The following is a 288,358-nucleotide window of genomic DNA, read 5'->3' on the forward strand; positions in this document are numbered from 1 at the left end:
TAATGAGTGGGGCTTACATAATTAGAGGGTGAGAGAAAGAGAAACTAGAATCAGAGACACAGTCTTTTCAAGGTTTCCAAGGCAGCAAGTGGCTGCTTCTCACACAGCATGCACCACAATTGTGTTTTCAGTTCTACAGCATCAGTTTCCCCTATGATGAGGAGAAAAAAACCCAAACCCACTCTTTTTGAAATGTGAGTGCTTTTGAAATAACAGAGAGAAGGTCTGGGACATTACGCTCCACATGAGTAGTTGTGGTGATATCTTCATTTATTTGATATCATCTTCTGACATTTCGTTCCATTTGCAGGCGAGTCATTTGTAATGTTACGTACAAAGGATTCTGGTGTCGTGATCTTTAACTTTTGCCCTCCATCTAATACTGAAGATCATTCGACCATGATGAAACAGCTGGAGGAAATCCCTCTCCTGCAAGACATGAAGGCCAATGACAGTATGAAAGATGTGGAGCTGCTTAGTCATTTATTGCTCCATATTCCATATGTTTGTCTGATTGGTGCAGGGAAAAGTCCATTTATTAATACAACAGTTCATGTGAATCACAGGCAGCTGAAAGGAAAAAAAAAAAAAAAAAAAAGAAAGAAAAAGAAAAATCAGCCAGGAAGGCAATGCAATGACTGAGCAGGACAGCCTTAAGGGAACTCTTGGGATGCTGGTGGAAACTACATGAGGATGGTAGGTCTGGATGGCTAAGCCTCCTCTAGCACCACGCTTTGGGCAACAGTCTTGGGAGAAAGAGGTTCCAGCCGGGGAAAAAAAAGACCCTTCCGGCAAAGACACAGAGAATTTCTGCAAAGCTGTCAGAACACCGACAGGTAAAGCGGGTGAAGAAGCTGACTCCAGGAAGTATAGGAATATTTCCCTGGACAGATGGATCTTTCTATATAGGTCAAACTTTTGTTTTCTGCCAGCCTTCTTTCTCACTCCTAGGATGACACCAGCTGCACCACACGGTACTGCTGGTTCCTCATTCTTGAAAGAAATTTTTTCCAGGTGCCAAATCCAATCAGAACAATGTAGGTAGCTCAGGTGATGACAAGGAACCAGAGCAATGTGCTGGGAGGAGGAAAATGCACAGACAGCATTTCTATAATCTACACCACCAGGAGACAAACCTCCTGCCCTGCCCTTACCACCAGGTTTCCCAGGACATCCCTGCCAGTTCAAGCAAGCTTCACGTCTTCCCAGGAATGCCTGGAAAAGGTAAATGCTGACTAAAACTGCTTTCTTCTGAGATCAGCCTTTAATGAAAGCTCTTTGTTGCCCACAACCATGCTTCAGTATGAATGAGCGAGTTAACGCACTGATGGTATATCAGTGCATCATTGTATTACGATTCAGTATTTCATGCTTACCACTGTTAGGGGAAAAAATATGAATAACTCGTTTAGCTAGATTTCATTTCCTTATTCTCTGCAAGGTCTACAAGTTAATTCCTCATTGGGCTTTTGTTCCTGCACTTAACCTGATCTTTTCCGCTGCACCAGTGATCATTTCTCAGTTCCTGCCCTATCCTGCAAGAAAATAGCTCCACAATACCCTGCCTTCTGTGATCTACCCTTGGTAGAGCTCTCACATAGCCATGCCCAACAGGCTGGAAAACAACTTCACATATTTGGGTGGAATTTGTAATACCACAGTGATTGGGTTTTATGACAAAGAAAAAAAAAACAAAAATCCTTGTTCTTCACAGGACCAAGAGCAAGCACCACCACTGTGGGGTTTCCCTCAGCAGGCATCCAAGCACTCACCTAGCTTCAGCTAAGGCCAGGGAAAATAATAAATGTGACTCATGTCTGTTAAAAGAAAGAGAGAAAATAAAGAAACTATTCTTTTGCTTTCCTCCACGATCCTACCCCAGTCTATTTCTCCTCTGTTCTTTACCCAGCTAAATTCACTGCTGAGTCCAACTAACCCTTTTTATGATGTGCTGGTCTTGATAGGTGTGGGAAGGAGGGCATGGAGACTAATGAAGTAATTACTCCCAGCCTGTTACTTGTAGAATCTGGCACTTAGAAAAAGCTTCAATGGTCTTTTTTTCTTGTGATGAGGAAAAAAGAAAAAAAAAAAAAAATAGGTGCTGCTTGGCCAAAAGCTTAGTGACTGAGGAAATCAGCTCCAAACATCCATACCTCAGGGTGAAAGCTGGCTTTCTCCTTCCCAATTAGCTAATGTTTTCACACGTTAGGCTGTAAAATTCTTAAGTGGAGTATTAGGGCTTCTGGTTTCTTGCTGTGAATGACACATAAGGGCACCTTCTTGCCATGGTAACAAGCAAAAGACACAGTGTTATAGCTAGAAAATATACAAAAGTAAAGCTATAGCAGAAACAGTAAAGGTGGATAGGAAACAGTTTGTTCATCATTACCAAGATAGTGGGTAGGGGGAATGGGAGAAAAAGACAAAGTCATCAATATTGCCTGTTCTCACTGAAGTAAAACATGTCAGGATCTGGTGCTTCCATAGATGTTGGAGTAAAACAAGACTGGGATTGCTGGTGTGCTGAGTCCTGCCACTGAGGTTGTCTCAGCCAGGAATCTTGCAGTCTTCTTTCCTCAGATGTTTTTTAATATACTGTCTTTTACAGTTGTAAAACTTCCCATCTATTATCCTTCCTTACTTACTGAATTTCTCCATTTCTCAAGCAGTTGCTTCTACCCCATCCTCCTTAAGATATCACTGTCTTGAGCCATAAATATCCCTGTTGAGTTCTTTCTGAGATTAAACTCCTATCGCACTTAATGAGCACTTGGCCCAAACCAGGAATGACACCAGGTCCAGGCGATCTCTGAGCAAGACTTCAGCCCAGGTTAGCGCTTTTATTTTTACTGTTAAGTATGACTAATCTCCAGTGCCTCCAGCGGAGCAGTGAGTGTCCTAGCCAAGAGTTTTAATACTTCCCAAAGGCCTTTTGCAGTTGATCCAGGCTGGCTAATAAGCCTATAGCTTGTGCACAAGCTTTTAAACATCTGCTCTAGAGTGCACCATTTTAGCCCTTTGAGTTTGGCCTTACATGTGCTATTTTTGGCTTGTGCTAGTGACTGACATGTTGTCCTGCTGACTGTGTTATTTCACATCCTGGAAACACTGCAGGCTGTGAGCCACAGGGCTCACGGTTTGGGAAAATCACACGTTTCTTCTGTAAATCTCCGTAGCCTGAGTGTGTCCTAGCAAGAGTCACCTAGCAATGACAAGAGGAGCGAGCAATGAGATGGGTACTGAAAAGCATTAATACATAATAAATCAAACAGTGGCACAACAGACAGAATTTGATCAGCTGGAATCTCAAATATTGGTGTAGAAGAGGAGTATTTATAGATATGGGCCGCTCCAGCCCTGTTTAAAAATACTGGGAGAAGTTAGAGGGAGAACTCGGATTACTGCGTAGGGTGGAAATGGCCAACCTACAGCGTAACATTTGCAATTCTCTGGAAATCTTTGGGATTTCAAGCAGCTTGGGGCAAAGTATACTTCACGCACATGGTGCCTGCCATGTGTTCAGCCCTCTCTACTCAGGAGACCAACTGCCAGGATTTGTGCAGCATGTGTGAGTATGCGTTTGGATAAAGCATTACTGCAAAGGGAACTTATGCAAACTTTTCTTTGCTGAGGTCACCTGAAAAATTTCCACACACAGCTCTAACACTGTAGTTGTTTTATAACTCGAGCCCAAACATTGCCACTATCGAATTTTTAACCTTTGTGGCTGTTCCTTCATTTCCACAGAGGGAGGTTTTTTTTCCCGTACTTTACTAGCTCAAAATTTATTCATCAACAAGTACAAATACCTATTGCATCTATTTCAGATTCCCCTGTAGATGACTCCATCCCAGAGCATACACCACCTGTAGCAATGGTATATAGGTTATGCCTTGGTATTTATCACTAAATAGTTCCCATTTCCTCACATGCAGCAATAAAGTGCTCAGAATATTGGAAGGACAGTTGGGTTTGACACAGGTTTCATTGATTCAGCGGATAATAATCCTTCCTCTGGCAATGTGAATAGTCTTGGCAGTGCCCAAAATGTCTCTGTGAGTGCTGAGGAGGTGCCAGCTGCTGACATGGTGGGAGATTGAATTCAGCCCGGGGAAGGGGGGAGAATCATTTCTGGTTGTGGCTGCAAAACAATACGAGGCGAAAGGAGAAGGGCAGGAACATCCATCCAGCTATGTGGGTTTTCCCCCAGATGACCCCTAGAGATACATTAATTCTGATTGCTCTGAATTTAGCATTTGTTTGCTGGCATTTTTTTTCACCTTTGCTGAGCTTCTGAAGGTTCATGAGACCATTCTGTCTGTGTATCCATATATCTACATGTCTGCCTCTAACCTGTCCCCAAACCTGTGGGTCAAATTCTGCCAGCTTCCAGCTAAGGAAAGGCTGAATCATGGTCTTAATCTTTATTAGACCACTAGACAATGTGCTCAGAAAAGAGACACCGATAGATCGGACCAGAGTTGAAACCTCTCAAAATACTACAAAATCCCACTGCGAAGCACACTGCTGTACGAAACCAACCTTTGCTAGTGCTTGGCTTTATTAAATATGCCAATGGCTGCACTCTCCCATCCATCTGACCTGTCGGCAAAGATGAGTTTGAGGATGTACAGCAGGCAGCACACAACAGTGCTTTCATTATATCTCGTTATATCTATGCTTCAGCAGAAAACTTCAAAATGAAGCCTGAAGATTTAATGTATCAATGAACACTGACTTTGCCTTTCACTGAAGGGACAGAAGAAGCTATAAACACTTCTGTAAACTCAGAGGAGAGTCCTCGCACAGTTTTGTTTGCAGACACTGTCTCCCAAGATGATTAACGAACAGCAGTAATGGGTCTGTATTTGAGCACAACACTGCTGGAGTTAATATCCAGATCCTTCCCTGTTTGGGAAAGGCATTTTATAGGTGTTTGAAAATGGGCTGGTTAATCATCAAAACTGGAGTCATTCAAGCGAGAGGTACTTCAGAGATGAGCCAGCGGAAAGAAAAAAGGCTGCTATGTTTCCTAAAAGTGACTGATCTGACAACATTTTGTTTCTTCTGGAAGACAAAGATGCTTCATCTGGGTTGACATCAGACAGTATGGTCAGACTTTATTTTATTGATACTGCATGCAGGCAAAAGTGATCTTTTTAAATTATTATTACTACTATTATTACATTTTTTTTAACGGTCACATTTTGCAAGACTGTCTATGGAGAATAAGAAACATTGCATGAGAACAGTGGCTCATGTCTTTAAACATTAAGCAGCGTTCTTGCACTGACAGTGTGAGCGAAGATGATCTTTACCTGTCATTGTACCCAGTTTGGATTTTCCACACTTGATTTGGCTTTCTGCCAGCGAGAGCATTGTGCCAACACCTTTCCCTTTCAACCTTTTGTACTAAAACTAAAAGGAACAAATTTATGTCAAAGAGCGTTGACTAGCTGGAGAGTTGACGTTAGTTAATGTTTGTTGAATGCTGTGAAGATGTAGAACACTTCAGAAATGCTGCTAGTTCTGAACGGTGATCAGAAGAGGTGGGGGATACACATACAGCATGCCTGTGCTGCCTGCGGGGGAGGAAAGGTCTATTTGGGTTACACATGAGACAGCAAGCAGTGCTGAAGGTGTCGTGGGTTGAAGTGAAGAGCTCAAGGGCAGCGTGGTTAGACATTTGGGAGAGCAGAATTGCTGTCAGCTCCCACTCCAGATTTGAATGCATTTATTACAGCTACGAGGCTCACACTTGCTCTTTTGTGCTAAGTTTGGTTCATTGCAGTGCACATCCTCCCTTTCTCCTTCCTGAGTGTCTGCTCAGGTCACACCTTCTCCTTTTCTCCCCTGGCCTCCACGTTTTGGGGACAAACCCGCGTTGTTACTTACCCGTACGGCACCCAGCAGGCACCGAGCCTTTGCTCCGGGACTGGGTTACGCAGCATTGCTGTAATGGAGTGTGACTTACACCGGGCACAACGACATTGCCAGTTTGGGCATGGAAAGATATCTGAAGGAGTGTCCACACTGTGCAACACCGAGAAGCTTAAGCTGTGCCCACGCAGTAAGGCCAGCTCAGAAAGCGTAGCCCTGCGCCGTTACGGCTTGGCGAGGGACAGCCTGCTTGTTCGGCACGTTAACATGGCTTTGCTGCCGCTGGGCCCATCGTATCTCCATAAGGGGACGGAGACTTGGGATCACAAACTTCCCAGAGTCACTGGGACACATTGTATTTTGTGTCCCAAATTCAGGATGAAGAGACGGAAATCAAGTGAGAGACAGGAGACACCCCATGTCCAATAAAACAATTATCAGTACTTTTTCTCTGCTACAGGTTCTGGTCTGGTGGAGTTTGGGACCCCATGCCTCATTTCAGATGCCATGCAGATGCTGTCCGAATTCCTTCCCTTACCCACTTTGGCACCCATGCTACCTGCTTTCTCTGTGTAAGGTGTAGGCACCTCAGCTTTAATTTGGTGATAACAGTGGGATTTCTGTCCTGCATATCATCACCTGGCTTGTACCTGTCATGGTCTATAGGTACCACCTATAGACAGGGTCGGATAGTCGGCATGTTAGTGAATCCTGCTCTTAGAGCAAAGATTCAAAGAGAGCAGGTAAGACCTCTTAACCAGAAAACTCTCGCTAGATTAAATGTAAATGAAATCCTTCTTGGTCCTTCCCAAGAGTTAAGTGGCCCTTACTGAAGCTGTTCTTTTTCAGCTTAACTCTTAAGATGTTTTACATATTCTCTACCCAGGGAATATCTACTAATAAGGTCTGAGCACACTCTTGCAATTTCTTTTAAAGCTAACTAACACTAACCTATCCCTAAAGGGTTGCTTTCACGTCAGAACTCCACCTTAATTACTATAACTTTACCCATACTCCTGGCCTATGTATTACTGACCTGTCTTCCAGCTTGACCCCTTATTTGCAGATGCGGCAGGTTTGGGATCTGGGGAGTGGAGATCATCTGTTCGGGGGCGGGGGGGGGGAAGAGAAAAAAAAAAGAGCAAGAAATGGTCAAACAAGTTAGCAAATTTCTCCTTTCAGTCTGTCAGTCCCCACATGTCCACAGAAGGGAATAAAAAAGAAGACAAAACAGAATTGGAACCTAAGGATTTGGTGGCTCCAGGGAAGATCCAGCTGAAGTATTCTCAGCAAGAAAATTTCCCTTAAAACAGAAATTCAGGTGGGCTGAGACAATGCAATTGAGCTGACTTAGGCTAACAGGGAGGCTGGAAAAAGTGAGGGGAGCAGTTTTGATGTCCCAACTTTCATGTTCACATTTTGAAAACAAAATATCTCACTTCAGGTGTGCCAGTTGCAGAGGTATGTTTTCAAGCTGAAAAGATTTGCCTCTTCATGCTGAGACAGGAATTTTTACTGAAAAATTGACCTAAACCTGAGTTTTTGAAAGGGAGAAAAGTTTATAATGGTAAATAATCCAAAGCTGAAGAAAACTATTTTTCTGAAATAGCCATTTTTACTTGCACTAAACTGATTTTCTCCAACACTCTTATTTTCTATTTCTGCCATTAAATCCCAAAGTCAGGTTTTTACTGTGCTTCAGCCCTTCAGGCCGTGCCGTTCTGACTCCTCAGCACTCCAAGGGCCTTTGCGGGATTTAAGTGCATCTCACAAAAGGACACATTTCTAGGGTGAAGCTTTAATTTGATTTTGGACTGTGTGACTGTGAGTGGATGAAAAAGCAAACAAGAACTTCCCCATGGCTCTGTATCAGTTCTGCTAAGCAGAGTTCTAAAAGTAAATGAGTTGATTCACTTGGTTATGGGTGGGAAATGAACTGAAGCAATCCTCCACCCACCGAATGTCCAGCCAAAAGTAACGTAGCCAGCTAGGAAATCAGGAAAACAGCGATGTCCTGCTGGTCCAGGCCAGCCATACGTTATTATCCTCCCGAGGCAGGAGGGCAATGCCATGAATGTTCAGATCAGCAGGGACTCCATAGCACCACACTTTTGCTAGAAGAGCTTAGGAGCGAACACAGGAGTGTTTCTGGGTTTAGACGGAAGGGTTGGTCATGGCTTTCCGGTGCGGCATATTCAATTTATAGTTTGTTGAACATATACAGAGCTGCAGTGAGCTACTTTGGCACTCGAATATCCCACAGCTTTTCCTTTTCTCTTCTTCCAGGGATTCCTCTGGGGGTCCTTCCATACCGGACCTCTCAGTGGCAGCCCCACAATTTCTTTTCTTGGATCACAGCAACAGATTCACAGAGCCCATATTGTGCTGGCAGCTCTGCAGTCCCATGCGTAGGTAAGGGGACACCCAGGGGCAACCTTTCCCAAAATGGGGAGACAAAGTTGCCAGCTCCCTCATAACATCCATCTGAAATAGGTTAAAACATGATTTTTTTTTTTTTTTAAATATAGATGGGTACACTGGGTTGAGGTGGTGGTCCCAGGGGCACATCCAGGGTGGGCTGTCCTGCTGCACAGAATGCATGGCACCGTGCAGAGCGGCGCGGAGAGGCAGAGGGGTGAGTCCCAAAGCGGTGCAGTCACACCAGTGTATGCCATGCCCCAGCCCACTGCGGGAACCAGCTCGGCCAGCACGTCCCTGGGGATCCCCACCAGTGCACCGCTGCCTGGTGCACAGATGCCCTTAAAGAGTGAGCAGCACGGTTAGAAGCAGTGCCCAAATTTCCTGATATCTTTTAGTCTTGTCAGCTAAAGTGTGCTTCTGTCCTGGGAATACCCCAGTGATGCATAGCTTCAGCTGATGAGCTAGGATTAGAAGGACTTTATATAAGGCCTGTTTGATTAAGTGGCTATTATCAACTAAAAACTTGGTGCTTCCCATTAAGTACTCTCAAGTGTGTGTCCTCATTTTACTTATTCTGTGCTTGCATTACGCTTTGGAAGAGGCTGCCTGGCCTTTTTCCCTCATCCAGGCCCACTTTGCCAACACTAATAAGATGCTCTGTCTCGTTGAGTGCTAGCGTAAGAAATGCAATGCCCTGATGGAGCCTTTCCTTAAAGGTGTTTCTCCACACTCACCGCACCACCCTGCAGTTTACGGTGTAAATTAGCCCAGCCCCTATGAACTTTCTGCTCCTGACCAGATCCTTCAGTGCTTCTCCCCCAAGGCAGCTCTCTCCTTCCAGCAGATCAAAGCCTGTACACAAAAGACTAAAAAAGTAACACTCTCACCTTTTGCTTTGCTTCTATTACCGTGCCAGTGCAGTTTGATTCGCTGTCTTTTGCAGCATCTGGGCTCAGGCTTCAGTGATTTCCCGTAATAGCCCAATATACTTTTCATGATCCATGTTCAATTTATACGCACACCCCACTTTAATCCTGCTGTCCAGATCAGTTATTTCATACTTTTGTACATCAAATTGCATTCACCATCTGTTGGCGCAGTTGCCCTACATAAGCCAAACCCTCTGAAGGTATAATTGCAATATTGTTCATTATTTGCTCGCTCCCTTTCCTCCCAATATACAAAATGACAGGAAAATTGAAGAAATAATTTAAATCTAATTTAAATTCCCTTCAGGTTTTTTACACTGCGCTGATCAAAATAGTAGCTAGGGTCTTCGAAAGAAGAAGCCATCCATCTCAGAAGGGCCTTGATGCCCTCAGATAGCTATCTGTGAAAACGAGTGGATTTTTGCAGGACTGGAGCATGGTGTACCAGCATTAACTAAGCCGACGGCAAATGCTATCAACACATCGGCATGCTGTTAAATCATTGCACAGAATAATTCCAATCTGGTTAATCAGGATCTGATCTTATACTGCCACTTCCATGAAATAAATGTACCCAAAATATTATTTTCTTCTGGTCTTATCTATTCTGATCTCTATTTCAGCCAAAGCTCGTTGTTCTAGGACTGTGCACTATACACTGCACTCGGGCAGTTTTTCAAGCATCTAAAGAGAAATCTTGTGAGCACCAACCCTCTTCCCCAGGGATAACTATTCCTTGAGCTTTGATTTAATTTTTCCTACAGTCAGGAGGCCACCCACAGATCTCCAGTTCTGCCTGACCTGCTTCGTTTCTGCCTCAGCATTATCAGCAAGGGTGGAGGGGGGGGAATAGGTCTCTGATAAGACTCATAGGTTAGTCCAGACCTGGGTTTGCATTTACCTTTAGGACTTACGGTGGGGAGGAAACTGCTGCAGAGCTGGGGAAGTACCTCTGACAAACATCAGAGGCACACGCTCCAATGCAATACATTTCACCAGCACACACCTCCTGGAGGAGCAGCTTCGGTGGAGATAAATAAGACATGTAATTTCTTGTCAGGCTGTTGCATTTCCCACCACTTGTTTTAACAATTACACCCTGTGACTTTTTTTTATTAAACAACTGAAAAGAACAGATTCTTGTAACCTAGGAAGAAAAATTGCCTGGAGAGATGAAACATACCCAGACTTAATTTTCTCTCCTGCGCTGTTTGAGGTGTTTGCAATGAATGTGTTTTCAGTACAGCAGCCAATAACAAAACCTGTGGGCTTGGCACTTCTTTGCCACACTCACCTTTTCAGCAGCCAATTTCCTTACAACCCAGCCCAGGAGGAATAAAAGGGCCCATCCAATCTGCAGCTTTGATTTTTGCAATTAAAAGAGAGGGCACAACTTTCTCCCCCTGAAGTCAGTAGAAACACTGCCATAGATTACAACAGGGATCATAAGAGTCCCATCATTATTTCACATGCAGCTTTCCCCAAATCTTATTTTTAAAGCGATTAATAAAAGAAGTGATTGCCCTTTAGCAAGCGATGTCCCGATGTGAATTGTAATCAATGTTTCTTCCGAGTGCTCCTTTGCACTGATGTCTGTACCAATTAGAGGCTTCTTCTATAGAAAGGTTACGCAAACACAATTTTATTTCTTATTATTAATTATTTTTCAGACAGGGCCAAGTTTTAAGAGCGTGTCTGGACTTACAGCTTCAGTATTGGAATTGCTTTTGTAAGGAAGAGGCTGGCTTTAAGACTGACCTGGAAAATACATATTCGAGAAACACACATGCTAAATGCTTCAGCAATTCTCTTTGCTTTCAAGACCAGAAGGTTGTACGTAAAACACACTCCAGTATTCATGACTACAACTTCAATGCTTTTTTAAACAGTGATGCTTCTGAACTCAAGATCAACCTGGTGTAAACAGATAATAAGATCAATCTGAAATCCTATTTGTTTGCTCAACTGAAGCACCTTTGAAACCAAAATAAAATGTAGAAGAAAAAAAATCAAACTGTCTTTGAAGACCAAACAGAGAAGGATACAACTGAAAAATAGATACTGAGAGAGACATCAGCCTGCCCTTTCTAAACATCTATGTTTAATTCTGATTGAACAAGATGTAACATGGTATCACAATGACACAGATTATTGATATTGCCTGTGACAGATTTGTCTGTTTTGGTGCTGAGCACTTGTTAAAAATGGGGAAGATTGGTAAGGGAGAAAGGATGGGGGGAATAAAAGCTTTTGTTCCACATGACGTGCATATGTGTCATTAAAAATGCATCTAGCTATACCTGGAATATTTCTCTTCTGAGGGATAGAAATACAATCCCCCTGAAACAGCTACAACAGTCTTGTTGGGGGTATTTTTTCCAGGCAGAGCAGCCCAAATCTTCCCCAGTACAGCTCTTTCTGCTGGAATTGGTGGCCGGGCAGAGCGGGTCCCTCATGGCAGGGGCAGGATGGCTCAGAACCTCGGAGGAGGAGATGCAATAGATGGAGTACATCGATAAACTCAAAGAAAGAGTTCACAAGTAAGTGCTCAGCATTGCCATTGCTACTGAGTTTCAGGGTGATTTTTTAAGGCAACATCTAGGTTATGAACATGAAAATATGGCACTCCAAACTCTCAGCCATCTGAACGTGGCCGACGGTGAATGCTCATTTCTAACATTTCTCACCAGGGTGAGTATTGATTTCATTTCTCACACTGCAGTAGTCACTTGACCAAGCTGCAATCCAATGTTTAACGTGTTAGTCACACTGGCTTGTGGGGACTTGTGGCCTCCAGTCTATCATATGGTGACCTTTATGACTGGCACAGTCTTAATCATGATAAAAAAGGCTGATATAGAGGTATTCACATCATTATTTCTAGCACTAGGCAATGGGACGGTTGAAAGAGTAGCAAGGTATGAGTAGAGTGGCATTTACTATCCCCTGTAGATGAATGTAGTCATTTGTTGTACAGTTAAATATTTTTTTTTAAGGACAAGGACAAAAAGGTGGCTGGATAGGCAGCTGAGAGGAGGTAAATACTCTGTTTTCTGTGAAGGAGTGCTCAGAATAGAGGCATCAAGGCTGAAATTCCTCACATTAACTGCTTGTACAGATTTTCCCAGCACCTTCATTCCCCTCCAAAAGCACTGAGCAGAGAGTTTGTACCTCAAAATGAGGGATGAGCCAGTGACATCCTGAAGTCTGGTAAAAGCTTCATGTTTGTTAAGCTCAAAATGGAAGACGCTGAAATACTCTAGCAGCATACAGACATTAAAAATGACCAGAAGCATCCAACCCACAGGGAGTTTGCAATTTAAGATGCTGACCTATGAGCTGGAAGGTCTCTGCTCCCATGAGGAGCCTTAATAGCACAAACTGTATTTTTCATCAAGACCTGTCTCATCCCTCAGTGTCCTATTACCCATCCCCCCATAAGAAATAAATGAAAGGGATCAATATTTCTTCATTCGAATTTTGCCATTTGCTAGCTTTCCTTGTAATTTTTGAACTCTTTCCACCTTCCAAACCGTCCTTCCTTTCTATAAACATTATCACCTGTCCAAAACATTTTCTAGTTATTACGTGAGCTGTATCAGCATCCCCGAGAAGAGTAAGAAGCTGTGATTTATGGTGAGATCCTCCCCACTGTGAAGGGTTAACCTGAACCTTACGTGCTACTCAAGCTCCCAGGCTGACCCTCAGTGAAAATTAATAGCTTGTATCTGTTTAATATTCCTTTTCAGTACTTTGTCAAATCGTTTCATCTGTGTTTATATGGATCAGTGGTTTTCATCTTCAGTGTTTCCTCATTCCTTTTTTGTTTTTTACTAATCCTTTGCTGTTTGTAGGTGTTTTTAAAATCATAGAAGAAAGTTGTTTTGCTCATTGTTTTTATTTTTATTTCGTAAGACTCTTATAAAGTTGGAGGTAAAGGACATGCACCACATTAACGGATCTATGTTGCCTTGCTCCGACTAAAAAAGTAGACTACATCTATACACTTTATGAGCTACATCACAGACGTGGCAGTGTCATTTGCAGCTAACCAAAACAGGCCAGTTGAGCGCAGATTTTCTAAACACATGTATCAGTATTATTTGTCATGCAAGTCATTAATTTAAAACTGACGCTTCTGTTACAATCATTGGTGCTCGAGATGGATAAGATCCATAGGGAGGCTTTCAGCTTTCCATTTAGTGCTAAAGCGGAACTGAACTCTATCAGCTGTAGTATTATTGTCATTATTATTTAATATCCCCCCCTGCCTCCTCTGCACACTAGCCACTTAGCAGAAAACACAGGTCCAGAGCTCATCTCACATTGCCTGCTATCCGAGCGATGGACTAGATGTCCCAGTGACAATAAAACACATATCACAAAGAGAATGGCCAGGATCCTCTCGGCACAACTGTATGGGTGCTCAGGAGGGGCAGGCCAGCTCCTTGGCAGACACAGAGGGACTTGGGGTTGGTTTTTGCTGTTGAAGTGTAAACACAATGGTACAGCCATGAGTTTTTAAGAATGGGATGACAGTGAAAAGGTTCAAGGAGTGTATTTGAGCACTGATACTTTACTAGCATGGACACCAAAGCGTGCTAGAAAGAAAGAAGTATAATGTGATACGTTGCAGATGCTAAATAACAGAGGGATGATAGACTAACCAAACTGCTGCTGTAAATTCCCTCTTTCGGACCAGGTTCAGATGCTCTGCAAACATTGGACAGTGTCTAAGCCTTGCATGCCCTCAGGCTTGAATTAGCCATGCTTCCAAACTCAGGAACTTCTTTGTTTCAGCAGTGCTCATGACATCTCCAGCGTGAAGTCTGTCCTTGCACTGCTTCTGCAGGATTCACATGCCTAACTTCCAAAAAAATGAGCCTGGCAGCCAAGGCTGGGACCTACTTATCTTTAGGAATGCACTTTCTTCATTATGCTTTGCAGGTTACAGAATTGCAGAGATACTGAGTTTCCAAGAAAACCTTATGTACATTGACCTTGGGCAAAGGCAGGGGACATTCTTTATGCTTCCAGGTGAGCCCAGTGATGGTCACATTCATCACCCAGCCGAGTTTTCCTCAGAATAGCATATTTTAAACTTGTTCAGATCTTAATGAGCCATCTATGAACTATCAAATATTTCACATTCTATATTTGAGGTTCCTAAATGACACATCAGCTGGGGTGACTGCAAACATCGTAAATAATCTCCTCAGTTTAATGAATTACCGTATGAGGAAAGGTTCCTCTACCAGGTAATGAGTCACAGCTTCACTTTGTTGTAGATCAGCTGAGACACTTGATTTACTGTGAGGCTACCTGTATTAAAACTAATCAGAGGCTATCGAGGAAACCCAAACAGATCCAACCCACCACAATTTAATCTCCCCACAAATAAAATGTACTCATAAATCAGGGCAAGCATGTAAATGTGCCCCTGTAATGCTTCTATTAGGAAAACTAAAACCACAAAAAGCTCAGTAGGATGTGAAAACCATGGTAATGTCGGCAGTATTACACTAAATCATAACACACAAGGAGCTGTAAGATACATTCTGCCCTTACAGCTGGCTAATTAGTCAAGATAGAGAAAGCAATTTGACAAAAATGTTTATGTTTCAGTTTCCATTTTAAAACTTAAAATGAACATTTTTTTACATTTTTATTGAACTTCCCAGATAAACACAAAGATAAATACAAGGTATTACAATCTTCATCATAGTTTTTACTTATGCAAAGAAGAATTCTGATAGAAAATCAAGTAAACAAAATGTACTGCTTTTAGTAAAAATGTATATAAAAAGCTGAATTTCACAGAAATATGCATATTTATTATGGGGAAAGCATCTCTCTTACTAAAAACAATAGTAAGGAAAATATGATAGAAATACTTTGATCAGATCTGGTAATGAGCTATTCTCAAGCAAAAGACAGCATTACTTCATTGTCGGGCTGTTCAGCTTGATCAAGAAAAGGCATGTTGATACAACTGAATGACTGCAGTGAAAATCACCCTCCTGAATGATCATGATCATATCATGTTGTCCAGGTGGTAAATGAATATCCATGTAGAGGAGAGCGGAGACTCAGACTTTGTACTCGGGACAGTGCTACCTCTAGAACTTCAGTCCACAACGGATCAGTTCAGCACTGCTGCAATTTATGTAAATCAACAAAGTTGAATATTATCAAAGCCAATTTTTTTTAAAGACCTTGATTCTCATCCCCTTAGCAGATGTACAACTTCAGTGCTCTGTTCCAGAATTGCATTTTTTTCTTTGGTGCTAACAGAGGAAAGAATCAAGATCCTTCTCCTTGTCAGAAGATTAATCATAGAATCATCGAATCATAGAATGGTTTGGGTTGGGAGTGACCTTAAAGACCATCTAGTTCCAACCCCCCTGCCATGGGCAGGGACATCCTCCACTAGACCAAGTTGCCCAAAGCCCCATCCAACCTGGCCTTGGAACACTTCCAGGGATGGGGCATCCACAACTTCCCTGGGCAACCCGTGCCAGTGTCTCACCATCTTCATAGTGAAGATTTTTTTCCTCATATCTAATCTAAATCTCCCTTCCTTCAGCTTAAGGCCATTACCCCTTGTCCTATTACTCCATGCCTTTGTAAACAGTCCCTCTCCAGCTTTAGGTGTTGGAAGGCTGCTGTAAGTTCTCCTTGGAGCCTTCTCTTCTCCAGACCGAACAACAATTAATGATATATGTCCACATGGAGGAAGTTGTGCAAGAAAGTTTTGTATAAGTGCAGTGGTTGTCTTAAGATGTTGTACTCCATTTTGCTTCAATGTGACGTGCACAGACTATTAATAATTGTAAATTATTGCTCTTAGGACAAAGATTCAAGGGAATAATTTATAACAAAATCTGCATTCAAAGCCATCTCAGCCTCCACATACTGGTCATAAATCAGTGAAGAGACATTTATGATTGATTTACAAGGAGATTTTTATATTACCATAGATATATAAAAATAACAGTTGCCTTCTGAACAACTGTCCTTCATCCTAATTATGCAGCCAAACATATCCTTGGTAATTGGTAGGATGTTTTCAGAAAAAAGACTTTGAAAGTCAGAAAGGAAGGTAAGGTATAGGTGCAAAGGTTGATACTGGATGATATTTACAAGTGGTTGCTGTTACTCACATATCCCCCATGCAGACCAGAAGAAATTAATTGCAGGACAATATGAGAGCTAGAGTAGGCAATGGGACATGGTTCCCATCCTTGTGGTGACCATATTGGTTGTGGTGGCTTTATGGCATCAAAGCCCGCTGAGCTCAGGGGAACATCTCTGAAAACAATGTCTCAAGCTCATTTCTTTCATCAGGTTAGGTGCTGTCTGTAACTTTCTTGCGTAAGTGCATATGGTGTCCTCTGGGAAAATTAACAATTTTAGTGAGGGAGTGAATCCCATCTCTTGATGTCCCATTTTATGTATAAGAAGCTGGGACAAGTTTCTTAATCTAGAAGGGAGGGCAATTAAACAAGTTGTGAGAGATGAGTTATCTTTTAATCTATTGAACTATCCATGCCGTTCTCTGCCATCCAAACCTTCACTGCTGCACCCTCCACATTAGCAGAATGTCATCCTTAGCTTGTGGACAACTCTTCACACTTTGAAAATGTAGGAGATAGAAACCATGGCTCTTTCTCAAGGAAAACTAACTGCTAAGTGCTTACCTGCAGGTCACTCTACCTAAACAGCAAACATTCACGTGAGAGCTTTCACAGTATTTCCTGTACCACAATTATTTTCTTTTCAAAATAGCAATGAAAAGTGGAGCAGGGATATAACTGTTAAGAACCTGCCAGGCTTTTCCTCTCCTTGTTGCTGCTCTTCATTTTGCTCTGTTTTCTCCATGTTCACTAGACGCTCTAGAATTAGCCTCAGATGAGGCTGTGTTTGAGAAGCATCAAGGTAACAAGACCACAAATCTCTTTAATAACACCTTCCTCTCCCACACCCTGCCTTTTCGGGGCAGGGGGGCACGGGAGAGTTGTTCTGTTACAGCAACCAAAACTGTGGGCTCTGTTAGCTTCACAATCGGGCATTTTTTCCCTGATGGCCGTGCTTATTTCAAGGTCAAGTAGAGCAACTCTTTGCTGCCTTACTGAGGCGCTATCGAATGTCTTGTTTTTATTCTTTGACCTTTCATTATGCTGCCCTGTTTTCATGTTGGAGGTCAGTCCAAGAGTAAGTGAATTCTCTTTATCTTCCACTGATTTCTCTGAGCTCCAGCAAGGTCAACAACTCCCCTCTCCCCTGCATTCCTCTGTCCGGCATTTTTATCATTACTTCAGAGATGTTATACTCCTTCATACCAAACACTGTAAGGATCCTTCATATGAGGAAGTTCCTGCCGCTGAGACCTTAAGGATGAAAAAGACGCAGCCAGACTTAGGTGCTCTTTGGCTACAGCTTGCCACGGGAAATCTGCAGCAAGGTCTTCAGCCAGCCGATTGCAGTGACTTCAGTAAAGGTTCCCCTCACACTTGATTTAAGTGTTTATACCAGATTACTATTGCCTTAAATGTCAGTTAGTATACTCAGGCATTATTTATTACAACAGGGTGCTATAGACGTTTCAGTTTCACATGCTTTCACAGACGCAAAGTAATTTCGGGATCCCGTTAATTCTAAAAGCTTTATTCAGTGTTCTCCAGAATAACGTAAGTTAAAAAAAAAAATCCAACTACTTTTTTGGGGTTCCTACTTGCTTACCTTAGCCTGTGTACAAACCTTTTGAGGACCAAAGGCTGTGAAGAATGCTGAAAGTCAATTATTACAGGCTCTCAGAGTACAAGGCAGAAGAAAAACATCTAATTTTGGCAAAAATGCTCACTATACACTCATATTGCTGCCAGTTTTCAAAGGCAGATTGTTGCTTACTAATATGAACTCAAAAGATTACTATTCAGCTCAGGGATATCTAATCAAAACGATTGTGACTTGACCTTATGGTACGTGAAGGCATTGGTGTAGCTAAGGTGACAAAAAGGTGTTCTTTTACATCAAGCTAGCTCAACTGAAATTACATAAGTATATAAGGTAACACCCAACAACGCTGTTAGCTGCTGCTAAGAAGCAGCAAGCTATTGAATTGAACCGGCATCATGCATCAGTTGAAGGGGCGAGAGAATTCCATTCTGGCCAAAAAAAGAGGCAATAAAAAGGCCGGTTTCTGGGAGCTGGTTTTGTTTTGAGAAGCTATCACGCAACATCACAACACCGTCGATGCAGTTCCTCCTTTTTCTGTCTGTACTGGTCTTACTTTGTGTTTGCTAATTGTCTTGATTCTTTCATTGATAACGTAGGACACTATTTTAATTGTCATCTGCTCAGCATTCAGCTTCAAACTGTCCCATGAACACCTTTACCTTATCTTGACAGAAGTAACATCCTCCACAGTGGCATATGGCAGGTCTTTCTCCTGCGACTACAACGTGTGTTACAGAGACTCTAGTACTACAAATTCACCTCAAAATCACACAGGAAAGTCACCTCCATTGGGAAGATCCAACTAATCCAGCAAAGCCCTAAGCCAGAGATGTTAATAAAATATATTCTGCAAAGAGATACACCAGTAATTTCAATAAACTCAGGAACTAGTATCATGAGACAGATACAAGCTGCACATAAAGTCTAGAGAAAAAATTTACCGCGTTGAATAAAGCAAGCACGAATGGTAGATTGAAAGCATTCATGCAAAAGTGCAAAATCCACAGAGAATACAGTCATGGACAGTAAATAAAAGGCTCGAGGGAAGTCAGTCTGTGCACCCATGGCTAGATTTCAAGATGCCATTGAGTATCTGTGTAAACAATTTCTTTATTAAGGAGACAGTTTGACTTACAAGTATTGGGTCCATCAAGTTATTATCTAGCAAGGAGCGTCAGGGCAGAACTGTTCAGTGTCTGGCTGGAACTTCACTTGCTTACAACATGCTGATAGCCCCCTTGGTCCAAAGCACTTGCAAACTTTCATATAAAAGCTCTGCTGCATCTTGCTATTAAAGGAAGTGACTTACAAGGCGGAAAGTAGTTATTGTTTGACAACATCCAGCACACAGAAGGAACTGAATTGTGTCCAGCTAGCACAAAAAAACAAAGTAAGGGGTCGAAATGAAGTCACAGAAGTGAACTTTGGGCTGACCCACTAAGATTAATGCTCAGAGTTGGGCAGAAGTGTCCATGTGTCACCGGTAACTGCGACTCTGTGAGAGCTTGCTGTGACTTCCTACACAAAAGATGGCACCATCACTCCTTGTACTACCCCACCACCTGGAAGACAAATTCTTACTGACTCCAGGGAACATTGCCTTCTGCTGCATCATCAGCCACAGATAAGTCTGGCCAAGAATATTATCCAGAGTGTGACAGTGGCAGGAAAGCAGAACATTTGTAATAAGGTGTTCCTACCACGGGCATCTTAGTTGTTTCATAAATGCATATAAATTTGTAAAATACAAATAGATGACACTCTCTTTTTATTTTTTGATTGACTAAACAGAATTAGCTTCTAGAATTAGAGCTTCGAGGTCTTGTCCTTACAATAAAGAAATTAAATATTTTTATTGTATATTGACTTACAGTTTGGACAATCATTGCTTTATGAGACGCTGATTAACAGTCAGGAAAGTGGTAGTCTATTGTCCAGTAATTTGCTTTTCATTTTCTGATTCTGCAAATTAACTTTGCCATTAAATGAGGCGTTAGGCTGATGTCAATATTTGCAGGTACTCCACAATTATACTGTGTTTGCTAAATCACATTGCTTTAATTCAAAAGTCATTCTGATTTCCATTTAGACCATGATCCTGCTGGGTGCTTAGTTCTCCTGTAAAAGTGTCGCATGCCCTCAGGTCTCATGGAGTCAGTGGCATTAGAGATTACTCAGCTCCCTTCAGATCTGAGTCTCATTTATTTGGGAAAACCATAATTAGAGGTTAGGAGCCAGGTTTATACAATGTAGATCATAGACAAGGCATCCAATTCTTGCATTTAAGAATCTCCTCTCTTTTTTAACTGTTTTCATAGTGGGAGATTTCGAGGTGAACCCACACCTCTTGTTAAACTAATGTGTCTTATTTTCTGCAATTTTTAGCTTCAGTGAGGTGTTCTCCAGCCTTTCATCATCTGGGGGAAGGAACAGCTATCTAATCAGCTTGTCTGAAGGAAATGCCTTTTTAATGAGTCCAAGTCTCCAGCAGGACTCAAAATAGCAAGGCAGTAAAGTCAGAAGTGTTTATAGAAAGAAAATGCATTAAAACTGATATCATCGTGGTATCTTGCAAATGACAGCTGCTGATATATCCACAAGCTGTCCCAATCTCAACCCTCCTTACTGCTGCACACCCTTGGCTGATGTGCATACTTACACCCCCATTCTACACTGGCAGATGATTAAAATCCTTTCCTGTCACCTCCCTCCTGTACCAGCTGATCCATAGGGTTTGGCACCAGAGGATCAGAAAACAGAATTTCAAAGCCATCCCAAGGAAAAGCCTCTTGGCTAGAGGCCTGGGATTTCTTATTTATTTATGTATTCTTCCTTGCTCTTTGAACATATCTGAAGTTATCCGTCATTTTCTTAATATGTAAGCCTTCCCTCAGACAAATGCACCAAGTAGGACCAGCCAGGGGTGCAGATCTGGTGCTGAGGAGACATGATTTATGCTACATGCAAATTCCATTTGGCAGCACACGAGCTTTCCTTTCATCCAAATGGCTTAAAGCAAATGAAAACTGGCCTCAACATGGCTGCACTGTCCTGGAAAGAAACCCAAATGGGTGTAGTCTGAGACTGATATCTGAGACAGCTGTGCCTGATTTTTAACTTCACTGGTGTAATTTTGACTGGACCAGGATGCAAACCTCTCAGCAACATTATTTTCCAGCACCTAATGCAGTGCTCCGACATCCTCGCAGCCAGGTGAAAGCATCTATTCTACCGGATCAAGGGGCAGAAAAAGCGTCAGCCTAGCAGGCCAAAGCAAGCATGCCCCGAAGGTGGCTCTCAAGATGATGTTCCTCAGGCACTCCTGCAATTACACCAGATTAACGGTTATTTGCAGCTAGGTTGGCACACAGGGCCACAGGGCAGGAGAGAAACCCTAACGCAGCACTGCACAAACACCCGTCATAAAACCATAGCCATGGGGAAGGGTGAGGACGCAGGCACTTGAGTGACTATCAGACGCTAATAGCTGCTCCTGACCTACAGCAGTGTAAAGAAGAGCAATGAAATACACAGTCGCCTTGTAGAAAATATCCAGAGCAGTTCTGGTGAGAGAAGATATGGCTGCAGCACTGCTTTTGTTATTTGTTTTTTTTTTTTTTAATATACACCACAAGAGCGGTATGTCTCCCGTGAGACCATCGTCTTCTCTTAGCACCTGTCCTTGTTTTTCTCTGCTGCATCCTCAGCAAGAATAGGTACCCTGGGTGCCCACCGCTGCTCCGGTGAGGCTGTACTGGATGAGGCACACATTAGCTCCCTGGACTGTAAAATATGTCCGGAAGGTTTGGGAATACGATTCCAATGGCAATTGTAGAGATGCCTAATGATACAGATCAGCTGCTTGCCTTGGCACATTTCACAGAAGAGGTTTCCACCAGCTCTGCTTAAGGGAAATCATCCTCTACTATTCCTCCTCCTGTTACCAACACCACTGATGGTTAAGCTTAGATTTTCTTTTTAAGTTTGCACTTTTGCCCCTTGAGGTGTAAGATATCAGTCGAGTGCTTCACTAAGGTCCTCAGCCTTCATAGCTCTCCCTCAGTTCTTCTGTGCTAGCCATAAACCCCATATACGATCAGCACTGATTCTGGACATGGATGAAAAAAGTTATGCCTGTCTACAGTCAAAATGCATGACTACACAGCTAATTTTCAATAAGATGAACCACAAACAGGAGGGAAAAAACAAACTAAAGCAAAAATTGTTTTAGGATGGCGACAGATCAATAAAACTTCAGCTGCTAAGATTACGCAAAGGTGAATGTTGACACAAGCCACAGGTACTCAACAAGGAGATGTCCAGCAGACAAGATGCAGTAAGACTGTCTCAGGGGAGATGACTTGTTAGACTGTAGTGTCCAACCTTATCTATGGCAGCACGTTGCCTCCCAGCTATGAATGTTCAACTGTTTATAAAAATCTGACAAGGTATCTGCAAGAAATTTAATACAAATTACTGGGGGGAAAAAATTGCTAATGCTTGCTGTGGTTGAGGAAATAGCTGAGAATTGTGTTGGCAAAACAACTGAGCCCTGAAGAAAAGGGACTATTCTAGCTATAAAGTACCTTGTTGTTCTAGGCTAATGATAATCCAAGAACATTAGTATTCTGCATATTAGTAGTTAAAGCTGGGTCAATTTACACCAGAAAAACCGTTTGGGCATAACAATAATTAACTATTAAGTCCAAACAGGTCACTTGTCTATCCCTGAAGCACTCTACTGAGATCTCTCAGGAATGTGGTATGTTGAAAGGTGGCAGAAAGGAAACTCAGGTCTACTGACATACTTGAGTGGAGATGCCAAGACCCTCATTTATTTCAGTGGAGCAATCCAGAATAATTTTTCTAAAGGAAGTAAGTTCAAGTATACAAAGTAGAGGAAAAAAAAAATAAAATCCAGGCATTCTGTCTCTTCTGGACAAAAATTTAACTGATAATTGTATTCTGCTGCAATAAACTAACCTACCAGATGTTTCAGATAATTAGTATTAGAGTCAAATTTTTCTAGCAGCTGTTTTCCTCATGATAGACAAGCAGTATATCTGCTTCCTCAGCCTGGACAAACTCTTCCATCAGGATAAGACGTGATCAAGACATGTGATGGCACTTGCATATATTATATATATATATTCAAGAGCTTTAAAGCATCGACTTGAATATTGGTGACTGCAGTAGCATGTGCAGAAGTTTATTTGGATCTCCAGATACACACTTAGAGTTATACGCATTTTTCAGAGCTTTGCTGCCTTTAGCACCTAACCCGAGCAGGCAAAAGCTGACTGGAAAGACCAGCATGCCTAAAAAATGTTGTCTTTTTTTTTTTTTCTTTCCCCTCAGGGAATGTTAAGACTTCCCCTGCCATAATTCTACACGCTCAAGTATTTTAAGAGACACCCCTCTATTTTCAGTTATTGAAAAGTCTGTTAGATTGTCCATCCTGTTTATAACGCACCACAGCATCCATCTGGAGCAAAGCATCTGTCTAGCCACACTAATTGAATTAGTCTGCGAATCTACCCATCTAGAGAGATTTCTAGCTTTGTAACGTCAGAGTTTTTATAGCAGAGTTCCCCAAATAAACATGTTAGGAAGGAGATGAGCATTTTTTTAGTCTAAAGAGATTTCAAGAAAATTTGAGGTTTTTGGGTTTCTTTTGGTGGAAGAACCAGTTTTTCCCTGGATGGAAAACAAACATCTTATGAACTGGCAGAACCCTGTAGGAGCGAGCCGGTTTTTCATGACATCATGCAAAAAACCTTGGCATTTGAGGCCTCAGGTAGCTTCTAACGTGCATCTTGTGAGGTGCACAATGTCTGAAAGACTGATATGTATCTCATTAAAATTAAGACCACTCAGCTACAAGCACCAGACTCTTCTCCCCGCTAATTGTTCCATAATGCTGCCTCAGGCCATCAATGTTGGAGACCCTGTCAGATGGGACTATTGACACCTGTTGATATGGCCCAGACCTGCTGGAAAAGCTGTGGGGAGCCAAAGTTCAGCATGGGAAGGAGCTGTTGGCAGCTGATGAGCAAAGGGCAACAGCTGAGCGTGCCAGGTCTCTCACATTTCTTTCTGGCAATGGTCTGCAGTTTTGCTGGGGCAATGTGCATCAGCTGGGCTTGGTAAAGACTCATCGACCTGGGTGGAGACTCTGCTCAAGATTAATTTTCAGCATCGTATTTATTAAAGGTACTCATATAAAAGAAGGCCAAAATAAAAAGCCCCCAAATGATGATGATATTTTGGGAGAAGAAACTTAAAAAAGGTGCTGGGAGAAAAAAGGGCTCATTTAAAATGTCAGTTCTCTTGACTTCCTGGTGATGACTGGCTTATGCCTTGAAAAATTAGCATGTTCTTAAGTTCCACTTTCAAAGGCATCTTCCTAGGTATTCAGGAGTTCCGAAGCCTCAACCACCTTTGAAAATGAAATTTAGGATCCAAATCATCTAGTTATTTTTGAAAAATGTAACCTCTGTTTCCACAGAAAACTGTTCCTCTCAGAGGCCACAGGTATCCCAGTACTAAATGGATCAAGTACCTGAAGTTCCACTTAACTGGAAGCCTAATAACATAAGGAAGGCAGCGGGCCCCAGTGCGGACCCAGAAATGAACTGGAAAAGTGCACTTGAAGAGCAAAGCAGATCGGGTTTTGCTATTACGCCAACAAGGAATGTGATCTGTAATAGTAGAAGTGATGAATAGTGGTTTTTAAAAGAAGGTATCTCGTGAAATTAGAACTCGAGGTGGGAGTGACAACAAAAGGCACCATCCGAACAACACGTGGCTGGGGACACGAAGCACGGGCCTGAGAGCAAAAGCTCGCCCACATAGCAGCACCGCTGCAACGCACGACACCTACTGCCGTTTATTTTTTCAAACGTGCAATTTTTATATGGCCTCCCTTCACCCTTTAGAAAGGAGAACTTGCAGGAGTACGAAATTAGGGCACCCAACCCGGGGGATGCCCGGAAAGAGATGGGGGCCAGGCCTATTTGGGGGCAGCTTGCCCTCACCCTGCATCATAAACTTCCAGCCCCGGGCAGGAGCCTTCTCTTCTCCCTCTTCGTCCGCCGGCCCCACACCGGGAGGAGTCGGCCCTGGGGCGGGGGGGGGGGGGGCAGCTGGTGGGGGGTGTTGCGGCAACCGCCCCCTCCCGCGGCGATAAGAACCGGCCGCGCCGCACCACGCGTATCCCGGGACGGGGCCGCCCCACTCCGCCCGCCGCGGAGCCTCCGCCAGCCCCAGCCCCGCGCTTTCCCCCGCCCCTCGCCGGCGGGGGCGCGGATCCGGCCTGCGCGGGGCCGGCGGAGAGAGGGAGCGCGGCAGGGCGAGGGGAGGGGAGAAGGGAGGAGGCGGCGGCGAGCTGGCCATGGCAGCAGCCCGCGGGCGGAGAGGCAGCCGCCGCGGGCTGCCGCTGTGATTGGCACCCCGAGGAGGAGGAGGAAGGCGCGGAGCAGCCGCGGGGCCCGCCATCCCGCGGCGGCGGTGCCCGGGAGGATGCCGGGGAAGCAGGGCTCGGCGGGCAGCGGCGGCGGCGAGCTCCCGGGGGCCGGCGTGCCGCGGCAGCGGAGGCGGCGGAGGAAGGTGTCCTGCTTCTCCAGCATCCAGCTCTTCCTGGTGTCCGAGTGCGCCCTGATGCTGGCCCAGGGCACGGTGGGAGCCTACCTGGTGAGTGGGAGCCGGCCCCCGCAGCCACCCGCGCTCCCCGCCGCGCCGGGGCTGAGCCGGCGGCCGCTGCCGGGCGGGGGACGCGCCGCGGAGCGGGGGATGCGCCGGCAGAAGTGGAGGGGAAGTTTCCTTGCAGCCGGGGCAGCTCGGCGGGCAGTGAGCCCCCCGGGTGGGTTTTACAACAGCCCGGCGTTTCGCGGCTTAAATGACTCAGCAGTGCTGAGGGGTTACCCTTCTGCCGTCCCTCTCGCGTGTGCGGCGGTAACTTCTGCAGCCGGTGCCCTGGACTCCCGAAACCGCCGTGCACGGCTGTGCGTGCGGGCTGGCTTGTCACTGCTGCTAGTTTGCGAGCTGGCCGGTAACTCGGCTCCAATGTCAGCCTTTCCAGTTTCTACTAAATAAGTACCAAGAAAATCTAGTGAGGCATTTACTTTGTGCCTCCTGCGTTACTAATTTTCCTTGTCCTCTTCAAGCGATGCAGCGGTGCTAAGCACAGCAGCTCCCTGAGTCTTGGTGTTAGGTAGAGAACAGTCAAAATAAGACTTTGCACTGAATCTGCATAGTGAGATCTGGTGTCAGAGGCAGAACTGTAGTAGAAGAGTTGGAAAGGTGTCCGTACGGCTGTGCTTGCGCCTTTGATTATACACTGAGAGAGGCAGCCTGTGAAAATGAAGTAGTGTTCTTCCAGCAGATGTAAGCGTATAGTTGATTTAAATTTCTCAAAATAGCTTGCTGGATTTGAGAATTATCGTTTCCATGGAAAAGAGATGTATTCATAATCTCTGAGGCTTTTTGAGGCCATACACGTAATATATTTATACAGTAAGTGTAAGATCTCTGCATTCCGTACTTGTATTCAGTATTTAGAACTGCTCCTCTCCCATGCTCAAACTACTTATGCAAATTTGTACTGAACGTGATCTATAATTTTTCAAGGTATGTGGCTAAACTAACCATGGTTAATATTCTCTATTAATATGAAATGGAAATTAGCAGTCATCTCCATATAATAAAACACGTAAGTTTAGTTTGGAACGTACTTGTAATTCCAAAGGAAACTACCTCACATCTGTTGAGATAAATTGAGTAGTTCTATACCCTATGTGAGTATAGGTGGATATCACATAATTTGTAGGAGCCAGAAAGGGACTTGCTTTTTTTTATGTGAGTAACACCTTAGTAAGTAAATATATCGTTTCCGATGAGCTACTTGCAAAATGAGCTGTTGCATGAATGAGTGTGGGATGATCCTTTGTCAAAGTAATGGCCAAGGAAGAGCCCACTGAGGCGATGTCACCCAGTGCACCAGTATGTTGAAAATGTTTATATCTGCTAGAGGACTATATATTGGCACGCTTTGCTACAGTGTCTAAGCATAGGATCAGCAGTAATAGTCCCTTGCATGGCACTTTCCTCAAACTCCTTCGCATTGCACTCTCCTCACCGGTTTAGCATTTCTTCTTCCGTTTTCCCCCAACTCATGGTGCGCCTTGTACCATGCTTGCTCCCTCTCGTGCACCCCAGTCCTACTGGGTGGAAAACTCCTGGAGTCCTACCTCCTTCCTTCCTCTGCGGGGTTAACTCAACCGAGGTGCTGCAGCCTCTACCCTCTGCTGTTCTCCAGGACTGTATCCTGACCAGCATGACATCATGCCCCCATGGCCAGCCGGGATCCACAAACAGTAACAGACAACTGGTCAGTGAGGGGAAAAAAAAAAGGAAAACTAAACTCAAAACAATCCCCAGCATGCATAAGCAGTGGCCCAGCTGCACTGGGCAAGTGTTCCTCCCTTCCCTGTATAATTTATCTTCCGTCATTGCAAATACCACGCAGCTCTTCATACAATGAACAGATGCAAATGTGGAATTATCTTTGGAGGGTAAATTTGTGCTTAAAGTGAATCTGGACGAGCGCTGTGGTTACAGGTGTCACGGGGGAGTGAAAGCAGGAGCAGGAAAGATGCTTGGTAGAAAGTGTGGAGGACCTAATCATTTTTGCAGACTGAGTGTCCCGTGGGGTCAAGTGTGGTTCTCAGGTGCTGTCTGGGGGGGTGAAATCAGTGGAGGCACTGCAGAGTTGCCCAGGTGTAACTGCAAGTGGATATTCATTTACTCAGGCTCCTGGGATGAGCAGGGGCTGTTGGGCTCGGCGGTGGCGTGCCAGGCTGCTCCCCGAGGGACAAATTAGCAGGCGAGGCAAAGCGGAGAGCAAACAGAAAAACAGACAAATGGGGAGATGCTGTGGAGGACGGACGCAGTGTGTAGTTCTGGGCAGTTGAATAAACTACTAATTTTAGCCTGTCAGCAGTGAGCGAGCACTGTATTCATACTTCTGCTTTGCTTGGCCACATGTGTGACTTTCCCTAGTTATTTGTAACTCAGGAAGAGAAACCTTTATTTCGCCTTATACGGTGACAAGTTGATTTCCTTGGGTTTTCCCTGTCTTTCTCTGCGCAGGGAGACCATGAGGGCAAAAACTCAGCTTGTTAAGAAAGCAAGGCAAGGGCTTGGCTTCTTAGGAGTGACTGAAGAGCTCAGTTTTGATTGGACTCGGCTTTCATGTCAGTACATTTAGAAGTGGATATTGTTATTTCTTTTTAGAGATGTAAAAACTTCTGTTTTCCATGTTGTCTGCACAATAAAGTAGCACTGCCTACTTGAATGTATGTACAAAGTAGACATTCATTCATTATGTGGTTTTGAAGCAAAGATCATTCACTTTTATTTGTTCATAAAACATTGTGCTTGCCAACAGAGCTTTATAAATAATAAATGCTGATAAAAATCTATAAAGTCCAATTTTTTCCCACAGAACTCAACAATGAAAATACCCAAGGATGCCAACAGTGGGTGTCTATGGTTAATTACTACAGTGTCTCTGAGGTTCCTCATGTGAAGTTTTAGGGAGTATTTGATCAATGTCACGTTCCAAAATATTTGTCAATTATTACACTTGCCGTTTGCAGAACGCACATTCCAAAATGACTTGGTGCCATATCCTGCATAGTTTATGCAAATGCAAGCCTGCGCTGCTGCCTTCATTTCTGGGGCTGCTGAATACACCCTGTTATTTGCATATTCTCGTAAGGTTTGTGTATGCGTTTATTTGGCTTCATCTAATTACTTCTGCGTGCTTTTGGAAACTTGAATTTCTCAGCAACTGCAGTGGCAGCAGGGGAAAAACGCTGCTTGTAGTCTGCAGGCATTCCTGCTGCAGAAGTTACTCAGGGTTTTCGCAGCAACTTTTAAAAGCCCAGATGATTTCCACCCCCGGTTGCTCTCCTGCAGTGGAGGTCTGTGGATTAAAGAGCCGAGCGTTACTGGTGCAGATGGCACCAGGAGGGAAAGGCTGGAACCGCTGTTTTCCAGCCGGAGCCTTGTGCGTTTCAGGCGAATGCAGCAGTGTGATCAGTCACGCTGGCCGTGCAGTGATGAGGATTTCGATAAGGCTGATTCACATACCTTGGCAGCACTTCCCTCCCTGTCCCCCCCACCCCTGAATTCCTACGTACGTTATATTTTGGAATATTTTAACTAGTAATAACGTGCCAAGTGCTCCTGATGGTTTATCGTCGAGGCATTTCATCACCCTGCCAGTCAAATCTTTTGCCTAGCCAGTGGTGAAATCATTGCTTTAGCAGAAGGCGAAGAGCTCTCAGTTTGACAGCCACAGTTTGTGGAGCAGGAGCGCGATTTAATTTTCTCTCCCTAGCCTTCAGCCTCGGCTTGCTCCAGTTCAAACTGACCTAGTTGCAAGCACCCAACATCTGCCAAAGTCACGGGCTTCTTTAGATAAAGGGCACGCATATGGGAAGCGCGTTGAGAAACAGTTATTTGGTGTGCTCTGGATAGCTGTTTTTACAGAGCTTTACTGAGATGTCTCTGTTTGCTGCAGCTTTGAATGCAGCTATTCATGTGTTTTATCAAGTGATAGAGGATGACTGGCCTGAGCATGAGATGGAAAGGAAAATAATTGGTCCCTCCCAAGGAGGGTGCATTGGTGTTTGCGTGGGAATGAATGCCAAATTGTTTCTCGTTTTGCTGAATGAAAACTTTTGAGCCACGCTTAACTTCCCGGCTAAAGCTTTGCCCATGCAGCAGTGTCTGACTGCAGTTTGCAAAAGCCCTCTTAACACATCTGCAGTAAAAACAGTACCGTGCGAGTCCAGGTGAGATTGTGCGTGCGTATGTGGTCTCTGAGACAGGCTCCTTCAGTTTTATTGCTACGGGGGTTTGGGATATTAATGAAAATGTTAAAATTCCATATTCAGGTAAAAAATAAGTCTCAAAGATAAATACAGAAGTTAATCATCGCAGGGTTCCTGATGGAAGAAATGGAAATAGGGGTCCTCTGAGACAGACACCAAGGAACTGAAGGATTCAGAGGAGAATTTGGCTCTTGGATTTTTTAAGTTGCTTTGGTGTGCAACCCCTTCCCCTCCTGTCTTAAATGTGACAAATAAAATACTGTTTTCCTGTTGTAGAGACCCAGTCAAACCCTCCATGAAGTCAGTAGAGAGGTTTGCATGGAGGATGTCATTAAAGACTATTTTAGTATAGGAGTACTGCAATGCTTCAAACCTTTCTGTTGTGTTTGGTGCTATATGATAGAATTTGCCCCCCTGAGTATTTGCAGTCAGAGTAGACAGGGTCGGTGAAATGTGGCAGGTGGGGAAACTGAGGCAGAGATTAAGAGCTCAATTCTGTTGCTGAAGCTATTGATAAAGCTTTTTGCTTGGTTGACAGCAGCAGAGCCCAAATGGCTTAGGCATGGGCAGAGAAGAGTCTAGCAGAGCAAGGAATTCCAGTTTCAGGTGCTTCAGTCCAATGACTTAACTGCAATAGCAGTTTTTCCCATTGAATTTATTATTGTTTTTATTAAAGTATTTATTTTCCTAGAATAAGAATCAGCTTTAAAATACTGCTGTCCTTTTTTTTTTTCCCTTTCCATTCTCAGCAGTGCTGAGTAATAAATGAGCTGTAATGCTCATAATTTATTTGTCACTGGGGTATTTAAGGGGGAAAAAAACATGGAGTGAAAATAAATGTTTTAGTGGGGATGAAGATTGCCAAGCATTGGCTGGTTATTGCTTACAGTTCATTTTCCCTTAATATATCTTTACTGGCAATGTTATTTCTGGAAAGTTGTTTCTAGTATGCCTTTCCCATTAGAGAATATTGTCTGTTTTGCAGCTGAGTTGCACAGAAAGTTGTTCTAAACTAGCTCTTTTGACTACATTCATATTTCTTCTCTAAGAAGCCTTTTGATGTTTTTCAGGTCTCTGACTGCAGGGTGGAGGAGAAACCAGATCCAGCTCTGGGTTCTGATGTCTTCAGACTCCTATGGGGCTTGGGTCAAGAGTGTGGCATTGACTCAATAACATAAAAACTTCATATAATTAGTAGAAACAAATTCCAGTCCAGGTGTAGGCTAGATTCTTGAGTACCACTAAGGTTTGTGAGTAACTGGCACTTATACTTTGGTTTAAAGTTTTCTTTTATCTACTACTAATAGATGAAATGGTGTAGAGATTAACGTGTTTATCTCTTACATTATATACTATGTGCCACTTGCAGAGTAAATCCAAACTTACAATCTGATGCCTTTTTGGTGAAATGCATTTAAAGGCAAAATGTACTTGATGTGTAAGTGTGAACTAATTGATTTTAGTGTGTTTTATTATTATTTTTTTTAGCAGAAAGTTAGGCAGTTCTTCCTTTTCTCTGTAAGGGCTGAGTGATACTTGTAAGCCCTGAAAGAAAGAGCAGCCTCTTAGAAATGTTACGATCCCACGTATAACCAATGTCTCACTTCTGTTGGCCAGCCTTTGCTTCCAAAATTCCTTTAGCATTTGCTGTGTGCCTATGTGACAACTATCTCTGAGTTTTAATGGCCTGCAGTATTAATGCAGCTGAGATTTAAAGGGATCTTGAATTAGATCAGAGAATACATTGGTCTGAAGGTCTGTAGTGTTCTTGCTTAGTAACTTTATGCAGTGTGACTATTTAAATTGTAATGTAGCCCCTGGCCCAGAGAGGGCTCAGCTGAACTGTGATCCCTCTCCTTCTCTGCAAGGGAGGGCAGATATTCCCTGGTTCCCAGCAAGGGCCGTCTTTCAGGTTGCATGGGCTTTCTTTTCCCTTACGGTCAGGATATTGCAAAGGACCGAAAGCCAGCTTCTGTTCTGCTACAGCAGTGTAAATTTATTGCTTCAAAAGAGTTACTCTGCAATTCATCAAGAAGAATTTGTCCTCTGTGTATAATAATCTAAAATGTTTCCTTACTTGTACGCTCCTTGGTCTCTAGTTATTCCTTCACGGTAGCACGATTAAACAATGGCATACTATTTAGTGGGTGAGGTTGCAGCTTGGATGAATTAGTGTAGCTTTGTCTTCTGATCAATGCCAGATGAAGCTGCAAAGTGATCTATTTTAAGCGTCATCCAAGGAAGTTTAAATAAACACATGATAATACTTTGTGTAGTAACTCCTTTAAGTGCTCCAATGAAGTTTGGAAGAACTGCTTTTTTTCTATTACATAGAAAAATGGGCCACTGATTTTGATTTACAAGGTTTCATTATAACTCTGCAGCAAAACCAGGACTAGAACCCCCAGAGTCCTGTCTCCAGGTCACCTTGGAGCAACCACTAGACTCTCTGTCTCTGTGTAGATACATACTGCAGTGCAAATAGCACCGCCTGTTTCACTAAGTAGAGATTTCACACTGCCATGCTTCATACACCATCAATACAATCAATAGTGATAGCAAGCTGTTCAGGGAGTTCCTGGAGCGTCTGGCACTTCTTCCCATCGGTGCTGGGAGGACTCTGCCCTGTTATGGGAAGCATTCTGTAACATTTTTAGAGACGATCCCTGCCACCAAGAGGTTTCAGTTTGAGTGACTGGATCAAAGCATGGAGAAAAGGAACTGTTTCTTTTTGCCAGATTTTAAGTGGGGATGCAGTTGTAATCATGTAGAGATGAAGACTAGATCGCCCCATCTGCCCCTCCTCACTTAGCAAACCTGGGAAAGACCTCACAACTAAAATCAGATTTCTTAAGCTCTCCGGTTAGCAACTTTCTGTTCTCCAGCATAATTCTGAACGTGATGGGCTTCTGCATTTTGATACCTAAATATTTCTTACTGAAGTGAGGGAGGCAGGTGTGCCCCCCCTTCTGCTGTTGCACAGTGCCTGTAGTATTGAAGTTGCAGATCTCTTACTGGGGCTCATATTGCAGCAGTGCCTGAACACACTCCATAATTTTAGATGACTGTTTGCAGCATAAAAGCAAAATCTTTATTTCAGGTTTGTTTGAATATTCATCATCATCGTTATTTATTTTCTGTGGTTCAAGAAGAAGAAAAGCAATTTGCTGTGGTTTGTTTTTTTGTTTTCCCTCTCCATTGCCTCTACCTTCATGGCTTCCTTTCCCTTCACCAAGCAGCCAGCAGATTTCCCTGTTTGTTTTTTTTAATCTCTTCATCTTTTTGGTGTCTGCAGCTATCGCGTGGATGATTTCTGCATGTTTGCAGGCCCAGTGACTTTTAGACAAGTAGCTGTGAGGGCAGGCATGGGAGCACAGAAGTTGTTTTTCCATGCCACGTAGTGATCTGTTTTCTGGGCAAGGGATGCTGGAATTGTCTTATTTTTAATATTTAAATGTCCTTTTAAAACACTTACCATGCTCTTCACCTGTATAATTCATAACGCCTTAGTTTACTGAAAGTGGAAAAAGACTTAATATTCAGTTTTATGGTGATCCATAAAATGACAGCGAAGTTTTTGAAGGAACCTGGATAATTCAGTTGTTTTGAGGTCTTTGTGACTCACCCAGCATTATGGTTTCTGAAGCAACTATGTCAGATTTGCTTTCAAGTTTGGTGTTTTTTTTCTTTTCGATGCTTTGATGTTTGCATCTGAATCCAACGTTTTCTCTAGGTTTTGGTTTTTTTTCTTTTCCTAATAAAAAGGCAACTACAAACTCTACCACAAAGAAACTGAAAGAAAGCTTGGCTGTTTGGGAAGAGTTGTGGGGTGTGGAAGAATACAGAAACCTTTCAGAAATGTTTCACTTTTCATTTTTTAAAAATGTATAGTGGTATTTTTCCCACACACGCACTAGAAGTTAGATTTATTTTTTTTGGCTGAGTTGAAATCAGCATTGATTTTGGGTCAATATATAAGAAACAGCCTAAAAGTGTATGTTGTATCTGTGTATTTTAAGGTGATACTTAACAGTGTAATGCCTGAAGAATCAAATAAGACAACATGGAATTGCTTTACAGTTGAGGTGCCAGGTAGTGGTGCCCTGTATGTTTCTAAAACAGATGAATTATTCTATACATTTATGCAAGGTGAAAAGTAAGTATTCTTCCTGGAGTCTGCTTGGAACCTGTATTACAGGGAGCTTTGCATGCTCCTAGCTGGCAGGGAGCACCTACAGTCCAACGCAGGATGGCCAGAGGATAGCAGTGATGGGTGTGTTTGCCATACCAGGACACAGTTCTGAATTTTCTGTAGTTTCAGACTTGTTTCATCCCTTTAATTCTCCAAAGGGATAACGAGGAGTGAGAAAACACTGTAACGTCATAGGATTGCAACCTGTCATGTTAAACAATGAATGGTCTTTTTTTTCTCCAGTAGAACTTAAACAGGAAGGGCTGCAAAAAGGTTGTTTTGGGGTTCTTGGTTTTTATTTCTGAAAAGGAGGATGTGAAATAGCTGCTACTTCTTTCCACTTCTCTCCTTAGCTTTGTGCAAACATTGTTTGACACATTAGCAGTAGACCAGAGAGTTGCTTGGGAGCGGTATGATGCTGGAGTGTGGGCCAAACCTCACACTTCGACTTGAAGGGAATCTCTGACAGGCTGCAGGAGGACCAGCATGTGCCTTGCTTGATGCAGTAGCAGGACAGGTCCCCTGTACCTCTGAGTAATACCAGACCTGTATGTACACATACACATGTCTATACTGAAACGTCAAGGGAGAAGAGGGGCAGCATCTGAAGCTTCCAAAAGAGAAGCTAAAAATACTGACTGAAAGAAAATGGTTTTGAAAAATATAAAGGAGAAATGCCCCCGGTGGTGTCCTGCTGCTCGTTGTGCTGTGCTAATGTCTTTCATCTGCTGGAAACATGCTTGCTTCTCATCCTGACACGGTGTGAGTGTTGCATGATGTATTGAGATGCCAAATTATGGGTTGATCCTTTCTTTCCTTGTAACTGAGAAACAACAGAAAAATAACAATATGTAACTAGGTCTTGATTTTTAAAGAGGTAAAACTTGAGCTTAGATTTCCACTTTTTAAGTCCTATGGCTTGCTTCTCGTTTCTCTGAGCTTCAGGAAGAGCTGTAGTTGTCATGGTTTAGTAAAGCTATTTTTGCCAAGTAGTTCTTAGAGCTTTAACTCTTTTGTAAGAGTATCCACCTTGCCTGGTAAGGTATTGTGGTGGGTTAACCTCAGACTGCAGCCAGATGCCCACCCAGCTGCTCTCTCACTTCCCCTCAACAGGGTGGGGGGCAGAAAATGAGGGGAAAAAGGCTTGTGGGTTGAGAGAAAGACTAGTAATTACTGTCAGGGGCAAAACAGACTTGACCTGGGAAAACTAATTTTTATTGCCAATTAAAATAGATTTGGATGTTTAAAACAGAGGCAAAAATTAAAACACTACCTTCCCCCCATCCCACTCCTCCTTCTCAGTCTCACTGGGAGAACGTCTCCATCAGATGCTTGCTGCACTCTGGGAGAGCATCTGCCCTTGCCCATAAACTGAATTAAACCATTGATCCTGTTTGAACACCAACATGGTTTTGCAGGAATGTTGGCTGCCATTGGGTAAATGGTTTTCCCTGTGCTTGGATCCTGTCTGCGCTTGGTGGTCAGTCACTGTTCCTTTTTTGGTGTGCCACTGAGCATCAGGCAGGTTCAGCCTGAGGAGAAACACATGTCTGTGCGACTAAACCACGGTGATGTTCTTTCTGTCCTGCAGGCGTTGTCTGTAAAATTTGATTATTGTGGGAATTAACCTTCCCCATAGCCTATGCCAAGTGCTGCGGTTTGTGTGATGGGCAGAGAAAATGCTGGGCATATAGGTCCTTTATGAGAAATAGTGGGCAGCATTTTTAGGGCTTACCAGCAAAAGAAAACTGTGGTTTTTGTTTTTGTCTTGCTCAATGTACAGGGCCGAGAGCGATTAATTACAATGGGCCTTTCAGCTTCTGCATGAGATGCACACTTTGTTTCCTGCTGCCTATGGCTAGTTATAATGCAGGTCCTTATGTCTGAAGTCAGCACAGCTGCTGGCTGAGGGACAGGAGCTTCAGCTGAAGGGATGCCTTGTCTAGGGGTGCTTGTTTGTGAAGGGCGGCGATGTTAGTTTTATAATATCAGCCAGTTTGGGTGATCCTGTAGTTGGTCTCACCCGAGGTGCTCAGTACAGTGAATGCCAGCTGAGCCCAATTTGTGTTCCTGCAGGAACCTGCCATGTCTCATGTTCTCCAGCTTTGGCCCAGAGAGGGGTGCTTTGGCCCCAAGTTTGTATTTCTGTCATCAAAAGGTGGTATCAAAAACCGCATGGCTAGCTTGAGCCCTTGGGTCACAGTGCCATGATGCTAGTCCAGGTTGGGTTTTGTTTTCTGTTTCTTCTCTTGCTATAATCTGTGATATTTAATACTATTAAATAATATATCAAGGGAGCTGGCTTGGGGTTACTGAAAACCTTTCCATAGTCTTTGGGATTCAAACCTACCAACTTGAAAGAACTTGAGAGCAAAGGCTGAAAAGGGAAGATTTCAAGTATTCCATGGAGCTAGATAAACTGTTCACTTCCAAGAGTTTATTTGCTCAATTGAGGCCACTTCTGCATTGACAAATCTCTCTGTGAATGAATGGATTCCAAGAACAGCTTGGGAGTTATTTGATGGCTATTGAAGTTAAACCACGCTAGCAAACCATGTGCTAGAGGCATGGCTTTGTGGGTTTGCTGTGTCGTTTGGCGTGACTGTACGAGCTTTCTCAAATGCTGGCCCTATACAGAAGTCCAGCGTTTTCTGTGGATTAGGATGCATCAAGGCTGCTGTGTTGCTCTTAATCCCAGTGCTAGCTCTTACCAAGAAGGCAGAAGTCTCAAATTTCTTCTTGCTGTGTCTTGTGGAAGCATTTGAGGCTTATGGCGTAGCCTCTCGTAGCTGAGATGGCATTTACTGATACGAATCATTCAGCTTAATTCAATGCTGGACAAGCTTTTTGCCAGAATTTTTATTTCGCCTTCTTATTTAAATAGGTCCCTAATGAATTACTGTAGTTGTGTATAATGACTCTTGGGAAATATTGGATGCAGCCTCTAGAATCAGTTCTGTCCCGTTTTCAATTTGCAAACTCTTGAAGTATATCTCTGAGCAGTGCCCCGGGTCCCTTATCATCTGAGTTTTCAAGATGTTCCCACATTAATAAGCTGCATCTTTGGTATTCTGTGGGCAGGTACCCAGTGAGCAATTGGTTAGCAGGGTAACAACTCGAAGGTACATCTGGATGTGAAGTTGTCTCTGCTTTCACTGTATTGCTGGGACCAGAGGGCTGCTGGCAGGAGAAACTGGCTTGTTTTCATCTAGGACAAAAGATATTCAGGGTGAGGGCTTAAAACCAGTTGAGGACTCTGCATATTTAGGATTTTGAGTCAAGGGAGGGAGAGTGGGAGAGTCTGGGATGGAAGTAGGAAGGCAGAATTTAACTTGGAGAGCTCATCTTATATATGAAGAAAGTCCTTCAAGTGAGGCTGCAGCAAATAGTCGTTATATGGCTTAATTTAATTCGATTTCTTTCTTATGGAAGCCACAGTGAGTCTGGGAATCAGTATAAGGTTGTACGGCCTCATGTCTGGAAGCTGTTTTGCAGGCTCTCGTGTAATGTCCTGGCTCAATACTTCTGTGTCCCTATCTTCAAAATGACTTGCTTTGAGATGGCATTACTGTTTGGGGGGATGGTTGACCAAAATGAGTGAAAGTGTTCTGGCCTGTGAGTCTTCTGTTTTAGCTAACCACGCCTTTTGGCATGAATGGAGTGTGTCTGGTTACTCCAATGTTGAATTTGGTTACTCCAGCATCCAATTTGAGCAAAACATGGATTTCTATTAGGCATTGTACGGAGGCTTTGAGGCGTGGGATCTTTAAGATGCACAGAACTTTGCTACGCTGGAGATGCAAGTTGAAACTAAAATGACCTTTGCTTTCTCCTTTATTTGCCCCCTATGGTGTGCAGTGTATAGATTCAGACGCTTTCAATTTGATTCTCAGCATCCTGATTATGCTCAGAACTCTTGGTATCCAGACAGCATCACAAAAAAGTAAGTTCATGGAGTGTTTCCAGGAGTCCATGTCACTGTGTATTTCCCTGCCCTCTCCCTTGCCCCCACAGCTCACCTAAGTGAGGGATTAAATGATGGGGGAAGAGCAACTTGTTTCCTCTGGGCCAATACTGGCTAGGCAGATTCTGTTGATGGTGGCATCTTGGCAGGGACAGAGGAACATTCCTGCCACAGGTGGGTAATGTTTTCAAGCCAGGTTCTTACTTTGCAGCTCGCTGTCCAGAGCTGTCATGTTCAAATTGACTCTCTTCATCAGTCAGGACTAATGTTTGTGCCCAGAGAAGTCTGTTTTCATTTGCATTTGGACAATGTGGCAGACTTGGGAGGGGACAGCTTTGCCCATGGGGTAATACTTGTTGGCTGAGGAACTACTACTATTTGTATTTTCTGGTGAAGATGTAGATCAGGGATGTTTGGGCTCATTTCCTGGCTTTGTCATGGACTTCCCCAGGCCTTCTTTGGGCTTTCTCTCTCTATCAGCAAATGTGCTAGCTTTGGTATTGCCTGGCTTCATGAGTGTCTTGTGGGCTGGTGTTATGGGCACTCGCCTGCTAAAATGATGGTAACTGGAATGAATTAAATGAATTAATGGGCTGGTAACTTTGTATTATCCTACCTGTGGTTGATCTGTGAGGCTTCTCCTTCACCCTGGGCTGTGATGCAGCCTTGTTGCCAGCTGAATGGTATCCCCGCTTCCTTCACACCTGCCTGAAACCACAGGGTTGAAGCATCTAGCCCTTTGCTTTTTGAGCCTTCACAGGAAAAGACTCGGGGTGCTTTACTTGCTCATTGCTAGCGATGGATTTTAAAAGAGCCTGAGGGTATTATTTTTTCAAAGATGCTTTCTGAGCTATATTCTCGTTGACAAAAGTGACTTACTCTAAGTGTCTCTTTGAAAATGGGACTCTTGTTCCAAAGCCACTTAAGTGCTTTTGAAAAAATCTCCTTCCCTGTTATTGACAGCAGTGGACTGCTTCAGTGGTGTCTAGCTTCATTCAAAGCAGGCCAAATTTAGAGTCTAAATGTTATGTGCCTGGCTAATAAACTGTATTGTAATTAGTACCTTGGGCAGGCCGGAGCCAGGAGAAGCTGAGTATGAAGAGAGTGAACTTCACGTAGAAGCTGTCTGCGAAGGATGAGTGAAGAACTGTGGAAGGAGATGAAAACACAGGATTTGAAACTGCTGTGGAGGATATGTGCGATGAGAAGAAAATGGATACAGAGCTGTGAGATTGGGTTAAAGGCAACAAAAGATCTAGCATAGTAGGTAGTGAGACTGGATGAAGCATGATCCTTCCACCAAACCTTCTCAGTTAATGTAACTTGCAGACAGGTTAATGTAGGTGCTAGTTTTCCAGCTTCTCCCATACAAGCTGGACTACACTCGGCTCATCCCTGTTCTCTATCATAGGTCCACTAGTGTCATCTCTGTTTGAGAAACCCATGCTCAGGGGCTTCATGGGCCACTTTGAGGTATCAGGGGCTTTGTCTTGCTTGGTTTCATGCATATGGCTTTCATTTCCCTCTGCTTGCTATTTATCTCCCAGTGAAGCTTATCATTGCTTTGAGCAATGCACATGGAGATGACACATTCCTGCTGGTGGTGGGAATACTGCAGCCATGTGTGAGCTCTTGTCCTGACTGGTCTGTCGTGCACCTGCAAAATCAGGGTTAAGAGAAACCAGAGGCTGGGAAAGTACAAGGAGAAAACAAATAGCACTCGTGTTGGCTGCACTAACGGATTGGTGTCTCTGGCTTGGTGTTGAACATTGAATGCGCAAGCATTCCCACTCTGCAGTGCCTGAATTCTGGATTCTTCCCAGAATTTGGTGTGCTCCTGCTGTAGGAGCAGTTGTCCTCCATGGGAACCTCTCTTGTATTGTGGTTTTGCTTATGTCAGACTCCAATAGTTAAGTGGAGGAGGTGGTGACTTCTCTTTTTCTTGCGTGTGCTCATAGAATTTTTGCAGGATCTAGTGATTCTGCAGTGTGGGGACCCCATCAGCTGCTGTTCGGTGCCTGTCTCTGACACGGGTTATTGTTAAACCTGCAGACACAGGGGTGAAATTCAGCCATCTGTTTGTACAGCCTCAGCAGATGCATTTTGTTCATTGGCTTTTTGATAGCTCACTTCATAGTGAATCCCAGGGAACAGAGCTCCCATCATCTGGTGAGACATCTTGTTGCCTGTATCTCCATTTTACAGGGAACATGTTCAGACAAGTGAGATTGACAAGTCTGCAAGTTCTAGCTAGATGTCCCATTTAATTTTTCTTTACAAGAATTTTTTTATTCCCTATATGTTATTTTGTGCGTGTATTTTAAAAGACATTTGTAAATCGCCTTCTGTTCAAGAGGAAAGGGGCTTGCTACCTTTGAGAAGCAGCGAAATGGGGAAATGATATGATGGTACAGGGTATAAAATTGCATGGCTTGTGTTGTGCTCAGGACTGTCAAACTTAAACATGCAAATGTTGCAAGGCTGTCTTTTTCAACTTCCATGCCCCATTCTTTGCACAGGAAATGTTCAGATAATAACCAGGTTCTCGGATGGGAATAGATTTAAGATCATCTTCAAGCACTGACTTGTCTGTTTACACCGGGACCCCCTGTGCTCACCTCCCAACCTGCCCCATTCTTCAACGGGAAGTTTGGCAGCACCAGCACCCGGCTCCTGTTCATACCCTTGGCTCTGCGCAAGGACAACGTGGAAGGAGAACTGAGTCGTTCGTGAACAGCCTTGTAGGAGGGTGTTACTTAGCAAATAAGCAGGATGACACGGACAGCTCTTGTGTGGGCTGCAGGGTGTGAGATGGGGATAAGCGAGCAGCTCACGTGGCTTTGGGACAAGCTCGGGGTGTTGCTAGCTAGCTGCTAGAGACACCCTAATTCCACTTGCAGGTGCTTACAGAAATGTGATGTTTCATTTATGAGTTGTTACAAAGTGCTGTGGATTGACAATACAATGTGGCTGTTTTGTTGGTTCCCTTTTAAATGACTTCCTTCCTCCTAAGGCTTACTAAATTAAAGCATTTCATGTAGTGGTTGATGAGAAGTGCCTCTAACTTCTCGCTAAGCTGAGTTCACGTTTGCTGTAGCCAGACATCCTTGCTGCTGGGTAGGGAGGGAGCACGAGAGATATCAGCATAGCCAGAGCAGATGAGGAGAAAAGTAGCAGGACTTGTCAGAAAACCTCCTCTCTCAGTAAATAGCCTTTATATAATCACCGTTGTCCTCCAACCGTGAACACCGAATTCAGCTTCCATCAAAACTTCTATTAATCCTGCCTGTGTCACTTCTGCCCTGGTTCATGCCTGGCAGCTGGGAATGCTTCTGCAACCAGCTCCATGGGTCTCTCTTCTTGAGCTGCACTGTGGCATAGCTCAGATGCAACCCTTAGCCCCGGATTCGGCTCTTGATTGTGAATTAAGGTAACATGAAGTCCTTTGTGTGGCCCATTTTCTTATCAGGCTTGCATTATGGTTTCTGCTGTGGTAAGTAGTCCTGTTTATAGTAGAAAGCCTCCTCTTCAGGCATATAAGTGTTGTGTTAGGAAGTAGATAGATGAACAACATTAGATAAATAGATAAACAAGCAAACTTGCATTGATTTGGGGAGAGGGAGGAGTGAGGGTGCTGGAGTGTGACAGCTTAGGATCCTGCCTCTCCAGTTCTTTGACAGTGCATATGAAGGGCCTTCTTTTTTTTTTCCTGGGAAGTCTTCCAGAGATGTGAGTTTCATCTCCTCTTCTCCAGTGGAAGTGAACCCAGGATGATGGTGCCCTTTTGGCAGAGTCCTGAGCCCACGCGTGAATCTTATTGCCATTCCTGTATATGGCCAAGAGTGCATCTGATGCTGTGGGAGCCTACCTTTAAGTTGTTATATACAGTTGAAATTACTCTTTATCTGCCTTTGTACACCTGCTTGCGGGCCACAGGAGGAAAAAAAGGAGATCCATCTCTGAACATGTCAAAGATGCTCTGGCTGCTCCTGCTGCTACGTGCTTATTCCACATGGAATTCTTCATCCTCTAGGTTTGAAATGTGCCTGCAGCGCTGTTATGTGCTACAGTTCTTAAAACATGCAAAAATGCAGTTACAGCGTTGAAGTTTGTGCCTCTCTGCATGCGTATGATGCATTATTTTGCTGCCAGTGAAAAAGACAAAACCTTTAAATAAGGATTGAAATATCTGCTTGCTTCATTGTATGTGTGTTACTAAAGAGCAGTGTAGGCTATAAATGGGTTCTGGCATTGGATGTATTGCTGTGGATCCCTTGTCAGAGGCTAAAAGATCAACCTGCCTTCACACGGTGAGGTGAATCTTGAGCAGCAGGCTTGGAGGCAGAAAGCTTGTGTGGACACTCAGCCTGCAGTTGTGATAATATCACCATAGTTTGGGACTTCAAAAAAATAAATGCAGGTTTTGCTGTGGTGCACATCTGTTTCAGAGCAACAGAAAAAGCCTTTCAGGTTTTGCTAGGAAGTTCAGTGTGGCTTGGTGCTCTGTACCTGGGTCTATTCTGAGCTGTCGGTGACTCATGCTAACTTTCCATGATGGATGTGAGGGGGTAGGTTGCAAATAACAACCCGATGATCTTTTTTTATTCACACCTCTCTAAATGGGGCAGTCCTGCTCCTCTTCCTCAGGGGAGGCAGGGAAAGGGGGTTGGTCCCTTGTGTCCCATGCAGGATCCTTAGGAAACAAATGGGGAAGATAACGACAGCCCACTTGCATTGCTGTTTGCTTCGATTAGGGCTTAGGTTTTTATGTTGCATATTTGATTGGTATGGATCCCTGTTTCACTATAGTGGAAAAAAAATGTTCGTTTAACTTCGAGAGGCTTATGTCTTTTTTTTTCTGTTTTAAGCTATTTTGAAACAAACTGTGGCTTTGCAGTGGTGCATCAACTCCTGACCAAACAGGATGTCTTCTGTGGGTACCAACTGCTCTGTGCTCTGGTTGCAATGTGCAAGAGCATAGAGCATTGCTGTGTTTGTGGCGTAGCTGCGTTACCCAGCAAAGGGTCACCCAGGTACGCTTGCTTTGTGCATTGCCTGCGTTGGCTGAGGGCAAGGTGCGCAGGATGCTGCAGCTTCTGAAATGTGGGGAGGAGATGCACAGTGGGGTATGAGAGATGGCAGGGAAGTTTTCTGTATGGTGCCAGAGAGGACAGGGTTGCCAAAACAGCATGTCTTGCCTCAAACAGGAGTGTGGTGTGCTGTTTCTCTTGCTGCACAGTGTAATACCCTTTCTACTCAGAGCCCTGAAAATCCTGACCTTGAATGTATGCTTAATTTGGACCAAGTCAGTCATCTCAGAGCTGGTCACTAAAATATAAAATGAATTTTCACACCACTGAGGCATAGATCTGAGCTGCAAATTCCTTGTGTCTCCAGTACAGTAACTTGCAGATTTTCCAGTGCTGGCCTAGAAACAGCATAGGCACGTGCAGCAACAGCCAAGCTAATAACACCCTACTTCTCAGCAGTGGTTCAGCTGCGGCATCTATTATCCATGTCATGTGAATGCAAATTTCTATGCAGAGATGATTTCCAGACCTTGAGCAGAGCCAGCTTGGGTGTGTTTGTATTGCCACCGTTTTTTGCTTTCCCTTATGTTCGCGTGCCCAAAGCCAGCACGGGCGTCTGCATCTGCGGTGAGAACATCTTTTAAGTTTCCACTGACTTTACTGAACAGGGAATGGTGTTGATGCAAGCGATCAGCAGCCTGAGATGGGAGGTCCGGATGCCCTCACTATTTCAGTAGGGTGAGGAGCAGCGAGGAATGCTGATGCCTGCGGCTGGGCAAAGGGTGTTAAGCTTCTTCAAGGAATGAGCAAAATGCCAAGGGAATTGCCTGCATTTAAAAAAAAAAAAATAGGGCTCAACCATGAGTGATCATCTCGATGCTGGAATTGTGGAGCACAAAAGCATCAGCAGAAAAAGATCAGCATCGTTCCCTTGGGCCTGGAGCCTGAGCCTGGTGGCTGTGCTGTCTGTCAGCTGGGAGGGTGGGTGGGTGGCAAGGGGGGCTGAGCCCATGGGTACCAGCACTACAGGGAGGAGAGCTTACCCCCAGCTAAGGGATGCCCTTTGCCCTGTCCTGCACGGATGCTGGAGGAGGACGAGGTGACATGTGATGAAGTGGGTGGAGGTGTGTGGAAACAGCAGCTTTGTCTCTGGGATGGTCCCTTTGGCTCTTCGAGGAATCTTGTGTTTCCCGGCTCTGAAATGGAGACTGTGGGAGAGGGTTCGCGTTTGTTTTCCTTTGGGAATATAGTTGCCAGGCAATTATTTTACACCCTGTAGCACTGCAGACATGTCTCTTCAAGTCTGATCTTTTACCACATAACTGAGAAAATGTATTTTACATTAAAAAGAAGCCTTTTAAAATGCCCTTCAGGCATAAAGTCAATGTGTTTTCTATATATAACCCTGTGTTATTAATACAATGAACTTATCTGTGGACTCTGGGGGTGAATATGACTTGATCATTGGAGATACGAACAATATGATATTCATTTTCAATGCACTGTGTCTCTGACTCCGTAATGGTACCCCCAGCCTTCAGATCATTTCTTAGTGATAAAGTGGGGCAATAGTGTGAAACAGGTTTGTGGATTGCATTTTTGCTGAGCCTTAATATAAAATAAAGTCTATAGAGAGAACAAATTTACCTTGGTTCAGAAATGCCGTGATCTATAGATTTGGGGCAGACGGGAATGATGAATGCGAGCCTGTATTATTGAAATAAGTCCTGAATGGCATGGCAAAAGCTTCCCTGGGTTTAGTTATAGGGGTTGAAATATAAGTTGCTTTGGCTGGAAAATTTTAAGGTGGTGATTGATTTATTTTCTTCTTTTTTTGATGTAGATCATTTATCACTGTGTATTATGTGTGAGATCATTTTCCTTTTTCAATCATTGAAGAGTGTTTTAGGGTGGACTTAGGAGGCCCCTTTAGCCCAGGCACTTTTGAGTGTTAGTCTTCAAAATCACCCAGGACAAACCTGTGTGTGCAGACTTCTATGGGTCTGTAAGAAGAGGAGATAGTGCAAGCATGGTGTAAGTCTTAATTACTTCTGGTTATTGTATGTTAGGTGTGTTCACAGAAAGGCGGAACGCTGGGCTACATGGCTCTGCTTTCTGCATGAGCAAGTTGTGCAGATGGCCAACCTGATTTAGTTTTCGGTGGTCAAATTTGAGTGATCTGGTCTAAGACTTAGTCTGGAGGAGCATGAACTTGTGGAGGAACACCAGCCACGCGATCCTGTTGATCTCTGTAAGGCCGTAGCTAAATCATAGTGGAGCTGCTCTTAAAAATTGGGTAGGAGATGTCTGGAGTGGGTGAAATGGGAATCCTGCTGGAGACAGAGGCAGGAATCCTGCAGAATCCTGCAATTAGAGACAGAAAGGCAGTTCCTGTCAAAGGGGGGGTGGTGGAGGCTTTGAGACATGGATAAGGCATGGGGGTGGGTGTGATTGAAGACTGTACAGTGCTGCAGCTAAAGTCCTTTGCTGGTCAGAGCCTCAGTGACCTGCTAAGGACTGATCTGCAGGACAGATGTGAGGACAAGAGATTAGCAGGTGGGGTAGAGCTGTCTTTAGCACAGGCGCATACCCATACGAAGCTGTAGCTTCACTGCTGTTCCAAACATCCTGGGTGCTGGCACTTGCCATGATTACAACGCTGTCTCTGCCCTCTCGTGCCTCCTCTGGACTTGTCTGGTCCAGCGGGTGGTTGCATATCGCTAACTTTTGGGGTCAAACCGCATGTCTCTTGTTCCTAGGCATTTGGCCCATGTATCTTGTCTGCCTGAGTTTTGCTGGTTTGTCATAATAGCTTCCTGGTAACTGCTTTCATCTTAAGTTAGAAGCTTTTTTCACTGAATATCCTCTTAATCTATTCTTTCCAATGCTGGCAAAACAGCTGTGTAAATTGACAGGAGCCAGGAAATAGCAGCTTCGCAGCTAATAACGTGGGCTCTTGGTGGTTCCCGCTGTTGTAGCGGGAGGCTGTCCAGCTCAAGCTGCTGTGCTGTCACACCGCTCCATTCCCCGCATCCCAACGTCCACGTGGGCTGCATTCCTTAATGCTCAACCTGGTCCTCGGCACGCAGGGACCCTTTATAAGCCTTGCAGCCTTTTCACAGGATGTCAGTGTTTTACAGGGGAGCAGTCATGTCTTTTACAACATTTTATGTAACTCTTGATAAACAGAGTTAGTGTCTAGGAGCCCCGATGGCTTATCTTGCTGGGGAGCAGGCTCGTGAAAGGAAATACGGGCAGTGCAGTGCTTTTATCAAACAGTTACAAGGGCACTGGGAGCATCCCACGTGGAAACTGCAAGTATTTAGTCAGGTTACACCTTATATGCAGGAAGGAGAGGTATAGAGGAGGGTGGAAGAATGATTCTAGCTATGGGCAGAGGTTTGTTTTGAATAAATGCAGGTAACATCTCTGCTGTGCTAATGCTGATTTTGTAGTCGGCCTGTGTATTTAAGGTCACAGCCAATGTCAACGCAAGAATTCGGGCTGTGCTGTCTGGGCTGCAGCCACCCTGGATGTAATGCAGTTGTGTTCCTGGTGTTCTCTGCCTAAAAATCTGCATGTTGACAGTTTATTTCTCAGCCCTATTTTTATTTTGGGATTATTTCCCTTTCTGCCCCCCCCCATGACTGTCAATGTTTTGGAGGCTACTGTGCCGGTGTCAGCACTTTGTACTTTGATGCTGTTTTCCTCTGGATGCTCAAGGCTGATGTGATGGTTTTGTTCTATCACCGTGGCCCCCCTGTACCCCGCTTACTAAAGGCAGAGCTACAGCCAGGAGGAGCAGGCTGGGAAGTGCAGTGAGATCTACCCAGAGGAGTAAGAACTCATCCTGCTTTTATCAGGAGGGTTGGAGTTTGCTTAGTGTCCCCCTTCTCCTCCTCCTTTTGTTTCAGTCTCTTCACTAAAGCAAAGCAAGAAGCTGTTAGGGGATGCTGAGACTCTGTTTCCCTATTGTGAGGGGTTTAGCTCTTTACAAAAAGAACAATTGAAGGCCCACTGAAGTAAGTCCCAATTCTTATCCTGCTTCTCTGGTTTTAATTCCCAGGTTTGTCACCAATTTACTGTCACTGTGAATTGCACTTAGAAATGGTGCAGTTTTTTATCTGAAATCCAGCTGCTCAATATCTGACCCTTGCATGGTGTGGCACTCAAGTGTTTCTAAGTGCTGTCCTGCTTTCTAGCTACTTGTATATATGTATAGTAAAAGCCTAAAATTTGGCAGTGAGATTGAAATGTGGGAGAGACTTCCAAAGCTAGTTAATACCACTTGGCCTTGGGAAATCACTTCTGTTGGCTTTCAATCTTCCAGCCTAAATTATTCCATCACAAATTAATTTTGTTGACTGTACATGTCTCATTAATATTTGGCTCTCTATGCCTCAGTTTACACAGCTGTAATGAGTAATTATGAGTTTTCTATCTAGGTACAGCTCAGAAGTGAGCACCATAGGCATGATTTTGCTTGCTCAGAGTTATTTGCTCACCTTGGAGAGAATCCCCACTCTGATGAAATTGGTGTTCATTGGACCTCAACTATAGCCATGTTCCTTGAGGACGTGCTGGAGGTGGTAGTGTGACCGAGGGCTCCCATAGCAAGGGCTTTGCATCGCTTAGAGTTTGTTGGCATTTGCTGTGTGGTGTTGAAGTCTGGAGTCCTACTAGTCTGCACTAGCCCCGTTAGATCACACCTTGCAATAAAATCGATCTTGTGGATGATAAACGTAGCTCTGTCACACGAGTGCCTGGTGGGGCAGCCTGGGCCGATGGGATGTTGTTGGTGTGCTTGCTCTGAAAGTACCAGCGCAGTGTTTTCTAGCAGTGTCTGCCCCCATCTGCTCAGCTGTCACCCTGGCTCCCATGGAGAGTTGGGAACAGAGACAATTGCTTTTAGATACGTGCTCCGGCACTGCTCACCGAGCAAGGACAGGCTGTGCGGTGCCCTCGCACAAGAGGACATCGATTCTCCTGGTGAATCACAGAGCTGTTTGATCCCAACAGGGACCTGCACCCCATGTTTCAGATGAAATGGTGGTCTCCTGTCTCTCCAGCACACACATCTTCACTCGGCTTTGGTGTGGGGAAGAATTATTGCTATTGCAGTGCCTTCAGTCATAGGGTTTGATTTTCTGGGTGGTTTTTATTTTGTCTTGTTCAGTTCTTGACTCTTTGGAAGGGGAGGATTACAGTAGTAGCATAAAACGATAACTGCCTGTATGGGATGAAGGCTCACGATTTTTGAAAATCCAAAACAATCCAGTTTTGGAGATCTGACTTGAATACTTATCAGGGTCAGGTTTGGGGGCTTTTGATTATGTAAAGCAGAAGTAGGTTGTCTCCATTTTTCCATTTTGTTGCTGATGGGCCTGTCTTTGTCCAACTGTGTCCTGGTGTTCCCTAACAGAGGCTAACTGCCCCCGGAGAAGAGCTGCTGTCAGAATACTTTAAAGTCGGTCAGACTGGCTCCTGCTTTGTGAGGTTTATCAGCAAAGATTTTCAGTGCCTCCAGTGGGAGGCTATTTTTATTCTGTCCAGGGGCTACCTTCTGCTCTGAGGTCTTTACCACTTTTTTTTTAAATAGAGAAACCTGCCTGTTTTAGGACAACCTTAAATTTCTTCATCTTTTGCAATCTGAAAAACAGGATAGTCTTTTATCCAAGGTAAAAGTTTTTGGCATTTCTGTGACATGTTCAAGATTTCTTTTGTGGGTTTTTTCTTTTTCCTTTATAAGGAGGACACTGCTATAGACATGAGAATGCTCCGAGTTTTCTCGCTTGAGCAGGGATGACAGCAAGCAAGGTACCCAATGTTTCATCTTTGTACTCTGATCGGTGCTACGACTGTTGTAGAAAATCCATGTTGTGTTTCACTGCACTATGTAATCAAGGCTGGAAGAGCTCTCAAGAGATCATCTGGTTCATTTTCTTGCCCTATGGCAAGATCAGTCATACCTGTGTCTGTCCTGACAGATGCTGGTCTATGCTCTTTTAAAGACCTCTGCAGCCTCTCCAGGTAGCATATTCCAGTGCTTCACAATCCTTAAAAGTCCACAATCCAGTAAAAGTCTGGTTTCTCGCCACCTTGTATTGAACCTGAATCATCTCTGCTGCAGTTTAAACCTGTCACTTCTTGTCTTGCCCATTTTGAATATAAAGAACAGGTCATTCATTTTCACAGCAATGTTAAATATTTGAGGACTATTCATGTGCTTCTCTCTTCTTAGTGTTAAATAACCACGATTTGTTAAATCTTCCCTTCTTTGTGGTGGATTTAAATCTTCTATATAAACCTTAAATGGCCTGTCTTCTCAAAACTATTCTGTAAGTGACGATCCCATTAACTAATCCATAGTTTAAACCCTTTGATTAGCATTTTATTTATATACTTTAATAAAAACCTTCTATGCTGGCCTAATTGCCTATTTGTGCATCGCTGTCTCTGACTTGATGGCCTTGTGAGACAAGTATCCACAAGTTTTTCTGCTGCTCGCTAGCTGAGATTCTTTCCAAGAGAAAGACTGGATGCCCAGCATGATGTGAGGCTTGGTGTGGTTTGCGCCTTGGTTCTGTGGGACAGTGTTTGCAATGTGAAGGCCATGCATTTAAATAAAAAGGGAGCTCAAAGAGAGGTTAACCAGTCATGAGTCTCTGCAGGCACCCAAAATATACATTGATGTACGCAGGAATTTGTAAATGAACATGTGCTCAGACAGGTGGTAGGCTGTGAAATGTCAGTTGGTATTAGGACCTTCTGATGTGGCTGTATTTGAATAGTCAGATCATGTTTGGAGGTCAACTACTACTATACTGTGATTTAGATGTCCTTGATGTGTCTGGCTCCAAGGGAAAGTCAAGGAGACTTATTCTTTAGTAGGACATATGGGGAGGACAGAAGACAGGTCGTCTTCCTTTTCAGTAATTTTCTCTGGATTTCTTTGTTGTAGGTGAGTGTTTTAACCACCTTGGAGCGGCGATTCAACCTCCAGAGTGCTGACGTGGGTGTCATTGCCAGCAGCTTTGAGATTGGCAACCTGGCCCTCATCCTCTTCGTGAGCTACTTTGGAGCCCGAGGACACCGGCCACGCTTGATAGGATGTGGAGGGATAGTCATGGCCTTGGGTGCCCTCCTCTCTGCATTGCCTGAATTTCTGACCCACCAGTATGAGTATGAATCGGGAGAAATACGCTGGGGGGCCGAAGGGAGGGATGTGTGTGCTGCCAACGGGTCCACCAGTGATGAGGGACCAGACCCAGACCTTATCTGCAGGAATAGGACTGCTACCAACATGATGTACTTGCTGCTCATTGGAGCACAGGTCCTCCTGGGCATTGGTGCTACCCCTGTCCAGCCCCTGGGAGTTTCCTACATTGACGACCATGTGAGGCGGAAAGATTCCTCCCTGTACATAGGTAAGGATCTCTGAACTTCTCACCGAAGGCTTTCCTTGCAGGCTGGCACCTCACTCCTGTCTTGCCTGTTTGATGCTGGTGGGAGGGATGCCTTCAGGCCTCTTCTTCATGTGCTGCTCTGCTTGTGAAGGTAACTTGGGTCTCTACGCCAAGTGGTTGTAAGCAGCATGGCAACACAGTGATATTTGCTTTTGTAGCAGTGGTAAAGGTTGACAGCCATGGTGATTATTACTGGATGATTAGGAAGATGCTCACTCCTTCTATTGTGTTTGCCCAGATTGCTTTAAATTTTGATATTGGTGGCTTATGGTTCAGTTTTAGCTGAAGAATTTCCAAGTGGCACACGTGAGGATGATTTTTTCTTTTCCCCCAAGATACCCTAGTTGCCTTCCTGTTCTGAAGCTTTTGTCTGTCTGAGTGATCCTTGCAGTATAAGGAGACTGAGAGGAGACACTTCTTGTCACTACCACCATCATCATATTTTAGTGAGAAAGTGCCTGCTATGGAGTAGGTGCCGTGACCCAGCATGCTGTGGCAGGACCCCAGATAATGTGATCCCTGTAACAGAACAGGATGCGGAAGGTGGTGGGGTCTATTTTGAGATATGGTGAGCCTGAAGTAGAACTCATGATTCTGGTCATCATGTTGCAAAATTCTTCTAGATGGTTAAGATATGAAATTTGGCTTCATTTACCTAATAAAACATCTCTGTTATTTGGGTAAAGTACTCATGGGTTTCAGCAGTGGTTTCTTCTCCAGCAGGTTTAAAGAGAATGTTGTGAGTGAAGTTGTTCTCTGAAAAAACTCACCAGCTTGGGTCGTTCTTCTTTCTGCAGGACTTGTCACCAGACAAATGGCTGCAATGCAATGCATCAGTGAAGTGTGTGCTGCCATTAAGGTGATCCTTCTCCACTCGTTAGTATAGCTTCCAGTAACCAAAATTCCCTGCACTTGTCCCACGGTCCCTGTCTTGACTGGACTGTCAACTGAATGGATGATCCCATTAGTGGGTTTATTTTCCCAAAGACATTTTTATCAAGTTCCCAAGCATAACTGAGTGCAGCTGGGGTATGACAGTAGACAGCAAAGCTGAACAGTCCCACTGACTTTCTGAATGATGTTCAGTGTCTTGGGATAGCGCGGAGGCCTGTTGGAAAGAGTAACTATATAATAGCATGCTATGGCATTCCTGGGCGTATTGCTACTTTAAGTAAAGAGGTTCTTCTACATACTCAAAGTATGTCTGTGTTTTTCTGTAACTGTCCATAAAATCATAGTATTTCAGGATTTAGCTTTGTCCTTGGATCGTTATTCACCTTCACTTGGTTCTGTAAGTGCTTGTGAGGGATCCACTGGATAAAGCAGGATGATAAATAAAATACAAGATACTGTACAACCCAAAGGTGAATAATGAGACTAAATTCACTGGAGCAACTTTGCCAACACCATAAATTATGAGCTGGAATTAAGAGTGATTCCAAGATTATCTATTATAAATAACTATATGGAGAAGCAGCAACTTCTTTCAGTCTATTCCATGGGCATTTTTTAAGCAATGCTTCATGTCTGAGAACAGGATTGAGGAGGGTGCATGAGAAGAGGATTAGGAAGAATGATTTTTTTTCTGTTCCTGAGCTACATTCATCTTGTATGCTAAAATAACTTTTTTAAAGTTGGCAGTTCGACTAGTAACTGGGAAAATACTGCCAGAAAATGATTTCTGCTTACTATATGCTGCTTCGTTATTTTTCCTTCAGACATATACTTCTAACCATGTTCCTTTCTACAGGTAAAGTTTAAAAAAACCACCAAGCACTTTGGGGGTGTTAGCTTTACTGGCTTTAGCCATGAAAATCATAATCTGAATTTCTGTGTATGAATTATGGGTTGCAGAAGAGTGCATGTGTATGCTCATTCAACCAATCAGCCACACCAACAATGAAGTTTAATATCTGTCCTGTCCCAGGCTATTCATCACAAGTAGGTTTTCATATATGGGATGATTAAGTCTTATATCAACCTGCAGTCAATTTAGCTAGGGAAAATAAAAGCTAACAGGAAAAAAATACAGGAAAAATATATTCCGTGAATGAATATAAATGGAGAAGCAGCTGGTGGAAATGTGTGTATCTTCTCAGATTTGTGAATACTTGAGGAGGTCAAATTCCTCACTTTAAAATGTTGTTTGAGAATTATTTGCTCAGATTTTCTTTCACTGATTATTTTTGTTGATGTCATCAATGCAGTTTTCAGTAGCCTTAGCAGAAGGCTGGCTGAGCAGCTTACCCGCTTTATTCTTCTCCATTTTGCAGAGGAAATAACTGCAGTGTATACTGTCACTGTGCTATATTTATATCAGTTTGCTTTCTCATAATAGCACACTCACTCAGTAGGGGCTACACTGTATGTGACCGGATAAAACGTTTTTGGGTAAGTTCCCTCAGTTTAAATTAGGAGCAAATCTGGCATGGGTTGTTCCCTCAGGATAGAAACTAATTAATAACAGCAGTAATAGTCTGGCCCAACTTTCCATTATGGCTGGCTGTGGCTGAGAAGTGATCAGGTTGACCAGTCCGTGCTGCCTTCAGTATATTGCTAATGTCAAGTAGGTATACGCTGCGTTTGGGCTGTTTTGTAGCTGGGGGGAAGTAGCAGTCTCTCACCTGACAGCTAAGTACTAGTAATTGTTCACCTGCTGCAATAAAAACTTTCTTGTGTCCCAAGGCAGTGAATTAGATAAAGAACCCTGTGCACTGAGAGGTATTTTTCCTTCCTTCTGACTTGTTCAAGAGTTCAGTGGAGTAACTTCATATAATATCTAGTACAGCGTCTTTGGCAGTGAAATGACAATACAGGAAGATTCCTCTAAAACAAAACCAAACAAAAAACCCAACTACCACCACCACTCCCAAACCTTCTTTTAAAAAAAAAAAAAAATATTAGTACTAATACATGTGTGCAGAAGAATGCAGATGTGATACCATATGGAATTTAAAGTAAAACTTTGGCTTTAACTGCTAGTGCAAGTAATAGCATCTGTGGAATATAATACATTTCTGGCCATGAAGTCCATCAAATCTGGCCCGTTGTGGTTTCTCTGCAATGACAGGCACATGGGAGGTGGTGGATAGCGCACCTCTGTTGTGCATCCTTTGAAGGCAGAGGTTGCTCAGGCTTGTGCGCCGCCAAGGAGGCGGGGATTCATAGAGTTTCATAATTAGAGAGATAGGGTGAGATATTACAGGAAGATATCTTTGCGGTATGGGCTGCTGACATGTAGTTTCATGTTTCTTGAGCTAATAGCATATTTTTTGATGCCTGCAATGTGTTGCTACCAAACTCAGATTGTGTTGCTGTAGTAACCAGCCCTAGGAAAAGAGCTGTGTTGTGGTAACCGAGGGCAAATCAAATCAAAGAGATGCATGCATGGGAGTACGCACCAAAGGATGTTCAAAAGAAAACACATCTGTGCCGGAACAGAGTTAGAAAGGCAGCGGGACCTTGCCTGCTGCTGCTAATGATGCGAAATACGTTCTCCTCCCACTTCATCGTAGTGCCTGCTTAACGTAAAGGTCATAATGTTGGCAACAGGGGTCAAAAGATGAAAAAATAAAGGAATTTTCTGAACTGTTTGAAGTTGGGGAAATCTGGTTTGGTGCTGGTTTGCTTGCTTCTCTCTCTGCTTGAGTCTGCGGTTGTATTTAAGTTCTGAACTTGCATCTAGAGATTTCCAAACAAGCAGGTTAATTTTATTTGTGTATTTATTGGCATTTGGCATAAGTAACCTCTTTGAGGAATTCCTTGCTCCTGCAGACTGTGCAGGACTTGTTATTATTGCAACTTCACTAATGTCAAAGGATTCCCTCAATTTGTGGCATCGTTTATTTTAAAGGAGGAAAAGTATGTCAAAGACTACTTACTACACAGTTCTTTCTCTACCCACTAATGACTCACTTGACATTTCCCTCTTTAGTTCATTTTCTGCTAGATCTTGCCGAGTTCTGTTGAAATCAATGAAGACTTTGTCATTAGGAGGGGGATCAGAGGTGTTGTGGATCTGATACAGGGGGGGGAAAAAACTTGGTCTGACAGTGGTTGTAAGGATTTGCTGCCTCTCAGATGAGCAAGAGCTTGCACGTGTTTCCTGGCCACTGGAGTACCTGCGTGGCTCTCAGCAGTGGTTTGCGGGCTCAGTTAGAGCCAGCGCAGTGATGTGGTATATTAATGTTATTAGCAGTCTCCATACACGCCTTCTGGGCTTCCTGCAGCATTTAACATTTGCTGACAAAAGTTGTTGCATCTTGTCTAGAACATGGTTACCTATAGAGCAGAATGAATAGCCTCTGGGAGCCAGTATTTGATCTGGGACAATTAAGGGTTGCATTATATAGAGGAAGTTCCTATTATTCTGTCTCCTGTTGATGGAGGAAATTGATATTGATGTTGGAGGGAGCACTGCCAGATTGTGTGGCTCATTCAGGAGAATGCTGTGCGGATCTTTAATGTGTCAGAGATTCTCTTTTAAGTTTGCTGAAGCTATCTCAGTGTTTAACTTCAGGGACACATAGAATCATAGAATGGTTTGAGTTGGGAGGGACCTTAAAGCCCATCTAGTTCCAACCCCCTGCCATGGGCAGGGACACCTTCCACTAGACCAGGTTGCCCAAAGCCCCATCCAGCCTGGTCTTGAACACTTCCAGGGACAGGGCATCCACAACTTCTCTGGGAAACCTGTTTCAGTGCCTCACCACCCTCATTGGTTGGGGGTTTTTTTTGGGTTTTTTTGGTTTTTTTTGTTTTTTTTAAATCAGGATCTGCCACTCCTTGCCAACTTATAGAAACTGCTCTAGTGAGAAGAATTACTTGAAGGAAATCCCAGAAGGAGCAAGTCTTGAGTCAAGGAGTAAGTGATGAGGAGTGCTCCTGAGTTATTGGTGGTGCAAGAGTGTGCCCGAGCACAGTGTGCTCAGGGAAATAGAGCTGTTCTTGGCCTGCTTTGTGGCAGGGTGGAGGAATGGAAAAACAGAAAACTCAGCACTGCTGGATGTGTCTGCTTAGCTGATTTCTCCTGTCTCATCTCCTAGGGCCTTCTCTGTATTTTGGTTTGTCATATGGTTGTTCCAGTTCTTACCCTTGGTGTAAGAGGAGAACTCAACAGGATGGTGTTCTCTGTCCACATCTGCCTAGATGGGACCCAGTAAGGAGACAGGACCCTGCGTTGTCACTGCTGACTTTGACCTTTGCAGCAGTGTGGAGTTCTTTTGCGTGCAATGTGTGGAAGCACTTTTTGTTTTGCAATGACAGTTAGAGAGAAATGCTCGCTCTTGCTTCTGGTGCTTTCTTGCTTGGTTTAAGCACCAATTCAAGATTTGCTGCAGAGGAAGACAAACATGCCCTAGTTGGAATCTTACTGTCTCCAGGGATAAATTTGTCCATTTGAAAAAATCACTTATGGTAGCTTACGTCAGTCAAAATGACAGCAGCCATTGTGTTTTGGAGAAGCAGAAGCATTTTCTCGACTGACAAGAATTAAGTCTGAGAGTTAGTATCTATGGTGTTGAGTTAATAGCAAGTTATCAGCATAAGATGCTGAAATCATCAGAGTTTGAGTCAACATTTTGTATGTGGTAATACAAAGAAATAGTACTTGGATTTCTATTAGGAAGCTCATGTTGGTAAGCTAAGCGGTTCTGTGAATTTTGAAACGGTTCATCTACTGTGTATCTGATATGTATATTAGAGTTCATCAATAAATACTAAAAAAAAATTGAAAAAAGGAAACGGGCTTTCTGATTTTATAAACAAAAGTGGAAATGTGTTTAATGCCATTAAAGAAAAAGCCATAGAAATCGGAGAGTTGAAAAGCACAACCTTCTACAGGATGTACCCCCGTTGTCTAACCAGTATTCTTGTATGTAATGTCTTAATTTGAAGGACTGTAGAATGGACAGTCAGTGACAGCACCTTTCATAATAGCAAATGTCTCCCTTCTTATTAAGCTTTCAGAATTATGTTTCCTGGGGGCCACCACGCAATTCTGAGAAACATGAATATTTTGGAGGTGAAAGAGTAGATTTTGCAGATGTTTGGCTTTCAGGCTGGAAATGTATTCTATTCTCTTCTTTACATAGCTTGATATCTACAGCATGATAGGTTTTGGGTAAAGATGGTGATGACCCTGAGTACCCATGAAAATCTGAGATGGGCATTGTTTCTGTCCCCAATTCTGTAGACTATTTTTTTTTCATTCTGTGATTTTCTTAATTTTTTTCCCCATTAAGACCTCCACTTAGCTTTCCAGTAGCTGCTTGCTAGTTTTGTCTCTGCTGAAAAGTCTCTTGTGTGGAGGATCAATGCATTTTGCTCAGTCTTACCCTTTCTGAATTTCTCCAAAATTTCTTGAAGTGTATGTTTGAACCTACCTTTCTAAACCATAGCAAGCAGAATAATTTTTTGTATATAGCACACAGGTCCTATCACCAGCCTCTTGAGGCCCTTTGTTGATGTGTTTTGATTGGAAGGTCTTTAGGACTAGCTTGAGAGGTCTGTACAGCTCTGCCCATCGTGGCTGCTTACCCCTTTCACTCCTCACAGCCTTTCCCACTTGGCCATACTCCTTCCTTGTGTGCTCACTTGTGGTCTGCGAACAACAGGGGTACATTATTCACATTAGTCCTTCTTGCTGGAACATGCTTGTCTGAGCTCACCCACTTGAGGCTCTGCCAGCCTTGTGCCTTCCTTAACCCTTTTCCTTTTAAAGCCTGCTTCTACTAGCTCTTCTATAGTGGATCTTAAGTGATCTGTTGTGTACTAGCTGCTGTATTTCCTCTGTGTAGACTTGCTCGTTACCCACAAGCTGCTTGGTGAGTTTGTCCACCTCCGTGTAGGCACGAGCACTTGTTCCAGAGAATTGCTTCTTTCCTTGCAGGTATATGCAATTTTATAGGTATGTAATATTTTTTGGCCTAAAGGCTTGATGGAATTTTGTAATAATTCTGTTAAGTATGTGCATCCTCTTACAAGTGGTTTGGAGAGCCTTTCCTTTCTGCCACAGTCTCCAAGGGGTTGAGAAATACACAATATTAACGCTAAACTAAAAGGAGTGCTGTGATGCCTGTTGATTACTGAAAGGTGTCTTTGCATCAGATTCACTGGGTTGTCTTCCTTGTGGACTAACCATGATGAGATTAATTTGCATGGCTTCGTGTGGATATACGGCATTAACTAAGTTGGCCTAACCCACTGATCCATTGACAACCTGCAGTCTTTTTTAATTATTCCCCTTTGGGGAGAGATCTCTGTTCTCATTTGCTGTGTGTCAGCGGGGCTGGCTCGGTTACACATGTCCCCTTTTACAGTGCCAGTGGTAATATCGTGGAAAATTAAACGGAAGCATAAACAAGTGTGTAGGGTGTATTAGAGCAGTAACAATAATCAATTAATGGGAATAATCTTCCCCACTGCAGGCAGGAAGGCCGAGTTGTGTAAGGTGGTAGCTGAATGGATGTATTTATTCAATTAAATGTATATATGCACAGTCATAACTGCTGTGGGCTCCATTATTTTACAGCAATTGCTCCAGTTACCTTAACCTTCTGCTAATAGCTTTTTTTTGTTATGAACAGAGTAAATAATGCTTGGGTTCAACACAAATGACTTTGTGTGAGAGCATATTGAGGGTGGGAGCTGTTTCCACGTTACTCTGCGCTCTCCATGTACTCTGCAGCTGATTTTTGGCTTAATTAGGATTTGCTGAGTCTGTCTTGTAAAAATAATTTCATTTTTTTGAGCACGTTTGTTTCTCTGTAGCATATTTAAAACATTCATCAGCTGGGAGAGCCTAGTGAGGCCCATCATTCATGGGGCAGCCTCTTTAAAGCAGTGCCCCTGTCATTTAAATGACAGACATGCAGAGGACAGTATGTATTAGTCCTAAGGTTCATAAAATTAATTAAAATAGATAGGAAGGTGCTGAGTTGCCCATGTCAAGAGCTGAAGGCTGTATTGTACCTCCTCGATGGCACAAGTGGGAGCGAGCTGGCTTGTGCTGTCAGTCTTGGCCCTTCTCCTGGGAATTTGACTGAGACTCCCCAACTCATTGCACATAAGGAGCCTCCAGATGATTTGGTCCCAGTTTATGGGCTGGCACTGAGGACGCTTGGAGCTGTGTTTGGTATGTCCCTTCCCATGGTGGGACAAGGCTCAGCCCCTTCACCAGCACAAATCAGGGCACTGCCCTCAAAGCAGTGGTGAAAGTCTTGTTGCCTGATACTGAGGCTTATGTTGCCCTCTTCTCCTACTGAAACAAAGAATTTGGTATGGATGATATTTTAGGACTTGCCAGAAATTATTACCACACTCAACCTCAGCCAAGTGAGCAAGAGATGGCTTTCATGAACTTTGCTGTACCATTGTAACCTTGCAACAAAAAAGGGCAGTGACCTGAAGTAGCGTTAGAAGATCATCACTGCCTGAAGGTTGCAAACAGTTACTGCTTTATTGCATATCCTGATACGCATGTCTTGCCCAATGCTACCGGGGCTTCAGGCCCCTGTCACTGCCGCTCCTAGTGATGTCTGCCATGTCGTGAGCTGCAGGGAAAGCTGGCCAGCCTGGCTACACACCTCTGCACCTCTGGCTGCCTGTTGCTGGTCACCTGCAGGACAAGGTGTATAAGAGAATGCAAAACTGTCCCACAAAAGCTCCTGGTTTTGTTCTTTCACAACTGCCTCTTCTGTTGCTGGGTGAGGCACTCGACTAAATTTGTTTGTCCTTTGGAGAGGTTGCTGCAGGTCTGATCTGGGTGCTGGGCCTGCTGACATTTGCACCCTTTTAGGTGCCAGATAGGTGCTATCTGAGCAACCTCCTAAAAGTGTTTGTTTTTGCAAAGTGCCAAGCAGTGCCACGGCACAAACATACGGATCTGTTGACACACAGGGCCTGGCAGTGCTCAGCTGCCAAAGCTGCCATTAAGTCGTGTTTTTAATGTGACTGCTTTGCCCTGCATTGGCGGCTCCATGCAGAGCTCCTTCAGGGCTGTGGGGAGCGGGGCTGGACAAGCTTTTCCCAGAGGCGGTGAGGGACATCGAGGAGTGATGAGACTTTCCTCAGGGCTGCATCTGTAACTGGTGTGAGACATCCAACAGGTGCCTGACCAATGTGATGGGTCCAGGGTATGAACCTGAGTAATTAAAAATTAATGGTGTTACCACCAGAGGAACAGCTGTGACATGAATAAAAGGTGTGAGATGGCACAATAGTACCTGTTTTGTGAGGCCTGGGGCAGCGCTGCTGTGGAGACGCTGGTGCAGTCTCAATAGCTACAAGTGTCTGATTACCCTGATGGACCAGCCTGGAGGACAAAGCATGGACACGAGTGGTTGGGCACCTTTCAAAACAAACATAAAATTCCTTGATGTGCTGCTTGGTCACCTTATATAAGCCATTAGAAGAGCCTGTGGAGTGGGAGCCCTTCCCTGGTGTGGTGTGTGTGGGCTCGGGGGAAGGCAGCGTGTGCAGGGGCTCAGTGACAGACTGAAACCTCGTATCTGGCAGACTTGTCACCAGGGGCCCAGTGCTGGGATTTAACCTTCCAAAGGTCTGTCTGCTTATTTTGGAGCCCAGTCAGCTCTGCTGGTGGGAAAGTCACTGCTGTGCTGGTGCCAAGGTGTTTCCCCACTGACTAACCCATCTCTTCACAGCTGTCAGTCAGCTTCATCTTCCAAACCAGCTTTGCTGCCATGAGGAAAATGTTGAGTAAAGAACCTAAACTGAGCTTGACAAAGGCCAAATTGGCCATGAGCTGCATCCCAGAAGCTCTGGCTGAAAACGGTACAGGGCAAAAATGATGTTCCTCCTTCATGCATAGGGTTTGGTTCACTTTGGGAGTAAACTCGAGGCTTTTTGCCCTCTTTTTTTGATGTGGGCAGTGTGGAGACAGTCTTCAGTTATGGACTCTAGGAAGGGATGAGCTCTTTGCTCTGATTAGATCCTGTCCAACCGCTGCCAGTGTGGTTCTGACAGCCAAAAGCACCCAGGGCATCATGGGGAGTGCTGCATGCTGCGGGCATTGCAGTCTGGCGTGGGGAAGGGGATGCTTGGGGTGCCCACGCTGCTGGAGGATGGTGGCAGAAGGACTTAGGTTATTCAGCTGGGAGCTTTCCCCTTGGCTTTGGACAAATTCTTCTGGCTTTGCCTTCTCAAAGTTTGGGGTTTGGTCCCTAAATTGCTCCTTTGATTTTTGGTCTTTTGAAAGCACATGGAAACTCTTTCTGCAGATTTCTTTTTGCCAAGGTACAGCCACTTCATTAATTGTGCTGCTAATGAGGTATTTAGCTTTTCCTTAGAGGGAGGCCTGCTTTCGCTAACTCCCCTTTTGATTTCAATAATAGAGATTTTGTCTGGAGGAGGCTATCCAAATTTGGCCCTTTATTAACCAATTAAAATGTGAGGATTTAAATAGTTTCTCAGATGGATGTTAACAACAGGTCACGTTGCTTTTTGACTTAATACCTCAGAGCACTTCACCTCAGCTAAACAAGACTGCCTCTATTATAAGATGCAGGATCTGGCCAAAAGCAGCAGATCAAAGCAATAGTGGAAACTCAAGTTCAAATAGGTAGAAGAGCAAGATGCATTGTGTACCAATTCTTTCCTCCATGTCTCCCTCTGCTTACCTTACTTTTTTCCCTGTGGTTTACCCTCAGTGTTGGACAAACTGTTCTTGCTGTAACTGTTTGTACAAGACAGTGATACTGCTTGTTAGAGTTGGAAAGAAATAATACTGGGGGGGAAGACAACTGGGACAACTTTGCTATATTAGTCACTGCTGCAGAGACCAATTACCCTTGTGATGAAAGACCACCTGTATCTTGTTAGCCATCAGCTAACAACATATGGATGTCCTAATTCAATCAGAGTGATCATCAAAAGAATAATACTCCTTAGAGAAACCTTTCCCTCCACAGAGTTATAAACTCTGCACTGGGAGGAGTGAAAGGGGTGGTGGCATGCAAGAAGTGAGCTACAAAGTACCCTGGCCATGCTGCCAGGGTGTCTTGAGCATTGATTAATGCATTACTGTCCTCGGCTGTGGGTTCTCTCTTGGCTTTCTGTTCATTTTGGGCACTCATTGGTTTTGTTGTCTGGGGGGTGTGCGTGTTTAGTATTTCCCCTTCCGCATTTTACATTACTCATGTTCCCGCAATGCGAGTGTAAAGATGTTTTACTGCACTTTTGTTTTATGTCAATGCATATTTTCATTTATGTCCTCTGTAAAAGCAAGCTCTTCTGGTACTGGTGGTAGATGAGCACACTGCGTTGTAGACTCTGCAAGAAGCAGCATTGCATGAAACTAACCTATTTGCAGTAGTTCTGTGGAAGCTGTGAAGAGCTTCCCCCAGGTGCCAGAGGGTAAGAGGTTTGTAGGGAGAGGTAATACCTTCTATTTGATCAGCTGAGGCAGCTGGAAAACACCCATGTTCATGCTTGGGGGATCTTATTCTGACCAGTGTCACTACTCATGCTTAAGGATTTACTTTTTGTTTCCCAGCTGTCGCCTGATCTGGTAAAATACACTTTTTGTCTCTCCAAGCCTTGCTTCCCTTTCTGTGTTGGTAAGAATTACGTATCAAATGGAGACCTGGTCTCTTCTGTAACTGGATACAACACCTCATTAGGTGCTTAGCATCTTCTAAGTTGTAGAAAAACTCAAGCTAAGCATGGGTTAAACAAATACGCTTAACCCAGCAATGTCTCCAGGGTTATAAATCAAGTCAGTGGGAGGGTGAATAGACCCCAGGAGTTCTGACTTCAGTGCCCTGCAATTGCTCTGAGACCTAAAACATTTCATTGCGTTCCTGCAAAGCAGTGTAGTTCCTATGGGTGCAGCCAGCCCTTTCTTACCAGTGTTGGAGGAGTTAATGGGTCTGGCTTCTTGTCTACTAGTACTACCCTGCTCAGCCTCCGCAAACTGTCTTTAATTTGTCTCCAAGAGTTGGATGATTAAACTGAGACCAGCACTGCCTTTGCATAGTGGTCAGTGAGGTGCAAGAAGCAGGTTGAGGACAGGCAGACTCTGCGCTGCTCCATAACCTGCTTCCAGGAGCCCCCAGAACAAGGGACGTGCACCTTGGGCTTGTCCAGTCACTTTAGAAGCTCAGTTACGCTTATGGTCTGCACGACAGAAATGGCAGTGAATTCCACAGTGGCTTTTCTCATCTCCTGGTTAGGTTGTGCATTTTTCTTCCCAAGTCTGTTACTTTTTTGCCAGAATGTTTAGGATTTTGGCTTTGAGGCTATGAAGGTGGTGAAGTGGGCATGAAACTGATCTTCCTGGAGTGAAGATATCTTAGAAGTGGCATCTGCTTGTCAAAAACCTTGCTGCTGGCAGAGGTGGCATTTGTGCCATTGCCCTGGCCTTGCCAGATCCCACCGCTGACAGGAGTGCTCTGGTAATTCCTTGAGCTGGTGAGAAAGTGTCTTGGGGTGAGGGGATAAGGCACAAGTTGGCAAAGCTGGCAAAGATTAGGGCAGGCCATCCCATGAGGTGAAAAATGTAGTCTTAAATGGTTTTTGCCAATGCATAAAAGACCTGTTGGAGTGAAAACTTCAGATAAACAACAGAAGTGAAAATGAAGCTGTGCTGCTCTCCAGGGTTACTGGATAAAATGCTCCCATGTGTAGCTCCTTGAGTGTCTCATTCTACACCCCCCAAAACTCTTGTAATGTGGACACTAGAGCAGCTAGAGTGAATCTTTTTCTGAATAAATTAGTCTTGCTGTCCTGTGGTATTCCAAGTCTGAGTAAACAGATGAGACTTACTCTGTGCCTTAAAATCAGCAAGTTTGGGCTTTATTAGCCCTGGAGGGGCACTAAATTCTAGGGCTGAGCTGGAGGAGGCAGCAAGCACGGAGGTGTAGCACTGGATAAAGATATGCTCGAGAAAGTCCTTGCTGCTTACTGCAGCCCAGGAAGGCAATTTGAAATTGAATCTACAGTGCACTAGGGAGCTGTTGGAGGTGACTTCGGATGCATAAGGATCTGGGAAATCTGCATGAGCAAAGGCTGCATTCAGCACAGGCAAGAATAAGAATGTTGGCAAAAGTAATAAGGTAAAGCGGGAAGGTGGAGTGTAGAGATAAGCAGCAGCATATTAAGGTGGGGGGGATGGACAGGCATTGAAGCAACTAGAGTTAATGTGGGAGCTTGGCCAATACAGGAGGAACATGGTATGGGCCATCTCCATTAAGTCTACAGAAGCCTGGATTCTCGCATCAAAAGGCTCTTTAATTTCTAAAATTTAATTTCTAAAAATCAGGCTCTTTATTTTAATCGATAACCATGGGAATTAGGTGTCAAAATAGAATCTGGGCTGAATGTTGCCTTTTTGGATCACAATTGTTGGGCAATTCTCAAAGGCATTGATGCATCCTCTCCTTCTAAACCATGGAACACACGTGTTCTCCATTTTCTTGTAAAGCAAGCTTGTTTTGTGAATAAAAAGTGTGTGGTGATGGTGTCAGGAGGGGAAGTGAGTGTGCTAGGAGACTTTTTCCCAAAGAGATCCCAGTGTTTACTGAAGATGCTAATTATTGCCTCCAACCCATCATGATTTGTCTCTTGCCCATAGCACACTGATCAAAGGTGCTGATAACACTTGCATTGAGGAAAAAGCTCCTAAGAAGAGACGCTCTTGAATTTCAGGAGTACCACTAACTGCTGGTTTACTTTTTGGCTGGCATTTTTTAGAGAAAGTTTTGAGACTGGAGGTGGCAAAGGAAGGAAATGCGTTTGGGTTTTGGTTTTGTTTTTTAATGCCCTGTGTGGCCATTTTATTAACTGGAAAATCTCCAGCTGTGAATTGGATGATGCTGTACAGCTACAGAGCGAAACTTATTCCCAGCAGTGTGGCTGAGAGTACTTGTGCCTCTGAGCATGGGGCCATACCTCCCCCATCTAGGGTTAGGGTGAAAAATAAAAGCTGCATTTGCCCTGTTTTGCTGACCCAAGGAAAACATTGTTAGTTTTCATGCTGGGGATGTTGAGCTTTTCAAACAAAATGCAAACCTTGAACAAATTCACTGTCAGCAGCTTGTCAAAAAGCACCTCTGAGTTGAGGTTCTGGGAATGACAGGTACAGCAAACCCACAAGTTTGGGTTTTTTTAACAGTTTACAGTAAGTTTATCTACCACAAAATTGGTAGTAGGATGGTTATACTTTCACATTCCTCCCTGCTTGTACAAGTGGGGTTTTCTACTGTAGTATGAAAGAACACATTGCAAACCAGACTTTGGTAGCAGTGAGAATGCGCTTTGTGTTCTTCAGGCACTTCCCAAGCATTGACTCTTTCTTCACGTTGTCTACTGAATTTCTGTCCCATCTCCCATGCTGAGACAGAGAAATGACTTGCCATGTGTAGCATCTCAGTAGGCAAATGAGACTGAGAATTTAGAAATAGCTTTTATTCATGTTCCTACAGTCCTCTGCAAGTGTCTAAGTTACTATCTCAATTTTCTGTCCAGGACACTTAGCAACAGAGCACTTCTCAGACCTGACTTTTCACTTGTTATTTTCTGTAGTGCAAAGCAGGGAAAAGGAGAGTTGGGACCTCAGTCTTTGTTATGAGAGTGTCTTGGTTCTTCCACAATATCCTGGAGACTGACTTTCTCTGAGAGGGATGTGAGAGAGAGATGGGATTTGTTTAAACAGATGCCTTTAGATTTACGGTCTTGCTTCATTGTCAGCTGTGAATGTAGCAATGGGATTTGATGTTTAGGAGTAGACCTTTGCCATTTCACATCCCAGATGATGTGCATCTTCTCTTGCTCATCACAGCCTTCAGTGCTGGATCCAGCTCCTGCAAGGTGGAGTCCATGCTAGCACTGTCACAAGTTAAAGTTCAGCAGATGATTAATTCTTTTCCTGCCACCTTCTCTCTGGAGCTGTGCTAGGTAGCACAGAACTGCTGTCTGATTGCCAAAGGTGATGTTTAGGATGGAATGGCCTAGTAAATGTTGCTTGGTGGGTAGGCAGAGCTCCCTGTGCCTGCTGGCAGTGACTCGAGGCTGTTGCTCCCTTTCTCTGGGAGATGCCTGTGAATGGGAGACAACCTGCCAGAGACGGAGCAAATAAATGAGCTGGGTTCTGGCTATAGCAGGTGGGTAGTAAATCAGCAGGGTCCCCAGAGCAGTGGTGAGGGTCTGCTGCCAGCTGGGCCAGAAGCTGAGATAACCTTTTGCTGTGCTGAAACTGCAGGAGCAGTGTCACGGCTGCAGCCTGCTGTGTCACTCTGCGTGCCACCCTCCATGCCTCTGGGGATGGTGAGCGTGCTTGGCAGGCATTGCTGGGGTGAAGCTGGCTCACTGCTGCAAGGTGGGGAAGTGGCACAAAGCAGTCACAGGCCCAGTTTTGCAGGGTCTGCACCATCTGTTCTTCATAACCTCTGGCCCTCCAGGGGAAGGTGGTATAAGAGGAGCAGAAGGGCCAGTATTGACCATCAAGACTTACTGCCTCCAACCCGAGTTAAAGATTTAATAGTCACAACCTGCCTATGTAGCACAAAGTGGCTTCTGCTGCTTGCAGGGTTGTCTTTTCTGTTGTCACAAACGTGACTTGGTAGAGACCATGGCTGGGGTCATGGTTGTCATGTCAAAACCATGGGTTTTGACACCCCATCATCCCATTGATGCCCTAGGCTACGTTGTTGCATGTGAGTTGGTATCCTCTTTCAGCCAGTTGTGTTCGCAACTGTTGTGTTATGGCTGAAGAAAAGGGAGATTCCAAGGTGACACTTTTGTTGTCATTCAGTAGGCTCCTTTGCAGAATGAAGATGAGCCTCCTTCTGTACAGAGTGCCCTCTCTCTTAGGAAGTCCAAATCTAACCTGAAGCGTCTGCGTGGAGGGTCGGTGTGACTGAGTCTAGCTCTCTGCTGACAGATACTTTTTTCTGTACCAGGCACAGAAAACAGTTTAGTGTTAGGGCTTAGCACTGAGTTTGTGTTCTTGTGTCTAGTTCTGCTCTTCCTAAAGAGGCTTTTGGGGTTTAATTAAAGTTACTACCTAACTTCAACTCTCTGGTGTGCTTGGGTTCACAGTAGTCAAGGGAGAGACAGGCTGCTCTGCGGGAGCTGAGCTGAGGGACTCGGGGCTCTTCTCTGGAGATGCTGCTCTCCAGGAATTGCTCCTGCATCTAAGGATGCTGCCATCTACTCAAGTCTCTTCCTTTGATGTTGGTGGTGCACGGTTAGAGTATCTCCCTTACACACACACTTCAGGCACAGATTGTGCAAGATTACTGCTGGATAACAGCCAAATCCCAGGCAGTAGAGACTGTTTAATCACACTCCTATGTCTCTACTGGATTAACATAATTAATGTAAGCCCTTTTGGATGGGCAACCTGTTATTTGTCTGGCATAGCTCTTCATTTGTGCAGTGCTGTATGTACACCCATGATGATCTAGAAATGATGATGATGATCTACTGCCATTTGCATACAACTGGTGACCAAGTAAATCTCCATTTACAGACAACTAGTTTACTGCTCCCTTCAGGGAAAGTTGTAGACTATTTAAAAAAAATAAAAATGCCCAAGGTTAAGTCAAAATGATCATTTCCCAAATTACTTTAAGGGAAATTAAAATGGGATATTTTTTTAATGTTATGCTCTCTAGGGAGCAAAGAAAGTTATTAATAAACTGAAGGTTCATTTCAAGGGTGATGTAGAGCTTAACGTGCAGTGGAGATGTTAGCGATTCTGTCCTTGCACACCCAGCCTGAGCATATGGGACAGGAGCTGTGCCTTTATCTTCTGCCCTTTGTGGCATCTGGAATCATGGCAAGGAGGCAAAAAGCATTTCCCAGACTTTTGACACCCCATGGGCCTAAAATCCCTATGACAGAGTTCCTCCTTCCCGTTTCTCTATTTCTTATGCAGCTGGACATGATCTAACCCTCACCAGGATACGCTGACTCCCTTTTCTTTCCCCTGTTTCAGAGTTTTCTAGCAGCAAATTGGAGAGAGTTTATTTAAGATAGAAAAAAAACCACAAACCCCCAAAAAACAATAAAACAACCCTTGCAAAAAATGAATGTAATAAGTCAAATGCTCAACTTGGATATTAATTTCTGAATAGAGGAATGCCTTTAATATGCTTTTTGTGTAGCAGAAGTACTGGTAATATTTTATTTTTTTTATGAAAGCCATCTTCTGCTTTCATTTCTCCAAATTTTAACTGTAACCTTTTATATTCAACAAAATCAGATAGAATAACTTCATAGCGGTTAAAATCAACTTTCATCAGTTCTGGTGGATTGTTTTCTAGATCTTGGCTGTACCCATCTGTGCAGAAGGCAGAGGCTTTCTGGAGCATTCTCTGAAAAACAAATGCTTGTGTCCAAGCTTGAAAATTAGCATGAAAGTGACATTTAATATTTGGCCAGCAGCTAGAAAGCCTGGTATTTTCAGGGAGGTTAAATGCAACCTTAGTTGGGCAGCTCTGGCCTCCAGGGTCACAGCTTGCCCAGGTCTTTAAAGCAAAGTCGCTGCAGGCAGCAGCCTCGCCGGCCGTGGGAACTGGCAGCGCTCCTGCTGGGAGCTCTGCAGTGGGCAGCGTGTCCCAGGCTGCCCTTCTCCTGTCCCACTTCCTCCACATGCCCTTTGAGGAAGCAAGAAGCCCTTTTCAGGGAGTGCGTAGGGTGAAAAGACTTGCTGAAAACATGAGCTGATTGTTTAACAGGCAATATGTGGTTGTATGTTGTCTCTGATTTGTATTCAGCACTAGTGAAATGCACTCATCACCCGGTCTGTGCTCATAAGCCTAATTATGGCTAATATAAAGGCATTTTCATATTGTTTTTCTCCCTGGAGCCAGATGGTGTTAGGATTTTTAGATGCTGTGCAAGTCCCAAACACCCTATGAGGGACCACAGGCTAGGGTGAGCAGAAGCAGCCAGGAGCATCAGTATACCTGGACCAAAAACTCTGTGTGTGTGTATAGGATGGGGTGTCTATTTTTCAGTTACAAGAAGCCCAGTGTTTAAAGTTCATGTGAAGCATCATTTACAAGAGAATAAATATCTTGGCATGTCACGTTTTATACAGCAGAAATGCTTCTGACTTTCCAGCCCTTGGTGTCTGTAACTTGCTTGAAAGAATTGCTGACGTCTGCCCAAATGCCAATATTTTCTCAGCTGTATGAACCTTAATATCATGGCTTAAGCTTTAGTCTTTGACCTGTGCAGCACAGCTAAATGCAAGCTGTGTTTCTAGCACTGAGGGAGATCCTGACTTTTAACCCACTGGCTTTTTATTTTCCTTCTGTGCTTGCTGTTGAATTGCAAAATCAACTTAATTCCAGGGCTTCTAAATGGCCTATGATTTCTGCATGATGATGGCAAATCTCCTTTGGGCTGTTTATACCATCTGATACTGGTGAGCTAAAAAGGGGTAGGTCAGGACAGCAGAAAGCAAGGCATTGGTGTTCTCTTTCCCTCTCTTTACCCATAGTAAACAGGCAGATCACAACACTGCTTTATCTCCTCCTTCCTCTTATTTTTTACGCTCCCTTGGTTCAGTCATCTGTCTTTTGTGACTTCCTGCTGCCAAACTCTCTCCTTTTCCTGCCCAAGTGGGTTTAAATTCAGCTTTGGAGCCCTTTGGGTGGCTTTATCCCCTTCCTGGATGGGTGCATCTATCTAGGGTCTGTTTCTCTTCTGGCTGTGGGTGACTAATGGGGGATGTCCCATCCCACCCCACTGGGACTCCCAGCAGAGCTGCTTGTGTCACCACACCCTGTTCAGTCAAAAAGATCCATGCTTGGAGGATCAGTTGTTTAAACGATTAAAGGTGATATGGATTATTTTGGCAGCACCGGCTTGGGGGTAGTTGTACTAGGTGATTTTGCTAGGTGACCTCTGCTAGGGAAAGGTGAGGAGCAGCTGGGAGCAAGAACCACTACGTACTGCTGAGCCATAGTGAGATTGGTGCCCATTGACCTTGGGGTCTGCCAAAATGTCTGTCACCACAGCATCAGTGCATCCTCTGTGCTGCACCCCTTAGTGGGGGCTGTACATGGGGGAATTTGGGCTCCTCACCTCTAAGCTCTTCTCTGTCAGGGCCAAGCTTCAGATAAAGTGGAGGTACAGCCTCAGCCTGGGTCATAACTTTGGCTGCTGCTCTGATGGAGTTGATTGTGGGACCAGCTGTATGGCCTGGATCTGTCATAATGAGCATCAGTCGTATCTTCAGAGGTTTATTAAACTTTCTGCTTGAGGGCTCACACAGGCCTCTGAATGCTGTAACTGTTGCAATGAGAATTGTATGGGGGTGTATGATGGTCAGCCTTCCCCCCACACATATCTCCAGCAGAGATGCAGCTGTTGGGACCCAGCCCTTGATGCTGGGAATGTGGTGGAAATGGTGACTTTTCCCAGTGAGCAAAGAGGGAGCTGATACCGTTCACTGCAATTTATTCTCATTTTGCCCCCTTTTTTCCCCCCACTCCTTTAAGAGCATAGCTTGAATCTTGCAGTTTGTCTAATGACTAAAGTACCTTTTTACCTAGTAATTCACCTTATTAAGGTCCCAAGGGTTTTTAAGACTTTCTGGAAGTCTTCTGCGAACCTACTCACATGCTGTGAACGTCACTGATGGAAGGACCCTGGCTGTGATTTATAGGTATTCAAGATCACATGCTAGAGCAGGAGTTTGGGATTTGGTGCTAACCGGTATGGACCATCTTACCCCAGAGCCCTTTGCATGCCCTGGAGGAGAGGGCAGAAATGGTCTGTGGGGTTTGGTCCTGGTGCCTGAGGTGTAATTCCCCTAGAGTCATGCAAGGAATTGCTGCTGCTGTTCCCTCCCATCCCACCCACTTTGTTCAGTGTCAAAAGTGAGATCTCAGAAAATGAAATTAATTTCATCTTGGTGCAGCTATTAATGTTACACACTGTGGGAAAGCTCTTTAAGGAGGCCGATGACCTTCATCCATGTGGAATAAGTGCTGAATAATGGAGAGCTTTCATGTTTCCACAAAAAGAAAGTGGCTTTTTAAATCAACTGGAGATGTTTCAGACATGGAGGAGGAAAAAAACCAAACTGCATTAGGAAACAGTGGGCATAGTGTGCATGGAAAGAGAGCAGCAGCTTCCACTGTCTGGCAGGTGCTGCTGTTTGCAGAGGCCTCTCCTGAGCATGTGGAACTGTACCGAGCCATCTCGCCTGTTGTTACCGGTGGTACCTGGAGACCTTTCTAAGTAAGGGTGGTCCCTTCCCAGTGTGTTCTCCAGCCCTGAGACTTGCTTGGTTTCTGCATTGCCGACCCTCTGCCCCAGGTTTCTCTCTTTCTTTCCTTGAACAGATTCATATTACATGCTTCTCTGATGGCCTCTGTCAATGTGTGATGCACTTCAGCCATTCATTTATGGAAAGAAATACATCTTGAACAATTTATATATGGCCTGTATTGTATCCCCATCTTCTCTTGCTTTGAGGAAGCATCATGTCCTGAGAGCAAAGTTCTTATTCATGGAATCACAGACTGGTTTGGGTTCAGAGGAACCTTAAAGGTAATCTAGTTCCAACCCCCCTGCCATGGTTGTCATGCCCCCAGTAGACCAGGTTGCTCAAAGCCCCATCCAACCTGACTTTGAACACTTCCAGGGATGGGGCATCCACAGCTTTTCTGGACAACCTGTGCCACTGCCTCACCACCCTCATTTGTGCCTCTGTATCAATCAGTGAGGTATAAGCTGGCAGGAACCTGTTGCTTGAGATACTAGATGGAACTGGTAATTTTAAAGGGACTACATAGAGCAACCAAAAGCCACAGAGAAAGGATGGAAATTAAAACTCCCACCCAACCCTTTTGAAGCTAGGGTACTGAGTATGAGACAAATCTGATTTTGGGATTCTTGGATTCAAACTTTGTGACACCAATTGGTCCTAAGCCTCTTTGCTATATGTTGCAGTTGCTTTTTTTTTAAGCTCTATTTTGAATGGTGAGACTTGCCTTTAGTCTGGGAAAATATATAGAAACCAACAAACAAAATGCAATTGTGTTGCATCTATGTGTCTTTTTTGGAGTATTTGTACGCTTCTGGCACTGTGACAAGAGAACAAACAGTTTTATTAGTGCCTGGTTATGTTTAAAGAGGTCTGAGAGAATATAACAGGCTTCCTTGAAAAGAGTTGGGTGAAGGTTGAAAACCAGGTTGTTTTCACATGAGAAGAAGAGCTGATGTTTAGGCTTTGGACAACAGAAGCTGTTAAAATTTTGACTTCCCGACAAAGTAGCAACAGCTACTATGTCTGTACAATACTTGACAAATAAGTAGTATGTATCTCAGTGTTTCAGAGGGCCACTCATCAGTGTGTTGTCTTGCCTGGTACAGAGGGATCTGCTGGTCCATGCATGGAGGGCCACCAAGCATGTGGGACTGGGGGGACTGGTCCATGTGGAGTGGAGCAGGGATGTCAGAGGTTAAGAGAAGAGGACAGTATCCCAGGTCTGTCCTGGATGGACAGACATATTTTGCACCACTAAGAGGAGAAACAGGAGCTGTTCCTTTGACTGCTCGCTTGCAGCAGCAAAGATGATTTTGGCTCATTTCCCACAAGTCACTAAACTTCTTTTTGTATCTGTTTCTACAATGTGCAAAAATGAAAAGCCATAAATATTTATTACTCTGTAGCCTGGGTGCAGATTTTATTCCTCTTACTATTCTTTCACTGTTCCTGTGGCAGCCTACCTTGTGGCTTTGGTGTGTCCCCAGCATAGGGAAAACTTAAAGGCTTGCAGGAGGTTTTGAAGGAGCCCACTGCCACCCCAAGAAATAACTGTTCAACAAACCTTTCTAATGCTTGTCTTCTGGAAGCCTTGCCTCTGCCTTTCCGCTTTGCTTGTAATTACAGTGGGCAACAGCAAGCTCTCCTCTAACATGTCAGACACTAATCTGCCATTTATCATTGCACAGCTGCGCAAAGTGCCTGGAAGAGGTTTCCAAGATGTGAATGCTGCACCCAGCGCTGCTCGTCCAGCTCTGGCCCCTGCACCCTCCGTGGCAAGTTACCCTGATCATGCTCCTAAAAATCCCTGGTCCTGGAGAAATTTAAGGAGGGGGGAAAAAAACCCATAATGTTTTATTACTTAAATAATGAGTCATTCTTATGAAATTCATGGTGCATTAGTAGCATCATCATTCTCAGGAGGGAAAACCAAGAGAAGTGAGACTTCTTATGCAGTATTGACCTTCTGCCTTTGGTTTTTCCTGTAGTTAAAACATAGTTTCTTGACATCATACAGAAAATTAGAAAATGAAATTCAAATTATTGCAATTAAGAGGAAAATACAGAAAGCTGTGTAGCTAACATTTAATCTATAGGTACCAGTGTGATTTATTAGTTTGGATCCAGACCTCTGCTCTTGGGTGAAGGCTTACATTTTCCTTTCTTATTTTAAAGAGAAAGGCCAGTTTCTTTTGTTAAGAGTCCATATGAGCTGCTCTATACCAGTGTTTTGTGGTAAAGCAATCTTGGATTCATGGTCCATCTTGCTTTTTTTTTTTCCCCTCTGGACAGCATCTACAGCAAGGAAGTAATTAGATGGTGATTTTTTTTTTTTTCCTTGAAATTGGGGGGAGTTTGTGTCCATCTTTCTGTGGTGCTGCTGAATTGCCCTTCTCTTTACATACACGTTCATGCTATTCGTACTGGTAATAGTTCAAATTATTGTCTTCATCTTAAATTCCCAGTGCAGTGATTCTCTCTTTCCGTATTTCCATTCCATATTTCTAATTTCCTTGTCTCATCTTGTCTCTCTTTCCTAGTCCTGTTCTTTTCTATAGTTTCTAAAGCTGGATGGGCAGACATTCACGTTTCATAGAAGATAGAGGTTTGTTTGGGAATTAGCTGATGATATCATGGTGTTTTCTTCCCTTCTTAATTCCCCGCCCAGTTTTGCAGGACACTCAGAATTTTTTTTGGTATCAGGATGGAGTTGGTTTTTTCCCCCCATAATAGTGTAATTTACAGTCTGAGCATTTTCTAGCTGTATAATAACTTGGCACTGAGATACTAAAGCATTATACTTGTCCGGTGATCTTGACAGCCCTGCAGTTGTGTCATGGGGTGGAGCTGGCTGACTTGATTCCAGGATGCTTCTCCTTTCTTGTTGGACTCAAGACCTTCTATAACATGACTCATTTCTTACTGAGACTGCAATAAATACTTAAGAGTTGCTAAACTGGAATGTGATCTGTTTAGAAGGTCTGCAGCAAGTAGCTGAGAGCAGGATTTGTGAGCAATTGGACTGGGAATCCTTTGGGTTTTTTGAACACAGGAAGAGAAATAGAGGAAAAGAAGCACAGGTGCCTGCCTGGGTGGAGGTGTGTCTCTGAAGGTATTAAAACATCGTACAGTATGAAATTGGTTATTTTGAAGTCAATGCACTGAAAAGGCAGAGCTTGAAGACTTAGCCCTACACCTGTGTTCCTGCTGCAGTAAATATTTTTGTAAAAATCAATGGAGGGAGCCTACTCAGCAGGGTAAATTCTGTGTAATTATTGAGCAGAGAATTATAGCTGTCATGTATCGATTCCCACTGCTTTGTTAGAGCTTCTTCCTTTCCACAGAGCTGAATTGCAGTCACAGTGTCGACGTTAAAGAACTGAAGAAAGGACAGAGCATGCTGCTGTTAATCAATGTATGGGTAAGGGGATGCATGTAAAAACGCACGTGTGTACATAGATTGCTCCGAGAGCATCTGACTCGCATAAGCAAAACTGCTTAAGGACTGAAATTTCCTCCTCTGACCCCAGAAAGCTCAGCTGCTCCAGCAGTTCATGTGAGCTAATCTTGAACTATTGCTTCGAGGACAGCCCTAGAGATGACTGCTTGTGCAGTTCTCGTTCTCTCCTACCTCCCCCATTGAAAATGTTATAGCAATGTTTTGTCCTCAGAGTCATACTGGGATACTTCTATGGGATGTTAATCTGCTGCTTCACTTCACTGTAGAGATGGTTGCAATGCAGAAGTGGGTAGAACATTTCCTGGACTGTGTTTCCAGAGGATGACGGGACCTGAAGGAGAATGTCCCCTACGTAGTTCAGTTTGCTTTTGTTTGAAAGCCAGAGGATTACATGTGTCATCTTGGGATGGGTTGTTAACATCACAGAATCCCAATGTTTCCAGTGATCCGTCCTGAGGTGCTACGCAGGATTATTCTGCTTTAAAACAAGCAACTGCAGCTGCTCAGGGGAGCATTTTTCCTTTGGCTGCATTATATGCCAGAGCAATTTAAGTCCACTAAACTGAAATAGTGAATAGGGATTTGTGACAGAGTAGCAAAGTTGTCCTTATTTTCAAATTCTCAGGAAAGGCAGGTTTGCTTGCTCAGAGAACACGCTATCCTGAGATCCAGGTCACACATTGGTTTAACGCTGTTCCTTCTGAATACCCTGGTAACATTGGTGGAGTTTCAAACTGATGGGAGCAGAGGACAGACCTGTGGCTGTGTGGGGGACTGACCAGTTTTACTGAGTAGAAAGTCAGTATTTCAAGGGTTAAATAAAGAAAGGGGGGGCGGTAGTTTTAGAAGAGAGGAGGTCAAAGTTTTGGTTGCTTGGGATGTTCCAAGGTAGTTGCAGCAAGGGTTTTTCTGGGATTTTTTTTTTTTCAAAATTAAATTTAGTAAGAAAAGGGACAATTTCAGTTCACTGCACAGCAAGAAATGTTGGTGTATATCGGTCCAAGGGATGGAGGTGCTGCCTCGCTGCTGCCGTTCTCACACCTGCGTCAGCCTTCTCATTGATCGAAATGTAACTGTCTCCCAACCCTATGGCGCTCGGGCAGAGCTGCCGGCTGGGGCCTGGGGAAGCTCTCCATCCCAAAGCCACCCTGCTGGCTTAGTGCCACCTCTTGTTCTGATTGTGTGGGTCTGTTGTGGCTGGAGGGATGAGGACCTTGAAGTCCTCCTGGCCCCTGGGATACTGAATGGGTGCTGAGGTGGCTGCTGCAGGACACAGCCACCCCAGGGCTGCTCCAACCTTGTCCTGCTGGGATGCAGAGTGGGGAAAGGGATGGTGCAGGGGCTTTCTTGTATGCCACATCTTAAAAAAAACAAAGTTATCACCTGGCCTTATGATTTTTAGCGACTCTGAAGAAGTTTTTGAAGAAGCTGCTGTCTCTATGGCACTTAAAGCAGAGCCGGTTTGTAGTTAAGAAGATACACAACTATTTTAGGCAAACATTCCTCATGCAGCCTGCCAGCACAGGGTGGGCTGCAGGCTGTACTGCTAGGCTAAATGCGGAAAATATTCTGGACTGTGTTTTAACTGAAAGCCAACTCCTGCCTACAGCGTCTCATCCTGGAGTGTAGGATGAAGCAGTTATTGATGCAGCTTGTGGCTGGGGAAGGGAAACCCTCATGCTGTGAATGAAAGGATGGCAGCAAACTTCCTAGGGTTCATTTCTGATTCACAAGCGTTTTTCTGAACTGGCTAAGAGGAGAATCCTGCTTTATAGCCCTGTCCGCAACTCTTAACTTTTCCATTTGTTTTCAAATGTAAATCTTGGATGTGTGGAGGATGTGAATTTAAAAAGAATAATTTAGTTTCTTTATTCCTGAGGGAGTGGAAGCAGCCTCGTACAGGATGCAGTATTGCTGCGTTGATGTGTTGAATACTGCTAGGTGGTTTTTGGAAACCAGGATGGAGAAGCTTTCCTATGACTGCAGGAAATGAATTTTACCTTGTGTACAGAAAAGCACAGATAACTTCCTTCCTCTGATTGTGCTAAGGCAAAACTGTATCACTGATCTACCAGTTTCACTTTCGCCAATGTGTTTGGGTGTAAGCTGTCTGCAATAGAGAAAGCCAGGTCAAGGATGAAAATCCCATACTAATCCACTGCTTATTTAATTTCAGCTAAATCCTCCTGTCTTTCTGCCTTTTTACCTCTGCAGGGTCAGCAGGGAGGCTGCTGCTTTACTGTTATGCACAGAGGGAACTGTCTTGTTCTTTTTTTAACCTGACAAAATATCCTGCATTTCTATGACAATTTGGCCGCAGCATCTCCCCGTAACCCTTGTTGCTGCTGGGCTCCTTCCGTAGGGTCACTCCAGGTAACTGGAGTGCTGTTGCGCTGGCAAATCAAAGCAACATTTGGGTATTTAGGCTTTGGCTCCATGTTTGAATCCCTTTCTCCTTCTGCCCTCTCTGCTCAGCACTGAGGCTGCTTTGAATGCCTACTATGGTCTTGTGACTTACTCCTTTTATTTGTTTATCTGTGATTCCTTTTTTCTTCTTCAAATGTTATTTCAAACTCTTGTTCCAATTTTCAGGAATACAGCACTTGCATAAGGTCCCAGAGTTTCTAGTCTTGTCCTCTGTGTTTGGTATGGACCGGTGGGACTTACCACCTAAAAGTTACTTATGCCCCATTGCCCCATTCAGTTATTCATGCACCTTTTACTGACTACTGGAAAATACACATTTTAATGGTGTCCAAGTCTGAAAATCTCCAGTGTTGTTTGATTGGAGGAGAGAAATGAGAGGGTTTTGTTGTTACAGTATGCAGACCAAAGCAGGCTACTTATTTCATTGAGCATTAAAGGGTATTGCAAGAAGTATTTTTTTTTGGGGGGGTATGATACTTAAATATGAAGTAATTCAGCTCTGTGCTCTGAGAGCAGAACAAACTGAAACAGAGCTTTGCTACCAGGTTTCCATCCCAAATAACTCTGAGGCTATATCCAAACTGCTCAGCAAGAAAAGTTGAAACACGCTGACATACCTGTTCCGCCTTGCTAGAAAACATAAAGAAAAATCTGATAACACATTTTGTACTCATTTACTAAGCACTCCATCCCACGCAGACAGTCAGAATGAGCTGAAACAATAGGATCAGGTGAGTAGGAACAGGCTGGCAGGGAATGAATTGCTTCTCTATGGGCAGTGAGAAACAGGAGGAAAAATTAAATAACCAAGCTAATGTGTTTGGAGGACAGAAATGCTGCACTCCAGCAGGGAATTGGGAATGTAGGCTGTCCCCCGCCCTGTAGCTGCTTTCTAGGTCTTGGGCTGCTGTACCCGTGGGGATCAGGAGAAACTTTGCTTCAGGTCTGTTAATTCTTGTATTTGGCAGGGCTGGTCTTGTGGGGTTTTTACGACTGCATAGGGATACAACCACAGAGCAGGTCTTCCTCCCTGTAGCCCTGCCACATCATGCCTCTACCCAGGGAGGGTTAACAGAACAGATCCAAGTCTTTCTTGCTTACACAGTGAACGGCAAAGCTTTCTCCCTGGGATGCATCAGCTTTTATAGTGACCCCAGGCTTTCCTCATGCAGTGGCTGTGAAGCACATGCTGCTTTCTCTCACCCTGAGGTTCTCATCCCTGCTTGCAGCAAGTAAACTGAGTCACAGATATGCTACGGGCTAGGTTTGTGAAAATGCTGTCTGCACGTTAGCTGTTTTACAGTGACTGTTGCCTGAGCAACAACTGAGATTTATGAAAATCTAGGTCTTACTCCATGTGCTTCTGACAGCAAATCCATGTTTGTTACTTTGCATCTTGACTCTTAAGTGTCACTATGATCAATTTAAAGTATCTAATCTGTTTATATTTCAGCAGTAAAAGCATATAAGGGACTAGATTCTTGCTTAGAATAAATCAAGCAAGAATTAATTTACTCTTCTTCTCCCTGTCCCCACAATTAAAAACTCTGGCTTAACTGAAAGCTTCTTGTACTTGAAAATGTGGAATTTTTCTCTGTTGAAAATGCTCAGCTTTTGGCTCTTCACCTGTGAATTCTCTGCAGCTTCCTACTGTAGATCACACCAGTGCCCTTGTGCTATAATGCAAAGTCATGCTGGATAATCACGCATCAGCCTAGGAAACATTACTTGGCCCATGATCAAACCTGTTTCACAGTTCAGTATACTCTGTACAAAAGGGTTTTGGCTCATATAAATTAGCCTGTGCCGTTCCTGATGCACTGTTCGTTTTGGGCTTTTATCCGTCCAAACATTAATGACTTTTGGATGTGCGCCTTTTTTTTTTTTTTTTTTTGAGATCTTGAAGTAAAACAAAAAAAAGCATTCTTGCTTGCTCATGTTTGTGCTTTTTAATAACTAATCCACTTTTCTAGCAGATGTGATGTGTATTTGAATTTATAAGAGCAAGATGATAAAATGTCCAGCCCAAATACTTAAGTGCCCTTGAGAAATGTATTCAAAACAAACCAGGCATGAAAACAAATCTAGTGACCACCTCTGCTGTGTACAATGATAGCTGAGTGAGCTCCCTGGCACTGGGGAAGGAGCAAGCACTGTAGTCTCCTGAAGAGCACTGTGGGGTGAGAATCAAACCTCCCATCCCAGCTGTGACGGGTGTATCAACAGATTAGACCTTTTGGATTTAAGGGGTAAACTATTTACAGGGAGAGTTGGAATGGTGCTTGTTAGATTAATATTTGGTATCTCCTAGAAGAAAGATCCTGGGAGCCATCTCTTGCTGTATTCACCAAGCAGCTTCTTACTATTGCCATCAGATCCAAGCAGAATTTATCTCTGTCACATGAAGATGAGTATTAGGTATAGTAAGGAGTGTTAATATTGAGCAGAAAACTTTGTCACCCTCTGCATGAAGGTGTACATGCCATGCTCCTGCAGAAACCTGAATATCTAACCAGATTTGCAAGTCATGTAATAGTTTGGAGGAAGAGATCTCTATTACGCTTTTGGGATGCTCCCCTCAACCTGATGTTGCCTTCCCTAGGTAGTCACTGATAAAGCATTAAAAATCCTTTAAGAGTTTCTGTGAGCAGTGAAGCTAACAAAGCCCCTTTTCCCCTGGATTTGGGACTGAGATTCATTGATTTTTGTCTACTGAGGTAACACATACAGTTAAATCCTTTCCTGTTGGGATGCATTTATAAGGTTCTCTTTAATGTGGAGTCCCTGGTGTTTGGTAATATATGGGTTCCCACTGCAATTTTTCTCTCTTGGTGAGAGAAGTTGAGCCTTTATGCCTTTTCTGTGAAAATTGAAGGAACTTAGTTGTATTTAGACCTCTGCCTCTGTGTTGTATTTGATCTCAACTCAGATTCTTAACCAACATGGATTTGAGGCAGGATTCCTCTGCCTTTGCAGTTCACTCACGTGTCCTTGAGCAAGGTGGTGAAGCATCCGTGAGCTGTGCCTCCAGTTTGACTAGATTTGTATGTGCACGAAAGCATGTCTGCATGTCTGTGTATGTCTCCAACCTGGCTTTTCGCTCGGGCAGAAATGTGGGTTTGTTCTGTTCACCTGCTCATTTGAAAATATTGGCTTTAACTTCTATGTATTTTAGCTTTCTCATCCATGAAATGGAAATGATAATACTCATTTGCTTACCTCACAAATTTGTTGAGAGGATTAATTGATGTTTGTACAGAGTTTTGAAACCTTACACAAATATTAAGGTTGTTGTTAATAGGCCCTTTGGAATAACAGAACTGTCAAATAAAAGAAGCTGGAAGTTGAACTATCTTCACGCTTTACAGCAACCTGGGCTTCCAAGCTTGCACGATGTGTGTTGCTCTGGAGGTGGGATTTGTAGGGCTTCTCGTATCCCTGGTCAAAGGTGTGCACCATGCAAGACTCCTCTGCTTTAAAATGCCCTTCACAACCTAGTTCTTGTGTCTGTTGCCCAACTTGTCAGCTTGCGAGCAGCTGAGCTTTAGGCATTTTAAGGAGCTTCAGAAGTGTTTTGAAAATCCAGTTACAAGACTGTTTTCAGTTTTCCTAAATGAAATCTCAGACTCTACTTTTTAGGGATTTTCTTTCTAAGTATAGGTTTGAGGGGGTGAGTTTCCATTTCAGAATTCAAGTTTGCTTGAAGCGTCATGGCTCTTTGGAGAAGACTTCCCCACGCCAGCTCTGGTAATCTAGATATGCCAGCCTTGAACCACTGACAACGTATATATTTTTCTATATGAATTTTCTCAAACCCAATTTGTGTTTATCAGCTTTCATGCCTGTATCTTGCTGTTGTCCTTCCCATGTGAAAGTTGCTCATCCTATAGGAAGGAGCAAGTCAAGCAAACAACATAGCTTCTGAAAATTAGTTTCTTTTCACAAAGTTTTAAGAACTAATCTGAAGATGTGTTTCAATTCTGTGAAATGAGGCAAAGAACACATATGCCATATCTCTTCCACTTCCAAGCATGCAGGGGGACTAATTTTTTCTGATTTTCTGTCTTTCTCGCTACTCTTGGCCTATTAAAATAGAAATTACTTCCACCCACCATGTTCTGGAAAAAGCTGTTTGCTGTTCTAGCCATAAGGCTCTCATTAGAGTCAATGGGAGGTATATGGCTAACCCTTGGTGTGCACCACTTTAGGGAAAAAATGTAATTACTAACATGGATTTTGTGTGGAAAATATTTTTGGTGTAAAAGGAGAACTCGTTTTTTCTCCTTGATCTATAACATATTTATGGGGGAGTTTGCATGTTTCAGTATGCTCTGTATATCGTGGAAGGAATATACCCAGGTCTCCTCTTAAAATAGTGATGGAGTTTGGCCAAAGTATGACAGTTTTGGAGTCTCCTATTCAGTATGTTCAAAACAGAGCTCCCTCTGGGCAATACCTGGCTCCTCAGGTGATTGTGTTTTGGTTGTTTCTATATCCTGCTTGAGCTTCCTCTGCTCTTCGTTTGCTCTTCCCCTTGGTGTTGTGTTTAATATCTCTGTGAGGTGCTTGACCCCTCTGTTCCAGCAGCTGAGAGCATCTTCTTTCTCTGCAAGTGAATTGGACCATTGTGGCTTCTCTCACCTCCAGATGATTTTGCGTGCCTGCTAACTTCACGTTTTTAGCCCTTAAGTCCCTATGGGGCTGCTTGCTTTCCTACGTACTCAAGACAGTAAAAACTTCCAATCCAAAGCTATTGCCTTGCCCCATAACTGACCTCACCATGTGGCTGAATTGGAGTAGCCTTGGGTAGGCGATGGCTCTGCTGTGCACACTCAGTGACCCTGGCACTGATGCATGGGGAGAAAGCGTGTGATACTGAAAATTGATATTGCAGATGCTTCTGGGTGACTGTTACAATGATGCACCTCAAGATAAAGTGGGTTGGTCTGCCTACAATTTTGCGTGGATGTTTTAGGCTTCTTTCTAATAGAAGTATTCAGTGAAAAGGATGATGTACTACTAAGGCCTAAAAAGAAATCAAGGTGAAAGATGGTGATCTTTGAGCTTGTACCATGAGAGGTTTGGTACTCCATTAGAGACCTGATAAAGAGCACAGTGGCTAGAGCATTGATACGCACACTTGGAAAGTGTCCTTGGGGTGCTGGTTAACTCACTCCCCATACAGAGTTGGCAATGCACATGGGAAGAAACCCTTTCCTCATCTGCAAGGAGTGAACGCTGGTTGTGCTTTTGTGGTTTTCAAGTTTCTGTCTCTTAGCCAGGCAGACGAATGACATGTGAACAGTCTCGGCAGATGTTGAGATTTCAGCATTGCTGGCTTTTGCTGTGCTCCCATGGAAGTTGGTGGCTGACTGGCTTTTTAAATATCTCAGTCGTGCATCAATATCTGGCACTGTGGAGGGAAGAAATAAGCCTTTCTGTGAATGTGAAGTGTGCTGAACTAAAGCCAACAATCTTCAGAGTTTTTAATTACCAAACCGTTCAAAACCTGCCACTTTTGAGAGAGATATTTTGACACCACTCGAAGGTTTTAACATCTGCTCTTTGTACAGAGCTGAGGCACTTGGTGGAATCTGTTTAATTTTTCATTGTCAGATATTTTCCTTTGTGTTCCTATAACAACAATAATACAGTTTGCAGAATGGCAACTCTGTCAGCAAAGACAGCTAGGTTTTTGTGGTGCAAAAATTAGTTGTTATTGAATCCTCAGCAACTGAGTATGAGCTCATGTTCAGGGAGTAGGGTTGGAGAAGAATTGTTTGGATTATAGTCCAGTTAAGATGCTACTCCTCCAAGACTTTGGATGAATGATTTCAATTATGCTTTTCCTATCTATAAAACTTGACAGGGTGTTGTGGGCTTTGAGTAATATTTTCAAAGAGGTAAAAGTAGTGGTTGCTACTAGGATGGAAATGCCTGTCAAACCACATAGATCTATCAATTGTTCATTGTGGGCTGTGGCTGGACATTTCCTGATTTTAGTGAAGGTTTTATTTGTGGTGGTGAAATGCTCCCATTTAGGATACCATCAAATGCTTTAATGGTTGTGGTAATCACTGGTATTCAGTTTATCCATGTGTTTCTACCTGCAGTCAAGGCAAAGAAAAAAACAAACCCAAAACAAACACTGAAGTACTGTGACATGTGGCACTTATTTGAAACCAGAGATGTGCTGCTTGATGTGGTTTGGAAGAGTTGTAAAAGTTGGGGGAAGGTCCAAGAAGCTCTCATTTGAGGTACATGTTTTATACCTGATCCTTCTACTCATTTCATACAGGAACCAGGACAAAGATGCTCTGCTTTCCACTGGGCTCTGTGGGTCCTACAGTTACAGCCTTGCCCTGAGGAGAAGGGAGCAGCAGGTCCCTTTGCTTTTGTTATTTGCCCAAGAGGCAGACTTAATAAAGCCAAGCGAGCTATTGGCACAGCCCGCCAACTGCAGTGGGCATCCCTTACGCTAAAGAGGCATATCATACTTACTGTTTTTAATTCTGTCTTCATAGCACAGAGAACAAGATCGGGGCAGAATTCCTGCATCCTGCCTGGGCTTAATTAGCTACTCTGTAAAGCTGTGTCACTGTAAGATGCTGTAGCTCTCCCAAAACAGTATGTTTTATAAATGTGTTTTTTCCTCTTTGGCTTTCTACAATTCTGTCTCCACCCAGAGCTGCCAGCCAGTTTGGTTTCACGTGTAGGAGGGCTGGCTGGGCTATGGGGTGAGATTCAGGTCCTTGATACCAGGTGGGAGTCTGCCATCCGGGCTGGAGCCTTTCTGTGGTGCTGCCTCCCTGTAGGGTCACAGCAATCCTCTGATAGCTGCCCTTTAAGTCTGCTATAGAAAGAGTGTGGGAAAGGATGCTGATCAAGTGGGAGATGATATTCTCCAAAGTTTTGCAGAGCCAGGCTATGTCTAACTCCCCAGTCTGCTTTCCAGGACAAAACTAAAGCCATTGCTTCCACTGATTTTTTTTTTTTTTTTGTATGCAGGCTGCTTGCTTCCATGTGTTGTCCTCCTGTTCTGTTGGTTTGAGAGTGACTTACTGTTTGATTTTGGTCTAACCTTTTCAGTTAAATGAAAGCTGGGCTTGAAAAGAAGCTTGTAGCCTTCTTTCCCAGCTGTTGCGCAGAAAACACGGCCCCTCCTTGCTTCGTTTCCAGGCATTGCTCCTCTAATCAAGCTTTCAGAGAGACTGCCAGTTTAACTCTGGCAGCAGTTTTAGTGTCAGGACAAGACTTCAGCACTACTGTGCATCTCGTTTCCTGCTGTAATAAGCCTTCAACAAAGCAAGCTTGCTTTTCACAGGGATCTAATGATAAATTAGACAGGGGGAGCAGGATAGTTGTCTGCATTTGTGGAAGAAGCAGCTGATAATAAGTATTTTATACCCCAAACTGACATAACCTTCCCTGAAAATACAGGGTCAGTCAGAATATAAAAGTAAATTCTCTAATTATTAAAATTGCACTTGAGGAAGCTTTAAATTGGATTTTGTATATATGGCCAAAAATATTTTAGTTCTGCAAACAACCATGTTCCAGAACAACAAAGCTGATGTTTTGTTTCTTGTTTTTTTCCAACTGTGCTCTCTTCGGGACACCTCCATGCAGCTCTGGAGGTGATGCGAGTGCCACACAAAGCGCTGAGTGCCCTCTGTAGATGAAGCTGTGATGACTTCCTATTATGTGACAGCAATTTCCAAATGTTGTCCTTGTTAAGGACAGAGTATGTGGCTGCTCAGGGTATTCATTGATATGAGGTATTCATTGGGCATCCCTGGGTGCTACAGTGGCATTGGCATAGGTTTGCGATCCAGCACTGCTCTTCAAAACTCTGTGTATAACAGAGAGGATCCTTTGTCTTTGAAGTGTCGCTGGGCTTGGTCCTCTGATGTTGGCTGCTCTGTTACTTTTCCCATTGTATTTTCTTCCTGTCTTTGTCTCCTGGATTGATTTGATCATCCATCTAAAGATTTTTGGATAAAAAGTACTAACTGTCATCTTACTGTTAGGATGTGTATATATAGAGCTTTATACAGGCTAGGACAGAGGCTTAAAGCTCTGGACAGGCTATTTTACCCTATTACAAGCCTCTGTTTTCAGACACCATCAGTACACTTACTTCCAGAGATAATTTTTATCAAGTTTTATCAAGCCTGTCCCTGATCTCAATTTTATAGAATGTTCCCTGTTTCCTGCCACTCATAGCCACTAATCAAGTTTAGGCAATAAGCTGGTGATTGGATTTAATTCAGACTTGGTCAGGAAGACTCCAGTTAGGATGGGTACATGAGCATCTTGATGAATTTCTGTGAAACCAAAGACAGGATGTGCAAAGTCAGGCAGGTATCGAAGCCCGCAGCAGAACAAGGTAGGCTTTGCAGCATGTAGTGCGGTACACTGAATTGTGCTCAAACGTTGTCTGCCCTTTGGGATCCGATGCCCATGGAGTGAAATGATCGCCACGAAAGCCAGGCTACATCTGCTTGCATCTTTAGACGTCAATGGAAAAGTGTGCAAACGTGTCAGTGAATGCATTAACTTCTCAAATGTCATTCAGAAACATCCACTTGCAGGAAGCAAATGTGATTACTGGAGAAGTGCCACATAGCTCTGCAATTCTCTTCCCCCTGATCCAGGGAAATACCTCTTGAAGTGCTTATTGGGGGCTGGAAGGCACAGTCTGTGGACGGATGTGTGAAGATAGGAGGCATCCACCATTACCATAAGCTGTCAGCTCTTAAAGTTGGTGTTTCTTAACTGTGGAGAGACTGAAGAGGAGAAGCAGATCCTTGAGGCCTTGTTGACATAGCAGCTATGGGAGAGAACTGCTAGGGCGGGAGGGATAACTCTTCAGAGACGAGCAAAACGCGGAGAGAGAAAGGAGATCTTTGCGCAGCTTCCTGGCACAACATGCAGCTCTATACAGTCATAGACTTTCAGTTATGACAGTAAAAGAAAATCTTGTTCCTCTGGGTCTGCAGGTAGTCATGCTGTTTAACTAACCTTTCCTTTGAAGTCTTGGCAGACTGCGGTCTTTCTAAGAGGCTTTTACTTTTGATTAGGCACAGAGCTGAACTAAGCACAGCTCCCGAGTGTATCCCAGAGACGTGCCCACAGGAGTAGGACTGGTGCAGGAGTTGGAACAACATGGGGCTGCATAGCGGTCCCTGTAAGGACCCTGTTGCAGCAGTATAGGCCATGTTTGCATTGTATAGTAGACCTACAGCCTGAGCCCATAGTTTTGTTGCAAACGTGATTCATTTGTTTAAATCCCAGACTTGACATAGAACAGATCCATCGTGGTCTTCAGGAGTCCACACCTCCCCCTAGGTCAGGGGTAGGTTAGCGTGGAGTGATGAGCTGCGCTCATTGTGAGGGAGTTATCGCTTACAGTCAGTTTTGTCAGAGCTTTTTATCTTATATGGGAGCTAGATCCTATGTTGGATTCAACCAGAAGGAGAGCTGATGTGGATTAGGCTGTGATTCTTCCAAGTATGTCCCACGCTGATGAAGTATCCTCAAATCCAAGCTGGTCATGCCAGCAGGTCTGATGGGTCAATGTCCTGTGTCTTTGATCTGCAATTAATGTAACCATTAGAAATGGTCGTTCTGCACTAAAATCTGCAGTGATGAAGAGGCTTCAGATTCTCAGTGGTCAGGCATAAGGGTAGGATGTTACTGAGTGGTTTCTGGGCTGCTGTATGGCTGCTGCGCTCCCCACTGCAAGTCACAGTGGTGACCTGCAAATGATGTGTATATGGTCACCATAGTCAGAAATGGGTCATGTGAAGCTGAGTATTTGGGCCAACTTAAAATGCTACTTATTCTGGTTTTGAGGTTAAACAAACAGAAACAAACAAACCCCCACAAGCAATTGTTTGAGATAACTATTTCTACCCCAAGCAGGACACACTGCAAAGCACAATAGACTTTATTTTCTGTAGTGAGATCAGCCATAACATATGAGCACTTAAATTTAACTTTGTTTTTAGAAACATGCTTAAGAAATATGCTCAACTGGTGTTACCTTTCTGGGCCATAAACCAGCTATCATCTGGCTTTAGAGGCCATCATATTTTCCAGCTGAGTCAGTGTATATAGAGTTTATTAATAAATCAGAAGGAGCAGAGTCACTGTGAGTGCCCCTTGGCAAACCACTTCACCTCCGTGCTGTCTCAGGTTTCCAAGCCCCCAAACTGGGAAATGATACAGACTTCCCCTTGCAAAGATCGGCTACTGAGAGCCGTCTGTCATGAATAACAAGCCGTTCTCTTCTCCCTTTTTGCTTTTCAGATTCAGATTGGTGAAAATGTTTTCCTCAAAGCATTGCTTAGCCTTGACTTTGAAGGTACAGTGATGATGGGTCCTTGTGCCTTAGCAAAAGTTCCTCTCCCATCTTGTGCGAGCTTAAACAGTGGTGTGCTGGAACTCTGCCAGGAGCCAGGTAATTGAATGCCAGCCCTATTTTAAGGAAAGAGGACAGAGGTGAAGGAATCACTAATTTGGACGTAAGAGTGTAAGGGTTTGTGTAGGTCATTGTGGTGACTGTGATTTCTCTATATGGCTGTCTCTTTTTTGCAAGGCTAAGAAAACTTTCTATTTTTTAAGTGATATCCAGCTTCAAGTATAAAAATGTCAGTTGGTAAAAATTTGCAAAAAAAAAAAAAAAACACCCTAAAATTCTTTCAGAAATAAGAGATAAATAACTCATAAAAAATTTTTGCCATGTCTCTGGTTTTGAGACATTCCAAGAAATAAGGTGACTTCAGTTACTTTTCAGGCAATTATGTAGTATTACTCTTCAAGATACCTTATTTCAAAAGCACCTTGTTACTGAAATCAACTTCTGGGATACATTTTAAGACTTAGATGGCATCTCCAGATATATGCGGAGAGTTTCTGTGTTTCTGAAGAGCTGTATAAAAGCATCCTCTGTAAACCAAGAATGCCATTTTTGTTCATTGATACTGTAGAAGGGGAAAGAACAGAAGAAAATTCATGCCCTGGATTTGAAACAGAAAGGCAAGTTATTTTCTTCAGCTGAGGATAAGTATTTACTTCTGTGTCCTAACAGAGATAGAGCTGCCCACTGTCTGATAAAATGCCTTTTTAATTAGTTAGGTGTGTTGTACACATTTAAAACCCTGTTATAGGGCTCTTCTGATGTACTGCATTTGAAAGCCCTATTCACATGCATTTGCCTATGGTCGATTTTGGCTTATATGTCTCTCCAAATCCCTATTTTCTCTTTCTCTCATCTCCAAACTGGTAATAAGATTTCTTATTATCTTCTTGCTTATGACTCCTTCAAGGCTGCTGACAAAGGGGCCTCAGCTGCTCTCTTGATATTATCTGGGAAGATATCAGTTGAATTTGAAAGGGTAGATTAAATAAGTGCTTCACTAATGTTGCCAGGCTTAACTTCATTATTGTGATCCTGCAAAGGAGGAGAGCGGAAGGAAATGAGCTGTCTGAAGAAAACAGAGTGCCAGAATAGTGGAGCATTGTGTGTGCATATATTTCTATACATAAACAAATATGTGTATAGAGGCATATGGTACCTAAACTTGTAAGACCTTGCCTTCTTTCTTTCAGATACATAAATTATAGATCCAAGCAATATCCCATATATTCTTCTTTGGACCAAAATACTGAAATTGAAAAGAGGAGTGACTGTTGTTCACATATGCATTTTCCCACACGTTTCTTCCAGGCGTTTATGGTGGATCTGTCATTGTGCAGGTATTTGAGCCTTAGCTTATCAGGGAGATATCTGGGAGCCTTTTTTAGGGGCCAGAGAAATAAGTCTCTAGTCTTTGACTTCTCCTGCTTCCTGCAAGTCCAAGTTCCTTTGGCCTTTCCTGTCTGTTGCACAGCGCTATTGTACCTCTGGTGCAGGCAGCTTGGCTGAAGCGTTCCTAGTCTGATCCAGTGACTAAGACTGAGACACAGGGAAACAGAATTGTCTTCATCACCATCTCAATGGTTAACTATACACAAGTTCCTTTGCCTTGGTTTCCTGTGATGCACTGTATCTGTCCAGTCTGGTCAGACCATAGTCTTCAGCATAAGGATGATGCCATTTTGACTGTATCAATTTCCTAACCCAGTGAAGCCCTCTGCTCTCTTGGGTCCTCTAAACATTAACAAAACAAACTCTGTGCTGAGTGCTTTGAAAATCTCAGATGAAGGCAGAAGTATTACTAGGAAGAATTAGCATTTCCTTCCCCTATGCATTGATCGATGGGGGAAGCGGTCCCCTTGGAGGCTGGAGAATGGAGACAGCCTTGTGGATGTACTGATTTGTTCTGCGTGATGATTTCTCTTGGAGTAATTGCACTGTCCGAGTGTTTATCAGCTAATGAAAACCTACTTCAATAACACCAAAAAACAAGGGTAAGTGAACCTTGGTTTTCTTTTTTTCTCTCTGAGCATCCGTTATTCTTGAGCCACTTCTGTTCACCATTCTGGCGGTTACTGAGGATAAGAAAACCTCATCCACCAGCCTAATAAAACCACATGTAGACATGGGTACCTAGATAAGAAGAATCTCACTTCTCCAAGAGCAGATGGGGTGGAAGGAGAAACCACAGAGGAAGTTTAAACTAATTTGAACCAAGTTCTAGTTGCACAAACTTTGAATTAACCCTTTTTCTGAGCTGTGCTAGGGTCTGCTGTGTGGGCCAGGGCTCTCCTGCTATCCCAGCCTAGTTTTGTGCACATGTTGAGTCCACCTGGCAAGGCAGAGCTCCAGGATTGCTGGTGCAAGGGGAGTGTTGGAAAGATCCAAGGACCAATGTTCCTCGCTGTCGTGGGCAGGTATGAGCTCAGAAGAGGTTTCAAACCATCAGGCCCTCTGTAAATTGTAGATATTGCAGCTTGTGGCTGGAGGAAGAGAAGACTGGGGATGAGCGCAGGAAGGGCAGAAGCTGTGTGCAACTCCAGCCCTGTGAGACAGGAGGGACTTGGACGCTTAGGAAGTTCAGATGGGTTTTGCAGTGCTTGAGCACGCCCTGACACTGAGCTGTGATCCAAATCCCCACGCTGCATTGTATATAAACTGCATGTTTCCTAACCTATGTTGTTAAGCTGCAGACTAATGATAGTGCTCCAGATCCAAGTGACTAATTACATTATTTATTAAAGAGGGTGTTCTGCATCCCAGAAATGTACGGAACAGTTTAAACAACAAAAAGCAGCGTGATACTCTGTGGGTTTTGTGTTGTCTGCTGGCTGGGTTTCCCTGGGGAATGGCAGAAGTGACAAGGCAGGGAGAGCTGTTTGCGTGAATCAATCGAGCCACACAGGGCAAAGAAATATCGTGGATCTGTTTGGAGAGAGGCAGGCACCGTAAGACTAACAAGCTCAATAGCTCCAGTGCAGAAACCATGTTGGCTAATGAAATACTTTTTTAATTGTTCATTCGAGTGGGTTAGGCAGTGCCACCCAGCAACTTCTGTCTCTGTGCTTTGGATGTTGACATCCTCAAGCTGCAGTGAGAGCCTGTGCTTCTCGTTGTGGGTGAAGGAGGCAGGGTGGTGTCCAGGCACGCACACACCAACATTGGCAGACAGGAAAAGATGATATTGTTTATCTTGGCATCTTGGAGAAAATACAGGGGTGATTCAAAAATGACAGTGGTTGGAAAAGGGACTTGAAACTGTCCCTTTCAGTTTGCACTGTGAAAAAAGCCAAGTTTTTTTGATGTGAAAATGGTTCTAACAAATTGTTAACTGGGGCTTTACCAATATCACATTCTGACCAAGGTTCAGAGCTGCATTAAGAGTAGGTGTTATCGGGAATCCTGTTTTGTGCCTGTGTATCATGCCATTAGTGTTAAGAAATTGGTGTAAGGGGAGCAAGTTTGTGTTTAAAATGGTAGTCTCGAGTTAGAAGAAAAACTTATTGTGCTATGAGGAAAAGTTTTATTAGCTTTAGGAGAGAGTTTATTTCCACGTAGAGCTAATTTGGAGGTGAAACAGTGAAAAGATAGTGGGATGTCAGCCCATTTTCTCCTTTCCTGGGAGAAAATAAGCCATGAAACATCACTGCTAAGGCACTAGTAAATCCATGCAAACTGGAAAGTGAGGTCTTTCATCTTCTCTCAGTTCTTTGCTCACCTTCTGTCTCCACGAGTGTTCAAATATTTGCCTGCACTGGAAAACACAGATCAATAAATAACCGTTTTGTCAGAGATGTGACTTTATTTTTGTACTCATGGTTTTCCCAGTGCAGGGTTAAGGGGAACACTGTCTTATTTGGTAGTTTATTTTGCTTGCAAATGCATATAAGCTATTCGAATGCAATTACTATCGCATGCACAACTGCGCCCATATTGAGGCATGTGGCTGGGTGAGCAGGATGCCATTTTAACCACCGCAGGCTAGTAAAAGCAGCAAACTTCTTAGCATAGGCAAACCTTAAATTGGATTGTCTGATCCATGAAATGCTAGCGCTCTGTCTAAACTTTCCCTTGAAAGCCTTAAAGCCCTGTACAAGTTTCATCAGGGTCTTACAATGTGATGGTGGTGGATTAGTTTTTAAACTATAGTTATGGCTTCCTGACTCTTCTGGGAATCTAAGTACTTTGCTGTCGTTGATGCTGTCCTGTCAGTAATTGAACCCTCAGAGCGTGGATATTTCCTTTCTCATGAAAATGTAATGGAAATGTGATGCTTAAACCAAAATTCACACTTTCTGAATTTCTTGTCCTTAGTTGGTCAGCTTACGGCTGAGAGTCCTCTTCCTCCTTCCCTTCTCTATGCTGCCAACTTGCATTGTGTTGTCCTGTGATACTGTGGGACTAAGTAGAGGGACAAAGTGTCTAATTAAGATATTTAAAGACACTTCATTATGCCCAGAACTGTTTGATCATTGCATGATGTCAGGAAGGACTGCTTATACCACGTGGTGCATCTGTGAAATGCCATCAGAGCCACTTCACTGGGCTTCGTCCCCTGGGGATGTCTGGCGTCAGGCTGTGACAACAGGGGAGCAACAGCAAGTACCGGCTGACACACGACCACCACCTTACCTGTGCTGACCAAGCTGCGTTGTTGCTTATGGTGCTCTTCTAATCTGATGAGGATTTGCAATATGGTAGAAGTAATTTTTACAGATTAGCTTCACCTTCTTTACAGACTCTTTGTATCACTGGAACAGCTCTGAGGGGCAATAAATGCATCCAGTTTTACATGTTTTGAGCAATTGATATTTTACCAGCATCTTTGGGATGCAGCTCTAGATCCTGGTTTTCCTCCTTAAGATGTTTCTCCATGTACCTAGTCAAGATACTGTAAAAAAGCAACTTTTTTTAACTTAGCAGTTGTGGGGTTTTGTTACTTTGGCTTTTGGCATGAAGGAGTGCTATTATCAGAGCAATGAGAAAAGGGAGGATTTGTGTGTTCTGCTCTCTATCTCAAGATAACACTAAATGCAAAAGGCCAAATCATGGGGTCTCACTCATAACATATAGTCTTCCAAGCTCTGGTGATGAAATTTATGGGGAGGAAAGGGGCTGAGATGGCAAACACTATAAGGTTGTGAACAAATACGAACAAGAAAACTTGCAGTTTGTGGTGTCAGAGTTCTCATTTTAGCGCACAAAATTGGGCAAATGCTTAGGATTAGGACCTGACTCAGCCTCATCTCCCTTGTAATCCTCCAAATCTTCAAGTTTTTAGGCCTTTCATTTAGCTGTAAGCAGCCTGCCTATGCAGTCACACTGGTTGATGTAGGTCACCGTACAACACCAAACTTTAAAGTGCAGCACGGGGGTCGGGGTGCATCCCTGCTGTGCGGGGAGGTGGTGGGGTCTGGTGGCACGTTGGCCCTGCTGTAGCTGAGGTCAGGCAGCAGCTTCATCTATGGAGAGCGTGGACTGGAAATACCACCGTGCCAATACTGGGGAGCTGCTCAGGAAGTGGAAACTCTTACAGCAGATTTGGAGCTCAAGATATGAATGGGGCAAAGCTGTCCAGGGCAGCTGTGGGCTTCTTCACTGCTGTTGGCCGTTATCTGCTAATGCAACACCTGATGGGTGATTAATCCCTGACTGTTCATCTTTGTTGTCATCTGTGCCCATCACCATCTATTTATATCATTACCGGTGCTGTAATCTTGTAGCTGTAACTTTATAGATCGCAAGTGGCTGTGGTATCATTAGTGCATGAATGTGGAGGTAGAGGCTGGAAGTCTTGCCTGGTATTTTTGTGTACAGGAGCCCGTTTTAATGTGCTGCTCTTTGCCTTTCCTGGGAAAGGGGATGAGGCTTTGGGAATACTTGTGATGGAGAATTGCAAAGTGGGAATAACATTTACTATGTGTGTGAGAAATAGAGGTATATTCCCCACTGACTCTGCAAATCCTTTCAAATACTAAACTTACTTTTTGAATCAGTAATATTCTTTAATGATCCACATGTTGTGCTAGTTATTGTGGACTGTTGAGGGTTTTCATTTACATGGCTGCAAGAATCTGCCGGCATCAAGGCAAGAGGGCAATCCTTGTTCTGTTCCTATCAATGCTAAAGCTCCTGTGAGTGCCAGAGATGGAGAGCTTGGCCTTGGGAGTGAGATGGGGCAGGACAAAGTGATGATATTTGCAGTCTCCTAAATCCTGTAGCATGGAGAGACTTGTTTTTGTGATCCTGTATGTACAACTGCATAGGTTAGGTCTGATAGTGGAACATTACCTCAACTGTTGCTCAGGGTCACAGTTGCTAAAGCCTCAAACATGGGTTTTCCCATGACCTCCAAAAAATTCAATGTCAAGGACATCTGCCTCTGACTGCCAGTGCTTAGGTAATTATTTAGGCACCCTGGATCATCCCATACATGTGTGCACAGACATATGCAGGCAAACCTTTCCCATGCATAGGAACCAGGCACCCAGCTTCTCACCGAGGCCTATAGAATACCAAAATCACTGGGGCAAGTTTCCAAATGGTTTATTTGGGTCTAAACTGCAAGACAAACACTCTACTTGTAGATGGCTGAGAGCCTTCCTTCCACTCTCTTGCTTGTGGCCATTGCAGCAGCTGGGACCTGTGCATCATTACATTGCACCCATGCAGGAGGACCAGAGAACAAATATTAATCAACGAGACCCTGAATGAGAACAGATTTTATGCTGACAGTGGAGCTGCTCAAAGGGCAATGCTGTTAGCCAAGAAGGAAGGCAAAACTTTGCTGCGTAACCATCTGGTGCTCCATTGGTCCCCACTATCACTGTCCACGGTCTTGTCTGCAGCCTTTCTGTCCGTCTGTCTCACTTCACATCAGTGCTCGTCATGGTTGCTGTTCTCCATTCTGCTTCTGGCGCTGGCTGCTGAGCAGTACGCTCCCAATCTCGTGGACCAGACGCTGAACTACTTTGAGAACATAATTTAGGCACTGCCTCCAAAAGCGAGTTTTAATTCAGTCTTTACATCTGAGAGCAGAAGTCACCAAAATGTCCTCAGACTGTTTCTCTGCATCGTAGAAGGAAGGGGACATCTGCACTGGGCAGTGACGGTGGGACCCCTCAGTCTCACATGAAGGGAGCTGCCTCTTCTGTGAAGAATTTCCCTAAGTGCAGGCATCTTGTTAGCAGAAGCCAGAACTATGATACTAGCAGTGCCAAGCTGTGAGCTGAGTGGTTGGCATCTGAGAGATGTTTCCACATATGATACTGTGGGGAAGGCTGAACTTGTGTTTTTCTGTCAGTTGTTGGGTGACCTTTCCATCATGACTGTTCTTGGTGTACACTTTTTTGAGAAGATGAGAGCCTTTCTAGTTTATGGTCCCTGTAGATAAACTCCTGTTTTCTATTTTGCCAAAGAACAGAGCATTAGCAGAAGTGGCCAAGTGTTGCCGTAACATGATATTATAAAAAGACAGGGACTGAAGCTTGCATGTAGGCTGTGGTTATTTTTGATTTTATTATTTTTACCTATAAAAGGGATGTCATGTAGGTTATACCTGTAGGTTGCATCCTCCCATGGGTATTTGCAAAGCAATCCAGTTGATGTCTCTTGGCAAGCTTGAAAAAGGAGCCAGAGCAACAGATGTGTGTTAGGTGCTGCTCCAACATGCCCTTGGGCAAACCTGTCAAAAGGAACTTAAAGAAGAGGAGACTAAGGAGTCCTCTTACAAAGCAGTGCAAGGGGTTGTAAATGCCTTTTTAGCAACGATCTCAGGAGAGAGGAAAAGGAAGGAGAAAACCATGGGGGTTATAAGCCCTGGCGACACCCAAGCATAAATTTGTAGGCATTTCCTTCCTCATGTTTTTCTGGGTTATGAAACCATTAATACTTTTTCTCTTTCCAGCTCTAAGTGATGCTTATTCCCCTCCCCTGCCATATCTTCTCAAACAATTCAGTGCATGGAAGGAGTTGGTCTGCTTGGCCTGGTGATCACTGTTTGGCTCATCTCTTAATGAGGTGTCTGGGAAGATACTTGTCGGAGCAAATTATTCTGGTTGTGAAATCCTATTTACTTGTTCCTAATTTTCTTCCCTTTTATTGTCCCATAAAGATAACAAGGGGGAAAAAAAAATCCCAATTTATCAGTAAACCAGGCTTTTGATACCTCTATTGTTTTCCTTGCTTTCCCTTGAAATGATTCTTGGAATAAGGTACTGAGTCATTTCCTCCAAAGGCCCAAGCTGGTTACTGCGCTATCTGTTTGTTCTGATGCTCTGCAAGCTACAAAATCACACCAGAGCAGCTGCCTTGGGGAGCCTGGGACTCACATGTGGGAGAAAAATGCTTCTGTGCTGTATAGTTTGCAGCATCGTTTACTGTAAAACAGTGTTAGGATACATACTGGTCTGACCAAAGGTGTTCCCATCAAAACCAAAACAAATGTATTGTTGTTGATGTTCTTGGAAATCTAGGTTATTCCCTCCCTATTTAAATTATAGTTATGTTACTAGGGCTTTACTCTTAAAAAATGAATTTGACTTGCTGGGTGTGTGTTTGGCAGCCTGTGGTTTTGAAGGTTTGTGGTCATAATTTAATATTTGGTGTTGCCCTGAACCTCTGCATCTGTGAAGAGGCTGTAATAAGTTTATTGGTTCAGTTGTCGCAGGTTTAAATTAAAATAAACATGTACGCCATATTCAAATTGATTTTGTTCAGCTTTTAAAAAAATAATTTATTTTCATTAATCTTTGTTTCTATAGCTTTTTGTGCATGTTTGTACTCTAGCTGGGGCTGCAGCAGCCAAAATACCACGAGAAGAGTCTATTATTCTCATACAGCAATGCCTACAAACTAGAGTGGGAATGAGAACCTTATTTTACTGCCTTACCTCCTTTTCATGTGGCCTGCTCCCGGTTTTGGCTTTGCAAAATAAAACCCAAATCTGCTCTTGGGTTTATGGAAAAGTGAAATTCTGCCTCATTTTTGAAGCCATAGCTGTTGAGTCTGTTACAGCAGTTGGCTCTCTGGGGCTATTTTTTCTTTATAGTAGGAGTTCCTGAAGTGTTATTCATCTACTACTAGTTTGAAAAGACTTTGTGGCCTGCAAAGGAGCCCTTAAAGTGTGATCCATGTTAACTGCTGTTGTGAAGGCTTGGCAGGTGAATTTAGCTAGGTCTGTTGCCTGCAAAAAGTACTCCTTATGCGACCAAAACTTGGGACCCCAAAGTTGCCTATAATAACGCTGAGAGGCAGAGGAAGGTAATGTCTGTGCATAAATGGGAGAAGGAAGAGTCCTTTTTGGCAAGATGTTGAAGTGTGGTGTAAGTCATGGGATTTATTGGGCAAAGAGCAACTGGTTAATGAAAAGACTTATTAGCAGGTTGTAGTCGAGGTTGCAGACATCGGGCTGAGTGAGGTTTCCTACCTAAGCAGAGGTCTCGTGGCAGTCACCCGAGGTTTCCTCAAATCCTGGCTCTGCACTTGCCCAGCCAGCCAGCATGGGATGCACATTTCCCCCGTATCTTCATAGTGTTGCCAGGCTGGTGTCACCTGCTCTGCGAACTGTGAGATGCTGATACAAACTGGATAACACTAATGCTTTGCATTAATTTGGCCTCTTAGAGAAATCAATCTATCACGCTAATTGGGTGCAGGGCTTTGGTGCCAGGTGGCTGTCTTGAGTCCAGAAAGTTGGAGCACATATGGTCTGCACTGACTTCTAATAAAGAAAAGAATGAGTGCTGGACTCTTTTATTATTTTTTTTCCACTTGCAGAAGTTTAAGAGGATATGCTGAACCATTGCCTCTCTTGACTTGCATCCTTTGGAAATCATACCTCACCCCTTACAGTTGTTTGATTTTGGGGATGTAGATTTAGGCTGTCTTTTATGGTCTGTATCTCCAAGGAAAAGCTAAATTTGTGCCAGCTGCAAGCACTAACTGACTGCCTTGACTTCATTGTCCATTGAACAGCTGGAACAAAGACTTCTATCCATATCTTTGTGTATCAACTTTGTCCTCTTGTTGTAGAAGGAGCACTTGGGACAGAAAGAGGGACTTTGGGTTTGGGGAGTGTAATAGTGGTTATGAGCAGCCAGTCTGGGCTGAGGCCTCCCAGTGAATTGCATCATGCTTCCACCATGGAAGTAGGAGGGGGATGGACTGAGTTTTCTTTTTGACTCTTAAGCAATTTTTGATAATCACGCTTTCCCTCTCAAATTTTCTGATAATTAGTTTTTCTATCTCTTAAATAAGTTTTTATTGGGAGGGGGAGGGAAGACTGGAGTTATTTTTTTACCTTTTGATAGAAAAAATGCTTCTTAATAAAACAAGACTTGGGAAAATTTTGGCCAGCTTGTATTGTGTGTGTTTTCAACCCACTGTGCTGTCCATCGTGGTGTCAAACTACAGTTTGACCATGGCTGAATGCAAAAAGAGGCTGCTCCACCATCTTGAGCAGGACAGATGGCTGGATCTAGCTGGTCCTTAAACCTGTCTGCTGTTTTATAGAGATGCTGCTTATTGATAATGACTTCCATATCTTCCCCTGTGCTATGAAACTCAAGAAGAGAAAAGCCAACGTATACCGGTGTGGGACATCTGTGAATATATTGTAAATGTCACTTGCAGGAATCCTATTTCTTCTGAATATCAGACCCCTAAGCCAGCTATTCCTTGGTGTGCAAAAAGCAGTCAAGCAATTGCAAGCAGCTTGATGTATTTGAAAGATGAATCACCTCTCATGTTATTTGGCCATCAGCATTTTAAACCTGACAGAAGAGTATTGGAGTTGATTGCTGGGTCACAGCAGTCCACAAGTAAATAAAAGCTAGGAATGTAATTTGTCTCTGCAAAGTGAACCATTTGATTAGAGGGGAAAGACAAAGAAAAGAGCTTCTAACCACAGTGGCTGCAGCCAGAATCCACTTCAAGGTTTCATGCTGATATGCCTAAATTACCAGATTGAGGTTCCTTGGACTGGGGTCCGTGGTGTTCTGCTACTACTTCTTGTTTGTGACCCTGCAGTTCAGTATCTTTGTACATCTGTGTCTCACCCTATATATGTTTATGCAAAATTAGTAATGCTTCTATATTTCCAAAAGGTGTCGGGAGGTTTCCTGGGGGTCTGTAATGCCAGTCAGAATCAATATCAACAAACCTGTGAGTCAGCACCATCGATACAAGCTGGGGCACCAAGAGGAGCCTAGGAGCTCTTGCCTATGCTGTCATGTTTTTGTGGCTGTATGTGGACCTCTCCATGATGGAAAATTCATGTGCCAAATGTTGAGCAAATATGAACCAGCAGAATATACTTAGGTCATATAAGTTGAGTGTCTGTCTCCTCAAATTCATATACTGACCAGGTGGGGCTGGGGTTTTGAATGCTGGTGGCTCCATGTGATGTGAACTCCTCACTGCATTGCCTGTTGTCCCATCTCATAGCAGGTTAAGTGAAACCCTGCTCTCTCCTGTCTGCACGTACATACGGTGTTACTTGGCAGTAAGGGAGATTTCTGAGTTTGTCCAATTGCTTTCTGAATCCATCTAAACTTTTGGTTCTCATCATGTGGCAGTGAGTTCCACAACTTAAAAAAATAATTGAGGGGAAAAAAGGGTATTTTCTTCCATTTGCTTCAGCTCTTTGGGAATACAGTAATACAATAAATACTAGACCAAGCAGATTGTTCCCTGTGAGCAAGAAGCAGCTGACTCATCTCTGGTTGACTACTTGGTTCTTGGTCTTTCTCCTCTTAGATGTCCAAGTGCCCTAAAATATATTGCCAGATACATACCAAGCGTTACTTTCCTTGGAAGGGAACTACTTTGGTTGGCACAGTGATCTCTGTGAGGGGGGATGACAGGCTGTGTGGGGTGGAGGTCATCTGCAGGGTATCTGAGACACATTTCAGCTGATGAAAACACTTGAGAATTGTCTTTGCTGTTCCCTCCTTCTGAATAACTATCTGATTAGGGAATAAGCATGAGAAAAGAGCCGGCTTCCAGATCCTAGATTAAATTCAACAGATTCACTCAGTGACTACTTCTGCTAATTGAGGGCACTGCATTTCCGAAGGCACCATGGCTTACATAAAGGCAGTACTCCTGGAGAGAGAAAGACCCACTTGGAAACAATCAAGTCCATTATTTTATAGCCTTCTATTGCATTGTATTTACATTCCAGGATCCTTGACCTGAATGGATCAAGCTGAGCATTTTCTGCAAGTGGCTATTTTAACTCTGCTTTTTCTCTTATCTTTTTAACTAAAAGTACATTGAGTGGAACCAGAGAAGTGAGAATTTAGAAATAATTTACATCCCTGCCCTCTCAGGGTTGAATGCAAAATGATTTCCAACAGCATGTATACTGATGGCCCATCCAGTCCAGCTTTAAATAGCTTGTGTGCTAAGGTACCCCTTGGGAGGTCTGAGCTGCAGATTGTGATTGACAAAGCATATTCCTGCCGGCTTTCCCCTGGGAGCTGAGGAAGGGGATTACTCAATTCAGTAGGTAATGTACAGAAGAAATTGAATGTTAATTTAAAACTATCATTTTAAAGTATTTGAAATTAGTTTAATGCTCATGATTGCCAAATCGTCTGTCCGGAAGAGCATCCTTCTCCCTCTGCAAAGCTGGGGCTGTGAGGAGAGCTCTCCACCTGCAGCTGCTGCTGTTCCTCTATATGGACCTTCAGTGACCATCCCAGGGCAAACTCAAACTTTGCATTTCTTCAGATTTTTTGACACTTACACCAAGTTTTCAGCAAGGACCCCAGTTAAAGCCACTGTGGGAGTGGTACATGGCTTGTGTACAGCTGTTTGTTGGGCTGTGGCAGGAGACCTTCATATGCATGTTTACATAAATCTGTTAAGAGCCATAGGATGATAATGATCACTTGTGGTTACTGGTGATCTGGTTCTTAGGTGAAATCTGAAACTTTCCATCTTTTGTGATTTTCTGACGCACTTAGAGCCTTCAACCTGCCTCTTCCCTCCTGTATTGTATATGCTCAGAAATGTTTATTGAAGGCCAGGTTGGATGAGGCTTTGGGCAATGTGGTCTAGTGGAGGGTGTCCCTGCCCATAGCAGGGGAGTTGGAAGCAGATGATCTTTAAGGTCCCTTCCAACCCAAACCATTCTAAGATTCTATGACATGTTCTTGCTCCAGTTACAAATTATATGTTCTTTTACAGTGAGGTTACGCTACATACTTCATACAATGGCTAAAGTTAATTGTTGAATCTTAGCATGGTCTAATAGGAAAAACTTCAGCCAAGTTATTCAAGGTGCGACTGAGCACAATTACAGCATCACTCATGCATCGCTTCAGATGTTTCTGTCTCTTGTCATTGAGTTTAATACATAGGTGTGCACAAACTTATCCGAAGTGGATTTAGCGAGTATCTTTACTCCCTTTTCGTAAGGGTATTTGCAGTGATGACATTATAGGTTATATGTTACTTAAAAAAAATACCAAGATAGTGTTGCAAGATTGATTGTCAGGCTTTCAGAATGATCAGTAAATTAATTGAACTTCTGTTTCCTAGCTAAGGAAATACTGTAACTTTCAACTTACCCATGTGGAAGATCTGTGATTTGAAGTTTACATCCTCCTCTAAATTCTTAGTTTTGTCTCTGAGGAGATAAAATAATCAAAATAAATGTGTCTCCTTTTCTCAGCACTACAAAACCATCAGCTTAGTTATATTGAAAAAATTTTGTGTTACCGATAAAATTTCATGCTTAAAGTCAACTTTTCAATCATGAGATCAAGAGTGATGAAGGTCTATGTACCTGCTCCAGAGCGAGATATCAGTTGCTGTGATTCCATCTGAAAGGACTTTATGGATCTCTGGTGTGTAAAATGATTTTTGTATTGTATCACAAACAGAGTTATCTTCAGAGAGAAATAAAAGTATATTGTTTCTGACATCTTTTTTTTCTGACAGTTTTACACTTTGACATTTCTCTATCCCAACTTGTTTTCCTACTCACTGACCCAAAATACCATAATGGTCTGGTTCAAAGGCTGCAACTAGCCTCAAATTTTGTGCTCTGTTGAGCCTTCATTTCAGTTTAGTTTACTGAATTGTCAAGTATCTACCTATGAGAGTCAGAGAGGGAGGGAAAGACACCACTAGAATTCTGATGACTGAGAAACCATGATTGGGGCAGAAGGCAAGATTTCATACTGCTGCTATTGCATTATTCATGAGAAAATTAAACACAATGTTTTGACCTTGAAATCCCTTTTTTTTTTCTTTCTGCATTTAGGGTTAGATATATAGGCTGTAGCCATGGAGCTGTTGCTAGGATGCCAGGAACTTGATAAATCTGTCTTTCCCATGCAAAAAGTTTGCATAATTTCTGAGCTGTCAGTTTTGCTGAGTTCTAGGGTCACCCACTGAACTTAGAGGTGTTGGTACAGCTCTGTCCAGCCTGTGCTGCCCCTTGAAGGATCAGTGTGAAGGTCAGAGTATTAACTCCTCCAGGGAGGACAGTGGTCTGAACATATCACTGAAGTATCTTTTTGTCATGGTCTTCTAGTTATTAAAACAGGCTTCCTCTAAAAATGACTTCTAGGCTTAGAGGGAGACCCGTAGCAGTAGAGACATTGAAATGTGATGCCCGTTCATTGCTTTTTTTCCTCTGGAAGTTGGCAGCATGAGATGCTGTTGTATTTAAAATCTCTTCACAAAACAATAAATGTGTTTTAAACCACGTCTTAGGAGGCCACAATCATGGAACCCTACAAAGGTATCGGTGTGGAGTAGGACCACCTTAACATGCTCAGGGCTGCAACGTGGTCCCTTGGAAAGAGCAAAAGTGAAAACAAATTCTGGCTTAGAGTGATGCTGAAATTTGTAATATGTTTCTGTAACACTGGGTAAACGATGTTAAATAAATGCAAAACTTTCTCATAGACCTGTACCTAGCTGCCCTTATTCAGCAAATGTCTTGACGGTTAAATGTACAATTATTGTTCCTTCTAATCAAATGCAGGAACTGTGGCCCAAGGTGATGTTCCATTATGGTCAGATAGTTGACCTCAGAGTGGTTGTTGCAGCTGGCTGTGATTGCAGAGCTTCAAAGTTTGCATTAGGCCAGTCATACTCTTGGAAACCAGGCTGAGGAAAGCATGAGAGCACGTATTCACTGTGCCAGGGTGCGTGTGAATCAACAGGAAGCATCTATGGGGTGGTTTTTTTTTTTTCTGATGAAGCACAATTTTTTCCCAAGTGTTGAGGTGTAATGTAGGGAATGAAGGTATCTCTAGAGCCCTTAATGGGTGAGCTCTGAGAGGGAGCTCCCCCCTTTCTGCAGGTGGGTAGGGTCAGCCTGGCGTTAGAAGACATGTAGGCAGCGAGCGAGGAATCCTTGCAATGGTGGGAGGGAGGTTTCTCGCCTCCTGGGCTCTGCTTTGCTGCTGGCAGGGAAATGTGCTTTCAAAGCACAAGTTACAAAAGAGGAGCAAGAAAACAAGATGCAAATTAGAGAAGAAATAAACTTCAGAAGAGTTTCCTTTGTGGTTTATGACTCAGTTGTTCAGAGAGGCAGACAGCGTAGCTTTTGATAGATCAAAGGCGTGTCACTGTATCCTGTAATAAATTCCTCTCTTTCAGTGCTTTTGCACGTATAGGGAGGCCACGGATTTACATAGCACCAGAGCTGCTTACCCAAGCACTAGCCTGTTGCTATCAGTAAAGAAAACAGAAACCTTCTTGCTGCTTTTTACACTCATGAGATCAATGCCTCATGGTCAGTTCTGTTTTGGTGGCGGATCTGATGAGATGCATTAGGTGTTTCTGCCTAAAGGTACAGCACAACATGCTTGCCTGGTCTGTTTTTTTCACCTCGAAATACAAACGTGGGGCCTCAATTACACCTGTGTCCCAGGAACAAGCTATTCTTTCCTTCAGCCACCTCAAATTCCCTCTGATTCTTTCAGTTTATTATATAGGACAGAGGAATTGCTAAGTTTCCCCACCCACGGTAGTGTCAAGTTGATAGCTCTGCTTCTTTCCTGCATAATGCAGTGAGCAGGCTTAGTTGCAGATGTCTTCCTCAGGCCTCTACCACTTGATGTTGCTGAATAACCTTTCAGCTTCTGGACAAAATTGTAATGTCAAATGCTAGAAGTTGGTCTCCTAGACTGGCTACCAGTGGGTCAGGCTATGATGAGCAGCTTTCCTGCTATGTAATATGTCAGCTTTGCCAACGCTTTTCCTTCCAGTGCTCTACGATTAACCTGTGGGCAAACTTCTCCATCTCTTGAAGCCTTCAAGTCAAGTCTAAGCACCTTTCTGAGAGATGGTATTTAAGCACAAGTGATTGGGGTCTTGGTAGATGGAGTGATTGGATGAAGGTGTGGATGAAGCTATTAACTCTGCAAAGCAAGCAAAGATTAGCTGATACAAGGATCTGTTCTGGCATTAAATACTGGGAAATGCAATTCTGCAGTGTAAGGAGAGTCCATCTACCTGCAGTTGGTTTCAACTGCATGTGTCTCAAGTTGCTCCTATGCCATTCTGTCCTGTAAAATGTTGAAGCTGAAAAGAAAAGCCCCAAGGCAAGTTGTACCAAATGAACTTTTCCGGAGCTGCCGCCTAGTGCCCGTGTGGGAGGTAGAAATAGCGCGAATGCATCTCTTGTCTACCCAGGGTGCAAACCTTGGGCGCTGGTTACACAGCAACTATCACACTGTATGTAGTTTATCATTGCGTATTGCTTGAAGGAGTCTGTTGAGGAAATTGAGGCTTTTTCAGATGTTTGCTACTATGACATTTGAACCAACCTGTCAACAGTTTGTGTGGCATTATAAATATAGCTAGCCCAGGATGTAGAAGAGAAAGAAATGTTTGTATTTCTCTTTCCTTCCTATTCCACCAAAGGCTAAATCAAAGCACCTATGAAAAGAATCTTTAGACCCATGTTTTGAAAAACACCTAATTCTGGTTGTCTTTCCTTTGGCCTTTCTACCTTGTGTTTTGTGGAATCACACCAGTCTTCCAGTCAGGGCTGTGGAGCCCGCTGAGGGAAAGGCAATATCCTTTGGACAGTCCAAACTGAGGTATCTTTTCCTTCTGAAAATCTGTGATGCTCAGTGCTTTAGTCAGATGGTGCTGTTTACTGCATGGGCTTAAAAATACATTGATATAGTCAATGTTCTTCTCTCATTATGCCCAAATCAAGGGAAAAACCAAACCCATAATTTCTGTCATTTTTACCAGCTGCTGTCAGAGTCCTGTGGCAACCTGCCAGTGTCATGTCTTGTTGGATGTTATGGACAAATGAAAAACTGGAGGAATTATGTTAACTTACATGTTTTGCTTGGGTGGTCTCTGGTTCTTTATCGACCCTGTGGCTTTGTTGCCCTCATTTTAGCAGAAACCACTTGAACATGTATGGATCTTAACATCCAGGTCTGACTTTGGAGATCTGGAAATCAGAGCATAAAAAGGGCAGATTTCCTTGCACAGGGATGCACCATAGGCCAGTGGCAGGGCTGGGAACAGCAGCTCCATTCCTAGTCCCATGCGTTATCCACTAGATCACATCACCTCCCCCTTCTCTCTGCCCAGCAGTGCAGTTTGGGCTTTCCTCATCCCTGTGGAATAACAACTTTGATGCTATGCATTAACAAGGAGCTTAGCCAGGGATGCTGGCAGAGCAATAGAAGGCAGGAATTTGCAGAATTGTTTAATTTACTCTTCCTCATCCCAATATGATTTAGTTGAGGTACTAGTGTAGCAGGAACAGACCCATGTAAACAGTGTCACCAAGTGATCATGCTCTCTGCTTTCTATAAATACTCAGTCCTGCAGTAGTGACTCTGCCCTGTGGACCTCCTGTCAGACGAGCCAGCTTTGTACATGCTTTTAAGTACTATATGCATGTATTGTAAATGTTAGCTGTGTATTTTGGTGGTATAACAGCTGGAGACCATTATGGTGTGACAACACTGCTCTCCTACACTTCATAGGAAATACAGTTTGGTCGACCTACATTTATCTCAGCCTCCACGCGAACCTGCTCTGTAATCTCTCACTTCTGTTGTTGCAAATCTGAAACACTGAATCAGGAAACGGAGGCTTGCCAAAATTGTTAAATAAGCGGAGCCAGTGTTATTTGGAGACCGCCACTGTGTTTTCTTGCTCACATGGTCCTGGAATGTGTCTCCTGGTAGGGGGAAGGGACCATTTGTGAATGTAGTTCTCAGAATGAGTCATTATGGTAAATACTATTTTTTTTTTCTAATTTGTGGGTTAGGATTAGGTGTTTCTGAAATATTAAGTTAGGAGCAGGCAAAAATCCTGATATTGCTGCTGGTACTAGCCAAGAGGCCTAATGCACATGTGACATGTGAGCAAGGTAAAAAGCATCCTTTTAGGGAAGGCTATTTTTAGAAGTTACAAATCCTACCTCTTCCGCGCACTGTCCTATTTTTAACCAGGAGTGCTTCCAAGCTCTCAGCCATGCTCCCAGCTGTGATCTGCAGGAGCCTTCTGTACAACATCGCTTTGTTAAGAGCTTGTCGCCTATTATGGTACACGAACTTTGTGGTAATTGCACTGGGTTAAGCAGTGACAAAATGGTTATATATTAGTTTCATCTTTCAGCATACCTTAGTACCACTCTCAGAGGAGGCAGCGAGCAAATTTGGATTAGCAGATAGTTAAACACAGACAGGCTTGGCTGGAGCTGTGAGATTTTTGGAGAGTAATAGAAAGGATCCGATGCTACTCAACCCTGCCCCCCCCGGCTCCTTCCCCAGTCTCAAGAGCTTTCAGCCCCAGCAACAGCCCTGGCACTCCAGCTTCTTAGGACCAGGAAAGAGCATCCCATAGACTGACTATAAGAGCAAATCTTTGGTAAGCAGCAGAGCATGGGACAGCCCATGGCCACAGAGAGATGCAGTGGCAACTGATCGAGGTTCCTTGGCTGTTGGCAAGGGAAGGAAGGCAGTGCGAGAGAGTGACAAAACCCATCCAATCTGTAGAAAGATTTCTGAGGAAAAAGGGGGGTGTTTTGTACATAATAGCTCCTTTTTACATATATGAGAGTTGTAGCACAATGATGCACGTTTTTCCAGGCAGACAGATGTTGCCTATTGAGAATTGGGTCAGAAAAGGTTGCATCTGCAATGAATGTGTGATTAGTAATTACCCTGAATGGCCCTGTGTGAAAAACTTGCTGATTCCTGCAACTCGCTAGCTACTAGATGCTATTTAATCCCACTCATAAGCTTTTGAAAGTCTGGCTAACAAAGTCTTTGCAGGTGTGACGTAATGAGCATCTTTGTAGAGTTGGGATCTGAATAGACATGATAAACACAGAGCGGGGAGGGGGGTGAACGGTGTGTGTAAGAGTTGTATGTGAGAAGGAGGTGAAGAATGAAAGGAGTTTGGCTAAAAGTGAGAGAGGAGGGTGTGAGTTAATGATCCTCTAAGGGAGGGAGAGAATGGTTCAAAGAGAACCTGAACAACAGGCTGAAAAAGCTGCTGTCACAAATTGCGTGATCTGATTGGACATCTCTGAGGGTTTTCTGCGGCTGATTCTTCTCACTTAAGGTCTTTACCTGATTCCTTCTTGCCATCTTTCCTAAGAATGCATCTCAGTATGCTCACACTCTGACCCCAGGACTTGGTCATCTTGAGCAGCTTGTTGGACTATGAATGTTCCCCATCAAGTCTGCTCGTTGCCTGGGTTTTTCATCCAAAGGTCTAGTGGTTGGAAGCTGAAGTTGGGCATGTTCAGACAGGAAATAAGAGATGCTTTTTTTTTTTTTATACTGAGGTTAATTAACCATTGAAACAATTCTCTTGTCATAGGAAATCTCTCAATCCAGGCCTAGATGTTCATCTAAAAGAAGTGCCATGGCCCAAACAGATGCTTTGGGGTGATGTAGAAATTGCTGGGTGAGGTTCTTGGTGTTTGTGCAGGCTATCTGGTGTACTTTCATAGTGATCCCTTGTGGCCTTATGTGAATCCCCCAAAGGTCCTATCAACTCTGTCTTTTTTTTAATGAGCAAGAAATAATAGTCTAGGAAGGGCTTTTGGGGGGAAGGAGTGGGGAAGAAGGCAGTAGAGACAGCTTTTAACTTTGCATTCCCTCAGGTTTGGGCAAGAACTGCTCCATCAGTGTCTGGATGCTATTTTGCTCTTCCTGATGTACCTGATGCCCCTCCTTCATCACAGCTGGGCTGGATCTTTCCCTCCTGTCTTCCCTGCCCTTTCTCTTGGGTTTACACAGCTAAATTGCATCCACGCTCTTCTGGAGAAGAGAAGAGGGAGGGTATTCACCCCAATGTGGATGAATTTCTCAAATCTGATTGAACTTTTAGGTCCTCTCCAAAATTGTCCTTGAGGGAAGTGCTCTGAAGATAAAATGGGTGTGAAAAACTTTCAAATGGTATACTAAGCAATTTGGACCTTTTTTTTGTTTTAAACATAGAGTCTTTTTGAGGGTGATAATGCCAAAGTGATACGCTTTTTTTGCTCCATTCACTTCTGCTTTTCTGTTGCTGCACGGCCTGGGAATACAATATGCTACTCTGTGATGGCAGAGGCTGTTCTCGCAGTGTTCCCATCACATTCAGAAATAGGAAGAACATGATGTACCATGAACAAGATTATTTTTCTGAGCTTTGCAATTCCAAGTGCTTCAAAGCTACGTCTGATCTTTGGCATGTTTACGTACATCAAACAAGCTTTGAGGCTCTGCCCATCGCTGGCTGTGCAATCTTGCACCCTGTTTCCCACCTTTATGTTCTAAAGGTGTTTTGCTCCTGACTCCCACTAGGAAGCTTGGTTTGGCAGTCCCCACTAAAATTGGGATGAAGAGTGGCCTTGAGTCATCCTCATCTGGAGGGACAGTCTCAACATCTGGCACTTTTTTTGGAGCTAGAAGGTTGACTGTGGAGCCTGTGGAAAGAGGTAGGCATTGACAGAGGATGGCTTGTGTGTCAGGTGGACTGAATTGCCTCGGATCGTGTTTCTCAGTCCTTGGAGGACGGAGTATCTATAAATTAGAGCTGTAGAGCGATAACAGATATTTGGCCAATTCATGGGCCAGTTGTATCTGTGAATTCAGTGCAGACAGGTTTCCTTCAGCAACAAAAAATACAGAAGTGCTGTGGTGGTGTTTGTTTTCAAAATGTCAGAGAAAGAGATTATTGTATATTGGTATCATCAGTCAGCTGTGGCTGCTGTCCTTTGCATGGGGCTGCCGTGCTAGCAATACACTTGAATGATATGTCTCAGCGGGAGACCTGGACTCAACATCATGGGGAAGATGGCCTCTTCTATTTGATTGTTAATTATCTGCCTTTAATATAGTTCAGGCACTTGAAACTTTATTTTTAGAGACTGATTCCTTTTTGTAATTAGATATAATGGCTGAAATAGCTGTTCTTTAATGACCCAGTTCTCATCAGGACTGACACTATAGCCGAAAGAAATGTTCTTACCCTCCTTTTTGTATGTCTGTATTCCTTTTTCTTAAAGTGAACAGACAGATGAGCTTGGTCTGAAAGCTGGGGAGCTCCAAGGAGCTTCAGCCACACTTCTGCTGGGCTCTTACTGCTGTGCCAGGCCAAGGCAAGGGCAGAGCCTTGACCTGCTCTTGGCAGCCCAGATGCGTGGTCAGCATCATCAGAGGAGGAGATTTGCCTCGGCATTCCCCTCCAAGCAAAGCATGTGTTATTACTGCACAGTTGCATTGTGCTAATATTCACCTTAATGAAAGTATTGCAAAACTCACGACCCAAAGATGGAGCCTAAAAAGCGGTTTGTCAGCCTAAACGTTTTCTGACTCTGTTGACCTAATCTGTAAGTAGGAACCTGGCCTCCTTGGTTACAAAACATTGCAAATAATGATGCCAGGAGCTAAGCTTTATCAGCCGCCTCTTCTTAAAAAAGATTTGTTGTATAATGGTGTGTCGGGTGTTATTTTGCTGTGATTTAAGGGTCTGCTCGTTGATTTAAATATTTTCCAAGAGCATTATGAACCTTGGATATTGGGTCAAATTTCTGGCTTGCAAACCTTACACTTCAGTAACTCACAGGCTCTTTTTAATAAAAGCCCTCAGGAGAAGAGATGTGCCAGGGTGCAGTGAAATATATGCTCTGTTCACAAAGGCGGCAGCAGCTGCATCAGATGATTAATATTTTGTACATCCTGACACTGAAATGCACGGTTTGGCTGGAGGATCCAGGTATTGTTGTGTCACAACCATATTTTATTACATTTTAAGCTACAGCAACTGAAACAGCGCAGTTGCTTCCACATAATAAATAATGGAAATAAAAGCTGATTAAATAACAGCCCTCCAAAAGGGGAGAAGCTGCTGGGAGCTTTCAGCCTTCTGATCTTCTGATTTGCTTTGTCTTTGCTTTTTTTTTTTTCTTGAGGTAGTTTATGGTATATGGTAAAATGTTCCTTGGGAACTGAATTATATAACTTTCAGCAGTGTTAATGTGTGATGAAATGAACACTGAGCCATTCAATTAACACTGCACTATTACTTACACTGATATACACAGACATATTAATGGCATCTGCATTGATATTGGTTGATCATAAAAATACTGCCTTTGTCAGCGGTAGAAATTGCTGGGTGGATGTGCAGAAGGGTCGACATAAGATGCAATAAAATCATGGTGATGCTGGTGCTTGGCTAGCAGTGTTCCCTTGCCATCAGGGCACCTGCTCGGCTTCTGCAGTTCTGCCAGCAGAATAAACCTTGGATGGGTACTTTCTATGTTGCTGAGTAGATATTTTGGCAACTACCAAGTTCTTCTGGTGGCGGTGTTTTTCTTATTTTCTCTTTAAAAAAAAAAAAAAAATCAAAACCACCAAACAGGAGGGGGTGAAATCCATGATCTCTCCAGTCCAGTGGTCCATCTGTAAAGGCTGCACTACAGGGAGAGCTCAACATTTGTATTAGGGAAAGCAGGAGCTGCATGGGTAAAGAGAAATCTTTGATTTAGCAGGATAAATGGAAAGGAACCTCAAACTCCCTTTTTCCTCTCCAAATTTCCATGTGTCTGAGGAAAGACAGAGATCTGTGATAAATATAGATGAGAGAACTTGTCCCTGATATTTGGTTCCCTCCAACATGCAAGGGCTTAAGGACAGTTTAAGTAACCCTTTCACATTTTTTTTATTTAACAGTAAACTCCAATACAAATTTTGTCGCATCTTCCAGTTCCTTCTGAGAACAAGGAGCAAATTGTCCTTCTGAATTTAAGTACAAAATCCTGACACCAGAGGCATCTGAAACCCCATCACAAAGGTCTTGTACGGCCATAAAATATAGCCCACAAAGTAATGTGCTCCCAAAGGCTGTTTGTTGTGCTGGCTGAAATGCATGCTTGGCAGATCTAGCAGCTCTTAAACTGCTTTTAAAAAAAAATACCAGCAGCACTAGGAGATGAACAAGAAGGAAGGCTCTCTCCAAACCTCCAGTTGGATGTGTCATGTTTGCATAACTCCCACCAGGAGTTTATGTTAGCAGATTTATGGAGTTGGCTTAGATTTATGGCAGAGCAGCAGAACATGAAAGCCCTGGGGGACAGAGCCGGTTCCTGCCCCAGAGGCAAAGTCCTGCCCTTATCAGCGAGCTCTGAGCCAGGAGCCTGGCTGCAGAAGAGTGGTTTGAGCTCGTTTGCTGTCAGCTCCGTTTTGCGACTCCTTTACACGAGAGGGTGGTGTGCTCCTAGCCAAGCCCCACCGTGTTACTTTGGGTGCAGTCCCAGCAGCAGGGCCAGTTCCTACCAGGGATTGCTGTGCTTCTCTTGCAACCTCACCTGCCCGTGATCCTTGGAGCCCTGTAGGAAAAGTCTGTTGGGTTTTTTTCCCTTTTGTTTTCTTTTGAAAGTGTTGTAAAAAAAGAAGGGGGAGGCTTGTGAAAGAGAGAGGTGAGTTAGCATAAGGTTCAAAGTGCCGGCTTTCATCCTGTTTGATCTATTGTAGAGGTGATGTTTGCTTATCTCTGGTAATGACTGGACTAGCCCCAAATAATCGGTTAACACCTGTGAGTGATTTATGTTGATATTCATCTCAGTTTCACAGGTAATGTATTTTAACCCATGCGGTACGTGGATGCTGGGCACGATGCTTCCTCATCAGTGCAGCACAAGCTGCCCGCTGCCTAAACCAGGGACCCCATGCTGGGAAACCAGTCACCAGCAGTTCAGAAACCTTCCCAGTTTGCATTGACTTTGCCTCTGTCTGGGTTTAAAAGACACCATTCAAGTACTTCAGGCTTTACAGGGGGTTGAGTGGTCTACCTGATGTCTGTACCAGCTGATCACATTCCTTTGCACAGTGTTGGTTTTAGTGCTTAGAACTTTGCCAGCTTTCAAAAGCTGACCCCAAGTCTTCCATGCAAAGTGTCTACCTCAGGATTAGATTTTTAGGAACAAAAATAATTTTCCGCACAAACAGCTGTGGCTCAGTGTTTTCTGTTGAACACATGTTGTTTTACATGTTCAAATAGTAACATAATTCTTACAGTTATCATGTCTTCCCATGCCTTGCAATCTGGGAGAATTTTGTAGCCTCAGAGGAGCCTTTTGTCATCACTAAGTGTGCTTAACTTCACGATCTGAAAGATTTGATTTTGTGCTAGACCTCTGAAAGATTTGATTTTCTATATGCTTGGTGGAGGTCTGGGTGATGCCCCTTCTCCAGAATCTTTGTCTGAGATGAGCATGCACGTGCCATGGCTGCAGGAGCTGATGAAGAGGTTTCTTGTTCAGCTTTCCGCCCCTTTCTCAATGGCTGAGGGACCAGGAACTGAGTCAAAACTCCATTCATCTCCGTCTACAATTGCTTTAGTTTATACTTTTCATTTCAACCTAAAAAGCACTTGTTTTTCAGATCTTCCTGCATGGCAGGATCAACTGAGTGCTGCTTTTTGAACCCAAACCTGTCTTGTTTAGCATTAGATTTGCCTGACATAACCTAGTTCTGACTAAGCTAGACTTTTTTTGATGGTGTGTAAGAATAGAGAAGGATGGATTTGTTTGTTTTTTCCCCGGTAAAATAATGAACTGTAAACTGATGTGTGCATCTGGACATTGTCTCTCCAATACTATATTTTTTTCTCCAGAACCACCTTGGCATCATGCCCATGTAATTAAGTCAAAACGAGTAAGCAACACGTGCTTTGACTGTGCCATGTGGCTCCCTATTGTATGTGTTACAATGCAGCTTCTCAGAACATGCGAGTTAATTAACATCTTTTAGGGACCTGAATAATAGATAATGGTGCACAGGGCTTTAACGTGTTGGGCTCTAATCAGTTTATTAGAAGACAGATGAAGACAACACAGCAGGGCTGTATTATTCTTGCCTCTAGCCCTGGAAATTAAATTGCATAGCATTTATTTGAAATTAAGCAAATGCGATCTGTTTAAAAATGTACTAGGACCCATTTTGTTCAGGTCTATACTTTACTTGTTTGTTTGTTTTCACTGTTTCTGGAGGGGAAAGACAGCCATGTTCAGCCTCTTCTAGCGCCTTGTAGCACTCATCAGTATTGCTTTCTAAAATACCCCCTTAGCTTAATTAACATCACAGTCTGTACCCAAGCAGCATTAATTAATCAGTTGCAAATGGCAGTTTTGAAGATGGCAGTGGCGACTACTGTTAGCAATCTGCAATCAGCTTTTGCTGCCCACACGACAGGGATGGCACAAAGGAGCTGTGAGTAAGCAGCAGGCTTTTTGCTCTTTTTTTTTTTTTTTTAATGTCAGAGGTGGAAATCCTGCTTTATTCTGTGGTTGCACATCTCCTTCTCCACAGGGCAGAATCCAGCAGTGGGAAGGACAGGCTCTGTCAGTTTGACACTCTTGCATGTTGATGAGTGAATCTCCTTTTCTTCTTTCTCTGCTACTTTGCAGCATGCTCTGCGCAAACTAGAGAGCATGGGTGAAGGGTAGGGAAGTCTGTGTGATGGGGCAGACGGATCCTCATCTTGTCTGCTGCTTTCCTGTCCTTGTAGGAGAAGCAGCACAGCCAAAAAGGATGGTAACGTGGTACCCGGCACAACGTGTGTGCGGTAAGATGTTTGGTGATGGAGTGCTGGGGACAGCCCAGAAAGCTTGGCTTGTATCATCTGCTCTGCCATTTGCCAGCAGTGGGAAGTGAGGCAGGTATATTGGGCTCAGTTTCTTCTGTCTTCAGAGAGAAAGAAAGGCAATATTATGCTTATTTGGCTTTTTTTTTCTTTCCACAAAATACTTTGAGATCAAGGACTGTGGAATGTGCAGTCCCTGAAAGAGGGTTATTACTAAACTGAAGCCGCAGAGATGTGACCTCTTCTAGCCCCTACTGTGCCAACTGCCAAGTTTATTCCTCTAGATGATATTTAGGAGATGCTATCCCTTCATCCTTGCAGGAGGAGCTGCTGTCTGATCCCTCCCTAAACCAAGATGAGCCAGGTGACAGTGAGCAGTATAAACAGGTCTTTGCAATCTGGTTCCTCTTGACTTGAATGAGGTAGGATACCTTTGCACCAATGGCTCAGCCAGCTGGCCTGCACTTACTGCTTGCAAAAGAAATAATGAGAAGCAAAAAGGGGCATGGCTGCACTTGAAAGGGAATATTTGTCTGTGGCTCAAGTCTTACAGCAGCATTTGATGCTGCTGTTGGGCGGACAAGGTGGCGGGGACACAGAGAACCACCCACCAAACTGTCCTTAAATAGGCAGGGAAGTTACAGTGCAACTCGTACACTGTAAATAGGAGTCCAGGTAGCTGCAAACAGAATATGGAACTGTCTGCTCTCTTCTTTATTCATGCCAGCTCTACTTTTTCTTATAATGACAGGTAAAGGGAGAGGAATTTGCATTCCCTCTGCCCACAAGGATTACACGGGGCCAATAGGCAGCACAGAGTCACTTTTCTGAAATGACAGTACCTTGTTCACATGTATTAACTTCTTTTGCCTTCTGCCTCTGGATTATTCACGAGCCAGACAGTATGCTGCCTAAATACCAATAGTGAGTAATGAGGATTAAGTGTTACCTCTAATTCCATCGTTATGAATATTTCAGAACTTCCTGTTCAGGCTTAACTGCTATTTTGGTGCAAAAAAGGCAAGTCTTGGGAGTTGAGCTGCTGTTGGCCATGACATCACAGTGCTGTGATTTGGGTCTGGTATGACACATATTCCAGAGAGCTAAGCTCACTCAAGCCTCTTATGTAGATGTGTTTGAGAACCTCTGTGTTGAGAGAGAAGCACTCGTTAACAAAAGTGATAGATTTTTAGTATGCAACGAATATGATTTTTCTGACTGCTGTTGCTATATTCTTCTTTTTTTCAGTTTGCTTCCTGAGCTATAAAATTCAGATCCTGAGCCAGCGTACGAGTTGGGGGGAAGTTTGGGAACCCGTGGCTTGGTTCTGATTCTGGAATAGTCATGTGTGAAATTTGGGATCAGACAGGGAATGGTGCAGGTACTCCTCCAGCAAGAGAAGGAATTGAGATGTGGTCTCCTGGAGGCAGGTGAGGGAGGAATACTCTAATGCCTGGGCTAGTAATGGTAATGCTACCTCTTTTTCCTTTGGCAGGTTATGAAGCATGGGTTTGGTGCAGGGGAGGTTTAGATATTTTTGACCACAGTAATGAAATGAAACAAAACAAACCAAAAAATGGTCCTCACTGGGAATTTTTTTCTCAAAGTGCTGGGTTGAGGGCATCCAGGAGGTTTAGAAATGGATTTCCTAAGTCTGAAGAGTTTTTCAGGTCTCATCCTCACTCGTGACAGAAGTTGAGAACAGTGAAATGAAAGCAAGCTGCCCCATGCGAAGGGATGGGGTGTCAGTGCCCATCTCCAGGGGTGGGTGAGGAGATCCATAGGTGTCAATATCTGTGCTATGCAGGATGTCTCTCATCAAGCTCCTTTTCCCCATTTCAAACACATTAAAACCTTTCTCTATCTCTGCCCAGAATTATTTCAAATATCCATATTAAAGGGCTGTAAAGCTTTGTGGAAAGGTGTGCCTCCTCTATGCACCAAGAGATAACCTGTTTTCTTCCACGTTATCTGTTCTTGCTGTGACAGGACCACAAACACTTCCCTCTGCAGACCATGGTTGAGGAGAAATGGCCCCAAGCAGTGGTTTGGGGCTGGGGCTTTGCTCACTGCCTGCCATGGCTAAACAGGGCGGTTGCAGCACATTTCTTCTCAAGCAGCCTGCAGAAAGCAGGATCAGTGCTAGTGAGCGGTCCAAAGGCTGGATTAAACACACCTTTTGCAGCGGCACCTTTTTAGCATTGTCAGTTCAGGATGGATGAAGGGCCCTTTATAAACAGCATCATAGATCTGTGTGTCCCCAGGTTTTATAATTTCAGACTGTGTCAGTCAGCACCTTTTTTGTATTACAGCACCTGCTGTTGAAAGGGATAGTGGTTTTCACATACAACATCAAGTACACTTTTTTCCTGTCTGCCTCTTCTCCACTTGTTCAGTAGTTCAGTATTAACAACTGCTCAGTTTTGCATAGTAAAATGGTACATGGGGACATCTGAAAATTATCCCCTTAGAAAAGCCAGGAAAAGCAGTCCTATGCTGGCCATGGTGATAAAGTAAATGTGACCCAACACAGCTTTGTCGTGATGCTGCTTAGCAGTGCTACACTTGTTTGGAGTCCGAAAATTGCACATCACCAAACTGTCCTTCATGACACGCGCTTCAATTATTCTGAACGGCTACAATTTCCTATTGGTTTTATGTGGTTAATGGTCATTCACTGGGAAAGAAAACTTTTCTCTTTCCTAAGTGGAAAGGCATAATAATTTGCCTGAAGGCTTCAATTAATGTACTGGAGATAAATGCAGTCTATGATTTCAGATGCATGCCCTGCTACAGTCTTGTGCATAATCTTGCCAAAGTGCAACGATGAAATGATTAAAACTTTCTGCTAGAGCCTTGATGTTTGAGGATGTTCATAAAGGTCACTGTTGGATCAGAAACTCCCTCGATCATCCCTGCACCTTTCTGCTGGGGAAACAAGACCCATCAGGTTTGCACAGAAAAACTTGCAGCATGATTGCTGGGTTGTATTTGCTGGACACTTCTCACTCTGGCAATTTTCTATAAGGTCAGTTCATTCCAGGATTGCATCACATTTGTCCAAATACTCAACAGGAGATTGCCAACATTATGTCTTTTGGATGGAGGCAAAAGATTTTTAATATAATGTAATAATAAGATGAAACAAACTTCAGGTAGTTATTTTTCCCTCTATCGATGCATAATGTTTCAGTAATTTCAGTGAAACCTTTTTGGGAATGTTTCTTTTGGCAAAAAAAATCACAAGGTCTGATGATTTGTCTCATCATTGGACTAAAGGAAGTATTTCCACAGGGATGGAAAAATGTTTTATTTTTACTGAACTGCTCTGCCAAACTTCCCAGAGAGAAACCTAAGTCTGTGAAGCTGAGGGTTGTGTGCTTTAATTTTCCTGGCAATGCGGTGTGCACTGAGGAGCTACCGTGATATTTGTAGATGTTTATCTCCATGGAGTGCTAACCTGATTAAATCTGATTTGACCACGTGAAGGAAAAAGTGATGAGGGGATTTAACTTAAAATGCTTTTAGAGTTGCAGCTTCATTGAGAAAAGGAACACAAACAGGATAATGTAAAAAAACCATCTCCCCTTCTAATCCCCACAGTTCAGGTTAGGCTGGGAGAGACAAAGCACAGTGCTTTCTGGCAGGCATATGCCTGCTTTGCAAACCAGAAATGATCGCAATAAATACCACGTACTTTCTAGGTGTCTGCTCTGGATTCCTTTTCAACATATTGCTAGCTTTAATAATAAAAACCTTCTGGGAGATGATAAAAGAACAGAGTGAAAGTGAAGGCTGAATGTTCCCCTGAGATGGCCATTTCATTGGTGATGCTTTACCACAAAACTCAGTTTGTAATCTTCGTATATTGTGTCTCCCGCAGGATGCGGATTTGGTGACACGTGGCAGAGTATTGCATTAATTTTTATCAAGATCCTGTGGTAACTTTACTGAGGTCTACTCAGAGGGATGCTGCAAACCAGCCCCAGCAGCCTGCAGCTGCAGCCTGAGAGGCTGGGAGGGATGCGGTGGAGAGCCTGGCTGGAGAAACCCCGATGGCTTTGAAGGAATGCAAGAGTGTCAGGGAGCTTGATACGGCCGGGACAATATATACTCATGACCGAGTCTACAAAGAAATCTGCCATTTGAGTGGTCCTAAATCAGGATAAGTGGGTGTTTTGCTGGGTTTTAGGTTCTGTGCAGGATGTCAGCAATGTTGTCATATTTCCCTTAAAATTTGGTACCTGTAGAGAATAGAAATTTGTGTTAAGTGTAATTGTGATTACTCTCTTTGGGACTGCTGCTTTGTGAAGGTGCCAAGTGTCTGTGTCCCTTGTGCCTGTGATGTTTGCCAAGCCCTTGACTTGTTTCCATGCTTGATGACTGAAAATAAAATTAAGAGTTGATGATTATTAACAGGAAGAGGACATACAGTTGAATGGGAGACTGGACAAACTATGAGAAGGGATCCATCAGAGCAGACTGGAAAGTATCTAATGTGGAATCTGGACATTTCTTGATAGCAGTGTTAGAGAAAGGAGATGTAGGATTAGGATCCTGGTTCCCTAAAAGCCTGGGAACATCCTTGGTCACATCCCTTAGTCTTTTGGTGCCTCGATCCTCTGTCTTCCCTGGTTTAGTGAAGAAAATACCTGAAGTGTGTGATACGCAGTAACAGAAGCCTCTTACTTCTCTTCAGCAAGAGAGAGTGTGAATCTTCCTCATGCAAGGCTTGATGCCCCTGTGTCACAAACTGTCATTTCTTTTTTGGGGAACTAGGACATGGTAAAAATTAGAGGGTAGAAATTTAAGGATGGAGGAAATGAGAGGTTTTCTTTGGACTGAAAGACCTGTTCTCCTGCCAAGGCAAGCTTGCTACATCCTACCAACCCACAGATGAACTTCTGACTGTGCTTTGAGATCTCTCTGTGATACCACATAATAAGCATCTACAATACCTATAAATACAGATATTTGTGGCCAGGCTGTTGGTACTTGACCTCTGGGAGCTAGCACAGAGCTACTGCCACTCTCCATGACCACATATTCATGTCAGTCATAAGAATTTAGTATGTTTAAGACCCTCACTGTCTGTCAGGTACAAATGAGTCCATAAAGCCAGTGTTCGTTAGGGAAGAGGCAGTCACTAGACACTCCTACACCTACAGAAACACAGCGCTTTCAAGCCTGTCTCATGCCCCAGAGCCAGCTAGAGCACAAGAAGAAAATGGAAGCCTGATATTTGTCAGGTGAAAAAGACCCCAGATTTCTAAAAGAAATTTTATTTCCATTTTTGGCTATCATTAGCATCAGGTTTGCTCATATCATATCAAATCTGCTCAATCCCAGCTGGTGTGGGGACAAGGCTGGTGCAGTCTGAATATTCAGAAAGGCAAGTACCATTGAACAAAATATCTACGGTTTCAGATCTTTCAAATTTCTGTCTTCATGGCTTATGGTATTTCCCTGCTCTCTTTTCAAGCTTGCCTCTCCCTGAAGCTAGACTCGTAACATAACCAGAAAGGGTGGTTCTTGCCATGGGTTTCAACAGCACATTAATAACTAATCAAGGCTGGAATCATAGCAGGTGGTTAAAAAGGGCCTGTTGGTCATCGTTTTGAGCTCTGGCAGAAAGCCTGCCTTGGAAAATGTAATTACTGTCTAAAAGAATATGACAAACTCTGCCAAAAATAATAAAAGTAGATCATCATCCAAAGCCACACCAGCTGAAACATGTGGCAGTTTGTGCAGACCAGCCAAGCGAGATCCTGCAGGGCTTGGTGCTCACAGCACTTCTGCTTCCTCCCAGGTGTTGGGTTTCCATGGAATGGGCCTTCGTTCCTCTGCACAGAGGGAAGTATGGCAGCTTTTGAAAGTTTCCACAATAGAATATTTTGAGAACAAAATGGCTGGGAGATCAGTGGATTTGTTACCTCTTCATTTTTTTATATGGCTATATATCATGCAATATTAAAATTTATTACATAAAAGTCAATGTTTTTTCAAAACCAGAAATAACGTGTTCCATTTTGAAATTCCGAGAAGGAGAATTTTCAACATCCTGCCCCTTTTTCCTCCTTCCAAAAATGAAAATAAAGATAAGCTGCCATAGTCTCATAAAGCCTCCTGACCTCATCCACTGCGTTTTTCCAGCGGCACATTGGCCAGAAAGCCTTTGATGAACCTATTTTACTTACCAGGACTTTGCGATAAAGATAAACCTTATGAAACGATGATATAAGAAGCATGTGGCATTTGGAAATTGCTGTTTCCAGCCTCCTGTCACATGCTCTGTAGGATTCCTCCCTATAGCAGTTCTTTCAGCTGGATTATTTTAGAAGTATGGGTATCTTAACTTGGATTGCTTTGCAGGACTGGGCTTGGAAATGCCAGCATGGGCAGTTTGGCTGGCAGGACTTGAAGCATATGGGTGGTAACAAGCTGTATAAACCTCTTAATCCAGCTCAGGTCCAGCCAGAATAGTTTGGTTGTCTGAAACTGTTTTCATTTTCTGAGCACTTGCTATGTGGCCTTGAGGGGTTAACTTCCAGGAGGTGATAGCTGGAAGCAGGGTAATAAACAGAGAAATGAGTGTCCTCGTGAATTCACGAATAGAGACACATTGGAGATGGGCAGGAGCTAGTGGGTTGACGCTACCAGGATGACTTTTAGGAATACTGCTCTGAGACATTTGCAATTACTTGGTTGAGTGCAACCCCTTCTTTGTTTAACCAGGACAAAGGGATGCTTACAAAGAAAAGCAGCTTAAAGCCACAGGTATGGGAATTTCAGGGGCTTGTATTAAGTTAAAAAAAAAAACCTAACCCAACCAACTAAGAAAAATAACTAAACGTGTACCTCTACCCTCTTGAAAGAATGAACCCCATCAAAAAGTAGCAATTCTAGAGGTGAAAACTTGGCATTTATCATTAAGCCATTACCCCCAGGACTGACCTTGCAGAGCCACACCAGCTCCTGAAAGGATGCTGAGCATCTGGGAAGAGGAGGAGTACTGGAACAATTTTGGAGGTCCTGTTTCAGTAGCAAGAGGCCACCATGCACCTTCCTATGTTCATCTAACTTGCCCCACTAAGGCTGCCTCCTGCAGGCCAGGGTTACCTCCCACTAAACACTTCTGACTGGGCCATTCTGATGTGTTTGATTTTAAATAGGATATTTGGGTGCTTTTAATTCACTTCCCAAATTAAAAGGCAATCCCATGTCTACTGTGTGGGAGAATTACTGTCTTCCTCCAGAGCCTCCATCCTATCCCTCTCCTGGAGGGCTGGAAAAGGACTGTGTTTTCATCTCTTAGCTGTGGTTGTGGATGCTTAATTAAGGGAGACAAGTCCATAATGATAGCAGCAGCTGTTCTCTCCCCTGGGGAGAAAGAGACTCTTCAGGGACAGGGTTCTCCTTGGCACAAAGGAAAATATTTTTATGAAAGCAGCACTGGAGAGGCTGGCAGCTCCCCATGGCTTCCAACTTTGTAAGAAACCTCAGCAAAGCATCCACGTGGCCTGTAATTTTGGGAACTGGAGGGAGGGCTGGGCACTAGGGATGAAATGCTGAATAACAGACTCTATCAGGAATTACAGTCCTCTGGGTCCAGCCTCTGGGGTTTGTGCTTATAATGCAACCAACTGCTAGAAATGATATTGGAAGTAATCTTAGATTGGAGGATTATCCTGTATCCAGCCAGCCTCCCCATCCCCCAGAACAGGCTAGCATCTGGCATCCCTCAGACTTCACCACGTGGGGTGAGTGGGGGGGATATTGGGAGAGAATTGTCAGACTGGGCCATCCCCACTGCCTGCTCTAAAGTGTTTTGTGGGAACATAGTGCTCTCCTACCCATAAATAGTATGTATTAAGACTTACCAAATTTCTCTTGCCGAGAAGCTTGTATAGAGCCTGTTGGGAAGTAAGATTGCCACGAAGCAAAGCCCATCTGGAGCCACACCACCACATGGCCTGTAGCGGTCCTCACAGATGGAATGGGGAGACCCCAGCATACTCTTGCCACCATCCCAATGAAGCAGGTGGAACTGCAGCCTGTGCATGGCCAAGTGCTGAGCAGCTCCTACAGTGAGGGATCTCAAATGAATAGATGGGTGGAAAGAGGTACAAGGATCCCAGCATCAAGCCATGGCTGTTCGCTAATAAACATCTGGCAGGCCCCAGGCCAGCACCCTAAATGGCTGGCCATCCTCCATAAGAAGCAAACGATGGGTTTGATCCAAAGTCAGTTAGGGTCAGTGTGGGTCAGTGCAAGAGTTCCCATAAAATTCAGTGAGATTTGGGTTACTGCAAGGAATGACTATTATCAGCAGCAAATGCTTTTTTCCTAATGGTGTTTGCAATATGAGGAAGCAGAACAACAGAAGTTTTGGGTTTAATTTCCTTTCCTTCCTGGCAGCTCAGCCATTACTAGACTAGATTAAATCTATTCTGCAGAGGAAAGCACAGCACTTTCCTAAATGGTTGGTACAGATAACTGTTATCAGCACTCGATTCCCAGCAACTTGTCTGACGTCATCGGTGATTCCCAGGCCTCTTCTCGCTTTGGGAATTTAGGATGGACTTGCCCGGTATTAGTTGCCCATGAGTCTGCCTCCACTGTGCAGCATAGTCTCTACCTGAGCAGTAGCCAGGCAAAGGGAGATTTGAAGAAACATCATAAAAGGTATGAAAACTGTTCTTGCTAAAAATGAGAGTTTTGCTGATGGCTTTTGGGAGGGTGAGGGGTTGCCCAGACAGTTCTTGGGGGAACTGTTGCTTTTCGGCCAGTCTCTTCTTCCTGCTTTCCTTTGCAGAGGAGCAAACCTTACATTACATTCCTCTTTAATTGTCCCGAGTCCTCCCTTCCAGACTTTTTGAAAACACATAAAACAAAGGAGAAAAAAAGTTAGAGCAGCTGATGTTCCCAGGGAGCCATGGGCTGAGCTGGCAGCCCTGGAGCAGGGTTGATGGGGACTGCGAGGCAATGGGGTTTTTTCCTTGGCACAGAAGTACCTGAACAGCAGAAATATGAACTTTCCATCTATGTTTCAGAGAGATGGACTCTGTGGCAGGTGCTGTGTTTGGGATGGACAACTATGCATGTATGTGTGCGGAACAGCTCAATCAGATGTTAGGAGAGGGGATTTGGGGAGCTGCAGGCTTTTGAGGTATCTGGCACCATATACCAGACTGAATGAGTCTGCGTCCCCTGACCTTGGAAAATGCCTTCTCTGGCTGATGCTCAAGGGGGAGACCTTAAAAATTCCAGATGCTGTCAGCACAAGGAAGAAGTAGCAAACACTAAATTAGAGGCATTAAAAGGACTGGAAATGTAGCAACAGTCCTCTGCTGCTGTCAGACGAGAGATGGGAAGGAGGAGTGGGGAGTTTTGCAGGGAAAAGCCTTTCGAACCACGAGGCTGGCACGGAGGAGGTCCGACAGGGAGGAAACAGAGCTGAACTTTTCTTCCTGACTGCATCATTGCTTAGAAAAGCTGCAAGCTGTCTGTATTGACATAAAATGTCAGGTAGAAGTGGGACTCGCTGTTTTCTCATTTCGGGTATGTGGGAGGGGAAGGGATACCCCCAAGACTAAGGTTAAAGTGAGAGGGAGGCAGTCTTGGCAGCCTTATCCTCAAACGAATGTGTTATGTCTGTGCTGAACTCAGTGCACAGTTTAAAAAATAAATAATATACAAAAAATGGAAGGTGGTGGTGCACCAACCTCCAAAATACCAAAATTCACATTCTTCAGGCTCTGAGATTTGGCCTGTATTTGTGAATATCTCATTGTACTCTGTTGTATGATCTGTTGTTTGGTTTTTCCCTAGTGTATTCTAGTGTATAAAGAGGATGAGAGGTGCTGGCTGTTACAGAATTCAAACATTGAAGATAAAAACATTCAGGAGCCTCAGAAGGGGCTCATGTCCCCATTAAACAAACCCAGGTAGTGCTCGTGGGTAGGGTAGACAGCTTGTCCGAGCAGGGGAGAGAGGGATGGGAAGGATGCTGTGCAGTTGCCTAACATATCCCTATGCTCCTATGTAGGATCAAAACCACCCAGTGTTAAATGAAATCAGTCAGCAAACTCAGAGGAGAATTACAGTCCTGTAGAGAGGGAAAAGTGCCCTGGAAGTGCATTTCCATACTAACCTGCCGTTGGCACAATTCCTGGGAAATAACGCAGGGAAATCTGGCTGCCTTTAGTTAAAGTGGCACCGCCGATTTGGTAAAACAGGTGTTTGTGTTTAACGGCTGGGAGGAGATGAACACAGCTCAAAGGCATGCGAATTAAACCCTTTAAAAAAGTGTACTTGGCGTTTGAACATAATTTTTTTTCTCCTTTCAGAGTCTCTTTGGTGGATGTTTCCTAAGGTAATTAGTACAGAGAAAATTTGCTTGAAAGGTGGTAATCGCTAGTTCAAGCCCACAGCTGTGGCTGGCGTATTTGCACTGTACGTGTAAGGTGTGGAATCCGTGTCTCGTGGGCTCGTGCATCAGGGTGTATATAGCCTGCCCTGGATTTGCACGCTATAGTTAGGTACGTTCTTACACCTGCTTCTTAATCTCAGTTGCTTCTTCTGGTGTGATAATGAGCAAATTTTAAGGACAAGAATGTGAGCCAGCAGGGTAGGTGGAGCAAGTGACTTGTCCTTATGTTTCAGGGATGCTAAAGAGGTGCTCAGCATCGGTGTTTTGTGAGATACCGACTAGACAAGGTGTGGGTTTGGGGGTTGGTTTGCTTTTTGCAGAAGGTGATGGAAAACTGGACTATTAAGCTTTTTTTCAAAAAGTCCACAGTCTCTAATCTTTTGCAATCTGTGTTAATACTACCTGTAAATTCTTTAGAGGAAGACAGGTATCTTTTATAAGCATTAAGCAATGAGTATACCTTTAAGGATGCTGCTTTATATAAATAACCACCATGAACATAAGCATTTTGGTAGAGGGTAATGGAGACAGCATTGTACGGTGCAGGGAAATCTCTTAAATCACCACGCAGTGTGTGTGTTTTTCTAGGCAGTGTCTGACCTGGATGCTTGCATGGACTGATGTGATTGTGCAGGTTGTTTATATGTAGAGTGTATGTAAATATTAGGAGACAGGGCGTCAGAGTGATTGCAGCTTAAGTAGGAAAACACTGCTACAACAATACCACTGCGTTCGTAATCCTCCACGAGTGTTCACTGCTTTAGTTAAATATGCAGAGACTGATGGAGATTGCTAGTGGATTAGTGTCTCGTATGACTGGTGCCAGGGATTGATTAGCATAAGCAAATTTCTTCTCCAGCTTCCTATCAGCAAGGAGAGAAATGCAGCAAGCAGTCCCTCCACTGCCTGGAAGGGTACTGGGATGCTGCCGAGGAAAACTGTACAGCAGCAGGGAACAGTTTGCTCCCAGTGTCAGCTGGTGGGACCAAAGTAATCCCAAAACTTCTGTAGTAGGAGCATCCTTGTAGTTTACCTTGCAGAGCTTACAGATTGGCTTTTTTTTTTTTTTCTTGCAAATGCAATTTTGAGGGTTATGGAGCTTTCATCATTGCGTAATTTGTTCCTCTGCAATCTTGTTGATCCTATTTCAGCAGCTGGGTAAAGCAGTGCCTCAAAGGCCAATACAAATAGGGCTCTGGGCTGGGTTTTTGGTTGGGTTTTGGGTTTGTTGGGGTTTTTTGTTGGGGTTTTTTTCTTCTTTCTTTGGTTTTCTTTATTTCTGTGCTTATCAGAACAAGGGCACAAGCCAGCTACTGGGTGTGTTTTTGAGCTGTCAGAAGTGCACTTAGTCATTATGGAAAATTCGAGGCTGGACGCTGAGCTTGTGCTCCTAATGCAAAAGTCCAATCACTTTTTGTGCTGCTCTGCAAACATTATGTGTGTGCATCAGGATCCCCTGGGACCATCAGTTGTTGGTATAACATTGATCCTTTCAAATGTAGCCTTGATAGTGCTGGGGACCGGGATTTGCTGATAAAACAAACTTAAGTCTTGGTAGTAATTGAAAATGCAGGTTAGTTCACCAGGCACATCCTTCCCAGTCTCTGGCATCACTTGAGCAACCCTAAATAGATGTCCTCATCTGAGGGGTCTACTGTTTTTGAGCTGCTGGAGACAAAACTAATAAATAATATGTGTGCTACTGTACAGATGGCAGAAAGACCCAACTTCTTACCCCCTCCCCACCTCATAGTGATACAGGGCTGGGACCACTTTGATCCCCATCAGAACAAAGACTAAACCTTAAAGTGAATTATCCCAAAGTTGCTTCTCATTAATCGACAGCTGCAGGCACTTCGAAACATCTGTCAGGATTGTTTGAACATTCCCTTCGCTTCAGTGGTTGTACCGAGGAAGCAGAACAAATCAAAACATGCCATCGCTCCAATGCCACCTATTTGAGTTTCCTACAGTCGACTGCGGCAGCGCAAATAAGCAGGAGCGATAAGGGAGCAGGAGGTGGTGATGGGCAGCTGGTTGTGTAGACAAGGAGTCGAGCAGCAGGAAAAATGATGTCTTTCCATGGCAAATGAGGAAAGCTGGGAAGAAAAGACCGGTGGCTGAGCATTGTTGCTGGGCTCTACGGGAATGCAGGCATCCTTGCTTCAGTGTGGGAACGGAGCGGCTCGTGGGCATGCTGTCTGCCAGGGAGGATGGGCAGTGCCGGATGACTCCAGTGGGTTTTGCCGCAGGAGGAAGCCATCTGGCTAGCAAACAGCCTCCCCCTGCCCTTACTGTGCGTTTTTTGAGGTTATGTCAACTGACAGAAATCAGAGAAAACCCACTAAAGCGACGGGCTCTGCCCAGTGGCTGCGAGTGCAGAAGCCTTTAACCCAAGCCCTTGAGGGCCAGCGCCTTGCGTGCAGGAGAATACGGCGTCTCCAGTCTGTACCGCTGTGTCTTGGATTCCCGCGGGCTGTGCTGGGATGGTGTCTCTTTAAGGGCAGGTCGCAGAGCACAGGAATTACGGTATTCCAGTAATCCCTTCACATCGGCCTGCCCCATCCTCCATGCAGCGGGAAATGTGGGACAAGCAGGGTTTTGAGATTATCTCGTGCTCTGCAAAGCCAGTTCCCTTTGTGCTTTTCGAAAGAGCTTGCTCCTGCAGCAGCAGGGGGCTGGGGATGACATCCCTGGCGGGATGCTGTCCCCCGTCTGCAGCAGCATCCCCGGCACCATGGCAGCACATGTGTGTGCTCTGCCCTCCTCCACGTACCCCATACATATGTTTTGTGACAGTTGCTGAAGCACCTGGTCTCTGTCATCATTGACAGAGATCACATTTTGCTCCCTGGTCCATTCCTTCACCAGGATGTAGCTCCTTGATGTGATAACAACACTAGCTTTGCAACAGAGGGAGTTTCCAATGTCTTCCAAACTGAGCAGCTTTTTAACCCACCTAAGCTGTCCCTTGGGGTGGTGCAAGGGGGAAGAGGCATTGCTTTGGCAGTGTGTGTTGTTGGAAGTGGGCTGCTCCTTAGGAGCTCAGCGCGCAACCTCCTACATCCTAATTTCATGGAAATGCCAAGGCAGGAGCAGCCTGGCTTAAGGGGACCATGAGCCCAGCAGATACCAGCCACATCTTCATGGCTAAATAAAATGGGATCCCCTGCTACACCAGGGGCTTGCCCCGGCTTGGTCCTAGAAGGGTGACCCAGGTCGATGGGGAAATAGTATGCAGTATTTTTCAGAAGTGTCTGGATGACTCAAGCTTTCAGTGTGATTGCAGGTCCCTGGAGATGATTCTAATGGTGCTTTCCAGGGCTTTATTGGCAGAGGGTTGCTTTGTATGGGGGCTTTGTATCTGAACTTTTCCAAAGTGCATTATGAAAAAATCTCCTTACACTCAGCATCAAATAAATCCTCACTTTGGGAACGGTTGGAGCATGACTTCTCTTGCTGATGCTGGCTCTTGGGACTGGCACCAGGACTGTTTTGACAGCGAAGAAGTAAGCAGACAGGGACCATGGGGACTGTGATTCAGCTCCACACCCAGCTCCGTCCTGCAGCTGGGAATACTGGGGAAGCGTTGATGTTTCTCATCATAACCTCCCATACTTTTTTCTGTCCTCCAGCTCTCTGAAGTGAGTGCTTCTCAATCACGTATCAGTCTGCCACTTGGTAAGGTCAGGAAGGTTGGGACACCCTTGGGCTCAGGGTGTGCTTTCACTGGTGACAGGAGCTCAGGAAGGTGTGCTCAAGCTATGCTTTAAACCAGCTAGCACAAGTATGAATAGCAGTTCAGTCCTGGCAGCAGGATGCCTGTGTGGAGCTGCAAGATGGGTCTGCCGTGCTAGGTGGATTCTTGGGTACCAAGCTGAGATGTTCACCGAATCACATATCTCCGAAAACTGGGCTTTAAGTTAAACGTTAGACATGTGGCACTCAATGCACAGAGCAAAGGCACGAAGAAGATCACTGTGCTGGTAACATGGAAGTGGCACTGACTCTTGGCTGGGAGATTTGATGTTTGGACCAGTTTGATATCAAGGCAGGCAAGGACAGAAGCCTTCAACGTCTTTGGGGATAAGCTCTTGGTTTAGCACCTTCTCCTGGCGAGTTCCTTTGAAGCCAAATAGCTGAATTCAGGTACGCTCCTGAAGCAGGCCTTAACTTGTATCTAAACATCATGAGGAGTAAGTCAGAAGTATGTATCCTGCTATTATACATTATTGCATAGTCCATTATTGGGCAAAATAAATGGTAGATGCTGGTAAGGCTTCGTACGAGGACCTACGAGGAATGTGAGATAGGACAAGATGACAGCTTGACATGACTTTTTAATTTTCTCATTTCTCCACGTTATAGGGTACTTCTGACATTCCTACTACTATTCACTAAATCCCCTTACAAAGTGCATTAGCTCCTTCATAAAGCAAAACAAAACCCGCACTCCTGACCATTTTGCTGCAGGGTTTTATGTAAAGAATCAAGGCCTGTAGGTAGAAGAGGATAGACGTAGGAAACGCCATATCAGAAAAGGACTGGGAAGTAGAAATGAGGGTGTGATGGGAAATGGCTTCAGTAAAAGCGAGATGCTGCTTTTCTTCCTCCTGTCTCACCTATCCAGCTCATCTTCACCTCGCATTTGTTGGCAGGTCTCCAAAATAAATTTCTTTGTGTCCACGAGGCTTTGAAGCGAAGTGACTTGGTGTCCTTTAGCTGTCCGTGGTTTTGTTCTCAGCCCCTGACTGTGCTGAACCTGCTTTTATTCCCTGGCAAAAACTGTACCTGGGATGCCTCCTCGCTGCACCCTGGCAAGGCTGGCAAGCCTTGCTGCGTCTCTCTCGATGTCTTATTTCCAGCCAGGAGGGTTTCTGCTCGGAGTTGCTGTCCCCAGTTAATTCGTTATAGAAATGGAGTTGATGCTTCGCCCTTTTCACGCTGCAGACAGCACGAGTTTGCTCGTGTTTTGGGATCCTGTTGCTGCTGGAAGGCAACTTGTATCGCCAAGGGATAGCTGAAATATTGACATCTGAGTCTTTGCAACTCGGTTCTTGTGCGTTTTGCATGACTGACTGAGCATCTCTGTGGCGCAGCCTTTCCACAGATGTAGTGGTACCTGCTGCTGCTGCTTCTTTTGCTCTAATGGAAAACTGCATTATCAGTCCTGGGCCTTACTAGCGATAAAATCCCATCACCAGATGTCAGATCTAATACTCCCCTCTGTCCCAATCCTTTCCTCAGCCCCTGGAAAATGTCTGTTAGCTGACAGGACAAAGTAGGATTTGGCAAATTGTTCCCTTTGAAAAGATGGGGAGGAAAATATTTCTGATTTCTCAGTCCAGCCTGGCTTGCTTCGTGGTTTTTTCCTCTGCCTTCTTGGAAGGCAGGGAGACTGGTGAAGGGGATAGAGAAGGAAAGCTGAAAATGATTAGCTGTTTTCGAAATAAAATGTAATTGTGCTTTAAAAGGGCCTAAACTGAAATGAAGTATTTGAATTATCAAACAAAATATTTGAATTGTCCCAAAGCGGGGACATTTTGGTTTTTTAATTTGCATCTCTTCATTATTTCTGCGAATTGCTATAGTTTGGTAAGAAATAAATAAATAATTCTAAGATTAAAAATAAAAATACCCCCAAACTGTACAAAGGAGAAACCTTTTTCATCCTAGTTTCTGGTGGTCTGTGTAGGGCTATAACTACACTGGGGACGTGCCCTGCTCCACCTTGAAGCATTGGATGCAGCATCAAGTACAGACCCCTTTGAAAAGGAGCAGCCAGCCCTGCAGAGCGAGAAGCATTGGTTTCCAGGGCAGTATCCTTGAGGAGGATATTTATTAATGTGCTGCTCTGACTCATAGAAATAAATTTTAAGCTAAGAATGAAAGGGAGGAGGCTGCAGTGTCCTATGCTGATCACCAGTTTTGTTGCCATCAGTGGGAGTTTCGTCAGAGACTGATGGAACCAGGATTAGACCTTTGATCTCTTTGCTCCTGGTATTAATGCCCTGTGGCTCTATCAAATCAGGCTGCTCTAAAAGTCAGAGGGAAACACGGGAAAAGACCTAGCAAGTGGTGTTAAAGCTAGCCACAAGTTTAGCACATCTTCATCCTTAGCAGCAATTCCAGGACCGGGAAAAGGGGGTTTTTTAGACCTGCTTCTCTACTAAGCAGCAGCTTTGTGGTTGCATGACTAGGTGGATGATGTGGAAAGTGTTGCTAATAATGGGGGCAATTAGCAATCGTACAGAATTTCTCGAAAGAGGAAGGATGTCTTAAGCAGATTCTAACTTGGCTAATTTCCCCTTGAGCCCTCAATTCCACATAATTGTTCAACTACAGGCACTATCCCGATCGCCTAATAGCCTAATTCTTGTGCCCAGTCGTGTGCTCTGTTGATCCCTGAGCATGGTCCGGTTCTGTACAGGCCCTAGACTATCCATCATGACAATCCATGCCTTTGGTTTATCCAAAACCTGCTTGATTTGTGAGATAAAGTGTAAAATGCAGTTACTGCAATGTTAGCATTTTGTTGAAGTCTCAAAAAAAGATAACAAGGGGCATAGGGTGAGCCAGTTGTTTTCTTGATTTTAGGACAAACTATAGAAAAAGTAAAACCACAATTAACATGAAGGTTTCTTAAGCTAGCCTAGAGGTGAATAATAATTTAATATCTTACTGTGAGATCTTAGATACCTGTTTCCCTGTTCAGCGGATGCTCTATCCCACATTGCCCTCTAGCGAGGACATTTCAGAGTGAATGATGCCTTCCAGCTTGCAGCCACCAGGATACGAAATGTGGGATCTTAATAACTGAGGACACGGCTTGCTTCTGAAGCGGTGGTTTGCCATGCGATGCAAACAGTGTGAGCAGGGGCAGTGCTGCTGCATGTACCTGCGCTGGCTACGGCTTTCTTGACGTTTGCTTTTTCGTTTGAGCCTCTGCAACCATCTCCCTGCCGCTGCTGGATCACTAGCCAAAGGTCCCTGCTCTCTTCTGCTTTGGAAAAAGGGGAAGAATTTCCCTGTTGGTTTTTTGTTTGTTTTTGTGAAGGATGAGCTTTTGCAACATTCTTTGTCTTATCCTTTGCTCCATGAAACACACTTCAGTTCTTTGGTTTTGCCTGTGTACACATGGTCTGACAACCCTGCCCATGGTTTGGAGATCATCACGGGACAAACTTCTGTCCCTCTTCAACCCAGCACTGGTACATCGGAAGGTGTTGCCTAGAGGGTTAGAACTGGTCCTTGTCCTTCCACCAGTTTAACCGTATGAGCCTGCATTGGTGCCAAATGACAATTTCGGTGCGTTCCCAGTTCTCCAAAGCTGTTGGAACACCTACCAAAAAAAATATAAAATCATCAACCAGCAATAGGTTTATTGTAAAGAAAAAAGGAAAACAAATATCTTCTGCCTGTGGAATACCTGATTCAATCTGAACTCAAGGTCTGACTTAAAGCAGCCCTGTGGTGCCCAGAGCTGCAGAACTGCCCTCTCCTGGGTTGCGGGTGCCCTGAATTAGGTTCTGTTGGCCGCGCAGTCCTTTTGCTTGCACACACAGGTCCCATCGGGGCAGTGGCACAGCAGTTCAGCACCCCCCTTGGCTCCTTGGTGCCTGTGGGAACCTGTCGCAGGCCGGGGTGCTTTGGTGCCCGCAGCAACCTTCCCTCAGGGCTCTTCCCTGCGGATGTGAACCCTCAGGCAGCTCTGGAGGAGCAGGTTCCCCTGGGTGCTGGGTACCAGGGTCTGGGTTGAGGATCTGGGACTGGGAAAGAGGAGGTGCTCCAGGTCTGCCTGGGTTTTCCTTCCCCTTACTCCTTGTAGGGTAGGGAGGTATGAGCAGAGCAATGTCCAGAGTCCTGCTGAAATCCAAGGGGCTCCTCATCCAAAACATGGGATCTGTTTGCCACTGCTCCAAGCGATATGAGGTCCAGCGTGTCCTTATGTGCTTTACCATAATTACATAGAAATTCATAATTAATGTTCAGTCATCAAAGATTAACCTGGTCTTTGATTGCTGGGTTGTTCATCAGAGTAATAGCCAAGACCCTTCCTCTGCTAGATGCTGTCTGTTTAAACTCTTAGACTAAAATCTTAAGAGTTTTAGAGCAGTTTGTTCTAAAAATCTGTGATTTCCTGCATGCAGTCAACCAAAGGGCACAGCCTGATTGCACATATGGCAGATAGGTGGGTGAAGACAGCAGCCTGCCGTCAGCACAATCCTCCCGGGGGCTGTAGGACCCCCAGTAACACAATTGTGATCGTGTTTGGGGAGCCGGGGTGGGCTGCACCGTCACCTAGCCTGCTCCGCGTGGCACTTGTGAGGTGAACGACAAACACTGATGCCATCTAGTGACCAAAAAAAAACTGTGACATGGATATTTTATGAAATGCTGCTGGAAATTTTATAGCCCCAAGTGGGGCAGGCCTTGGGGCTGGGAAGGGGGGAGATGGTGCTGGGGAAAGAAATCCCTTTTCCCTGCTTTCCCGATCTGTCTCTTCCCTCATTTCACATCCCACAAAGTGCTTCTGGAGGTAACCAGGGACTGGGATCTCCTACATGAGGCTTTACAGATCCCCAGGGAAGCAAGGCACAGACTTCCCAAGCAGCTCTGTTGATTGAGGAGCATGGATTCTCCAACTTATTGCTGGATCATGGAGCACAAAACCAATGCCCAGTGACAAGGTGACTGCGGGAGGGGAGATGGCTTGCTCCACAACCGGTGTGAACATCACGGTCAGAGACCCTGGGGACTAATTTACCTGGCAGCCTGGGCTGCGACATGGTGCTGTTGCTGCAGCTTTGAGCTTAGCTGAGACGGGGCAAGGGATGGCAGCTTCTGCCGCTGTCCTGACAGCAGTGGCTCATTACTGCGGCTCGTATGACCTGACGCTTTTTTTTCCTCCTACCACCTTTGTTTCTCCCTCTTGCTTCTGTAGGTGATAGCTGTGAAGGTATTAGCGCGCTGAGTTTCTGTGCAAGTGGCTGGCTGGAGATGCCGTTGCTTTGTACCTAGTTATTAACCCAGCCAAGTCATGGTGCCATAAACCTGGAGAAATTAGTTTGTGCTCTACATTTTAAAAATGAAGGTGAAGTTATTTCTGACCACACTGGCTTATTCTGCTTGGCTAAGCTGTCATCGGCACGTGCGGTTTGCCTTGCATAGGGCTGGTGGTATCCTGGGAATATTTTGCAGCTCTGATCATTTCTCCAACTTCTGAGAAATGCACAGAGAGAGAACTTGGGAATTAAAAGTTTCCAGTTAAGGAACTTGAGGGCTCAGGTAGCTGCAATGAAGTGCATTACGAATGCACCGAGATGCCAGGCAGCACCCCCAGAGAGATTTGGAGAGAGATGCGGGAGGTACCCTGCTGCCGAAGGAGAGCGAGCAAAGCACGCAGATGCGAATAAACTCTGTGATGGGACGTTTCTGAAGTGCAGCGACACCAAGACTGGTGCCAGCACAGGCTGGCCCATCGCTGGCTGAGGGTCCCCAAGAGCTGCCCCCCTCACTGGGCACACAAGTCCATCAGCAGTGCTCTGCCCCAGAGCGAACAAGCAGGCGCTTGCTCTGCTCAGTGCTGCTCAGACTTGCCCCTGCTTCCTTCAGAAAGCCTTTTACAAGGGTCCTTGGGGACTTCTTGTTGTTTTCCTACCCCAAATGTGAAAGTACCAAATATGTTCCTATTGTCTAATTTACAAATGTTTTGTGTTATCTTTGCTGCTGCTTTTTCTGGATTATCCTTGTGTCCCCCTGTCTTTCTGCCCTGGATAATTGAGAGTTGGCAGTGCGCCTGTAGCATTCCTGTTTCTGGGCCAAAATGGGAGTGAGAATAAATGCTTCTAAATATTGTATTGAAGCAAATAAGTAATTTGCTCATAATAGCTCTTTGCCTGGTATTACACTGGCAATTTCGTGCGGGTTTTGCAGGAGGAGCAAGCAGTTGTGAGAGATTGGAAGAGCTGTGCACCTTGGGGAATATTTGCCGTGTGGTTATGATGGGGAGAAGGACTTCACAGATTTGGAAGAGTTCTGCTTCTGCAAAGGGGTTTTGTCCAGCAGTCTGTGGCAGTGCTGCATTTCATAGATTTGCTGGCCTTAAATTCTGAAAATGTCCCTGTCTACCAGGAATTTAGCTGGAGGTGGCAAAGGTAAAGACTTCCCCATGGGGAGAAGACAGGTCTGCTTTACCTTGTGCTTTTGAGTAAGACATCTTTCAGAGCAGCCAGCCAACCAAAACACAGTATACATCCACCCTGTCTTATCAGCTCAATAGAAATCCTTCACCATTATCACAGTTCCCTCTATTCTTTTTCCTAAAGATATATGGAAAAGCAAAAAGTATTTAATGTGCTCTTTTTCCTGAAGCAGTAGACACGAAGACATATCCCTATCTACTTGACGTCAGGAGGGCAAAAGCTTCTTGCAGGAGACGAGCAGAACAACTTGCAATGAATAACCTGAGCCTAGTACTAATTTTCTCTTTTCTCTCTCCTTGCAGGGATCCTGTTTACGATGCTGGTATTTGGACCAGCCTGTGGATTTATCTTGGGCTCCTTCTGTACCAAAATCTATGTGGATGCTGTCTTCATTGACACAAGTAAGGAGAACTGGGTTTGGTTTCAAATCAAGTATGTTCATGTTCTGTCAGTGGGACAAAAAAGTTCATGCTCACAAGCAGGAAACTGCTTCTCATTCCATCTTGAGTGCCTCTTGCAGGTATGGGTGTTACTTTTAAAGGGCTTTTATGATTGGGATTCCAAAGTTTCAACTCTATCCCCACAGATAACAGATTTGTAGTAAGTAAAATTTGTTCCCTTCCATGGACTTTTCTACTGCGATATGAGTTTCAATCCAGCTTTAGAGGGCACCGTAAAAGATCGCTGTGGCAGGGCACGCCAACTAGCCGTGGACATAGTCTTGCCAGGGGACCTGTATCCAGGGCATGGGATGAAATCTGGGGAGCTGTCATCCCCAGGACCTGGGAGGACCACCCAGGCTCTCTGATGGAGGCACACCAGTAAGACATGCCTGGCACCTTCTGCGGATGACTCTGGATGGACAGATTCAGTCCCACAGCATTATTGCTTTTTCCAAAAGCAGTGCTCATTATTGCTCACCTTGACTCTGCACTTGGGTTAAAGCAAATTGTTTGTAAATTGTCTTTTTGTTCATTAAGAAAAAAAATCTGCACATTTATTGCTACCTGCACTACGTGCTCTTCGCCATTAGAGGGCAATGTGTAACAGGCTGTTTTCTGCTGCTCCCCGAGCCCTTTGGCTGCAGACTGCAAACCTGATGCTTCTTTCTTTTCCCTCAGTTGTTCAGATGTTTTTTTCTATGGTTCTCAGCTCCATTTGATCCCGTAGGCTCTTATCCTGCGGCAGGGGTGTTGTCTCCTTTGAGGATGCATTCCAGTTCTATGATGTTGCAACTACATCTTCACAGGATGCGTTTGGATGGAGTTGAACCTTGCAGGACTCAGAACAAAATCGTGCGAATCTGGAAAAGCACTACTGCCTTTCCTTGGTCTTGCGTACACGTGGCAGCTGAAGAAATCTAAATAATATTGAACGAGCCGGAAAGAAGCATCTTTTTTGATGGCTGAGACTTTTAACTGTAGCTTGGTCAAACACCACAAGGCCCCTTTTCGTTCCTTGGCTTTAGCAAAGATATGGCAACGTCTCATTTGGTCCTGTAGGCAGAGGAGCTTGTTTGAACCCCATTACATATTTGACCATTAAGTATAATTTACTCCAAAATATGAACGTGCAGAGAAGATATTTCTTCTCCCCATAGGTGAAGCTGTGGAACCCTTCACTGTAGGGTGTTAAAAGTCTGCAAATGGATTAAAAAACAATTGGATGAGTTTATAGAAGAAAAAAATGAGCATGGCACCAAGCCTAGCTTGGAAAGCCCCTGAGCCACAAATCCAAGAATAATGTCAGGTATATGTTGATTTATTCTTATGGGCTTTCTGGGCATCTGCAGCTGGTTACCACCAGAGACAAGATGCTGGCCTAGCTAGAAAGTTCATTTGATGTGATCTGGCCATTTTTAACAGAACACGTTGCTCCATATTTACAGCTCAGAAAGTCGCAGACAAATACAGAGCCACGGAGGGGAACGGTGGAGCGCTATCGCTGAGAAGCCTGGGGGCTGTGGCTCAGCAGGTCACAGGGAGGGTGTAGTGCTTTCCAGCTGCAGGTCCAGCTGGCTTTGGCCGTGGTCCATCGCTGTCATGTGAAGGCTGGGGCACACATGGCCTCCATCTATTTTTGTATGGGAAAGAGTTTCCACGTTGCAGCTGGCTCTGCCTTGCAGCTTGGGGCAGCACGAGGAGACCGAGCTCCAGAGGGTTGAGCCCTGTCCTGCTCCCTGTTTCAGGCAGGAGGTGTGGGATACCAGGGCACGCTGCTGTGCTGCACTCTGTACAGGACCTATTGTAGGAAGGGGATATGAAGAAAACCTTGGTTCACGTGGCTCTTCACGTGGCTGTGTTCCCAAGAACCTGAAAAAAATGCATTTCAGGCAGGAGGAAATAACAGCAGAAGAATCCAATCCCTCTGAAACACTATTTTTCAAACTTTATATATATTTGAGAGCTATGTGTTATTTTCCCCAAGGAGAAAAGAGTTTCCTTCTGTCTCTGCTTGAGAGACAACTTGATTGTCTCACTTGAGACAGATTTTTCAGAGTGGCAGTAACCAGACAGACATCATGAACGCAGGAGCTTCTTATTCCAGCCACGCAGATCCGGGTCTCCTCTGGGAGTCAGCTCTGGCGCTGGGCACCCTCCACCAGCTCGCTGAGCGGCTGTGGCAGCAAGGCAGCTGTTAGGAACACAGTTTTTTCTCTCTTGCTGCTTATTTTTATTCCTCCAAGCTGACTCCAGAGCTGCCTTCTTCCTTATCTCTACTGAGTGATGGCCCACAGGATACTCTTGCCTTTTACTTTGCTTTTCTTCATTTTCTGATTTCTTTACTTTTCTGAGCCTATTCGATGCAGTGGGTGAGTTTCTTTTCCAATATTTAGGATTGCGTCCCACTCCACACAGTCACAGGTGCCCGTAAAGTCCAAATGCCCATCTCTTCTTTGCTGAAAAGGGCTGTGAATTGAAAGCAGGGAGAGCATTGACCTGGAAAAAAAAGGGTGAGCTGGGATGACGGTGCCTGGTGTACAGCAACTTCCTAGAGCTGGCAGAGCCAAAGACACTGGAGAGAAGCTCTGATTACAGACTTTTGCAAAAGCTGGATGTACCACCTAGACAGACAAGGTGATGGATTGCCTGTCCTAAGGACCTCTTGGATATCAAGATCATTATGCACTGGTGGCTCACACGGTATGGATGTGGGATGCACTGTGGGTCCTCACCTGGTGTCTGGGAGCCCCTCACTAGCCAACAAAGCCCCCAACAACCATCTTCCAGCCTACAGGATCATTAACACTGTCATCTTTCCCTTCCCATGGCTAAGCCATTGACATGTGTGTGCCCTTGCAGGTAAGCTGGACATAACCCCAGACGACCCTCGGTGGATCGGTGCATGGTGGGGAGGCTTCCTGCTCTGTGGTGCCTTACTCTTCTTCTCGTCCCTGCCGATGTTTGGGTTCCCGCAGTCCTTGCCCCCACGGCCAGAGCACGCTGGGGAGAGCGAGCAGGCCATGCTTCCCGAGAGGGACTACGAGAGACCCAAGCCAAGCAACGGGGTCCTGCGGCACGCGCTGGACGGGGAGAGCAGCACAACCTGCTTCCAGCAACTGCGAGGTGAGACACTGGCCCTTGTCACGTTTTCTGTGAGAGTCAGCGATAGGTTAAGAGCTGGTTGGATTTATAATTGGTCTCTGATTTGGGTTATCTACCCCCAAAAAAATTCCCCAGAAAACTCAGTATCCTGAAATTTCAGTCCGTAGCTTCTAATTATTTCTGGCATTGTCCTCATTTTAAAGACAGATTTTGTTCCACTTGAAAGGTTTGGGTTTTTTTTTTAAAACTACAAAGCTTCAGAAATGCACGATAGTCCTGTAGAGTTGATAAAAAAAATGAAGGGGAACAGAGTTACAGTTGCCAGAGCAATTTGTGAACTTCTCTTCAGCCTCCCAAAATGGAGCAAGAGCAGATAAAAGAAATTGGGAGCTCCCGGCATCTGAGCTGCAGCTTAGTGCAATCCCAGATACAAAGCAATGAGTGCTGGGCACCACCGCAGCTCTTAAACTGGGATGGGGGACGAGGTAGATACCAGCCCAGAATAGCAGCAAAGTGGCAGGGCAGAGCATGGCTTGTAGCAAATTAGAGTAGAAAACCCCACGTCATGTCCTGCAGTGATGGAAATGGACCTGGCTCTGATTAAGGTCAGTTAAGGATCCAGCATTTTGTGGGAGAGTGTGGGCAGGTATCCTTTCTGTAGGCTGCACTAGGAAATCCTTCATCGGAGGTGGTGGTTCTGGAGCACTGGCGGTTGTTCCCAGTCCCTGTCGCTGTAGCATAGCAGGTTTCAGTACTGCCTAATGCATTCACTTACTCCCTGTGCTGCCACCTTAATTGGGAATTGAATCAGGTGCGGATGGGAAGGAAATAGAGACTTTGGTTCTTAAATATAAAATTGCCTTGAATAGTTGATTTTGTTGTTCATTAAGGGAAGGTCAAAGATGTGAAATTTTGACTTGATGAGAAAATTCAAAGGAAAGGTAAAGGAACAAATTGTTTGAAAATTTGTCAGTAAAATTGATTTCTTTGTCCTTTTGTCCTCGTTGCAAGGATTTTCTCAGGTTTAAGGAATGGGCTTTTCCCGTGGTACATCCATCTGCATAGTTCTGTGGTTTTTGTTGTGGACTCCTCAGAGCGTCTGCTTCTGGCCACTGAGTTTTTGGAATGGGCACTGTATTTTTTTGCAGGTTTTCATGTAGAAAAATGAAAGAATATGGCATGTCCCTGCTGCGTGGAGGAGCAGCAGTTCTGCCTGAGGATGGTGCGGAACAAGCTGAGTTTCTTGCCCACAGGGAGGCCGTGGGCGCTTGCTAGAGCATCTGTTGGTCAGCGAAGTAGAGAAATTAAACTGCCACATCCATAAGCTTCAAAGTATTGATTACATCAGGAGGCACCACAGTTTTCTGCGTTAGTCTTCTCATTGCAGGTAACCCCATTTCGAATCAGTCGGTATTCCAAAAGTCTCTTTGTAGATGGACTTTGAAATACAATTTACATCACATCAAATAAGACAGGGAATGACCTTTTTAGTTATGCCTCTGAGGCTGTCACAGACGATGCGGTGTTGGTAGCTGACATCTCCTTTCAAGTCCCTTGCCACTATTGTCACAATCAAAACGTGGTCAAGAGTCGTGTTTGCTAAAGTGCCCGTCTGGAGGAGATGTTCAGAGATGTACCACAAGGGAAGGCAAACGTGCCTCACTCATTTCTGATGAGCAGTGTTTAAGGTGGTGAGCTGAGCCTTGCCTGTGTATATACATTATTTTGCCAGCAGCTGAAAAATATATATATGAATTCCTGTGTGGCAGGACTTAGTATCCTTAACCTATTTGTTGATTGTATAAAGTTTGCTTTGGGGAAAGTTAGACTGTTTAGCCTTTTTCTAGGACAAAAAGGACTGGTAATTATATACAGAGGTTAAAGATATATATGTGCATGCATAGTCGTGTCTTTGGTCCTATTATGGGCTTTGGGGCTTTCATGTATTTGTGAAGCTGAGCAGCAGAGGATGTACCTGGACATGGGGTTGGAGGTGGAAATGCTCATCAGAGCTTGTGTTGCCATAACTCCGACTCCTTTTTAGCAAGTGTTGTCCCTGTAGCTTGGTCCTGGGCCAGTGTGTGCCAGCTGTAAGTCCATGTCTGCATGGAGGTGTGGATTGTCCATCTCTTGTGCGCAGTGTGAGGAGTAAGAGTTGTTTCTCTGGACTGATTGTGCAAACACACTGTGTATCAACAGCGCATCATTAGAGACTGAACTGAGTCTCCTTTTTGGCTATTGAAGGGGTTTGATTATTTTTTATTTTATTGTTTTCAAGCCTTGCAGTGACTGCCGCAAGCAAGTGGACATAGCAGGAGAGGAAGCAGGGTGGTGTGAGTTGGAGACACGCTCCCAGCTGGGTCACAGCTGTCAGTTGGCAGCATGGCTGGCACATGGGAGGATGCTTGAGACACTACAAGATCTGCTGAAAGACAGGGAGATGCAGGGCTGGGTGAGATTCTTTGGCTTTCTCCAGCCTTAGCATGCAGAAAAGCTAGGACTAACATAAAAGCAACCTGCTCAAAGTGTCGAAATCTCTTTTACATCTCTATCGGGGTCTAAACAGGAGGGAGGGCCCAGCTTTTGGGAAGCCACGGCATCTCTTTCTGTGGGGTGTTTTCATGCCGGGAAAAGAAGCATCCTTAAGAGGAGCTTCGAACTTGAAACGAAACCCATGCCTTTGAATGGCACGAGGTAAAGAGGCAATCAAAGGCAGCAGAGGCAGCGGGTGGCTGCCACGGCAGCTCTGCACAGGGGCATGGCGGCTCAGGCAAGAAAGCTTTGGGACAGTCCTGGGAGGTGCTTACCGTTGCTAAACTGGCATATGAATGCTGCACCAATTTACCTGATTAGTATTTCAGTTAAGCAACGCAAATCCATTTTGGGAGCGCAGGGAAGTGAAGGATTAATAGCAGGGAGAGGATGGATAAATGCTGCCATTGCTCTTTGCTCTCAGCTGGCAGCCTGGCAGGGTTGTTCCAGCCCTGTGCTCTCTGTATGGTCTGCGAAAGCACTTCAGGCATGGGCCGCGGCAGTCCTTGCTGTCCTGGGGGCACAGCTTTGCTTTCCTACCTCTGGTCTGCCTTGGGGACCTCTCTGCTATTCGGGCTGGAGACGATGCTTGGCTGTGTCAGGGCACCTGTGCCCTCTGCTCGAGTCTGTCCGGCATCTGCCCTCTCACTCGGTGTTAACACGCTGCCTCTAACCCACCACCTGCTCCAGGACGTGCTTGGAAATATTTTGTTAAAATCAATTTATTTTCATACGGAAATGTCACTTCGACTGCATTGAGCGGTCAGTTCTGATGAAAATTGGTTTCAGAATGCTTCCTTGGCTTTATCTTTACCACCCCTGAAACATACTGCTCTAAATGCATTTTGTTTTACAATGACTTAAACCAGAAATTCATTACATTCTGCCTGTCTGTCTAGCGAGAGAGATTAAAAACCTAAAAGGGTTGAAATTGATATGGAATCCTTCAGGTTTGGAGAGAGAAGCTCATTCATAAGGAATTAAAAGAAAACTCACTGTTGGAATTAAATGAATTTCAAAACTGCAGATTCCCTAGATTTGGAAACATTTTGATTTCTGTCCAGCTTAATTTCCAAGAGCGTAGGAGAGCTGGGATGTACAGCTGACAGCTGTCTTGTCTTCTGTTCGGTTCCTTCCTGCTCTGTGTACCAATCTACTGAATACCTAGAGATGGAGCTGCTCTGAATCCTGGATTTTTCTCCCCAAAAGTGCTCTCTGAGAGCAGACACGTAGTGCTGGGCCAGAAGCTCCCAGTTGTGCAGGGAGGTCCTGGGCCATGGAGAGCCTGTGGACCTCAGTGGGAGTTCATAGGATTGAGCAGGATTAATGGCTAACACAAATAGTTTTACCCTCATGACTCTAACAAGCGATAGTGACAACTTTTGGAGAGGGCTCCATCTGTACCTTCATTCGCAGCCAGACTGGTGAGTCTTTGGCCCAGATCGAGACAGGTACCAAGATCTCAATGTCTTTTTGGATTTGGATCTTGGCTCTCTACCAACATCTAAAAGGCTTGCTGAGAAATCCTCATCTTAGGTAGGGGGATGGCAGGTGATCATAAAAGGCCACATGTCAGGTCCTGTCAGTCTCCAAGTTTCCTTTGGCTTGGATTTCATAAGGGTGCAGGCTTTGTTGGCTGGTTCTTCTTGGCAGTTTCAAAGCCAACATTCTTGTTATTGGAAACTTTGATTAAGTCAGAAAGGCCTTCAGCCTGCACGCTTCATGGCAGAAGCTGAGCAGCCACTGAGGTCAGGCAGAGCGTGTCTGTTTCCGAAAAGATACTGTGCCTTGCCATGACCTCCATGACATGGGTGAGCAAGAGTTATGTCCCCCTCTCAAGTCGAGCAAAGGTGATTGCTGATTTGCTTTCCATTGCACGAGAACTTTACTGTTGCTTCAAGCTTGTATCTGTCAAGAAGCTTCTTTGACATAGGTGTCATGCCTTCCCTTCATATCCTTTGTGACACTAATTTACCAAGGCCATGTGGACTTTGGCGTATTAAACTCACCTGAGATATGTTCAGAGCCTCTGGTCTTACTCCATGTTCTCTTTCATAGGAGCTGCCTCTTTCCAGGAGGTATTTTCTTCTTGCTGCCTCCACTATTTTCCTCATCCCCTATTCCTCACACCAGGTGGAGATTTTACCTTTTATTTTGTATTCAGATGTGAGGCTTGCTGCCTACGTTGCTATTAGAAAGTAGTATTTTGGCTCAACAGTACTTTTTGCCTTTCTGTCACCACACTGTCCTAGGTGGACTGGGCTGTAAACCTCCCTCTAATTTATTACTTCGTGTTCTGTGTTCCTCATCTTTACTGCAAATTGAAAACATGTCTCTGTAGGGTGCTCCAACTGGAAAAAGGGGCCTTGGTGATTGTAATGTTGCAAACAATTCATTTCAAGCACCAACGTGATGATTATAGTTCGTCGTTTCTGGAGAGTAGTTAAACCTCATGTAATGAGGTTGCCAATTATCCCTGGTACTCCCCAATGTTTAGTGACAAATCAAAGCTGCTTGGTGTCCTTAAGTGTGTTTGCTTGTCAAGCCCATGGCCTGTCACCCACAGCTGGCCCCACAGAAGGAGATAGAGAGGATGCTTGGTCCCTTGACATGGGTGTTGCTTGGGGTGTTGAAAGGTGGGAAGTCAAGGGATTGGCAGGGGTGTTGGAGAGCTGTGGGACATCTTCCTGTGTCCCTTCCAACCGATGGATGATTCTATGACCAACGCTGCACATGGATGGTCTGAAGAGTTGGGTTTTAAGTACTTCAAGAGTGAAAAGAGGCTGGGGTTTCTTGTTCTTCTCGGTGTATCTTATCACAATAATGAGAATTGCTTTTCTGCTGTTGTTCCTGTAGCAAATTGGCTGCATTGAGATAAGGATGTTAAATGAGCTGGTCCTTCAGAGCGTGGGAGAGTGAGTCTTTCTGTGCCGTGTCTGATACAGCTTGTGGGTTTTTGAGACTTTTGAATCCAAAAGACCTTTCCCTTTTCCCATTTAGTGAATGGGCTTCAACCTCAGATTTATAGCTCCAAAGTGCTGCTACAAAGTGTTCAGCTAACCTTTGGGCCAACATGGTGCAGGATAACATTTATCATGACTTCTGCTGGGATCGGCTCCAGTGAAGAAGCACCATGCTTAGCTATTGTGTTCCCCAGGGCTTTATTGTCCCCCATCAGGCGTTTTCCATTCCCCGTTCATACCCAGCACCATATGCCAGGCAGCCGAAAGCACATCACTCTAGTCTACTGAGAGATTTTTAAACTTCACTGCTGACTTTTAATCTTGTTCCCAGAGGTATTTCACCCCAAGAACTGAGACGAATAAGGCAGCAGCAGGTGCCAAATGATTCATCTTAACGGGTAGCAGTAGCAAGATGAAAGGATATTCATTTCTATGGGGAGCCTCCTGTCATTTCCCTTCAAAAATGAAAGGGAACGAGCTGGCCCTGACTGAGGAGGTGGTGGAAGCTGCCAGACATTGCCTGCATTGCCTCTGCATTCTTTGCCCTGGGTTTTGTGTTATACCCTCCAGCTGGTACAGAGCCCTGTTGAAGTAGACGGTGGTCAAACATGCAGTGGAAGACAGTATCTTCCACTTCCAGAAAACTCACACCTGGACATGCAGGGGGGAGAAGCAATGATGAAGTGATGGGACTTGTAGCCCAACGCTGCCAGGCAACGTGGTCACGAGGGCCTCCTCTCTTGTGTGAGATAGTGCAATAACTCTGCACAATATTTGCTGTCCATCTCCAAGTACAAAGGATGGATTTTGACCTTGGCAATGCATGATGGTTGGGTACCAGCCTTGCCAACTTCAGAAATAAATGTCCATGATCTTTAACTCCCTCCTGCAAAAGACAGGCTGTCATTGTTATTATTTGGTGGATACATTTAGATGTAGACCTTTATGTCTTTGCATTTGAATTGGCACAAAGCTACATCTCAAGGAATCCATTAATCTTGAACAAACTGAACTCCAGAGACACAACAGGCATTAATACCTTAAGTATGGCTTTTCAAGCTCAGCGCTGCCAAGTCCACCTTTGCATTTTCCCTCCTTTTCCTGGCAAGAAGGGGAAATTCTGTAGGTGGCCACCGAAGAACTGAAGGAGGCAGCAGGTGGCTTCTGAGTTCTATCCACATCTGAATCTCCCTGCCCCCTCCATTCCTCCCACTATTTTTTTTCCCCTCTTCCCCCCCCCCCCCCCCCCCCGCCTCTGTTCTACTAAAACATACTATGCCTCCTGCACCTTCATTATGTTCAGCAAATCCTCAGGAAGTGAGAATTTTATACAGCGTGAAAAACATTTGTGATATAAGGAGATCAGAAACTGTGGAGTGGCCCCTTCCAAAGAGGTTAGATCAAGCCTAATTATAACCCTTTCCGCCCCCGCAGCCCCCCAAAGCAAGAACTAAGGGGACCCAAGCAGAGCCGTGACAAAGAGCTGTGCATTCACTTGCTGAGGCCAGTGCAATTAGATTTTGCACCAAAAAAAGCCCTAAGGGAAAACAGAAGCCAACACCAGAGAAATCTGTCACCTGCCAGACCCTGGTACACCACAGGGGATATGGAGGATGGATTTTCAAAATGCAAATAGGAGTCCATTGAGGCTTCACTACACTTCAGCGAGGTAATTTTCAAACGTAATGATTTTCACATTTAATTCAGGGAGAAATTAGTCATCAGGTACTGAGACAAAGCAAGGCTCTCTTCTGTACTGGGATGCTCTCCTCTTCAAGCTGTGTTATCTCGGCAATAATTAAAATGTTCGCTGAAGTAGAAAATGTGCTATCTGATTCATTAGCCAGATTTCCTTTTGTAAGGTAACTCGTGTTTGCTTATCATCGGAAATAGAGATGGGCTTGGAGAAGAGGACTCTGGATGCTAATGATTTGGGAGGGAGGAGCCAAGGGATCATGAAACTAAAGCAAGTGTGTGTGCATCTTACACAGCGAATAGCTCAGCGTGTGTCCTCTTCCACCCTTGCAGCCACCAAGGTAGGGTCTGCATGGAAGGCTTTGCTTGGCTGGCGAAGCTCTGGGTTATGGGAACACACAGGCTAACATGCCTGTTCCAGGCGTGAGGTCCCTTATGCCCGTGGGTGGCTGTAGCCCCAGGCTAAGCAGGAGAATTTCAGCTTGCACCCAGATGTGCTGCAAGAAGGTGTCCCTCAGCAAGTGAGCCAGTGTTGTGTGGGAATAAGAAAAAGAGGCAAACGTGGATGGCAGAAGAAGGAAAGGCCAAGTGTGAGGTGGGTTAGCTTGCGTCTGACAGCTTTCAGGAATTTGTGCGGTGCTGAGTACGGCACTCATGACACCCAGCGGCTGGCTCAGCGTTGTTCGTAGGGAGCAGGTGGGGAAAGGAAAAGGAGAAAGAGAATACTAGGCTTTGATTGACTTCCCTATAGAGGAAACAAAAGCAATATTGGAAAACCCTCATCCTTCAAAACTTAAAAATCATCAGTAAGATGTAAATGTAATGACAGCTGACTTTTTTTTTTTTTGCACTCTCCTGGTATCTGAATCTTTAGATGACACTGTTCTAGTGTTTCACTTTGTTCTGGTGTTGCCACATTTCAACCAGCTTGTCTGTGCAGAACAGAAAATTATTCCTGATTTGAAGTGAGTTTGTCCTACTGGAGAGCAGCAAGGCACCTCCAGCACCTCAATTAGAGCCTACACAAAAACACCTCTCCCTTTTTCCTCTCTTCTAGTGATCCCCAAAGTAACTAAGCACTTGCTCTCCAATCCCGTCTTCACCTGTATCATCCTGGCGGCCTGCATGGAGATCGCGGTGGTGGCCGGCTTCGCTGCCTTCCTGGGAAAGTACCTGGAGCAGCAGTTCAACCTTACCACCTCATCTGCCAACCAGCTCCTGGGTGAGTAACCACAGGGGCTACCAAATCTCCAGTGTCCAAAGGCATTTAAAAGTGTTCAGCATGGCTGGTAACCGCAACCAGCGTCACTGGGTAGGCTGCCCAAAAAGTGACTTGCCTAATATTTAGAAATGTGTCTGTGAGTGGGAGGTCTGGGCTCCGGCTGTGCCATGGCTGCAGAGCCCAGAGCAGACCTCCAGCATCCTTCCTCCTCGACTGCGTTCTCCACTGCAGCCTGCTGCGATCACTTCTCCTGTAGTTGAACCCATTGTGTGAGAAATGTATGATACAGCCAGGGTATGAAAGTCTGTGATGGCCCTGAAGTACAGCAGAAATCCCAACCAAACTGCACCCATTTGGTTCCCAAGACTGCAGTTGCTCGTCGAGGCTGCCCATTGAACTGCTTGTCTCATGGTTCAGGTATCTCAGAGTTCTCCAGCCCATCTCCATTTGGGTTAGGAAGCCCAGTTTCTCCTGACAGCCCTTCCTTTCCCCTTGGGCTGGAAATGACAGGATTGCAATCAGCAGTTCAAATACCCGAGCTAGTGCAGCTTGGTTGACTTTCAAATGCCCCTTCTCTCTGACCATGCTACACTGCTGCAGTTTCCCATACATATATTTCTCAACGTTATTCATTCCCTGTTAGGACACATGCACAGGCAGGATCTTCATTTATTTTCTCCTGCTGCTCATTCCCAAGCAGGCCCAGCAATTTGTTTATGACAGCCGTTCTCTCAGCAGCACCCAATTAAGATATCTGCAAGTTGATCTTGGATGATCTGCAACCACAGCTCACCAGATGGGCAGCTGGCAGTGATCTGTCAAAAACTGGGACATCGTTAAATGGGTGGATCTTAATATCAAAATAAGGAGCTTGCAAGCTGCTCTGCTGAGAGTTATTTATTTTCCCACTGAAGTCACTGATATCTTCTGGTTTTGGCCTGGTTTTCCAAAAGAAACAATCCCCTGCAGTCAATCTTCCCTCTCCCAGTGACACAGGAACTCACTGGTGGATTTTAATAGGATTTGACAGAAGGGCAGAGGTCTCAAAGATATCAGAATCTTCCATCGTTCCTGAAAATTAAAGGCTTGGCAAAGGAAAGCAACTTCATTGTTGACCCACTGGGAGAAGGAAAACCACTACGCTATTTGGTGGGAGATGTCTGGCCAAGCCAGCAGGTGAGTACAGCTGGATGGTCAGCAAAGAGGGAATCACCTGAGAGCCAGAGCATGTCCTGCTTCTGACCTAGCAGTGGGAAAGGAGACTTGGATACATCCATGATCCTCACACCAACTTGTTTAATTTAAACAAAGTTGCTACCGGATTTCCCACATGGCATTTATGGGAGTCCAGAAATGCCAGGATTTGGATGCACTTCTAAGCTTAGCCCAGGTAGGTAAGGTCTGGAGTATAACTGGCAGCAAAGGGATAAGAGTGAACCCAGACAAGTTTAGTGTGGTAATGCCTTCCTGTGCCTGGAAAGTGAGTCACTTCTGGCAGGGATTTTGCATCTTGCAGTTTAAGAAGATTCTTTAAGGGAGACTTCGTATTTCAAATGCGACCATTGCCTAATCTCAGAAGATCAGACTGCTGTGCAGTATACCAAGCAGGGCTCATCCAAAGCCTCTAGATACCTCAGAAAATTCTTGACTTCAGTCTGCCAACTGTTGCAGGAAGCATTAGAGATGCTGCTGCTAAGGTTACGGTGGGCCAATCTCAGCAATTTTGGCATCTCCCTCCAATGTGGACACGAACTGGAAGAAGATTCCAGTTCCTCTGTGCAAGGCAACATACCTGTTTGCATCCGTTCCTCTCTTTTTGGGCAACCCCAGCTTGGTGCTATTCTAGCAGTTGGTCATTAAAAGGTTTTCCCATGCTAGCGCACAGATCTCTCTGCTGGAAAGTAAAAAGCTGTAATAGTATGGTTCACTGAGCCTCGCTCACACTTCTTGCTAACTGATTTTTCCTCTTGCAGGGATGACAGCAATCCCATGCGCGTGTCTGGGCATATTCCTTGGTGGCCTCTTGGTGAAGAAGCTCAGCCTGTCTGCTCTGGGAGCGATCAGGATGGCCATGCTGGTGAACCTGGTGTCCACAGCTTGCTACGTGTCTTTCCTGTTCCTGGGATGCGACACGGGACCTGTGGCAGGGGTTACTGTTCCCTATGGAAACAAGTGAGTCCTCAGCGTGTTTCAGGGTCTCACGCAGCCTTACCAACATAAATGTCTGGTTATTGTCCTCGACAGGCAGCCTTCAGGCAGTGCTGGCCCTTAGACAACCATATAGAGCAAGCATATAGAAGGCAATGTCATATTGGGCTCTTAATTTGGGATGTTTTTCATGCCACTCATTGCTGTGAGAGTTGAGTACCTGCAGCTGACAACGGAGTTTTACTAAAATCGGTCAAACTGAATCGAAAGGTGCCAGACCTGATTCTGCACCCATGGCCACCTACATAGCATTGGGTCCACCGCACTGTCTGGTTTCTCCTGGCACCGAGGGACATGCATTGCTTTGTACATTTAAGTGCCTGAGGGGAATTTGTAGAACCAGGTTTTAGATGCCTGGAAATTCAGATATGGTGAGGAGAGAGTATGCGTGGCTCCAGGCCCATTTTAATGGGAGAAATGAGGCACACGGTGCCCTGTAGCATTCACAGCACTTGGAGAGAGTTATTCTGTATTTTCTTTTCTGTTGCTCCTCCTCAGTATGTGGTGGCGACTCTTTAGAAAATGACGACTTCAGGCTCTCAGCTCCTCACGGTTACTGTTCTAGAAAAATACAGAGCAATCTCACAGCATCTCTTTGGGTTTCCTTGCGGCTTCTTGTTGGGGTAACAGGGCAGCCGAAGCGTCACATTAGATTCCCTGTTGCAGAGGGATAGTGGACATTGTATTTCTGTCCCCAAGGAGAGGCTGTAGCCTGGATTTATTAAAGCTGGGACCCAGGTAGCCTGCCCACTGCTTATAGTAATTTGTTTACCTTAACAGCACCCCTTCAGAGCCATCTTTGCGTGGCAACGATTGGAAAAGCTGGCTGATATCACCACACTGACCATTAATCTCTCTTTCTGTTTCTCTTACAGCTCAACTCCAACCTCATCTCTGGACCCATATTCCCCCTGCAATAACAACTGTGAATGCCAAACTGATTCCTTCACTCCAGTCTGTGGGGCAGACGGGGTCACATACTTATCTGCCTGCTTTGCTGGCTGCAGCAGCACGGTGAGTGGGCTTTCCTCGGGACCTCTCGCCTGTAGGAACGATTCAGTGGGCACGAATGAGTGAGGTTAGTGCGTAGCTGGTAGAGTAGCTCATTTACAGCTGGCAGTGGTTACACCCCTAAAAGCTAACCTCATACCTCAGGTGGGCCTGAGTCACTGTTGTTTTTCACTCCGTTGCATAAATGTCTGCTGACTCTGGCAGCAGTCTGCCAGGGTCACCCACGGAGCGAGACGGGATTTCCCATCCTTCTCCTCCTCCTCTGGTCTTTCTCCTCAGCACGGAAGCAAGGATCATGAGAGGAGATCTGCATGGTTGTCCACTGGCAGAACCCAGCTCCTCCACGAGAGCTCACTAGCCTGGGCTGTGGGAGCAGCTTCTCTTTTCTCCAGCAGCTCCTCATCTCCATGCTTCTCCACCGGCCTGTGTTTGCCCTGCCCAGTCCTTTTATTCTTTTTTCCTTTTGCTCTTTTCCTGAATCTGGTTCTTAGAGACATATGACCAGATCCTGGTTTTATTCACCCTTGTTTAAGCTTTCCTTCCACTCCTCTTGTTTCTCTCTCTTGTCCTGCTTTGCTCTGAGGCAGCAGCAAGAGCAGTTGTCAAGGGAGCAGAGACTCCATCCAAAGACATTTCTCAGTTCTTCATATCTAAGAGTTTGTTTCCTTTAGAAAACTCTTAAAGACCAAACCATCTCTGTGTAAAGAAGATGTGGGGAATTTTTAACGATATCTTAAAAGCCTGCTTTTCCATTTTTTGCTGCTGGAAATGCTAATGTCTTCTGGGTTATGCTGAAAATGAGTGCCTGCTGCTCCTGCGAGTGGGAACTGGTAGGGTTCCTGCGGTCCTTGCTCCTTGTCTGGGGCCGTACCAGGCTTGGTGACCGCTGGCACACTGCCTGTGTGGAGCCCATGGGAGGTCAGCCAGGTCACAGTGACCGTTCATGGCTGCAGGGACATCAGTACTTACCACATACAATTATCCCTCCACGACTTCATTCTCCCTTTTTGAGGAGCCCTGAAACCTCTCTTCCTGCCCTAAAGAGACAAACCGCCTGCGAGTGCCGCTGAGCGGAGGTGCAAGGTCGCTGCTAGCAAGTGCACCCTCACAGCACAGGTGACTTGGGAGTTCACCCTGCTTAAACCTCTTCTCAGTTCCCACTCCAGCCTTGGAGACATAGGCATCCCTTTGAAATAACACACTTTCAGCAACCTCACAAGAGACTCCACGAGTGTGTGGCACATGCGAAGGTGTTACCTCCTGCCCTCTTCCTCCTCCTCCCAACAAGAGACAAGTCAACATCTAGGGCGGCAACACAATCATTTTGACAAAAAGCCAGCTTGTACACGGCACACAGAATAGTGTCTCGCCAGTTCACCGAGCCCTTAGCAAGAATACGGCCGGTGTGGTCCGTGGCTGGAGTGCGAGAGTGACCTCCTCACTGTGCAGTTCAGGGCAAAGCTCTGGCTCCTCTGGAAGGAGCACAGTAATAAAATTCAGCTCTGCCCCTTCAGTCTGCAGTTGCCTGACCTCATGCTCTGCAAGAGCAAACCTCTGAGCAAAAACCTCGCTCTCCCTCACCCTCTCTCTTACTCATTGTTTCTTATTTTGCCTTTTCGTCATCATCTTGGGGTTCATCGCTTTGTTTTGTGGGGTTTTTTGCAGTAACATTTTGAACACAAATTAGTGAAGCAATAGCATCCTCTGGAAAAGGCATTATCAAGAATTATGGACCAGTTTGGCCATGCAATGGCCTTGAGGCAAAGCCAAATTGCCAAACCAGGTTTTAAACCAGGTTTTAAACCCATAATCCAGGTAATGACCTGTCTAGAGGGTCTTGTGAATGTTATATGCTTGTGATGAGCCAAGGGTTGCTTTTTACTGGGACATAAAATTCTCTGAATGCTTTATTTAACTTTACTGCACTGGATGTTTCTGACTGCCTCTCTCCACTTTTCCTCTGTGAACAATTTCTGAAAGCAATGTGTAGCTTAGGTTTTTTCTTTTTCATTTCTTCTCTCTTACTGAGCTGGCTGCAGAGATGGACCTGTCCAAAAAGCTGTAGGCATATCAGTGCTGATAGGCAGAGCTCTGGCACCCTCAGGAATTTCTCTTTCAAGCCATTCCTGGGAGTGAATCTTGCGTACGAAGCCTTTGACCATGCATCATTTGTTTGATGCCATTGCTTCTCTCGCCCTTTTGGCTGGAGACGCATGAATTCCAGCTTAGCATTACCATGCTGGCATCTCACAGCTTTGCACTGAAGTACCAGCCTGTCTCTTCCCTGTCAGAGCCAGGGTTTAAAAAAAAGAGTAATTAAAAATATGGGTAATTTACATAATTACCCCAAACTCAGGATGCTTTTAAAGGTGCAAACTCTGCATCTGTGCAGCTTCACATGCACGCAGAAAATCTGGGTGTGCAAGCTGCTGGGCAGTGGAAGACTGAGATAATGTCTGGTTGAACACAGTGGGGTTGCAGACAAGGGAATCTATAACAATTTGGCACAAGTAGTGAAAAGTTGCCTCTCCACAGGACAAAGGTAGAACTCCATCTTTGATGTTTCCTTCTTTGATGTCTGTGAGTTGTATAGTGTGTCAGTAATAAAAGATCAAAGATGTCCCAGGTAAGGAAAAGGCGCAGCGCTAAGCAAGCAGATGTAGTAGGTACAAACTACTCTCCTTTGGGCTTGCACCTTGGTGCAAAGTGGTTGAAAAAACAGATTGAGGGGCAAATTTTCAGACAATGGAGGTGGGGACCTGCCTTGTGGTTTGTAAAAAAAAAAAAAAATCACACCAATCTGTTCCCACCATTGCTAGAAACAGGTACTTTCTCTCCATTGATGAGAGCCCATGGGGGATAAGCAGCTAGTGCTGCATGTTTGCCATGATGGGAATTTTGTCCCGGGATATTTCAGTGCAGATATGTACTTTCCTGCACTTAGATGGGTTTTAATCCACAGGGCTGCGTCCACGCTGGTTATTAGCAATGCGCTCCAGTAAGAGCTAGGAACTACAAATTCCTGTTGTCTCTGTGCAAATACTACTGCCGTGGTGCTCATCGTCACCATCTCGAAGCCTTCGGGTGGCAGCTTCTAACTCACAGTGCAGGAATTTATTATGTTAATTATTGCTTACCAGCCAGAAAGGCACCTGCCTGTCTACCCCAGCTCTCCTGGAGTTCTGCACTAAGGTCTCTCTTGCCCTTTGTGCACTTATTTGGAAGAAAACCATTTGACTCCTAAGCAGAAGGAAGAGATTGGTGTCAGAAAGGCTGGAGTGGTATCCCCGCAGATCCTTATCTTTGGAGGCAGTGAACCAGAAAGTGTGCTTTTGTATGGTCCTAAGGGGACCCCAGCAGAAAAGCAATGGAATTTCTGCTTGAACGTGGTAGAGGGGAAGGCGAGGAGATTTAGCTGTTTCTCAATGTTTTATTTTATGGCGTTACTCCTCTTACAAACATGTGACCTGCAAACCCAGTGGGCTGATGAAGACAAGCCATGAATCATTTATGATCGTTTCATTCTGTATTCGTTAAGGGATTTCTTGGTAGTATTGTGTGCCTTACTTGCACTCACATCCCCCACTCAGAAATTCAGGAGGGTGAGTTGGAAAATAAGAAAAAAAGTATTAAAAAATCCCTAAATCTGTGAGTGGCAAACAAAACTTCTTTTCACATCCTGCACTTGCCGGAGACATCAAAGAAAAATGCAGTCACTTCACCCTCCTTCTGATCACACATTGATAAAGTTTATCTCGCCTGACTTCAGCTTTTAGCTCAACACAAATCCCTCTGAACCAGATGTCATTTATTAGCCCTGCAGTGCACTTGAGTCCAGCGGCGTCTGTGCCGCCAAGCTGTGATAGTTCAGCTCTTGGTGAGATGCAGCACCCATCGCGGGTGGCTTCTTCCCGGGATTCAGGGTGCTGGAAGCAGGCACTGAACCGGCAGCCAACAACCAGGCTGCAGATTTACCTGCTTTTAATGTACTTCAGTTTAATTGCAACAGCCAAGAGGATGGAGGTAAATAAGAAAGTAATTAGAACCATAATTTGGAGATCTTCCTTGTCGCAGGGACACAGATCGTTTCTTTATTCTCCTCCAAAGGGGTATAACTTGGTAATAATTTTGTCTCAGTGACATTTACGGGAAAGACTTGAAAGGAAGAGAAGAAAAGAAACAAGCCAAGGGACAGCTTTCCCTTGCTGGTAGCATGCATCAGAGCTGACGTGCTTCTGAAATCCTTTCCAACCCCCCTCAAATAAGCACTTAGGAGTTACTTCATTGACCATTAGAGGACTCAGAGTTGCTGTTGACAAGCCCTTGTTACAGAGGGCAGATGGTGAGGATCACAGCTCTCGCTTCCCCTGAACCTCTGTGCTCTTCTGCAGAACCTCAGTGGCTGTTCGTGCCTCACCTCGGTCCCTGCCGAAAATGCCACCGTCGTTCCCGGCAAATGCCCCAGCCCTGGCTGCGAAGAGGCCTTCTTGACATTCCTCTGCGTGATGTGTGTTTGCAGCATGATCGGGGCCATGGCGCAGACGCCGTCAGTCATCATACTCATCAGGTAGGACCGCTGCCGGGAGGATGCGATGAGCTTTACGGGGGCTGCTCTTGGGGTGGGAGCCAGGCTAGGGGGACCACAGGCTACCGCTGGGAGCTGCAGGGAGCCAAGGGTTCCGTACAGCTCCTGGCCTCTGCCTTTTTGGCTGCATGTCCCCATATCAATGAATTTGGCTTAAGTGAGGGTTCAGTGCATCAGAAAATCCTCCTTTGACTAAGCTCTCCCTGGTGGAGACACCTTGTAAGAGCTGCCTGTATTTTTAAAAGATTTTGAACCTCCTCAGCAAATGAGGAACTATGGGCACAGGCTTTCTCGTAGGTTACTGCCTTTACAAACAGGCAGGAGTTGGGGATGCGAAAGCCTGAGCAGTCCTGTCTGAATTTCAGCCCCGTTGTCTCAAGTGTTAATTAAATAATTTTCTCTCTAAGCCACTATTTTGCTTGGTAGCACCTGGTTCATCCATGGCATGGCCCCACCGAGTTCAGTGACTGCAGTACTGACCTGCTAGAGAGAATACGGGAATTGCTCGAGTACAGCTTTGGTGAAATGGGAGTGAGGAGGGACTGGGCTTGTTGCAAAGATCCCTGCACAGGGATGTTGTGAAGAAGGGTGGCAGGCTTGTTCTTACCAAGGCTGGGATTAGCATGGGAAGGGAAATACAGAAGTGCAATTTCCAGTCCAGGTAGTAAGGATGTTACAGCTACATCAGAAAAGGGGCAGAATTGCAGCCCCATGTTCTCAGCATTTAATGGCTTAATAAGATACCTTTAGAGATGGCCTGGAGATCTTGGAAACCAAGGAAAAGTGAAAGGCTGCGGCAAAGGCTAGCTTTGGTCAATACCCCCCTGACCAGAGTTTAACCTTTCGCACCCTGGAACAAGTCCAAGACCAGAAGGAACTTGAAAGTCTGAAGGACGTCTCTGAGTTGAGCCAATACGAATAGTTGGGCAAAAGTAGCTTATTCAAATAACTGACCTTGTGTTATTTCCAGACACATCGAACACTTCACCTTATGATATACATATATATCTAAGGCCACATTTATCCAGAATTACTTATCGGTCTAGGCTGTCACTTTCTGAGAATAATAACCAGAGGCATAAATAGCAGATCCATTCTGCTGCCTGGAAAATTCCAATAAAATTCAATCAATAAGGTCTGTATTAGAAAACACACTCTTGAGTGGATCTTGGACAGAACAGCTCTGTGAGGGCATGTCTCCCTGCAGGATACAAAATGAGATATTCCACCTACTCATTCGCTTCTCTCTTTGCATCTACAGTAGCTAAAGGGAAATCAAATTTCTCATGATAAATATTGTGGCAAAAGTAATTTGAAGTTTGAAGAGTTCTTTGTTCAAGGGAGCTGCCAGCACCTGTAGGATCCTGCGTGGAAACATCTTAGTGTCGACTTCAAATGAGATAAGCCAGTCACCAGCCAGGAAGAAGAATACGAGGGAATAAGAAAAGTGAAGGGAACATTAAAAATATTCAGCTCACAGCTGTAGGAAATAAACAATTCACACATCCAAATTAGTAACTACGATCCCCTCAGAATCACTGATAGCTACAAAAATGTATGTGGAAGAGCTGTTTGCCATATACCACCTCATGCTCTCTTGCAACTGCCGTCTTGGATTGCTGAAAGAAAGTTTGGCATATGAGCGTGTCCCTGGTGTCCATGGCAGTGACAAGTGGCATCGGCAGCTCCTATGGTTAGTTTAAAAATGAACTTCAGTGTCTACAAATTAGATGTTTTGTCTAGACAAGTCGTTTGTTCGCTGCTGTAGTAAGTGAGAAAAGGAGATATCTCCAGGTGGCAACTTTTATTCCACTCTAAGATATGGGGATTGACTTTGGTCTTAAATACAAAAAAGTGGACCGATGGACATTACCACTGATTAAAAACCCACTGTGAATATTTCACATAGTAATCTATTTTTTTCCATCAAATAAACTTTAATACTCCTGTTTCCTTCTTTTCCCACCCAACTGTGGAATCCTATTTGACCCAAGCCATTACCACTGCAACATTTTTCCAAGGGTAGATACTTCATGGCATTAGGTATTTATATCAAGCCTGGGTGTCTGCTTGAAAATGCTAAAATTCAGCCAGAGGTCATGCAGGAATCATGGTACAATGTTACATGGCCAGTGTAACGTGTGAGATGGGGGCAGGTGATCAGAATGGTCTTCTCTTAAATTAAAACCCGTTGCTCTTTCTGGCTGATTTATCACTATTGTCTGATTCCCCTCCAGTGCATTTATACAGAGGACCACCACTGCCACCGTGGGTGTCACTAGCAGTGCTACAGACCTCTGGAAGGAGCTAATGGAAGAGGCAGCTGAGGCCTTTAAAGTTCCCCTGTGTGATGAATCTATTCATGTGGGGATTGCTGTCCTGCTTCCCCAGCCTTTGCATACTGTGGGAAATAAAATGCTATTACAAGACTTAAGACCAAATTAATTATTTCTGAAATTCCACAGGCTTTGCTGAGCCTACCCCAAGAGGATGGCTTTAGCCAGTAGCAGCCTTGAGCTAAGCAAATTAGAAAGCCATGAATTATTTTTTAAAGCACCTTTGAAGGATAACATTAATGCGATAGAGGGGGTTGTGTTCGTAGCAAAAGGCAGTGCAACCGTTGTCTTTCCAGCATAAAAAAAAAATCACATGCTAAACTCACGCCCATGAAAACTAGTCGTCTTGAGCACATCTGCACTGGGAGGCTTGATTTAACGGGCTGACTGAACCTTGCGGTCCATCATTCTCCCTTCTCTCTTTTGTTCCCAGTAGCCTGGGAAGTTTCAGAACAAAAAGTTTTCTCCCCCTCCAATTCTCAACATCTGGAGCCTTGAAAGCATGGTGGGGAGCTTGTAAATGATGATTTACTGGGATGGGAATTTCATTTTTCCCCATCCGACGACAAGATTAGCTGTTGTTATTAATGACTTAGCTAAATTCCTGAACCTATCACCAATGCAATTACTTTTGGGGCTGTAGGCAGTTCAGGCGAAGGGAGAAGAAAAACCCCATTAATGACTTTTTGAAGAGGTGGTGGTGGCATCCTGGCTGACAGCACAGAATAGCCACGGGGTGTGTTAATCAAAGCAGAACAACAAGAATCGATTTCATTCTCTCCCCTCCCTCCTCTCTACAGAACTGTGAGTCCCGAACTGAAGTCTTACGCTTTGGGGGTGCTTTTCCTGCTTCTTCGTTTATTAGGTAGGTACAAAAATTTCATGTCCTTCGTCCTTCTCTCCCATCTTTTCCTCCCTCACGCAAAACTGTATTTTTAATGTGCAAAAGTTAATGTCTACTCCATGCAACGCTGTGGTTGTTCTGACGCAATGGGGTCCGAGCCCTTTCTCCAAAGGATATCACATCAAGGCTCCTGAAGGCACTGTTCCTGCTCTTTGAATTGTGCTAACGGAAGAAAACACAGGGTTGCATGAGAAATGACTGTTTCTGCCATGGTCTCACGCAACCAGTTACTTTTCTATAGCTGTTACTAACATGTCAGCAGCTTGCAAAATTACTGCTGTAAAGCATATTGTTGAAGTAGGGGGATATGTATTTTCATCCTCCTTTGAGGGACAGGACCTGCATTACATGGTGTGTTTGTCCCTTCCTTCGGGTCTCTCGGAAAGGAAAACAGTGAAATGAGGCAGGCTGAGTCCTTGTATCCTCCCGTGGGTTAATATTCCATTAAAATGCATATGGCTGTTCCTCTGGACCAGTATGTGCTTCTCATGTATGAATTAAAAGAAACACACTGGGCTGTTGTTCACCTGCTGCTCGTTTCTGGGTGGAGGTTTTTCCCCCCCTTTTAAGAGATGGCTCCTACTTTAAAGCTCTTCTATTTCAGCTCACTAATCTCAGTGATTCAGGGCAAAATCCTCTCTGACCCATTATTGTGTGGGTCCATCTCATGCACAGGGTTTCTGTGTGTTGTGGGGGGGAATTTACTCTTTTTTTTTTAAGCAGGGCACAGGCAGTACTTTCCCTGCATGACCCCCCAGTCTCAAAGGAACAAGCTGGACAGTAAAATGCCATCTCCTAGGCTTGCAGCAAGACACTAGGAAGTAGGGGACCAAAACTCCCACAGTACTGTACATCCCGTTGAATAAGTGACCTCGTTTATTTACTTATTTTTTGTAACACCTTATTCCCCATTAGTTGAAAGGAATGTGGTGGTCCCAGACCAGTTTACAATAAAGCCAATTAGATTTTCATTGCTTTGGGTGAAGTAACTGCAGTCATACAGAAAGCTCTGTCAAGTGATCTTATCCAGAGCTCAGCTAGCTCAAAGGGAAGCTTCTGGGTTGACTTGGGTCAGCTCTGGTTCAAGCCTTGCAAAAACAGCATTTTCTTTAGCTGTCGGGGCTGCTCTCGGGTTTTGGCCTGTCTTCAGCTCTTGCTGGCTGAATGCAGAGTGTCAGCAGGCAAGTGTATGAGGAGGATGGCTGTGAGCTGTTGTTTCCAAAGGAAAAAGTACTTAAGGGGGGAGATTTTCTCTATTTTCTCTTTTCCTTTCAAAAGAGAAGCCTCCTGAGATAGCAGCATCTTGAATTCCTCTAAAAGCAGGCTTAGACATGTATGCTTAAGTTGAATAGATCTCTTTTTTTTTTCTTCCAATAAAGAAGCCATAGTAAAAATTTAAACTCAAATCTTTATATGTTGCTCTGTCACTAAGGAATTCCCATGAAATAAGACAATACATGCTGAAGCATATCAGCAATGTAGCTAGAACCCTCAGAAAATGAAGAGAAAGGTACTTTTCAATATGAGCAAGGGTATCCAAATCTTGCCCTTAACAACCTGAGGTTTGAGAATAGCTTTACTGATTTATTTTAAAAGCTTTTCAGTTCACCTTTAAGCTTTGACTTAAGAAGAGAGTGATAATAGCTGCTTCTTGAACCAAAGGAGAGTATTAAATATAGGAGGTATGAGACCCGGAGGTACAATCATAGCTAATAGATTTCGGTAAGACAGAAGCAGCTTTTTTATACAGCCCTACAGTTTCTGCAATGAAACATATATATATAGCAGAAATTTTTGCAACACTTTGCAGTAAGAGGTAAAACATGATTGAATCTCTTTAATATTCACTGTAATAACATGAAGCACGACTGAATTCTCCCGGTATCCTCCTGGATGTATTATCTCATTGCATAGGAACTCTGCTGTGAGAGGGCAGTACAGCAGTGTCTTCATATAAAAGCGTTACTGCAGTTTCTCAGAGAAGAGTAAGCAATGAAGGTAAAGCGATGTTCTTGGAGCCCAAGATTTGGAATGGAAATGTCTGGAATGGCAAAGAGTTTTAGACTTGTAAGATCCTGGATGCATCCTTTCTGGATGGTGTTCACCGTGCATCCTACCAAAGCCTCTGCTTACGCAGGGTGCTTCTTTTTGTTTTCCCTACGAGTCCATGCTGTTTGCCTCTCCCAGCATGACAAAAACACAGTGTTTCTCTCTCAGAAGGGCTTTCCAATCTGCAATGCAAGCCATCAACGCCCTTGTCTCAGAGGGTCAAGGCACAAAGTTGCTCCTGTGAGTCTCTTGTCCTCTCCTCTGGTAAAACATGACCTGAAACACTCACTGGTTGCTAGAAGTTTTTCATATATTTTTCTTTTAAGGTTTCCATATCTGTGCCTGCGTTCACATAGGTGCATCTTTGGAGTTCAATGAAAACAGGTCCTTCCTCAAGGAATTGCTCTTATGAGGAGCAATTTCCAGGCCAAATTATCTTGAAAACGTGGAAAGCCAGCTGAAGCCAGGAGATGGTTACCATGGCAGATGATACCGCTCGCTGAAGTTCAGCCTATACATCTCCAAAGCTTTTGTATCAACATCTCTCAGCACAGTAACAAGTAGGGGCTCACACTTCAAAATTATGATCCAAATGCAGTTTTCTCTTAGTCCAGAAAGCGTGTGGCTCCTGCCTCGGTCACTGCCACATCTGGATGTTACCCCCTTAGGTGGCATCCCGTGCCAGTGCAGCACTGGGAACACAAAGTGCATTCAGCAGCACAATCTTTTTGCTTTTTTCTGGCAGAAGCCTAGCTGAGTTTTTGAATTCCAGGTGGAATGGGCACTTCTCCACAGCTTTCAAAAAAAAAAAAAAAAAAAAAAACAACCCACCATCTTTTAATTTAGAAGCAGAACCAGCCCAGTCTGGAATTTCCAGTCATTGAAATGACAAAAAGGGAGCTCGCGGTGACATTTTTTCCAGAATATAAGCAGGTTTTTAGATGTGATGACTGGAACTGGTGTTTATAACAAAAAGATTGTCTTGCTTTTCTATCATCTGTTTTTATTTACTACATTTGTGCTATTAATGACTGGTTAAAATGAGTACCAAAAGCCCATATAGCCTTTCTTAACTCCTGCATTTATTAACATGTGAGGAAGATCAAACAAAATCTGCAGAGCACTAGTCATTGACAAAATAAAATAAAGATATCTCAGCTACCACAGGGAATAGTGAAGACAACCAGGTTTTTTGTAGTCTTAGGATATATGTCATGAATGTCACTATTTTGTTCATGACAAGCAGAAGGAAGTTATCTTTTTTTAAGCCTGGGAATCCAGGTTAATGATGAAACTGGATCCAAGATTAAACACTTTTCTGTCTAGAGACTGCAGTTCTTGTGTCTGTTCATCTACACGTGTATTTATAGAGTCTTAGGCATCGCAGCACCTACGAATGGAGTGATACTGTCGAGGGTAGGTTGCGCCCACCTGCTCTTTGGTTTCAGTAGATACGATGCTCTCCTTTGCTTGCTGTCTTAACCTACAGCAGTGATTTTATTGATCAGGGATTTTTTCCAGGGTTTATTCGCTTCCAGCCTCCCCCCATAAATAGAAGGAAGAGAAATAGTTTACATTACGCAGAACATCCACATTTTCTTCTGAGTGCTGCATGCTCAGTGCACGTGTGCTGGCTGGGGAGTACAAAGTTGGAACACGGATGTCCTAACCGCCATCGGGGTAATGTGAAACGGGGGGCCTCTACAATGTCCCTGTAGGATGGGGAAAAGTAGAGAAGAAAAACATTGCCTTTATTAGTTAAATGAGATTGGAGTGATTACTTTGCTTTAAGATTGCAGCTCTGCTGCAAACTATGATTGAGAAACACTCATCAGTAGTTAGCTGCCGTGGCTGTGGGAGAATCCTGCTGTGATATTTCATTTAATGGTGCACTGAATTTTTCCCTTCTTTTCAGATTTAATCTTTGGCATCTATTAGACACCATTGTTTATTTTCTTTGGACCCAGAGAAAACCTTCTACTGTGTCAGGGAAAGGTCCAAAACTAGATCGCAGTGCCCCAGCTGATTTCAGGCTCTAAACTGGAGTGCTATGACATCCTTCAGGTGAACACCCCAGAGTGCAGAATTGCCACTATCTAAACAGAGAGCAAGCTGCCAGGCTGTTGTCTTCTTCCTCTTACCCCTCCACTCAGTCTCATTAGGCAAATGAGAAGCTTAATAAAAGCCACTTAAACTTGAGTAAAATCCTCCCTGCATATTGATATCAGCAGGAATCTCTTCCGTAGATGTTGAGTCCAAGCTAAAAACTCATCCACAGACTTTGTTTAGGTTCATTTAGAACTTAAAAAATTAGAATCACAGGCTGCATCTGAGGCCATTAACCTTGATAAAGTATCCTCTCTTTCTGTTCACTGCAATCACGTCTTCTCTCTTTATCATAAGGATCATAAAAGCATGATTTGTCTCTCTTATTTTGACAGGTTTTATCCCACCTCCGCTGATCTTTGGGGCTGGAATTGATTCCACGTGTCTGTTCTGGAGCACGTTCTGTGGCGAGCAAGGAGCCTGCGCGCTGTACGACAACGTGGTCTATCGATACCTGTACGTTAGTATTGCTATAGCCCTGAAGTCTTTTGCATTCATCTTATATACAACCACCTGGCAGTGCTTGAGGAAAAACTATAAAAGATACATCAAGAACCACGAAGGTGGTCTCAGCACTAGTGAGTTTTTTGCCTCTACTCTCACCCTAGACAATCTGGGGCGGGACTCGGTGCCCCAAAATCAATCACATAGGACAAAATTTATCTATAACCTTGAAGATCACGAGTGGTGTGAAAATATGGAGTCTGTTTTATAGTGACTGTGGAGGGGGTGAACTATATTAATAATACAAGGGTCCTTTTTAATAAAAACAAGAAGAGAGTGAGAATGAAGAAACACAACTGCAAAACAACGGCAACACAGGAAACTTTTGTCTTTTTCTCAAAGTCAGACCCAGCCAGGATTCTTGAGAACAGCATCTTTTAATAGGATCACTTGTGAAGTCCTGCAGGGTGATGGAGAAAGCAGGGAGCTGCTGTGGCTGGGTACCAGCCCCTTTGATGACAGTACGAGCTTCCAAGAAGGGCATCTGCTGCAGGGGTTCATCGGAGAGCTCGGCAGACAAACGGACTTGGGCACGAGGCGTAGAGAAAGCAAGGTGATAACAGCAAGGCTGGAATAGGTGTTTGCGGTTGCAAGCAGGGCCCCAGGGATGTGTGGAGCCCCGCAGCATGGCCTGAAGGGTTAGCCGGTCTGGGTGCTGTTCAAACCCGCTGTGCTCTGTGATGGCAAAGAGGGAGCGGTGCTAGAGCTGTTCCACCAGTCACGCTCTGTCACCAGCCACGAGTCCACCATAAATACCTTGAAAGCTGCTGGAAACCTTCCAGGTGGCGAGCAGTGCTGTCAGAGGTATCAGAGTCCTTCCAGCCGAGGCTTATTCGCAGATCGCAGCTTTGTGGTTGTCTGTGAATAGCTGTGCTCAGATCTCTCAAACCCAGTAAAGTTCAAGACATTTGCTCACACTTGCCAAACGTGCTGTCATTTTTAAAGGGGGATGAATTCCAAATACTTGTCTCTGTAGTCCTCTGATAAGATTTTTTTAAAACATATTTTCAAATATATGTTAACCCTTAAATCACTGACACTTTTCCATAGGGAGAATTTATTTATGCTAGTTTGGGGAAGGATACTGTTTAATTCACCCAAACATAATGTGACTCAAGGGGTTTGTTTAATCCTCTGCGGTTTTTATCCATACGCCTTCATTCTAATATGCTACCAAGCCAATGAAGACACATAATATGTTTTTAAAAGAGAACGAATGCACTGTGTCTCTATAAAAACAATTGTCAGTTGGAGAATTATAGATAATATGATGATTTACATAATATAGATTTTTCATATTCTGTGTGACTCAGTGAATACATATATATAGAGAGAGAGGCTGTTTATGTTCTCTCCAGTTTTTAAAGATATATATATATAATTTGCAATCTAGAAATTGTGTGGTGGGTGTTTTCTTTAAAGTAAGTGAGCGTGTGTGTGTGTGTGCGTGCAAGATGAAAGGAATACTGACCTTAATCCTGCAGCCCTCACAACTGATACTTTTTTTTTCACCTGAGAAAGTCCACTGACTTTGGTGGAAGTCACATGAGGAAGGTGGAATAATCTCCCCTCCTGGAGGCCACGTTTTGCCCTTAGATGTGCAAATAGTGTTCCTACGGGAGGCTGGGTTATAGGAGCAGAGGCTGGGCAGCATTGAGCACCTCTGAAATTTTCATTCAGGTTCTCAAGGGGCACCCATGTAGGAGCAGATTTGGCTTTGCTTTTGCAATGTAGTCTTAGCTAAGCCTGCAAAAGTCATCGGGAAGCTTTCATCTGATTTCAAGAAGCATTGGGGCAGGCTTATTTTGCATGCATATTTTTCTTTTTCAAAACATTCCTGCTGGAAGCAATACAAATTGGTTGTGTTTGATGAGTTTTCCCCGGGAACGAGACCTATTTCCAATGGACTAAATGTCAGAAGGTTTTTAAGGGTTAGCATCATAATCAAAAAGCTCCTGGTTTTGGTTTGTGTTTTGAAGCTGTTGTGAACTTGCAGATGTTTAGAGAAGTAACCTGGCATGTTGAACTGAATGCTGGACATCCCTTCCATGCAGCTGGCAGAGGGGCTGATCTTCCCCGAGTCCTTGTCCATTGCTGGCAGTGGACACTGCGGAGTTGGCACAATTACAGAGAGTTGATAACTTGCCACTCGTGTTCAACACTTTTTTAGCAGACTTTGCTCTTATCTAGGCATTGAAACATGGGTGTGTGGTATCAAACTGCTTCCACTTGACTGACTTTACGTGTGTTTGTAATTTATGCACAGCATTATATGTTCAGCAACAATAAGGGGGAAAAAAAAAGGGTGTATCAAATAAACTCCCCTGTGCCAAATACTTGACAAATATTGTAACTGCAGATATCTGATTCTTGGTTTTCAGCCATTTTAAGAATCATTTGATTAACGAAGGAGTTTAAGGAAAAAAAGTTACTAAGCTATGCAGTGCCATTGTTATGTTGGGTGGTAAATGATGCTTTTTAGACCATTAGATTGGTTTAGTATATCCTGTCTGCTAAAATAGATACAGCATCCATAAAACAATGAATTTAAAAAAGGCACAGGGTGCATAACTGTCTCATAAAATATGTATAATTGTCAAGTATAAGCCTTTGAAATCATTCTGTACAGTTCTCTTCATTCTGCAAATTTATTACTTAGACTGCTGTCTTTTCAAATGTTAGCTCATAATTTTATACTATACACACACATTCAGACACGAACACAAATGTCACAGAATAGAACCTTTCTAAAAGCCTGATTGCTTGAAATTCTATAACGCCTTTCACAATTTCATTTTTTTCCCCTCTGAAAGTCCAAGGTGAAGAAGAGCATGCTGACATGATGCAAAACAAACTTGCGGTGTCCAAGAGCTGTGGTTTGTCAGTACAGTCAAAAGTCCCCCTTGACCGGAGCTATAGAAACACGATTCCAGGGCACATAACTTTTTCATTTTTATTTTTGGTTGGGTGGTGTTTTTTCTTTTTTTTTTTTCATTTAATCCCTTCTTTTGATATGTATGTAGATGCAGTTGAATGGGGTTACTTACATTATTTTTAAGCTGTAACTTAAAATTCCTGCATGATTGTTGTTTTATTTCTTTTGATAATGTGATTTTGAAAAGCTCTCTCCCCATTCCACTTTTTTTTTTTTTTAAGGATGTATCAGACGCCTGCATCATGAAGGGCTTTACTGTCAGTGCTTTGGTACAGATTCAAGAACAGAGCTTTAGTTTAAAGAAAACACACAGACCAAAACCTTCAGCCATCCCAGCAGGCTCTTTGTTTTTTTCTGATTTCAAAACCATAAGCCGGTTTTGCCCACAACCCAATTTTTGTTATAGAATAACAAATGAAGAATCTCAGACATCCTCCCGCTTCCCAAATGGCAGGATGGGCCTTCGCCCGTCAGCACTTCGCTTCCATCCCGCAACTGCCTTAACCGTGCAGGAAACGTAAGAACATGGATGGAGTTAGAGAAATGCCCATTCCTGGAAACAGAAACAGGGGCGTGGTCTGAGCTGTGCAGCCCAGATCCAATGTTGGAATTTTTTTCTCCTTATTCAGGGGCATTGAAATTCAGGGTTCTGTTGAAATCTCAGTCTCAGCAGAAATGTTATTTTGACATTTCCAAGGACTGTGTTCCCTGCATGGCTGTCTGCTAAGGAATGGGATGTTTGAAAAAATAAACTACTTGACATTTAGCGGTCTCTATGGGATTGTCCAGTTGCCTTGCATGACTTCAGGCTGGGGTTTCCTTTCCCTTGCACAGATACCACCTTGGCATAGCCCCAGTGGAATCAGAAGGGGACCCCAGTCTAAAATTGGTGCAGATGACACTAGAATTGGTTTCTTTGCATCCTTGTTAACAAGGGGATGCATTTTCAGAGCCTTCTTTTTATACATACTGAAATCATACATTTTTCTGACTTTGCTCAGCACGTCTTGGATGTATAGTGGGACTGAAAAGGCCAGTGCTTGAATTATCTAGACAAACCTTCCGTTCCTCGGGAATTCAGCTAATAGAGACCTCACACTGCTGTACCCCTGCAAGATGCACTGAACTACTCAGTGCTGCTACTGCTAATCTCAGTTGGGTCTCCCCTTGCTGGGGAGGCGAAATGGGAAAGATGCAGAGAGGAATTTGCTTCAATTAGCTGAGTTAGCTATGCTTCAGAATTGATCTGATGGTCTGTAGACATTTGGAAAGTGATTGGAGTATTTACAAATAGCTGTGATGCATTGGCTTTTTTTTCTTGGAAAAGAAAAAAATATTAAGGGAATGAACGAGATTTGGAGTCCTACCTATCCCTATCAGAGTTTTATGTTCGTCACATTGCTGTTGGAGGCAATGTACTTCAGGTTTACCTTTGTGTCTCAGTCAGGGACATACTTTTCTCAGTAAACGAGGTCCTGGGAGACAGAAGGCAACTCCAGCTCATAACCAGCAGCTTCACACCGCAGCAAAGCCAAGACAACCTGGAGGCTACCAGCACTGTGAAGCTTTAGCCCCCGAGTCAGCCACGGCTGTTGCTGCCGTGTGAGAGTTTGTCCCAGCTGGGTGTGTTGGGCTTAGTATTTTCTTGAGACTTGGACAATCTTGGTGTTTTATTCTTGGCAGGTGACATGGGGAATTGTCAGTATTAAAGACATGCAAATGCTTCCCTGGACTGATGTGATAACAGCTTTGTTCCTTTATTCACAAGGGTTTCCAGACTTATTCCCACTCTGCCTTTAGACACAGCCATGCCCATCTATCCCCTAATTTCATGTGAACTACCTTTGCAGACAGAAGCAGGTTTGTTGTTCTCTCTCTAGATCTGAATAATGCCTGCAAAGTTCATGGGCTTTCTCTGTGTAGGGCAGAGCACCCCTGAATATAAGCAATAATACTGACCTGTTCCCGTTTGCATGAGGAGTTTTTTTCTTACCTAACTCTGAGTTCACCTCTCCCAACATCCCATGCTGCTGCTGTGACTCACCTTTTTTGTTGGCAGCAGCTCCAGGAGACAGGCAGCCAAGATACAGTTGGTGTGAACGTAGGCAGCAGTTTATTAAGACGGACAATGGTGTGATGGGAGCCTTTGGCACGAGCCAGGCTCAGCTTCAGTTATCTGATGGTTGAGAATGATCCAAGGAGGAAAGGAACAACCAGGGCATTGTGTCTGAGCCGTCCGGAGTCCCTGAAAGGATTATCCACCCTTCCGTGCTCCTGGATAGACCTACCTGCCTGAGACCCACGCTTTGTGGGCGTTTCTTCCAAACTTGCCATCAGCTTCCTTTCTCCAGCCACACAGTCCTTCCTTCTTCCCAACGGCAAAGCACAGCTCGACTCTGCCAAGTCAGTACGAGGTGCTCAGGGTTACTGAGTGGCATTTAATTTTGCCTGGGGGGCCAGCAGGTCTCACTTAGTATTTACATATGCTCAAAATATTATAGTTTGTTCTGCTTTTATACGCTAAATCTATTACTTCTAGGCCGCAGATGATGTTTTCTATCATTCCTTTGACATTCCTAGCCAATCTGAGTCTTAATACAATTGCTTCGCTGAAAAATGGCCTTTCAGCAGTTCTTAGACATCAGGTACTTCTTTATTAACTAGTGATACCAAGTAAAATCTTTGACCGTTGTCTGTTCCCTGAATCCAGCGGAGCAGAAGGAGGTGGTGTTTTCTTTGACAGACTATGAACATGGACTGCTTTCTTTCAGCTTCAGTCTTGGCACAGCTGCTCAGCTATGAGCATCCCTCAGTCCCGAAAGGACACAGGGAATTCAGGAGGAGCCACACAGACACAGGAATCCATTTAGATGGCTGCAAGAATGGGACCATAGGATGTATGTAGTGCATATGCTGATTTGCTTGTCAAAACCTTGCTTCAGTCTCTGTTTGTTTGATGAATGGAGTGACTCCAGGGACGAGGTCTTTGGGATACTATGAGTTTGCGATGTTTCCCCTACTTTCTTCAGATTAAGTGTGGCAGAGCGGAGTGTCACACCGTAGGAAGGAAGAAATTAGCAATACCCTGATACTTCATAGTGCTGGGCTTGTTCTGCACAACGTTGGTGTCTGCAAATGGCAGAAAGCAGTAAGAAACTTGTCAAGTCCAACTCGGGAAATAATTTATAGCAACTTCATAAATGAATTTTCCCTTTTATTTCTTCCTTGTGAATTGCTAAGAAAACCAAGAAAAGGCCTCCAGTGTATTTGCAAGGTCATTTCTGCATATCATCTGTGGTCTGGAGGGGTTTGGAAAAGCTTGCTTAGAATTCATACATGTTGGTTTGTTCTGACCAGACACAGAAATCATGGGGGATATTTCTGGTCCCTGAGTTCCCTAGGCTTGAGTTTTCTCATCAGTACAAATATTTAGTTCAAAAGCATGTGATTAGGAATTGAGTAAGAGGATCTTTGCTCAGTGCCAGTGGGCAGAGTGCCACTGGACATACACTGCTCCAGGACAGCCAAAGTGCTGGCTTCCAACTCACAATCCACTTTCCAGGAATATTCTCTCACAGATGCTTGAAATTCTCTGTCTCTCCCAGTGTTCCTACCAGTTAATGCATTCATTTGAGTAATTACTGAGAGCAAACATGAGAAGGGTATGAACCCAGACAAAACCAAATTGGTATTAAGGTGAAGCAGGTGGTGCAAATTTTATTTGCAATGTTTGCACAGCTCTTAGATCGGAAGCAAAAAATCTCTTGGGAATCAGAGAGTTGCACATGGCCTAACATGTCTTAATTCTTCCCAATTGAATTGACAGTTGGTAGGACAGCAAAAGGCATCTTCCTCTGCCGCGTATATCTTAGCCCTTCAAAACCCTTTTCTTTTGCAGTATGGCATCGCACAAATACCAGTGCATTTATCCCTCAATGTAAACTGCATCTCTGTGCTATGTTTTTGGTGCCTCACAACTCTAAACTGTGTGAACTTAAGGAAGAAATGACCCTTGTTCGTCGCCCACGACGCTTTCTGCCTGATCGGAGGATGATGATCCCTCCTGAAGACTCGCAGCCATTTTCCAAAAGTCTTACATGCAGTGGGACCAAAACCGTGCTCTGTTGATCGCAGGTGGCCTGTAAGCTGTGCTCGGAGGTCTGTAGCTTGTCTACAGCCCCGCGTTGCCTTCACGATGTTTTCAGTGCAAAGCACGGTGATGAGGCTATGCACAACTGTCCCTGGCAAATGTTAAGGGTTACCAATGGTCCATGACCACCAAAGTTTGGGGCTCTCCATGTTAGCACGTGAAAGCAGCTCCCATCATCTACTTTTGGGAAGGAGCCATCTCAAAGCAGGGTTCAGTGGAAAAGTGCAGCAGCACTGGGACCACATGAAAGGGAGCTCTTGGTTCACTTGGGTACCACATCCGTAGGGAGGAGGGGTGGGGATGGGAGCAGGGGAAGAGCTGTGACCTTTTAAAACCCATAGTGCCTACCACTGCAAATGGAACGCTGTATTGTATTATATTATACGTGACTACCATGTAAATAAAGTACAGTAAATGTGGTGTTCGTTAGGATTTTGATACAAGTCAAATGCAGTCTTGCAGAAATGGGTTTTTTGCCCTGCTGTATGTACTTATATCACATTCCAGGCACGGGGACACGTGGGGTCGTGTGAGCTGGAAATGCATAAATGGCATTAGATGGGAAATGTTTGCAGTAAGACTATTTTAAAATTCCTTTTGCCCTGGATGAGACACGAGCACCATATGAAAGCCAGCCAGAGTGAAGGGAGTGGGGGCAGCTTAAATGCGCGGGAGGAGAGCAGCTCCTGACTTGAAGTGGTTTGTGAGCCGAAGCGACAGCGCTGTCCAGCCAGCCCTTGGCCATGCTTCATTCATGATGGAGGAAAAGTGAAGTTTTAGTTTGGCTGATTTCCCTTTGCTTGTTTTCCTGATGCAGAGGTTGATCAGGAGCATATGCCTTGCCTGCGTAACCTGGTTGTTCTCCACCCTTGAGATCCCTTAGCAGCAGCTACAGCTGAGCAAACTTGAGAGCTTAAAATTGAAAGCAGATTGGGAAAGAAGTTCTCCTGTTCTTAACTCAACCAGCTGGCCCCTCTGAGGCTCTGGCAAACATTGAGGGGCCTTTCTTTTGGCTAATAAGAGTATTAGGAACTCGCTTTGTTCCTTAACCCACTCCCTTCTCCATCCTCATGTTTCTCTACGGTGTAATAACAGAATTAACGCATTTCAGTGAGGCAGGTCTGCCACGTGGCCCCCAAATTCTGATGCATCTCTTAACTGGGTTGTTGGTGAGAGTTTCTCCAGGCTTCAGAAGCTCAGGACTTCTCTGGGAAGTGTTTGCAGCTGGTGTGTGGATGTAATCTCCCGTCGGTCTGTGGAGGATTTCTCAAAGGAGAAACAAGGTCGCCCGATGCAGTTTGTCAGACCTATGGCTCAAAACGCCCCACAGAGCTCTCTGCAGGCTCCACAACTATTGGAGGAGTATCTACCTGCCTCCGTACCAGACCAGTCAGTGATGTTTGTCCCACGTATCATTGCTATTCTTCATTGCTAGTCACCTGGGCAGAGCAGCATTTGTGGGTGGTTGTATGTGAAGAAGGTTCTTCCTGCATAGAACTTCTCCACAGATGGTGTGTAGCAGCGTGCATGGGATCTGGGTGAGCCCAGGTGCCTCTGCCCCTGCCTCGGGCTGTAGGTTACTCTTTTCCTACAGTGCCCAAGGGAAAGCGGTCCTCCAAAAGGTCTTTGAAGTGTGCTGGTTTGACTGCCGATAATTTTGCAGAAGTTTAGCAGCACTTCCAAAATAAACCAAAACCTGGTTTGGAAAAGGAAATGTTTCACTGTACAATTGATTTTAAAAAAAAAAAAAAAAAAGAAAGAAAAGAAAAAAGAGAAACCACATGCTCGATATATTTTGAGTACTGTGTTCTGTATTTTTGCAGCTTATATTTTCCAGATGAGCAGTTTAGAAATATGTGATGTGAAATACATACTGTAAGTTTGCTGTAAATGATATTAAAAACACTATTTTCATTCTTCTCCTGTCTCACTGGATGATCTCTTTGGTTTTCCCAGCTTGGCTGGTACTCTGTCTCTCCCAGAAAGTTTTCAGTTTCAGTAAAAGTGGAGTTGAGAGTTTGGGTTGGAGGTTTGATGCTGAGGTTGAAAGTTTGCTAGAAATGGCAAGTGGGTCTGAACGTGTTCCCGTGCGTGTGCGGTGCCTTCAGAGGGGGGGTGCTGGTGAAGAAGTGGTTAGAGAAGGTAAGGCAGATTTTTGGAAAGGGGAAGCCAAAGTTTAGTTAATGTCTGTAGAAAAGGGGAGGGAGAACCAGGACATCTTGGATGGTTGCAGAGGTGGTAAGATGAGGAGGAGCTCAGAGGGAACAGGAGTTGAGCAGTTAGGAAAAATGCTGGATGTCTCGTTGATGACGAATGTGTCCGACACTCTTTGTGTCAGTTCAGCTGTGGAGGCAAAAAAAAAAAAGAGCTTTTAGCTAAAATAGCAACAGCTAGTGAAGTGGCTGAGCCCTGCAAAGCACCCTGAGCCCCTGCAGCTGTTTTTGCTCCAAGAGCTGCAGAGGCTTCTCCCTTCATCTCCATCAAAGCGCCCAGTGCCGTGGGGTCAGGCCAGCAGAGTGGCACATTCGTGAGAATGTGATGGTAGCCGTTTCCACTTGTTCTAGCTGCTGCATTGGTCAGAATAAAAGTAAGCACTTATTTGACCCATTATTCTTAAATGTTTCAAATCTGTTGTATGAAAAGAATCATTTTCTCCTGAGCTTCTACAAAATGATGCTAAATGAGGCAATTACATTCAAACTGAGTTGAATATTCAGTTATTCCTTGTTTGTTCCATTTTTTATCCTTCCCTGTTCCAGTTCCCTCTTCGGGAAGGCAGAGGGCAAAACGAAGATTAAAAGTTAGAAAAAAACCATTCCATTTTACTGCATACAGCTTAAATCCAACCACCGTTACTTTGAATTCACTTTCAAACAACAGAAGCTTTGGAGAACGGTTCAGAAGGAGGGAGTGAGGGAGGAAGGCTGGAAAAAAAATGTTTTGCTAAATGTTGACAGCGAAGAATCTTTTATTTATTTCATTGTATTGCTTCCCTTCAGCCTAGCTATTGCGGGTGTTGGAGCCTACGCAGACTCCCTCTGAAGGCATCACTCCTGCACGCTCCACTGGCCGTTCCTTACAGGTCCCCCGCAGTGGGTGTGCACACCAGCACACACCACACACAGCTTTTCAGAGCCTCTCTACAGCCATCCTAGACCTTGCATTTTGCTGCTGCCTCTGACAGAACCTGGTTAATTGGGTATTTACCAAGCTGGATTCTGTTTTGGATGCAGATTATTAACCTTTATGTCACCTAGAAGATATTACACCTGGTAAAGTTAATGTTTCGAGACCGAGAGGTTAATGTGTCAGTGCTCAGCCCTCCCTAATTAGCAGCAGGGCTATGTGTGTGGCTGTGCTGTGAGCCCTGCTTTAATTAGAAAGGACTCACAGATGGGTCACATCAATGGCACAGGTTTACCTCCCTCCTTCAGCCCTCTCTGATGCATCTTCTTCTTCTTGTTCCCAGGCTTTGGGTAAGTCTTGCTGCTATGGTGCTAGTCCAGGGAGGGTGTGATCCTGGCAGCCTTCCCAAGGCCAGCCTGCCTGTGGTCTTCTGAGCCCAGGCTCAGCGTAAGGCAGTGATAGGGGATGAAGTCTGGGAGCTGCAAGCTGAGAAGGTTGTTGTGTATCCAGGAGTGTGCTTAGCAGAAAGTCTTAGCTCTGCACCAGGTTTGCTCAGCTTCTGAAGCCTCAGGTGATGTTTATGGTGCCTCTGAGCTGGCTGAATGGCATGAAGTAGCTGTTAAGGCTTGGAAGAATTTGTTTTGGGTTTGTATTCTGGTGTTCCTGTGCTTGCAACCAGAGCATGCCCTAGGATGTGTGCTTACTGGAGTAAGGATCATGTCAAGAGCAATCAGGTGGTCAGGAGTGGAGAATATTGGAAGGATAAAACATGTCATTAGAATTGTGAACTTTGGTACCACAAACCTTGTTTGAAGAGCCCTGCTCAGCTGGTCAGGGAAGATGGACAGATCCCGTGTTGTTCATGGCAGGACAAAATCAGGTATTTTTCCCTCTCTCCTTGACAAACGTGGGCCAGGCAGGAGCAAGGGCTTGTGCCTTGCAAGACCAGGAACTGCCTGTCTTCAGAGAGCTGTTTGCAGCTTGTGTCCTGGCTACCCTGAGCTGCCCTGGTCTATGTGGTCTCCTCACTGCAAATCCATAGAGGTCTCGTTACCTGGAGAAATGGGTTGTTCTGCAAGAGGCAGCTGCCTGCTGGTCCACAGCTCTTCTGTCTGTACCTCCTGCTGTCTGTCTCAGCTCTGTAGGGACAGATCCTGGCTCACGCGGCTAGTACAAGATCGTGAGATCAGACAGGTACTTTCAGCAGGCTAGGAGCCTGAAGGTTTCTCTTTCAAATCTTGCTTTTTAAACAGCAGGTGTGTTCCTGACAGCCACATGCTGAATCATGTTCCTGTGCCTTAGATGCTGAGACAAAGGGCTTAGGCGCATGTGCGTTTTGCAAATACCTACAGCCCTTTAAAATGCTACCATGCTACCTACCATTTCATTATTGTGGTACTGTCGGCCATCGCCGCCTCTCTGAGCGAGCAAAATTCCTCCCCGTTCACTGCTCCCAAATGAGCTCACTGCTTTCTGGATGGCAAAGGACACTTCATGTCACATAAGAAGCAGGGAGACGTGCACGTGGAACTCAGTAAATGCAGGCACCTGTTTCAAGGCTGCTTTTGTACAGGGACTGAAGAAAAGTGCTCAGCATGTTCCCAAGTGATGCTGCAGCAATACCTCCAGTCCCTGACGCTGAACGAGCCATAACCGAGACAAGTGCTCTGCAAACTTTGACAACAGCCTGTGATCTACACAAAAGATAACCAGATGGAGGCTGATAAATGAGGGATGGAGGGAAAAATGACTAATATTTTCTGCCTGCTTGGCAGAGGTGCTGCACATCAAGACCTACCTTGGTTTCATGACTCAACTTTCAGCAGCACAAGGAGGAATCTCAGTCCCTGGCAGGTATCTCCTCTGTAGCGTGGTGGATTTCAGCCCCTTTGTAACGCGGCACTTGTCCTTCCACACAAATGCCTCAGAGTTCTGCTGGTAAAGTGCAAAAACAAACTGCTAAATACAAGCAGACGGAATATTCTCCATGAGGAAAAAATGTAATTTCCTCAAAATTATGTCTTTTTGGGGGGAATATCTCTATTTCAGTGGCATTGCATTCAAACAAAATCTGATGAGCTCACACTGTCTTGTTGGAATTGGGTCACTTAGAGTTTTCTTTGGGAAACCGTAGCTTGAATTCTATCAGCATATAAAATAAATTGGAGTATTTGGACTCTGATCAAAATGAAATGTTTTGATTGCCTTCAAGCAATCTTTTCTGCTTAACGTTACACTTCTGTGGAAATCTTGAAATTGAGTATTTTGTTCTATTTTTGCAATACAAGTGCATATACACCTTCTGGAATTTTTCACAGATGCTTCTTGCTGCTCCAGACCCCACCAGTAAATACTTCTAGTACATAACTAGCCTGGTGGTTACCTGGGACATGGGAGCAGGCACGGCTGCTATGAGGGAAATGCAAGAGCACAGAGTCACCCAACAGTTGGCCATGCTCTTGTCGGACAACGCAAGGATAAATCCTACTCCTAAGCAAGTAAATGGTTATCCATCGCTCAGTTTCCTTTTTCCATTGATCCAGTCTTTGAGAGAAGTACTAATGTATTTAAAAATCAAAGCCAATGGTGCATTTTCCCTGTTAGTTTGAGGCCAACATTCATTTTAAAATTGGCTTTGCGTCTACTCTCTTGCAAATTTGCATCTGCCCCACCCCGTTGCTCCCAGCAGGGGATGGGAAGATGCTGCCAGCGCTGCCCTGCCAAGGTGATGCTTGAGCTGGGCTCACCCTCAGACTGGGAGCACCGTATGCGTGGGCAGAGCTTGCTCGTGTCCCCCTGCCCTTGTGCACGGGCTGCAAAAGACTACATGGCTATAGCCTGTATTTTTCAGAATGCAGAGGTCTTGGTAGGAGGATCCTTATTTTAGAGGTGAAAATCCATGAAGGTGAAGGGCAGCTGTAGAAATATGTTTTCACTGGCCTCGTAGGTAGCGAAAAGCTGCTTGAGGAGGACAAAGTGCAGATCAGGGGAGTTTGTTCTCTGTTTGAGGTCTGCAGGGCTCACTGGCTGTCGTGAACACTGGCTCAGCACATGGACCTTGCTGGCTGCTACAGTGCTTTTCAGCAGAGCCATTCCTCCACCTCTCCGGCTGTTTAGTCCATTAGTCACCTCCCTGGCCTTAAATAGAAGGAATTTCAGGTTTTCATTAAAAGCCTTGAGCCTGGGATGATGATGCTCAGCAGAGGTCCCATTTTCACCTTTAGGAGATATCCAGAAAGAATAAAAATGGTCTCCTTATACAGCAGGTTAGGAGAATTTCTACTGAGAGGTGGGGGAGAAAAGGGGACAGAGACTTGACTTATTCTCAGATGGACTCAAGGTGGCAGTGAGGAGTAAATGTGCTCCTAGAGGTTGCAGGATGGCTGTGCAAAATGAACAAGGGTCCTCAGGCTGCTTCCAGCAGGCAAATGCAGAAATTTGGCAAATTCAGCAACCAGAAATTCAGAATGCTAGGAAATGCTCAGGATGGAGTGGACCCTCATCCTGCTGTTCTCTTAGAGATGGTTTCTAGGATTAAACTTGTTATCTCTCAGCCCTCTCTTCACATGCAAGAAAAAAGGGACTGCTGAACCGATGATATGAATGATTGATATGATGATGTTGTCGTGGCAGCCCTTAGAGGACACTGAATGCTACCCTTCCCCTTAGATTAATTAGGAATGCATTTAGCTGAAATCCTGGAGACCTCTTTCCTGCAAGCCTTGGGTGTATACAAAGCATATCGTCTCTATTCAGAACATGTACTAATTCCCCACTGAAATCAGCGCTCATCCAGTACTAACACCCACACAACTTCTAAATGCCTCTGGAAAGGAGCAGAGCAACCTGAAAGATATCTAGATTTCTGGATGAAGCCAGAAGTCAGAACAGAACCCAACCCTTGTTGAAATGACGTTTGAACAAAAAGTGGTGTTATGGGGGTTTTTATATTATTTTTTCCCAATATTGTAAACATGCTGCTGAACCACAAATGCACAAGAAGATGCAGAAGAGGGTACCGAGATGCAAATCAAAGCCTGCTCATCACAGGAAAGCACTTTGCAGCTGAAGATGAGGTTTGAGGGGACTCTCTTTGCCCTTCCATCACGTCTAATCTGTTTTCACTGCAGGTCATAAAGCCTGGTGTGCCAAGTATTTCAAGAACCATTAGTTTATGGGCTTGTTAACAGAAAGGATTTTGTTACCTTTCAGGGTCTGATTCTCATTGAACCAGAGATAGCGCGGTGTAATTTTGATGACAGAGGAGAATCAGGTTAATAACATTTAGGATCGTCTTTTCAGCAAATATTATTTGAGCTGATTCCTTTTTACCTCCCTCCTTTCCCTGCTCTGTTGTTGCCATCACTGGAATTGGCTACCTGGTATTACTGTAGCTGCGTTGAAATGTTGTCATCGCTTGGGTTAAGGCTTTGGAAAAAGGTACGGCAGCAGCCTTTTGGGGGCTGCATTGAGAAGGTGAAGGTGTCTGCAAAATGCATGTTTATTTGTTTTTGCATGTGTATCCCTATACAAAGCTGCAAATGGGAATGCAAGGGTATTTAAAAGCCAGGGAAGACAAAACAAGTTAGAATTTTAAAGTATGGTTAGAGCACAGCAGGCCATATGATCGTGGAAACGCGAGACAATAAAAGGGTGCATCAGTCTAATTAGTATGTTTAGTTAATATACTGCTATAATCAAAACTATTCTGCTGGCAGTGCTGCCTTGCAGTGTGAATGGAGTAATTGTTAGAGTTATCTGAAAAGGACAGATGTGTTGTGTGGTTCCAGGATAAAGCTGCATGTTTCAGCAAGGGCAGGAAAAAATATCCAGCGGAAAGTCTTCTACAGTGTTTGTACCTTCTAGAAGGGCTGGAGTTTGTAGGTAGCTCTTGATCAACATTATACTTGCTGGGTTGGACTTTTAGTAATGCCTCTTCTGCTGAAGAAGCCTTCTGATGGTTAAAACTTGGAGACAGCCTGGCCTGGCATCCTTCACCTTCTATCTCTTCTTTTCTAGTTAAGCGCAAACAAAGCTGGAAGGCACCAGGAAGAAAAGTTTGGGGTTATTTCTGGGGAAAACAGTCTAAGAACCTACCACCTGCTTTCATTCATCACCTTTCTCATACAAGGGAGAGAGTGAACACCTTGCTGATTTCAGTAAAACATTCCTCTTAAAGGTAACAACCTTTACAGCAGCCTGTGTTTTGATGGGACATTCTTAAGATCTAATGCACTGATATCCAAGACCTTTCCTTTCTTTAGAGAGGTGAAAATGAGCCTTTGCCTTCTAGAAGCTCACTATAACTAAACAACCTATTGACTTCCCTACTACAAGGTATCTGCTTTCTTAAGATGCACTGAACATGACAGATACTCCTCTAGTCCCAGGCAGTGCAGCATTAACCATGTCTGTGCAACGCCTCTACTGCAGGATGCTCTTCCCAATGTCCAAATTGACGTGAAGGAACAAAGAGATGCTGTAGCTACACACACTGAAGAAATAGGTCAAAAATAAATGCTATCAAGAACAGAGTAAATGACTTCACTCTCATCTATACTCCCTGACACACCACTAACTCATCAATATCTCCCTCTCTACGACAACCCTGAGAAAAACAAGACAATCGAAGAGTAAGAGAGGTTATTTAAACAAGTCTGCTGAGTGGCTTTCAAAAGTAGCTCTTGTTTATTATGGATCCTCTGGGATTTTTTGGAAGCACTCTGTAGAGCAACAGCTTTAAAAAAAATAAATTTAAAAAAAACAAAACAACAAAACCCAACACATTGAAATCCTGAGCAGCTCAGCTCTCTTCCAGCTCAGGTCAATCAGAGCTGCAAGCAGCTATGGAGGAGCTGATTGAGGTGAGAAGGTGGGAACAGTCTGGGTTAGGCGTGTAAGGATGTATCCAGAATCCTTAGAAATGTCTTTTAGACTTCTTCCAGTGCAGATTTTAGTCCATCTTTAACAATTACTATCAGCTGGGCACAAAGGTGTTTCTAAGAGCTGTTGTCTCATCAGTGTTAGGTCAGACTGGCTTTGGCAGATGGGTCCCGTGTAGGAAGTGCCACTGCAAATCAAGACCTCTCTGCCCTGACCTCGTGACTGTTCTATATTAAATGTTATCATCTCACTAAGCCTAAACCCAAATGGCAGCTTCTGGAGAAGGCCATCTTCTCTGAAGGTGGGTCATGCTGCTGCCTTCTGGCACTTTGGCCATCCTGCTGGTAGGTTCAGCCGTCTGGGGTATCCCGGTGTCCCTTTGGTGGCTTGGTCCCAACTTTGGTCACCATGGACAAAAGCATCACTGACCATGCAATGCACCAGCAGAACAAGTTGAAGAGCCCCCCCAAAGATGCTCCGCAGCTCAGTAACGTGGGGGGCTCAGCCCAGCAGTGGTCACATCCCCCACTCACACCTCTGTGCTTGTGCAGAAGTGCTCTACTTCGCAGAAGCGAAGAAGTTCCTCTTTAGCTTAAGCAACCGTATCTTTTCCTTTTTTATTTAAAGGGCCTTGGTTCAAACGCTGCCGCAAGCCTAGACAGGTGGCCATGTCATAGTTAGAGTAAATAATTTACATGACAAATTCAGACCTGTCTCTTGGTCCTGTATTATTCATGAATGAACGGGCTTGGGTTTTATGACAATATTGCTTATTCAAACACGGTCCATGATGTATCTCAGTCCTCAAGTTCATTTCAATTGCATCGGGCTGTTTGCCAGCCTTTCGTTGCTATTTTCTCTTTTGCAAAATGTATTACCTAGATCGTATTACTTCTACTTGCTTCCTGAGGGACTGAAACTTTTATATGCAGCAAAGAGATTTCTGCATGGCTGTATAAGCCCCTTTGTAGTGAAGCTTCACTCAAATGCATATTTCTGAGAATTTCCCTTTGCACAATTGTTCTTGCAAACAAATATATCGTTTGTATGAACGTTCATAGCAAAGGTCAGAAATATCTCCAAGGAAAACACTCAAACATCATTTATATAAATTTTCACAAACACTTCACCCTTGTTTGCTCATTTTGGCTTGCACGGGTCTCGCCCACAGGGTTTGCGGATGTGAGGGTTTGGCTCCCTGGTGACCTCTAGGCCACCTGTTATCTCTGAGCATCTCTAAATCCCATTTGTTTTGTTGGAGGTGGTGAAGGTAAAGCTGCAGTTTCCCAGCTGCTCTCTGAGTTTTTGAGGTGTAGAGCTTCTTGAGAAGGTGTACGCCTTGCGACTCAAGCACTGTGCACAGAAAAAACAGGATTTCCCTCTCAGTCCTTTATACGCTTCCACTTGCCGTTGTTTCCTTAGGCCTTCACTCTTTGCCTGCAAAATGGGAATAATAATAACAATAATGCCTTCCTTCCCAGGTACCACTTCCTTGTTCTAGCAGCTCACCCTGCAAATTCTACGAGCCACAGATCCAGCGCCTTGTTGTGTCTTTATGCCCGTTCATGCAAATGAACCCTCATCCCAGCAATGATAAATAAACATGCAGTATCTACGTGACACCAGGAAACTGCGAGAGCATTGAAACGTGAATCCATCCTTTTGTATTAATTTATATACTGCTGAAATATCTTATATAGGGGGATAATTGACCCTAGTGCTCATATGAGTGATTTGCTCATACACAGCTGATTTGCTGCCTCTGTGCCTGATTGAATAATTGATGGTGCTTACTGTTTTCATTCATCCCCTGAAATATAAATATGTATAAAAATAATTTATATGTGCTTCATCCCCCTAAAAATAAGCCCATATAAATTAGTGACAAATTAAAGATAATATTATCTACTTCTTCTTCTGTGAATGTGTGGTCACAGCCTTGAAAAAGTTGAAATTCAAGTGAGAAAACTGACTGAGCGTGTTGTTAATGCCCTCTATGTATTAAAAAAAAAAATTGATTAATTTGCTACTAAGATCCCTTTGGATGAAAAGGATCATGGGTAACTTACAAACAAGTGTTATTTCTCTAGCTATCATTACTCAAAACTGTGAGGAGGAAAAAAAAAAACCAAGCAACTTTATTGTCCTTACATTTTTTTTCTGCATTCAGGAAGGCTCCAATTTATCAGATCTCTGCTTTTAATATAGAATTCCTTTAAAAGCCAGAGGATATACTAAGCCCTCTCAGGAGGTGACAAGACTGCTGATCTAATTAGGAAAGGATTCGGAGCATTGCAGCCTCCTCAGATGACTTCACTGCGAGCTGTGGGTGCAGAGACGCTTTTGAAATTCAGTTTGCGCATCCCTTATGTGTGTCTGGTCCAGAGACCTCCAAGGAAGCCCCAGGACTCTGCAGAAAATGGTGGCGTCAGCACAGAACTAGGGGAATTTATTGTTTCTGAAGATAGTTTCAGCATTCGCGTGAGACCAAAGGAAATGTCTCGATCATTTACGATCATGAGCCATCCTCTGCCATTTCTGACAAATGCCAGGTGCTAATTCTGGAGTCCTGGCTTAAAATGCCCTGCAGTAGCATCTGAATAATTTATCTCTTTGTACACGCTCTTCTTTGGGCTTTTGGGCAGTGAAGCTACTTTGGTTACAGTGGTGCCAATTTTTTTTGGCCCATGGAGCTACTTCCCAGCAATGGGCCAAGGAATTTGGGTTCGTAAGGTTTGTTGAGTATTTGGGGTCCTTGGACAAAATGATTTATGTAAATTCCAAATCTGCAAAAGTCAGATAGGGCATCCTATCCTTTTGGATATTTTGCAGATCTATTCTGCCATGCAGCTTAGCTGAGTTCAGCAGCATTCTTTTGGGCTGTGGAGGGTAGAAAGGATAATGCCAGTCAGGACCAAAGGGCATCAGTAGAGACTCGGAGAATCAAGTCTGGAGCAAGGCTGAGGTACATCAGTAGTGTTGGTTTAGGATCCTGGATTTGAATAAACGCAGCAAATAATTTTGCTTCAAAGTTAGATGAATGAGCAGAGCTCTGCAGTGCTCCAGGACTGGAGGAGAAAGGCGACCCAGGCACTGTCAGACCGTCAGATCCGCAGAGCACGGATGATAGCAGGAACAGCCAGAGGGTACGTCTTAGGAGTGAAGTACGTCTGCAAGCTGTGGCAAGTGGATGATTTTTGCACAGAATTTTATATATTCCAGCCTGTGCTACTTCTCCCTTCATCAACAGCATCCAAGCAGCAAAGTCAGCAGGCACATGTGTTTGCTCAAGGCCAAATACAGCTCTGCTGTCATCACTGGAGGTAAGGACTACCTGCCAAATTAGTACCTACTGCTTATCCACACAAACACTGAAGTTTCAGGAGACTTGAGTCCTTTCAGTACTCCTGTGGATTCAGCACAGGATATCAAAATCCAACGCTGTACGCAAACAGCTTGTGCTTTCTGGTGCTGCTTTGCTAACCAGATTAGGTTCCCCTGCTACCTTATTCATTTTGCACTCATTAAAGCTAAATTTAGAAATGAAGGCAACTCTTCTCCCCTCTGGGAAAGGTAATAGGGGGAGTCCTTGTTGCAACAAGCCATGAGGAGGCAGAAATAGCATCTAGATTTTCTCTCCCATGAGAGAGACAGAAATGTGCATGGCTCTGTTGAGACAGAGAAGGAAACTTGTGCCCAGTTTCCTTCTGCATAGGACACCCGTTGGACCCTGGGTTTAAAGACATTTGTGCAAATTGTTGTTGAAAGCATGCAGGAAAAGTTTTCTCTGACCCAAATCACAGGTGTGAAGCAGTGGCAAGAGATGTTATTTGTACGGGCCAGGTCTAGTGGAGTGGCAGCTTGCTGCTGGGTTTGGACCAGTCAAATGCCATCGCGATGGTGGGGAACCTCAGAAGGATCTTGGAAAACTGAGTGAATAGGTAAATCTGAGCTTCAGAGTAACTGACCATAATGAATCTAGGGGGAAATAATCTGAGCCATCTCTATGTGCGCTGAGCTTGGACCGGGCATAGTTGGATTCGCTCTTGACAGTTCTCCAATATCATTAGTTCAATGTGAAGTGGCAGCCAAAAAAAGCTTCCAAAATATTGGACATCATCAGGAAAGCTGCTGAGAACAAGATACTGGTTTTGTCGTTTTGCCTCCATATGAGACCTTGGGATACCCCCACCCTGTGGGTGGGATACTCCTGGATTGGTGTTGCAACTCCAGGTACTTAGCTATGCCTTGCAGCTCTGGGGGCTGCTAGGTGCTGCTTTCACCCAGCAAATTGGGGAAAGCATGGGTTAATTTTGGCTTTGAGACAGGGCAACCAAGCCTGGAGATGACGCCATAGCTTGTAGCATTCACAGAGGCTCTGACCAGGAGAAATGGACTGTCACTAGCTGTTAAATCTCTGAAGGTGGTTGTCAAAAGACAAGCTCTGTGTCTGCATCTTTACGAGATTCTGGAGGCCTGGTGGGAAGTGCTGCTCCTTTCCCAAAAGATACAGGCTGAGCGCCAGACCCTCTGCCACCACTGAGGCCTGTGCGATGCACCTGTGCCGTGCAGAATTGCAAGCAACATCCTTTAGGAGCAAAAATGACATGTTTGACCATCATGGGGGAAAAAAATAATGAGGAGGTCTGTCAGCACTTGATTAATGAAGTATTTCCCTGTGGAGAGATCTGTGTGCAGCTTTCTGCCAGGCGCTCTGGCAATGCCAAGAATGAGACATGGGATCAGCACCTCTTCCAGAGCTGAGAAATACAAATCCAGCAAACAAACAGAGCCAGCTTCAGTGATAACTTCCAAGGGAAATTGCACTTATCAGCATGATTTGATAGGCAGCGAATTTCGAGCAAAGAATATTGTTGGGTGAAAAGTGTCTTAAGCCCAGGTTTTAATAATAATTTCCTGGCGGGGGCGAGGAGGCCAGCGCAGACTCTCTCGTTCAGCTTGTTCCAGGTCAGCCTGAAAGTGCACCTTTTGACTGATGTGTAGCAGCAGATTTAAGTCGAAGGCAGCGGCTGCGGCCCCCTGAGCCTTGTGCCCACCCTTTGTGGGACGCTGCGTCCCTCCAGGCAGGGACAGCGGATCCGCGTGCTACTCATCTCCCAGCACACCACGGCTTTCAGCCACACGCTCTCGAGTCACTGATGATGGCTTCAGTTCACCTTCACCGTGAAGCTGAAAATTTCCCTGGCTCAGGAGCTGGGTCACAACAGGATGGGCATCCCTGGCTTAGTGCTTGATGCTGGAGAAGTAGCGGCTTCCAACCGTCTGGTTTTGATGCGCTGCTGTAAGTTGCCCAGAGCCTTTCAGCAGCCTGAACTTTTCTCTTCGTGCGATGAACTTCCTCCTGGTTTGTTTACATCTGGTTGGCACCGGCCTCGGAGATGGGCTGCGAGTGCCAGTGCAATTCCTTTGGGGGGGAAAAAAATCTGCTTTGACTTCCAAGCAGAGATAGTGATTTTATTTTTAGAAAATAGAACTATAAACTCAGCTTATGCCAAACAAACACTATGCAATGTCTGTATTAAGCTGGTGTGGAGGGAGTTATGTCAAAAGAGGATGATATTTGTCAGTCACCTGTCTGAGTGCTGGGAAATGCTCTTTTCTTTACATATTGAATGCTTGATTTTCACCCTGCCTGCATCCTGGCCTCACTTTTTGCTCAGATGAATTCTGATCTCAAGCCTGGTGAGCTCAGTAAAAAAAAAAATACTTTCTTTTCAGCTTAGTACATAGGTCTGTAGCAAGCAAGAACTGTGGGCAAAATTGCCTAACGGGCAAATATGAGGATGTGCTTGTGATAGTTTGTGCCCTCAACAGAGCATGTATAGCAAGGAAGAGTAAGCTGAAAAATCATATCTTTAACTGTCCATCTACCTGACAGGCACTTAGATAGGCACGTTAGAAACCTGATGGATAAAATAGACGAGGCAGAAGTAGCAGGCTGCTAAATTATATAAAGTACAGCCACACGTTCCAGGCACAAAAAAAAGGAAGGACAGCTTAAAAAAAATTATAGCTTAAGTATCCATTTCTAGACCAGTACTTGTGATGCTTGCAAACAGATATATCATTTGAGTCCAAAAGAGATGAACTATTTATTTAGCATGAAGATTGCCCCCAGCAATTGTGAATCGAAGGTTATCTAATGTCTTTGCCATAGGCTGTAAGCGTCTGGACAGTTAGCATATGCAAGGGAATTACTCACAGATAAGCATCCAGTAATTTATACAGAGCATTCCAGATAGAAACCTTTTCCGTATCAATTTCTGCCTGCTCTATAAACTGCTCCCATTTATCAAGCCGGATAAATTCACAGGCAGGCAATGAGGGTGTGCTGAGATCTGTGTATACTTTATCAGTTAATATTCACTGAGGTCCCTTTGACATGATTGGAGTAAATCTTTCTCTCTTTTTCTTTGGTTATGACCAGTCTATAATCTTCCAGGCTAAACACCATTCCCATGAATGAAGAATAATACTGAGACATAGAGGAAAAAATAATACATAGAGAGAATGCATTTCATCTCACTTTGGAGGTAATGAGACAGTTTAGTATGACATGTCATTTAAAACCAGGTTTTTCTTTTTAATAGATTCAGTATCCCTGAAGAAGTGACTGACAGATCAGTGCATGACATATTTCTCCCAGGAAAAAAAATTGAGGTTGACACAACCAGGGAGGTGGCAGAGTCGCGGTGAACTTCAGGAAGACAAAGGAGCGAGTCTTTCTCCATCAGGTAAATAACACAGGCCTGAAGTTATGCAAATTAAGATAAAAGCTTCAAAAAACAGTGGCCATTAAATCGGGAGGTGCCTATGTCCCTTGGCTGCACCCTGCAAGAGGCTCCCTGCCCAGCTCTGCAGCGGAGGCAGCCCCAGCATCGCGCCCTGAGCAGCAAAATACCCCAGGCTCCCTTCGTCCTTTCGGTGGGCTCTGTTTGCAGCCTGCTGCCGTTTGCCAGAAATTTCCTACTCTGTGCCCCGTTCTCCCTGTGCTGTGGCTGCCATGGGAATCTCAGCTGAGGGAGCGTTTGAGGTTTTATTTGGCTGGGAAAATCTAATGAGACTGGGAGTCTACTGAGGACTGCATGGATCCAGCAGCTTCATTTTGTGTAGGCTGCCAGCAACCCACTCTGAGCTACCCAAACTGAACGCACAGCTGCTTACTCGAACCAGACAGATGTTTCACTCCTTTTGAGTGTGAGTGAGGACTTCAGAAGTGCATTGCAAATGGAGACAGCTCCTTTCTTGTAGAACAAAGGCGTATCACCATGATCCCAGACATGAGAGATGTTCACATACTTGGATAGAGTCCACACACAGCTCTTAAAAAAAAAAAAAAAAAAAAAAAAAAAAGGCACATAATGAGTCCTGGCACGCATGTACTCAAGGCCATCTGTTAATGTGGTCTTTTGCCAATTTGTAGAGCTAGGAACCAGTCCCTGCAGGTCGTAGATGCCAAGATGAGATGGGCTTAGAGAAGGCACTTGCAGAATGTGCTAATGGCCACTGTTTATCAGAAAAATCTTCCTAGCGATGAACGCCATCAATGGAGGACCATGCTGCTATTCGGTATTTGGAACCACATCAGCTGATACTGGTGGAACGTTCCTACCATTTCCTGGTATCTCTGCCCCTGCAGTGAAAACTGGAAAGCTATAATCTTTGTAAACACAGTAAGCAGTGAACTTCTAACCAGCCTACTCTATAAGTTATTTCAGTATATTTCCTTTTGCTGCATGACTAGATTCTCCTTCATGGGCCAACGCTGGAGAGGAATTGATGTACACCTGAGCATACTCAGGAGCAAGAACAATACAGCTTACAGGATGGATAAAGAGCCATTGTCACCTGTGTCAAGCACAAGAAACACCCTGAGCTGTTCATTGGCCATGTCTGGAGTCTCACTTGCAGGACACCCTCGTGCAGGAGCCTTCCCTCCCCTGCTGATCTCCAAAGTACTGGACCAAACCTCAGGAGACAGCCAAATAATGAGGAAGGAGCCAAGGTTACAGCTACCAGATAGCTTACAAAACAGTATATTGTTGATAAAAAGAGCCCTAAGCAAATCAGATTTATTTCCTAATCAGTGGCTGGCAATGTCATCATCATACATTTGCATAAGCAGGATGTTTTATGCATTGTTTTTCTTTGAGCAGGTACCTCCTCATTTGTGTGCACTTGCTGATGTGCTCCCTTAACCTGCCACAGGCTTTCCCAAAGCTCGTGTCTGTGAATGCTTCTCAGATAATAATTAGGACTATTCACCCTCTCTACATCCTTTTTCCAACAAAGAATTGAAAAATGCAACCTGACTTTTTAAATTTTTTTTTTTTAATCTCTTTTCTTTCTTGTTCAGGTACTAGCGGTATGGAGGGCAGGTGCCTTTTATCAAAACACAAGGAGTCGTCTTCTCCTTAGGAAATGTTTATGTGCCTTCTACAATACCAAACTGAGAAAATAGATTACCTCTAAGAAAGCCATCTGTTTCAGCATCCTGTGAACTCTCAGGTTGGTTCTTGCATTTTATAAGGCATTTGAATCCTCCTGTGATTTGTCCCTTTCACCTGTCTGCCTGTCATAAAAATTATTCTGAAGGCTCAATGTACCCCTTCAGACATGTCAGTGCCTGAATTTCAAATGTTGTTTTAGGGTTGCATTATTAAAAAAACCACCAACAACAACAAACAAACAAAACAAAAAAACCAACAAAAAATACCTTCCTATTATGCTTTAAGATAGATGATCACAGTCTAATGGGAACTGGATGAGAAAATGAGATGAGGTGGGAATTTGGGAAAATTTTTTTCTTATTTGATAGTAAACCAACATTTTCAGTCTCTAAATCACAGATTATGAGAAGAAAATGGTTTCCATAGACAAATCTATAGCCTTCCAAGGAAAACCTGAAATTCTGGGAAGGTGTTCAATGTATTGTGTAGAAGGATATGTTTTGCTGAGAACAGAAAGGATTTTTCAGAGGAGGGCTCCAGCTTGCCCCAGCTCCTGTGTCTTGCTTGCGTACACACCACTAGCTGCAGAGCTACAGCCTTTTTCTTGGAATAAGTTGTTATTATTGGGGAATGTGGAGATTCTCCAGACTCCAGAGTGGTGGTTTTTACAGTCCACTTTGAGTCTTGGAAAGTTCATTTATTCCAACTACATTTTCTTCAACTTGCTCACCTTCCTCTACTCATGTCAACGGTTCTGGGAATCTGGAGAGGTCCCAGTTGACTGGAAGCTGGCAAACATTGTTCCAATCTTCAAGAAGGGCAAGAAAGAAGACCCTGGTAATTACAGGCCTGTCAGTCTCACTTCAGTGCCTGGTAAAATTATGGAGAAAATTATGCTGGGAGTTATCAAAAAACACCTGAAAGACAATGCAGTCATTGGTCACAGCCAACACAGGTTCGTGAGAGGAAGGGCCTGTTTAACAAACATAGTTTCTTTTTATGACAAGGTCACCCATCTAGTTGACCAAGGAAAGCCAGTTGATGTCATTTTTTTAGATTTCAGTAAAGCTTTCGATACTCTCACAGTATCCTTCTGGACAAAATGTCCAGCATACAGTTTGACAAAAACATAGTGTGATGTGTGAGCAACTGGCTGACAGGTCGGGCCCAAAGAGTTATGGTAAACAGGTTACATCAGGCTGGCAGCCAGTCACTAGTGGGGTCCCCCAGGGCTCAATTTTAGGGCCAGTTCTTTTTTAATGTTTTCATAAACGACTTGGATGTAGGACTAGAAGGTGTTGTAAGCAAGTTTGCAGATGACACCAAATCGGGAGGAGCTATTGATTCCATTGAGGGTGGAGCGGCCTTGCAGAGAGATCTGGACAGATTGGAGAACTGGGCAATCACCACCCGCATGAGGTTTAACAAGGGCAAGTGCTGGATTCTGCACCTGGGAAGGGGCAGCCCTGGCTATACATACAGACTGGGTGATGAGACGCTGGACACCAGCCATGCTGAAAGGGACTTGGGGGTCTCAGTCAACAGCAAGTTGAACGTGAGTCAACAGCGTGCCCAGGCTGCCAGGAAGGCCAACCATATCCTGGGGTGCATCAAGCACGGCATTGCTAGCCGGACTAGGGAAGTGATTGTCCCACTCTACACTGTGCTGGTGCGGCCTCACCTCAAGTACTGTGTGCAGTTTTGGGCGCCACAGTACAAAAAGGACATAAAACTATTGGAGAGTGCCCAAAGGAGGGCAACAAAGATGGTGAAGGGTCTAGAGGGGAAGACGTATGAGGAGAGGCTGAAGTCCCTTGGTTTGTTCAGCCTAGAGAAGAGGAGACTGCGGGGAGACCTCATCATGGCCTACAGCTTCCTCACAAGGGGGAGCGAAGGGGCAGGCGCTGATCTCCTCCCTCTGGTGACCAGTGATAGAGCCCGAGGGAATGGAATGAAGCTGCAACAGGGGAGGTTTAGGTTGGATATCAGGAAAAGGTTCTTCACTATGAGGGTGGTTGGTCACTGGAACAGGCTCCCCAGGGAAGTGATCACAGTACCGAGCTTGACTGAGTTCAAGAAGCGTCTGGACAACGCTCTCAGTCATATACTCTGATTTGGCTGGTCCTGTGTGGAGCCAGGAGTTGTACTCAATGATCCTTATGGGTCCCTTCCAGCTCAGGACATTCTATGATTCTATGTCAGAGACACTTAGTTTTTCCTTAAAATCCAAGTGGACATAAGATGGACTAATGCCAAAAAAGCACTCATCGTATACAAAAGCTACCCAATAAATAGCTTTCTCGGCTCTAACACAATACATTTTCTGCAGTAAAATACAGAGCATTTAAAGAGCATACGCTGAAAATAGAGTTCTTGCAAAGCACACAGAAATTACTATTAATTTGAACATGTTGCTTATTTTTGGAGTCATTAGTTGATGCAAGGGGTATGATAATGGGATACAAAACTTTTCTCCTCTGGATCATGGGTTACACTGTGATCCAGAGAATTAGTGACTAAAGTAATTAACAGCCGCTATCTGCTCAGTAGCATAACTGAAATAGGATTAAGCTTGTCCTTCCAACTCCAAACAGACCAGTGTCTCCATTACCAAAGCCACCAGTACAATTAGCACTAATGGACATCTCTTCCTGAAGAGATATGGCACGTGCACAGCAATTTTCTCTGCAGAAAAGTTACTTAATTGGTAAATTTTCATCCTGGAATCTAATTGGGTTGCTTTTCACTGCAAGAAAGCCTCAGAGTAATGCTCTGTAATGCTGTGAGGAATAACGTGGCGTGGATGAGGGAGGTGTGGAGAGGTTTTGTGATCTGGCCTGTCCTGCCAGGAGAGCTGGACACTGTTCCTACCCCTGGTGCACAACCATGGGCAAGCTCCATCGTCCCTCTGGGGCTGTTTCCCTTTGTAGCTTTCCTCTCCTCACGTCAGAACTATTCGCAGTGGAGACCCTTATGCCCCACACACCCTTGCTCCCAACATGCAACGTTCACAGTTCATCCTCCTGCCCGATTCAGCAGCGACCGCCTAACGGGGCCATTATTTTCATCTCTAATTGAATGATTTCTCTTTCTTCCTTCCTCATTTTTTTAAAGAACTGTCAGTGAAATCATCACTTTAAAAAAAAACCAATAGATGAACTGAAGCATCCTGAGCAGAAGTGATATTTTTAGCAGGGTCTCCTGTGGCTCAGAGCTGCGGCAGGCAGGAGGCCCTGGGAGGTGACCCACCGAATCCCAGGGTTGCGCGCAGGCTGCTAGCTGTTCAGCAGGTACGATGACCACCAGTCAGACAACGGCATTTTACTTTGCCTGAGATAAAAACCACATTGCACCTCTGCAGCCCTCTCAGCCAGGGAGATGCCAGCACTTCGATTAAGCCACGCTGGGTGGTGCCCACATTATTATCTGTTTTACAGGCAGAGAAACCGAGATGCGGGGAGATTAATTGACTTGCTCAGATGAGGTGAGACCAGAGAGAAACCCCAGAAGCGTAATTGCCTGCGCTAACTCTAATTGCCAGCACACACATTCACGTCTGGGAGAGGCATCTGGAGGAGTGGGGGATGTAGAGGCATCCCCAGAACAAAGCAAGAAGCCATGACTGAGGGCACCAGCAAGGTAGGAAACGGGGCTCCTCTTTCTGTATTGTGTTATAACTCTCAGTTGCCTTGTTCTGGGACCGCCTGATATCCCAAGCATTGTTTGAGGTATGAGAATAGCAAAACCCAGATATTTTTAAACAACAAAAAAAAAAAAGCCATGAGCTGAGCAGCCAGCCCTCGGCCCCATCCTGAGCCCGCACTCTCCAGGCTGGAGGCACCGCTGTGTCACTTCTGCCCCTCTGGAGCGGCTTCAGAGCCTCGTCAGAGTTAATCTTTTGACTTAAGTGTTTTGCCTCCTCCCAGGTAAAAGAGAGGAGGTTTTATTATACTGGCAGGATCCCACTGAGCCAAAAGTAGCATAAAACCCACTTGCCTTGTAAACACGGCGCAGCAGAAGCCGGGTGTCTTTGGGCGAGAGCCGTCAGCCCCGCAGCACCACTGCTGCCTGCCCGGCCCTTTGTGCAGGGGAGGTTTTAATGCTGCTTTGGCAGGATAAGGAGCTTTTGTCACTCTTATTAAGCAAAGCCAATCACTGTGCTGCCGAGCATCTCTGCAGGCTGCAAACACACCTGATAACCAATGGGATATCTAAGCTTACACTTTGACTTAGGGGAAGCTTTGTTCTCCATTGCTGAATTGACGTAGAAAGAAAGGAGAGAGGTTTTCTCTTCCCATTCAGCAGCAGGTGATGGAAGAGGCAAAAGTGAACATCAGCCCCTCGTCAGCAGCAATAAGAAGTGACGGATGGTGGCCCCTTGGTATCCCAGTGGAGAGCCGAAAACGCTGGCAGTTTCATAGAGGCTTGTCCCCATCTGAAACCCTGAGATTTGCTGTCCAAAATGGATTTTGCAACAGCTCTGCTGCTGTTGCTGCAGTGGCTGTGACAATGCACGAGTGTTGATTTTCATTGCACGGTATTCTAGTGAATGAATAAATTGACAGCAATCAGGGCAGTTATTTTATTGATTGACATCCCAAGGGAAGAGCTACATTCATTGCCAGGAGTAAAACATACTCTACCACATACCCCAATAACCACAGGGCCATAATTTGACAGCATTAATATATGACATGGTAAATCACGGCACCGCCTGCTCCCATAGTCCATCTTTGCACACATCAGTACAAAACCTCTGAGAAGATGACATTTGTCTATCTGAATGCAGCAGCTGGAAGCTCTGTATGAAGCTCCTCAGGGACCTTCCCAGAGGCCAAACCATTTTATTATGTGATCAGTCATGGTTTTTCAATACCAGATTTTGCAGAGGAACTTGCTCTTCCTTTTCACCCTTGCAAACCGTTCCCCTTTCCCCCTCTGCTGGCAGTCCCCCTTCCTTTCGCTATTGCCGTACAGGATTTTGTCCCCATTCCCTTCAGCTTCCCTTTCCACTAGTTTCATGGTTCCTGATTTTCAGTCATCTTTTGGTTTGGAAACCAAACTTTTCATCTCTACTTCTTCATCCCCCCAATTTCCCCTCTATTTCCCTCAAAAGTGAACACACGAATCAGTTGCTTTTTTGGTACAGCCTCTAGTATATCCCTCCGACACCTCACACTCAGTGTATGCTATCTTTTTTTTCCTTTCTGCCCACTATCTTTCTTTATTGTCCATTCTACTCAGTTTTCTTGCCAAGTGGATATATCCTGCTGAGTTTTTAACTCGGGTTTATTAATTAGAATTAGTCAACCTTGGTTTTAGTAAGCAAGCAGTTTTCAAGGTCTCTCTGCAGGTATCTCTACCGCTCTCTAATATCTTTGTTTCTTCATTTTTTTTTATTAAAGCAAGTCCTGGCTTTTTTTTGCTTCTTACCACAACTTCCCTTCAATTTAGTGAAATCCCCTTTTCCTGCCTGTCAATACCTTTCACTTCCCACAGAGCGCTTTTTCCAGAGGCCATTCCTCAATCTGCTCTTCCACTGTCCTGCATCTTCCTTGTATTCTTTGTCCTAATTTCTGTCTTCCTCCATGGTTGACAGCTTTGTAGAGGGATGCTCCTTGGAGGTTTGCACCATCCCATGTCTGCGCAAGCCGCTCTAGAAGCGGTCGGTGTATAGCTGGAGAAATCACCAGCTCTTCTTGGCAGTGACAAGGTGAAGGCTTTTGGACACTGCAGTCCACGAGGTTATCTTTGCTAGAGGCATTTGCAATACTTGTCAAGGAATTAATTTGTTTTAAGTCAAGTTTCAGCAGGTCTGTGATAGAAGCACAGGACGTGTGCCAGCTCCTCGGCACAGCTCAGCAGAGGAAGGCTCTTCTCGCCAAGCCCTAGAGCCTCCTGCCCGGTTCGGACTCCAGCTAATTGCTCTGTGACCTACAGAAGAAATGCAAGAGCATTTCAGAGTGCTGTATCCCTGGGAGAGCCAGGGCTTTGCACTGCTGCTGTAGCTCTTAGGCTACCCCTCACGAGTCAGGGGGTGGAGGATGTAAAGCAACAGAAACAAAGGGAAGAAGCTGGGAACCTGATCAGAAGAGGAGCAACAAAAGAAGGTGCAGCTGGCTTCTGAGAGACAACTCCAACAGCTCATTGTAAAAACACACCCTCCTCCTTCCCTGCAAGAGGGCACATCTGAGAGCCAACTTTATCATGTTGAAGCAGTAGTGGGATTTTTTTTAATGGACGTGTTTTGTTTCTAATTTATTTCTGTAGCTTGGTGATTCAAAGATTTTTTTAGTAATTTCTTGTGTTGTGGTCCCACAGCCATGCACTTGAGATGGCTCCTTAATGGATCTACGTGAGGGTTGTCATCTGTGGTCCCACAGCAACTCACAGATGTATTGCGAAGACTTTGTATTCAAATAAGGTGCCAGCAAAGAATAGATGTAACACGCATACCAGTCATGCTCCGTTCTCTCCGTCCATCTTCTCTTCTATATGGGTAAGCAAAATTCATCTGCTACTGGCTGTATTTTGGTTTATTGTCCCAGGTCAGGTCAGGGGTCTTCCTGCCTTTCTCATTTCAGGAATAAAAAGTTAGAAAAAATGTCTGCAGCATCTAATCCTGTGTAATTCTCTTAGCTGGTTCTTTCTCCAAGCCACTGTGAAGAAAAATAAAAGTGCATTTCATAAGCTTAATGCCAGGTTTGGTGTGCTCCAGCAGCAAACCCCACCTTGAAATTTAATTTCAGCCTCCATCCAGGGTATCCTTTCAAGTCTTGGTTGAGCAACTCCAGTTGTGAATTTGACTCCACCTCTCAGACTTGGACTGACTTCCGGGCACTTGTTGAGTTATTTTAGATCAAAATATCAAGTTACTCATCCTACCCTTATGTCTACACATTGATCAGGTTGTAAACAGATACTCTGAGAGTGTTCAAAAACTCTGTTGGAATAGAAATAGGACACTGCAGAAGAAAACCAGTCAAACACAAACTACCAGCACAAAGCTGTAGCTAAGAGCACAAATATGAGCCGTGAATTAATAAGGAAAGAGATTATAAGTCGTGCAGAGATGTTACATCTAAATGCAATGTCAGTGAGATCAGTTTTGGTACTTTCTTCAGTTTGGGCATCTAAAACTCAAAGAAAGATGTTGGAAAAATTGGAGAGAGTTCCAGGAATGATTTAAGATCTCGAAAACCTGCTTTATTCTGAGAGGCTTAAGCCCTAATCTATTCAGCTTATCCACCAGAATGCAAAGAGCTCATTCAGTCACCGTCTGCAGCTTCCCACTTGGGTTTGAGATTGCTCACATTTATGGCTCTTTAATCTTCTTGCAGTGGGAACTGATCCTGGATACATTCAGACTAGCAATATGGTATACTTTAGCAATGCAGGTAAATAAGCCTTTCAACAGCTGACCTACAGATGTGATGAAGTCTCTGTCACTTGAGATCTTTAAATCAAGACTTAACATCTCTTTAGCGGGTGTGCTGTAGCACAGACAGGACTTACAGGCATGCCTGCAGTGTAGATACTGCTGGAAGAGGTTCTGCGGTCTGGTGAAAAAATGCTGTATAAATAAATTAGCACAGTCATTGCTTCAGGCCTTAAAAATCTATTAATACTTTCAATACCTGATTTTTGAAATAATCATGCCTTCCTCTTACAAACTACACGCCTGAAACTGCCATCAGATTATGAGTTAATTATGCCTGCGAACAGCTCTGGATTGTACAACTGAGAAATCCGAGGCAACAAAAACTTAATTGGCTTTTCCAAGGGCATCCAGCAAATCACTGACAAAGCCAGGCACTGAACCCAGGGGAGCTGGGGCTTCCTCCCCGCACTCACTGCATCTCACACTTCCAGCTGCTAATAAAAGCGATAGCATCGGGTAAGAAGTGAGGGCCTTTGAAATCTCCTGAAGGGCACGGTTTTGACTCAGCATTATCTGATTCTGTGCTGGAGGGGGATATCTCCCCAGTGACAGTCCATCGACGGTAATTGATGAGCCTGGCTCCTGACACAAACGTGCCTTATCTGATCACTCCACCCCTGAACTCCTGTTCTGATGGACAGCCCTTCATTTGGATGGAGGCGAGAGGGTTACGTTCTGGCCCCTTGCACCTCAATTTTAGCAGCTGAACAGACCTGCCATCTCATTCTGCTTCTTTTTGACCATATAATGTGTTGTGTTTAAGGTTGGTTGATTTATTTCCCAGATCTGCCCAGTCATTAAAGGTTAAACAGCCCTTGGTTTATCTATTAAAGAAGGCAGCAATTAGTTCCCCCACACTGACTCCAAGAGAAAGTCAGGAGGGGACAAGGTTACCTTGTCCCCAAATCTGCTGCAAGAGGATGGCACAAACACCCCAAAAGCCTTCGTACAGCTCCACAACGATCACCCACCTTGAGGAAAGGGATTTCTTTCCACCATGCAAGCAGCTGAGTGAACATCCCCAAGGGACCCAACTAAACATCTGCTCTGAATAAAAGCTGGGGGGAAAAGCTGCAAGGCTGGCAAGCATCGCTGCAGCCCAGGCAGGTGCCTGGGGGTTGCTTTGTGGAAGGACAGTGCTGGGATCCCGACTAGCTCGTGTTGCCTCTGCATGGCAAACCCAGCGGAGGAGAAAATGTCCTAGACTTGACCTGTCAAAGTGGCGAAGCTGATAAAGCTTCCACAGAGTGGTGCAGAAATTCAAGCTGTCGAAAAAATGCTTGAAGGAGCCTGCTGGGACTAGAGCCCATGAGCGTGCTGAAACTTGGCGGGGGGGACCACCAGTCCCATCCCACAGCACTTCTTCTGGTCTGGCCAGGAAAGTCCTTCACATGCATTTGGGCTTTTTCTTTCAAATTGATTACTAAATCCCCAGGTGAAAGTCACACATTAGCTCCTCTGACCCCTGTGGAGACCACTCCTCAGTTTACCATAACCTCCCTGCTGAGAAGGTGATCTTGCCAGTGGGCCCCCACTTTTCCCCAGCACATTGCCATGCACCCACCTCAAACAGTCAAGCAGTCCTTGATATTTTATACTTTTTCAAATAAATTTGCCATTAGTACCTTCTTGCTTAGTCATCGTTTAGCCAACACAGGTATCTCTACCTCATCTGCCACCATAAATCACCCCCTCCAGACCTGAGTATTTTTCACTCCCCTTTTGGGAGCTCTCCCCAGTTTATCAATATTTTCTGAGACTGGACTTTAACCACATTCTAGTCTCCAGTAGAGCCTCTGGTGATTACTTTGAAGTGGTTTGGTAAAAGCGAAACAAAACAAAACAAAACAAATTACTTATGGCAGTTGCAAACAGTCCCTACGTTGGCTGAATCCCTTAGGATTGTGAAAACCTTTGATACAAAACCCTCGAGGAGCTCCTCTTGAGGGTAGCAAAGGGGGGTTCAGTGTGGCATCCATGACCCAGAAGCTCTGGTTTGATTCTTTAGAATCTCTGAGCAATACACAGATTCAGGTCCTCAGAAAGTTTAGGAGCTTAAAGCCCACTGAATCCTAAGATAAAAGGAAGAGTCTAGTTGCTTTTGAGAATCATGGCTTCAGGGTCTCTGTGCCTCATCTGTCCAGCTTGGAGCTGAAATCAGACATGCAGTGATGGTTAATCCAAGAAGTTAACTAAAGCAACAAGCTCTGCAGCGAGTCTTCATCTCTTGGTGTCAGGATGGGATACCGTGGGGAAGAAGGACATCAGTCGCACACAAAGAACTGGGGTAAGTGATGAAATGTCCCAGTCTCTGTTAGGTTGGAGAATGCGAAGGTCCCTTCTGGCTTTAAGCACTACTTCTCTGTGAATCTGTAAAATGGAGCTAGTAACAACCCCTTTCCCACAGGGCTGTTCGAAGGACAAAGACTGCCAGGCAATGGATGGTAAAGTAATCAGGGCTTCTCCAGATACGTGAGATAGTTAGATTGACTGTGCCCCTGCAAAAGCAGCAGAATCATTTTGTGCAAGACTGGTGATAAATGGAATGAGAAGGCTCATGCAGCCCATCTATTAACAGCTGGCCTCTGCAAAGGCTCCAGCAAACAAATGCTGCGAATGAAGTCGTGAGATGATCTCTTTTCACAGAAAAAGAACTTCTTTCTTTCCCTTTTCCCCCTCTTTTATACCGAGGTCCAACAAAAAGCAAATGTACCGGCAGCTTTTTTAAAGTGGTTGTTTTTCAGAAATGCTTGCTCATTCATCTGTTGGCTCTTCAGCTTGTTGGAAATGGGGTTAAATCTAGGAGGTGAAAAACAAAAAAACAACCTGAAAGTGATCTGAATATACACCAGGATGAATGAGGAGCATCAGATGGCAAAACAGACGACATCCTATGTCTGCTCTCCCCTCCATCCTCTTTCTGAGCCAACCAATTCCCTCCAAACGACAAAAATACATGCTATTTTTGCCTTCCTGATTAGTTTGTTTCAGTAAATCCCACTTCACAGATAGACCCAGCTCGCTTTAATTAGCTTTGGCACATTGACAATGAGAGGGAAGAAAACACCACAGGACAGTGCTGTCCGGACACACATCACCAAGCAGTGACAAAAATAAACCATTTTGCTACATAACAGCTAAGTGCTTCCTGACTGCCTGCTTTTATCCCTGCAAGCCTTCTACCTAGCCGGTGAAATTAGTCTGACCAATCCAACACTTTACTGAACAAAATCTATTTTTCATCTCTTACTAGTGAAATGTTCTAAGCCCAGCAAAATCAGCGGCCATTTGGAGTTGGGTTTTCTTTGATTTTTTTTTTTTTTTTTAACCCTTCACAGTCTCTCCTTGGTTCCCGTATCCCATAGTATATTTTATCTCCTGCCTGTTCAGGGCAATCTGGTCATTGCTAGGCAACATGTCATCATAAATATTTCATTGGCAGAGGAGGTTTCAGAGCTGCAGCCGAAAATCTTTATCTGGAGCTGGCTCCCCGGTCCCTTTTGCTTGCGTACCCTCAGGGGTGCACGTGTGCAGCAGCATGCACTGGCTCTGGACACTGCACAGTGAAGGGATGACCAGGGCTAAGGCAAACCAGGAGCATTGCTGGGAAGAGGTGTGGGCTTCTCACCTAGCACCATGCCCGACGGGAGTTGTTGCAGGTTGCGCTTTATTTGCAGCAGCCGGACAAAGCTGGTGCACCCTGCCCTGTGCAACGTCTGGGCGTTTGGACTAGCTATTAGTCCTCAGAAGAAGGCTTTGGCAATCTGATGACAATTTTGTGCAGGTGTATGTATAATGAGGAAGACAGAGGATGAGTGCTTGTAGATAAACACCAGGTTCCTGATCTCGCAGAGAGAGCACTCAGCATCTTGCAACAAAGCAAAATACAAACCCAAACCAGACTGTGCAGTGCCATGGGCGTGTTCATCCTTACTTCCAGGACTTCCAAAGCTCTTTATCCCAAAATAGCCACATCTCTCATAACTCACTCCTCGTCGGCGAAGAATCCCATCTGGAAGGTGTCATCTGAGAAACATCAGTAGCTGAAGCTCTGGAGCTGACTGAGCAGCTCTTGCTGGGAAGTTGCATCATTTTGTCAGTAGAGCCTGAACTGTGGAGAGTTCTCCCTCGTGCAGTTGTCTGTCATGCTGTAAATCTTTTACAGGTACCTTATCTAAAATGAACCTGGCCTGCCTGTCTTTCCATGGGTCTGCTGCTGTAAGAACTACTGCATCACTATTAGGAGCCTGGCATTAAAGTCAGACCGTTCTACCTGGTGGGCTGCCTAGACCCCTGTTTCTCAACCATGCATGCAGAATAGGGATCCAGAACCCCCGGTGACCCCCAAAAGGGTTTGTGTTGTCTCCTCTCTGCTCAGAAGCTGTCTGGGACTATTGTAATGGATGGCATTACAAGAAAGCAGGCACACGGTGACCTCTTTATGGCAGAGGTTACCTACACATACCAAAGAAGATGCACTAAGAGGGTGCCTTTGGGTGGCAAAGAACAGCCTGGGGGTGATAATTAGAGCATCTTGGAAGATACATCAATAAAATGCATCTGCTTCCAGTTACTGTGGATTTTTGCAAGCAGCAAAGGGATCCAGCTTGGGTCCCCCAAGGGTCTAAACTCAGGCTGAGGTAGGACCCACTGTCTTACACGGAAATATCCTTTACACCATGTGTAAAGCAAAGTCCTGCTGCCCTGAAAAACAACCTGTCTATTCAGTCACACTGGCCTTAGCAGCTTATCTGTCACTCCTTTAACTCATGAGTTGGAAAAGGCTTTTGTAGTCATGGCACCTTGAAAGGTCTCAGCCCTTCTCCAGAGGAAGATGAGCACCTCCCTCCCCTGCTTCCAGAGGAGACCTGGCGCAGTCAGCCAGGACCTTTCCTCCAGGCTGCTCTGCAGTAAAGCCCCTACCTCAGCCTCTCTGCAGGCTCGAGTATGCCTTCCAGGCACCGGCTTGTCTAAGATTTGCTCGATGCATGGAAGAGCAATAGGAACTTGTCAGATTAACAGAGTACTCTTCTGTCTAGACTCCCTGTCGAGCCAAATACAATCTTAAAACAAATGACCTACTGCAACAGACTGGATGTTAACAGGAATAAAGACAAGGGCAGGGAGGTATTTTCAGTTTATCTATTTCCTTTCTTCTTGCCCTGCAAAGTGAACTTGCAGCTGTTTATGTCGATCTGATGGTGCAGAATTTTGCCCGCTAGAAGAGCAAGCTCAGCACTTGATACGTGCTGCCTTCTGTGGGGTGGGAAAACCATCACTCAGGCAACAGTGTTGTACCTCTGATTGGGATGCTTTCATCACATCTGCCTGCGATCATCAATCAAGATCTTTACTTCTTTGCAAGCCAAGAAATAGGTGAGGTTGGAAGAACTCCTCTGGAGATACTGTTAGTGAAAGAAGCAAGCAAGAAGGATATGAATATATTTCTAAGCATGTGGGAAGCGTAATGATTTCTGGTCAAAACCTCAGCATTTTGTAGCTCTGTGATTTTTTTATTTTAAATGTTTTAAGAGAATATTATTGCCGGATGAAAGTACCCAATAGTTAGGCATGCAGAAGGGGTCTGATACAAAGTCACATCTTCATTAAGTGAAAGATAGGGAGACAAGGATTTCATTCCTTCCCAGTCTTTCTCCTAAGCTCTCAAGGACAGTGCCAATGCAGTGGTACCTACTGGATGTCCCTAGCTAAATGGAAGCAGCTGATCGCAGTTTAGCTAAGAAGAGCCAGCTCGTTAGTGAGAGTATTTCACCCTTGCCTACAGGAGGCCAAGCTCTTCAAATGGCTAACACCACAGTGAACATAGAGAGAGACCTGAGGCTGCCCCAAGATGTGATTCAGCTATGCTGCAGACAAAATGTCTCCAAGTGTGGGCTTCTGATGTGGCCAGAAAGTGCCCGCTGGACCACCTGGGACCTGCATGGCACCAGGCAGGCTAGCAGGGCTCTTGCAGGCTGCTGAGGCAGTGGCTGTGCGTGCAGAAACCACGAGGGACATGCTGCTTGCACTGCTAAGCTTCACCCCTGAATTTGATGGTGCTGTGCTAACAACTGAAGCTGTAAGTCTGTACTTTCAGTGCATTGTTAATCCTGCCAGTCTTTCACCTCCCCACGGCCGGCGGGGAGTGCAGCGAGATGTGTCGAGATGGCACAGCCTGATGTAGCTGTTCTGTGCACTTTTGTCTTTACAGTTTCAGCAATGAGCTAAAGGGATTGTTAGACCTCATCTTAAAATTAAGCAAAGGTGTGTCTCTGTGGTGACACCAAGAGACACCAAAGCAGCCCTGTGGGTGAGAAATAGTATATGTTAACTTTCAGGGAGCTCCACGTGCATGTAGCCCAGGTGCCAAGAGTGCAGATGCTGCCTGACTCAGAGCTGGCTGATACAGCTCTGCAGAGCACTGAATTATGCTGCGTAGACACAGCCACGGTGACAGCAGTAAAATGTTGGAGACCCGGGCAGCTGCGAAGCTGAGACAGGCTCCTCTCAGTCTGGGTCACACTGAGGGACAGGGGAACTGAGACTCTGAGTGCGAGAAGTGTGCAACGCTATCCTAACTGTGTAAGGACATGGATGGCATTGCTAGTGTGGCGCTCGTCTATCCTGGGAGTGCTCTGGTGGTAGGAAACAGCTTTTAGGAGTCATGGTAATCCATCAGGCTATGGAGGGACTCTTGGGATTAATTGCAGTCAGCCAACAAGACAGTCTTGCTCCAGCATCAGTTAAAGGCATATTTGATTATCTGACTAGTTTCTAAAATTTGTTAAAATGATATCTGGTGATTCAGAACTTCCCTGGAAAGGACAGGTCCATGAACAGACTTTTTTTTTTATATGTAGGAATGGCTATACTCAGCCGAACCACGCATCAGCTTCACTCTGGTTTCTGTATGTAACAGTGACCAGCAGCAGCAGTTTTTTGTATGAGAGGAAATATCTCTGTGTCCTTTCACCTCTCAGCAGTAGCACTGCATGCACTTCTTTGGGCAATGTTTATGTCTTTCTTTTTAATGGCTCTTGACAGTTTTTTCTCGCCATGAATATTTTTGGCCTCCATATAATCCTGTGGCAATATATTCCACAGTTTAAATATGTGTGCAACAGTACTTATTTTTTCTTTGCTTAGCTCTGCGATTTGAGAATTTCATTTGATGACCCCTTGCTCTTCTGCTGCAAGAACAGTGAATAATTGTCTCTTACTCATCTTCCCTCTGGCACACTTTGATGCAATGCTAGTTCTCCACAGATTTTTCTGTGTCATGTGGGCAGGTTGATCTAGCCACACAATCTACCTTGTGCAGGTGCGAGCAAGCAGTGACAGTGGAGGGATGTGGATGTTGCCATGGGTCAGGAGACCATGATTTTGTGTAGCTTACACAACTGTCTAGTCCATCAGACCTCCACTATCATTGTTGTCCGTGCTGGATACATCAAACCTGGCATAGATGTGCCTCCCAAGATTACAGTCTATCTCCATTAGATAGGACAGGACTCCAGTTCAAAAAGCCACTCTTTTAGTGGTGGTGGCTGAGATATGAATGTCTATTGGTGTGACATAAAGGTATGCTGAAGGCCCAGCTGACATTTGAAGATTCAGCCTGGATATTCACTGGTAACAGCATCTCAACATGGGAATTGTGCACTTTGAAAACCCCTAATTTTCAGAAGTCCCTGACAACTCTGTGCTAACCTTTAGCTGACTTCAAAAATGAATCCAGCGTGGAAGTACTCTTCAAGCACGCAGCCTATTATTGCCACCACTTTTTTTTCCCTCTACAATACCACAAAGAATTAAAGACACTGGTAGCTTTTTGCCCCAAGCAATCATATATAATATATAGTGCAGGGTTGAATCCCTGCTTGCCTACTTTTGTATTGTCAGAAACTCAGCTGAAGTCAACACTTTGCTTTGCAGAGCAGAGTCAGCCTCAAAATACCCACAGCAATCTGTATGTTGTCACCCCAGAGTTAAATGCCTCTGGATAGTGAGGGCAATTCAGGGCTGAACCCATCCTGTGTCTCAGCTGGAGAAGTCGGTCACGAATCATCACAGCTTAATGAATGCTGTGCTGAGGATTATGCATGGATGCAGGAGGTAACATCTAAATTCTTCACCAGAAATGAACTGATTGCTTTGATTTTTTTTTTCACTTTTTTTGAAAGATGCAAAGGCAGGGACTTCTCCCTGGCCCCAGAGTTCAGAGGAATATTTTTGTGTCAGGATTTTGGTTATGTTACAACATTTGATTTGGGAGGGCAGTCTCACCTGCTGCTAACTTCTAGTAATAGCAAAATAGAGACTTACAATGAGGTTGCTATCCACTAAAATTTCTGTTTAAATTGTCACCTTTAATTAAATCATTTCATGTATTTGGAGGACTAGCCAGTTCCTGTACAGTCTCTTTGAAGGGATTTTTTCCAAATATTAGACCATTAGATAAATGATTTCATTTTATGCCAGCTGAGCTCATTTCTCAGAAGGAACACAAGAGACCTTTTTTTTCCCCTAATTATGGGGCACAGAAGGCACTGGGAATGACGTGATACCACTGAGCAAGGCATGGCATGTGATGCAGGCACCTCAGGAGAGGGCGTTGGAGAAGGACGTGGTCTCTAGTCATGTAACGCCTTTTCTCTTTGAATACGGGAGAGCAGAGAAATTCTGGATGGAAAAATGCCTGTTGGTTCTGTGGTCCATCTTTATTCTGTCTGGTCTGGAGCCATCCTGATATAATCTCCAGTGGTTTTATCTCTTCTAGTTGCAGGGTTATGTCCATTTCCATCAGTCATAATATTCCTTCATTGACTTCTCCCATTCAGCGCAGATACATTTGATTTCATCTCACACCACTGGTGACTTTCTTCCTTTCTCTAAAGAAAAATCCAAGCAGGGCAGTTCAGGAGCCTATATTCACAGAGAAGTGATGGGATAAGAAGGGCATTAAAGCACTGGAATAACTGAGGAGAGAACTCAAAGCTAATATCGAGGGAGTAGAGAGCTTATTCCTGTGACCTTCTCTGGGGACATCTTTGTCTTTAGTATTTCCCAAGTTCCTCTTGGCTGTGGTGGCTGAGTCCCTCATCACTGCCTCAGCAGACCAACCATGTTTAGAAGGACCAGTGGCTCAGATGGCTGACAAACGGCAGAAGGTCTTGGAGGTGAAACAACTGCCTTCCACCGTTGCAGCATCACGGAGGAAGGGTGGCATCCTCCCTGCTAAGGTGAAGTTAAACAAGACTTGGAAAACAAACTGACTTCCACCAGGAGACAAACATCCTTATTTGTTACGAGAAAGAAAAAACCTCTTTAGCCACATCAGTGAAGCGATGTCCAAGTGTTCTCTTTAATCCTGCTTAATCATGGTGTTGCTGATTAACATTTGAATAGAGCTTCTAATTAGAAAGAAGAGACACACAAAACCTCACCCTGCTGCGGAGGTGAATTCTCAGCTCCTACCACTCATTCCTGCATATGCTGCACTGATTAGGGCTTGAATGGGACAATGATTAAAGAGGCCACTGCCACTTTGCAACCTCTCGATAGCATGGCTACATTCAAGGATTTATTTTCAACTAAGACTTGAATAAATGTTTTGCAAATGGGAGTCACTCCTGCAGAATGGGAAGAGCTTTTAAACACTTCTGAAGCACTATTCCATCTTGTTCATTGCTTTATCGCCCTGATCTCTGCCTGTGTAGAACATGCCCTGTTTGACCATAATGTATTTCAATTAGGATTGTGGTTTAAGCATATGTATTTCACTTGTTCATCCATTTCATTATTCAAAAAGCAGCTGAAGGCTGGTGAAAACCTGAAAAGTGTGCTTTTGAAAAAAATCACTTCCACCTTCTTGGGCAGAAGTGTTTTGTTTAAGTTCTTCCATTATATAATTTATTACACTTATTAATTTGCAGTAGGCCTAACCAAAGTCAGGGCTCTGTTGTGCTAGGAACTATCCACATTCACAGCCCACAGTTCTAATCTCATAGGAGTTTCTGATCTCTGCTTGAGTCACTTATATCAATCCACTTAGAAAGACAGCTTTTCTATGCCTTATCCCCATTGCAGAGCTGGAGAACAAAACTATCACGATTGACCTAAGCCTTGTTGGAAATGGGTGTACAGCCACATGCTCACTAGGACCTCCTGGTTACTGAGCACCAGCAGATGAATTCCTGCTGCAACAGTGTAAGAAATTACAGCCTCCAGCTGTTTTGCTGCTCATCTGCCAAAGCTTCTTTCCCCTCAGCTTAGTACCTCAGCCTCTTCTGCACACAGGTCTGTATCTTGCAGCATGTAGTGATGGTGGCTTTGAAGAAGGATGCCAGAACCTGGTTGGATGCAACTGAGTTCCATGTTACCCTCTGAGGAGGAGGCAACATCTTAAACCACTGCAGCAACATTCACATAAACCCATCTTCCAGGTACCTTTCTCTCCCCAAGATTCTGACTTAGGGTATTGGGAGACCTCCTGCAACACAATGCATTGTGGGCCTAGCTTTTCCTGTAGATGTTAAGTTAGGCAGAGAGATGGAAAGTGTTTTGTGGCCTCCAGCATGTGGAACAGATGCTTTGTGGACCCTTCTGCACTAAATTCTCTTCATTGTCCTCATTTTCCTAAACAGAACCGCAAAATCACCCTTTTCTCAGAACTAAAGATATTTTCACAAATAGGACCTTGACAATATTTTCCATTCAGGTATCCAAAATCAGGCTTTGTGATAAAAGTGGACTCATTACAAGGAGGCACTGAGCTCTCGTAGCTTGAAATCATTATCAGACTATGTGGACCAGAGGCAGAAGCAGGTGAAAAGGGAGAGGCAAAGCCTGCAGTGTAAGATCAATGGATCTGATTCAACTGTGGTGGAGGAGAGACTTTATGTAGAGCTATGGAAAGAAATAATCTCTAAGGGATCCTTCACTTCAGAAGTATCTTTTCTGTAATGCTGGGCCATAGGCACCTAAATAGGCAAAAAGGCAACTAACGAGCTTGCTCCCCCCCCCCCGCACCAGACCATCACAAAAGCAACTTTCTAATAGGTGTTTGGTGAGTTAATTGTGACTGGTAGAGCTTGAGAATGGATATTCATCTTTTGCTGTGCTGGAAATGCCAACCGTGACCACTCTCTGTGAAAGCTCAGTGAAAACCTGGTCAGCTCCACATCCCACCCTCTCTCTGTTTGTAAGCAGATGCCAGCAGTAGATACTCCTCCAACATATGTCTTGGGGTGCGCTAGCCCCTGAGTCTGCTCTGAAAAACTCATCCAGCACCTCTGTTTTGGCTCTGCAGTGAGGTCTGGCCTTGAAGGTGCCAGTATAGCTGGACCCACCAGGCAGCAAAGACCCTGTAAGCAAATAATGGTGGTTTACCTCTATGCCATTTATTTTGTCTGGCATCCAGAGTGGTTTACTGAGTATCACTTTATTTCTGAAAGCAGGAGAGTGAATTTTGTCTGGGTCTGAGAGCCTGTATCACCCAGATAAAGCTAAATTCAGAGCCACAGCCCTCAGCTATAAATCCCTCCCAGGAAATGTCCTAAGTTGACGAGGAGGTGACCTCTATGGCAGAGAGATTCCTCTGCTGCAGTGCTCGTCAAGCAAGACCTGCCAGCCACACTGCCAAGGCTTGTTAGAGAGGGAAATGGTGCTCCCTTGGCCTGGTCCTTCACTTGGTGCCACAGGAGCTCTAGGTGGCCTCAAATGTCTGCAACTGTCAGAGCAAAATGGAAAATTGTTCAATTGACTTGACGTTTAACTTCCCACAGCAGCAGCACAGAAGGAGAAAGAAGGAGAGAAGAGAAAAAGCAGGGGAGGAAGGGCGTGATTTGTTTGAAGACTCTTTTTGAAGGAAGAAGCAAAATGAAGTGGCGCCCACCCACGTTTAGAGCTTATCTGCAGAAGCCTGAGTTCACACACTCCAGTAATGATCATCGTATAAATGCAAAGACATCTCTGCCATTTAGCAGCTGTTTCCTGGGTTTAAAGATAGCTTGAGTGACAAGCTCTTGCACAAGTGCAGCAGAAAGACAGGCAAAAAGGCCTCTCCTCGGTCTCTGTCTGTCCCCTGAGAGCTTCCCAGCCCTGCTAACTGGATGTGCATCCAGCCTTCCAGCTCTGGGACTGCTCATGCTCAACGGCCAACTCAAAAAAGGAGTTTAGAGAGACCACATTACATTAGAAAAACACTAACCTCTTCCAGATCTGCTCTTTGGAAGCTAGCACTCATCAGCACCTCGCCTGCCCAGAGAGGTCCTGATAACCTCCTACGGTCAGATGAATCCCCACTGTGATATCTCGTGCGAAGGCAAGAGCCTGCAGAGTCCTGCACTCAGTACGTTACCTCTCGAGATGTGTGGCTTTGTGGGTCCTGGTGCCCCGATTGAAATTCAAAATTCCCAGTGACTTTCTTCCCCTTCCGTTAACTTCCTAACATCCCAGATCTTCTGGGATTACGCCCTGTCAGGACCAAGGGCTATTCTTGGACTGCTCTGCTTATCACACCCAGCAACAGCAACCTTCACTGACAGCTCTTGCTGTTGCAAAGCAAGGAGGGGCAGGCAGGAATAATTTCCCAAGCCAAGGCAATGCGAGGAGAGCTGTGGCTCTGTTTGGACAGTCTAGCTCCAGAGAGCAGCAAAGTAGGGAAAGGGAGTTCAGTTTAACGCCTCTGAAGGGTGAATTCACCAGCAATTGAAAAATTGATGGAGCAGTGAAGAGTTGCTTGCTTCCAACTGGAAATAAGGAGAGTTTCAGGCATGTGATGAGGTGGAAGGTGTCTTAACCGTTCTGCGTCCGCTGCATGCAAGGATGCTTTCAGTGACAACCTTGCTCTCTTTAGGAAGGAACATGTTTCCAGCCCATGCTAACAAGGAACTAAATTACTGCCCACTGGCACCGGGAGGAGGTATGAAATAAATTGGTCAGGGGAAGTCTTACTTTTAAAAGTCAAAAATAACGTGGCATATAATATAAAGGACAAAGCTGAGCATTGAAGGCTAGTGACTCATACGCAATATAAATTCAAGTGTCATAACAGAGCAATAGTGGAGCAAATTGCTGCAAAATGCAGGACCTGGCAGGTAGCAGCAGGATATTGAAGATGAAGCTCACATAGTGATTTTAACAGGTTTTGAAACCTGCTGCCATAGCTTGTTTTTGATTGCTGTGATTTTATTTGGGTTCATTAGAGTGTCAGATGCTAGGGCTCTCTGTGGAGGCGAGGGGTGTATTCAGCTTATGCTTGTTGTACAACCAAACCAACAATAACCTAATAAATAATAACTAATAAACCCAAGGTTTAATTATGTGAAACCCTGAGCATGTTATGAACAGAGCAGTCCTCCCAGAAACAGAGGCAACTAGAGGAAGGATGAAAGAGGAGGACCTGCAAGAAACTAGTGTTACAATAGCCGCTTTGCTGCCGGTTCATTTTGCTCCTCAGGTATGCGTGTGTCACGGTCAACTTGGCAAATTGCTTGGTACAAGACATTAAAAACACAACAAAATGCCTTAAAATGTCTGGAACAGGATTACAGGTACCTCAGAGAAGAAGCAAATGAGCACATCTCAATACCGGGGAGCATTTTTGTTAAATCCAAGTGCAGTTGGTCAGAAATTCCCATGTAAGGGCTTTTCTCTTGTCTCCTGGCTCTAGGTAGGCTTGGATATGGGGAGGATATGTTTATTTTGCTGGAGGCATGCTCCAGGACGGAGAAGAGGATGAGAACGCATGCCTCCAAGTCCTGGCCTTGAAAAGTGCAATTCCCCGGTTTTGGCATTTTGACGTAGACTGTTACAAAGAGAAAAGTGATTACAGAAACCCCAGTAGGTCCTGCCTGTCATTAAAACTGGACCTAATGGCAGGAGAAGATGGAGCTAAAGTTACTGTGGGTGATCCTATCACACATGGGATCAGGTTTTTCTCTCCCACCCTGCTCTTGCCATCAGTTGAGCCTTGCACGAGCAAGAAGTAGCAGCTCTGGTTCTTGCTTCATTGCAACCAGGATGGCCGAGTGGTCCAGGCTCTGCCCGGCCCCGCTGCTCAGCTTCAATGTGGGAAGGTAACGTTTTTATTCCATGCCACTTTACCAGGCACGCTTTCAAACCTAATTAAGCTTAGCGTTATCATTGTTTTTATCACATTAAGATCCCACTTGGCTCTCAGCAGCACAGACCACAAAGTCAACACTGCATCTTTAAACAGAAACAACAGATTTTGGTTCAATTAAAAATTCATTAAAATGTAAATTAGTTTGTAGGGGTTTTTTCCTTCTAATGCCTATTCAGTGTGGCACTCTAATGGTGCAAAGCATTAAGGGGAGGTTAACTGGAAGCACAGAGACAAATTGCTCTCCATGTACTCACCTGTTTAAGTGATCTTGGAGAAGAATTTAACCTTCTCCCTCATCCACTGGGGTCTCCAACTTATTCCAATTGTTTTTTATGATCTTCCTTTGTCGTGCTTTCTTAAGTCTAAACCGAAAAACCGACCTTATCATGCAGCTTTGCTTTCCCTTCTCCTTTGCAGTTCTCCTACAGCTCTTGGGGAACTCTTTTTCCCAACAAGACCTATCCTGAAAGCCAATTGTTTCCTCCCAGACCCTGTTAGATGTGCCAGAATAAATTTCCCGGATGTTTCCCTTCCAGAGGCTGCACAAGATAGGGTGATTTAACCACATACTTATTAAATCATTTGTTGCTTCTAATGCTTTACGAAACCATGTGTGAGCATTATTATTATTATTTTCCTTATCGTTGTAAACTCAGTTGCTATTGCGAGTTCATTAGATGTCGTTAATTGCTAACAACATACTCAGAACGTATGGTAAACGCAATTTAATTGAGAACTAATTAACTTGTTATAGTTATCTCATTACATGCCAATTAAACTTTTTAACATTCCTTTTCAGTAGATAAAGGAACAGTTAAAATCCCAGGGACCAAATTCAGAGCTGGTGTAAAGGGGGCAGCTTTGCTGACAAGGGGGTTGCTTTGCATCTTGCATTTTTGTAAGATTAAGGAAAACCAAGGGAGTTCAGGTTAATTTAGTGTGTCTCTGAAGGGGCTGAGAACTCGGGGGAAAAAAAATGCCTCTGACAGTGGTTTTATTTTTCATGAGAGGAACCAAAGGACCAGGGCCAGGAATTTCTGCGCTGTGGCTGAATCAATCTATGGGTTTTGGTAAACCAACCTCCAGCTTTTCCCACACCTGCAAATTATATGAGGGAATAGTTACATACTACGCCCCGTTCAGAATCCGTGCAAAGGCATCCCTTGACCGTGGGCTTTGGATCGGCATCTTTGTGCTACATAATTTCAGGGGACTGTCTGTAAACAAACTCCAGCTGATCGCACACAAGAGTTCAAGGCAGCGTGATTGACTGTACCTGCCCCCTACCAGCTCTGCGATCAAATCACATTTGCCTAGTTTATGTTTCTCCCCTTTCTCTGCATGAAAGTGTCAAGCAAACAAAGGAGAGAGAAGTAATGGAGAAAAAAAAGCAAAGCCATGTGAGAACACAGTGCTTCCCAAAGACACAAAATAAGCAGCTGGAAAAAATTGGGAACAATATTGCCTTTAATCTCTAAGATAACCAGGTTCAGTCAACTTAGACGTTACTAGTAACATCTGTGGCTTTAAAAAAAAAATAGAAAAATCAACCTGTAGCTGAGCCATTAAGTTCACAGTGTCACTGTAATGCTGTCTTCAAACCCAGAACAAAATCTTTGAAAGTGATAAGAATTCAGGAGACTGTTATTAAAGTGAGAGGTAACTATTCTGGTGCTCTTGAAGTGAAGGATAAAGTTGCCAAAGGGACTGATGATTAATTTCTGTTTTATTCGCTCACTGAAATAACTGTGTGAAATACTTGGAAAATGTGTGAAGGGGGAAGTGGGCAGGTTCGGTGGCCAGCTACACAAGGCTTTGACCTAAGCAACTTTCCTCAGATAAAGGAGTTGCTGCTACACGGGGTGGGAAAAGAAGTCCAAGAGTGCTACTACTCTGCCACCGATATCTCAGTGCAACACAGTGAGCGTCATCTGACGTGAATCAAAACAGTTTGGGTGTAAAGCAGAGTTAGCATGGATGACAGTGCAAAACCATCCCCCAGTCCAGGTGCTATTGCAGGTTCAGGGTGTTGATTCATCTACAGGGAGAGCAAACCATGCTCTGCCAGAGCGAGGATATATGAAAAAGTATCAGGAAAATGAAGCTAGAGCAGAAGGAGGCAGAGCGAGCTGTTTGCGTCCTTCAAAGTAAAGCAAAGGAGTGCCTGTGAAGATGAACCTTAATTTAAACCACAGGGAAGAAGAGTCTTAATACAACACCCATCTCATGCGGCTTTTCCAATAAGGGCTATAATACAACAAAAGCAGCTGAAGAGGCTTTTCTCACAGAATTTTCTAACTAACTTTGTAAAGCCAAGAAGGCAAAACTCTCCTGGAGACCTTTCGTGTTCTTAGCTTGCTGAATCAAAACGTTTACATGCATCTTCCATAACCATTGTCGTTTAAACAGATAGCGCTCCTCGAGTGGAAAGGATGGGTGTGATGTAGTGTTATGGAGGTTACTAGTACATACCAGAAGCCTCAAGAACTCTTCAGCATTTCTATCCTGGATGTGCTAAGATGGCAATACTTGCATGGTGAATGTGTTTTTACTGTGTGTTTTTATGATGTTTTCATTATGTGCTTTTATTATGTGGTTATAAGCTGCTAGAATGGAAACAGGAGCGATAAAGCTTGACTGATTATTATATTCCCATATATAAATGGAGATTTTTTTTTTTTCCCACTAGGAATCTATGAATGACAGACAAGTTTGACTGGGATGCAAGTCCAAGCATTGAGTCGCCTCCTGGATTAATTAAATCCAGCTCCTAAAGTCAAGTCAATGCTGATGCTTCTGAGTCTTCTTCAAGTCATCAGAGCCTCAGCTTGGGGCAGCTGGGACACTCGGTGCCCTGTGTCTCCACAGATGTCCAGGAGCCTCAGGCCACAGGGGTTTCCCCCTTTTGAAATCCCCAAAGCTGAAGCTAAATTCAGAAACAAAATGGGGTGGCCCAGGCTTCTGTTTAACATCTTGTTTCTGATGAGGTCAAATTTAGACATCAGAGTCAAGAACTCTAAAGTGAGACTGTGTCCTCTTTTAGGGCTTAATGTTTTGTGATGTGAAAGGTCTGATGAGTGCTAATGAATACCCTGTGTTCCCCCCCGCTCTCCCTATGGCACGGTGCAGCCTCCTGCTATGCTGCTGCAGGTCCCGCTGCTGACTGCACCATCCTGGTGAAATCCAGGGCTTGCTCCAGTCCAAAGCAAAGGTGAACCGCTTTGCTAGCATCGTTCTATGGTGGCCAAGGTAATGGGCTCTTCATTAGGAGCTGCAGGGACTTAGCACCTTGCAGAATCAGACCTTTCAGTGAGGTCAGAGTTAATCTTTATGCCGGCCCCTCATGCAATACTGTACTTCATAAACATTCCCATCTGCCAATGCAAGTATTCATCAGGTCGATGAACATTGTGACTGGCTTCAGCGGACACAGATTCTGCCTTTTTTTTTTTGGTGCTATATCAGAGACCTATTCTCTGCAACGCTCCTTTCATTGTTCACCCACCCTGGAGACAGCAGCTGGCTGTGAAATATATCTTCCAGGTATCTCGGTGTGAACAGAGCCTTTTCTCTTACAGATCCGAGTATCTAAAAAATTCCCTGCAAAGACCCGTGAATGAGCTGGCCGGAGCAGGAGGAAAGCATGATGAGATGTGCTCTGGGAGAGGAAACACCCTGGCTTTCAAGGAAGTAAACCCAAGAATCTTCCTGTAATTTATTTCTAGAAAGAAGCAAGGGAAATCTTTCTTGTTCCTCCAAATAAAACTGTCTCATTCCTTGACTTTAATCATTCAATAAGCTCACAAGGAGTGGAAGCATTTCCCCATCCTCTGTAGATTTTGTTCCTTGTATTGTTGTTTGCTAAATATATGCCAGCATACCATTTACTGCAGCAGGCAGGCTCATGATCTTTGCATGGCTTCTTCCCCTCTAGGAATGCCATAAATAAATCACTAGGTCAGGAAGGCTGTTACATGCCTGTGGTCTCCTCCACGCTGCCTCCTTTTCTCTCTCCTTGCTCCTTCTACATTTGTATGGCACACTTAAACCTGCCAGGAGTGTTATGTGCAGTCTTCCTCTTCTGCTGGTATCTCGCTAGGCTAGGTGCAATCCAGCAGCAGATCAGTCATTCGTATTCCTCGCCACAGAGGACATTAATGAACTAACATCAGAGCAAAAATCACATTTAGGCAGAAGCTGCACTGAAGTTTTCCTTCCTGAGGAACGTGCTCACTGAACTGAACAAATCCGGTTTCCAAAGAGGTGGGTTTTCAAGTGCGTGGCGCTACACAACCAGGGTCACGTATTCACAAGCTTTAATTTAGGATCTGGAAGGAGAGTGTGATATTGACAATATCCTGTCCCAGCTGTTCCTACTGTGATTGGGGTGTTTGCAATGCCCTAAGAACTTTTTGGATCAAATGTAGGTGATTTTTCCTTGGTGTTGGCCACCAAGAGGCAAGCACTTAGGTGAGTTCTAGGCAAAGAAGTTCTGTCCTTGCCCGCAGGAGGAGATAACCTGGGGGCCACGCTCTCCCTGCAGCTCCTGGCTAGAGCTTTTTTGGGGAAATCCCTCTGCCCTACTTTACTCTTTCAAAATTCCCTTTGTTCTGAAGCCTAGGCAATTCACTCAGCAGCTTTGCCTGCCACAAAGGACACAAAGGATGAGAAATATTAGTATAAAAGAGGAGAAAAAAACATTTATTATTGATGGAGGGCAACATGACAGTCACTACAGACAGAAATTAAGTGCCTTTCTAGAGCTGAAATGAGGTTTCGTATTAAAGGACTTTTGCACAGCAGTTTTTTAGCTGTTAGCAAGAGGTGGAGAGAAGAAGTTACATTCTTTACATTGTCCCTTAAGATTTTGTCACTTTTGCTAAATGGAACATATTGTTGAATCTCCTGTTTTCCTTGCAGAAAAGTTCTCATTTGCAAAGGACCATGTGTGCATGCAATTTTTTTTCTTTTTTTGTTGTTTTAATTGCTGTTGTAATCTGCAGATTTTGCAAAGATGTAGATCAAAATTTTCCAAAGGACCGTAAGAGAACCAGGGAAAAGCATGACAGCCTTCTTGCAGGTTTTCTCAGGTGTGCTCATCACTAGGGTGATAGATTTTTGAGTGGTTAGCAGCACTGTCTTCTTTATTTGGATGGCCCCAAAGGAGGGTCATAAAGATTTCCTCCTCTTTATCTATTCTTGTGTCATCTTCTCCAGCCCTCTTTTTCATTTGGACTTTTTACAGGCAGGAACTATCTGAAATCTCAAGTTAATTTTGCAAGAAACCCCTTCCCATACTTCACAGTGCCCATACACAGCTTATTTCTTCATCCCACACATAGGATTGTTTACCCAAACTAGGTAAATTTAACGCCTCGACACAGTTGTGGAGAGTAATTGGGTTTCTGTCAAGTATTGGACAAGATTAATCAAACCTGTCAACCTGAAACGGGCCAAAACTAGAATCAAATATGACCTGTGCTTTAAGGGCCATGAAATGCAGGCAGACATACCGTGATGAAGGTGTACTGCAGAAACTAACCTGATGGAAATGTTACATCTTAGTAGCTTTGAACTGAGATAAGAGACAAATTTCAAAACCCAATGAGGTCTCAGTTTGGCATCTGAAACCTGTATCTGTTTACCAGACACTTAAAATCTACCATTATAAATGAGAAATACTTTTCAGTTTGGAATTATCTTGGGGGTATGAGTTGTTAAATTCAAATCATTGCTGGTCGTATGCAAGAAATGTGCATGCTTGAGATGCAATCGAGCACATGTGCATATTCTAAGTCATTGAAAACATGGCCTTGCTGAGTTGTTATTTCTCCACAGGATGGAAGGAACAAGGGCAAGGTCTGTGGGTTAGGGTAGAGGCAGGGAACAAGGCAGGTAACTTGTGCCGTTTCTGTTTCAGGACTGTCAGCAAAGGGCTTCTTTTGTTCCTCCGATGACAGTGCAAGACAAGAGCTGCACGTGCAGGTTTGCAGGCGAGGCTGGGACAGCTTGGATCAGCCTGGAGTGCCGACGCTGGCATCGACCTTCGGGCACTCACTCCTGGCTGTGGAGTTTCGCACAGGTCGATGGAAACACAGCATCACCTACGCTCTTCAAAGCTGAAGCATCTTTCAGCCCTTTCTTCTCCTGCTTTCTGCTTTAGGCACCGTGGTGGCCTTCAGCGTATCAAGGATGAGCAAAACACACCCAGGTTTGAGATCTCCCCCCCCAAAAAAGGGTCCCCCCTCACTGTGTGTGTGTGGGTATGTACACATATGTGCACACAGCACTGCCACCCAGTGGCTTGCTAACCACAAAGACGGGGCGGGGGGGGATGCAAACTGGTTTAGGAGTTTTTTCCTCAAAAAGCCATTCGTGTGGTATAAAAACTTCCTACAAGCACATATTCAGCTCTGCCTTCCCAGCCTGGAGGTGCCCAGCTTGGCACGCACACACGGCCAGGCTGTAAAAGCGTGCCAGCCGCGCAGCTGCAAATATCAATACCTTAGCATCAGGTTCAGATAACAGGCAATTTGCAATTGTCACACATATTCCACCTTTTCCCTTTTTTTGTGTGTGCGTGGTTAATTGTGAGGGGGAGGACGGCAGACCTTATCTCTTGCGACTAGTGGTGGCAAAACTGAAAAATTGTTTTCATTACCAGGTGGAAGGCTTTTCACATGCAAATTATCAATATCATTGTGAATGTGGCATTTTTATTAATCCAAACCAGCTTATCTGACCAAAAAGAAAGAAAGATCATTCTTGTTTTATATCAAACACTTTGCTCTGACAATGGCGAGTCATATTTGATGAAACGTTGCATGGATCACACCATTTTTGCAATTTACTGCAGGAGAGAAAGAAATAGAAAAGACTAATGGATGGGGTTGGGTTTGTGGATTTTTGGGTGGGTTTTGGGGTTGGGTTTTTTCTTGTTTTTGCTCTTTTTCTCTTTAGGACACTTCTCCTAAATGCCAGTCAAATTATGCCAGTTTACGTAAGCATTTTAACTTCTCTTCTTCAACATCAAAGAAACCGATCTGGTTTTATATATGTATTTTTGTCTCCCTTTTGTGTGCACTTCCCCTTCAGACACTGGGAAAATAAGGTCACGTTCCCTACTGAGTCCATCCTTTGCTATTGATTTTACTTTCTTAAAATCCTAATAGAGCTTGAAATTAATACAGTTTAATTTTCTTCTCCCTTTCATGTGAACCACTAGAGCTTTCTTGTTGCTGTTACACCACTTTGGGTATAAGAAAGATAACAGAAGTCCTCTTTCCAATGGCAAAAATCCCTGAGAAGATAAAATCATGAGGGTTTTGGCTCTTCCTCCAAGGAAGATAAAGGCTCTTCCATCCAGCCTAAGAGATGAGGAGCAGGGATGCTTCTTCACTCAGTTCAACAGGGGATGGACCATAAAAAGTTACGGACCCTTCTGATGCGGCTAAATTCGGATTCACCGACATTAGGACATGTCTAAATGCCTCTGCTAGGCTTGTATCTCAGTGCTGTCTACTTCTCAAAAGCAAACCATATTCATATCACCCTGTCTATAACAAACATTAATTTGTCCAGCATTTGGGAGTCCTTTAGTAAGGACTCACAGCTCCTCCAGGAGACAGGTGAATGCACTTTAGGAAAGGACCTAGCTGCTTTGGGATCCAGCTGGAAAACATTTACCTAAGGGTAAATAAAGCCAGGTGAGGAGACTGACAGCTCTGGAAGCTGTTTGGTTATTACCAGTGGTTTTCCATCCATGAGGCTGTGGGTTCCTGATGCTGGAGTGGTACTCTCCACTCCCTTGCTCTGCATGGAGACCAGCAAGAGCATTCAGGAGAAGCTGGAGGACATCAAACTTACTGAATCAGCATCCTTCCTTCCTTCCTGGTAATGAACTTACTGGGGAGGAAAAGACACTCCATGCCCCTTGGGAGGCACTGGGCTTTCACAGGAGGAACCGAGGGTTTCATTGGAGAAAGCACCTAGAGGCCTGTTCGTTGCCAATAATGAGGCAATGAAACGTTGCGACCCTGGTTAAATCAGGCTCCCATTTGTCATGCCTGTTCATCACATCAGAGTACTGTTTAGCTGCATAAAATGGGCTGTAAACTTTGTTCATTTTGGCTGATAGGTATGATAAAGGTTACACGCATTTTACAGCATTACAAATTTGATGAAGAAGAGTCCCCTGAGACCTCTCGCTGCACCAGGTCTTACCATTCGTCATAGCATGGCAGAGACCTCCTGGGTCATCTTCTCTGTCCCTCCTTCACTTGTTCAGGAGCCACTACCTTTCTCAACGATGCTTCTCATATAGATTAAAAGCATTTTAAATATGTATTATTTTTGCACTCTCTGTGTATCTGTGCCTTTCATACCCACATCTTAAATTCATCTCCTCTCTGCCAGTTGTTTGTAAATGTCCCTAGGTGTTTAACTCTTATTCTCTGAGTCCTCTGAGCTATTGTTGGTGAATATGGCTATTACATATTCCTGATATTTCTCAAAGGTCAAAACAAAATGTAAAAATGCCATTTCTTTTCTCTTCTCCCTTCAAAGCAGCAAAATGCAATATTGTTCTGGTGCAGTTACTTTTGCCGTTATGCTAAGATTATTTTTTTTTCAGTATACCTTATTGTATTTACTGCAAATGTTCTGGATATAGAATTATTTCCTCAAATTATTAGGAACTAGAAGATATAATAGCCTTTTATTCTGTTTCAGAACATATTACTCTACCACAACAGTCTATTTGCGACAGTTTGCTCTCATCTTCCTGCAACCCATCTTACAAATGAGACATAAAATTGAGGCTCTGGACACTTACGGACCCAGTCCTGCAACATTTATGCACCTGGTTAAGCTGAATCATGTGAGGATTCATAGTGAATTGAATGTGCAGAATGACTAACACTTCAGGAACTATGGCAATTGCTCCAAAGCAGCTTGCAGCTCTTCAGGATAGAGAGGAATGCATGAAACTACCATGCATTATCTCCTCCTCCCCCAAATCTGGCCAGGATGCTCTAAAGGATGGACTCAGAGAGAACGCAGAGTAAAATGTCCTCTCCTGCAGTCAGTACCTATTATATTCATTTTGTTCCATCACTATGGTAAGACTCCTGATCGTGCAGAATTCAGCCCTCAGCAGTGCAACAAGATCTCCAGGTTTTCATCGCAGAGTCACACTTGGTGATGTTATACAGCCTTGTTAATTGATTACAAAATAATTCAGCAAGCTGCCCTGTTCCTGCATCTTCTGTGTAGCTTGCTGCCTCCTCATTCAAAACTGGCTGTACTTCAAGGTCCTGGTCCCCGTGTTTGAAGCCCGATAGCTGAAGAATGACCTTTTTCTCTGACCTACATCTTTCACAGGAATAAAGCAACAGATGACACCAAGCACAGGATTCACAGAGCTCTTTGTGCAAGCCCCTAGCAGTGGAGCTCTCCAGTGAAGGGCATCAAGCTTAACTCTCAGCTCACCCTGCAAGGAAGGTTTTTGGTTGGTTTTTTTTTTTTTTTTTCCGTTAACAGCAACATTTCCATTGACTTACGCAGGAGCAGAGTCAAATCCCAGCATGTCTTTTAACACAAGCTGCTCCTCAGCAGAAGGAACATCTCGGCAGATAGGACATCCTTGCCCCTGTGAGAGTCCTCATCCAGGCAAACCGACTCCCACCATCCACAGAATGATCCCCTCACTTATTGCTCAGCCTCCATCAAGTTTTCCATTCTTGCGCATCGCCACTGTGATTGGCAACTGAAACACAAAGATCAGACAAAAGAAGCTGAAACACCACCTGGGATGGAGCTGAAAAAAGATGCAGGAGCAGATATCTCCACCTGTATTCTCAAGGATGTGTAAGTCAGGGGAAGCCAGCTGCGGTGCGGTGCTCCCAAATCACAGGGGACTGGTGCTCTGCCCCGCTGCATCTCGGGAAACCCCGATGTCAGTCCCTGCACCAGCAAGGTCACCTCAAAGCCTGTTTCCTCATTCTCAGGCCAGTCACACTGCTGTGAAACTCCAGAATAGGGTGAGCAAAAGGAGTCCAAGAAGAATAAAACAGAAGGAAAATGAGGCTTTTCTCAGATTTATGCAGAAGGTAAATTATGGAGCTACTTACACCACCTAAAATCACTTTTTCTCCCCAGGGGCCTGAATATGCTCTATTATAAAAGCTGTATACTGGACTGTAAATTTGCCATATATACTACAGTGTAATTGTACCAGACTCACCTATGTTTTATTTTTTACCTATAAATGTAACGGTGATTTGTTTGTCTGCTCTTTCTACAAGGCTTTCAGAATCCCCAGGAAAGCACATCAGCCATAACTGGCTCCTTCCACCATTTAATCCAGATAAAAGTCTTCCGCTGAGTACGCCTTCCCATACACAATACCGGTGTTATGCATCCCCATACGTATGGATGCGCTTAGCCCGGTGCAAAGCACCTCAGCATCCTCGGTAGGAATCACACAACATTGACAGCGTATTACACCCTGAGCAACGTACTTCTGTATTGATGCAAAAAGCTGTGCACAGAAGGGAAAATGGCAGCGTTCCAAGTGGCCCCAGTTAATAGCTCTGTTTTGCTTAATGGTGCCTCCCATTCAGACTAAAGATGCTGGTTTAAATATGTAAGCAATTAGTATCTCTCTCTCTCAACACATCTGTGCTTCTTCTATCTGCTGCATTATAAATCCACTGCGTCCCTCTCCAGCTCGACAGTGCATATATCACCAGATATTCGGATTTTCAGCAACTTTTTGATCCAAAAGAATTACGCTTGGATTTGGAGACACTCTGCCAGGCTGGCCTTGCCTAACTGCCGCCACAGCCAGCCTCTCCTCTCCGGGGCTGGTGCTGGACTAACAGGGATCTAGGGAAAGGACCTCTGGGTCTTTTTTTGGTCATTCTTTGGTCCAGCCAGTCCTTTTTTCCTTCTTCCCAACTTTCATACACTTTCATCTCCCTTTCTAGATAGAAACCACAACCTTTGCTCTCCACAACAAAATCTACGGTTGTACCTGTAGCCTGCAGGAGGTTGCTCGCAGGGGCTGCAAGTGTGGCAGAGATGCATCGGAGCCCCTCGTGTGGTTTCTGCTTAACAAATTCTGCCTGTTCCAACTCCAGCGAGATTTGAAGAGTCGTGGCAGGACTGGTGTGGTTATGACAGTCAGTATTAGCGGTGATGCAAAGAATTATTGTTACTAAAATGGGTATTAATAGTAATAGAGACAGGTGTGATTATTCATCGTTTACAAAGTGCTTTTCATCCCAAAAGATCCACTTTATTGCATGCACGTTGCAAGAGAGGAAAAGGTACCATCACCGCCATCACAAACAGTAGTTAGCTTTGTCTTATTGTATTACGGGTTTTTGTCCTTTCGGGGAGAAACCACCCGCCTGCGCGTACTCCCCCAGCCAGGAGCGACCCCGCCACACCGCGCCGGTGCGCGCAAGGGAGGGGACGTGCCAGGGCCGCGCAGGGGACGCGACAACAAAAAGCCGAGCCCGCTCGCAGGGGGCACCTCGGAGGGCGGGGGGGCGGCCGTTCCCCCCCCCCCCCGGGACAAGGGGCAGCCGCTGCCCGCCGCTCCCGGGACACCGCGGGGACTCGCGTAAACTTTAGCGGCGGGGGGCGGCGGAGGGCAGAGCCCGCCCCGTGCGCCCCCTCCCCGCGCCGGGCGGGGCGGGACGGGCGCTCCGCGGGCGCCGAGGGGCGGAGCGGCCCCGCCGGGCGGCGGCGGCGGCGGCGGCGCCGAGCCGGGACGCGGCGCCGCGCTCCGCACCCCGCGGAGCGGCGCGGAGCGGCCCAGCCCAGCCCAGGAGCCATGCCGCTGCCGTGCCGGGGCTGGACGCTGGCGTTGCTCACGCTGCTTGTCGGTTTTCTCATCTTCGCCGATATCTCGGAGATCGAGGAGGAAAGCGGGTAAATGCCCCCTTCCCCGCCGCGGAGGGGTGCGGAGGGACGCGGATGATGGGGGTGCTGGAGGCGGAGGAGGAGGCGGAGGCGCTGGCGGCGGAGGGTGGGGGGGGGCGCCCGGACAGTTTCTTTGTCTCCGGCTCTCTCGGTTTCTTGCCGCGCCGAAGTGGGAAGGGAGCTCGCTTCGCTCCCGCGCAGCGCCGCGGAGCCGGCGGCAGCCCCGGGCGGGACCGCCCCGCCGCTGGGCAGGACAGGGCACGGGGCTGGGGGACAGCCAGGCCGGTCCGGACAGGGGTGAGGGAGCCGGTACCGCTCCCGTTAGCGTGGCAGAGGTACCGGTCCCGTTAGTGACATTGAGGTGCCGGTCTGGGTAGGGATGCTGGAGCAGGTACAGGTCTGGGTAGGGATGCTGGAGTGGGTACCAGTCTGCTTAGAGATGTTGGAGAAGATACTGGTCTGGAGAGAGGGGTTTGGGTGCAGGCAGTGCTCAGGTGTTGATGGACTGATGGAGCAGGTCCCTAAGCGAGATATTGGTGTAGGCAGTCTGCTGGCTGGGGATGGGGGGGCAAGTTGCAGCCCAGGGGGCTTGGGTGCCAGTGCTGGTCCAGATGGGCGTGGTGGAGAGGGCACCAGCTCACGGGGATGATGGATAAGGGGCCAGTCTGCAGGGTGCTGGAGGAAGAACCAGTCTGTGGAGCGGGAGAGATTGAGCAGGGACCAGCTGGGTGGGGGTGATGGAGCAGGGTGGGAGAGCTCAACCCACTTTTCGGTCCCCATGGGCTGTGTCAAGGTCTTTGTGATCACCCCTTCCTGGTCACCTCCAGGGTGGGTGCATATCTGTAGGTGCCCTGCGTGGCAGGGGCTAAAGCAGCTCCTAAGTCTGAGGAGATGAGCAACACCCTACCCACCCCACAAAGCCTATCTCTGAGGGCTGCTTGGAAACTTAGGGGATGAGAGGAACGCATGCAGAGGGGGGTTTGCATTAACTCAAGGAACTCACCACAGCAATGTCGGAAAACAAATCAAATAATTCTGGTAATGTGGGGTGCGCTTGTAGTGCCCAAATAGCAGAAGGTCTTTCTGTTTGGGACCAGGTGGCATTGCCCACTGTGTTACATCAAAACAAACACCTGGCACTTGGTGCTGAAATTATAAATGAAATGCATTGTTTCATTGTTACATTATATTGGGTGCCACAAGCAAAAAGTGCTTAAAGGTCAGCAGCCTTGTCCAGAAACATCCAGCACCGGACTGTAGGTTACCAGGCTAGATGAATTGTTGCTCTGCAATGAGCTGGCACTATCTATATAATAATAAAGGAAATGAAAGGCTTCTGAAGCATCCTCTCCATCGGACAGGCTGCTCCGATCCCCTTGCTTTCCTCCCATCTTTTCCGGTTTCTGTTCTTTCTTCTCTCTCCTTGTCTACCTGCTAGATCTGTTCGCTAGAACTTGCTGTGCCCTTATTGAAAATCTATTCTGTTTTGTTACTTGTCCTGTTTTTCACCCTGGTTCATTAGGGATTCTCAGTGCTGTGGGGTTTTTTTCTCCTCTCTTTTCTGTACATTGTATGGAAATTGGATGCTTGCTGGCTGCTTATCTCCAAGCCCTGGAATCTGAGTTTGTTGCTGTAGTTCCTCCAAGGAAGTACTGCCAGGCAGTGCAGCGGCAGAGAAGGCAACAGGGTCAAATGAGTTCTGTAGGAACGGCGAGCAGCTTGTTTCATACAGCATTTCAGAAATAATAGTGCACAAGGTAACGAGGAAAGGAGAGGAGCACCCTACACCCCAGGGAGTGAAGGATGGGTCCTGCATTCTGGTCTGAGACTGTTTTTTTTCATAGATAAGTTCCCACATCAGCTGTGCTTCTGATACAGGGATGCACAGAGCAAAGGTGGGACCCTGCTATATTAAGAAGTAATCATGAAGCAGGGCAAACTGACCCTTTCTCTTGCTTTGCCCTCTCCCACCCACTCCTTTTCCCCATTGTGTCTCCAAAGTGCTTCAGGTTTGATGAGCTCCTTCATCCCAAACACAGCAAGGGATCAAACACTGTTCATCTTACACCCTAAGCACTTAGCACGGGAGCCTGGTGCAAGGAGTGCTTCATCCTTGTGTGCTGCCGTGGTACCAGGGATGGTCAACACGATGCTCTGACCTGGCTGAAGTATATTGCTGGGGAGACGTGGAAATCTGAGTGCCTGATCTGCAGCAGTTCAGGGGGTGATAAAGGGTTTTCAACTTTGAGGGCCTGGAGTCATGTAGGTAAAGGGGACTGAGTGACAGTGAAAGTGCACAACAGTGTGGAGAGTGACCCTTCCAAAGTTTTCCGGGAGCTCTCTGTGTGTCCAGGAGGGAACAGCTGCTCACCAGGAGAGGACTGGGAGATCTCAGACATTTGCGCAGCTCTTCCCCAGGTCAGGAATATTTGGCTGATGGATCGTGTGGCTCAGCATCCTCCTCCACACCCCCACAGACCACCCTCGCTTTGGTCAGCGCAGCCCAAGCATTAAGGAAGGTGAAAAGCTGGCCAGGTGTCCCCTGGCAAGCTTACAGCACCGAGGGGGGCTGGGAAACGCAGGCAGGTGCGTCCCTTTTCTTCTTTTTCCTTGGCATCGAAACACCCTCTAATTATTGTGAGGAGCGAACAGCTTGCCCACTTTTACACATACCCTGCCCCCTGCCTGTGATTTGGATTGTCTTTGGAAGAATATGCCTCATACGGGTGGGAGCAGGGGGGAACATATTTCTCTCACCTACAAATACTGAGAAATCGCAGAAAGAACGAACAAAACGTTCATTAGGTACAAAGTAAGAGTATAGTATTACTGGCAAAAGGACAAAAAAAAAAAAATCATGCTGTTTCCCCGGACAATAAGTTCCCAGCATCACAGGTGAGGGGAAGTGGGAGCCGAGGGCAGCTGGAGCTGCTCTGCCTGCCAGTGGATTCTAAGAAAGATGTTTGCTTCTTAAGCAGTCCTGTCTTGCTCCTCCAGATATTCTTATACCACCTCCTGCAGACAGGAGATACTGAAACAAAGAGGTGTCAGGGCAAGGATGAAAATTCAGCAGTTCTTGCTCCTGACGCTGTGTTGCTCTCGTTAGCTTGTTCCTCTTGCCCTGCAGCCACCCCTGCGTGTGGGTTTTCATCCTGCTACATCCCTGTCGTTATATATACATATCACCTATGCACGCATCGCTGGAATTGCGTGCTCGGCGGTGCTGCGGGATGTCAGCGGGCGGGCAGGCACACTCGTCCCGCTCGTTTTGGCTCGCTCCTCGTGCTCGCCGGCGTGTGCTGCCGCGGTGAAGTACTGCCGTTGCAAACGGTCTTGGCACTTTTCCGAACAACCACCTGGTTCCGGGCTGCTGAACTTTTCCTGCAGCCCGGTGGCGCCTACGTTTCCCTCCATCACTCCGGCTCTTTGTTTCCCTGGAAGAAAACAAAAGATACGTTCGCATCTGTCTTGGGGAACGTTAACGCAACCGCAGCCATTTCTTCATCCACCCCAGGATAGGGGAGCGGGCCAGACCTCTCGCCGTGGAGGAAGACAAAGGACTCGATGTCGAGTGGAATAATTATTGCCGGTGACGGGGAGGAAAATTCTGCTCCTTGGTGGCAGTTTAAAGGGACTCTTCGTTATTATGCGTCTGCTGTAGCAGTTCTGCAGGGGTCCGGCTGTGTCCTGATTGTCTGTAGAGGGAGCTGGTGACCCGCTGCCACCAGGTGACTTCTCAAATTAGCGCGTGAGCCATCTTAGGGAGCACTTGACACTTGGTAATGGGTTGGACTTAATATGAGTCAACCTTTTCTCTGCTAGTCCAGACCACATGCCTTTCCATCCTGATTACAAGAGGAATTACGTTCTGCTTTTTTAAGCGATGAATTGGAGTATCTAATATTGCTGGCCTGCCCGGAAGCTTGTCAGTAAATTGCCACTTTTTCCTCATGCGCCCTTTTCTAACACCTGCCTTTCAAAGGCTCAGGAATGCCACAAAGAGATTTTGTGTCCTTTATGGTGGCTGGTGTGCTTGCTCTGAGTGGTCTCTAGTGTGCTGTAGTCGTAACACTTCTTGTCAAGGTTGGTCCTTGGAGTATAACTGTCCTGCTTAGGTCTTTCAGGCTGTGATTTACTGTGCCTGACCCAGAGTTAGTCTAAGACTTGCTCTCCACCAGAAAGTTTTCTTGTAAGAAGTGCTGTATTCTACCGATACACACTTCTGTGCACTTGCACAGCGGGTGCACGTGAGCTGACAATTATCCGGGCTGGTCTGGAGGAGTAGTACCTCTCTGCAGGACAGAAGCCCACAGACACCCTGGAACCATTCATGTAAATAAGGTCAATGGAGAGAGCTTTATACTTGTTGGGTATGGCAGGGCTCTAACAAAAGTCCCATGGCACATCGGGCTGGAAAATAAAAGCAATGTTGGGGCACTGATATAAGTAAGAAAATACTTGGTGTAGGCTTTGATTGCAACTCTTCTGACGATAACTTAAGAGCAAGCAGCCAATTTCAGGTTGGCTGCAGAGCTCCCCTTCCTCCCTGTAAAGCACTCCTTCATCTCCTGCTGCCCTGCAGGAGCAGGGGTGGCTACCACAAAGATGTATCCAAAACCCCTGCACTCCTGCCCAGAGCAAACTGAAGGAGATAAACCTCCATAGCTTGTTTCCTTAAGCTGAGCTCCGAGGGAGTGGCAGGAGCAGCGGTACCTGCAGGGAAGCGGTGTCTGGCAGGAGGGCTGGGAGCAGCAGGATGGAAGGTGTTAGCAGACTCTCGAGCAATCCAGTGGAACAGGAAGAAAACCCAGCGCCGTGAACATAACCAGTCCCTCTAAGGGCTTTCCCGTACAGTTGGTGAAAACTTACTCTTTGCTCCAGTCCTAATTGTAGCAGCTTGCAAGACCTCCAAGGAGAGAATTTCTGAGCTTGCCAGTGAGGAGGGCAGTGGCTGCGGTAGGACACACGTGACCAGCTAGCGCTTCTTGGGTGCAGAGTTGCAGAAGCCACGGCCGGTCCCACCCCCAACGACCAGAGCAATGAAGAGAGCAAAGCAGTTCCCACCAAGGGCTTCAAGTTTCCCTTTTGCACAGATGGGCCTTTTGTTTCCCATCTCTGACCCCACAAATGCACTATTCCAGTCTGGAAAGCAAGAGAAACCTTTTTCTCCCTGCAGAGAACAAGGAGTTGCAAATGTTGGTTCATTTAGCAAAGGCTTGTTGAGCAGCTAACGGTGAGGTTAAGTGATTCAGCCATCAGCAGTACGGTGCCCGCTCCTCCGTGCTACTGCCGTACTCGTGGGCAGAGAGCGAAGCCCTGGGACCGCGGCCAGCAGTGATGCAGCAGATCCCGCTGCCATCGTGAGCCCTCCTGGCCTCTCCCGGACATGGATAAAGGGGTCAGGTTTTTGGTATTTTTAATTCTCTGCAGCAGCCATGGTTATTCTGCTTGGACATCTTTTCATCGGTGCCTACTTGCATGCTAGATGTGCTTTTGATCTTCCAGGAAAGCATTTAACAGGAGCTCACTTATCTTTTCTTGGGCTTTCAGGCTAGAGGTATTTTGTTTTTTCATCCCTGAGACCAGCACTACTTAAATACATCTACAGGCACAGTTGCTATAAAAACCAGTTGTTCCAGAGACAGACTTCCTCTAATTGCCTTCATCATTTGTTTTCCCTGGGACTGGGTCATCCTCAGCAGCAAGAAATAAGTTGAAACTATAATATTAGACAATAATTATTTTGCCATTTCTCTGGTTTCCGTCCCCAGTTGCTTCTGGAAACAAGGGAGTTCCCTGGCACAGTAAATTCACTGTAGGAGCAGAGTTTCAGGTGTCCTTCAGCAAACACCATGGCAGAGCAGGCTGGTGTCAGCAGCTCTATCTGTTGCAATGGAATAGAAAAAAAGAAGAAAAAAAAAATAGCGTATTTACAGCTCTTTTTTCATTGCGTTTCCACTGTAAATCTAAACAACTCCTTGTATTGACTGAGCAGCAGCCTTGGTGGTGGTGGCCTTGGGAGATGCATCCTCATCGGCAGCAGCAGCAGCGCTGGCTCCGATCGGGAAGCAAAAGGACTGATCCAAGGAGACGGGCATGGCGCTGCCGAAACCTGCCAGGGTGGCGACGATGGAGTGGGGTGAGAGGGCAGGCTGGGAGCAGGAAGGAAGATGAGCTGGGAGGGCAGCACATGGTAAAGGTGCTTGGTGTGTGGGTGGTGGGACCAAAACGGTGGTCCTGAAGCAGCAAGTGATGCCGCAGCACAAACGCTGTGTCCTCCCATCGGGTAACCCCATTAGGAGTCCTTGCACCAGCCCAGGGGTGATCGACACTCTTGGGGGTGACACTAGAAGGCAGAAACGCCATCAGCTTTAGGGATGTTCCCCTTTGCCAGGCGATCAGCAGCTTCATTGCCCTGATCCTGCTAACTCTGCTGGCCCCACTATTGACTTCTCTGAGGTTCCTTGTTTGCACAGCGTTTGATTCATCGAGCTGGCTGCTCATGCACCGGGTCAGCTCTTTCCAAATTTAAGTGCTGGACTCTTTCTTATTGCTACTGCAAATAAAGTCCTTGTTATTGCATACAGAAATCCACTGGGAATATCACAAACAAACACAAAAAGAAAACCAGGCTGGCCATCTGCATGCTGAGCACGCCGCCCATCCCCGTCCAGCGCTCTCCGTGGGCAGGGCTGCTTTTAAAAGCACATATTGTCACAGTCACGACACAGTTTTGAAGTGCTTTTTCAAGGCCTCACTCAGTCAAACAGCATCACAGTGGGCTCCAGGTATCACCCATGTGTCTGGCAACTCCTAACTGAAGGACGGTTCTTCCACCACGACCCATCCCCTCCCAGGCCAGGCTTTATTGGCATCTTCTGGAATATCATTCAGCTCTCAGCCAGTGGCTACAACAGGGAACATGTTTCCCCTGTGAAGGTTAAGCATTGTCATAAGGCATCTCCAGCACCTTTTCCGACACCCAGAAGCACACTCAACTGTCAACCAGCAGCTGCTCAGTTGGTAATTAAACTTCTTCTTACTGCCACCTGGATTTCCACGGTATAGCTTTACGAGCCAGGGGAGGAGAGAGAAGGCCAAGCTCTGAAACCAATATTGGCTTTTCAATATTCAGCATCTGGACATTGTCATCTGGGGACTAAGTCCCTGCGAAGGTTCTGGGACGGCTCCGTTGCTGGTGAGTGCTTGTAATGGTGGGCAAATATCTCAGGCAGTTGCTGATTGCAGGGTGCAGCTCTTATCCAGGCTCTCCCAGCCCTCTTTGTGTAGGCACCAGATGTTATTTTGAGGATGGTTGTACAGAAGAACCACCCCAGGAGGATGCACTACTCAGGAGAGGTCCTCAGCATCTACGTCAACAGTGGAAGAAGAAACCACACGAGATCTTTTGTATTCCAAGGGGCTGCACAGAGCAGTGGGAAAAGTAGGCAAGAGATGGGTGTGGGAGGATGAGCCCGAGGACATGGTATCTTTTCATATTGCACCATTCCCATTTCCCAAGGTACATGGCATCCAAGATGCTGCAGAAGCCACTGGGATTTCTGTCTTTTGGGGCACAAATGCTCAGGGTGACAGGATCTGCTGCAAGACTGATGCTCTGCTGTTTGTGCTCCCTGATAGCTCTGCTGTGTTGGCTAAAAAAATTATCTCGAGAAAAATGTATAGTGTAGACATGTTTTTTTAAGCAGTGAGGCTTTTGTCTCAGCTCCTTTCTGGGTCTTTGCTGGGCTCTTGGAGTTTTTTTCCTTCTCCCTTCCAGAAGGGGAAAGCTAAATACACAAACACACCCCTCAGTCCTAAGCCCCCCCTCACTGGATCCTTTTTGCCTGCTTCAATGTCTTTTTCTTTGCTGGCTTGGCTGCCAGGAGTAAACTTCTGATGGAAGACCTGAGATGAAGGAAGGAATAAGGTCCTGCCAGTACGCAGGATGGGGGGAGGTGAAGTGTGTGACATTTGAGCCCTGTGAGTATTTTGTCTTTAGAGCAGCACTAAAACAAGAGCATCACAGGGTGATTGAGTCAGGCCATGCTGATGTTACGGTGGATGCATGTGGATGTGAGACCTGATGCTTTACAGGTGTGAGAGACTGGCTCAGGGAAAGCACGTGCTGGCTTGGGGACAGAGCCTGAAGGTCCTGGACCATGGCTCCCTCGCAGGCAGCAGTAACCATCAGGCCGCTTCGAGCATCCTCCTGCCTCTTAGAGGTCCTTCAGGGCAGGGACAGGGGTTTGGTTGTGGTGCTCTGGTTACCCCAGTGCAAGCCGCATCCTGGTGGCAGGCTGCCTCATGTCCTTTAGTCGTCGGAGCTGTGCCGTTCCTGCTGATTCTTCACTGGTTTTGTCACATAAGCGTTTCAGCCTAATTGGCTTATTTCCTATTAAGCAATAGGTGTCTCTCTTTTGCAAATTCATGTGTCTCGATTCCTGCGTCCTCAGCATACGCTTGCAATGATTACACGCAGTGCTTCGCAGCCAGACAGAAATCTCAGGGCCAAACCCTGCTCGCATTTATGTGGGAGCTCAGTTACCACCTGACAGGTAGGGATGCTGAGTGCCTCCGACCTTCTCATCTTGTTGTGGTCCCCGGGAAGGAGCCTGCACGATGGGGATGTGATGGAGGTGGGATTGGGGCATGGCAGGAGGTGACCAAATTAGCAAGGCTGGTTTGCATGAGACTGGCGGATCTGCATTTCCCGTGGTGGGCAACAGCAAGTGCCGTGAGCAACAGCGAGGCCATCGGCTGGAGCTTCTACACCGGGTCTCCTTGGCTTGCTGGAAGATGCTACGATACCAGCCTGGCTGCACAAGCACTGCCCTTCAGCCTGTGTGCCGGAGCTGCATCGCGACCGCGGTGGGGCATGTGATGTTTCTGAAAGCCGTGACACGGACACACTCTCCCAAATGCGGTTGCATGACTTGATAGAAAGAATGAAACTCGGAGCAGTAAAAATAGCACCTGATATTTAGGAAGTTATTGACACTCAGGCTGCCAAGCTGTGACGGTATGAACAAGTGAGATTTTAAACACATCGAAGTGCGATTTCAGACGTCTCATAAAGATGTATTGCAGGATCTTTCATCTTAGCAGACACGGTTTGGAAATGTTTTCCAGATTAATCCCTACAGAGGGAACCTTGCTCACCAGGAGAGTGCGGGTACACAGGGCTACCCAATGGCCACCACTTCTCTTAATCACAATCTCCTCCAAACGCCGGGATGAAAGCCTCAAAATCGAGTGGTGAAATGTCACAGGGAACGATCTGCGAGTGTCAGATGTCCTGGCTCCTCCCGGTGCGTTACGAAATGTGATACAGGAAGGCAAGATGGGGAGCGAGCCTGCGAGAGCTGCATTTCTGGAAGGGGGAAAACGGGTGTTAGGGAGAGTGCACCATGTTGTGTTTGAGAACCTGATCTCGAGGTTCCTTGATCTCTGATCCTATTGCTTCTCGCCTGGCTTAGGCTTTTGTTTCTAATTTGCAGGTTGGTTTATGTGTGGGGCTAACCAGCAGTGAAGCCTTTCCTCTCCAAATTTGTCTCTCCAGTGATAGCAGAGCATTTTATGGGTATGGATGGGCTTTGACCTAGATGCCATGAAACCACTTGAGTGTCTAGTGAGAAGCCCACAAGGGGACTTGCTGATGAATGTGGCCTTTTTCCGTCTTTTCAGCGAGACCCTGGTGTGCAGATGGAAAGCCAGAAGCCAATTATTTCTCTTTCATAGACAACTTGGAAATGTGGCAATTTTCCCCCAAAAGCCCTGGAGTCGTGTTTGCTGTTCTGCTGCTCTCAACACAAACCCCGAATTTCAGGGAAGAGCAGGGAGGGTTGAAACACATCTATCCTGATCCACATTTCACAGGGCAAATCCTGCCCCATCTTTGAGGACGCGGGGAGCCCTTGCCTTAGCTTAATGACTGCGCTGCTCTTAGCGAAATTAATTCACTCGCTTAACAGGGCGGTCCGTGCATCCAAGCCCGTCTCTAACGAGGTGGCCTGCAGGTGCCAGCTTGTCCAAGCCGTTGCAAGGTCTGGCTTACGCCCGTGAATGCACACAGGTTTATATATCACTGCGAGCATCAGCAGGAGGAAGTCTGTCAAGTTTGGGAGGAGGGGGGCAATCTGTGTATTTGTATTTCATTTCCAGTGGCTGGGTGCTGTATCCCTTTCCCCCAAAATTGTTAGTTGCAGTGACTGGGTCTGTCTGGCCACGAAGCAGCATCCTGCAGCGGATCTGTGAGCATCCCGCTCCGCAGCCCCCCCCCCAGTGCCTCGGGGAGAGCCCGTGGGTTGGGAGGGCAGTGATTTTGGGAGGGTGGTTCCTGACCAGGCCTGGCATCATGTGTTCTTGACATAGAAGATAGAAATTCTGGTCTTCAGGACAACATCAGAGCAGTCCTTAAAAAGCAAAGTAAATATAGGTGGTCCCTTTTTTTTTTTTTTTTTTTTTTAAATAGATACAGGCTGCCTTGTGGGTACAGCCTGCAGCCGTTTTAGGAGACTAATGGCTGCATGTGCTTTTCAGGCTGGTGAGACCTTTTCAGATGGATTCCCGTGGTCCTGTGGGTGACATGTCCTGTGCTGTCACACAGCAGGAGCCATACGCGCTCTCAGCCAGTAAAGAGCAGCCAGTACTTTCAAGAGGACAGGTCTGCTGTAAGCCCATGGCACCTGCTCCCGTCCTGGCTTGTGGGGGTGTCATTTTTTGGTGTTACGGGCCAAGCCACTTCACCCCCAGTGTCCCAGCTGTGAAACAAGGATCATAAAATGCACCTAACGCAACAGCAAGTTGTGAAAGCTTAATTAGTAGGTGTTAATCATTCAAACCCCTCAGACAGAGAGTTCAGAGTGCCATGATTTTTGAGAATTCAGATGGATAAATTCTGCTTAACAACCCCCCAAGAGATTAGTATCTCTCCTGTATGTGGAGGAGGGAGAAGAGGAGAACTTGGGTTGCCCAAGGTCAGGAAGAGGCAGAGGTTTGGTTCCATCAGGAATGGATTCCACAAATGTGGCTAAATGGGTGGTTGGGTATGGCTGAAATTTCTAGCTAGTTCATGCTTCTCGTGCCCGCTTCCCATGTTCATTGTCTGCCACAGATGCTGGGGGGAAGCGGGACTTGGAGGTGGGCATCGTAAAATATCCATGGAAAACACATTTTTGAATTTGTAAGCCTGAGAATATGGATGCGTAAAGCCTGCTTCTAGAGATCCGCTCACCCAAAGAGGCTGTGTGACCTACTTGTTCAGTCAAAGCAGCTTTGATTTCACATATCGAAATTGCTTGAAGCAAGACTGAACCATACCTAGCAACAATTAAGAGAATCATTTAAGAAGTGGGAAACGATGAAAAGGGAAGCAAAAACCCTAAACATCCCATTCATACTGGGTGAATAGAAAAGTCTTTGCATGCCTGATTTGTCAGAAATTATTCATCCAAGAAAATTTGGACCTGAACCGTAAGACAATTTTTCTTTTTTATCCTCTGATATATAAATCAGTGTCACTTTACATCTGAGCACAGAATGTTTTGACCTATATAATATCTTAGATAGTGGAAATTCAGCTTGAAAATCTCAAAGCAAAAGTGAGAAAGGATGGCACAAGCCAGTAAGATGGCATTAGCACATATAGATGCGACTTATCACTGGAAAGCATCCCAACAGAAGTCAAAAGAAGAGCGCTTTGTAAATAATAGGATTAGGAAGCAGGTTGGTACTTTGTGGAGCTGGCTATACAATCAAACTGATAACAACTAGATTAATAAGGCAATTCAATCTAAACACGGTGTAGCACTAGAAAGCTTTTCAAAATCAATGCCTATCTGTGCAGTTTTAATTGAGGTTGGTCTTTGCCTTTTGAAGCCAAGAGATTTGAAACTCCAGGTCAGCAAGGTATAATAAAATGGGCTGACTTTTTTTTTTTTTTAACATGTGCCTCTTAATTACTGCCTTCCATTTCTTAATGTTTTTCTCTTCCCAGGTGGGGGAAGTGAAGCAGTACAGAGATACTGGCTTGCCTGTGTTGGCAATGAAGTATGGCAGAGCTTGGAAAATACCGTGCTTGACTAAACTATGGGTGTTTTGAGCAGCTGGTTTGCCTGGCTGGTACCCACCGGTGGGCTGAGCTGAGCAGGATGGCTGGACAGGGCAATACACCCCGTGGTATCATATTCCCAGAGCACGTTGTCTTTGACTGTACAAAGGGAGATTGTAGGGAAAATGTCCAGCAGTTGCAGTGTAGGACACAAAAGGCGAAAAGGCTGATGGTATTGAAGCCATGGGAGCATTTTAGGATTCACTAAACCAGCTGAGACCTTCAGCCAAGTATCATATCCCAGCTTCAGGCAGTCTCCATGGCTTGGAGAGAGAAACCAAGCCTGGTGCAGGGAGCAGTGTCTTTGCCAGCATCTCAAGTGTCCCCTGAGAGCATCCTGGCTGCTGCTGGCCAGCAAAGCAGTGAGCCCAGTGCCATGGAGCAAGTCACGGGAAGATGGCTAGCAGAGCCCTGCTCTCTCCTCCACCAGTGAGCCACCCCCTCCATGTTCACGTCTGACAGCAGAACACTTCGTGCTCTGTTTGCGTTGCAATAGTTTGAAAACTTCCGCTTTTCACAGTGAGTGAGGGAGAAAGGGTAACCCCTGAAACGGCCCCTGAGGGGCTGCTCAGCAGGGGATCCGGGCAGCCGATCTCCTTCCCCACCACGTCTGCACACGGTGAGTTGGGAGATGTGTTCTCAACTTGTCTTCCTCACGTCCAGGATCTCCAGCCCCGATGCCTGCCTTAATTTCAGGAGGAGACATGCACAGACCTGTCGCTGGGGGCATGTAAAGCTGGATTGGGTAAATGTATTTGAATAATACGTTGTGATGCTTCGGATCGGTCCTGTTGTAGCCACAAAACATAGATGAGGTGGAAGCTACCAGGTCTTCTCCACTTCCTAATTTCTGTGATTTTTTTTTTTTTCCTTTCACACAGATTGTGAACCAGCACTTATTCAGGGAGCAGCATTTCTTTTTCTAAGCCCTTAATCCAGTCCCTATCTGTCTTACAGCAAGTGTGAAGGAGTGTGAATCCCATTTGGAAGGCTCCTTCAGAGAAGATGTCTCTGAAAGGATGCGTGGTTTGCACACTAATCCAGTCTGCTCCCACACCCTGCAGTGAACCCCATTAAAGTGGAGGCTTGTTAAATGCCAGTAGGCTCTAGGAATAAGCTAGTCCTGCTGTTCCCTTGATGCACCGAAAAATGAAACAGCTCACTGATTCTTAGGTTTGTCAAAGGAAAGAGGAGAGTGTCAGAGCAGGAATCGCTCTGACTTGGCCATAGATGGTCTCCGGCAGGAGGGAGGAAAGGGACAACCATGGCGGCATTTCCAAGGGTTTGATGTTATGCAGTGCTGAGGGCTGTGCTCAGCCTAACAAAGGGACTTACATCGCATCCTGCGAGTCTGAAAATCTTTTTCAATGGCACCAAACGTTCACACACTCTATTTCTTTTTCATTTATGTCTAATGCATTTGGGATTTTTTCAGGACTGGTAGAAATACATGCTCCTGAGGTACATTTTCATTAAGGTGTATATTTCCAGGTAACAATATTTCTGCTGGAAGAGAATTTGGTTGTTTTTATGAGCATGTTCATTTGGATATCTGTGCAGTGGAAACAATAAAACAGAGCAATGAGCACGTGGCTGTTCAAATGTGTCTGACTAGGAGCCCAGTTCCCACTGAGCATCACAAAGCGGGCAACTGGTTCTTTGTGACCCTTTTGAAAATAGCAAGCTAAAGCAAGAAGGGGCTCTGCAGCCAACTAGATGCAGACCAATAATACTTGTATGTATTTATGTTTAAGTGAGGATTCACAGGTCGTATGAGTGGCATTGGGGCTTGATCCCACCTATTCTTCATTATAGCATCATATAGGTGCTGAAAACTTTGGCTGTCCATTCTCACAGGTCTTGCTCAGGCAGGTCTGGCACCCGTCCTTGTGCAGTGGTGTCAGGCCGTGGGAGGGACAAGGCTGTCACTTCAGGTCTCAGCTCCAGCATGCGAATGGCTGTGGTGAGTTGGCCTTGTAGCTTCAGCCAGGTTACACCAAAGGTGGGGATAAGGGGCTTCAGGGCGCTCATGGGATGGGAGAGGGCTGGGACGGGGCCCTGCGTCTGGCCTGGGTCACTGGGAGCTGGGAGAAGGCGCACTGTGAGGATGAGGTCTCCAAAAGTCATCCGGGAGTCTGGTGGTTCGGTCTGGATAAAATGGAGATGTTGGGTAGTCTCAGCTGAAAGCTCAAGATAAAGACAGTGATGGGAATCCTGTCCAGATCATTCAGCTCGGTCCCCACCTGAAAAGGACAGGGAAAGTCCCTTGGCAACCTGGAGATGGAGGAGACCTTCTCTGTGCACTGCTAATACCTGACTCGTAAAAAAAAAAGTAGAAATGTATTTAATGCAACCTGTAGGCTGCATGCTGCTTTGATGATGGAGACCAGATGTCTTTGATGGCTGGTTAGATTGCACGGGTATTATTAATTTGGTTGGTTAGGAGCTTTTTTGCTGGAATGTTTTTACAGTCACAGTAGGGCAGCGATGACGATGGATGTGAAAAGCCCTTTGCTGGGCTGTCCATCAGGACATCTCCCTTCTGGATGGGGTGGGGTGTGAACGGTGCAGCAGCATCTCCGTTTGGAGCCCTTCAGAGCAGGATCTCTTAACTGTTGAACAATGCTTGGCAAAGAGGAGCTGGGTTTATAAATAATGCATTTCCTTTGTCTTGCAGGAGTTCTGGAGGCAGAGGTACAATCAGATCAGCTGTGAACAGCTTACATAGCAAATCTAATAGGTTTGTAAATTAGATTTTGTGTTCATTTGTTTTTGCTGTAAGGCAGCTATTAATCTGCTTCTCCTCTTCACTGGATAGTGCTGTTCTTATTTAGCAAATGTATCTGTTTCTTTTCACTTCTGCTTTGCATTTTCTTAATCGTTTCTCCCCCTTCATCCCCCAGCTCAGTGCAATAATCATTTGCAAATAACCAAGGATCTGCAAGTTGCGGTGATTGAGAGAATGAGAAAGAGAGAGTTACTTATTGTGAAAATAAGTCAGTGATAGAGTTGCCATTTTCATAGTTTTACTACGTGCTATTGGAAGAGAGATCACTGTCTTTGACATCAGAACTTCATTCGGTTTCATCGTAATGCACTTCAGTAATGTCGCTCCATTGCAGAGTCATTTCGTGGCATCGCAGCTACATTCAGTGTCTCTCTGTGTTATTTTTACAATGATTTCGTGTCAGCCCAGCATTACCAAGTAACACAGTTGCAAAGCTTAGTGACATCACACAAGAAAGAGAGAGCGATATCATTCTGTGATGATGTCACCACCCATGATCAATACACAGAAAATGGACAAATCCAAAAAAAAAAATCACAGTTATTTACAAAATTTCTTTACCCTGTTTCGTTTATGACTTTTGACACCTTATAAGTAAGCTTTGCAAGACGCGAGGTGATGTGGCAAAATGCAAGATGCGAACAAAGCCTCTGGAGAAGTACTGTACAAACACACAAGGACACTGGCAGCCAGCATTTATAAACATGTTTCTTTGCCTTTCTGAAACATTGCATAGTGCGAGCCACAGTGCGTCCTCGGGAGCTCCTTCCCTGGGCTGGAGATGTGCTCCTGGGAGCTGGATATTGTCCGGGAGCCCGGGCTGCCAGCTCTGGCCCATCTCTCACTCTTCTCCCTCCTTGGGGTTTACATGCTTTTTATAAATGTATTTATTTACAAACCATTTCCTAGCTGGAAAAAGCCCTTTGCACAGGAGAAGGAGATTCCCTTTAGCTGATAGTGAGTGCTTTGGCTGTGTACTTTTCAGAGTGCTCTGAAGTGTGAAGGGTTTTTTGGGGCTGCAGACACACGCACAGCTTCTTGATGAGATGCTTGGGTATTCTCTTTGGAGGGCCGCTGGCTGGAATCAAATATTCAGAGGCTCCCTTAATTCATGCCATTTGATGTAAATGGCACTGAAGTGCTGGGCTGATTTGCTTCTTAGAGCAGGGATTAAAAGCTGGGGTCTCCCAGTGATCATCTCCAAACTGCAGCATCAGGCTGATGCCCGTCTCCCTGCTCATTTCTGGGTCTGGAGCAGGCGATATGGATGCTGAAATCCTCGTGCTGTCTTCTAACAAGGGGAAAAGTTACAAGCGAGCCAGCCTCCCTGTGTTCGGTACGGGTGCTCGTAGCCCAGTCTCACAAGCAGCACCCAGCAGCTCAGCCAAATTAATTTCTCCTTTGGGTGAAGGTTGCACTTCTCTGATGAGGATTTTAACCCGCTGCAGGAGCTGAGCTGGCTCCACTTTGGGGTGCTCATGTGCGACCACGACGCAGCAGCCCGGCAACCTCAGCTGCCAGCGTAGGAGACGTCTTGGTGAATTTTGGGAGTTCCCTGGGGCTGCTCTGGGGTGTCTTGTCTGCAAGTGTGTCTGCCAGCCTGTCTTTGCAGCGCCTGCTTGTGGTTTCATGTGCATGCATTTTAACAGCTAGATGTGTACGGTTGTGTCTTCTGTAGAGCTGTGCCTGGCTGTAAGTCTGTGTTCGTGTAAGCGAGCAGGTATTTAAGGATTTGTGTCTGTCTGCTTGGGTGTAGCAGAATACAAACAGGCTTTCAGTTCTCGTTTAGCTAATAACTACAATTTTGCTTTTCTGATGAAGTTTGAATTCGAGCAGCCAGAGCCGAAGACAGTGATTAGAAGTGCCATTGGGATGCTAACGGATCCTGTCTCTCTCCCTCTCCCTCTCTTTCTTTTCTCTAGAGCTGAAGTAGTAATAAATGACTCTTCGTCTCCAGCTGTTGTTGACAGAAGTAATGAAAGCATTAAGCACAACATTAAACCAGCCTCATCCAAATGGAGACACAACCAGACACTCTCTTTGAAGATCAGGTACTGGTAATTACCTATAGGACAAGAGACAGATTTGGTCCTCTCCAGTGCAAGCTGGCAAATTGCCTCTCTATATCATCTAAAGAAGTAGAGGAAGAAATAAAAGGCTTATCTCCTGCTGAGCTAGGCTTCATATCTGTAAGCGATCACTTGGAAATGAATTCCCAGCTGAACCGGCTGGCCTTGCAACAACAAAACAAGGAGCACTTGAGCCTCCATTTTCCATGGCAAGTGGAATTAGCGTGTGCTGGTGGTGGGTCATGGAGGGGAGAAGGAAACCTTCCCGGGGTGAATGCAGAGACCCCCCCACTGATGGTTGGCTCACCATACTAGCCTGCCCCGGGAAGGGATGGGTGGAGAAGGAGCAGGCGTTAAGATGGAGATAGCCATTTGTGAGCTCTTCCTGGAGAGCATCAGTCAGCTGGACTGGCCACAGAGCGAGGGCAGCCAGGAGGCAAGAGTTTGTCTTATGTGTGACCCAAGTTATCTCTGTACCTCACCTGATGGGGCTTTTTTCATCCCTGTCTTCAGGAAACAGATCTTGAAGTTCCTGGATGCAGAGAAGGACATTTCAGTGCTGAAGGGGACGCTGAAGCCAGGGGACATCATCCACTACGTCTTTGACAGGGACAGCACCATGAACGTCTCGCAGAACCTGTATGAGCTGCTTCCCCGCACCTCGCCCCTCAAGGGCAAGCAGTTTCCCACCTGTGCCATCGTGGGCAACTCGGGGGTCCTGCTCAGCAGCGGCTGCGGCCCCGAGATTGATGCGCACAGCTTCGTGATAAGGTAGGGGCCCACACCCTGCCACACGATGGGGCCGGGGGGTGTCGAGGGGTTTTGGAGCTGTGGAAAGGGGCCGGAGTCCTGATGCACATGGTGCAGCGCAGCCTTGCAGCCCTGTGTGCGTGCGTAGAGTTCACCGATGCAAATGTCCTGCTGCGAACTCTTCTGCCCACCACCAAGTGCTCCCCCAGTGTCCTTGCAAATGCACCCTGTGCCTTCTCGCGGTGCACCGTTAACCCCCCAGGGCACCACTGACCCCCAGCACCCCCAGTCCCAAGCACTCCCTCCTCTTTTCCCATATGCTTGCCCTCCTGCAAATGAATCCTGTCCTGGACTCTCCCATGAACACAAGCTCAATTCTTCCCCAAATCCCTTCTGCCCTCAAGCACTGGGTGCACCTTTTGGTGCCCTGGCACTACACTTGTGCAACATCTTTTCTGACGCTCACCTGTGACCACTCCGTCCCCAGTACTGATGCACTGCCCCATGGACCTGCAGCGGCAGATCCTGAGCTCCACTGGGACACGCACCAAATTTGCCACAGAAGATGCTTGAAGTGGAGAGGAGGAGCGCACCTGCCCTCCCTTCGCCAACACCCATGCACATCTGTTAGCTGAGGGGCTGTAGGAGTCCGCTGATGATTTATGTATGTGCAGACATTTGCTTTCTGGTGAGTCTATTATGAAGACAGCCCAATCCATCAGCGGCTCACAGAGGCGGTCCCCAGCGTGACGCGAGAGCAAGGATAATGTCACCTCTGCCCTCCGCTCAAGCCTGGCCGCTCCAGCCTGCCCGGCTGCTAGCAGCTTTGTCCTGTCCACAGGGGACAGGGTGTTATCATTTCCATCCTTAAGTGTAACCAGAGTAAGCAAAGGGAAAAATTGCTTAGTGCACTTGTGGCAGAGTTTAGGGAAGCGCTTTCATGTCAAGCAGCAAAATTGCAGGAGAAAAGCTTTCCTGGGTGTGAAGATTGGGATTTTGTGCAGCTTCTCCCCAGCCATGTATGCTAGTGCAGGTCTGGTATGGACGTGCTCTTCCCACCATAGGTTATCTGTGCCACCCCTTGAACCTGCATCTTCCTGAGGAAGGTTTGCTCCATCCAGGCAGCCTTTGCAGCAGGGTTGGCAATGACCAGCGGTGGGCTCTGTGTCCAAGATACAGCTTTGCTCTTCAGATCCAATGTGTATTTTCAGCGAGTGGATCAGAAGGGCCCCATGTGCCAATAGCTGGATTTTCTTTACGCCATTCCCTTAGTCTCCCCATCTGTAAAGTAGGGAAAACAGTAATAATGGCTGATTATCAAGGCAGATGGTTAGGATGCAATTCCTGCTCGTTAAATACTGTAACTTCACTGTGAAACGCTGCAGGAGAGCACACAGTGCAAACACACGGGTAGCTTCTGGTGTTCACCACGCTGGGGGAGCATGTCTCTGCATCGCCCCATCAGCTGGTCCCCAGTGCATTTACCCAGTGCCATGGGCATGGCACGGCCACGGCTTAATGGCTGCAGATCCCCCCTCGAGGTGCTATAGGAAACCACCGTATAATGAGGGTGATTTGTTGGCAGCCTTCATCCCTGGCGTGCCACGGGAGCTCATGGCACGGGAGCCGGCAGAGAGTTCCCGGGGGACCGTGTGTGCCTGTATCCACGTGCATAGCCTCAGAGGAGGCACCAATTAATACTCCAGAAAGAGATGGTTTTTGAAGGTCACAGCTTCCAGACAGCCAAACCCTGTGGAGACCATGTCCTGGCATCCACCTCCCGCTGGTGTCATTATCGCAGCCGGTGCCACCAGGACTGCTGTTAGCAGAGACTCACCAGGAGGAGAAAAGGGACTTGGGATAATACTACCCCAGGAAGGCTAGAATTAAGAGGCGAGTGCTTTCGTTGCGTGGGAAAGGCCGTTTCATTTCAAATCTGCTGTGGCAACAAAGATAGGAGGTTTGTTGCTATGTGTTATTTTTGAACTGCACCAGAGGAGATACCGATCCGTACAAACCCACCCACCAGCCGCCAAAGTTAAGTCTGTCATTAGCATCGCCCCAGAGGAATATGCATGCACATGCCGGCATGCTGAGGAATGATGACCTCATATTAAGATGGTTCAGGTCAGAGCTTCTCTAATTTATTGCAGAGACTTGTTCTCCCTCCTCCTCCTCCTCCCCCCAAAAGCAAGGGTGAACAGGCACATCTGTCACTGGCCCTGGCTTTTGACATCAAACACCCCTCGTGTTTGTCACTGCCCTCTCTCGCGTCCATTGTAAAGGGCTGTTTGGTGTTTCCCCTCGCAGGTGCAATCTGGCCCCTGTCCAGGAGTACTCGCAGGACGTGGGCATGAAGACAGACCTGGTGACTATGAACCCCTCGGTCATCCAGCGGGCCTTCGAGGACCTGGTGAATGAGACTTGGAGGGAGAAGCTGCTGCAACGCCTCCACAGCCTCAACGGCAGCATCCTCTGGATCCCGGCGTTCATGGCCAAGGGGGGCAAGGAACGAGTGGAGTGGGTGAACGAGCTCATCCTGAAGCACCACATCAACGTCAGGACTGCCTACCCCTCGCTGCGCCTGCTGCATGCTGTCCGAGGGTGAGAACGTTTCTGGTGTGCTCGGAGCCAGGATTTCATGATCCTCCTGAGCTGGAGAGCAATCAATGGGTTTGTGCTGGAGGCAAACAGCATGAGCTGTTTCTTTCTGTAGACCATGAGGAGAACTCCATGGGTGGTGGCTGGTCCCTAGATGAGAACTGGAGACTGCCTTGCAAGTAGGATCTCCCCACTCTGCTCTATTGAGCGTGAGGTCTTTTAGCCATGCAATATAGCGAGCCTAAGTCTTCTGGCGCTTTGCTGGTTGTCACCACAGTAACTCCCCAACCTGCAGTTAGAGCTGTCCTTGGAGGGAGCGCGTGTGTGTTGTGGTTTGCAGAGCTAGTGACAAGGTTTGTCACTTTGTGCTTAAGTGGCATGTGTAAGTCTTGCACAGCTCCTCAGGTCACGCTGCTCATGGCAGCCATGATGGGCTCGGCAGAGGACCGAGGGCTGTTCAGAAGTAGCCTGCATGCTCCTCTAATGGTGCTAATTGCACTGCTCATCTTAAATGACCAGCCCAGGGAAGGGACTGACATGGTCTGGTCCTGCTGGTCAGATAAATAGGGCCAGGTTGGGGTGAACGGACTTACTGGGAGGGAAGGAAGGGGTCTTTCTGCTCTCTCATTGCAACCAGGTGTGTGGGACACACAGGTGTGGTGGGGATGGGAGGTCTATTAAAGAAAGAGAGCTCCAGGGTGAGACTTGGACATATAAATGCCTGGTAATAGGGTAGACTCTCTTGCTTTATTTCTCTGGTGAGAGTTGTGATTCATTAGGCATTTAGGGAGTCTAGGTAGGTGGTGGCTTATGCTGGAGATGTTTTAGTGGCAGTGGCTGCCCTCTCTGATCTAGACCCTGTTGCTCTTTTGGGGTGGGAATTCACTTGTGCAGCTGGTGCTCCCACCTCTACGCCGTGGCATTAATATTTCTTGATCCCTTTGAACACTTCTTCCCCAACCCACCTCTGAGCTTGAGCCCCTCCAGTCAGTTGGTCCATGCTGGGTGGTGCTCCAGAGAGGAGGGGTGTGAAGGGAGGCTCTGGGGACAGCCCAGGCAGGAGCGGAGGCTCTGGTGCCATGGTGCCAAAAGAACCACGTCTGTCCCAAGCGCCTGGTTTTGAGGCTTCCCTGGGCCGGAGAGGCATCTTATAGAAAACACTGGCTTTGAGGTAACAAAAGGGAAGGAAACGATACCGCAACTCACAGAAAGGGAGGAGAGGAAGAAAAAAACCCCACAACCCAAATTCTGAGCTATTTCGAGCTGTAATTGACTTACTTTCATCTGTCAAAATAGAATTAAGCTCCTGTAATAAGCCCTTTAAATCAACAGGCTGCTAATCCTGTGCTGGCAACCATTCCTGGTGCCAGAAACTTCCCATAGGAAGCTTTGTGGAGGAGTTGGCAAGGGCTGGGCATCGCTTTCCCGTGGGAGAAGAGGAGGATGCCTCAATAAGCTCTGCTGCTGAGCTTATCTTCCAAGTTGTGGCACCTTCCTGGCTCTCCCATGCTGCGGTCCAGCCAGTGGTTGGCACTCTGGTTGTCCTTCTGCATCTCCCACAGAGCAGCGTTGGAGCCATCACCGGTGGCTGGCGGGTCCTGCCTGGCTGAGGGGATGCAGGGATTTTGGGACAAGTCCAGGGGTTCAGCGCTGTCTCTCAGTGCATGGAGCGATGCATCCCTCTCCTCCATGGCTTGGAGTAGTGTCTTTCTTTTGCATGTGTTAGTGTTCCTATGGGTTTTTATGGGGCTCCATGCAAGGAACATGGGTTTGGGCTTCTGAAAACCTGCTGCGGCTCAGAGGGATGGGACCAGTCAGACCAGTGAGTGAAGTAGCCAGTGTTGGTGGCTGTCTGGGGTGGATATGGGTGGATATGGGACCAGCACGTGGTCGGACACTGGCTGCTGATGATGACAGGCTCTAAGTACCTGGTCTGAGCTACAGCCAAGACCTCAGTCCTGTCCTTTGGGCTGGTCACTGTGCTGTGGGGCAGTGAAGAAAGGTGGGTCATGGCTGCACTGAGGCAGCACTAATTTAATTATAACTGCAGAAGCCAGTGTTAATCCTCGTCGGCGGTTGCCCTCTAAGCCAAGGAAGCTGCTGCCTGGCCTGCCCTCCTGCTTTCACACTTATCAGCAGGAAAACAAGGATGCCTGCTAATTAACAATTAATATAATTAAAACTGCAGGCCCCTCAGCTAGCTAGAACTGATGGGAGGACTTTAACACCTAACCAGTGTGTTGTGGCCCGACGAGGAGCTGTGCAGAGGGACCATCGGGGCTGGGGGGCCAAGGGCTGCGCTGTTCTGGGGGAAGGCCAGAGTCAACGTTAACCCTTTCCTCGGTGCAGCCTGCTCACACTTGGACTTGGATGGATTTAAGAGTGATTCAGGCAGTATTGAATGAACTGGCCACAGCTGAGGACAGGGGTGTGCTGATGCTCTTGGTGTTATATAGGCAGTCTTTCAAGTACCTATAGGGTTGTCCTGACCATCTGCCCAGGGTAATTGATATGATGTAGTGTGGGATGAAGGAGTCTTTCCTCAGGTCAAACTGACCAGAATCACAAGGATTTTACATATTAATCTTCTGTGATACTGTCTAATACTTAAGATCATCATATATTTTTTGCTTATGAGCTCCTTGCTGTTAGAGGGATATGGTCTCCAGCAACTTCCTCTGGCTCTCTCTGAGGAACATACTGGTTCGTAGCATTACGCTTTTCTTTGACAGATCTGAGATTTGTGAAACAAGTTGTGTGGCAGAGAGAATCAATAATCCACAAAGCCCCACAGAACATCCCTCTGTGCTACAGTGGGATGCAGTTGCAGAGATGTCCTGTCTTCTCCTTTGCTGAATAAAGCTACCCTTTATAATCTATCCTAAGTTGATTTGGAAATCACAAAGAAATGGGGGAAGTCTTTCAGCCAACACACTCTTTTCTTTCTTTTTTTTTTTTCTTCCAAGGAACAGCACTTGCTACAAAGACTAATGTTATCTCAGCCAACTTCAATTTGGCTACAAAAGCTTTACCTTTTCTCTTCTTCCTTTGCTTCCAGCAGAATACATTTGTGAGTTCTTGACTCCTCCTTGAACTGCAGTATATATCGTCCTGCTCTGCTTTCCCCCAGACCAGAATGCATTTCAGTGGCAATTGAGCATTTTTTCCTATAATTTTCAGTGCATTTGGGGCATTTGTGCGTTGCTAAGATAAGTAAAAAGCATTTGGTTTTGTTGTCCTTAGCAGCATCATTTGAGATATCACCTTCCAAGCTGTGAGGGTGCCTTAAATGTTTGCTGATAGCTTTTTGTGTTGATGATTCTGGATAATCTCTGCAATAGGACAGAGGCTTTTCTTACACGGTTAAACTCCCCATCTTCACTCCAGGAGGGGAGAGAGCCATCAGCGTTTCGATGGAGGAGCTCAGAAGGAAGCCGAGTCACTACCTAAGGCTGAGGAGGAAAGCTGTGCCGTGGCAGGGAGCCAGCCCGCGGCGACGGTGCCATGCGTTTTGGGGATGCATGTCTCACTTTGGAGCGATTCTCTAAAATGTCTCCTGAGCAATTCATCTGGCGAGAGCAGTGCTCATCTCCTGGCTGGGAAGCAAGCAAGCCCCTTATAAGTCATCTGTTAGTGTCTCCAAAAAGCCTTGTAATCCCTATTGCCAACCAGCTTTTGTCAGAAAAAAGAACATGAAATGCAGGAAGCGGGGGAAAATAATTGTGTCTGGAGGTCTGACTATCACTGCTTGCAGAGAATTCATGGACACGTTTCAGTTTGCCTTGTATAATCTAGTCTAGCATTTCTCACGGCGTCCATCACGAGGGTCTCTTGGCAGTAACCAATGCTAATCCCATAAGATTTTGCTGAAGAGCTTCTTGAAAGAAAAAAAAAAAATCAATAAATTTTCCAGCTCCTTGGCTAGGTGTCCCATTAGGTTTAAGATCCAAATAGCTGTGACAGCTCGCGTGCGCTCTTCATGACAGCGATCGCCTTGCTCAGGGTCCGTAGCTTGCATAGTGCAGCTCTGCCACGTGTCCTCAGAGGTGCAACCTGGTGGGGCATAAGGTGGATTCATCTTTGCCTCATAGGTCTCCCTGGGTCCTCACGCCCAAACGACGTCTAAGCCTTGGCTATTTTTAGTGCAATGCTGCTCAGCCACTGCCTTTCCCATCCGTCAGGTGGAAACCTTCCCCTGGTCCCCCCTCGCCTCGTGTCCTGATTATGCCACATCCTTCCCAACAGTCTTGCCTTGCTGGTAGCCATGCAGGACACACGTGTGCAGAGCATTCTCCTAACCTGTTGCTTTGATCGCATCACCTCGCTCTTTTGCATCCCTCTGCGGACTCCCCTTCTCTCTAACACATCAACCCTAAGCTGCCGCTTTTCCCTCTTACAGCCCTCCCAGCTCATCTTTTCACCCTCTGTCTTGAGATCGGTTCTGCTGTTGATTAGCCAGTGTCACCCAGTTGTGAGGTTTCTAAACAAGCTCCTTCACGGTTCTTCCCATATGGTCCTTACGCTCACAGGAGCTCCTCTGAATTACCTGCCCCCAGGGACTTGTGCCTTAAAGCCCTTCCTCTCTGGTCCCACAGATGGTTTAAGGACAGTGGTCCTGTGCTCAGGTGAGGGATGAAGATGACCAAAGTCTGTAGGTGAGAAAAAAATAGCTGTTCACAAATGTGTGGTTGGGGTAGGATATGGGGGGGCTGCAAATGCCCAGCAAAACAATGGGTGAGTGGGATCAGTGGACATCCCACAAATAAATCTTTGTGCGAGCAATTATTCCCACCCCTCTGCACTTGAGCAAATGAGGCACTTCGTGTCCGAGCTGTGGCGTGTCTGCACTGGGACCCCAAGACAGTTAATTTGTTCCAGTTAATCAGGAAGAAGATTTAGGTTTTTCTTTGTCAAAAGAAGGGGAGGGGCACAGGAAGGAAAGGGGAAAGAAATAGAGTAATCCTCTTGCCAATTACTATCCTCCTCTTCTGTCTGTTTGGAAATGGTTTAACTTGTGGGTGTTGAGTACCATGTCTGTTTGAAAAGGCACTGCAGAGCTCAAGACCTGGATGAGAAAATAGCTATTTATCCGTGGCTCAGCATTGATTTGCTTGTGCCAAGTCACTAAAACCAGACCTAAGCCACACGGTACAGATCTAGTCTGAGTATAGAGGCTTGATTTGGTGTTTGGGCTTTGCCCAGCTTTGGGATAAAGCCCAACTCTGACTCCAGATCCATCTTTTGGAGTCTGCGTTAGCATGAATCTCGATGGGGACCTGCCTTCCTACCCGTCCAGCACAGACTTCATCACTGCCTGTGGCTCTCGGCTATTTTGGTGGAGGTGACAGAGGGGACTGGATACGTGGACAGAAAAGGGCTGGGAGAAGCTGGATGGGGTATAGTGGTTGTTCCCTGGGCTCCAGCACTTCATCTCCATCCACCCAGCAGCCAGGATACGTGCTGTGCCCTGCCAGGTCCTGTCCTCGCCTGCACCACCAGGAGTGCGGAGCATCCTCAGGGCACTCGCTCTGATTATCTGTAGCTGGTTTTTCATGAGTAGTAATGGGAGCACGATGTGTGTGGCAGACTGATAATGTGCTTCTGACAGTCGAGGACTAGCACCTCCGCAACAGCTTGTGTTTGTATCGCACTTTCATGAATAAGCTGTTTTAAAAGGGTCTGAAATTGCATTATTTCAGCTATTCTGATTTGTATCACTAAATAATGCAGCTGATACTGGTGAAACTTGATTTCTTTATTGACCTGGGTTTCTTTTATTCATTTCATCAGGGCGATGGATTTTCTGTTCATTTTATTCTGCAGGTTAACCCTTACCTGGAGGGTACAAGTGACCTTAGGGTTTTCTTAGACGCATCAGGAGGTGATGGGTAAGCACAGAGCAGGACCCTGCCCTCACTAGCAGTCCTGGAACACTGCTTGCAGAGAGCAGTTTTGCACTCAGTGTTTCAGCCCAAATCAAGGCCAGGCTCTGCTCCCCGAATTCGGTGATGCTGGAGGAGGATGAGCGCTGTCAGCGTTGTGGGCTGCATGCTCCAGATGTGCGATGCGGAGGCTGCCACCTTCCCTGGCTCAGGTGGGAGCTGCGGCTTCCTAGGGCCAGTTTCAGAGCGTTTTGTCTCCGGAAGGATTCCCACTGGGCTTTAAAGTCCGAATACAGCAGTCATTTCCCCTGTGGCTGCCGTGCAGCCCCCTCGCAGGAGGCGTACACCGATGGCGAGGCAGCCGCAGCAGTGCTATGCAGTTCTGCTTAGGAGACCTCTTAAGTTTCTTGGAAACCTTTTGGGAAATTGGTGTTGCTGAGGAGCAACCACAACCACATACCAACTAGCACGAGACTCTCTGAAGCCTCTGTCCTTGGCTACCATCAAGTGTTAGTTCCAGTAGGTGCTCGGGCTTGTGTCTAGGCTGCGTCCTTACAAAAGATGGCCTTGAAGATCCGATGGCATTTTCCATCTGTCACTATCATGGTCCAAAACAAGAGCTGTCTCGGACAATTTTTGCCTGACAGCATCATGGTTCCTGTTCGTAGCTGCATCCCGCTCAGGCACCAGCCTGTCTCTGTAGCTGCTTCCACCCCTGAGGGTTTATTTACAGAAATGACACAGCACCAGCTTTTGAAGGAGGTCCATGCTGTGAGAACGGCTCTGAGAAAGGAGGTATTGGGTTTCAGGACTGCTCTTCGTTCCTCTCTTTTAATTGCTGTCGCTTTCCATAAAATGTTGTAGTTAATAGTTATGGTGATTGGTGTAGCCAATTTGAAAAATAATTACTGCCTGCTTCAAGATTATCTTTCCTCCTAATTAAAATCCCGGACCTCACATATTAAAGGTGCGCTGTTGACACAGCGTCCCATGTGCGCCCAGACAACCTCATTTGGATTTACAGAATTAATTAGGTTTTATTTCCATCCCCAGCTGTTCTCTTCTGCACCAGGAATGCATCCACTGTCTCAGTTGACCAGTGGTGGAGAGATAAAAGGGAGATCTTCCTGCATATCCCCCACACTCCCATCACAAACCAGTCTTTAAAAAGTATTCCCCAGACCTCACCGGAGGATTCCCACCGTCACTGTCCAGGAAACAAATTGCAAGTGCTGTGGCACAGCCTGTGTTATAGTTTGGGCGTTATATATTACCTGTGTCATCTGTGTGGGTGTGCTGGGACAGCCTGGAGTCCATCACCCCCTCCCAAACCTGCGTCCAGCAGCGACAATTTATGGTGCCGTAGGAGCCAGGTTTGTCAACCTTCTCATTTTCCCAATGTTGTGCCCGCAATAGAAGGAAATATGGATAAAAGAGCCAGGTTTTTAATTTTTATTGTAAGAAACTGGATTGTCTTTGTTCTGTACTCCAATATTTTTGAGTGAGTGCTCATGAGCTGCCTGTGCTGAGGTGGACACGCCGGGTTGGTTTTGGTAGGGCTGCTTTTGGGTACTGATTGCACATGCTTGTTGGTCTCGGTCGGGTTGTTTGTGCGTGCTGGGTTGCAGAGGATGGCGTGCTTCTGTAGGGTGCATCTGTGTTTGACCCAGGTCATTTTTGTCATCATTAATATGCTTAAAACATTGCTGATTGCATTAATGTCTTGCACCTTCATGCACAGGTTACTTTGTCATGCTATCAAGGTCGTTGTACATTCATACAGTTTTTACAGACTCTTAGCAAAACCCAAAAGTTAATATTTGGGCAGGCCAGGAGGTCACCACTATCTTTCTGTGCTCCAGCTGGTAAATTGATAAAAGGAGAGTTTTAAGGCTAAAGCAACTGCGGGACAAACCCAGTTGGTGGTGTCTTCCCCCAAAACCTGTCAAGTCATGATGTGACTTGACAGTTCTTCTGAGGTGGTTTCCCTGCTGCATGAAGGATACCCTAATTCACAGTTAAATGGTTGTGATAACCTCCCATTTCTCCTCGCATGCCAGGGGTCTGATGGGCTTACCCTTGAAGTAATCAAGGAGTCTGTTTTATGGCTACCTGTGGGAGATTGCCTTGGCACCACAGCAAACTTTGATGTGTCCCCATAGCACAACCTGTAGGGCTGGGCAAGCCCAGAAAATGCCGATGCTCTGCCTCTAAGGTACTGGTTCTCACCAGTTCTTTCCCCAGTTCCTTGCTCCTATTTTGTTCTGGATGCCAAGGAGATGAGTTGGGTAAGGAGGACCTCCCCAAAACATCATACTTGTCCTTGGCTAAAGCTGCACTTGGACACTCCTGGGGTGTGGAACCCCAGTAAACCCTGCCGTGCCCTTCCTGCACACACCAAGGTGGTCACTCTGCTTCCAGAATTTGATTCACCAGAAAAGTCAATTTTTTCTCTTATCTGAGTGAGAAGAAGCTAGTACGTTTTGTGCCTTGGTTGCTAAATTTTAATGGTTTTCATGAAAAGCTAATTTGCAGGATTAAGGCTCAGCTCTCCCAAGGGTTCCTGCTGTCTGAGCACCAGACCCTCAGGAGCCCAGTGGAATGTGCGAATGAGGAGCAAGACACTTCCCGTGGCTCCGCGTGCGACAGCGGGACCCGGCTCAGGATCCCAAACCTCTGGGTGAGAGCACAGAAATGCCACGTGCTCTGCTCCGCTTCCGCATGCTTTTTATCCAAAGCGCTGCCAGTCGCTCACCTGAACCCAGGCCCTTTGAAATACCTGTTTTAAATAATCCAAGGGCTGGAATGGGCTGCGGCACAGCAGGATGCACGGCATCAGACGTGCTGGGGAGGAGGGAGTGCACCCTGGGGGGGTACATCTTCTACCTCCTCCAGACCTTTCTCTTTCTGATTTTGCTCCTCTGACAGTGTTTTTTTCTGCTGAGCAAACCAGATAAATTGCCTGTGCAGTAAACACTGGAAACATCTTCTTACAGGATGTTGATGCTGCAGTAACTTTTATCAGCAGCCCAAAATACAGCTGCTGATACCATTTCTGCTCATGTATCACTACGGGGGGCCTCCTTCCCCTTTTCTTTTTGTCATCCCTCATAAAAACTAACGCACTTTTCAGCAGCAAGCACAGCTGACCTCCGTATCACTTATTATATATTGCGGTATGCCATGTTGTGCGTCTCATGGACCGATGTTGCAGAGCGTGGTGATTTATTTTGGTCCGGGATCGCAGTAGCAATCGCCGGGTGTAACGGGAACACAGCAGTGTGCTTTCACTCTTTCAGTCTGGTGACCCTTTATTCCAAGGCAAACGTTTTTACAGCCCTGTCGTGTTTACTGTCAGAATAAAAAATCTTTATTCATCAATGAAAATCATCAGCTTGTGTGTGCGAGAGTGTGTCTGCTTCGAGGGGTTGCTGGAGTCTACTTGACATGTGGATGGTTTGGTCTGTGGCATTGATCTCCCAGGTTGATTGGAAGCTAATTGTAGGCTGAAGTACTGAAGGCCACCATTGCAAGCAATTTGTTTTTCATAAAGGATTGCTGAGGCATGAGATGCTTCAATGCCATAGCAACAAGTGTGATGTAACTGCCAGACAGAGAGCAGGAGGATGCTTATTCATGAAGCAATCCCTAGAGAGGCTTTTTCTTGGCATGGAGAGTTCTTCTGCTAGTCAGAAACCTCTCACTTTGAATCACCAGTATATCTCAGTCAGAGGCTGGAGAGAAAATGCGCGAGACGCGAGCTTCGTGTGCGGGGGGGATAACACGCTTTCCTCTACCCTCCCTTTGCAGGTACTGGCTAACGAACAAGGTGCACATCAAGCGACCCACCACCGGCCTCCTCATGTACACCTTAGCCACTCGCTTCTGCAACCAGATCTATCTCTACGGCTTCTGGCCCTTTCCCCTGGACCAGAACCAGAACCCGGTCAAGTACCACTACTATGACAGCCTGAAGTACGGCTACACCTCGCAGGCCAGCCCGCACACCATGCCCTTGGAGTTCAAAGCCTTAAAGACGCTGCACCAGCAAGGAGCCTTGAAGCTGACTGTGGGGGAGTGCGACGGGGCCACGTAGGCTGGTCCCCGGCCACGTTCCTGCACAGCCACGGGAGGAAGGGGAGGGGGTGGAAAGGACGAGTGGCGCCTGGTGGGGTTGGTTGTCTTTGTTAACGCGCAGAACAGCGACACAAATATATATACATGGTACCTATATATATTGACCTGAGTATTATAACTGTTTGGTGTTCACCAAGGAAGGGGCAGGAGAGATGCGGGAGCATCTGGCGTGACTGGCCTGGGCGAGACCCCTTGCCGTGGGCTTGCTGGGCTCGGAAGGGCGTTCGACCTACGTCCGAAAGGTGTGAAGGTGGCCTTGGTTTTTGAGGGTATGTTAGGTGATGGGTAAACGTTAAGCCGTTTGTCGTGACTGGTCTGAGGTTGGTAGTTAGTTTGTTTGGCCAAGGACGCCGGCGCTCTGCAGCAAGGCATGTTCTTGGCCCCGTGCTCGTGGCGGGGAGGGGAAGGGGCAGGGAGCGGGGTGGGCAGGGAAGGTTTGTTGGCGGCTCTCACAGCTGAGGGACTGCCCGCGGCACTGAGCAGGACCCGTCTCCTGCCCGGCAGGGACCGGTGCCCAGCAGAGTTGCACACAGATCCATCCGAAACACGGACCACCGGGCTGAGCGCAGCCTTTGGAGAGGCAAGGGACAACCCTCCTGGGCTGTAGCTTGATTTTCAGGAGGTGGTGGGGAGCTGTGCTAAGCTGATCCCAGTGACATTTGCTTGGAGAGGAGATGTGAGGGCCTCCAGAGAACAGGGGCATGGGCATTGAGCTGGGCAGACGGTGAGGAGGATGCTGAGCATGTATTTTCTCTTCCTTTCCTAAGGAGCAAAGATGCTGGAACGTGGCAGGAAGGAGGTTTGCTGCCGCAAACCGGCACCATTAGTATTAAGTGTTTTACTGTGCCACAGTGGAAGACACTCAACATCTGTCAGTGCTCGTGAAAACCATAAGTACATCCAGCTCTTAATTCCCAAATGCTACCTGCTAAGCAGCCTGCCTTCTCTTCCCCTCCAAATATAACTGCTGAAATATTGGTGATAGACCTGAGACCCAGCCAAGCAGAAAGACCACAGGACTTCAAGGGACTTTGTCAAGTCTAAATAATTTATTTTCACTTTCTCCGCAAAGAACCAGCATACAGCGCTGTATTCCTGAAGTCCTGCTCTCTCCTTTCTTTCAAGCTCCGATTAGCTCTTACTCTGAACAGTTCAATAGGGTATCAGATGGATCTTGATGGGATGCTTGCCTAGTGATGAATGTCAAATCTTTGCCAATTCTTTTTTTTCAGAGAGAACCCAAAATATAAAGACATTTTTATAACCACGTTTGCTTTTCTCCTAAATTTTGGGGGTTTTTTGAGGGAAGCAACTAGATTGGTCTGATTAGCCTGCTTAATTTTCTGCTTCTATAACCCACTCTGTTTGTCTCCTAAGTAGCGCTTGGTGCCAAAATGCAGGTGAGTCTGGGGTTCAGTGAGTGCAGTTCGGGTTTAATCTGTGGGAGAGCAAATAACGCTACAGAGGCTGCAGTGCTTTCACGGCTGGCTTCCGTCACCTTTGTGCCTCCTCCTACTGCCCTGGTTTCTTTGAGTTAAAAAGTGTACAGTTTGGGGCTGAAATACTTCATGTTGTCTCTTTAAAAACTGAGTGCTTCAAGCGGTAAAAGGAAAAACTCGCTTTCGTGTTTTGGGACGTAGAAGCTCCTGTACCTGTAGGAGCCTCCAGCTTGCTAATTAGTGTCAGATGAAGATGCTAAGATTAAGGTTTAAGCAACATTAGCGTGGATAAACGTGGGCTAATCTGCCACCGAGGGGATGTTTCTTTCCAACTTCAGAAAATTATTTCTTTTATGTATTTTTTTTTTAAACATGGAAATTTTTTTGTTTAATTTTTACTTGAGTTTAGTTGCACGATAAAGCTAAACCTGGCTGCGAACCTCAGCTTAAGCTGTTGGGGTTTCCCAAGACAGGGGGAGAAAAAAAGAGTAAAACTGCAAGATGGAAGTAGTTTGCAATCCCGAGGAGCTTCCCGTGATTCAGAAGTGGTTGTTAAAGCCAGATAATTCCCTGGTTTGTCCCCAGCGCGGAGGAGGGCCAGACTAGGGATTAAGCCACAGGGACTGCTAAAGCCAACTTTGTATTGAGGGGCCTGGGCCACGGTACTGATTGCTGTTAGCAAACCTTCTTTTTAAATAAAAATACAAGAAATGAAACAAATGTGCGTGGTTTTTATTTTTATTTTTTTATTTTCATTGATTTTTATTTTTTATTTTCATTGACTAGAAGGGTGAGAAGGGAGGCGAGACCACGAAATGCCATGCCAGTTAGATGGGGACGCCTTGTAACCTTCTCTGCCAGTAAAGGAGCCCCCGCTGGGCTTATTTGCCCATCTGGGGTGGGTGTCAGTGCTCTGCGAAGGGGACGGCAGAAGCCACCAGCACGTCCTCGCTGTTGCCTACAGGGATTATTGAGCTGAATCTGACAGCAGCACAACGGGGTGTGCTGGGGGAGTGAAAAGGGGATGCGAGAAGGGATTTCTGGTGCCCTTGAAGCAGCTTCTGGATCAAAGCACAGGCAAGTTATAGGCAAATTATTCAGGGGGATAAAATTGCTGGTGATGTTTCTGTTCCCAGAATGGGTCCTGCTCACCACTGTTTTAAAAATGCATTAAACCAAGAGTAAGACCCTGCAGCTATTGAAATCAATGGCTGAGCTCCCATTTCACTTCACTGCCACGTGGGCTGGTCCCTGCTGAGTTTATATGCACAAAAAAAACCATCTAGAAATTTCCCCTTGCTTTAGTGGGCTGCGTCAAGTCCTCCAGTCTGGTTCTCTGAGCAGCTCCTCAGATTGGAAACATACTTTATCGTCTCTGTTTCCAGCAAATAGCTGGGACCCGGCTCCACCAAGCCCCAGCCCCTGCAACTCGGCAAGCTGTAAACCCCGTGTGCTGTTTATGAGCAGCGGGAGCGGAGTTTGGGGTTCACCTTCTGCCCCGCACAGGGACCAGCGGTGCTTGCAGTAGGTGGAAGCTATTTGGGCTATTTTGGGGCAGCTGCCAGCCGTTGAGCAGCCGCAGGGCTGCGGCAAGGCAGCCGCCAGATGCTATGGGGACCCGACGGCCGCACCAGGCTGCTGCTTGATGAATTTCTTCATGCCCAATTAAGGCTTTCCTGTCGTCAAGAGTGAAACAAAAAAAGAGTATTGGTGCTATTCAGGCAGGGATGCAGGTGCACGTGTCGCAGCATGAATGTACTTAACTGCCCTGAACCACAGCGGCAGCTCCCTTCGGTCTTTGCTCCTTCCAGCAGCGAGGCCAGCCCAAGCTGGCGATGCTGGTGGCTTTGGGATGGGAAACTCCCTGTCATGGGTTAGACACATTTCTGTCAAAAGGCCTTTGGATGGTAACAAGTGACCTGAACTTGTAAATTAGAGGTAAACTTGAGTGTCCACCCAGCTAAGCCCAGAGATTGGGGCTGTGTTTCCCAGCGTGGCTTTTCGGGGCAATGGTCTAGTGCGTGCTTCTGGCCAAACCCTTTTCCTCGCCGTGTCCCTCTGGTGCATTTTCCCCTAACAATAGCCTGGGGGTAAGGGTCTCGTCTTGCCTGCTCAGCTGCGCCACGGCCAGAAGCGCAGGTGCCTGAATTGCTTTTCTTCTAAATCGTGGTTTGCTTGGTTACGTGCCAGGGTTCGGATCTGCCATGTGCTGCTTTGTGCCCCTGGGCTAACAGCCAGCCCAGCCACGATACCTCACTGCACCCTCCGACGCTGCTCACATTGCTCCTGTTTTCCTCTCCCCTTGATTACTCCAGTGATTTTGGTCCCTGTTGAACGAAGCTCGAGGAGCGACCCTGTGATTACAGACCTGTCCGGGCTGAACAAGGATCCTTCAGACACGAAGTTTAATTCGGCTCTCGCCACGCTCGTTGCTCTGTGTGTGCCGCAGAGCCGTGCAGAGGAGGAATCGACTAGCGCGGCACTTTTGTTCTTCCTATAAAAGTATATATACATAAATAGTGATGTGGCTGTCGCTCTGCTGGGGAAAATCTTGCCTGTGTCTTACACTGGCATGGAGTATGGCTCCTCTGGCCAAGCTTGCAGAGTCCACAGGCTCCGTGCTGCCAAGGTCCTCCATAATTAATGTCTGCTCTGCCTTAGTTAAAGATGACTTGGGGGAGCTGCAGCGGCTCCTCTGACCTGCGGCGTGGGACCCCGGCTGCCTCCCGCGCTCCCCAGCCCCTCGCCCGGGCAGGGCTGGCGGGGGCACAACATCCATCCCCGCCGCTCAGCGAGAGGGACGGAGGAGGGACGAGTCCCTTCCCTGAATGCTTCATCAGCCAGGGCTCGGTGCAGGGTCAATAACCAATCCTCTGCTTCCATCGCAGCCCAGATAATTAGTGAAAAAAGTGCAAATAGTCCTTGTGCATCAAATTACAATTTTTTTCTAAAGTTTTTTCAAGCTGCCTGAGGGGTTTTTTAAGTGCTAAAGGAACAGCTGAATCTTTTTTTTTTTTTTTTGAGATACCAGTCTCGCAAACCAGAACAATACAATATTTTGTTTTGAAGGTGTGATGAAAATTGTTTTCATTTTTTACGTTGCATTTTGGATACTGCTTGGCAATAACACTGAACATCGTGGTCTTCAGTCAGTCTCACTTAAATGACACAAATGGTTTCGGTTGATCCCAGTATGAATTCTTTTTTAATTTTGTGCAAAATAGTCTCAAAAAGGTTGCACCATCTACAGCTCTTGATACATAGATCTTACTTTTTTTTTACCACCAGTCCTTTTAAAAATTTAAACGATCTAATTTCCTACTAGAGAAGCTTGAAACTATGGAAATTAAAGCTTAAAGCTTTCAGAGACCCACAGAGGACAGCAGGGAATTGGTTTGCTCCAGAGTGCCCCTCAACATCAGGAGGTAAAACCAGGCACATAACCATGGTGTCCATGCTTTGTTAAAGCACACACTTTTTAAGCTCTTTTAGTGTTTTGGTTGCATTCCTTTTTAGGTTTCTCACATTTATGAGTGGTTTATTAACACATACTTTCACCTCTAAAGGTTAGTCTATTGCCCTTGGCAGCAAACAGGAGAATTTCACTTTTGACCACATCAAACTCCAGCCTTCCTTTTCTCCACCTCTACTGAATCTTATTTTTCCCTGTGAAAACAACTGAGCACCCAAAAGCTGGCACATCTCCTCTGCAACTCCAGTACCATCATGGGATGGCTTGTGTCCAAGCTCCACGTTGGGTTATCTCCTCACTGTGGATACTAGAGCTCTCCCAGCTTAAGCTCCAGGTTGGAGAGGCCACCACCAGTGAAGAATGGACTACTTTTAGCTTATTTCTGCCCCCCCCGACAGCTGCAATGTCACCCATGTATGCAAAGAAATGACTGAGAAAGACCTTGGACAGAGGCCTGAATGGTAACAAAAAAAAAAAAAAAAATCATTATCCTCTCAAGAGGATGGACTTCTGTCCTGGTATTAGCAACATCAAGGCATTCAGCAATAAGCTGCTTTTCCAGCTGGGAATAACGCCTGTTCGGGTCCATCAAACCTAGCCTGATGCACGAGCAAAGTCGTCACATGCCAATTACATTTACAATCCAGCTGAAGGCAGATGTATTTTGCTGCTTAACATCATCTCCAAGCAAATCTACAAGTGCTTTTACAAGAATCACAGTCAGCACCCACCAACCCTTCCCACCTTGATGCTCTCATGACCTTGTGCATGAGCTGAGAGTAAACACGAAGGTGACAGCATGGCTGGAAATATCTCTGTCTTGGTTAACATAAGAATAATGCTAACTCCAACCCCCTAAAAAAGGCACAGGGCAGGAGGAGGGCACTCACCCCAGCCCTCATACTCCAGGGATGGCCAGGGACATGCCAACTTAAGAAGATACCGACCTCCTTTAAGATTGCAGGCACTGAATTTACTGCTCACGTGCTCAAAAGAGGACGGAGCTGTATCTGTTGCGTTGTATCGATGAGAAAAACTCAGAGTTTGAACAAGGATTAGGCACCAGGACAAACAGTGTCCTTGAATGCCGAGAAGCAGCTGGGGGTGGTGTTCCCCCCACAAAGTGCCTGGCCAGAACAAACCTGCCAGCACTGCTGGAGAAGTGCAGCCAGCAATAAAAGTTAAGTCCCCCTATGTTGAAATGGTGGCAGGCCATCTGATACTAATCCTGTGCCTCCAGCAAACAAAACCTCCCGGGCGTTGTGAAATATCCACAGCTATTTGCTGGTTTGGTTGCCTGGAGAAATTCCTCCAGCGAGGGCCGATGAAGCACTCCATGTTCTTGCACAACCCAGGCAGCAAAGGTTAAAGCACTTTATAGGAATGTAATGGGTTTTTTAACTAGCACTCTGGAAAGCCTGACACGCCGCTTTCTAGAAAATGTTGCAATTTAGGCTTCAGCAGGAACCACAGAGCAAGGAAAATATTATGCTTGGACCATCAGTCTTGTAGTGTCTTGCTGCACAGGTTCCAGATGAACTTGCTTAACTTGGCTTGTGTCTGAAAATGACTTTGGATTTGAGATTGCTATAAATGAGAAGAGGCATGCTCTATTCCTGGACTGCATATTAGTGTTCCATATGGGTGCAGAGCCAAAGCATATGGACCTCCATCTGTTAGGCAGGCCTGGCCTGGCCCCATGGATGGTTTATAATGCGCGTAGATTCATCCAGATTTGGGATTCCTCCAAAGCAAGAGGCGAGCCAATGACTCAAATATTGTGTAAAGCCATTGAAACTAATGGCACTAAACAACAGTCATTTGTCTCCTGTTTGATTTTGCTTGCTGTAAAATAATGAATTCGTTTCAGGGGTGGGTGAATGTTGTGTTATGGATGGAAGCTTTGAAGGAAACATGGTTAAAAGAAAACAAAACAAAAATCATCCTAGTTATTCTGCATCAGCTTACTGCAATGTATTATTCCCCGGAAAGTAAGCTGTGTCCTTCAACTTCAATAACATGGCATTTATGCTCCATCTGTGATCAGATTTAAAGAGGTCTGCAAGCATGATTCAGGAAACCTTCAATGACAAATTCAAGGAAGCTGGGGAAAGGACTCTTGAAGTTCTTCCATAACTAAGACAATTCTAGGAAAAATGAACTTTGCTCCTACAAGCTCTATATTAACCACAAGCCCTGGACTTGGATGTTTTCTTTTCTTTAAAACAGATAATGAGCCCCAGAAGACTTCAGGTCTTAGCACGCAATGCTGTTCTTTCCATCGAGAAGTCAGAGTGTGGTGGGACACATCCTGACCTCGCTGCAGCTTCCACCGACCCTAGCAGCACCACGATTTCATTCACTGCTTCAGAAGGTCACATCTCTGTTTCAAAGGACGGGCCTTGGCAGCTCAATTTCAGGCACCATGCGGGAAAACTTTCTGCAGAATTGTGTGGGACACATGATTATAGCCATGGGATGACCACCAAGGACATGGGCTATTGTGTTAGCCCGTGGGAGAGTTCATAGCAGAAAACCCCCTCTCTCCGCTAAAAGAATTAATTACCATGCATGTTAGCTCTGTGGTTTGGGGAAATTACTGTGGCCTGATTTCCTTCAGCACTTTTATTCCTGGCTGGAGACCAGGGGAGTTGTTGCGGTTGCTGACTTAAGACACCGTAACAAATGCCTAGAAATGACTGGGCAGGCGTTATGATTTGTAACCTGCGTGTCTCACCTGCCTCGAGTACGGGCTTCACGGCATCTTTTCTCGGGATTTTATGGAAGGGGCAGATTTACAAGCACACCGGCCTGCTCCTGGGCTTTCCGGGAGAGACCAGGAGGGCACAAATTTCTTGGCTGAAAACCATCTGAGAAGCCAAGCAGCTCTGAACATCCTGTGGTTTATTTTTGGAAGAAGTCATTTTGGTAATTGCATGTGTTAAATGAAACGCAATTAGGGATGGAGAGAAGGTGTTACATGTGTGTTGGAATAGGAGCCAAACAGAACAGCCGAAGGGTCTGTTCAAAATGTGGACCCCTGAGTGTGCTGCAAGGCAAAGGGGGCAGAGAGGAGGTGCTGGGGGGGAGTGGGGGGGTGGTTATTTATGAGTGTTTAATGTGAAACGGGGTATGGAAACACTTGCATCTGTGATGTGTCTTTTATGATCTTCCCAAAGTTTTAATTAAAAATGCAATAAAAGCACAACTACAGGAAACCAGGATGTTTTAAAACTCATCTGCTCTAAATGGGTTTTTTTGGGGGCGGGGGGTAAAGAAAAATCAAAGAACAATTGTTTGTATAAAAGCATTCAGAACACTGGGTTCGCATGGAGAAATAAACCCTTTGGGAAAGGTTTTCCTGTGAGGAAGCATGTGCTGCACAAGGCGATATAGTGCGGGGGGGCTCCTGTGCCGCCACGGGGATCTGCCGAGCAGCTGTTTCCCCATCGGATGCATCTGGCCGCCAGAAACGCGGTACGTGCCAGAGGATGGGGAGCGGGACCACGTGCCAGGAGGTGGGACGCGAGGGACGTCGGGATTTGGGCTGGGATGATCGTTGGATGGCTCGGAGGGGTCTCAGCTGTAATTTCCAAGATGATACAGCACGACGCATTTTGCGCTCGGTGACAGACACACTAAAATCATTTTGTGCAGCACCTGTTGCCTCTGACAGACGCCACGGGAGGGAAACACTGGCGCAGGATGGAAGGGAGTTAACGAGGCCCAGAGAGGTGGCTGCAGGGCGTGCAGGCATCACCTCTGCCTGTTTTAAAGGGGTTATATGAGTTTGGGGTAGTTCATGGCCTTGGAAGGGATCAGGGGTTTGCTGCCTCCTGCTACGGGTGCCCAGTCCGTCTGGAGATAAATGCAGCGGACATCTCTGTGAGCTGGACCCCTTCCTCATGCCTGTGCCTACCCACACTTCTCAGCAGAGACGGGAACCGTGAGCCAACCACCCCAGCACTCCTGGGCTCCTTCTCCATCGCTCCCATGATCTTGGTGCCTTTAGACCTTATTTTTCACTGTGCATGCTACTTAGCTTTTTGCAAGAAAAGAACTGCCTACGCCCCAAAATGGTCCTTGTTGCTCCCGCAGAAGCTTCCTGGATGGGTTTTCTCTCTGCCTTCCAGGTGAATTCAAGGAAAATCCACAACAGCCATGGTTCCAAGCAGCCCCTGAGGACTAAGGTTCCCTGAGCTTGTAGTTTAAATGGAGATTAGCTTCTAAAATTTGAGGATCTCTGTGAAAACAGAGTCCCGAAGATAAAACAACACCTGCAAAAAAGAAGCCCATTGAATACCCATCCAATTAGGGCTTCTAACTGATCCTCATTAAACATCCGCTCCTGACATTTGACAGCGCAGTTTAGATTAGAGCAGTGAAAAAATCCCCTTGAAAAGGCAGATTGACATTTTGCAGAGGAGTGTTTTCGTAGTAATACCAATGGCTTTAAACCCCAAGATTTTACCCTAACATAGGAAAAAAAAACCAACAAAAAAAAAAACAAAAAAAAACAAAAACAAAAAAACCCCCTTGGGCTTGGGCAAAGGGGTAAGGAACAGCCACACTGGCTGGTGGGGAAACTCCCGGTGACCAAATTCTCGCCGCAGTGAACGCAGGCAACCCCTGGCCTTGGCTTTCCATGTGTAGGGTCCTCAAAAGGGAGCATTTAATAAGATACAGAAGCTGGATTTTTTTGGCTGAGCTGAATATGAAATCGCCATGGCAACCTTTCTTCTGAGGTGATCCGAGTCAGGTAGCAACAGCAGAGATGAGTTAAAGGTCATCCCTGCAGAGGAAGATGGGCACTGATGAAGCACTTTAACAAGTCCCAGGGGAGGTGGCATTTAAAAGCCACCTGAAGGGCTCAGCCAGATCCGTGAAGGGAGCGAAATCCAAGCACAGCAGTCGTTTGGGATGCTCCCAGCCAAGAAGCCAGCAGCGTTTAGCAGCCAGTCAGCACTGCCCAGAGGTTGCTCCCACGAGGGCACAAGGAGCCTTGAGATGTGGGTCCAGCCCCACGTCTCCAGGACCTGGAGAAGGGCTTGCTTAGCGGCTGGGTAGGAGCTGGGGAAAACCTTTGCAAGCAAATGCTCCTGCTCCAGAGTGAAAGCAATAGCTATGCGCAAAAAATGAAACCCTGTGCTCCAGCAGGGAGGTGCAGGGGGGAAATAATTTTTAGAATCATCTAGGACCAATTGCAAACTGATTTTCACCAGGACTTACCAAATGCCTGAGGTTCTTTGAGAAACATCCACTCCCACCTCGGACGAAGGGCTCAACACAATTTATGACGATGAGCCAATGCTATTATCTTCACTCCACAGATAAGGAAAAGAGAGGCGTGGAGGATTTTTGCCGTCATCGCCATAGCTAAAGCCAGGAACTTAAAAACACTTCACTTACTTAGTGTTCAGCGACGGCGGGTGCCCTGTATTTCTGCAAACCATTTAGAAAAGTGCTCACTCACAGTGTTCTGGGCATTACAGGGTCAGGGTGACTTGGTCCAAGTGACCCACTGCAGATCAGGCAGCAAGGCAGCGGCAGCGCCAGAGCCAAACCCAGGTTTCCTGGCTCCTGGACCTCTGAGCTGCTCCTTTTATTATACCAAAATATCCTTGCCAGGTGGCAGCCACCAGACAGAGGTATATGGCAGAGACAGCCCAGCCTTTGCCAGACCTGGGGTGCGGCAGATTTGGGGGCACTCACCTCCACCCCGGCTGGGTCATTGAAACCCGAGGTAGGGGTGGGACAGCAAGGCAAACATCCAAAAAAAGACTCCTGCCATTTCGGGATGCTTCTGTCTCCTGGGAAGGAAGTACAAGCTCTGAAACTGATAACTCCAGAGTTCAATCTTCCTCCTAAATCACAAAATTATTTCAGAATAATACCTGTGGGAATCTTTCTGTATGTCATCTATTTTTAATTTTGTTATGTTTCTCTGGTACTCAGGGTCTTTTTTCAAGCTTTTTCCCTGTAACCATGAGGGCTAGAAACTCGCAGCTTTTGTTGTATTAATGAAAGCTGAGCAACTGAAATAATCTCAAGTTCAAGAGCCGTGACTTCAAAAATCCCACGTATCATATGACCAGTGAAAAAAGTTGTGCGAGCTCACAGCGCTCCTCTTCCCCATCCCTGCAGTGCTCAGCTTTTACCCAGAGTTCACATCACACTCTCAGCCATAACTTACTTTCATCTCCACCACGGCTGCAGCTCCCGGCTCAGGACCTTCACTGTTAGAAATCAGGCAGGAAAATCTCCTTGGGGTAGGCCTGATGACTGGGAAAGAAACCAGAGGTTCAGGAGATCTTAAGAGCTTGTTCTTGCTGCTGTACTGCTGAGAACGGAGACCTTGAGAGCCAGAGCCCCACACCAGCAGTTTTAAGCAAGCCTTGGATGGAAACTCCTACCTCCAGCCCTGCTGCCTTCAAGCCCCTTTGCTTGCTGCACACATTTCAAAGTCTGCCTGCACACACTACACCGGTGGATTCGTCTGACCCAATGTGTGTTTACTTCCAACAAAAATGTCTCCCTAACTCTATTTTGGAAGGAGGAGATCAAGAAAAGGTGGATCTGAAATTAAACCCAAAGAAAGGGCACTGGGAAGACCGTGGTCTGCAAAACACGTGAAGGTTGCAGCCTCCCCAGACCTCAGGGGTTTGTTGGTTCTGGCCAAGATTTCTGCTTCTCTGACCAGAGCCACGTGCTCGCTGCTGGCCCCAGACCTCCCGGCTGCAAACCCATCTGAACACAGCATTATACAACTGCTTTGTGCCCGTTCCTCTTTCCGGAAATCAGGACAAAATAAACCGTTCTGCTCCACTTGTGAGAAGGGTCAGCCTGCACCTTCCTCAGCCAGTAGAAGCTGTAGTTGCCATTCGACTTGTCATCAGAGCTGCTCTAATTTGAACTAATGACTGGGAAACTCATTGCTGATTACAGGGCACGGCCAAGCTCCTAGCTGGCAGCGTGCTACCACAACAAAAAACCCAATCTTCCCCCCCCAACCTGGTAGGATAATATTTCATAGCATTGCCAAAATGGACTTCAGCCATTTATTTTGACAGCTGTAGTTTTAATTATTTATGATAAGATTTTACATTGTGCTGGTAAATGGACTGCAAGGCATTTCATAAAAAAAAAGAATGAAGACTTGCAGTGGGCTTGTCTCAGGGTTGTAATAAACCAGGAGGGAGAAATGGGGAAAGGCTGTACCAAAGGACCCAGACTAGCAATCTTCTACAGACCACGAGGAAAAGCTGTTTCCTTTTGGACACCTCAATAGTTATCATAAAGCAGAGTGTGTGAACAGCTCAAAACTCTGAGGCAGGACACAAATTTGCTCTTTTTTAAGAGCACAGACCTGTTGCAGGAGGGAGAGAACCTGTCAGCAGGAAAATCAGTGTGCTCCATCCCTCTGGAGCTTTAATCCCATCCTTCCCACTGCAGGGTCTCAGTACTTGCTTTCTCGGGGAGTGAAGACAAACCCCACAGTTTTCACAGAAGGAAAGCTACACAAATGCACACACACACGGGGATTTAGAAAGACTAAAAAGCTTTCAGCCTGTCCAACATTCACCCACGTTGCCCCACTGGCATCACAGTTTGGTTATAATGTGCCCACCACGACACTTCCCTGTGGGGCTGCAGAGTCCACGAGACACCTCACGGGTTAGATAAACATGCCTGAAATTTGCAGGTTGGATCATCTTGACGTGACTTGTTTTTTCGTAGTGAAGAACACCTGTAAAAATCACATCGTTCCTACGGAAAACTTCAAGCACACAGAATTGAAAATTTCATCAGAAATATATTTAGTGAGAATTTTTTTCCTGGTGGTGCTAGGCAGGCCTTAAAATGTGTGAACTTGAGGAGATAATTTAGTATCTCTGCTGCAGCTCTTCATTTTCTAAAGGAGCAGAGAAACAGTAGCCCACCTTGTTAAAGCTCTTGGAGATAGATTGCTGGAGAACATTAAATAAAAGCTCACTGTTGCTGTTATACAAGGGAGCATTCGAGGTCTTGCCATTCTCTTGTGAGGTTGAATTTGCACCATAACCGGTGCTTGATTAATCTGTGCCCATCGCAAAGGTTGTCCCAGAGATACTGCAATCATTACTTTAGTATTAGTCTGAGGGGAACCCATCACTTCAGAGATGATTTTAAAGAGGAGCATGAAATGAACTGAGACTTAACACCTGCATCTTCAAGAGAAGATAGATGTAAAATTAAAGCGATATCTCAGGCAGGGGGTCAGGCTAATCACCCGCAGGTTCTGTTTGCTTGGGTGTGTTTCTAACAGAGCCACCGGACTAGATTTTGTCAGTGTTAACAATAATAGCAAGTTAGCACATCTGAATCTTTGAGACACGCATTCAGGAGAGATCCTTGCTCTGGCAGTTGCCTTCTGCCATGATTTTCCTCGTCTGGACGTCCCTTTGCAGCAAGGCACAGCTGTGCCATGCCCACGCTGAAGGACGGCAGCTACGCTCCAACTCCGAGCCAGCCACGCTTCAATGACTGGCTCGGCCATCCCTGAACAGTGTGGGCCCGTCTCTGCCAGCCTCCGTCTTCTGTGGTCATTTGCAGCAGTTTAAAGTCCCACCAGGTTGTTCCCATGGTCGTATTGAATTGATATAAATGACAGCAGAATACGCAGGGCAGAGGAAACTCAGACTGGCACTCGGCAGAGCGTTTTGCAAAGAGGATTAGCGGCTGTGGGGGGATGATTATTATCATTAACGATGTCAGAAGGGAGGCAAGCGGAGAGTTCAGTATTTAGTATTTTGACAAGAGCCACAGGGTCCAGATTTGCAGTCAAATTCTACAAAATGTTCTGCGCTGAGGCTTAAAAAAACAAGGTAAAAATGTTTATTATACTAATAATTCTTTGGTTAATGTCAAGGCAGGTGAACAGGGTATCTAACACTTGATCCCCTGCTAAGGCTTTGGCAATTGCAAATGCTAAAAAGACCCCGATGAGACTACACAGGTTGCACAGAGGTAGCAGCACGCAGGCTGCTGGGGATTCAAAAAGGGCTGCTAATTGCCCAAACCTGCCAAGAAAGTGTTTGTGCCCTGGCTCTTGACCTCCACGCAGCCTGAAATCCAGCTTGCTGCGTCTCTCCAACATCAAACACGCACCCAGGAGGATGCATTTGGACGGGGCATGGCGGCTCCGGCTCTCGTGCGACACGTGAGCGTGCCACAGTGACAACCTGAGCGTGCCTCTGCAGAAGATGGTGATCCTCCTGTGAGCCTCATACTGCTTCAAAGGGTGGGTTTTTTCTGCAGCTTCAGCTCCTGAATCTGAGTCCATGCTCAGTTTTCATTTTCAAAACCTTGCAGGTGGCTGGGTGTACGGAGAAGCGTGCAAACAGGTGTCTACTGAGACACTCAAATTAATTAGGAGACAACCTTATATAAAACACGATGAATAAACAAATAAACTCCATTTGGGATCTTTTCAAATCCTTTCAGGCCAGCGTTTTAGCTTTTGCTTGAGAGCCTGAGGAGGGGCGGGAGCAGCAATAGTCTGGAGGCAATAGGTGGAAGGGAAACTTTGAGCTGTGATTCAGAGAGGGGAGCAGGACTCATCGTTTCATGCTCCCTACAGAGACATCCCAGTTCACTTCTTCGCTCTGCTAAAAAATGGCCTGCTTGACCTAGGGCAAGCCATTTAACTTTTTTCATAGGAGTAAGTCTTGATTGTTGCTAAAAGGGCGAGATGTACATCTCCCAGTGGCACCCCAGGCTTCCTTGATTCCTTACACAACAGCCACTCCAGGGTGCACACAGCCCTTTGCAGTACAACCACAACACTGGCTTGCAAACTGTATTTCCAAGCCAGTCCAGTGCATCTCAGTTTTCCCTAAAACCAGCCATCACCCCCCCAGTTCTGGACCTTTGAGGCTGGTTTCCCCCATCCCAGGGACAGCAGCAGGACGGTCACAGGGCTCGACAACTGTTACTTTATTCTGCAGTTTCAAACCTGGGAAATGTAGGTCACTGACCTTCAATATGACCTACATTCACAGCTCCAAATTAGCCCCTTTGCCAGTGTTGATGTTTTCTAGTTTCACGTTGAATCTGGAATACACACATGAATGCCCTCTTTGGCCGAGGTGCCACGGAGGGAAGTTATGACCATGCCTAGAGCAGCCGTGTCCTGCACACATGGCTGCAACGCTGCCCTGCCCAAGCCAGCAGCAAACTCAGGTCTCCACGTAAAGGTATCTACTCACACAGGACTATCTGTATTTTTGCCTTACAGAAGGATGGATAACATGAGGAATTTTGTCATTCCTGTTGTCCTTCTAATATGTTGGACGGGGCTGGCAGGAGCAAACGAAGGCTCACCCACTGCATGGCAGCCCCTGGCAGAGGCATGGGCAGATTGCAGCTGCAGCAGATCCAGCAGCGATGTCCTGGCTTGGCTGCCATCGGTGGCACTTCTGCCATTGGCTTCTCTGGAGGCAGGTTTTCACTCCAGGTTTCTTCTTGTCTCATGTGGAGGGGAGAAAATAAAAAACAACTGGCAGGTGCTTTTTGTGAATAAGGGAATTCTTCGTATGCTTCATCCATCTTTTACCAAACTGCCAATTTCACTGATCCCTTCAGACCTCGTCTTCACTCCATCCATCATGTCACCTCAACACCTAGAATATCTTTAGTCTTGAGAAAATGTGAGTAATACTGACTGGATTTTGTGCACAGGGAAAAAGGAAAAGCACTTGCATGCCTGCTACATTCCCCAGGTTTGGGAGGACATTTAAAATTATGCTAGACTATTATTAGTAACTCCTTCCACAAGCTAAACAAGAAAGAAAAGACAAAATAATATGAAGGAAGAGGAATGGGGTGAGAAAAGGGGAAAAAGAGAAAAGGGGGCATTCTTGTAAGCTCTGGGGACAAAGCATGGAAAAACCATCCTTCCTGGTGCCCGCATACCCTGCAGAAGGCTTCTAATAGCTAACAGCAGCCACCCAGGGTACCTAGCTGTGCTTGGTGGCCTTTGAGTGACACGGTGGCATCTGAGAGGACAATGATGTTCACCCAGGGCATGTCTCCAAACCCAGGAGAGCCTGGCATCAGGGACACAAATAGCCCCAACTCTCTCCTGAACTATTTCTTTCAGGGTGTAGGTGCATTGGACAAATCACCCAGCAATGCTCCTCTTGCTGTGGTCTTCTTCCCATCAACAGCTTTCTGAGGCTGCCCAGGGAGAGCCGTATTGGTCACTGATTTTGTCTTATTATTGGCTGATGGGAAACAGGTCAGGCACCTCGGTTTGATTTAGGACCAGCACACTCAGTGCAGCATTGATCCCAGCACCGAGGGTCCGGGTCCCACGAGTGCAGCCTCCAGAGCCTCCCCAGGAACCACACACCACTTCTGCCCTTCCCCAGCTCTTCCATCATGTCTTGTTTGGGTCCCATGTATCATGTACTAATGTAGGTCATTGCAAAGACCGTGTCTCAGCAAACTGTGAAATCTCAGCTTAGCCTCTTGTCCTATGTGCAAGAGGATTTTCTCACCTCCTATCGCTCCAGGCTGCTGCTGCATTGAGTTCTTCCTTCTCAGTGAATCTGTGCTCCCCAGCAAGTGTCAGGAAAACTCATTGCAGCAGTGATGGTAAATACCTTCTGACAGTGTAAACATTGCAGGCTGCAGACCTCAGGAAGAAAAGGAGGATGAGTCGTGCCAAACCACAACATCTCATGTGAATATCTTTCATGCAACCGCCTATCCACCATCCCCAACGCCATTCGAACGTCTCTTCAGCATGTCTCCCTTCTGTGCACTGGGGTGAAAAGAAAATCAGTCTTGTATATGTGAAGCATCCATATTCTTTCAAGCAGTGGAGTAAGTCCACATTTATATTGGTGGCAGTGGGAGCAGGATCCATCCTTCTGGCTTTTTATCACTGGGAGAGCAAAGTCAAAAAAGCGAAACAACCTGTCCATGGTGGCACATGAAATCGGCCTCTACCTCCCCATTATCTCAGCAGCACTGCAGCTGAACCGGCTGTATTTTTGGCAGAGCCCCTTCCTCCTCCTTTCGGTCATGGTCAGTACGTGCTTCACCGAAGCCTAACACAGGCTGAATGACACCGAGCTGTGAAACCCCCAGGGCGCTCAGAGGTGCCACACCGCATTTCCAAACACCCCACTGATGAGAGCCAGCCAGCAGGACATGATGAAGAGATAGATGGATCCATCGAGTGAGATGATTTGATGTATTGGCCATGTTAAATGTGTAACAGCAGGGGCTGAGCTGACCTCCACAACGGCCAAGGCAGCAGGAACAGATTCTGCCCCCAGCTCTTCAAGCCACGCTGTGTCCCCTGCACCTTCCCACCTCCATCCCAACAAGGCTTCTAAGCCAACAGGACGTGGTTTGCTCTATGCTGAATATGGATAGCTCCTAACAAGGGCTCTTGGTCTCTAACCTAGCAGCTCATGCATTTTTTGGAGGTTCAGAGATGTGGGGTGCAAAAGCTCAGCACTGCAACATGGCAACCACTAACACCCCACCTGCTAAAAACCCGTTATTTGTATTCTGTGTGCAGGTGTCCTGTGTTGGCGCACATTTATATTAGGTTTTAATAGGCTTCATTGAAGTATTTTCAGGTTCTGCAGAAAAACAAAATGCCGAAGAAAGCCTAAAATGCTGGGTTCCTAATGTCCTTCCTCAGATTTCAGCTCTTTAGACAGCACATCAAAAAAGGAACATAATGAAGCTGCTATTATTACTAATGCCTTCCACATTATTTGACTTGCAGGGAACAATTAAACGGCATAAATGACGTGCTGCTACACTTGGGTACGCTGCCAAACTGCGGCTCGATTCACCTTCTCTCCTCCACTTCTGTTCTTCCCCACCTGCTCCCCATCAGAAGGCAAGGCACAGCCGGTTTGCTCTGCTTCCTCTGAAATTCAAATCAAAGAAAACTCCAAACGCTATGAGTTCCTTTCAGAAAAATAAAATAAAATGAGTGCAGAAAACGTCACCTTCAAGGGCTTTTGCCCTGTAACAGTGGCAGCCCCTTGATGCCTCCGGTGCAGGGCAAATTGCACAGCAGCTCTCCATAACGGGAGGAGACCCACCTTGCACCCGGCTGCCTGTTCTGCTGCTGAAGAGCCCGGCAGGTCTCCTCAGTTCTCGTCCAAGCTTTTATGAGCCAGACTCATTAATCACCTCTCCCTTACCAAGAGAGATCTCGCTACACACTCGCTGCTTGCCAGCTTTGGATCAAAAAGAGACGGATGTGGTTTCCGGGCTTTTGACCTGAGGTTCCTCGGAACTTTAGGTGTTGCAGCCCTCTGTGTAGGATAGTTACGTCCTGCCTGACCTGTGAAGCCCCGGTTAAGAGAGGGAGCTCCGTGAGGTCTTTCCCATGGCTCAGGCTGCACAGGTTGGCACGAGCTGCAAGCTCAGCCTCACAGAAAGCCGGCGGGCCGTGCAGCAGGTAGCGATGCCAAGCCCAGCCACACAGTTAAATGGCTGAATAACTGCCCTGGCACGGGGGTAGCAAGTGTCATTCATTTTATTGCTGCAAGCAGCCAGGAGAAAGCATCTTCTAGGGCTAGGAAACGCATGTAACACCACTGAAGCTGTTGGAGGGTTTTGCCTTGCATTGTGAAGTTCTGGACACATGGCTTACAAAACTGGCATGCTCCACCAGTGCCCTGGGGCAGCACGGCCATGGTGCAACATGGGAATAGCCTCAGAATCCTTGGACTTAAAGGGCTGTGATTTGGGGAATCTGCAGAGCTCATAACCTTCACCCCACAACTATGTCTTTATGCAAGCTGCCAACTCCGTTTTGGATCTGTAGCCTTGTGCCTTCTTCACTGGGCTTCCTCCTCCACCAGGGTCTGACAGATGAGGACTGAGGTGGGAGGAGTATCTTTAGCAAGGCAGGCACCTGGCAGGCATTGTGTCACTTGATGAGATGGGGGGGGAGGGTCAAGACCAGAACATTATAAAGGGCACAAGTGGAGTAATCACTGCATCTGCTTAGAAGGTGATTCATTAGCAAAGAGCTTGTGGAGACTAGAGGAGCTTGGTAATCTCAGCAAGGATGGATCTGGAGGGGCTTCCTGTAGACAGGTAAGGTAGAAAAAGGAGCTCAGAGGGGTTTCTTTGAGTATCTAGAAGGAATTTTGGGTTTATATTTAAGTGAAACAATGGTGGTATCAGAAACTGTATGTGTATATATGCTTGTTTGCTCCTGGCACCTGTCTCTGTGTGGTTTGGAATGCTCTGAATGGGAAAATCCAGCTTTGATAGTGGTAACGGGTGAGCAGTCTGTGACTTCCACCATTAGTGGGGCGGGATGTGAGGAAGGGATGGGAGACCTGTATCTGGTCCTTAGGCTTGAATACACCAAGGAGGGTATTGGCACTTTCTTCAAAGCTCCTGAAGTTTTCAATACCTGGAGATGGAGTGGCTGAGTGCAGTAATGGCGACTTGGAGAGTGGGCGCAGGGTGTGTTGGACCCGTGATCTTCTATGGCTGTAGGGCTGCACTATGCTCTTGTGGGTTTATAGCGAGCAGAGCAGGGAATTGATACATCTTGAGTGCCATGTTCTCTATTTGACATCTAATGTGGCTTTTTTGAGCCATCTTATGTGCGTGTATTCATTCTCACAAAAGGCTCTTGCCTGTTTGCTTTCACGCTAATGAGATATTCTCACTCATTTTTTTGTTATGCTAGCTCTAATTTCCAAGTCTTTAACATGAGCAACCATTTTTCTCTGAAAGGTTGAGATCACATGGCAGGATTATAAATTTACTCCTGAAATGCCCCATTAATAAATAATAAAGTGTTTATAAATATGCAAAATAGATTATTAGTCAATTCTATAAAATCTTGGCTATAGGAGCATAAAAGTGTGCCCTGCAGCTTGTATATCTATTATAAAAAAGAGGAAGAAACTGAAAAGAAATTCAGATTCCCTTTTTAACTTCCAAGCAGCAAACGCTGAATAATTTACTTCTGATAGTGATTGTGTTAAAAGCAAATCATTTGTTTCCTTGAACAGTAGCAAATAATGTGCTGCAAATATGTGATTTTACAAATATTACATATATGCAAAGGGACAAGAGTAAGCTGTTCATTTGAACAGTTCATTAAATAGCAGCTCTTCAGCAAAAACCTCACCCTGTCTGTAAGTATCCTGAGTGCTGCTATTGTTTTATTTAAGCTTAGCAAGCTTTGGGAATGCTAATATCGCTTAAATAGACCTGACTTTTAACTACAGGAACTCAGATTGGAACTTTGAATTGAGTCATGCTGAAGCTTGCTCGTTACCAAGCGGTACTGACCGAAGGCTGGTCCACGGCCGTGCAAGAGGAGAAGCGAGTGTGCCTGGGTGACGTGGGGCCACGCTCACTGCTGTGTACAGACCGTGGTAAACGTCACCTCTGAGTGCTTTCACTTACGGTGTAGCACAGCCTCCCCGTCCCACACCTGCAAACTCTGTACCCAAGCATACGGTGGGTTTAGGGACAGCGTTAGAGCCTGGAATGTCAAACCGGTTGACCTGTGCTTGGGGGTCTGCTTTCCTAGCAAGCCCCATCCTTCTCAGTAGGCTGTTGCAACAATATTTTGTCTTCTTTTTCCAAAAGAAACAGCCTTATTTCTCCTTCGCTATAGCTTTATCCACAAGGGCACTGCTCATCTGTAACTGTGGGTAACTTACAACAGCTGGGGATGGGAGTAAGGTAACTGGGATGTTGGTGGCAGAAATATCAGAGGAAGCTGGGTGGCACTCACTCCTGAGCTTTGACAGCATTGCTTCACCATCAACAAGAGGAATTGGTCCAACACAACAAAAACGTTTATCAGATCAAGGAAAGGAAATGGGAGAAATTGCCTAAATAGACTGGGTTTTCTTCTGTTTACCTGAGCATCATCTCGATGCTGCCAGGATCTGTACCACGGGAATCCTGACACAAGGCGAGGGAGAGAACTGGGGGATTTCAGATACTGTGCAAAAGGCGCTGCTGAGACAGCTCTGGTGACAGCCAGGCAGAAATGGAGAAATGTCAAATGTTCTTGACCTAAGCTTAAACCTTTATGAATTGAGGGCAGGAGAAGAGAAAAGTGTCTGTAAAGAAGAGCTCCTCTTCAGCTAAATATGTTTGTATCTGGGCAGAGGCAGTCTGGAAACTCATGGAGCCAAGGAAACAGCTGAGGGGGGAGGAAAGTGATGCTTTGAGGAACTGATGATGATTTGAAGCATTTTATTTATTTTTGCGCAGCAGCAGCAGCACAGTAATTATTCTGGGCTGGCATCAGAGCTGATGAGGACCAGCCACATCAACCCAGGCCCCCTCATATCTCCTGTAACAGACTCAGGGCAGCAAAATATACTCGTTACCTGGTGAGAAATGCACCTCTGAAACTCCCAGCTGAGGATTTACTGTGAGCAGGCCCAGCAAGTCTGGGGGAGAGAGTTTGTAGCCCAGAGTGAGTTGCTCTCCCGCCTGTGTGTAAGTGGGGGTGCTGCCAGTTATTTCACTGGCTCTTAGACTTGGTGGAGGAGCACCCAAAGATGCTCTATGCTGCCTAATGCAGGTCGGAGAAGATGGCCAAACTGGCTCATTTGGATTTTGGAACTGGTAAAGGTCCTGAGCAGGTATTGGTTGCTAAACTGTCGCTAGGCCAGAATAACAATATGCACATTGGATTAAATTATCTAGAAAGAGCTGGTGTAAGAAGCCCAGAGGAGTCAGGAAGAGCTTTAAGTAGATGATATGTTACCCTTTGTATAAAAGCTTTACAATGAATTGACCTGGCTGAAATGGTGCAGTAGGTCATCTAATCTTTACCCCTCTTCATCCTTCAAACCCATAGTCCCCCATCTGCACACTACAAAACTGAAACCCTGGCCAGGAAGTCCTAGTCCTTGCTTTATGTGCAGATCAGTGGGCTCCCTCCTTCATCGGGCAGTGACAGGCAACAACTAAGAGCGTATCCTCAAGTCATGGCTGGCAGCCTTTGAAGGTTGGCATTTAAGATTGTTCAGTCTCTATTTTGGAAGAGATTACATACTGGTTGAAGCTGCGAAGCAGCTGTTCAAGCCCCTCAGGACCTGCCTCCCTCTGCCTCATCCACCTGCAGCCTAAGCAGGTTCTCCCTTGGAGCTGGGAGGAGTCCCCTAACATGAAGGGAAGCAATTCAACAAGATGGTTTATAAGAAACCAGCAGGAGGGGAGCAAAAAGCCTAGAAGCCAGCTTTATGCCATCAAGAACTGAATCTGGATTTTGAAGACCCTTTGCTTTAAAAGCAACAGCCACCCCTTCCATACTGCTTCCTTAAACTAAGAGTTGTTCTCTATGAGATAAAGTGCTGGTTTGAATTATATTCAGCTCATTTAACATGCCATGAGAAAATGGTCACTAGAAAAGCGAGCCAACCCAGAGCTCAGTTGGCTGAGCTCAGAGGAGTAGATGTCTGTTAGAGACCAGAGCTAGAAGAATTTCTGGTCTCCTAGAAATTGGTAATTGCCAGCTGATGGGGAGATGAATGATCTTCAATGATGTTTTTGTGCAGCCTAGTTACAGACTACTTGGTCTTAAGCAATTAGAGCTATTCCTGTTTCATACTCTTAATAGAACTCATTGTCAGGCGTAATTCAAATCATCTTGGTGTTAAGCAGGCTCTCTGATAGCACTTGCCAAACATCGCTGACAATTTTGCAGTTATTAGTATCAAGGCATCTAAGGATCACTAAGAGACACAAGAAAGGCACCCCCTCCCTTCTCCAGAGTTATAAATGTTTGACAGCTCCGTTCAGTTAACGTCATACTTGCACACAGACTTCCTAATAAGAGGAGCAGCTTGTATGAAGGTGGCAACAGCCACGTACAGGAGAGAGGGGAAGTCATGTTATACTCTGGCCCATGCAGAACTCTTCTAGATATTGCAGAAATAAACCTTTAATAGGATTCACTTAAAAAAAAAAAAAATCTGAAGACTTGTCTGAGAGAATCTTTGCTGTGCAAGAATGTGGCTGTAGCTTCAGGCTTCGCCCATGTCAAAATCCAGGAAGGGCTAAACTGAGCCTTGGCCTTTCTGCCCAGAGCCCCAGCTGCAATTATCTTCAAGCTCTAGCTTTTCAGCTCTTACTTAGCTAATAATTTACACCAGATTTTGGGTCATTTGCTCATCTTCCACTTGAGATCTCATCAGAAAGGTAAGTACACCTGGAGACTGCAGCTGCTGCCTTGCCATTACATGGCACCTTCACTTCTGCAGCCTATGCTAAGGGGAGCCTGTCCTATTTAGCCACAGCTCAGTGTTAGGTTGGGGCTCACCTTGATGGGTCCTGAACTTCCTATGCAAACCAGCTTTGCTGCACAACAGCTGGCTCATGCCTGAAGCCTGATAGCATTTTGTTAAATATTTTGAATTAGACCAAGCTTTATTTTACTGGCTGGACAGCAGCTGCCTTCTGTCTGCAGCACTGAATTACTCCTAGACTGTTACTCAAAAGATGAAGACATCAAGGCAGGAGCAATCACGTGGTACATGGGAGAGGAGAGATTCATGCATGGGGCAAAGGATCGGTCTGTCTTGTGGCTGCTCCAGGGTCTGGGAGTATCTGTGCTCTATGTAAAAACAATGCAAGAGGGAAAGTCTTTGGAGTACTGCTAAAACATGCACAATAACAACAAACAAGCCTTGGATTTCCCTGATCCTTATCTCTAGTACTTCAGCATCTTGCCATGCCCTGAAAGCCACAAGGCAAAATTGCTTCAGAGACAGGGAACTTGGTCAAGCAGGACTGAAGTGGAAGGAAGTTTGCTTAATGGCCATGGTGTGGCCTGGCCACCCCGGGAGGGGATGTGGCTTGGTTTGCTCAACTGGGCTTGGAGCCTGGGACATTGGGTCTGCAGTTCGTGGGCTCCAAGGTCCCAGATACGGTTGTAGTTAGCTTCTCTATTACAGTGTTTTGCCTTTTGAATCCAGGCGTAAGCCTAGCTTCTTGATGGGGACTTAGTGTGATTAAACACATTCCTCTTCCATGCTGCTAAAACCCATTTCTCCCCTTGTCGAGCTCTGGTTCAAGATTACAGGACAAAGGGATTTGCACTCAGAACTCGCAGCCCTCTAATGAGGGATCATGCAAGGCGCTTGGATTCACCAAACTTCAACAAGCAACAGCCCCTTTCCCTCTCTAAACATCACATACAACACAAGGGGGATTTCAAGAACATGTTTAATGATGGCAGTTTCTGCTGAAAGAAAGTCCATTCAAACTAGTCTTACCCATTTTTTTCTTAAAATGAAGCTTTGGTCACAATGACATATTCTCTTAAACACATTTAAACAAAGTTCAAGCAATTGCACAAAACAAAACGCATAGTCCTGATAACTCCTCACACAAAAAAACTGCAGCAGCAGAAATCCATCCAAGAAGGAAAACCCTATGCTGCCACCCTGCAGAGATTATATCACATACGCTGAATTGGAGGGAACAGTACGAACAAAATGTTCAAATGCATTGGTGCTTGTAGACTTCTACAAATCAGTTTGGGCTTAGGATAAGCATTAGAATAGCACAAGTTGGTGTGCTAAATAAGTGTTTGCAGTCATCTTCACATCTTCCAAGGGGAAAACGCACCAACTTCCTCCCCCTGCCCCACCCCCCCCACCCCCCCCCCAAAAAAAAAAAAAACCCAAATACAAATCTATCTGTGCAGTTCTAAGTTAATTCTGCAGGCAAGCATGGCACACCAACTTCTAGCATCTCAAATGTAATCTCCAGTGACAGGGCTGTGGTTGGAGTAAGAAGCTGCAATTCTGTGCAGGGCTTTTTCCTCCGCAGCACAGCATGCACAAATAGGAAAGCCTCTATTTTGCTTGCTCTGTTTGACTCTGCTACCAGTCAGTGGATTTTGTAAGCAGTGAGTGAGCTACAGGCAGACATCTGTAATAATGTTTCTCTTTTCATTTTCTGTAACAAAAAAATACGCCTTTAAAAATGCTCTTGAACAAAGCAAGTTTGACTATGCAACACAAAATAGCAGCAGATACGGAGACAAGTTACAGTCACAATGAGATTAAATCTGCAGTGTAAGATACAGAGAACATTAAGGTAAAACATTCATGTAGTGGTTAATGGCTATTTCTTTTCCAATCAACTCCTAGAACTACCTGAACCAAACAGTCCAAATTATTAAAACTATGTTTTAAACTAATTCCTACCATTAAAAAAATATTCATATATATACTATTAGATGAGTCACGTCAAGTGCTCTTAAAATCTTAACTAAATATAGCTATGGAATATTTAAACAGACACTTTAAATCACATACAGCAACTTCTGTAGAGGTAAACATTGCCTCACATTTGCAACAGCAATTGAGTATCAAACAAAGCATTAAGGTTATTTTCATGACCATGAGCAACAGGTGAGGTTAGCCTTTTATTTCCAACAAGCAGCTGCTGCTTCGCTATAAATATTTCTTATGGCACATGGTTTGGGACCTCCTTGAGGAGCCAGAGCATCCCAGTGGCAGTTTGCCACCTCCATCTTCAACATCTTAAATACCTGGTCCCTGTCCACCACTGAGATTTGGCCGCATTATGGAAACGGTGGGAACTTTTAGGAAAAGTGTCCTTTATCCACCTTTCCCTCTCATGTTTCTCCTATGTAACTTTGTCTCACCTTTCTTTTGTGCGCAGAGAAGGTTTTATTCCCTCTCTACCACTCTTCCAGCATGCCTGATGCTCAGTTTAATGAGTTTGGCAGAAGAGTGGACGTGAACATGTTGCCATGGTGCCTGCTCAGACAGGGCAGCCACTTCACTCCATTGCTGCCTCCTGCAAATGCAAACAGAAGCTTTTAACCTCCCTCTCTCCTCTCAGCATCACTGCTTCTCTGACTTCAAAATGACTTGGTCTGCCTAAGAAGTTCAATTCCCTGTCTTCAAAGTACTTTAGTCCTGAAGAGACACAGTATTATTTCCTTCAGAATTATCCAGCCTAAGTCTGAAACCTGTTTTACCTAGGTGTGGAAAAAGCTCTAGATCTTATCTCAACCCACATCATTCAACTTACTGGTCCCTGCGATTCCTACCAGCCAGGACGCAACCCGCTCGGCATCATCCTCACCTCGCAGCTGACACATTAAATATTGCTTATTAACGGTAATACAGAATGACTCAAATTCATTCCATGAATGAAAATACCATAGCATTTTTATATTGCCTTGATGACTAATATTAACACAACAGTCTGCTGTGGGATTTTTCCATCCAGGCAGAGTAGGCTGTTTGCAAAGCCTTTGCTGAGTCACGGCTAGGGAAAGCAAGCTGTGTTATGGGAGCTTCTTTGATGGAAGTGCAAGGCTGCTGGAAAGGAAAAAGAGAAAAAAAACCCCTTCACCTCCTTTTACTAACTGCAGGACCCAAGGGAACCGTGCAGAACTGGCACAGGTCATAATATCATGACATGGCAGTTCAGTGTTCTCAGCAAACCTCAAATCCCAATTGGCCTTCAAAAAAAAACAACCACCCCAAAACTGGCAGCTTGCTGCAAGGATGGTGCTTTGCCAGATACTCTGCAGTCTCCTTGAGGGGTTGTAACTGCAGGAGGCTAGTAGAGGGTCAAACAAACAGTGGGACAATCCTAAAACAATTGGAAAATATGCATTCCCCAAGAAAAGCAAGGTTCCAGCCAGCTTAAAAACCCAAAATAAAAGGTGTTCAGGGATGCAGTAAGAGAATAAACATGTCAGAGAAGTCTGAACTGCATCTATCTGTGGTTACTTTAAAGGAAAACCACAAAGTAAAGAAACTAAACCAGTTAGGTTTGCTCTTTCTAACGATGGCCTGGAAAGTGTACATGCTTGCGGTCTCCTAAACCCAATTCATCCAGATGCAGCAATCTAATTCTCATAGTGTCATCCCACAGCTCTGACCTCTGCAGCGCAGAGCAGGGAGCGATGGTTAAAAATGCATCCTTGAGTTAAATGGGATTTGTCAAGCAGGTGGTAGGAGAAAACTTCCAGTTTGATACAGATTAAGATCACTTACATGAAGCTTCCATGACAAATAAGAGGTGTTCTTTCTGCAATCCAATCATTCCACATGAGGACTTACTTTGCTTAGAAAAAAGGTAATATAGATGAATTGTAGACAAGTTACAGTAAGCACAGGACAGTACAAAACACTGTTTTTACTCCCTGTGGAAGGGCAGAAAATTACAAAAATATATCTTCTTTAATCCAAGATTGTTGTAGTTTAGGGCATGCCTGATTCTTCCTATTTCCCTGTGGTCTCATTTATTCAAGTTGGTCTGATCAGAGCTCCTTGGGACAATGAGAATGTCATTATGAAAGCTTAGTGCAATTGTGGTTTTTTTTTTTAAAAGTCAGTAGCAAGTCAAGAAAGTTTTCTACATGAGTCAACCTCTCACCCCCTCCGCCCAAAGATTCTACACTAAACATACAGCATGGCATTTCAGCATGGCTTACATTTTTACCACCTAAAGTTGTAAGTCACCTCTGTAAGGCCCAAAAAATACACTTCTTGATTATTTTTTTTTAAACACATGATCTGTTTAACAATGACCAAAGTTTAACAGTGACTGAAGTACTGAATTAGGATTTTAGAAAATAAGCCCTTGGGGCAGCTTGGTTCAATCTTCCTTGTCTTATTCCTTCTGCAAAACTTAGACCATCATGAGCTGCAAGTCAGTACACAGGGCTGCATCTTGTCATGCTTTAGTGACACTGCAGCCCTCCTAAAGCAAGAGAGAGCTGAGTTTGCAAAGAGGAACTCTGGTCATTCCAACACAGCAGTTTGGAAACCAGGGAACTGAATGGTGACATTTTGGTCAGAAGATCCATAGCCTGCTGTACAAACAGCACCTCGAGGAGGTGAGGCTTGGTTTGGTTGTAACGCTGCAGAGATGAAAGCCTCCCCTTTCACAGTTACGGCTTCAGCAGGTCCCTCGACAGCAGAATGACATCTTGCAGGGCACCAATGCTCCAGGGTGCTGTTTTACCTGGAAAGCAGGAAGAATTAGTACAGCTGTAGATTTGCAATTAAATAGCTCACAGGCAGAGATGAGAACCCATGTGCAAAGTGGAAAAAAACCCCAAAAGCCACAAAGGAAAAGGCAGCATTATTCACTGTGATTGCCATCAGTTCCCTCTAGCAGTTGATTTCTATGGTGACATTGAGCACTGATGTGATGTTAACGCCATGCCAGCAGAAGCTGGACCAAGTGAAGAAAAAAGTAGAGTTATATCAGACAAAACCCAGATGCTGAAAGATCCTGTGACCAGCCACTGTGCAGACCAGAGAAGGGAACGTGCACAGAGGGGCTGCTACTTCACTGCACGTGAAACAGCATCTTGGACCTCACAACTTTTTTTCACGCCAGCGCAGCCCCTTACTAACCAACACACATGGACTATCCTCCCTGCTATGGATTCTCCTCCTGACACCCTACTGCTTTGGCTGCCTCAGAGTTCAAATTAAAAAGTCTTAATAGGAACTTGTTACACTCCATGGAGGAGGTGAGAGCCCTCCCATAGGACTGCACCGCCAGTGTATAATCAACTGAATGAGCCAGCAGAATGCGGTGTGCTCTGTAACAACTGTTACAGCCAAGCGAGGAAAGAACCTGGCCTTCAAAACCAAACAATAAAATGCTTCTTGACCATTCCTTCCTGCCCTGCTGTGGACCCATGGGAAATCCTTCACAGCAGCACCAAAGCTTTGGCAATTTGTTGTATTTACTGTAAGCAGCTGACTGTGTTAGTGATTTGCACCCCGTTCAGATAAGGATAAATGATACCCCTCCATTTATACACAACTTGTCACTGCTGCCTGCTGGAAAAAAAACTAAATTAAGCTGCTACAAACCCCAGTGCAATTCACCTAGCATCATCCAGAATGGCCTGCGGCTTTTTCTGGCAAAAAATCCATTAGAGCTGCTCCCCTGAGAGTCAACACCTTGCTGTAACAAGCAGACAATACCATGCTCTATTCAGGGCTGCACACACAGTCAGGATCTGGAAAGGACATATTCAAAGAGAAGACACTGATAGTGTAACTCTCATATTTTAGAGACTCCCAAAAGACTCAAGCACATCAAAGGCTGAGCCCTGCAACTGTGATGAAGATGTTTCCACACAGTTCAATGCTATCGGCGCTTGAAAAAGGGATGAATCCAGAATCCAGCCTTTACATATGGTACATCTTTCCTCTAAAACCTCCTGCAAGCTCTCAAAAGCCCTTTAGTCCCATGGTGGTTGAATAATGTTACTGTCCTCTTCCTGCCACTACTCCTTACACATAGATCTTTCTGCTTCCAAGAGCACTTTGGAAGATGCATTCCTAAAATGCTTCTGCATTTTGCCACTGCTGCCGCTCTTAGAGGGAAAAATGACAATTCATGTGGAAAAAAACCAAAGAATTTCACTTAGCCAACAGGAAGGATGGAGGCTTCAATCCACACCAAGAAAAACGTTCTTTCAGTACTTATTAAGGAGCCTGACATGGGGCTTGGGACAATTCCAGCTCTGGCATTTAAATTCCAAGTTCTTCCCTGACTGTGGGCTCTCACGTGGCACATGTCACCCCAGACTTGAAATGCTCTGCAGGGAGGGTTGTGAAATTCGCTCAGCTGGGCTCAGGAAGCATAGCAAGAGCAGAACGCACTGCCTCCAACAGCTGCAAGTCAGCAGGGAGAGGGGACGCTGCTGATATCCCAGATTACTGAAGTGCTTTCAAAGCCTTTCATGTGCAAGGCGCCACAGAATTTATTCAGTACTTGTTTTCAATTTTCTATTGAAGCTGACAAGAAATCCCCCAATGAGCTACACTAGAGTTAATAAGCTTAATAAGCTAACAATTTTATTTACCTTTTCAGGAACTGGTTCTTTTTGCAGCTCTTTTAATCTCTTTTATTACACAAAACAGAGTGCTCTGTGATGGGGGATGGACGCTAACACCAGTTTGTCGGGGACATTTGCCTGTAACCTACTTTACTTCTCTCTTCTCATGTATCACACAGTGCCAACTGCCTGATGAATCAATGGCTTAGCCCCATCAAGAAGAAGATCATGAAAGCTGTACAATGTTCCCTTGCCTTCTTGAAAGGAAGTGCCAAAGTAGCAGAGAGGAGAGAGAAATCTTAAAATCAAGATCTATTGGTGGGATGAGAAAGAACACCCTTGGAGGATGGGATTTAGCTTTCCACTAACTCATTTTCCAAGATGTGCAGCAACTGTAATCCCATCATAAAACATGAAAAAATATCTGACATCTGGAAAATGATGACCAATATAGTTCATATGGTCCAAAAATCAATTGGACAGGGATACTTTTCAGCCTTCAGCAGCACAGATTGAACCGACGATCAAGAAACAAACACCCCTTCCACATTGTTTGTTTTCTTTGTGTGGCTCTATAATAATTTCAGAACAATTCCTGAACTTTTTTATCCAAATACCTCTTTCAATACCAGAGCAAATACACACAGAAAACAATCCTCCATATTAAAAAATGGTTTCCATGAAGCATTTCAAGGAGGTGTTAACGTCTAAGTGATTTGGCATCTTTGCTCTTTGACAATCTTTGATTTACCCTTTCAGCCTCTTGTCACAGAAATTGTGCTTGCAGGATTAGAGAAGCCATTGACAGAACTGCTTCCCTGCTACTGAAATGAGATCGCAAAGGGGGTATCTAATCCAGCGCACGCACGCTTCTGCATTTGTCAGAGGCAGGCAGTGGGTGGCTTTTGCATCCACAGAAAGGACTGTGTCAAGATTTTGAAGTGGTCTCATTAGCCTGCTTTATGGGAGGAAGGTGGTTATTTCTCATTGCTCCACAGCCCAAAGGAAGTGGGGGGTGGGATCTACTGGGAGCCCAAAAACTTAAAGCCTCCTGAAAAAAAAATAATTTAAAAAAAAGTAACAACCTTCATCCAAGAGCCCAAATTACAGTCTGCTGTTCTTTGATGCCTTATGTAAGACTGGAAACAAATACACACAAGGACAAAGCATTAAAGGGAAGAAAATTAACTGCATGAGAACAATTGGAGAGGTATATGTCACTTCTCCCCTGTTGCTACTAGACACCAACTGCCTTTTAATTAGAGAGCTGTTTGCATTACGTGGAGGAGACAGCACAGAATCTTAGTTACTCCCCCAAACACAGATACAAGTACATTCAATGATGGGAGGGGACCTCAAACAAACCAGCCCAGAGCCTACCCACGTCATTCTCAGCAAAGACTTATGCTACAAACCCAAAACAACGCTCTATTTAGGACCTGCACATCAATCAGAGTAGGTTAATATTGGGTTAATGTACTTAGTGCTATGCATTGAACAATGCTTATAGTCCATCACAACCAATGTGTCCCTACTGCGTTGCTCTTTGGAAAACTGGTTCCCTTTAGACTCCATTCCCATGTTTTCTCAGAAGTCTGTATTCTAAAAGTACTTTTGTTCCCTTCCTAGTGGAAAGCACTGAGCAAACACCATTGCAAATCATGACTTGCTGGAAAATGGACCATTTTCCCCATAGTTTCACAGCCTTTAAATCAAAAATGAACAGGACAAAAGATTCCCACCTAATTTCATGTGATATTCAGGAGTCAGGGAGACTTTGAAAATTCTAGGTTTAAATAGCTATGGAAAGTTGGTTTCTGATGTAGATATGGCAGCACGTTATGTTACAACACTGAATGACGGGAAGCCAGCCCACAGACATATCTTTCAGTACCAGCATGTCACAAAGAAATAAAGAATTAAGGAAATCAGAATAATGACTCTTGTCAGCCATGGCATTGCACCAATGGATCCTGCCGCAGCACAGGGCTGCATGAGGTTTAGCCTCTCTGAAAACAGTCCCAGTAACAGTACAGTCACCAAAGCAGCACCTGGTCAAAAGCCCCTCGCCAAGACTTGGTAGCACAGACAGGCCAGAAGTCTGTCGTGCCATAAGCCAAGTAAGCGCCGCTGCTAGGAGGCTGCTTGAATAAATGCAAACAGCCGTCAAAACTGATACTGACTGCTGCCGAGAATGCACTTTCATTTGAATTATAAATAATCCATAATCCATATCACCCCATTCCTGATGCATCAGCCCTAGCGACACCTCTGCAAGTTCACCTGACGCATCTGTGCAATTTTTTTTAAATTTTTTTTTTTTTAGATAATGGAGAGGGGAAGTAGTTTTCCTGACATAGCAATTAATGAAGGCTCTTTTAAAACTGTAGCCACTTGCTGAATATCCAAAACAAACTTATTGCTCCAGTTGTGTAGTTACCTGCATGTATTTATAACTCCCAGTAACCACAGCGAGGGATAAAGTTACCTCTCCTTACCCTGTCTTCCTGGAATCTGCACCCAGCTACAAAATACAAAGGAAGCCTTAGATGGAACAAGACAACTATTTTCTGAATGTCAAATTTTTTGGGGGGAGAGGGATGGTGAGCTAGGGAAGGAACCCCAACAAGACCTGGTAGAAGTTAGCTCACTGACTTACTGCGGGCATGTCCGACATGCCCTCTCTGCAGCTCTAGCCCTCTCGTGTCTATGAAGAGCCTCCTGACTGGTTTAATGGGGACATCAACGGTCAAACTCAGCAATTCAGATTTGCAAAGAAGTGTCTTTACTGGTGACAGGAGATAGGAACTGTTTGGGGATGTAGCATTCGAGCTGCACAAAGGAACCAGAGAGCTTGATACCTTTTACAGCAAATGTATCCTCAAAGCAGCTTTCCCAAAATCAGTTCTGCTAAGGGGTTGTCTGTAAGATATCTCTCCCTCTAAACTGAGGCAGTTCTTTTTGAGCTAAAAAAAATGTATGTCTGAAACTGCAAGGACTTCAGAAAATGTGGCATTTAATAGCTGTTGCACTGTGGCAGAAAGGAGGAATTCCCACAGCTGAAGAGAGAACTGGTTGGCTAAGAACCAAAAACCCCTACAGTGTCCGAACAGAGCATCACACAAGGTGAAGAGCCATTTGTACTGCTAAGGAACCCACGAAGACCGAATAACTTTTGTGAAAGCATCAGCACAGTGTGTGCTCCAGGGAAGCGATGTCAAATAACACGACCACAGTTCTCATGAGTCAGCTGGTTTCCAGCATACTCTCTTCTTTGTTCATCTAGTATTTTACTATTAGACATCTTATCCTGAAGCACTGGCATGACGGAGAATCGTCTGTTGTCAATCTTTGGAAAACCCCTCTGATCTCGCTACCAAAAGTTCACAGAGAAAGTACTCAGTTAAGAGGAAAAGGGGCAGGAGACACAGGCTGTTAAAGCAGGCCATGGCGAGACAGATCGCTGCACTCTGGTGCAAAGTAAAAACTGCACAAGCAGAAATGATTAGTGCAAACACAGGGCAGCTACAGAGAATGGCAACAGTCAGGCAAGGTCTGATAGGAGTCTTTTAATTCAAGAACTAATTATTTATGCATGAAGGCACAACTCACACCCTTCATTGTTTCATGGCTTCCAACTACTGCCTGACTTTTAGAAAGAAATAATGCAGTTATTTTGAAAATGACCAGCAGAGCGTGCGGCAGTATGTGTTTAAGATGCTGACACACATGTGCGTAGAGCAAATGTGTTGTTTCCCCCTTTCCAAAGTTAGGAGATGGACAACATCAGTAAAGTCTGTAAAATCTCCATTTAGGCGTTGTCAAGATCTGTGTTTTTATAATTAGGAGAGCTTATTTCAGCCGAAGTGAGACAGATTTTAGAGTAGACCTTATTTGGATGAGAATGCAACTCGAATGCTATGGATGGCTTGATGCAAATAAAAATAAGAGATGCAGATACTCTGATGCCATAAATCAACGTGCAGCATCTTTATGTGCTCGGTGGTTGCTATAAATCTCAGGCCCAGAATAGGCACCAAAAGTTTTGGGTTGTCACGCTGCTTCTATCTCAAAAAGAGAAACACATTTAAGGAAAGTTTGTTGCTATGGGGTAACTGCTAACAACATCAGCAAGGGACCACAGTCCTCTCTGTCACAGAACAGTGTGAGAGCACTCTGGTACGAACCCAGAGGTTGGTGGAGATTCACCATCGTTTCTCTCCCAGGCTCACAGCAACGGCATTGCCTGGTAAAGCGGCCCTTGATCTGTAGCCCTCCATCCAGCGCGTGCATAGGCACTGAGAGCACACAGGAACGACTGCCAACGGCTGCCCGAGAGGGGAAGTTCAGTCTGTTAAACCTTGTTAGCTATTTGGGGCATGTGTATCCCGTTGTGTTGCTCTTCAGTGGAAAGAGGAGGGCAGACAGCCTAGGGGTAGCGATGTAGTTATTACAAGAGCGGGAGAGTAAAGAGCAGCATGTGCTGAGAAAGCAGGCAGAGGGAGTGTAAAGGAGAGTGATAATGCTTGGGCAAAGTGAAAGAGAGACTGCGACTGCCTCAGCTCTGCCAGGCTGGCCCAGCAGAGGGAAAAAGAGCTATCTTCGCTAATAACAGCGAAGTTAGTGCTGTGAGCGCACCTAACCGGACGGGCTCGCAGCAGTACCTGTATTTCACATCAAACACTGTTGAGTCTTCGTCCTCATCATCTTCTTCATTCAGAGGAGCCATTTCTACCCGCTCGGCTGGAGTGGTGATTATGTCGTACTTCCTGGTCTTCTTAATCCTCTTGCCAGACCTGAAACACAAAGGTGGGGAGGGAAGCATCGTCTTTATACAATATTCCTCGGAGAGACTGAAGCTGTTCCCACCAACACTGAATCACTGCCCTGTTTGATTCAGACCTCCCCAGACTCAAAGGCTGTGGAATTGGCCTGTGTCCCCTCCCGCTGCCTTTCCAAGGCCACCGTTTGTGCCCGTCAGTGTAGAGCACAGTTCCTCGTCAACTGCAATCCAGATCAACGTCAGTCTTTCAGCCGCTGACAAACCAGAGATCCCCTGGCACCCAGGGCAGGCATATGAGCGCAGCAGCCCACTGCGTCCTCCTGCTGCCATACTCAATAAGTGAGACACGGGCTTAATCAGCTGAAGCAGCCAATGGTTTAGTCAACATGTTTAGATGAGAAAGCCCAGGTTAAGCCCTGCTGAGACAAGGGAATGTTCTAGGCAGATTAGGAGCAAAGGGGTGGTGATGTTCAGGTACAAACAGTGTGTTCTCTTTTCTTGCTATCAGGCCAAGCTCAGGACTTCCAGATACAGCCTTGAGCCTCGTCTGAGAGGTTTCATGCTCCACACTATGTAACTGCTATGAAAAATAATCAACTATCATTGGAAGTTAACTATACCTACCACCACTCCTCCTATAGATGCAGCCTTACTTTCCTTTTCAGATGGAGATGCTCAAGTGTCTGCATGTTCCACAGTTTTGAGAGACCTATTTTCTAACACTCGCTTTTACTTTCAATTAACAAACACTTGGTACATGGCTTTTCAACTAATTCTCTGCCTCTAGCTTGAATTGTGCAGGTCCTTTTTACTTCACCTACTCCTTTCATGCACATTAGGAGGGTCACACTGCTCATGCATGAATCCAGTTCTGTGATTATACATTAAAGAAGGTGCTCACGTGTACAGCTAGCCTTTGGGGAGAAAAGCGGATGGGTTTGGTCAATAAACTGCAGAATTTTCCCCTTCACCTTTTATAAAACAAAACTGGCAACTGCCAAACATGAGAAGGGAGCTGGTACAGGCACAAGCAAGCAGCCCCTAATTTTTGGTAATCACAACTACTGCTCCAAGCAGACAGCACGTCATGAGTAGTACACTTTCATCGTCAAGAAGTCTTGCCCTGGCACGTCATGCAAGGTGTGCCAGATTCAACATTGCCATTTTTGCACCAAGAATGGATGCCTTTGAAAGAGTTACACAGCAGTAAGAACCGAGGTGTGAGCATTACAGAAAGGCTGGGACTCAAGCCCTGTGTTTGCATCTCCACCGCAACGGTCCCTTCCAGGCTTAAAGTAAAGGAAACTTAAATTGCTGAACAGCTCAGAGGTGGAAGTCTCAGTGCCTCTGCCTAGCATCGCTTATGGGCAGTAGTCCAAGGCTGAACAAACAGGTCCCAGCTCTTAGGATGGAGCAGTTTGTATTTCCTCCCTGTTCTAAAGGCTAAGGTTGCATCAGAAGCGAGAAAAATGTCTCCTGTCGTCTAATCTTTATAGCAATCTGTGCTGCTGTGTCACGTAGAGCACAGGGTGGTTTGTTCTATTACTGCTGTTGTTGAAACAAGCAATTTTATATCCAATACAGTAGGACTCTTAACCCAAACACTTGAAAATCCTTTTGAAAACACTTCTCTCTATTATTCTGCTTCTCAGCCAAGACCTAGCAGCAAAGTGATGTAGGGGGGGTCTCATCTTACAAGTAATTCATTGCTTTTACAAGAAAAATTTACTCACGCTGTGAAGTCTAAACACAGCCCAAAACTAACCCGTGTCTACCTGTCAGAACAAACCAAGCACAGTCTTACCACTTTGCCTTACACATACAGTCCACAGAGGGTTTCACAGGTTCACTCACTTAAGACCTCACCTGCATATCAGGCCTACTTTATTGAGAAACATCCTCCCTCATTCCCTCCATTAGAAAACATAACTTATTCTATGGAGTTCATCTTACAAGAGTTAATATTGGAGTGTTTGAAGCAATTACTGCGGAATAGGTATTTCTAGAAATGGAAAACTAGAACCCTTTAGCCTCCAGCCATTAATTAGTCTATTTGGGCTACACTTTAAAGGGGACCTGGAGCAGAATTCGCTGCACAGTCATCTATTAATCCTCCACAACCCCCACTCAACCACAGTGCTCATTTAGAGAAGGGAGGAAGCTTGTTTTGCTACTGGTTTTTGGCTTAGCTGTTACAGTCAGTTGTTTGCCATTGGCAGGGCCAAAGGGTCTTTCCTTGCCTCTTCTTCCTCAATTAATTCTACACCAGATTACCTAGCCAATTTGTCATTAACCTGCACTGAATTTTCAGTGGTCCGTTTCTCACACTTGCTCATTTGAATGACTCCCCTAGGCTTCATAAATACTAGAAGAGTTACCCAAGCTAACTTTAAAGGAAAGCCTTGGGAGTGTTCCTATCTGCATGCCAAATAAGCCTGCCCGTCAGGAAACCATTGCACATTAGAACTCCCAAACCTCAGTAGGATCATCAGTAACAACAACGCAAAAGGAAAAGCACTTTGTCCAGCGGGTGGGACCAGGCAACATCTTTTGTTTGCAGACAGACAGCAGAGTCAGCAGAGTAGCACAGGAACTACAGAATACAAATGTTTCATGAACTTTGGAGACCTCCTGGATATGATCAGGACACGTTAGCCCTCATGGGCAAAGAGAGAATCTCCTTCCCAGCCGCGTTCATTTTGTGGGTTTTTTTTTTTTTTCTGAAGCAAACAAGAAACATGCTGGAAGCTGTGGTCAGAGTATGCCCCTTGCACAATAACAAGCTGAAATGCTTCCCAAGTGGTTTAACCAGGGTAGAAGCTGTACTGGGTATTTCAGCACAGAAAACTGTCTTCCACAAAAAAAAAAAATAAAAAAAACCCAAATCACATTGCTTCTGCTGTCTGACTTCAGCCACCCCTCGTAATTAGAAGGGGATGCTACAGGTCTTGCACTGAATCATCATGAGGAGAAAAAAAAAAAATTAACTGCAGCCAAGGATATTAACCTTTCACTTTAGACCCAGTGCTGCTCCCACCAAAACCAACTTGCTGGTGTTAACAGAAGGCAGTCATAGGGAGCACAGCACTTAATTGAGAGAAGATGAAGAATAACTTATTTGGCCCGACATGGGGGCCTGTTTCCAGTTCCTCCTGAGCTGTTCAGCCACAGTGGTGTTCGCACGCTAGTACTGCCCCTGAGCTCGAATGCCTATGGCACCGCGCACTGGGGTCAGGTCCATCAGAAATCAGATTTACTCCCTCCACCACACCACGTGGGGAGGGACAACATACAGACACGGGCTGGAGCAGAACGCTGACTTTGTGCCTCTGTATTTTGACCAGGGGCTATTTTGATCAAGCACCACTCATATGCAGCACTTCATCCTCCTTTTTGAGACATCATGTGGTGGAGTAAATACTCAAGTCAACTCACTAGTTCATTATACTATTTACGCCTCTCAACTATTTTAGTCAACAACCCTGATATTCAAAGATAATGTTTTTCATGACCCAGAGAGAGGTCTTTGCATTTCTAATCTAGCATTAATGCTTCCTGCCAAGCAATGCAGAGGGAGGGGACCATCCCCTGGAAAAAAAGAAGAACAAAAAAACCCCTATCCCCTCTTAGCAGAGTGCTTATTGGAAGTCTAATTAAGCCAGCTACAACCTTCCTCCTAGAACTGCAGCAATGTTACATTGGGAATGGAATTCCGACCGGTTTGTTTGCTGTTAATGGGTTCCCTTAGCAGTTCAAAAAAGAAAAAAAGTATGGAAATAGAAACCTGGAGAAACTCCAGGCTTATTACCAGCTAAGTAATAATAAGTAATGATAAGTAAGATCAGCGATATTTCATTACTGTTGATCTGTCTGGATATCTCTGCTCTCTGGATGGTGCTGTATACAATGAAGTTAAACC

The 288,358-nt window shown here is 45.3% G+C and overlaps 3 protein-coding genes across 3 annotated transcripts in view; 2 read left to right on the plus strand and 1 right to left on the minus strand.

Moving 5' to 3' along the window:
- Positions 1-25,323: 25,323 nt before the first annotated feature.
- On the plus strand, positions 25,324-170,468 carry SLCO3A1 (solute carrier organic anion transporter family member 3A1). The gene is made up of 10 exons (XM_054837246.1): positions 25,324-25,661; positions 50,017-50,482; positions 134,107-134,205; positions 137,107-137,370; positions 145,597-145,761; positions 147,735-147,933; positions 148,845-148,983; positions 153,372-153,547; positions 156,702-156,766; positions 161,296-170,468. The coding sequence occupies exons 1-10, from the start codon at positions 25,491-25,493 to the stop codon at positions 161,673-161,675; spliced, it is 2,124 nt and encodes a 707-aa protein (XP_054693221.1). The 5' UTR covers positions 25,324-25,490; the 3' UTR covers positions 161,676-170,468.
- A 48,779-nt stretch (positions 170,469-219,247) lies between these two features.
- On the plus strand, positions 219,248-252,021 carry ST8SIA2 (ST8 alpha-N-acetyl-neuraminide alpha-2,8-sialyltransferase 2). Its single transcript, XM_054836752.1, has 6 exons — positions 219,248-219,541; positions 234,322-234,384; positions 236,355-236,483; positions 237,015-237,272; positions 239,562-239,855; positions 249,545-252,021. The coding sequence occupies exons 1-6, from the start codon at positions 219,444-219,446 to the stop codon at positions 249,828-249,830; spliced, it is 1,128 nt and encodes a 375-aa protein (XP_054692727.1). The 5' UTR covers positions 219,248-219,443; the 3' UTR covers positions 249,831-252,021.
- Positions 252,022-274,005: 21,984 nt separating this feature from the next.
- FAM174B (family with sequence similarity 174 member B) overlaps positions 274,006-288,358 on the minus strand; it is an 18,748-nt gene continuing 4,395 nt past the window's right edge. The window contains exons 2-3 of the mRNA XM_054836995.1: positions 284,321-284,452; positions 274,006-277,816 (exon numbers count right to left, since the gene is read on the minus strand). Coding sequence (XP_054692970.1) covers positions 277,813-277,816; positions 284,321-284,452 — 136 coding nt within the window. The 3' untranslated portion in view covers positions 274,006-277,812. The remainder of the gene's footprint in view (positions 277,817-284,320; positions 284,453-288,358) is intronic.

Source organism: Grus americana, chromosome 10 (genome assembly GCF_028858705.1).
Source record: "Grus americana isolate bGruAme1 chromosome 10, bGruAme1.mat, whole genome shotgun sequence".
In the NCBI taxonomy this organism is placed as follows: Eukaryota; Metazoa; Chordata; class Aves; order Gruiformes; family Gruidae; genus Grus; species Grus americana.

What these genes read in the sequence shown, in the direction of transcription:
- SLCO3A1 (XM_054837246.1), top strand. Translation starts at nt 25,491, where the DNA reads ATGCCGGGGAAGCAGGGCTCGGCGGGCAGCGGCGGCGGCGAGCTCCCG. An exon ending in GCACGGTGGGAGCCTACCTG is followed by an intron (nt 25,662 to 50,016) that starts GTGAGTGGGAGC and finishes TCTTTGTTGTAG; the next exon opens with GTGAGTGTTTTAACCACCTT. An exon ending in ACTGTTCCCTATGGAAACAA is followed by an intron (nt 147,934 to 148,844) that starts GTGAGTCCTCAG and finishes TTTCTCTTACAG; the next exon opens with CTCAACTCCAACCTCATCTC.
- ST8SIA2 (XM_054836752.1), top strand. Translation starts at nt 219,444, where the DNA reads ATGCCGCTGCCGTGCCGGGGCTGGACGCTGGCGTTGCTCACGCTGCTT. An exon ending in ACACTCTCTTTGAAGATCAG is followed by an intron (nt 236,484 to 237,014) that starts GTACTGGTAATT and finishes CCCTGTCTTCAG; the next exon opens with GAAACAGATCTTGAAGTTCC. An exon ending in GCGCACAGCTTCGTGATAAG is followed by an intron (nt 237,273 to 239,561) that starts GTAGGGGCCCAC and finishes TTCCCCTCGCAG; the next exon opens with GTGCAATCTGGCCCCTGTCC.